General features: G+C 40.8%; 5 protein-coding genes and 3 long non-coding RNA genes across 17 annotated transcripts; 3 read left to right on the plus strand and 5 right to left on the minus strand.

The window, feature by feature from the left end:
• The first annotated feature begins 33,629 nt into the window (after positions 1–33,629).
• Positions 33,630–75,855, plus strand: nfatc2ip (nuclear factor of activated T cells 2 interacting protein). Of its 2 annotated transcripts, XM_062453779.1 has the most exons (9): positions 33,634–33,692; positions 56,913–57,023; positions 62,302–62,356; positions 62,579–62,687; positions 71,742–71,825; positions 71,958–72,204; positions 72,575–72,719; positions 72,812–72,927; positions 75,278–75,855. In XM_062453779.1, exons 1-9 carry the CDS (start codon positions 33,681–33,683, stop codon positions 75,437–75,439), a joined length of 1,041 nt encoding a protein of 346 aa, XP_062309763.1. In that variant the 5' UTR covers positions 33,634–33,680; the 3' UTR covers positions 75,440–75,855. The 2 variants fall into 2 exon arrangements, with proteins under 2 accessions (XP_062309771.1, XP_062309763.1); XM_062453787.1 differs by lacking the exons at positions 62,302–62,356; positions 62,579–62,687 and having other exon boundaries at positions 33,630–33,692.
• Positions 75,856–75,915: 60 nt separating this feature from the next.
• On the plus strand, positions 75,916–132,493 carry spns1 (SPNS lysolipid transporter 1, lysophospholipid). The gene is made up of 13 exons (XM_062453578.1): positions 75,916–76,176; positions 77,014–77,223; positions 77,401–77,466; positions 77,562–77,698; positions 102,693–102,844; positions 111,430–111,496; positions 112,412–112,554; positions 113,453–113,605; positions 120,709–120,898; positions 121,389–121,454; positions 121,603–121,701; positions 127,605–127,773; positions 131,191–132,493. Exons 2-13 carry the CDS (start codon positions 77,016–77,018, stop codon positions 131,259–131,261), a joined length of 1,521 nt encoding a protein of 506 aa, XP_062309562.1. The 5' UTR covers positions 75,916–76,176; positions 77,014–77,015; the 3' UTR covers positions 131,262–132,493.
• A 139-nt stretch (positions 132,494–132,632) lies between these two features.
• LOC134014105 (uncharacterized) lies at positions 132,633–142,027 on the plus strand. 2 transcript variants are annotated; one of them, XM_062453984.1, is made up of 16 exons: positions 132,633–134,251; positions 134,345–134,359; positions 134,476–134,526; positions 135,512–135,613; positions 136,397–136,439; positions 136,609–136,637; positions 137,064–137,118; positions 137,269–137,315; positions 137,518–137,550; positions 137,772–137,835; positions 138,667–138,740; positions 138,884–138,916; positions 139,154–139,183; positions 139,406–139,440; positions 140,063–140,145; positions 140,262–142,027. In XM_062453984.1, exons 4-16 carry the CDS (start codon positions 135,514–135,516, stop codon positions 140,269–140,271), a joined length of 636 nt encoding a protein of 211 aa, XP_062309968.1. In that variant the 5' UTR covers positions 132,633–134,251; positions 134,345–134,359; positions 134,476–134,526; positions 135,512–135,513; the 3' UTR covers positions 140,272–142,027. The 2 variants fall into 2 exon arrangements, with proteins under 2 accessions (XP_062309968.1, XP_062309967.1); XM_062453983.1 differs by lacking the exon at positions 134,345–134,359.
• An 11,122-nt stretch (positions 142,028–153,149) lies between these two features.
• On the minus strand, positions 153,150–200,236 carry atxn2l (ataxin 2-like). Of its 7 annotated transcripts, none has more exons than XM_062453474.1 (23): positions 200,085–200,236; positions 199,627–199,669; positions 199,337–199,393; positions 199,092–199,163; positions 198,637–198,829; positions 197,421–197,542; positions 197,101–197,192; positions 196,387–196,602; positions 195,845–196,164; positions 190,209–190,295; positions 189,817–189,936; positions 188,663–188,740; positions 188,445–188,506; positions 187,411–187,673; positions 187,190–187,259; positions 186,852–186,995; positions 156,167–156,218; positions 155,697–155,884; positions 155,434–155,566; positions 155,000–155,115; positions 154,675–154,857; positions 154,327–154,498; positions 153,151–154,223 (listed from the first exon to the last, which is right to left on the minus strand). In XM_062453474.1, the coding sequence occupies exons 1-23, from the start codon at positions 200,099–200,101 to the stop codon at positions 154,165–154,167; spliced, it is 2,859 nt and encodes a 952-aa protein (XP_062309458.1). In that variant the 5' UTR covers positions 200,102–200,236; the 3' UTR covers positions 153,151–154,164. The 7 variants fall into 7 exon arrangements, with proteins under 7 accessions (XP_062309483.1, XP_062309491.1, XP_062309458.1 ...); XM_062453491.1 differs by having other exon boundaries at positions 155,697–155,860; positions 186,852–186,992; positions 189,817–189,957; positions 200,085–200,235; XM_062453466.1 differs by having other exon boundaries at positions 186,852–186,992; positions 189,817–189,957; positions 200,085–200,235.
• An 8,194-nt stretch (positions 200,237–208,430) lies between these two features.
• On the minus strand, positions 208,431–209,335 carry LOC134014376 (uncharacterized). Its single transcript, XR_009929040.1, has 2 exons — positions 209,283–209,335; positions 208,431–209,128 (listed from the first exon to the last, which is right to left on the minus strand). It is a non-coding gene; the product is annotated as an uncharacterized LOC134014376 (long non-coding RNA).
• Positions 209,336–250,558: 41,223 nt separating this feature from the next.
• Positions 250,559–254,857, minus strand: LOC134014289 (uncharacterized). Of its 2 annotated transcripts, none has more exons than XR_009929031.1 (5): positions 254,418–254,857; positions 252,837–252,964; positions 252,587–252,752; positions 251,960–252,201; positions 250,559–251,805 (listed from the first exon to the last, which is right to left on the minus strand). It is a non-coding gene; the product is annotated as an uncharacterized LOC134014289 (long non-coding RNA). The 2 variants fall into 2 exon arrangements; XR_009929030.1 differs by having other exon boundaries at positions 251,960–252,266.
• A 9,185-nt stretch (positions 254,858–264,042) lies between these two features.
• Positions 264,043–267,697, minus strand: LOC134038009 (uncharacterized). Its single transcript, XR_009932629.1, has 3 exons — positions 267,539–267,697; positions 267,257–267,452; positions 264,043–265,250 (listed from the first exon to the last, which is right to left on the minus strand). It is a non-coding gene; the product is annotated as an uncharacterized LOC134038009 (long non-coding RNA).
• A 3,076-nt stretch (positions 267,698–270,773) lies between these two features.
• On the minus strand, positions 270,774–277,017 carry LOC134037087 (uncharacterized). The gene is given in 6 exon segments (XM_062482396.1): positions 270,774–270,833; positions 271,917–273,478; positions 273,510–274,646; positions 274,737–275,085; positions 275,320–276,095; positions 276,279–277,017. Coding segments are annotated over 6 exon segments (4,623 nt in total).
• Positions 277,018–288,358: the final 11,341 nt, after the last annotated feature.

Below are 288,358 nucleotides of genomic sequence, written 5' to 3' on the forward strand. Positions count from 1 at the left end.
AAAAGATATTTCAAGGACAGTTCAGCATCCTGATGGCATGTGTGAGAAAACTATCCCTGTATCTGCTGGTACAGGACCTTATACTCTTGTATCGCCTTCCAGAAGGCAGGAGGGAGAAAAGACTGTGGCAGGGATGACTAGGGTCAGAAATGATCCACTTGGCCTTTCTCCTGCACCGCTGGCTGTAAAGGTCCTGAATGGATGGTAATGCAGTCCTTGTAATACGCTGTGCAGATTTGACCACTCTTTGTAGTGTCTTCCTGTCCTGGGCAGTGCTGTTGCCAAACCATGTTGTAATGCCACCAGTCAGTATGCTCTCAATGGTGCACCGGTAAAAATTGGTCAGTATAGTGCAGTCCATGCCAAATTTCCACAGTCGCCGCTTGAAAAAGAGCCTCTGTTTCGCTGTCCTTGTAACCACACCAATATGGTGGTCCAGCTCAGATCCTCACTGATGTTGATACCAAAAAATCTGAAACTTTTGACTCTCCACAGCTGTGCCCGCGATGTGAATGGGTGCATGTTCTCCCTGCAGCCGCCTGTAGTCCACTATCGACTCCTTGGTTTTTGCTACATTAAGCAACAGGCTGTTATGCTGACACCAGGATGTCATTGTTGCCACCTCTGCTCTGTAGGCAGACTCATCACCATTCTTGATGCAGCCGATAATGGTGGTGTCATCAGCAAACATAATGATAGTGTTGGACCTTTTTGTGGTTGCACAACCATAGGTGAACAGAGAGTACAACAGTGGGCTTAACACACAACTCTGTGGGGCACCAGTGCTGAGTGTTAGACTGGTGGGGTGATGTTACCTAGCCGTACTGCCTGTGTCCTGTCCAGCTGCACATGGAAGGACTGATGTTCCGGTCCTGTAGTTTTATGATGAGCCTGGATGGTACTATGGTGTTGAAAACGGAGCTGAAGTCGATGAAGAGCATCCGCACGTATATGTTGTTCTGATCCAAGTGAAAGAGAGCAGTGTTCAAGGCCAAAGCTACAACATCATCTGTAGACCTGTTCGGCTTATATGCAAACTGGAGTGGGTCTAATGCAGGTGACAGGCAGGATGTAATGTGGTCTTTGACTAACGTCTCAAAGCATTTCATCACAACAGGGCAACAGGGCGGTAATCATTGAGACAGCTCACTGATGGTTTCTTAGAGACTGGGATGATGGTGGCCCCCTTGAACCTATTGGGGACGACAGACTGCGACAGGGAGAGGTTAAAGATGTCAGTGAACACCTCTGCCAGTTCAGGAGCACAGGCCTTGAGAACACAGCCAGGGATGTTGTCAGGTCCTGGAGCTTTATGCACATTCACTCTAAGTGATAAGTTTAAGGTTGTTATAGAGGTTGTTAGCAATCTAAGGAAACCTCTATTCCCTTGTGTAGGCTACAGCATGCAGCCAACAAAGTATGTTGTTTTGTGTCTGTATTTGACTTTGGTGAATGTTATTTACATGCTGCGCATGTCATTGCATGTTCATATTAAGCTAATGTGGTCTTTATTTTCTCATTACAGCGTGAGTTTAGTTTTAACGGTGGATTTGGAGAAAAAGCTTCAAATAAATCTGTAGCAAGAAAGACACTTGTGCCTGCCAGTGTTTCATGGGATAATAGTATGCTACACTTGTAAATTACTTGTGTAATAAATACTGTGTTTTAATTTAACCAATTAAATAACCGTTTTCTGATTTTTTGGGGGAGGCGTTTAATCGAAGGTGCCATTTATTACACAATGTTCATTTTTGGTGCAGCGTTTATTCAAGGTCAACGTTTAATCAAAGAAAAACTAGTTTTCTTCCCAGCATGGGAAGGCCAAAGGATGTTTACAATTCTAGTAGGCCATTGATATGTTTTAAAAGTTCAGGGATGTAATTTGTTGGATAAGAAGCCCCCATCCCCCACTCCAGAGACAATTGATGACAGAGAGGTGCTGACATTAAGTTAAACATAGTCATGCGTTAAAGAGTAGAGTAAAAAATAGAGACAAAATGTGTACATGGATGTTGAAACTCAGTGCTCTGAGTTTGTGCATGTCAGTTTAGACAAACGTAGCCTTTTAAACCTCTAGGTTTAATTCTCTCTTTTATACATTTAAAGTTGGATTTGACATTTAACAGACATTTAATCATTTAGCAAGTTGTTTGACTCAAAAACCATAACGAAGTACATATGGTGTAAAAAATCTGCAGTCAAATTTGGCGAAATTGCTAGCTTGGATGTTATCTTTACATATAGATGGGTTGGTGGTTACAAACAATGAGGATGCGCACGCAGCTTCAAGGCAGAACAATGCCTACCATTTCACCTCTAGTTTATATGTTCCCACCCCCCCCCCCCCCTTCTGAATAAAGTTAGATAGATCTGATTTGTTGATATCTGTTGCTATGAAAACCATTTTAGCCAAGCTAACATTGTTTTTAGCTAGCTGACATTACCATTCAATCACTAACAAAACACGAATAGAAATACTTTGCTAACAGTCCTCACGTGTAATCAAAAGCTTGTAGTGAGATCACATGCATGACCCCCCGAGACAAGCTTTCATGTTTGCATCGCTAGCACTCGTCATATTACACAGCCGGAAGACAGCTAGATAATAAATATTGTAGCGTCAGCGCCCTTGGGTACCCAGCATGCAGTGCACACCAAAAACGCAAATAGCTGTGGAAAATAGTTTGGTTACAACAGCTGTGCAAGGGATTTCAGTTGTTGTGTTCGTTCACTTAAATGTGTGTAATGTTATTGTTTTTTACTTAAGATAATACTGTTGGTCACCCTGATTGTGCATGTTGTGTAGTTTAATGGGATCAGAGAGTCTGACCATGACAAAGTATTGTTAAGCTGCTGTACCATCACAAGGTACACTTGCTAACAGCTGGACATTAGCTATACCTTGGTCCAGTTCCATACATGACTCTTGACAGTTGTTTGACTGAGACTCTAGAGAGAGCTCAATTCAGGTAGAGTTCTAATAGCCATGGTCTTCTAACCAGTTTCAGTTTTGAAAACAGTGTGACTGTGTATGGTATGTTTTTTGGGCTACTTCTAATACTCATACGGCTACCGCATGCATGACCTGCGCTGGGAAAGAGGGAAACAGCATGGATGGGGAAAGTGTGTGGGCAGAGCAAGCAGTAGTAGTACATAACCTACACACTTCCTTTAGTGAAGTGTATCCTCACTTTCATAAAGTTAATGTTGTAATCAAAGCTTTTAAAGAATGGATCTCTGCATGATGGGCCTGACCAGAGCACAGGTGGCCTGACACAACACGCTTCAAAGTTGTCACTTTCAAAAGGGTGGCATTTTAACCCTGTCAGTCCAAAATGTCTAAAAGTTGGTACGCATGCCTTATTGCCAATGGGGAACAAATAAGTCTCAAGAACCCATAATGTCGGCAGCATGGATATTTCTCTACAGTGACAATTTGTGAAGAATTTCAAAAAATGACTTCAAATCAGCCATTGATCCAATTGTCTTGAAATGTTGTGTACATGTATGAAATACATGTCTGTGTCATGTCAATTTTGTAATGGTTTGCAATGCTGAGGAGGAACCCGCCATTGCTGCCTGCAGCTATATTTATTATAATTTTTTACCCATGGGAGTCAATGGCAGCCCCTAGACCAGTACCGTAAAAAGTTGTGAAATTTGGCATGTTGAAACTGCAGACCATTAGTAACTACCATACCAAACATGGGCCATGTGAGACAATAGGTGGCGCTACAGGCCACGCCCCAATATGTCAATTTTCAAATTGATGCCATTTGCAGGCCATAAGTCCCAACATTCTGAAATTCATTACATATGCCTTATTTCTCATGAGGAACAAAAAAGCCTCTAGAAGCTATAACGGCCGCCATATTGGATTTTTCTGTACAATAAAGATTAAGGAAACACGTTTTTTCGCTACTCCTCCTACATTTTTGGTCGAATTTTCTTCAAAATTGCCATAGATGATATCCAGACTGAGCCTCACAAAAGTTATCGTAGGGATTTCTGATTTTCAAAACCGTTTGTCCGGTAGAGCCAATCAAAATCTGCAACAAATCAACCAAACAGGACGTTTGGTCAAATCTCAGCAAATCTTTGAGATATCAACACCAAACTTGGTATGTCACGTGGAAGACACTACAACATGTTACCATGTGCAAAGGCAACTTCATACCTCTAAAAATGATTGATATAAAGCAAATCAAATTTATCGCTAACGCTAAAATAATGCATTACACATCCGCCGGCCAAAAACGTATACTCTGATCCAATCACAAGTTCATATGAAGACTCTTGAGAATGTTTAGTATACAAATCTGAGAAAAAGTTGACTGTAAGATGAAAAGTCGATTTTTAGTGAATATTTGAAACATGCATGCTTGGCTAATTGCTCCCCTCGCCTGCTCCAAATTCTCACACACTCAGCCTTCCCTTGACACACGCATGCTTTCTTGAAATTGTGTGCTGACCAAGCCCCCACCCTCGTTTTTTAGCCCCCGTTTCATTTCGCTTCCAATCGCAGCTCGCCGTTACGAATATAAATTCTTTTTCGGCGGCCATTGTTGTTTTCAACTGGAGTCCCTTGATAGCCGCTTTCGGTAAGTCCTGTTTTTACACATTTTAAGCTAGAATTAATGATTGGGTTTGTGAAAGTACACTACTCTTGAATTATGGTGAAGGTTTAGCACTTTTAGACCTTTTAGATCGTGATTCTGAAGTGACGGAAAACCGAACTCGAAAAGTAGCTACTGTACTGTACTGTAGCTCTAGCTTTTTTCCTCTGTGTTTTTAATTAGTGAGTCATTTTGCATCTCGGCGAATTGTTCATCAAAAAGGTCGAGGAGAGCAGCCTTTAGGAGAAAAAGCAATTCCCCACAGACCTGTCGGCTCATAATTGTGATTTGGGGCGTGAAAGTCTTTGTAATAAGCCTATGCGGCAGGGAGACCGCATAGGCGCTTAGGCGGCAGCCATGGTTTCGTTGCGTCATGTTCATAAGTTCACCATTTTACAGTTACGTCTACACGAAAAAGGTCGAGGAGGGAAGCCTTTAGGAGATGTGGGAATTGTGCTTTTAGCCAGATGCTCCGATTATTTTTGTGTTTTGTGGACTTGCAATTGGAGTGATACTGCGTCCCGGGGGTACATTGTTTTGACGTTAGCCTCAGAGTCAGGCTCGGCTCGCCCACTGGCAGTGTGTAAACAATTTTGTATTTCACTCAATTCTACTCCAAAAACGTCAGGGAGGACTGCTTTTTGTAGACAAGGGCCTTCTAAAGATAGTCAGTATATCTGATTTTTCAAGGCGAGCCTGTTTCATTCGTCATATGCCCTGAGAAAGCGACCTACGTTAGCCAGGCTAGTTTTGCCAATTTCGGTAAGTCAGGCTATTTAAAGGTCTCTGACAGTCAGAATCACTGTTTACAAGCAAAGGTCGAGCTGGTCTTTTGTCAGATGTGTATATATTGACCAGTTTAGAGGTAAATACTCTTGCCAGAGCCTGGAATCGAACCAGTGTTTTGAGTGACTGCATGGGTCTCCATGAGGTCAACACATTTGGATTCAAGTTCAAGTAATGACACTGCATTTCACAGTCAAAACTGAAGTCTGTATCAAGTGTAGATGGGAAAAGCTTCATTTTTCACAACTGACATGGACCCTTTCTTCACTTTGACAGGTCTGGAGGGTCATGCAGAGGCCTGCTCAACAGAGTTCAACAGAGGATGCTACAGACTCGAGGATGGTGAGATCCACACAGACCCCTTGCTGGACTTACCCCTCTCTAGCTGGACAGCTTCTCTTCAGCCCTGACCCCAGGACAGCTTCATCCAGCTGGCCTGCCTGCCTGCCTGCAGGCCCTGCTTGCCCCTGCCTGCCAGCCCTCCAGAGACAGTCACCCCACAGACACAGTAGCTCTGCAGCCTGCTTTTTTGAGGACATTGATGAAAAAGGACAAGCCAGCATTTTTTACTTTGATGAAAGTCTAAATGTTTAATCCTTTCCATGTCCCAGTATGCCAAGCTGCTGACTTTGAGTGTCTTAAGTGATGAAACTAGTTCAAGTGATAGACTTTTGACCTGAATCCAATGATTATTCATCTGAATAAAAACCACTCAAGAGAAGTACTGCTTCTTGGATCATTTGTGCTCCACATCAGTACATCTCACACATTTGCCTTTGTTTCCATGGGATTCATGGAATTGTTAGTTTCTGCTCCACCATTTCCACCCTAGTGTAATAATAAGTATAATTTAGGACAGCAATTACATTTTTGTGTTATCCTTCCGCATTAGACACATTTAGTCAATGTTCTTAAACTCAACCGATTATTGTCATTTTACCATACTGTTCATATTGAACAGACATCAGTGTTTACTTGGAAGGATGACTGTATATTTCCACTTTTGATTTGTATTTCCATCGTAAGTTTGTTCTTTAATTTAATTTGGAAGTGGTATTAAAAGGTCTTACATTTAACTTGTTTATACCTGCAGACACCCTGTGAAGCCCCCACCCCCCACTCCAGAGACAGTTGGTGACAGAGAGGTGCAGACATTAAGTTAAACATGCCTTAAGAGTAGAGTAACAAATAGAGACTAAATGTGTAAATGGCTGTTGAAACTCAGTTCTCTGAGTTGGTGCATGTCAGTTTAGGCAAAGGTAGCCTTTTAAACCTCTAGGTTTAAAACAAATTCAGATTTGATTGGAACTCTCTCTTTTATACATTTATAGTTGGATTTGACATTTAACAGACATTTAATTCATTTAGCAAGTTGTTTAACTCAAACAACCATAACACGGTACATATGGTATACAAAGCTGCAGTCAGATTTGGCGAAATTGTTAGCTTGGATGTTATCTTTACATATAGATGGGGTCTTGTTGATGCGCACGCAGCTTCAAGGCAGAAAGACGCGTTCCATTTCACTTTTACTGTACCTACACCTTTAATGTTCCCGCCATCCCCCCATTGCTGAATAAAGTTCGACTGATCTGATTTGTTGATTTCTGTTGCTATGAAAACCAGTTTAGCCAAGCTAACTAACATTGTTTTTAGCTAGCTTGCATTACCATTCAATTGCTAACAAAACATTAGTAAAAATAGCTTGCTAATCGGGCAGAACTTGAACTCGGGCAGGAGACTCTGAGACCTTAGCGCGCCACTAGCATCTCGTCATATCACGCAGTCGGAGCACAGCTAGATAATCAGCGTCAGCGCTCTTGGGTACCCAGCATGCAGTGCGGCATGTAAAAAAACAACAGCTACGCAAGGGATTTCAGTTGTTGTGTTCGTTCAGTTAGATGTTTGTAATGTTATTGTTTGTTAGTTAATGTATTCTTGTTGGTCACCTTGAGTGTGCATGCTGTGTAGTTTAATGGGAACAGAGAGTCGGCCATTTTACTATCACAGGCTATACTTGCAAGGAGCTGAACGTGGGCTGTGCCCTAGACCAGACCAATTGCCTATGAGGCTAATCTTGATTCTGGATTCTGGAAAGAGATCTACTCAAGAAGAGAGTCAATATCTGTGGTTTTCAAGCCATCTTTGAGAAAGTTTGAAAACAATGTTGCGGTTAATATGTTTTGATTGTGGGAGGCAACTTTTGGACTACACCTAAACCTCATGCGGCCACCGCACCACCCGCACTGGCAAAGAGGGAAACAGCATGGATGGGGAAAGTGTGTGGGCAGAGCAAGCAGTAGTAGTACATAAACTACACACGTCCTTTACTAAAGTGTATTCTGACTTTCATAAAGTTATTGTTGTAATCAAAGCTTTTAAAGAATGGATCTCTGCATGATGGGCCTGACCAGAGCACAGGTGGCCTGACAGAACACGCTTCAAAGTTGTCACTTTCAAAAGGGTGGCATTTTAACCCTGTCAGTCCAAAATGTCTAAAAGTTGGTACGCATGCCTTATTGCCAATGGGGAACAAAGAAGTCTCAAGAACCCATAATGTCGGCAGCATGGATATTTCTCTACAGTGACAATTTGTGAAGAATTTCAAAAAATGACTTCAAATCAGCCATTGATCCAATTGTCTTGAAATGTTGTGTACATGTATGAAATACATGTCTGTGTCATGTCAATTTTGTAATGGTTTGCAATGCTGAGGAGGAACCCGCCATTGCTGCCTGCAGCTATATTTAGGATTCCTCCGTGAGGAGGAAACCTATTGTTATTGTTAGTTTTATTATTATTAGGATTCCTCCGTAAGGAGGAAACCTATTGTTATTGTTAGTTTTATTATTGGGTGTGCTTTGCCTTCGGCAAGGGCACAACCTTTGTTCTCTCACATATATATTTATTATTATTATTATTTATTTTTGCCCCCCTAAATCTTCGTCAATATTTGGCCTAGATAGACAACCTAGGTGTCAAAAGTTTCGTCTTGGTAGCGATTGAGTTGCTTGTATTTCTATTTACGTTCCGTTGCATGGTTTAGGCTCAAGTTAAGTTTTTGTGGCAAAAAGTGAAGCTAACGGTGGCTAATTTGCTAGCCACAGTCACTGACGTTACTAACGTCACTACGTCACTAAAGTCACGAAAACACGCGTGACTACCTGTAGCAGAACATTCGTTTTGCATCTGTTAACTTGGGGGATAGCAAGGCTAACTATAGCTTTACTGCAAGGCAGCTGCAGAAACGCCACAAGCAAAGAGGCCAGGGTGATAACTATTTACTCATTTTACTTTGTGATGTGAAACACAATTGTGAAATGTAATGTACAATATTACCTTATATTATTAAGGAAGTAGGCCCACATCTACTTTCGGAAACGGTAGCGTTAGTCTACTATTTCACTGACGCATTAGCATCATGACATTAGCCTCTGTTGCCCGGGCAACACATACTACAGTCAGGTGAGAGGGAGTCAGGTGGCTGAGCGGTGAGGGAAGCGGGCTAGTAATCTGAAGGTTGCCAGTTCGATTCCCGGCCGTGCCAAATGACGTTGTGTCCTTGGGCAAGGCACTTCACCCTACTTGCCTCGGAGAGAATGTCCCTGTACTTACTGTAAGTCGCTCTGGATAAGAGCGTCTGCTAAATGACTAAATGTAAATGTACAGTGGTCTATGATGCATCTGTTTTCAATCATTAAAATAAACATTCCTCACAAATACATGTTCGTTGTAGGATTTATTATGACATTACATTATAAGTAAACGATTTGTTGGTGAAATTATCATTACCTGTGGTTTCAAACCAGTGTTGCTCACTGCAACGCTGTAGCCTAGGCGAGGCACACTACAAAAACATCTACACAGCTGTTTAGGAAGTCAAACGGCGACAGAACATGTTCGGCACTCCCCTTACTTAAATCAAAAGTCTTTCAATAGGTGAAACTATCTGACTACTAACCTGAACTTCATTGCCACAGTCTAAACTTTGTCAATCTGTTCATGAAAATAATTAATTTCAGCCTAAACCGTACAACGGAACGTTGAATCGAATTCAACCAACGCAATCGCTACCAAGACGAACACAGCAGTAGTCTAGTACTGTACTGTAGTAGTAGAATTTACGGGGCAGCTTCTACACACAGGGCTATATCGCATTTTGCGTTGTTACTGACAATGATCGCTACCAGTGAGCTTTTTATGAATGAGCGATTTTCCACTACATAAATGTCAAGCTTATTTACGTTTTTGGGGGCATATTTTTAGTTAGCAGATGGTACTGTTTGAATCGCGATTCCATCTTCTACTGCCGGTAACGTCGTAGAATAATCTTCAAAGGGGGTTCTTTATTAATGAATGAATGCAATATGAGTAGGCTAAATGCCTGAAAATATCACGAGAAGGGAAAACTTATAAGGACGTTTAAGTCATAGAGATTAGGTCAATTTTTACACCGGTCTGCCAAATGTATTCATTTTGATTCAGCTATGAGGCTGCCTCTTGCAGGGGAAATAAGAAGACTTCATATTGCATTCTACACTTCACTCGTATTTTGAGTTGTAAATGTGCAGCAAAAAAAATATGCTTTTAAATCTATGTAATCTTTATAAATAATAAGTATGCATTTTTATATAAAATATACAGAAATATCAGTTGTAAAAATGTCATTAAAAAACGGACCCCTGTGCAACCGACCCAAGCAAGCACACCCTAGTATTTCTCCAGAAATTGTATCCTCTCTAGTTATTATTGGGTGTGCTCAAGCCTTCGGCGAGAGCACAACCTTTGTTCTCTCACATATATATTATTATTATTATTCTTCTTGCCCCCCTAAAACTCAGTCAATATTTGGCCTACATAGACAACCTAGGTGTCAAAAGTTTCGTCTTGGTAGCGATTGAGTTGCTTCTATTGGGATTTACGTTCCGTTGCATGGTTTAGGCTCAAGTTACGTTTTTGTGGCGAAAAGTGAAGCTAACGGTGGCTAATTTGCTAGCCACAGTCACTGACGCTACTTACGTCACTAACGTCACGAAAACTCGCGTGACTACCTCTAGCAGAACATTAGTTTAGCAGCTCGTTAACTTCTGGGAGATAGCTAACATTCATAGTCATAGCTCCTAACATTGCGAACCAAAAAATGTATATTCTTCACAAATTGTCACTGTATAGAAAAATCCATGCTGCAGACTTACCAATGGGATACCAAATCTGACCAAATCCAATATGAAAAAATCTGAAACTTTTGACTCTCTCCACAGCTGTGCTCTCGATGTGAATGGGTGCATGTTCTCCCTGCAGCCGCCTGTAGTCCACTATCAACTCCTTGGTTTTTGCTACATTAAGCAACAGGCTGTTATGCTGACACCAGGATGTCATTGTTGCCACCTCTGCTCTGTAGGCAGACTCATCACCATTCTTGATGCAGCCGATAATGGTGGTGTCATCAGCAAACTTAATGATGGTGTTAGAGCTGTTAGTGGCTGCACAATCATAGGTGAACAGAGAGTACAACAGTGGGCTTAACACACAACCCTGTGGGGCACCAGTGCTGAGTGTTAGACTGGTTGAGGTGATGTTACCTAGCCAGGGCTCCAGACTAACTTTTTCCTTGGTTGCACTGGTGCGCCTAACTTTTTTATTTAGGTGCACCAGCACAAAATATACATATTTTGTATATGTATATTTTGTATATACATTCATATATATTATGTAAATGACCTTAAACAATAATAAGGTGTAGGTAAATATTGGTTTTATTTGACGCACAATTAAACTGTATATAAAAATATTTTAAGTGCTTCACTGAGCTGCCAAACTAAAACATTGCAAGCAAAATAAAACATTTTAAAATAGAAAGTGCTACTGTTTAAAAGTGCTTCCCTGAACTGAGACCTAACATTTCATGGCTCAAAGTCTTATAGCGGGTCCCCCCTTGCTGTCGCATGCCATTCAGATGGCCAACACCTGTAATTTGGCTTTCTTGCCCTTTGGCCTTGGCTAAACCAGCTTGCCACACTCTCCCTAGCATCAAAATCCTAGCTCCATGGGTTAGCTCCATGGCCCAGCTCCGTAACTCAGGCGTGGGCAATTAATTTTGACAAGGTGCCACATGAGAAACCTGAAATGTGTTGGAGGGCCGCATCAACGATAACTTGAACTTAATTCTGCTCACTATTCATTTTCCCCCATTGTAAAAAGCACTAAAGTATATATTTTGATTAGCTGCTACTGGTTATCAGAATAATAAGGATATTCAGTAAATATTTATATAAATATTTTACATGTTGGTCAACTAGGAAAAGACTATCAAAGTAACAGTAAAAACTAAAATAATCATTACATCAGTGTTTCATTTTATTTGTAACTAGTTAATCTTCACCAACACTGAAAAGTTGTTTTGCAGTATGTTAAAGATGTGCAATTGATCAACTTTATACAAAAATCAATACTTTTTTGCAGTTCATTTTGTTATGTGAGAGGAATCCAGTGGGCTTGAACAAGTGCATCGAAATCTGGCTGAATGTCTGAGGTGGATATGCGAAGGACAGCTGACAGGTGATGATCCGAGTGTGCAATTTAACTAGCAAACCATCAGCCCGCGCCCACTGAATCAGTCAAGTTCTTATTATGTCCGCGTTAGTTTTTTTCTTGAGTCCCTTAGTGCCGATTCAAATTGTAATCCTTCAACACAGCGACCTGTTCTCCAAAACTAAGAACACAGCTTTGACTTTGACAGACTTCGTTTTTCATTTTCGAGGGATAACCAACAGCTAACTCTCCTGTCGGTGAGGTTGCGCAAGCGCACATATGTAAATTGCCTGATCACTAGTGTTTCAGGACTACATATTTACAACCGCTCAACACATTTATTTATTTTTAATTTTTGATTTACCTCACACGGGCCGGATTGGAACAGCCTGTGGGCCGGTTGTGGCCCTGCGGGCCGTACAATGCCCTGGTCTGCCATAACTGATTCTCTGGTACTCAGGTCGTAATTTCAATCACACAGCACAGAGCAGTGTAGGCCTACAGGAATATCTGGACCGCAGCCAATCAGAGGCAAAGACCCGCCCCATCTCTGTCTCTGATTAGTTTAGACCACGATATGATCCAACCATGAGTGCGAGTTCCGTCAAAGAAGAAACAAACGCTTCGTTCCTGGAGAGGCAGCGGATGCGAGGAGGTTAGGTGCACCGGTGCGACCTAGTAAAAATGTTTGTCGCACCCGTACAAATTTTGGTCGCATATGCGACCAAATTGGTCGCACTCTAGAGCCCTGCTAGCCGTACTGCCTGTGGCCTGTCTGTCAGGAAGTTCAATATCCAGCTGCACATGGAAGGACTGATGTTCAGGTCCTGTAGTTTCATGATGAGCCTGGATGGTACTATGGTGTTGAAGGCGGAGCTGAAGTCGATGAAGAGCATCCGCACGTATATGTTGTTCTGATCCAGGTGAAAGAGAGCAGTGTTCAAGGCCAAAGCTACAGCATCATCTGTAGACCTGTTCGGCCTATATGCAAACTGGAGTAGGTCTACTGGAGTAGGTCTAATGCAGGTGACAGGCAGGATGTAATGTGGTCTTTGACTAACCTCTCAAAGCATTAACAACAGAAGTGAGTACAACAGGGCGGTAATCATTGAGACAGCTCACTGATGGTTGCTTAGGGACTGGGATGATGGTGGCCCCCTTGAAGCTATTGGGGACGACATACTGCGACAGGGAGAGGTTAAAGATGTCAGTGAACACCCCTGCCAGATCAGGAGCACAGGCCTTGAGAACACAGCCAGGGATGTTGTCAGGTCCTGGAGCTTTATGCACATTCACTCTAAGTGATATGTTTAAGGTTGTTATAGAGGTTGTTAGCAATCTAAGGAAACCTCTATTCCCTTGTGTACACTACAGCATCCAGCAAACAAAGTATGTTGTTTTGTGTCTGTATTTTACTTTGGTGAACGTTATTTACATGCTGCACATGTCATTGTATGTTCATATTAAGCTAATGTGGTCTTTATTTTCTCATTACAGCGTGAGTTTAGTTTTAACGTTGGATTTGGAGAAGAAGCTTCAAATAAACCTGTAGCAAGTAAGACACTTGTGCCTGCCAGTGCTTCATGGGAATTATAGTACACTACACTTGTGAATTACTTGTGTAATAAATACTGTGTTTTAATTTAAACCAATTAAATAACCGTTTTCTGATTTTTGGGGGGAGGTTTAATCGAGGGTGCCATTTATTACATAATGTTCATTTTTGGTGCAGCGTTTATTCCAGGGCAACGTATAATCAAATAAAAACTGTAGTTTTCTTCCCAGCATTGCAAACACTAACAGGCAAAAGCAGTGGTGCCCAGATATGTTTCATAGGACTGGCAAAAAAGAGAAGCACAAAGGTACAACATCTTCCCACTACCATTATCTCAAATTCACTCTCCTGAGTTTCCTCTATGTATATCCGTAACTGCTATAGTATGGGCCTATATGAAAGTTTCCAAGAAAAAGTGTAATAATGCAGAATACAGGAAATGGGAACAGTGTGCTGGTGTGGAAAGTCCCCACAAACTGCAGAATGGCCAGAAAATATTAGATTTTACATTAGATTGGATCAAGGCCCAATTGCAAAAGAGGTCCAAAGGATATTTACAATTGTAGTAGGCCATTAATATGTTCAGGGGTGTAATTTGTTGGATAAGAAGCCCCACCCCTAATTCCAGAGTTGATGTTATCTTTACATATAGATAGACATTAGCTCTACCGTGGTCCAGTTGCCCGCATGACTCTTGTCAGTTCTCGAAGCCCATTACATGGTTTTTTAATTTTCGAAACCGTTTGCCCGGTACAGACAATCAAAATGTGCCGTTAAGCCAGCAAACAGGAAGTTGGGTCGTATCTCAGCAAATCTTTGATGGATTCACACCAAACTTGCTGCGTGTACTCGTTGCTCTCTTCTGAGGATGTCTAAAATGTTTTCTGGGTCATTTGACTGCTTGGCCACCTCATTGCTGCTTGCAGCTATATTTGGATTTGGTCAGATTTGGTATCCCATTGGTAAGTCTGCAGCATGGATTTTTCTATACAGTGACAATTTGTGAAGAATATACATTTTTCAATGGTTCGCAATGTTTTGGAGGAATCCGCCATTGCTGCTTGCAGCTATATTTAGGGTTCCTCCGGTAGGAGAACCCTATTGTTATTGGTGGTATTATTATTATGTTTTACCCATGGGAGTCAATGGCAGCCCCTAGACCAGTACCGTAAAAAGTTGTGAAATTTGGCATGTTGAAACTGCAGACCATTAGTAACTACCATACCAAACATGGGCCATGTGAGACAATAGGTGGCGCTACAGGCCACGCCCCAATATGTCAATTTTCAAATTGATGCCATTTGCAGGCCATAAGTCCCAAAATTCTGAAATTCATTACATATTCCTTATTTCTCATGAGGAATAAAAAAGCCTCAAGAAGCTATAACGGCCGCCATATTTAATTTGTCTGTACAATAAAGATTAAGGAAACGCGTTTTTTCCCTACTCCTCCTACATTTTTGGTCGAATTTTCTTCAAAATTGCCATAGATGATATCCAGTCTGAGCCTCACAAAAGTTATCGTAGGGATTTCTGATTTTCAAAACCGTTTGTCCGGTAGAGCCAATCAAAATCTGCAACAAAGCAACCAAACAGGACGTTTGGTCAAATCTCAGCAAATCTTTGAGATATCAACACCAAACTTGGTATGTCACGTGGAAGACACTACAACATGTTACCATGTGCAAAGGCAACTTCATACCTCTAAAAATGATTGATATAAAGCAAATTGAATTTATTTCTAATGCTAAAATAATGCTTTACACATCCGCCGGCCAAAAAATGATACTCTGATTCAATCACTAGTTCATATGAAGACTCTTGAGAATGTTGAGTACACAAATCTGAGAAAAACTTGACTGTAACATGAAAACTCGATTTTTAGTGAATATTTGAAACATGCATGCTTGGCTAATTTCTAGGGCTGTTTCCCCAAATCCTCTCTCCCTTTGCTCCTGTGCGCGCGTGCTCCACATTCTCACACACACAAGGGGCCAGAGCCCCTTGACACACGCGCGAGCTTGGTACACGCACAAGAAGACGACCATTTTATTTTATCGTTGGAGAACTCCTGCAGCCCTCAGAGATTTTCATTGTTACATTTGACAGTGAGTAATAAGATCCTACAATGGCAGTACAAAACATGTATTTTAGCGTTTGTATTCGTATGATAACTTGAAGACTTTTATACTGTCGTAAACAGGATAGCAGCTAATCTATCTAGGCTAGCTGAGCTAAGGATATCTCTTTGTACAGACAGTATTACAGGCTAGCAAGTCGTAAAATCTTTAACATTATACTTGCTTCTGTGAGACGCGTTTGAAATTTGTATACTGTGCGTAACTATGCGGTTGGGTTGTTCTATTTTTACATGTCATTGTTGATGTAATTTAAATTAGTACGGTGAGTTCCAAATGTGTCTTTCGATTAAACACTGCAGCGTGTATTACACAATGATCATTTGTGGTGCAGCGTTTATTCGAAGGCAACGTTTAATTAGTAAGACAGATTCAGTGAATTGTAGTTGCAGTGCGGCCATACACAAACAAATAGACAAGGAGGTCAAACAAATGCCGAGCAAGCTATAACCCTTACGGCTAGTTTTTGCTTTTGTGGACGGCGTTTCAAATTTATGTACTGTACGTACCTACGGTTGGGTTATTCTATCTTTAGCTACATGTCATTGTTGATGTAATTTTGTTTGTTCGTTCCAAGTTTTTCTGACGGTCTTCACATCGTAAGTTATTCTTTTCCAAACTGTAGCTAGGTAGCCTAGTTTGCTGCACAGATAGAGCTACCTAGCATTAAACAAGTAGCAATGGTACCATGGTTGTTTTGCTTGCTAGCTTTGTTTGGGTTCATGGTTTGATCGTTTAGGAGTTCCATTGAAAGCCTATAGAGCTACAATACGTTTGTAATCGGCATGTTGTACTATGCTGCACGATTTCCCATCTCTTGATAACATTTTATATTTGTATCAATTTTATACACTAAATTGCCAAAGTATTCGCTCGGTTGCCTTTAAACGCTCATGAACGTGAGTGACATCTCATTCTTAAACCATAGGATATGATGTCGGACCACCCTTTGTAGCTATAATAGTTTCAACTCGTCTAGGAAGGCTTTCCACAAGGTTTAAGAGGTTTATGGAAATGTTTTACCATTCTTCCAGAAGTGCATTTGTGAGGTCCAACATTGATGTGGAACAAGAAGGTTTGGCTCGCAGTCCCTGCTCTAATTCATCCCAAAGGTGTTGTATTGGGTTGAGGTCAGGACTGTGTGCAGGCCACTCAAGTTCGTCCACACCAATCTCGCTCATCCATGTGTTTATGGGCCTTGCTTTGTGCACTGTTGCACAGTCATGTTAGAACAGGAAGGGGCCATCTCCAAACTGTTCCCACAAAGTTTGGAGCATGAAATTGTCAAATCGTTGGTGAATTATTGCATTTCAGGAAATTAACTTATGGGTAGGAAATATTTAATGGATTGGGCTTGGCGGGGTATTTTGTCATCCATCCATTCCTACTCCATGCTCTTGATTATGTAATTGACCTACAGGTACATCTTCTAGGCTATGTTTATTTGTTTTAATTTTCTAATGTGAGTCAGTGGCTTGGCAGTATTTTAACAGTAAGGTTTGGTTATTTGTGTTAAACTGTGATGATTCTTTTGGTGAAACATGAATTTAAAGTAAAAACCATTTGCAAGATAAATTGTTCTCAATTGGTCTTAATTTGTATTTATAGTCGAGTCAATTTCTCTATGTTTACATTTTACAGACTTAAATTTGAATGTAGACAGTGTAAATTGAATAAAGGTAAATAATGGATGTCTAAATATTTTTTTTAAGTACAGAGATTGGTGTTTTGAGAATCCTAACCATTTCAATATTTTCTTAAAGGTCTGTATACTAGAACTGTTGAGTATGAAGTTATGATAATGTAAGACTATGAAATTGTTAAGCAGTAGTGTGGTATGTTACATTTCATAGTTTTTGATGGTTTTTCTATGTGTTTTTTAGATGCCATGTTCCAGCAAGAGATCCAGGGACCAAGGATCCACTGTTGAGGTTAGACTTCCTTGTGGGAAAAAATGCTAAACCAGTGTGTTTAAGTGATAAGATTAATTGAGAAAAATGAATGTGAATGAGCATTTTTAACAACGTCTTTGTTACGGACCCATGTTTAAAATGTCCTAATTCAGTCTGTATAGTTGTGGTTGTGTGTTTTTTCTTTTCTCCCCTCTTTCTTTCTATTCGCTGCATGCAGGTATGGTCTAGTCAGCGTTTGTTGGCGGTTGGCTATCAGTCTCCCTATCTCGTGATTGGCAATCAGCCGCGCACTTCCAATCAGCGGTTTAGTTGTCAACATAAAATTACCACACTGGTCAGCTGTTTCAGAGATTGCTTTGGAAAGTTGCTTGTTTAGAGAGTTGTCAAGTCAGAGAGACTTCTTGTTGAAATCATTGTAAATGTTGTTATTATTTTGTTAGAATGGTTTGCTTCATAGTGAACCCTTTTAATAGAGCAGTTAGTGGTGCAGCGTTTATTCGAGGGTGGCGTTCATTCAAGGGCAACGTTTAATTGGTAAGAGATATTCAGTGAATTGTAGCTGCAGTGCAGCCATAGACAAACACAGAATAGACAAGGAAGTCAAACAAAAGCCCAGTGTAAAATGTATGCCTGAATGTAATTGTCGCAATTGCATTATAATAATGTATAATTTTTTTTCAAGCAATGTCTTAATTTAGAATTATATAATTGTATTCAGAATTATTACGTGACTTTATTTTGAAGGCCTTTTGGGACGCTCATGAGTGAGAGAGTCGACAACCTAACAGCAAGCGAAGCACAGACAATTTAAAGCTCTGATAAAAGTTTCAAGTTCAAGTTTATTATCATATACTCATAAACAGCATTTATAAGTAATGAAATTCTTTGTGCTCAATGTCCGTTCAACTTGCAGAATAAAAAAATTAAATACTAAAGAATGGAGAAAAAGGGTAGAAAAAATAAGAAAAATTGTAGTGCAAAAAGATATTTCAAGGACAGTTCAGCATCCTGATGGCATGTGTGAGAAAACTATCCCTGTATCTGCTGGTACAGGACCTTATACTCTTGTATCGCCTTCCAGAAGGCAGGAGGGAGAAAAGACTGTGGCAGGGATGACTAGGGTCAGAAATGATCCACTTGGCCTTTCTCCTGCACCGCTGGCTGTAAAGGTCCTGAATGGATGGTAATGCAGTCCTTGTAATACGCTGTGCAGATTTGACCACTCTTTGTAGTGTCTTCCTGTCCTGGGCAGTGCTGTTGCCAAACCATGTTGTAATGCCACCAGTCAGTATGCTCTCAATGGTGCACCGGTAAAAATTGGTCAGTATAGTGCAGTCCATGCCAAATTTCCACAGTCGCCGCTGAAAAAAGAGCCTCTGTTTCGCTGTCCTTGTAACCACACCAATATGGTGGTCCAGCTCAGATCCTCACTGATGTTGATACCAAAAAATCTGAAACTTTTGACTCTCCACAGCTGTGCCCGCGATGTGAATGGGTGCATGTTCTCCCTGCAGCCGCCTGTAGTCCACTATCAACTCCTTGTTTTTTGCTACATTAAGCAACAGGCTGTTATGCTGACACCAGGATGTCATTGTTGCCACCTCTGCTCTGTAGGCAGACTCATCACCATTCTTGATGCAGCCGATAATGGTGGTGTCATCAGCAAACATAATGATAGTGTTGGACCTTTTTGTGGCTGCACAACCATAGGTGAACAGAGAGTACAACAGTGGGCTTAACACACAACTCTGTGGGGCACCAGTGCTGAGTGTTAGACTGGTGGGGTGATGTTACCTAGCCGTACTGCCTGTGTCCTGTCCAGCTGCACATGGAAGGACTGATGTTCCGGTCCTGTAGTTTTATGATGAGCCTGGATGGTACTATGGTGTTGAAAACGGAGCTGAAGTCGATGAAGAGCATCCGCACGTATATGTTGTTCTGATCCAAGTGAAAGAGAGCAGTGTTCAAGGCCAAAGCTACAACATCATCTGTAGACCTGTTCGGCCTATATGCAAACTGGAGTGGGTCTAATGCAGGTGACAGGCAGGATGTAATGTGGTCTTTGACTAACGTCTCAAAGCATTTCATCACAACAGGGCAACAGGGCGGTAATCATTGAGACAGCTCACTGATGGTTTCTTAGAGACTGGGATGATGGTGGCCCCCTTGAACCTATTGGGGACGACAGACTGCGACAGGGAGAGGTTAAAGATGTCAGTGAACACCTCTGCCAGTTCAGGAGCACAGGCCTTGAGAACACAGCCAGGGATGTTGTCAGGTCCTGGAGCTTTATGCACATTCACTCTAAGTGATAAGTTTAAGGTTGTTATAGAGGTTGTTAGCAATCTAAGGAAACCTCTATTCCCTTGTGTAGGCTACAGCATGCAGCAAACAAAGTATGTTGTTTTGTGTCTGTATTTGACTTTGGTGAATGTTATTTACATGCTGCGCATGTCATTGCATGTTCATATTAAGCTAATGTGGTCTTTATTTTCTCATTACAGCGTGAGTTTAGTTTTAACGGTGGATTTGGAGAAAAAGCTTCAAATAAATCTGTAGCAAGAAAGACACTTGTGCCTGCCAGTGTTTCATGGGATAGTATGCTACACTTGTAAATTACTTGTGTAATAAATACTGTGTTTTAATTTAACCAATTAAATAACCGTTTTCTGATTTTTGGGGGGAGGCGTTTAATCGAAGGTGCCATTTATTACACAATGTTCATTTTTGGTGCAGCGTTTATTCAAGGTCAACGTTTAATCAAAGAAAAACTGTAGTTTTCTTCCCAGCATGGGAAGGCCAAAGGATGTTTACAATTGTAGTAGGCCATTGATATGTTTTAAAAGTTCAGGGATGTAATTTGTTGGATAAGAAGCCCCCATCCCCCACTCCAGAGACAATTGATGACAGAGAGGTGCTGACATTAAGTTAAACATAGTCATGCGTTAAAGAGTAGAGTAAAAAATAGAGACAAAATGTGTACATGGATGTTGAAACTCAGTGCTCTGAGTTTGTGCATATGATTCTCTCTTTTATACATTTAAAGTTGGATTTGACATTTAACAGACATTTAATCATTTAGCAAGTTGTTTGACTCAAAAACCATAACGAAGTACATATGGTGTAAAAAATCTGCAGTCAAATTTGGCGAAATTGCTAGCTTGGATGTTATCTTTACATATAGATGGGTTGGTGGTTACAAACAATGAGGATGCGCACGCAGCTTCAAGGCAGAACAATGCCTACCATTTCACCTCTAGTTTATATGTTCCCACCCCCCCCCCCCCTTCTGAATAAAGTTAGATTGATCTGATTTGTTGATATCTGTTGCTATGAAAACCATTTTAGCCAAGCTAACTAACATTGTTTTTAGCTAGCTGACATTACCATTCAATCACTAACAAAACACGAATAGAAATACTTTGCTAACAGTCCTCACGTGTAATCAAAAGCTTGTAGTGAGATCACATGCATGACCCCCCGAGACAAGCTTTCATGTTTTCATCGCTAGCATCTCGTCATATTACACAGCCGGAAGACAGCTAGATAATAAATATTGTAGCGTCAGCGCCCTTGGGTACCCAGCATGCAGTGCACACCAAAAACGCAAATAGCTGTGGAAAATAGTTTGGTTACAACAGCTGTGCAAGGGATTTCAGTTGTTGTGTTCGTTCACTTAAATGTGTGTAATGTTATTGTTTTTTACTTAAGATAATACTGTTGGTCACCCTGATTGTGCATGTTGTGTAGTTTAATGGGATCAGAGAGTCTGACCATGACAAAGTATTGTTAAGCTGCTGTACCATCACAAGGTACACTTGCTAACAGCTGGACATTAGCTATACCTTGCTCCAGTTCCCTACATGACTCTTGACAGTTGTTTGACTGAGACTCTAGAGAGAGCTCAATTCAGGTAGAGTTCTAATAGCCATGGTCTTCTAACCAGTTTCAGTTTTGAAAACAGTGTGACTGTGTATGGTATGTTTTTTGGGCTACTTCTAATACTCATACGGCTGCCGCATTTATGCCTTGGCATGACCTGCGCTGGGATAGAGGGAAACAGCATGGATGGGGAAAGTGTGTGGGCAGAGCAAGCAGTAGTAGTACATAACCTACACACTTCCTTTAGTGAAGTGTATCCTCACTTTCATAAAGTTATTGTTGTAATCAAAGCTTTTAAAGAATGGATCTCTGCATGATGGGCCTGACCAGAGCACAGGTGGCCTGACACAACACGCTTCAAAGTTGTCACTTTCAAAAGGGTGGCATTTTAACCCTGTCAGTCCAACATGTCTAAAAGTTGGTACGCATGCCTTATTGCCAATGGGGAACAAATAAGTCTCAAGAACCCATAATGTCGGCAGCATGGATATTTCTCTACAGTGACAATTTGTGAAGAATTTCAAAAAATGACTTCAAATCAGCCATTGATCCAATTGTCTTGAAATGTTGTGTACATGTATGAAATACATGTCTGTGTCATGTCAATTTTGTAATGGTTTGCAATGCTGAGGAGGAACCCGCCATTGCTGCCTGCAGCTATATTTATTATTATTATTCTAGTTCCATGGGAGTCAATGGCAGCCCCTAGAATCCTTCGATAACTTTTTGTTAAATTTGGCACACTCATTGAGCACAGTTCCTTCTATACCTACACAAAGTTTCATGTATCCCATTAGACCACTCTAGCGCCACCAATGGGTCAAAGTTGGACTTGTGTTTACACACGCAACTTTTGAACCGTATGACTGATTTTCAAAATTGAGGTACCATTGGATTCCCTGGATCAAGGCGAGTTCAACGGACCCTAAGGGGTCAATTTCGGGTTATATAGATTTTTTGCCATTTCCGGTTTTATCAAAAACCTTTGAAAGCCTACTCCTCCTACAATCTTTGTCAAATCTTCTTCAAAATTACCAGATATGCTCTTCAGACCAAGCCGCACAAAGGTTATGGTAGAGCATTTTGATACCCACAACCGTTTGTCCGTGACAGCCAATCAAAATCAGCAGAAAAGCCACCAAACAGGAAGTGAAGTCATATCTCAGCAGTTGTTTGAGGCAGTGAAACTAAATTTGGTACGCCGCCTCGGAACCTTATTCTGAGGATGTCCTCCAAAGATTGTGTCATGTGACTAAAAGGGGGCGTGGCCGGAAGCATAAACGTGTTTTGGCTAATTCTGTTGAAGTGTTTACCTTAATAAAGTAATTTCTTTGTCTGTTTATGTCTTGTGAGATATCAAGCCTGACTATTAATAACTTTTCATAAAATTCGAACGGACGTGGCCGCCATTTTGGATTTCATGGAAAAGTGTAAAAACCTTTTGCACGCCCCAATTTTTGTCCAATATTTACCAAATTTGGCAAAGATGATCTTTAGACCCAGTTTCACAAAAGCAATCAGATGAATTTTCAATTTTCAAAAACGTTTGTTCGGTAGAGACGATCAAAAGCGGTGGCGAAGCCGCCAAACGAGGCGCAAGAGCATATCTCAGCAACCATTTGCGCGATTGTCACCAAACTTGGGTTCCATCGTTCCCATGAGAAGCCGAGGAGGCCTGCAGTGTTATACCGGAAAAATAACTTTGAACTCTCAGTACTCTTGAACGCAAACATATATTTCAACCAAACTTGGTGTGTTGCATGAGTGCAACAGGTTGTTGTGACTTAATTGTTGCACAAGTGCTATGGAGGCCATGTCCTGCTCTGGACTGCTTGGCCCCTCCATTGCTGCTTGCAGCTATATTTATTATTATTCTTAGGACTGGGTGTCTATGGCAGGCCCTAGAAGCGCTTGGTCGAAAGTTGTGAAATTTGGCACACTCATTGGGGACAGTCCCCTGGTCCAATTCACAAAGTTTCATGTCCCATACTTGGGCACTCTAGCGCCACCAATGGGTCAAAGTTTGACTTGTGTTTACACATGCAACTTTTGAACCGTATGACTACCATTGGATTCCCTGGATCAAGACGAGTTCAACTATGACGTAAATTTCCGGTTATATAGATTTTCCGCCATTTCCGGTTTTATCAAAAACCTTTGAAAGCCTACTCCTCCTACAATTTTTTTCCAATCTTCCCCAGAATTGGCAACCATCATCGTCAGAGCAACCCTCACTCAAAAAATATTTATATATTTGATTTTGAAAGTCTTTTGAAAGTCGATTTTTTGTGAATATTTGAAACATGCATGCTTGGCTAATTGCTAACGAAATTTCCAATGTAATGTCTCCCTCTGCTCCTCCCCGTGCGTGCTCCAAATTCTCACACACAAGGGGCCAGAGCCCCTTGACACACGCGCGAGCTTGGTACGACGCACAAGAAGAAGACCATTTTATTTTATTGTTGGAGAAGACTTGAAGACAACGACTGACGAGACTCCTGCAGCCCTCAGAGATTTTCATTGTTACATTTGACAGTGAGTATTAAGAGCCTACAACGGTACTACAAAACATGTATTTTAGCGTTTGTATTCGTATGATAACTTGAAGACTTATACTGTTGTAAACAGGATAGCAGCTAATATAGCTAGGCTAGCTGAGCTAGGGATTTCTCTTTGTACAGACAGTATTACAGGCTAGCAAGCCGTAAAACCTTTAACATTATACTTGCTTCTGTGAGACGCGTTTGAAATTAGTATACTGTACGTAACTGTGCGGTTGGGTTGTTCTATTTTTACATGTCATTGTTGATGTAATTTTAATTAGTATAGTGAGTTCCAAATGTGTCCTTTGATTAAACACTGCAGCGTTTATTACACAATTGATCATTTGTTGTGCTGCGTTTATTCGAGGGCAACGTTTAATTAGTAAGACAGATTCAGTGAATTGTAGCTGCAGTGCGGCCATAGACAAACAAATAGACAAGGAGGTCAAACAAATGCCGAGCACGCTATAACCCTGAAGGCTAGTTTTTGCTTCTGTGGACGGCGTTTCAAATTAATGTACTGTACTAACCTACGGTTGGGTTATTCTATCTTTAGCTACATGTCATTGTTGATGTAATTTTGTATGTGCGTTCCAAGTTTTTCTGACGGTCTTCACATCGTAAGTTCTTCTTTTCGAAACTGTAGCTAGCCTAGTTTGCTGCACAGTTAGAGCTACCTAGCATTAAACAAGTAGCAAATGTACCATGGTTGTTTTACTTGCTAGCTTGGTTTGGGTTCATAGTTTGATCGTTTAGGACAGGGGTGGGGAACCTTTTTTCTGCCAAGGGCCATTTGGATATTTATAAAATCATTCGGGGGCCGTACAGAATTATCAACTTAAAAATGTGCCTGCTAATTTGGTCAAACATTTAATTAACTCAGCCCTAATGTGATGGCTGGAACTGCTTCTCTTTGGTGAGGTTTGTGATGTTAGCTGGCACGGATGCAGCCTGCTTTGACTAGGGGTGCATCGAACATTTCTTCGGGGGTATCATGATTACGGAAAAGGATCGTATTATTTTTTATATTGCTACCATTTTTGAGACTGCTTATCGATCTGAGTGTTAATCAGGCGCGGAGCCATACGTTGTAAACATTCGGGGCTTAGCCCAAACCAGAGCCATAGAAAAAGAGAGTTGCGACACGCTTTGATCTCGCCGACACGTGATCACGTGGTTCATGTAGCTCGCTGTTGTTCCAAAAAAAAACACTGCTGTCAACCGGTTTGAATGGTTTTCAATGAAGCTGGCCAACGGAAGTCGTTTTCTCAGGCAAATGATGAATGAAACAGGCTCGGTTAAAGAAATCCGATATTCTGGCTATCTTCAACAGACTCGTATCTACAAAAGTCCTCCCTGACGTGTTTGGTGTAGAATGGAGTGAAATACAACATTGTGAACACTCACTGCCAGTGAAACACAGGAAGAATCTAGAGCTTTTTTGTCACGTGGTTCCGGTAGCTCCCTGTAGTTAAACAAAACCCCCACTGCTGTCAACCTGTTTGAATGGTTTTCAGGGGGACAGACAGCAGCACCATCTCGATTCACGGACATTTTCGGTATATTAACACAATGTCAATTGGTTACTGGTGTGTTGTATCATGTATGTCTGATACTTTATTAACATGTATGTATTACATGAACTTATACATAACGCGATATTGTGAAGCAGAGCTAGAAATGGCTATGCTAGCTACCATACTGTACAAACTGTACATACCAAACAGTAGCCTAATGAGGGCTATATTGTTCCACTTAACGTTTAACCTTAGACGGTTGAAGTAAATGGGTCTTTTTTATTCATCAGCCCACTTACAATTTAGCCTACCACATTACATTTCCATTTAGTCATTTAGCAGACGCTCTTATCCAGAGCGACTTACAATAAGTACAGGGACATTCTCCCCGAAGCAAGTAGGGTGAAGTGCCTTGCCCAAGGACACAACGTCATTTGGCACGGCTGGGAATCGAACTGGCAACCTTCAGATTACTAGCCCGACTCCCTCACCGCTCAGCCACCTGACTCCTACATTAACAACACTTATATTTGTAGTACTTGATGCAAGTTGAATCTAACCATTATCACCAGCAACTGCTCAATTTAAGACAAGAAAGGAGTTTGGTAAATAGAACAGAATAAACAAGGCAACCAACTGCATTCAATAAAACATTTTATTGTACAATATGTCCTGTGTTCTTCCACTCCTTGTGTTTGTAGTGATCCGGTGATCTTCTGGCTATGATACATGTACAGCTAGCTAGAGTAAAAGTGTTGCTTACGTAGACCTACAGTCTAGCTCCAACTGCATTTAGAATCTAACAAGCTTATGATAAACTTTAACTAAAGCTGGCTATATAAAATACTACTAATAACAATTGATATGTGGTGGTCGAAATATGAAAAAATGCAGGATTTTCGTGAATTTACCAGCTAACTTGCTTCGGACCACTTAATTTGCAATTCATTGTTGCTAGCTCTACTAACTAGGCTAATAAGAGCTATATATAGAAGACTTACTTTGTATGCCAACGAACACCAATAATTAGAACTAATTTGACAGACTATAAGCCAACTGACTTCTGGTTATGATACACGTGCTCTCTAGCTAGCTTCAGTAAAAGTGTTGCTTATGTTAGATACTAGCTAGACCTACAGTCTAGCTCTAACCGCGTTTCGAATCAAACAAGCTATAATCTTACGATAAACTTTATCTAAAGCTAGCTATATGAAATACTAATAACAATTGATATGTGGTGGTAAAAATATGAAAAAATGAAGGATTTTCATCAATTTACCAGCTAACTTGCTTCGGAGACACTGAAAATGAATGGGGTTGAACGGTGGAAAATGCAATGTTTGGAACTACAGGTCGCATGTGACACGCTTTACTTCCGCATTCCTCGATAACAATGGGAGTCTATGGAAGTGTCGCAACTCTCTTTTTCTATGGCTCTGGCCCAAACCAACAAAGTATTCTGGGGTTGATTTGCTAGAAAGGAATTCCACACTTAGTGCGAGCGAGCATTTTTTGGTACATTGGTACGCGACGCTGCGCGCCTCCACGGTCCTCTTCCACATATTAGAATAGTGCTGCTGCCAACGAATAATGCACCTAATAATATGGTTCCTGCAGTGCCATGGCGGCCGGACCAAATGATTTCGCGGCCGGACATTCCCCACCCCTGGTTTAGGAGTTACATTGAAAGCCTATAGAGCTACAATACGTTTGTAATCGGCATTTTGTACTATGCTGCACGATTTCCCATCTCTTGATAACATTTTATATTTGTATCTATTTTATACACTAAATTGCCAAAGTATTCGCTCGGTTGCCTTTACAGGCTCATGAACGTGAGTGACATCCCATTCTTTAACCATAGGATATGATGTCGGCCCACCCTTTGCAGCTATAATAGCTTCAACTCGTCTAGGAAGGCTTTCCACAAGGTTTAAGAGGTTTATGGAAATGTTTTACCATTCTTCCAGAAGTGCATTTGTGAGGTCCAACACTGATGTTGAACAAGAAGGCCTGGCTCGCAGTCTCTGCTCTAATTCATCCAAAAGGTGTTGTATTGGGTTGAGGTCAGGACTCTGTGCAGGCCACTCAAGTTCGTCCACACCAATCTCACTCATCCATGTGTTTATGGGCCTTGCTTTGTGCACTGGTGCACAGTCATGTTAGAACAGGAAGGGGCCATCTCCAAACTGTTCCCACAAAGTTTGGAGCATGAAATTGTTCAAAATGTTGGTGAATTATTGCATTTCAGGACATTAACTTATGGGTAGGAAATATTCAATGGTTTGGGCTTGGTGGAGTATTTTGTAATGACAAGTAAAAGTTGGGTATTTTGTCATTCATCCATTCCTACTCCATGCTCTTGATTATGTAATTTACCTACAGGTACATCTTATAGGCTATGTTTATTTGTTTACATTTTCTAATGTGAGTCAGTGGCTTGGCAGTATCTTAACAGTAAGGTTTGGTTATTTGTGATAAACTTGTCATGATTCTTTTGGTGAAACATTAATTTAAAGTGGAAACCATTTGCAAGATAAATTGTTCTCAGTTGGTCTTAATTTGTATTTATAGTCGAGTCCGTTTCTGTATGTTTACATTTTACAGACTTAAATTTGAATGTAGACAGTGTAAATTGAAAAAACGGAAATAATGGATGTCTAAATATTTTTTTAAAGTAGAGATTGGTGTTTTGAGAATCCTAACCATTTCAATATTTTCTTAAAGTATGAAGTTATGATAATGTAAGATTATGAAATTGTTAAGCAGTAGTGTGGTATGTTACATTTCATAGTTTTTGACGACGTTTTTAGATGCCACGTTCCAGCAAGAGATCCAGTGCAGCCAAGAAAAGGATATCTGCTCCAGAAGACCAAGGATCCACTGTTGAGGTTAGACTTCCTTGTGGGAAAAAATGCTAAACCAGTGTGTTTAAGTGATAAGATTAATTGAGAAAAATGAATGTGAATGAGCATTTTTTATTATTATTATTTTTTACCCATGGGAGTCAATGGCAGCCCCTAGACCAGTACTGTAAAAAGTTGTGAAATTTGGCATGTTGAAACTGCAGACCATTAGTAACTACCATACCAAACATGGGCCATGTGAGACAATAGGTGGCGCTACGGCCCATGTCAAAGTGATGCCATTTGCATCCCATTTGTCCCAAAATTCTGAAATTCATTAGATATGCCTTATTTCTCATGAGGAACAAAAAAGCCTCAAGAACCTATAACGGCCGCCATATTGGATTTTTCTGTACAATAAAGATAAAGGAAACACGTTTTTACGCTACTCCTCCTTCAATTTTTGTCCAATCTTCCCCAGAATTGGCACACATCATCGTCAGTGCAACCCTCACTCAATTCTTCAACAGATTTGCTTTTCAAAACCGTTTGTCCAGTACAGCCAATCAAAATCAGCAACAAAGCAACTAAACAGGAAGTTGGGTCAAATCTCAGCAAATCTTTGAGATTTCAACACCAAACTTGATATGTCACGTGGAAGATACTACAACATGTTACCATGTGCTAAGGCAACTTCATATCTTCAAAAATGATTGAAATAAAGGAAATCTAATTCATTGCTAACGCTAAAATAATGCATTACACATTCACCGGTGCAAAACTGATACTCTGATACAATCACAAGTTGATATGAAGACTCTTGAGAATGTTTATTACACATCTGAAAAAAAGTTGAATGTAAGATGAAAAGTGCTTCATGGGAATTATAGTAGGCTACACTTGTGATTTACTTGTGTAATAAATACTGTGTTTTAATGTAACCAATTAAATAACCCTTTTCTGATTTTTTTGGTGAGGCGTTTAATTGAGGGCGTCGTTTATTACACAATGTTCATTTTTGGTGCAGCGTTTATTCCAGGGCGGCGTTTAATCAAAGAAGTACGATAGTTTTCATCCCAGCATTGCAAACACTAACAGGCAAAAGCAGTGGTGCCCCAGATATGTTTTATAGAGGTGGACAAGAGAAGCACAAAGGTACAGCACTCTTCCACTACCATTATATCTAATTCACTCTCCTGAGTTTCATCTGTGTTGCATGTAACTGCTATACTAGAATGGGCCTACATTAAGTTTCAAAGAAATAGTGTACTAGTGCAGAATAGAGGAACTGGGAAAATTGTGCTGGTGTGGAAAGTCCCCCAAAACTGTGCAGAATGGGCAACAAATATTGGATTATAGATTAGATTGTATCAAGGTCCAATTGCAGAAGAGGCCAAAGGATGTTTACAATTGTAGTAGGCCATTGATATGTTTTAAAAGTTCAGGGATGTAATTTGTTGGATTAGAAGCCCCCACCCCCCACTCCAGAGACAGTTGGTGACAGAGAGGTGCAGACATTAAGTTAAACATAGTCATGCGTTAAGAGTAGAGTAAAAAATACAGATCCCCCCTTTCTGAATAAAGTTCAACTGATCTGATATGTTGATCTCTGTTGCTCTGAAAACCAGTTTAGCCAAGCTAACTAACATTGTTTTTAGCTAGCTTGCATTACCATTCAATAGCTAACAAAACATTAGTAAAAATAGCTTGCTAATTGAGCAGAACTTGTTAATGCAGGAGACTCAGAGACCTTAGCACGTCACTAGCATCTCGTCATATCACGCAGTTGGCACTCTTGAGTACCCAGCATGCAGTGCGGCATGTCAAAAAACGCAAAGACTAGTGGAAAATAGTTCGGTTATAACAACCATGCAAGGGATTTCAGTTGTTGTGTTCGTTCAGTTAGATGTTTGTAATGTTATTGTTTGTTAGTTAATATAATCTTGTTGGTCACCCTGAGTGTGCGTGTCGTGTAGTTTAATCGGAACAGACAGTCGGCTATTTAACCACCAGAGGGTCCACTTGCAAGGAGCTGGACGTGGGTTGTACCCGGGATGTACCCTAGCCAGTTGCCAATGAGGCTACTTTTGAGATCTACTCAAGAAGGAAGTGTATATCCGTGGGTTTCAAGCCATCTTTGAGAAAGGTTGAACACAATGTTGCGGTTGATATGTATTGATTGTGGGAGGTAATTTTTGGACTATATCTAAACCTCATGTGGCTGCTGCAGCATTTCTGCTTTGGCATGACCTGTGCTGGGAGAGAGGGAAACAGCATGGATGGGGATAGTGTGCGGGCAGATGTGTCTTTATATCTTTGTGTCAATAAATCAAATATAATTTTGACTGATGGTTTTTCAAACCTTATTGGCTTCAAGGTGACATCATTCTGATATACCATGCACAATTTTATGCAATTTTATCTTGAAATGTCAACCGTTTTTTAACCTTTGTCCCAAAGCTGACCAAAGCTCATACTCTGCCCTTTCTACTCATACAATCTCAACAGTTGGTGTGTAGCAGAGAGGATAGAGAGACTGACTTGTGACCTTATGCTTATGAGTTCAAATCCCCATTCAGCCTATTGTTGTTGGCCAAACATGAAGTAGTTTTGCTCTCTTGTGGTCCAACTCTTGACCTTCTACAATGTACATTTTTGTAATATTTTGCCATTTTGCGGAGGAACCCGCATCGCTGCTTGCAGTTATATTTTTTATTATACTTTTTCGAACTCCTCGTTTTCACGTTGCTCCTATTTTCATGAAAATTTAATCAAATCATCTTTAGACCACAATCACCTTGATATGTCAAAATATGACTGAATTACAGCTGTTTATACTTGGTTAACGCTTGGTTAACGCTTGCCACAGGAGAAACGGCTTACTTTTTTTATACAGTAACTGAACACAGCAATTCCAAGCACTGAGAATAGCTCACTGGGATAAGATGGTCTCCTTTGAAGTGCAAGGTCATAGGTTTGAATCCAGCAACAGTCATCAAGCATGTCATGATACTGGATTATCTATTTAGTGAAACAGGAAGCCAGGTACGCCACAGTAGCTGTCTAGCAGTATAATCATAATGGTAAGGATAATGTTTCATTCTCAGGGGATTTATACTCAAGAAGAGCCAGATTTATTGTACTTTGTAGATATAATGCTGCTACATCTAGCCAGCGCATTGGATTTCTTGCATCATAACTTCTGAACCAAAACTCACAAGATTGTACTCTCCTGATTCTATGTGGCACACCAAGTAAAATATAACGCTCAAGACGCACTTGTTCCGGGAGTACAACGGCACTTAGGAATGCTTGGCTGGACCTGATGTTAGTTTCCTCCAGGATCACAATGACTCGTATTGAGAGACTTGTTGCTCTTGTTGGTTAGTTGTAACGGTTTTAAATTCTTGTACTCGCTGTGAAATATTTGACTGTTGATTGTTTTTGTACAGGTACACTCTTGCACTTTTTGAGTTTCATGTTGTTTAATTGTAACTTGTTTAACTGCATGCTCTTATGGTTCTTCCCTGGCACTTATTTGTTTTTTCACAATGTATGCTTCATGTTTTGGCTGCTCGCAATGTTTGGGGCTATCTCGTTGTTATGATCAGTGACCTATGCTCTTTTGTAAAGCTCTCTCTTGGAAGTCGCTTTGGATAAAAGCGTCTGCTAAATGCATAAATGTAATAACACTTTCCCATGTAGGCCATTTTGGGCGTTGGCTATTTAGAATTTTGTCCTAAAATGATATATTTACTCAATGCACTAGCTTATCGTTACAAAACTCGGTATACGTCTTTTGCACAATGCCATTAAGATAATCAAAACGTTTCGGGGACAAAAAGTATAATATAATGCAATTTAACCCTCGTGCTGCCTTCGGGTCACATGACCCAAAGGTTCATAACGAACCATCGTTGTGTTTACCCAATTTTACCCAATACAAAAACAAATAAAAATAATTTTCTTTTAACCTTCGCAATGTGGGGGGTCTGAGACAGCCCAACGGTTAAAAGAAAATGCTTCACTTTGTTTTTGTATGCGGTAAAGTTGTCGCAATACGACGGTGGGTCACAATGACTGATGGGTCAGAACGACCCGAAGATAACACAAGGCTTAAAAAGCAAAACATTTTTTGTTTTGCTTTGCTTCTTTAGCTACTGAATTTCTCTCTTTTGTGCTGCTTGGCCCCTTCATTGCTGCTTGCAGCTCTATTTTATGTGTTGTCTCTTTGTGTGCAGCGTGCAGGAGAATAAAAAATACTGCAACCAGCAGATCTTCAGTTGCAGCAGTGTCCTAATTGAAACTATACAAAGCAGAACGAACCACGCTACATGAACATTGTTGTTTTTATTGAGAGATATCTAGTATATACCCCTGGAGCAATTGAAGTGGTACCTTGCAACACACAAACAGATCCCTGCCATGAATATGGAGTTGAAGATTGTCATCCATGCACCTCTCAGCATCAAGAAGCAACTTGCCACCGGTGTTTAACACACTATACATTTTTCCTTTTTCTCCAACTACATTTTTGGTTAGTGTATATTTCCCTTATTATGCAGTTCAATGGGAGCAGATGGGTAGCTCGCTTTTACACTATCTCCACAAAAGCATGAGAATAGGGCTCAAATTGTAGGCACTGATGTTTATGTAAAGGTTTTGTTAAGGCTTGAACCTCTTATGTTTTAAAAGACGAAAGGCAAGGAAAGAGTAGTCCTTTTAGAAAATATCATGTCTTGACTGATGGTCATGATTTCTCAATGAATAACAATATTCTCTTTACTTAATATGCACCGCCAATAAGGGGAATATGTTTAGTAGGAAGTTTGGTCACTAGAGGGACATTTGTATTTGTATTCACTGGCCCAACTGTAGGCTAAAACTTAGTATAATGGTTACCAAAATGCACATGTGAATGTTTACTTCCAACTTGACTCGCCTTTAATATCAGGGTACCCAATTGGTGGATTTTATGAAGGTGTAATATATATATGAGCTCTGATTGGATGCGGACCGTAGTTGATTGGTAAATATGCCTGTGTCGATAAAGAAACAAAATGTACGTTCCTTGAAAAATATGCAAGAACTGGACATGCCAACACATTTTATTAGGGTTGTGGAAACGTTTTAAAGCAATACAGAACAATCCAGCTCCTCCATCGCCAGAGATCGTTCAAATGCACGATGTTGAGCCTCGGCCCACCAAGTACTGGGACTGGGCTACAACTATTTGAAGTAGTGTAGGCGGCTACACTCCCGAACAGTAGGTGGCGGTGATGCACCTCTTAAATGTTAGTTGCAATCTGCCATAACACGGAAAGAAGAAGAATCAAATTCATAGAAGAAGAAAATGGCTGAAACGGTAAGTTTTATTTTGGTGTGTCGGACTCAAAAATCAGTTTAGGTCAAGACAACGTGGCCGCTGAAGTAATTAACACTGAAACAAATGCATTAAATCGCTAGCGTGTTGTATCGTATGATGTTGATCGCTTCCGTGTGTCTGAAACCGCCAACTCGTTCACTATCCCCTACGGCAGTGAGTGCACCAGTGGCGATTTCTTTAAAACTGCAAGCGAAGTTCAGCTTCCCCTAAAATGTAAAAAAAATGTATGGTCAAATATTTACTGTTGTGTTAACATTTTAAATGCGTTATAACACGTTCATATCGAAGACGAGTTCGTTCAGAATCAGCTACATATATTAGCAGGTCGACTGACTGATTTCCTTCTCATACATTCCCGTACTGTAGACTCACGGTGTTCCGTACAAACTCGGACGTATAGCGACTTCAAATGAGGCTGCAACGGTCAAAAATAAGGCTACAGCTAATCTGATAGCATCGTAGTTGCCGGAAAACGCTTGGCAACTTTCTGAGCTATGATTGACATGATGTTGAACCAATAATACACGTTAAAATATAAAAAAACGGCGACATCCGGCGTTGTTCGGAACATCATGAGTAGCTCACGGTGTTCCGTTTTCCGATATTATTTAACTCATGGTGTAACGTTTGCTTCTTTCCACCAGGGGTCCAACAGATGGAAACATGTTTAACTGACAACCACAACGATAAAATATTTAAAGACACTTGTTAGACACATATAAGAGACTTATATGTGTTTATACTCATAATATAATATAAATAATATGCACATGTATAATATGGATACTATTATATGGATGATAATATGTATAATAACCTAATATACATTATTAGTATATACTATCCATATAAATTACCCTAAGTATGTATATTACGGACTATTCTAATTGCCCATTATTTTAATAACCAAATAAGTCACTTAGATTTGCTTTTGCTTGTGAAAGGCAACACATTACACTTTCTTTCATCGCAAGAAAGTTGGAATAGGAGCTTGTATTTGTGTGGTTGTAGGCAGTTATTCGCTAGCACACAGGTTTTCAGGGATACTTTATGGGAACACAGTGGAAGCTCCTGTGATTCTAGAGGTTACCCCTTACCTTGAATATGCGTGTCAAAATGAAAGCTGGTGGAAAGTTGGCGTCCGTCACAGGGTTCTCACAGGGACAAGTTATTCCTTAGGCTAGGCTACTTCTCAGCATTAGAAATACAAGGTGTTGTGAAATGGACAAATTGTATATGGACAAAGCCAACTTCAATCCATAATTGCATTCACTCTTTATTTCCATAGCTATTGTGGTCTCAAACTAGCATAACTACATATTCTACACATACATATAGAATTGTAAATCAATTGGAGCCCTGCCTTCAACAGAGAACTGTGAGATGTTGTGTTTAGAAATATATTAGGATCATTAGCTTCCCTGCATAAGAACAGGTACTGACAGGAGGCGCGACGAGAACGCTGATCCATATGCCCCCCCAAAAAACTATTAACATTAAAGTTGATTTTAAAAGATTAAACTGATTAAAGATTAAACTGTTGAAATGCAGAACATATTTAACAAAAACATTAAACAGAACTGGGTAAAATAGCCAAAGATAGCAAACATATATACAAAGTGCTAGATCTCACTGAGGAAACACTTGGGGCAGTACCAGTCCCCTGCTGGCACACTTGCAATCCCCAAACAAGTGAGGTGGAACCAGAGCTCACAAAGTTCGCACTGAACCCACTCGTAGATGGCATCCTCCTCACCTGCCTCCTCACCTGAGGGAGGGAATAGGCTACGGCAGACAGCGCAGTGTCCGCCAAGCTCCTCCACTACTGCCATCTGCCTCTCCTTCTCTGCCCTCTTCCTCTCCTTTTCCTCCCTCTTCCTCTGGGCTTCTTCCTCTGCGCCATCTCCCTTTTCCTCAGCACTTCTGTCTGTCTCCCAAGCCGAGCTTCCTCCTTCTCCTTCTCCTCTTCCTCCTGTCGGACCAGCAGCTCATTGTACTCGTCACTGGTGACGACCCGAGCACCAAGTGGTGGCCTCCTCCTCACCACTGGTAGCCGCTGGTCTTGACGGTTGGCCATCACTGGGGGCATTAAAATGTCTCCCCACTTGGCTGAGACCAGACCTGCTCGCACCAAAGGATTGGATTGGGCAGGTCCATGGCAGGTGCAGGTTCGGCAGCAAGGGATTGCTGCAGGGGGGGCAGGGCCGGTGGAGGAGGCTGGGCCGGGGGTGGTCGCCGTGGTGGGGGCTGGGCCGGAGGCTGGGCCGGTGGTGGTCGCCGTGGTGGGGGCTGGGCCGGGGGCTGGGCCGGTGGTGGTTGCCGTGGACGGGGCTGGGCCGGTGGTGGTCGCCGTGGAGGGGGCTGGGCCGGGGGCTGGGCCGGTGGTAGTTGCCGTGGACGGGGCTGGGCCGGTGGTGGTCGCCGTGGAGGGGGCTGGGGCGGGGGCTGGGCCGGTGGTGGTCGCCATGGAAGGGGCTGGGCTGGTGGTGGTCGTCGTGGAGGGGGCTGGGCCGGTGGTGGTTGCCGTGGACGGGGCTGGGCCGGTGGTGGTCGCCGTGGAGGGTGCAGGTCTGACTTTGGTCAGCTGGGTCTTATCATACCCTCCCCTGTTGCAGGGGAAGAGGCCTGTCCTCCTGAAGGCTGCCCTGATGTTCTCAGGCTTGGCAGCCTTAGGCCAAGCTTCCTTAAGGAGGGGGGAAAAGTTTTTTTTCCCCAAAAAAACATCCCCCCTCACCAGGCCAAGACGGGCAGCATCCCGGTCAAAAATCCTCTTCAGAGGACCAAACACCCCCACATCCAGTTGCTGCATCACGTGGGTGGTGTGCGCAGGGAGGCACACAACCACCACCATGTTCTCCCTGCAGAACCGGATGGCTTCCCTGTTCTTATGTGGCTCCGCCTGGTCGACCACAAGGAGCAGAGGCCTCTCTGGGGGGGCATGTTTGACAAAGTGGCCTAACCACTTCAGCCACAGGCCACTGTCCATATACCCCTTCTCTGACCTGCCATAGATGGCACCAGGGGGACCTTCCAGGGCATATGGAGCACTTGGGAGGCAGCCAGAGAAGATGACAAAAGGGGGGATGTCTGCCCCTGCAGCACTGATGCAGCTGTGCACAGTGATGTGCTCCCGGGTGGTGACTTGCTGCCTGTAAATGTGCTTTTTGCCTTTCGGCGCCAGCACCCGCTCCCTGGACTTGGGTTTGTCCCCAAACCCCGTCTCATCGGCATTAAAAACCAGATGAGGTGTCGTGTGGAAGCCGTGCTGGTGGAATATTGGCTCATAAAGATCAAAAAAGCCATCGATGGCTTCTTCCGTGGCCGCAAATACCCTGGCCCTGTCGATGTGGCTGGGGATCCTGGTAGACAGCTCCGGGTGGCGAGCCCGGAACCGTGACCACCAGTTGTCACTCAGGCCCCGCTCCAGATTGACCAGAGATGCCCTCCCTGAGGCTTTCACCATCTCCAGTGCGTACACCTTTATGGTGGCCCGGCTCAATGGCCACCCATGGTCTGCCATCCACAGGGAGTACCTTATGAGCTCCTCTTCCTCATCCGGAGTGATGGCCAGGTTGGTGTGGGGCCCATGGGTGTACTTACCAGTCACCCAATCCTGGAGGGTTGTGGCAGGCATGCCACTTTCCTTGGCCACTTCCCTCACACTCCTCCCCCCCCTCACCTCTGCCACCCTTACCTCCATCTCCTGAGGGGTGTAGGTCCTCCTCCTCTTGGACTCTTTTGATGTCATAGCTGTAGAAATAGACAAAGAAAACGACAATCCTTTATTCAGGCCTATCACACATTGTGAACACACGTGTGGATGGTGGTGGAGAACACCAGGGGACCAGACCTAGTGCTTCACATGTCCTGACAAGGGACACAGACAGGAGAGCAATCTGAGAATGATAACTAAGCTTTATCGTTTGTGGCATAATAGATGAAGCTCCAGTTCTTCTAGATATTGTTTTTGCTGGTGCGCCACAGTTAGGCTACAATACAGTATATTGATGATCATATATATTGATCATGCTAAGTCTACTAATAAAGGCAGAAGACACCACAGGGATTTGAACCCCGTCCTGACAAAGCAGGAGTGCCACCACTGGAGTCAAAGGGAGCGCCACACAGTATTAGACCCTACTGTACCTGTTTTCTATTTCATAATATATTAAATAAGGTTGACTATAGCATTAGTAATAACTGTTCAGTAATTGTATTTTAAGTAAGAGAAATATCACGTCCTAACAGTAGTGTTCAGTCTAATGATTTTAAGTTGCGGCTGCACAAGACGCAACATGACAGTTAAGGTTTCCTGAGGTAATTTAAAAAAAATAAATGGTCTTATTGGGTAGTTTTGATAATGATTGTAAAGGAATACATTGGCATTAAATAAAATAAGATCAGTTTGACGTAATTCAATACATAATAATACATTTATATTGGTTTCACTCAAAAAGACGCGTCATGACAGTCAATTTTCCTGCGGTGATTCTAGCATTAATCCATCGCGTAATCAAGACTGTAACAAGTCATTTTAAAACTACAAATTGTATGAAATGATACGTCAAAACATACTTTAAGATGTTTTTGTTTAATTTAGACATTTGTAAGTTGATAAAACAAGGCTTAGAGAGCAGTTTCCCTTACGGAGATACGGCTCCGCCTAGCTAATTGCTATGCAAATTCCTCTCCCGGCACCATTTTTAAAGACCATGATTCAACGGTAGGGGGAGCTTCGCTACTTACTGTGCTCTTGTTGACAGCAGAAGTCCAACTGATGTCAATTTGATTTGGCTGGAAGCGGGAGAAAATTAACTTTGTAACAGTATCGATTACACATTTTGCCAGGAAGTATTTTTTATTGGCTGGCGTGTTTTATGTGACGTGTACGGAACACCGTGAGTAAAAGTTGTGTACGGAACACCGTGAGTCTACAGTAGCGTCACAGTGCATTTCCCTGTTGATAGGGAGGAAAAACGTTCTGCTCTCTATGTAATCACAACGGAGTTCCAAGCGTCAACAAATGCTAAACTGAATTTATTGCTCATTTAAAATTGTGGTAAAAAACACAATTGTGAGATTTAATGTACAATATGATGTACGCTGATATTATTAGTACATTTACTTTCGCAAACAATAGTCATTTTTCGCTTGTTGACTGAGGCGTTAGCATAATTAGCCTCTGTTGGACATATACGATAGCGGTCAGTGATCCGTTTTCTATCGTTAAAATAATAAACATGCCTCACATATCAATGAACGTTTTATGATTTATTATGAGATAATATTACTAGTAAACAATTAATGGGTACAATTATCATTATATACCTGTAGTTTTAAGCCAGTGTAGCTCACTGTAATGCTGTACACGACGCGGTTTAGAAAAAAATCTCGACACCCCTTACAAAAATCAAAATTCCCAGATGAGTTTTTCAATTGGTGAATCAAACTGTCTATCAAATTAGAGCCAATCTCTGTGTGAATACCATCCCGTATGTGACACAGAGGTTTTCCCATTTTAAGAGGTCTGTAATTGGCTGAGAGTACTTAGAGCCATTGGCTACTAACCTGATCTTCAATGCCACAGCATAAATTTATGGAAGCAAATCGTTACCAAAATTCAAATGCAAATGCATTTCCAGAAATGCATTTGCATTTTAAGCATGTGGCTGCATTATTTGACTCATAAATGAAATTAGTAATCAATCATCCTATTTGCATTTTAATTTTCTTCTTCAAGAGTGCTCAATCTTTCACTTAATTAAAATGAAAAAGAAATAGACATTTGAGATTTAATTTTCAAAACATGCCCCAGCAAATAGATACCAAAATTCAATTTGAAATGTAAAATTTGAAAATTAAAATGCATTTCCAGAAATGCATTTTCATTTTAAGAACGTGGCTGCAAAATCGTGTCCACAATTCAAATTCAAATGCATTTCCAGAAATGCATTTTCATTTTCAAGAACGTGGCTGCAAAATCGTGACCACAATTCAAATTCAAATGCATTTTCAGAAATACATTTTCATTTTAAGAACGTGGCTGCAAAATTGTGACCACATTTCAAATTCAAATGCATTTCCAGAAATGCATTTTCATTTTCAAGAACGTGGCTGCAAAATCGTGACCACAATTCAAATTCAAATGCATTTTCAGAAATACATTTTCATTTTAAGAACGTGGCTGCAAAATTGTGACCACAATTCAAATTCGAATGCATTTCCAGAAATGCATTTTCATTTTAAGAACGTGGCTGCAAAATCGTGACCACAATTCAAATTCATAAATGAAATTAGTAAAAAAAAAAAATCGGTTTATTCGCCATGTATGTTATACAAACACGGAATTTACTGTGGCAGGGAGGTACTAAACATATACAGATCTTAAATTAAGTAAAAGTACAAAAGTTTAACTATTTCTAAGAACTAAACAATCTAAGAATACAACAATTTAAATATAAAATAAAATATATATAAAAATAAGAACAATGAGCAGCGTGAATGGTCAATATAGTGCCATCGGATACTGAGATAAAGTGGCTTATGCATACTGAATTGCCATTAGATGGACTTATAATAGTTAAATAAGTGAATGAATGTCAATGGGAGTCCTTGGCCTTGTTGAAGGGGCCAGTAGCAGATGGAAAGAAACTGTTCTTATGGCGTGAGGTTTTGGTCCTGATGGACCGCAGCCTTCTGCCTGTCTTCACCAGGGTGGGAGGGGTCGGCCACAATCTTCCTCGCACGCCTCAGGGTCCTCGAGGTGTGCAGGTCCTCGAGGGTAGGCAGATTGCAGCCTATCACCTTCTCAGCAGTGCGGATGATACGCTGCAGTCTGCTCTTGTCCTTGGCAGTGGCAGCAGCGTACCAGACGTGATGGAAGATGATTTTTTGGTGAGGGAGCTAATGTTCAGTTCCCACTTGAGGTCCTGGGAGAGGATGGTGCCCAGGAAGCGGAAGGACTCCATAGTGTTGACTGGGGAGTCGCACAGGGTGATGGGGGTGAGTGGGGTTGTATTCTTCCTGAAGTCCACAACCATCTCCACTGTCTTAACCCTCGTCCTGCTTTCGGGTCACATGACCCAAAGGTTCATAACGAACCATCGTAGTGTTTACCCAATTTTACCCAATACAAAAACAAATTAAAATAATTTTCTTTTAACCTTTGCAATGTGGGGGGTCTGAGACAGCCTAGCTGTTAAAAGAAAATGCTTCACTTTGTCTTTGTATGCGGTAAATTTGTCGCAATACGACGGTGGGTCACAATGACTGATGGGTCAGAATGACCCGAAGATAACACAAGGGTTAAGAGCATTGAGCTCCAAGTTGTTCTTGCTACACCAGGTCACCAGGTTGTCAGCTTCCCACCTATAGTCAGACTCATCCCCGTCAGAGATGAGCCCAATGAGGGTGGTGTCGTCCGCAAACTTCAGAAGTTTGACAGACGGATGACTGGAGGTGCAGCTGTTGGTGTACAGGGAGAAGAGCAAAGGGGAAAGGACGCAGCCCTGAGGAGATCCGGTGCTGATGGACCGGGAGTCAGAGACTTGTGTTCCCAGCTTAACGCACTGCTTCTTGTCAGACAGGAAGTCTGTGATCCACCTGCAGGTGGAGTCGGGCACGTTCAGCTAGGAGAGCTTGTCCTGAAGCAGGGCAGGGATGATGGTGTTGAAGGCAGAGCTGAAGTCCACAAACAGGATCCTGGCATAGGATGCTGGGCAGTCCAGGTGCTGTAGGGTGAAGTGGAGGGCCATGTTAACGGCGTCATCCACAGATCTGTTGGCTCTGTAGGCAAACTGCAGTGGGTCCAGGAAAGGGTCTGTGATGGCTTTGAGGTGTGCCAGCACAAGGCGCTCAAAAAACTTCATTACCACAGAGGTCAGGGCGACGGGTCTGTAGTCATTGAGTCCTGTTGGCCTTGGCTTTCTGGGCACAGGGATGATGGTGGAGGACTTGAGACAGGCTGGCACATGGCATGTCTCCAGGGAGGTGTTAAAGATGTAGGTGAACACCGGAGACAGCTGGTCAGCGCAGTGCTTGAGGGTGGCAGGAGAGACAGAGTCCGGCCCAGCTGCTTTGCGGGGGTTCTGCCTCTTGAAAAGTCTGTTAACTTCACCCTCCTGAATGGAGAGAGTTGTCACTGTAGAGGGGGTGAGGGAGGAGGCCTCGTGGGTGGGAAGGGGTAGATCAGGACAGTCCAATTGTCTTTCAAATCTACAGTAGAACTCATTCAGGTCGTTGGCCAGACGGAAGTCGTTAGTGGAGTGGGGGGCTCTGGGCTTGTAGTTGGTAATCTGCCTGAGCCCTCTCCAGACAGAAGCAGAGTCGTTAGCAGAGAACTGACGCTTCAGTCTCTCTGAGTACAGTCGTTTGGCCTCTCTCACCGTCTTGCTAAACCTGTTCTTCGACTCCTTGAATCTGTCTATCCCCACTCCGAAATGCTTCCTCCTTCTCTGACCTCAACCTTCTGAGCTCTGCTGAGAACCAGGGCTTGTCGTTGTTGAAGTTCACCCTGGTGCGTGTTGGAATACAGCAGTCCTCACAGAAGCTGATGTATGATGTCACATCCTCTGTGAGTTCATCCAGACTATTGGTAGCAGTTGTGAACTGCTACCAGAAGGCTAATTCAACCAATCCGTCCGACTCCGTCCGTCTGTCCGTAATGGAGTCGGAGAAGTATAATTCGGCATTGACAAGTAACACTAGCATGGTAGTAGAATTGCTACGAGTATTATGCTAGCTAATTTAGCCAGGAAGCTAACGAAAGCTTGCTAGCTACTGTACCGTTTCGGATAAATAACTTGCGCTGTGTGGACCGTCGGAAATATTTAGAACTCACACGTCTAAAAATATAAAAATGTCATAACAATACATAAAAACATGTGCAAAATAGCATAGAACAACATAATAAAGTGCAATTAATGCTTATAGTGCAACAAATACTGGAACACTGAAGCGTATGCTGCCCCCATCAGTTCCGGAACCGATGCTGCTAACACTGGCATTGTCGCTAACGGTGCCTACGGTGCTTCAAAAAAATGGGCATCGTCGGTGTTTTGACATTTTAGAACTGGAAGGTATCGGTAGTATGGGTTCTCGTGACATCCCTAGATACAATACGTATCACAATACTGGGTGTACGATACAATCACAATATTTTGATTTTCCTATCTTTTTTTTTTAACGAAATTCAATTAACAGATTTATTTCCTAGACATTAAACATTTTCAATAATTTTCTTTGTTGTACATACAATTTAGTGAACTCAGTTTAAGCGATTTCTGTGAATGCAATGATAAACGCATGACGCAGATGCAGAGTAGGTTGTGCGCTGGTAGCTCAACCAATAGGGTCATATTGTAAAAATATTGCCATAACTCTACGATACATATAGTTAAATTTTTGTATTGCGATATATTGTTCCACGATATATTGTTCCACCCCTAGTAGCTACCATCACTGCAGTTACACTGGTGTCTGTCTAGTGTGTGATTCAAAGTGTAAATGAGACAGTCGTTTCCTAAGCAAACTAATCCAGCATATTTGAGACTACACAACACAGATGTAGTGTCGCTATTTAAGCAAATCCACCAAAAAACTCAAACGTAGAATTCCATAGTTGTTTAGGAAGCTATAGCACGGACAAGCTAGCACCCCCACTACTTGAGTCAAAAGTGATCTGGGACTTTTCAATTGATGAAACAAACTATCACTCAAATTAGAGCCAATGCCTGTGTGAATACCGTCCCGTATGTGGCACTGGGGTTTAAAAATTTTAAGACGTCTGTAATTAGCCGAGTGGTCTTTACACCCTTGGCTACTAAACTGAACTTCAATGCCACAACCTTAACTTGATGTCAATCTGTTCAGGAAAATTTGCTCTACAGGACTGTGAAACCGCTAACATTTTCCAGTTGGGACTTTTGAGATATTTGAGTTTATTTACATTTACATTTAGTCATTTAGCAGACGCTCTTATCCAAAGCGACTTACGGTAAGTACAGGGACATTCCCCCCGAGGCAAGTAGGGTGAAGTGCCTTGCCCAAGGACACAACGTAATTTGGCACAGCCGGGAATCGAACTGGCAACCTTATGATTACTGGCCCGATTCCCTCACCGCTCAGCCACCTGACTCCCCGATGAGTGCCCGCACCCATTCACTGCAACAAAATAGCTTCATGGAACTCCGACTCGGAATCAAAGTTTCAGGGACGCTTGACAAAAAAAAAACATGTGGCGTGTCGGGAATTTTAGAATGGTTAATGTGATGTGTTCCCATCGTATTTAAGACTAAATATTTAACAAACAAGAGGTTTGTTGATGTGACTGTATACATATCTCACTCATACTGGCTAATCAGCTAACATGTTAAAGTAGTCTACATCCAAAGTCACTGTCGTAAAACTAGCCTCTTTTTCACAAACTGCTGATTAACGGAAGTAGCTTCGAGGTAAAATTAAAAACGTCTACATTTAGCAAATATTGTTGATATTATTGTGCACAAGTATTTTATTATCGTTAATATGTAATTTAATTTCATAATTTCCCCAGGAATAACTATTGAAACGTATTTCAGGAAAAACGCTCAAACGGGTTTGTCCTCCCTAGTTGAAGCCCAGCTTCCATGGACTTCAATGGGGCTGCTTTGAACAGTTTTTTTCAGGGCTTCGAAACTATACGGTCATGGGATAAATGCTGCGATTATGTCCCGCCCACGGACGCTCAGCTTCTCCGGGGGTGAATAGAGGAGTGGGCTGGCCTGGACACTGGGCTTCGGCGTGATGATTGGAGGGTCTGTCGAAAGACTGCATCTCCTTTTGATTGACAGCGATTTCGTACTATAAAAAGTTGTCGAAGCTATTCAAGCTCAGTCCCATCGCGGATTTTGCAACTATAGTTGAAAGACAAACTGCTGCAACCTATTTCTTTATATTTGCTTTCTTGCTAGCTGTTGCTATTTCCTAAAATTATTAGTAGTGTCGTAGGGGTGAACTAGCCAGCTAGCAAACTGCACACGATGGCAGACAATGCTAATATTGTCGACCTGATTTTGGCGAAGCCGTTTGAAAGTCATCCTTATGAGGAGAAACTTAGAATTAAACTGCAGGGCAGATCAACACCTAAGATTTATTTAGTGCATAGTAACAGGTCTTTTCAGCTCTCCTGGTATGACAAAGTTAGCTGGCTGATTTGAAGTGCTGTGACAAAGAAAATGTACAGCTGGCCATGCCTCTCGATGAAACCATCTCATGGATGTGTTGTTTGGTCAAAGGTGGGGTTTGGAAATCTGCCTAACTTTGACAGGGCATGTAAAAGGCATGAAAAGAGCAATGAACATGTGAGTGCAAGATTAAGTTGCATGGGCAAGATCAGGGTTGAGCATGCAATCATAATGATTTGGGGGTGAATGGAGGAGTGGGCTTGGCTGGACGCTGGGCTTCTGCGTGATGATTGGAGGGTCTGTCGAAAGACTGCATCTGCTTTTGATTGACAGCGATTTTGTACTGTAAAAAGTCGCAGACGCTATTGAAGCTCAGTCCCATCGCGGATTGTGGAAGTGTAGTCGAAAGACAAACTGCAGCAACCTATTTCTTGGTATTTGCTTGGTGAAATTGCTAGCCAATTTTCATCATACATTTCATACAATTATACAACACATTCCTTGTTTCAGTTTAACCTAATTTCCACATTTCCTTCGAGTGTAACATTGTTTCGTTATATCGTTCGTTCATTCATTCATACAGTAGGCTAGGCTAGTGTCGTAGGGGTGAACTAGCACGTGAACTAGCAAAACTAGAAAGGCATTTCCTGCTGAAAATGCGTTGGAATGCTGAAATTATTTTTCTTAAATTGCAGAAAATACAGAAATGAGAAAATACCCGCAAGCTGAAATGAATGTCAAAAATGTGTGAGTCACACAAAAGAGGCAGTGTGGAAACTGAACTGCATCATCTAACAACGCTAAGAGCTGAAATACAATGCGGGAGAAGCTGAAAGCTGAACTGTTAAACAGAAGAAGAAGTAGGCCTAGGCTAGCTAGTCATAAAAAGAATATTATAGTCTTAACAGCTGAAATTATAGTTGGGATAGTAATAGCAGTAGCAGATGTGTGCATTGAGTGCGTTTACTCGGCTTTCTTAGTAGGATTCAATGTGTTGATTGAATGAAACATACAGCAGTAGGGCCGATACAGGAAGACACGGCGACACTTTGTTGCTGAAGGATGATGGTGCAAGTTTTGTCCGTGGAGCATACAACGATTAATAATAAGAATCATGTAAACGCGCTTATTGAGTAATTGCATAACTAACTAGAAAAGGCTGTTCCTGCGAAACAGCAGTGAGAATGCCGACAACCTGAATGGGGATAGCTGACCATGCTAAAAAAGCTGAAAATAGTGAACATTTAGTAGAAAGTTATAAGCTGAAGCTTCAAAGCGCCCGAAAGGTATTTTTGAAAGGGGCAGGAGCTGGACGAAGGCATAAAACTACAGAAAATAGAAGAACAATGCAAAAAGAGAAATAATTCAGAACATTTTGAAAATTTAGTAGAAAGTCATTTGCTCAGGTTTCAAATTGGTCTGAAATGTATTTTAGAGAGGACCTGGAGCTAACTGATTAAAATGCTGCTGCAAAAAACTATTGTGGGTAGTAAATAAGATAATGCTACATCTAACCAGCGGATCATCTTGCAAGTGTGTCAAAGTGGTATTTTTACAGACTGTATTAACACCGTAGGCGTGAATAATGCATGCATAGTGATTGTCGTCCATCTGTAGCCGAAGCTAAGCTAGAGAGAGGATGCAATGGGAGACTTTCTACAGTAAGTCATATCTACTGCTTCAAATTGAAAACGGAGACCATCTTTTGATTAAAGACAAGTTCCTTAACCTCTGTTGTCAATATCGCCAATAAAAAGTAAATACTCTTCAGTTACGAAGCATTTGTTTCTAGCTAGGTAACGAATATTATGTCTGGAAAAACGTAGCTAGCTATGTGACCTGGTTTCGCCGTATGATGACAGTCATAGTGTCACTAGAATGGCCATAACAAAAGATCATATTTCAAATCTGTCTGCTGTTCTACATTGCCCACACAATTCAACTCTAACATGGCCTGTATCTTGTATCGAAAGTGCTCGAAAATTAGCTCGTCTAATGTATGGTGCACTGAGAACATATTTGTTAGTCAAAGCAGAGCGAGCGGATGTCGTGGGAGAATTCCTACTGTGTTAGATTTACTGCTTCAAATTGAAAACGGAGAAGATATTTAGAGTAAAGACTTATTTAAGAATTTACTTAACATCTGTGTTCAATATCGTCAATTAAAAGTAAAAACTTTCCAGTTACGAAGCGTTTGTTCGTAGGATTAACGCCAGCTGCAGCAAACACATGCCCCAGCCCCGGTTTTTGGCTGTTCGTGACGGTCAGCTATGACAGTCTTGAGCCCCGATTGCTCAATGTACATACCTTGTTTGGCCAATTTGGTCGATTGTGGAAAAAAAGTCGAACCGTTTTTAGTTATGGAGAGCCATGTAGCTAGAATCCACACCTCACACAAGTTAACCGAGATGCAAAACTGTACGTCCAATCCAAAAAATAAGGATATTTTCCGAGACCCAAGACTCTGCCTAAACCAGAGATATTCTTTATATGTCTGTGCAGTCAGAAATACGACTCTACCTGCAGTTTCGAAAACGTGTTCCTTTTGCTTTCCTGGTGCGTGTTTGTTTGGTTGCCACGGTGACGGCGCAGCTGTGATGGCTAACGAGCTAGGCAGAGAGAAAAACGAACAGTTACCTAGCATCCACACCTCAAACAAGTTGACCTAGACGCAAAACTATACGTCCAATCCAAAAAATAAGGATATTTTCCGAGACCCAAGACTCTGCCGAAACTAGATATGTCCTTTATATTTCTGTGCGGTCAGAAATACGACTCTACCGGCAGTTTCAAAATCTTGTTCTTTTTGCTTTCTCTGACGATTTTGTCACCAGATTTGCATTGGTCTCTCTGAACAAATGTGTACGTCTGTTGGATTCAACAGACAACTGTCTACGACCAGCACAAAATTAGCTATCTATTGATCCAAAAACGAAGCATGAAGAGCGAAAATTGTTGCAATGCTGGCAAACTAGAAATATTTTTTCAACGACATCCGAAGCTGCCCTCCACTCTAAGCGTTTCAGTCTGCACTCTAGGGTTTCACGTAAACACCCATGTAAATCTCAGAAACGGCTTGAAAAAGTAATGAAACATAATCAGTGATATTGAAAAAAGTTGAATAGATATCAAAAAGCTGAATTATTTAAAAATAGTTTAGGGTTTTGTCAACATTTTAAAGTTTAAATGGTGGCTCTAGCTGAAAGATTGAGGAAGAAGGATTTGGAAGTTGAAGAAGTTTAAAGAAGTTTGAGAGGATTTGAAAGAAAACTCCATTGGAAACCCATGTTAAAAATATTATGAATATTGATTTATATTAATTCAAGCATAAGAGGTACAAAGCTGAAAAGTCATGGCACCCATGGCCTGAAACTGCTGAATTTTTTGATAGCTGAACGGTTTTAATAGCTGAAGATTTGAAGGCGCTGAAAGGTGTCTTGGAAGAAATAGAAGAAGTTGAATAAAGATTCAAAGAACAATACTTGGAATGCTGAAGCAGCATTCCAACAATAAATTGAAAATGGAATGTGGTGTTTAATTGTACATTATTAATTGTTCATGTAAAGCCTGTAGGCCGAAAATGAGCTTCCCCTGTTTGAAAGACCAGCAGCCGCCAGTGGAGTGCATTATGGCTGTTTATCAATCCAAAGAACGCTAAGAACGCAAGTATGTTCTTTGGAAAAACGTTGCAAGCATCCTTTCGAGAACGGTCTTGCAAGACCCCGAGGACGTAGAACGAATTGAGATGCGGGTTTTCTTGGCTATTGCGCAATACCCTGTAATCGCTAGCTCGGTTATCGAAAAGTCGGAGCAAATTTACAAATGAGCCGTTTCATCAATAAAATACATTTTCAGCGACTACACTGCCCATTTTTCGTACGTTTTTCTTCAAAAGTATGTACTTGCGTTCTTCAGATTGATAAACAGCCACCATCTGATGAAGCTAACGAAAGAGAAGTGAAGCTAACGGCGGCTAATTTGCTAGCCACAGTCACTGACGTTACTAACGTCACTACGTCACTAACGTCACGAAAACACGCGTGACTAACTGTAGCAGAACATTCGTTTCGCATCTGTTAACTTGGGGGATAGCTAGGCTAACTATAGCTTTACTGCAAGGCAGCTAATTTGCTAGCCACAGTCACTGACGTTACCAACGTCACTACGTCACTAACGTCACAAAAACACGCGTGACTATCTTTGGCAGAACATTCGTTTCGCATCTGCTAACTTGGGGGATAGCTAGGCTAACTATAGCTTTACTGCAAGGCAGCTGCAGAAACGCCACAAGCAAAGAGGCCAGGGTGTTAACTATTTACTCATTTTACTTTGTGATATGACACACAATTGTGATGTGTAATGTACAATATAAGCTGATATTATTAAGGAAGTACATCTACTTTCGGAAACAGTAGGCTAGTCTACTATTTCACTGAAGTATTATTAGCATCATGACATTAGCCTGTGTTGCCCGGGCAACACATACTACAGTGGTCTATGATGTATCTGTTTTCAATCGTTAAAATAAACATTCCTCACATATACATTTTCGTTGTAGGATTTATTATGACATTAGATTACAAGTAAACGATTTGTGGGTGAAATTATCATTACCTGTGGTTTCAATCCAGTGTATCACTGCAACGCTGTAGCCTACGCGAGACACTACAAAAACATCTACACAGCTGTTTAGGAAGTCAAACGGCGACAGAACATGTTCGGCACTCCCCTTACTTAAATCAAAAGTCTAACTACTAACCTGAACTTCATTGCCACAGCCTAAACTTTGTCAATCTGTTCATGAAAATAAATAATTTCAGCCTAAACCGTACAACGGAACGTTAAATCCAATTCAACCAACGCAATCGCTACCAAGACGAACACAGCAGTAGTGTACCGTAGTAGTACAATTTACCGGGGCAGCTTATCTCCACACAGGGCTATATCGCATTTTGCGTTGTTACTGACAATGATCGCTACCAGTACCAGCGAGCTTTTTATGAATGAGCGATTTTCCACTAAATAAATGTCAAGCTTATTTACGTTTTGGGGGGCATATTTTCAGTTAGCAGATGGTACTGTTTGAATCGCGATTCCATCTTCTACCTGCCGGTAACGTCGTAGAATAATCTTCAAAGGGGGTTCTTTGTTAATGACTGAATGCAACGAGTAGGCTAAATGCTTGAAAATATCACGAGAAGGGAAAAACTTAAAAGGACGTTTAAGTCATAGAGATTAGGTCAATTTTTACACCGGTCTGCCAAATGTATTCGTTTTGATTCAACGATGAGGCTGCCTCTTGCAGGGGAAATGAGAAGACATCTATTTCATTCTACACTTCACTCGTATTTTCAGTTGTAAATGAGCAGCAAAAAATATATGCTTTTAAATATATGTAATCTTTATAAATAATAAGTATGCATTTTTATATAACATATACAGAAATATCAGTTGTAAAAATGTCATTCAAAAACGGACCCCTGTGCAACCGACGCAAGCAAGCACACCCTACAATTTCCCCAGAAATTGTACCCTCTCTAGTTATTAGGGGCCAAGCAGCGAAGCTGCGAGGCACCTATTGTTATTGTTAGTATTATTGGGTGTGCTCTCGCCGAAGGCTTGAGCACACCCAATAATACTAACAATAATTGTTCTCTCACATATATATTATTATTATTATTATTATTTTTATTTCTTTTTGCCCCCCTAAAACTCAGTCAATATTTGGCCTACATAGACAACGTAGGTGTCAAAAGTTTCGTCTTGGTAGCAATTGAGTTGCTTCTATTGGAATTTACGTTCCGTTGCATGGTTTAGGCTGAAGTTAAGTTTTTGTGGCGAAAAGTGAAGCTAACGGTGGCTAATTTGCTAGCCACAGTCACTGACGTTACTAACGTCACTACGTCACTAACGTCACGAAAACACGCGTGACTACCTTTGGCAGAACATTCGTTTCGCATCTGTTAACCTGGGGGATAGCTAGGCTAACTATAGCTTTACTGCAAGGCAGCTGCAGAAACGCCACAAGCAAAGAGGCCAGGGTGATAACTATTTACTCATTTTACTTTGTGATATGACACACAATTGTGATGTGTAATGTACAGTATAAGCTGATATTATTAAGGAAGTACATCTACTTTCGGAAACAGTAGTCTACTATTTCACTGAAGTATTAGCATCATGACATTAGCCTGTTTTGCCCGGGCAACACATACTACAGTGGTCTATGATGTAGCGTTATCTGTTTTCAATCGTTAAAATAAACATTCCTCACATATACATTTTCGTTGTAGGATTTATTCTGACATTAGTAAACGATTTGTTGGTGAAATTACCATTACCTGTGGTTTCAAACCAGTGTAGCTCACTGCAACGCTGTAGCTTACGCGAGACACACGACAAAAACATCTAACTTACACAGCTGTTTAGGAAGTCAAACGGCGACAGAACATGTTCGGCACTCCCCTTACTTAAATCAAAAGTCTAACTACTAACCTGAACTTCATTGCCACAGCCTAAACGTTGTCAATCTGTTCATGAAAATAATTAATTTCAGCCTAAACCGTACAACGGAACGTTACATCCAATTCAACCAACGCAATCGCTACAGTACCAAGACGAACACAGCAGTAGTGTAGTACTGTACCGTAGTAGAATTTACCGGGGCAGCTTCTCCACACAGGGCTATATCGCATTTTGCGTTGTTACTGACAATGATCGCTACCAGTGAGCTTTTTTTATCAATGAGCGATTTTCCACTAAATAAATGTCAAGCTTATTTACGTTGTTGGGGGCATATTTTCAGTTAGCAGATGGTACTGTTTGAATCGCGATTCCATCTTCTACTGCCGGTAACGTCGTAGAATAATCTTCAAAGGGGGTTCTTTATTAATGAATGAATGCAATGAGTAGGCTAAATGCTTGAAAATATCACGAGAAGGGAAAACTTAAAAGGACGTTTAAATCATAGAGATTAGGTCAATTTTTACACCGCTCTGCCAAATGTATTCGTTTTGATTCAGCTATGAGGCTGCCTCTTGCAGGGGAAATGAGAAGACATCTATTTCATTCTACACTTCACTCGTATTTTGAGTTGTAAATGAGCAGCATCAAATATATGCAAATATATGCCCACTACCATTATCTCAAATTCACTCTCCTGAGTTTCCTCTATGTATATCGGTAACTGCTATAGTATGGGCCTACATGAAAGTTTCAAAGAAAAAGTGTAATAATGCAGAATACAGGAAATGGGAAAAGTGTGCTGGTGTGGAAAGTCCCCACAAACTGCAGAATGGCCAGAAAATATTAGATTTTACATTAGATTGTATTAAGGCCCAATTGCAAAAGAGGTCCAAAGGATATTTACAATTGTAGTAGGCCATTAACATGTTCAGGGGTGTAATTTGTTGGATAAGAAGCCCCCACCCCCAACTCCAGAGTTGATGTTATCTTTACATATAGATAGACATTAGCTCTACCGTGGTCCAGTTGCCCGCATGACTCTTGTCAGTTGTGTTTAACTGAGATTCTAGAGAGAGGTCAATTCAGGATGAGTTCCAATATCCATGGTTTTCAAACCAGTCCCGGGGAACTTTGACAACAGTATTGCCGCGTGTGGTATGTTTTTTGTGAAGTGTATCCTCACTTTCATTAAGTTATTGTTGTAGTCAAAGCTTTTAAAGGATGGATCTCTGCATGGTGTGCCTGACCAGAGCACAGAACACACTTGGTGGCATTTTGACCTTGTTAGGCCAACATGTCTGAAAGTTGGTACGCATGCCTTATTGCTCATGGGGAACAAAAAAGTCTCAAGAACCCATAATGTCAACGGCATGGATTTTTCTCTACAGTGACAATTTGTGAAAGTTCCATGTATCCCATTAGACCACTCTAGCGCCACCAATGGGTCAAAGTTGGACTTGTGTTTACACACGCAACTTTTGAACCGTATGACTGATTTTCAAAAGCGACCATTGGATTCCCTGGATCAAGACGAGTTCAACGCACCCTATGACGTCCATTTCCGGTTATATAGATTTTCCGCCATTTCCGGTTTTATAAAAAACCTTTGAAAGCCTACTCCTCCTACAATTGTTTTCCAATCTTCCCCAGAATTGACACACATCATTGTCACAGCAGCCCTCACTCAGGTATTACTTTTATATTGGATTTGGTGGTCCGGTACAGGCAATCAAAATCGGCAACAAAGCAACCAAACAGGAAGTTGGATCAAATCTCAGTAAATCTTTGAGATGTCAACACCAAACTTGGTATGATGACTCGGAACCCTCTTCTGAGGATGTCCACACAATTTGGTGTCATGTGATCACTGGGTGTGGCCGCAGCAAGCAAAAATGTGTTTTGGCCAATAACTATTGATTTGTTTGCCTTTATTAAGTGATTCCATTGTCTCATGATATCTTGGGACATCCCGTGTGTGACTCATAATAATTTGTGATAATAGCCGAATTGATGCGGCGCCATTTTGAATTAATTGAAAAACGTTTATTTCTCTACTCCTCCTACACATGTTGTCCAATCTTCACCAAATTCGGCAGAGATTATCTTCAGACCAAGCCTCACAAAAGCTATCACATGTTATTTTGATTTTCAAAACTGTTTGCCCGGTACAGGCAATCAAAATGTGCCGTTAAGCCAGCAAACAGGAAGTTGGGTTGTATCTCAGCAAATCTTTAATGGATTCACACCAAACTTGCTGCGTGTACTTGTTACCCTCTTCCGAGGATGTCTAAAATGTTTTCTGGGTCATTTGACTGCTTGGCCACCTCATTGCTGCTTGCAGCTATATTTGGATTTGGTCAGATTTGGTATCCCATTGGTAAGTCTGCAGCATGGATTTTTCTATACAGTGACAATTTGTGAAGAATATACATTTTTCAATGGTTCGCAATGTTTTGGAGGAATCCGCCATTGCTGCTTGCAGCTATATATATATATTTTTTTTTAATTTCTTTTTGCCCCCCTAAAACTCAGTCAATATTTGGCCTACATAGACAACCTAGGTGTCAAAAGTTTCGTCTTGGTAGCGATTGAGTTGCTTCTATTGGGATTTACGTTCCGTTGCATGGTTTAGGCTCAAGTTATGTTTTTGTGGCGAAAAGTGAAGCTAACGGTGGCTAATTTGCTAGCCACAGTCACTGACGTTTCTAACGTCACTACGTCACTAACGTCACGAAAACACGCGTGACTACCTTTGGCAGAACATTCGTTTCGCATCTGTTAACTTGGGGGATAGCTAGGCTAACTATAGCTTTACTGCAAGGCAGCTAATTTGCTAGCCACAGTCACTGACGTTACTAACGTCACTACGTTACTAACGTCATGAAAACACGCGTGACTACCTTTGGCAGAACATTCGTTTCGAATCTGTTAACTTGGGGGATAGCTAGGCTAACTATAGCTTTACTGCAAGGCAGCTGCAGAAACGCCACAAGCAAAGAGGCCAGGGTGATAACTATTTACTCATTTTACTTTGTGATATGACACACAATTGTGATGTGTAATGTACAATATAAGCTGATATTATTAAGGAAGTACATATACTTTCGGAAACAGTAGTCTACTATTTCACTGAAGTATTATAAACAAATAAATAAATAAACATTCCTCACAAATACATTTTCGTTGTAGGATTTATTATGACATTAGATTACAAGTAAACGATTTGTGGGTGAAATTATAATTACCTGTGGTTTCAAACCAGTGTAGCTCACTGAAACGCTGTAGCCTACGCGAGACACTACAAAAACAAAAACATCTACACAGCTGTAGGAAGTCAAACGGCGACAGAACATGTTCGGCACTCCCCTTACTTAAATCAAAAGTCTAACTACTAACCTGAACTTCATTGCCACAGCCTAAACCTTGTCAATCTGTTCATGAAAATAATTAATTTCAGCCTAAACCGTACAACGGAACGTTAAATCCAATTCAACCAACGCAATCGCTACCAAGACGAACACAGCAGTAGTCTAGTAGGCTACTGTACCGTAGTAGTACAATTTACCGGGGCAGCTTCTCCACACAGGGCTATATCGCATTTTGCGTTGTTACTGACAATGATCGCTACCAGTAAGCTTTTTGTGAATGAGCGATTTTCCACGAAATAAATGTCAAGCTTATTTACGTTTTGGGGGGCATATTTTCAGTTAGCAGATGGTACTGTTTGAATCGCGATTCCATCTTCTACTGCCTGTAACATCGTAGAATAATCTTCAAAGGGGGTTCTTTATTAATGAATGAATGCAATGAGTAGGCTAAATGCCTGAAAATATGACGATAAGGGAAAACTTAAAAGGACGTTTAAGTCATAGAGATTAGGTCAATTTTTACACCGGTCTGCCAAATGTATTCGTTTTGATTCAACGATGAGGCTGCCTCTTGCAGGGAAAAAAAAGAGATCTATTTCATTCTACACTTCACTCGTATTTTCAGTTGTAAATGTGCAGCAAAAAAAAAATGCTTTTAAATCTATGTAATCTTTATAAATAATAAGTATGCATTTTTATATAAAATATACAGAAATATCAGTTGTAAAAATGTCATTCAAAATCGGACCCAAGCAAGCACACCCTACAATTTCCCCAGAAATTGTACCCTCTCTAGTTATTACTAGGGAGTCAGATGGCTGAGTGGTTAGGGAATCGGGCTAGTAATCCGAAGGTTGCCAGTTCGATTCCCGGTCATGCAAACTGACGTTGTGTCCTTAGGCAAGGCACTTCACCCTACTTGCCTCGGGGGAATGTCCCTGTACTTACTGTAAGTCGCTCTGGATAAGAGCGTCTGCTAAATGACTAAATGTAAATGTAATGTTATTATTCTAGTTCCATGGGAGTCAATGGCAGCCCCTAGAACCCTTGGACAACTTATTGTGAAATTTGGCACACTCTTTAAGGACAGTTCCTTCTATACCTACACCAAGTTTCATGTATCCCATTAGACCACTCTAGCGCCACCAATGGGTCAAACTTGGACTTGTGTTTACACACGCAACTTTTGAACTGTATGACTGATTTTCAAAAATGAGGTACCATTGGATTCCCTGGATCAAGACGAGTTCAACACACCTTATGGAGTCAATTTCCGGTTATATAGATTTTCCGCAATTTCCGGTTTTATCAAAAACCTTTGAAAGCCTACTCCTCCTACAATTTTTGTCAAATCTTCTTTAAAATTAACAATGATGATCTTCAGACCAAGCCTCACAAAAGTTATCGAAAAGAATTTTGATCCTCACAACAGTTTGTTCGGTACAGCCAATCAAATTCAGCAAACAGGAAGTGAAGTCATATCTCAGCAAATCTTTGAGATATCAACACCAAACTTGGTATGATGACTCGGAACCCTCTTCTGAGGATGTCTAAACAATTTGGTGTCATGTGATCACTGGGCGTGGCCACAGGAAGCAAAAATGTGTTTTGGCCAATAACTTGATTTGTTTACCTTTATTAAGTGATTCCTTTGTCTCATGATATCTTAGGACATCCCGTGTGTGACACATGATAACTTTTGATAAAAGCCAAATTGATGCGGCCGCCATTTTGAATTCATTAAAAAAAGTTTTTTCTCTACTCCTCCTACAATTTTTGTCATATCTTCTTCAAAATGACCAGAGATGATCTTCAGACCAAGCCTCACAAAAGTTATCCCATGGCGTTTTGATTTTCTAAACCGTTTCCCGGTACAGGCAATCAAAATGTGCCGTTAAGCCAGCAAACAGGAAGTTGGGTCGTAGCTCAGCAAATCTTTGATGGATTCACACCAAACTTGCTGCATGTCGTTACCCTCTTTTGAGGATGTCTAAAATGTTTTCTGGGTCATTTGACTGCTTGGCCACCTCATTGCTGCTTGCAGCTATATTGTTTTAGATGTTTCCCTGCTCCCGTACACCTGATAAAAAAAATGTGGGTGCTGCGTGAGAGAGCTTATAGCCTGTTTGAGTAAGTGTAAATTCCTGCTAACTAGCTAACATGAATGTCATTGGTTGTGACATGTTGGCATTCCCCATCTGCAGATTTCTGACAGTGACAGCGATGTGGAAGTGCCTGTCTCTGTTAAGCCCCAACCCAAACGACGTCGCATTGATCCATCATCTATTTCCTCTGTGTCTGTTTACTCCAACAAGGTGAGTTGTCACCAAGTCAATTCCCAATGCATTCAGGGCTCTGGACTGCGACCAAATGGTTGCATATTGTGACAGTCTTTTGAGACCGTGCAAGTATTTTATACAACTACTCGCACGTGCGGCCTGCAAATGAGACAAAAAAAAAAATCATGTAGAAAAAACGAGGGAGCGAGTCTGCCAGAGTTGGCAAATGTGTGTGAGGGGGGAGGGTACGTGAGTGATTATTAAACTGCGTGGGTAACGTCATCAACACTTGTGTGTCTTGCTCGGGTGTCTCCCAAAGTGAGTGATTGACAGGTAATATTAATCTAAAATCTGCATTCAAGTTAAGAATATAAAGATGAAGTTTAATTGGTTGTGTAATGCTGGAACGGTCACAGTATCATCTCACTGCAGGCACATACTACTGTGCAATTAGCGAGCATTCTGTAGAGAAATGAAAACATGTTGCGCCACAACAGTCATTTGCATTCATACAAACGCTCTTGTTGAGTTGGAAAGATGGGGAGTTCGGCAAACCTCTCCCTTTTGGCACACAGCCTTGTGTGTCGTTTATTCATGTAGGCCTACAAAGACAATACATTTTTAACAGAAAACATAGATAGCTACCCACAACATAGACCAGACCTCACTGCTCCCTTGAAGGTGTAGTGTCCACTTGAACCTGTCCAGCTGCAATCTTGAGCCTTAAAAAAATTTGAAATCAACTTTGATTAAGTACTTTTTATTTGTCGATTACATAAAAAAAGAAAGAAATTGGCCACTCTAGTTGGTCATTTTAAATAAACTATTTATTCATTGAATTTAAGTGTTCCATGTCGTGGTATGTATCGTTATTGGGATATGAAAGGATATCAGACTATGACATTTTGGTGAAATCGCACAACCCTACTGTGAATTTAATATAAAACAGCACATCATTAATACATTTAAGACTAAAAGCGCAGAGCCATTTCTCCCTACTTATAACGCTGTTAAGGTTCAAATTGTCCCGTGACTACAGACAGGGATGATGTTACTGACACATAATGGTTGCTAAATGGCGCTTCTTTCACGGAGCTAAAGGCAAGGTCAGAAAATGAATTTCACAAATTCAAATTTCACTTCTGTAACATCCTTTATAATACATTTAATTTTGCTGAATGATTGAAGGGCTAGACAACAAACGTTGTACTGAAATAATCACAACTAACAACACGGATATGGATGACAGAATGAAAAAGACAAAGGCCGCATTTCCCAAATTCGTTAAGAGCTCTTATAACGTTATAACATTCCGTCTCCTCTCGTTTTGGTCAACGAAAATGAAGAGACATTTTAGCTTAGTTTTTATTTTGTAAACCACATTTAGTCTCGTTTTTATTCGTCAACAATATTGCATTATCCATTTAATTATAGTCATCGTCACATGACGAGCATTTACGTTGCGTCTTGTTTTCGTCATGTGATAAAGGCTGTGTTCGACATGGACTGCGGCTGCATGAAACGACCGGCGAGAGTAGCCGCTTGCAGTCGGGGAGGAGTTAAAAACGGCTCTGTGAAGTCGGAAATTCCAGCTTCTCGTGGTTTGCTGCGTTGACGTCAGTCATGGCCGATCAAGCGCTGTTTGCTTACTTTACTTTATTTATAATTAAACTTAGTCTTTAGTTAGGGTTTTAGTTCGCCTCTTCACTTTCTTCAACACATTTTTAATTCAATTTAACTGTTTGGTCCGGATTTGAGCATTGGCGAAACTGAAGGTGTCAGAATAATTGTTATAACAGAATAACAAGTTGTCGTGTGTGAGTCTGGCCAATCATGAAATAGCTGTGTCGTCATTAGAACCCGTGCAGTTGCTCTTGAGAAAATGCGCTCGGCTACTCAGCCGACAGTTCTCGAATCGATCTCACGTTACTTTGATGGCTACGTCACAGTGACCTAGCCTCTGCGCCGTCTCAAGTCGGACAAAAAGTCTAACCAGAATTCACTATTTCAAGTCAGCCGCCTGCAGCCGGCTGTGGTGTTGCATGAAGTCAGTCCATGTCGAACGCACCTATTGGTTTGTTGACTACGTTATTTAGTCATAATTTTCGTTGACGAAAGCAACACTATTCACAAGTAGCTCTGTTAACATTGAGTGTGTTCAGTTTACATTTTTGTCAGATGCCATAGATTTGTTCCCTTTAGGCCAACATACCGACACCATTTGAGCTGGTAAACGGTGAATCAACCTTTCAGGCTGTGGGGGTATCCCATCCCCCCTCCTAAAGACTGTCTCGCGAATCAATAGATTTGGTCTCAAGTAAAGTTCCCTTCAACATAGTCAACTCAAGTTATGTCCCGTCAACATTCCAAGCACGTCTTTGGTGCAGTCTTACTGCATTTTCCACAGACAAGTCGCTTACATTACATTTACATTTAGTCATTTAGCAGACGCTCTTATCCAGAGCGACTTACAGTAAGTACAGGGACAATTCCCCCCGAGGCAAGTAGGGTGAAGTGCCTTGCCCAAGGACACAACGTCATTTGACATGGCCGGGAATCGAACTAGCAACCTTCAGATTCCCGATTCACTAACCGCTCAGCCACCTGACTCCTAATTAGAAACTAGCATTGAGTTTTTGAACCGTTTCGTGTGTGTAAAAACACAAGTTTCAGTCCAATTTATTGTTCAGGGAGCAAACATTTAAGAGCAGGATAAACGGGACAGCAAGCAGAGACCATAGCTTATAGCTTAGAAGTTCCAATCTAATACACTTCTCTCATTTTTGCAATACTTGGACAATAACAATAACTGTTTTGACAGGATAACTGAATCTATCAGACCCTTGAATGTTTGAGACCATTTCAATAGCTCCTTCAATAGACTTGCTGGTCGCAAACTATAGTTTGAGTATCCACTAATTCGCCTTACATACATAGATTGTCAATTTTCATTGGTGATTTTATTGTCTAATGATTAGTTTGACCTATGTTTGAATACATGCAAAAATGCGTTTATTATTTACGTTTATCTGCTTTACAAAACATTGCTTATTTGCAATCTACTATTGTTAATTATTGTTGCCGCTCTAAAATAATGTGACATAAGAATTGCGCTTATAGCATTGTTTACACACAAATGTATGTGAAACAAATGCACTTCATATAGTTAAATTATTATCATGTTGCACATTTACACACTATATATTAAACTTTGTCTGAATAACTGAAGACTCATATATGGGAGCCCTTGCGACATCTGCTGATAGAAAAGAGAATCACAGCCTTTGAATGCATGAAAGAAAATTTAACAGTAAACATGACTGAAATAGCCTTAAATTCGCTTTTCCCGGTGTGATTTTGAAAATGTTAAAATACTGGGTGATAAAACACATATCTAGGAAAAGTCAAGTAAGCAGGGATCTGGAATTTGATCGAATGCGAAGATAATTTTTTTCTTCTCTTCACTGGGCCCATATGACCCTTCCCCGCTTCTTGTGTTAAAATGGGGAAGATGTGAAAAATTGCGTTGCAGGTAGATTTAAGGTGTACGCCCCTAAATATTCTGCCTGTGCCCACAAATATTTTGTCTGTGCCCCTAGAATGTTAAGTTAGGGTCTACAGAGCTCCTGGTAAAAAAAAAGGTTGTCCGGGACAAGTGGATTTGTATGTAGGGAAAGTGGAAGAGAAATGTACTTGCCCCACTGGACAAGTTAAAATTCAAACAAAATAAAATGCCATGTTACTTGCACTGGCCAGCTTGCAAATACTGAGATAGCCTACCGAAGTTGAGTTAGCCGATGTCGTTAGCGATGCTAGCTAACGTTAGTTTGCTAGCTGTATATAACATTTCACTGGGTCTTGAAATTATTATGAAATGTGATTTTCTACTAGCCATTTGCCTACTTTAGCAAATCACAGTATTTCCAAGCCCTGATAGTGTAACTGAGACGACACAGTAAATAATTCCTCTTTCAGTAATAAGCCGCCGTTCAAGAGTGGAGCATTAAATTAGCTGCACGGTCTGTAGAGATCTTGGGACAAAGCTGCAATACAGTACATAACAATAACAAGATAACAAGTGTTTCATTCTGCAGAAATTGTGTAAATGTTTTATGTAACAAATTACATTTTTAATAACACCTCAATTGTTACCTATACATTTGTATAATATTACAGCTCATCTTCGTTAGTCAAAGGCACAATCTTTACCCGGACAAGTGACTTTTGTGCATGGACAAGTGAAACGTAAATGTAGGCTACTTGTCCAAAGGACAAGTGCCTCAAAAAGTTAATGTCAAGCCCTGAATGATCACCGTCACTAGATATAAAGAAAACGTTGACTTTCGCTCGGTGCTATTTACTGACAGTAAAAAAAAAATCGTTATTGTATGCACTGCTGTTCGTAGACTAGCTCCAGTGCTCGTTGCTGCATTGCTAAATTATAGCAACTCACCAGGACACTTCACCAACTCTCCACTCATTCTCTTCGGACCCTGCATTTAATTGGCTTTGACGGCCATCAGGTCTCTGCATTTCCTCATTCGCCCTCTCACGTCTAACGGGTTCAAAATTATACGGCTGCGGGCCATCATACATATTGTGGTTCTTGCCACCTCTTCCTCATCCGTCAGTCGCCCTTGTTCTAGTACTAGGCTGAGACTAGTCTCCTCCACGTCTCCCCAACGTGACGTCATCACCGAATTGCACAAAAAAACGCTAATACCAAAAACGACAAAAACTGGCCTTTAACACCATTTGGAAACACCATTTGGAGATTTTTTTATAATATACATATCTTGAGTGCTTATGTACCCATTAATCGGCAGTGGTGGTTAACCTGCAACATGGCCTTTAAGTTTTCTTCTTTACTTTGTTTGCTAAGGTCTTTTGTGCAACGCTTTAACGAACTTTAAGGGAATCCTTAAGTATAAGACCAATATAAGGAGAAAACCTTAAATACTTGAGGGAACATTTAAGGAAACCTTAAGGAGAAGACTTAAAGGTGTTTTGTGCAACCGATTATATTTTAAGGAAACCTTAACTCTGACTTTAAGGAAAAACTTAACTTAAGGTGTTTTGTGCAACCAGCCCCTGGCATTTAGCCAATTTTGTTTAATGGTATAACCTGAAGTCTATAAACATCCCTTTTGTTGTTAACTCATTTCTGTGTGTGAAGTTCTGGGTATGGTGAAGTTGCATTCCTTTTGCAACTAAAATAGTTTCCATTTAGAATGTTCCTTTGTCAAGTGTTGACAAAGGAAAATGGTATGTTTATTTTGTGTCAATAAGCGTGAAGTTTTTTTTTTCTTTATAGGTAAACAGCAGTTTACAACTGAAGCCGACAGCCTTTACCCAAAGTGATACAGCGGGTAAGGGTTTTCACTGGTAGAGCATTATACCTTCTCAGTTGGAGTTTTACAGTGCTCAAGGCGCCAACATCTGTACATTTTGTACCTTTTATTGTAAATCTGAAGAGGGCCATATAAATTAGAATTGTATACATGCTTGATTTTCATGTTTGATTAAACATATTAGACACGTGTCAATCTGTTAATCTTTGAGTTTATTTCTGATGTCTGTGCTCTCTGTAGGTGGCAACACAGAAGCCAGTTTGTGTGTTCAGTCAGTAAAGCAACCAATCTGTATAGTCTTATCTGACTCAGAGGAAGAGTCAGAGGAACTAGAAAAGAGTACACCTCGGTAAGTTCTGTGGATCAAACATGTCTGAGTAATTACCACATTAGTTGGGGTCAGGGATGCCCTGAAATGAAAATTATTGGCCGAAACCAAACAAAATAAAATACCTAACGCTGAATACCAAACACATTTTTTTCTCAGCAAAAAAGCCATTATAATTATAATTTAAATTAAAAAAACATTACATTCCAGCAGACATTATGTAATAATGCCAGGAATCTGTGTGTGTATGTGTATGTATGTATCCGCGTATTAGAATGGGATTTAAGGGCAGCGAGTTTCCCACGATTATCTCGAGAACTGGGGACTCTGCAAATTTCATATTTTGCAGGTGTCCTTTTTATTATCCAACAAGAGTGCAGTGCTGTAGTTGACTTTGCTTGGAAAAGCATTTCGATAAATAGTTCACCGCCAGTTTGGCGATGGATCTTTTTCATCCATGTTCAGCTCGCACCATACGCTTCACTAGGGCATGCTGTATCGGAGGCTGTATGGTAACTTCAGTGAATTTTGTTTTGTTCCATTAATGAACTAATGTGATTAACAAAGGCATTCACAATTAAACTAAACTATGCGATTAATGCAACAGAGTTCGTAATATGGAAAATAGGGAATTATTGGCACCCCTAAATTTTAAGTACAGAATTCAGAATATCTTAAGAAATAAATGCAAATAAACCAATTTTTTATAACCTGTATATTTTAATAAGTCCAAGGTTACTGAACAAGTAAAAAGCTGTTCGATGTGTGCTTTGGGTCATTGTCCTGCTGGAGGACATTTAGTCATTTAGCAGATGCTTTTATCCAAAGCGACTTACAAGAAAGAGCAAAATGTGCATAAGTCAATGATCAAAAACAACGAGAAAAAACAATGTGGGTAGCCAAAACATGAAGCATACATTGTGAAAAGCAAATAAGAGCCAATGGGTAGAACCAGGAGAGCATGTAGTTAAACAAGTTACAATTAAACAACATGATCCTCGTAAGTGCTAGAGTGTACCTGGAGGAAAGCAAGCAAAATAATATAATTCACAGCGAGTACAAGTAGACAAATCAGTTACAACTGTAGGGGGTTAAATATTGGCCAAACAACCAAAACTAATTCCCCCATGGTTTTAAAGGAAGATGGGAAACTGAACAGTGTATTAGCATGAACCAAATAATGCCAATACAAATAGATTTACAGTTATTTGACTCTATGGGTTAAATACGAGCAAGAATGGTAAAAGTAAGGTTAAAATGAAATACAAATTTAATAACATTGTAAATGAATGAAATCAATTACAAGGCAAACATTTTACAAAATGAAGGCTTTAAATCTTACCTACTCTACCATGATCATTGTAAATCAGAGAGAAGGCAAGAGTAGGACAAGGGATAACTGAGGACAAGGTCTCAGGAGATGAAGAATCCACAGAACAATGCATTACAATTCCCTTTATAAACAAGACCAACCAATCAGACCAAATCTTGAATGGGGTGTGAGAGCCATCAAGTTGAGACCGTCCAGAAACTCCAGACTTTAGCATATGAGAGGTGGGGGCAGGTTTGATACCCAGCCTTACAATCCTCCCTGTTGGACACAAAAGCACAGGCAAAAGCTGCAGTGTTCATCGTGTGATAACCTGCACCCATAGGAAAAAGGAACTTGATTGCAGACAGGTCAGCATTGAGATTCTAATGGTCATGGCTGTTTGCTCAGAGGATCACTTTTGGATCATGGCTATTGCTATTGGATCGCTTGAAAGAACCTTTGTATTGGCATCCAGACATGCCCTTGGTTAGCATGTTCCTGCTACTTAAGTTCTTGTCCTGTTACAGCAGAACACAATTGGAGCACTTGGTTAACAATGAAAATTGTAAAGTTTGGAGTGACGTTTGGAGTGGTCTGGGGTCTAAGAGAGTCGGATTGGATACAAATGGAAATTAGTGAGACAGTGTCCTAAAACTCAAATGGAACAAATAGGTGAACAACAGTCCTCCCTTTTGATAGATGAGAGGTACACAAACATATCATCTAGCATAGATGAAAATGGCAATTAAAGCAAAACAGTGTTCTTAGGTCCAAATGCACTGTACATATGCTACAGAAACTGGAACAGCAACAAATAAACTGTCCACAATCAATCTTTGAACTACAACAAAGACAAATTCTACAACTAATTCTACAAATAGAATTACAGTTATTTGACTCTATGGGTTAAATATGAGCAAGAATGGTCAAAGTAAGGTTAAAAAGAAATACACATTTAATAACATTGTAAATGAATTAAATCAATTACAAGGCAAACATGTTACAAACTGAAAGCTTTAAATCTTACCTACTCTACCATGATCATTGTAAATCAGAGAGAAAGCAAGAGGTGAGGAAGGAGTAGGACAGTAGGACCAGGGAGAACTGAGGAGAAGGTCTCAGGAGATGAAGAATCCACAGAACAATGCATTACAATTCCCTTTATACACAAGGACAACCAAATCTTGAAGGGGGTGTGAGAGCCATCAAGTTGAGACTGTCCAGAAGCTCCAGACTTTAGCATATGAGAGGTGGGGGCAGGTTTGACACCCAGCCTTACAACAACTAACCAACAAGTGCAACAAATCCTCAATAAGTGTCATTGTGTTCCTGGAGGGAATAAACGAACATCTGATCCAACAAATCTTTCCTAAGTACCGTTGTACTCCCGGAACAAGTGCGTCTTTAGCCTTTTCTTGAAGGTGGGGAGACGGTCAGTATCTCTGATGGAGGTGGGAAGATGATTCCACCATTGGGGGGCCAGACAGGAGAAGAGCTTGGGTTGGGAGCGGGCGCTCTTGAGAGGTGGGACCACCAAACGGTTGTCAGAAGAAGACCGTAGGTGGCGGGTGGGGGTGTAAGGCTGGACGAGAGACTGGATAGATCAGAATAGAATATCTTTATTTGTCATTGCACAAGTACAACAAAATTGAGGTAGCAGCTCTCAGACTCAGTGCAGTTGAAAAGTATAAAACAAAAACAATAAAAATATAGACTGAACTATACAAATTTACACTATATATACTCAGCTTAAGTAAAAACACATGACATATTACACAACAGAGAGACAAATACAGGTCAGTTTTGTGCATTGTTAAGTGCTATGGTAGCTCTGGGATAGAAGCTGTTTCTCAGCCTGTCTGTTTTTGCTTTGATGGTCCTAAAGCGCCTCCCTGAGGGCAACAGTTCAAATAAGTGGTGACCAGGGTGTGTTGAGTCTCTGAGGATTCTGTGGGCTTTCCTGAGGCAGCGTGTTTTATAGATGTCCTCAAGAGGTGGAAGAGAGCAGCCAATGACTTTTTGTGCAGTGTTAATGACCCTTTCTTTCTGCTGCCGTGCAGCTGGCAAACCACAGCGAGATGCCGTAGCTCAACACTGACTCCACAGAGCAGCGGTAAAAGGACACTAACAGTTTCTTTTTTAATTTGTTCTTCCTGAGTAACCTCAGAAAATACAGCCTCAGTTGTGCCTTTTTAACAGCAGTGCAGTGGTGTTTCTTGTCCAGGAAAAGTCCTCCTCGATGTGAGTGCCTAGGAACCTGAAGTCCGATACCCTCTCCACTCTCTCCCCATTGATGACAATAGGCCGCATGTCAGATTTTTTCCTCCAATAGTCGACTAACAGCTCTTTTGTCTTGGAGGTGTTGAAGATAAGATTGTTCAAGGTGCACCATGTCGACAGCCTTTGCACCTCCTTCTTGTATGCAGTCTCATCTCAGAATCAGAATGGGATTTATTCGCCATGAAAGTTTGCACAGACAAGGAATTTGCTTTGGCAGGAAGGTGCATACAATAAACATATAGGGACCTAAAATTTAAATATGTGGACTATCTATACTAAGGGTACATAAACTAGCAGTACTGAGTGGGATTAGAATTGAATTAAATATACAATAAAATTAAATATAAGTTGCCGTAAATTACAATATAAAATACAAATATTACAAAAAAATACAAATGTGCAGGATACAATTTCGTAATGCAGTGCAAAAAGCAGTGTGTTTTAAGCAGGAAGTCATTAGAGTCAGTGTGGTCCCTTGGCCTTGTTGAAGAGGCCAACAGCGGAAGGGAAGAAACTGTTTTTGTGGCGTGAGGTATTGGTCCTGATGGACCGCAGCCTTCTGCCGGAGGGGAGTGACTGAAACAGGGAGTGTCCAGGGTGGGAGGAGTCGGCCACAATCTTCCTCGCTCGCCTCAGGGTCCTCGAGGTGTGCACCCTTATTGGGCTTGTAGCTTGTAGCTTGTGCACCCTTCTTGGGCTTGTAGCCCAATAAGGGTGGTGTCGTCCGCAAACATCAGGAGTTTGACGGACGGATGACTGGAGGTGCAACTGTTGGTGTACAGGGAGAAGAGCAGAGGAGAAAGGACGCAGCCCTGAGGTGATCCGGTGCTGATGGACCGGGAGTCAGAGACTTGTGTTCACAGCTTAACGCACTGCTTCCTGTCAGACAGGAAGTCTGTGATCCACCTGCAGGTGGAATCAGGCACGTTCAGCTGGGAGAGCTTGTCCTGAAGCAGGGCGGGGATGATGGTATTGAAGGCAGAGCTGAAGTCCACAAACAGGATCCTGGCGTAGGATGCTGGGGAGTCCAGGTGCTGTAGGGTGAAGTGGAGGGCCATGTTAACTGCATCGTCCACCTGTTGGCTCTGTAGGCAAACTGCAGGGGGTCCAGTTGAGGGTCAGTGATGGATTTAAGGTGTGCCAGCACCAGGCGCTCGAAAGACTTCATTACCGAAGGTTGCCAGTTCGATTCCCGGTCATGCCAACTGACGTTGTGTCCTTGGGCAAGGCACTTCACCCTACTTGCCTCGGGGGAATGTCCCTGTACTTACTGTAAGTCGCTCTGGATAAGAGCGTCTGCTAAATGACTAAATGTAAATGTAAATTACCACAGAGGTCAGGGCGACGGGTCTGTAGTCATTATGTCCTGTTGGCCTTGGCTTTTTGGGCACAGTCGTTTAGCCTCTCACCGTCTTGCTAAACCTGTTCTTCGACTCCTTGAATCTGTCTCTATCCCCACTCCTAAACGCGGCCTCTTTCTCTGACCTCAACCTTCTGAGTTTAGCTGTAAACCAGGATTTGTCGTTGTTGTAGCTTACCCTGGTGCGTGTTGGTATACAGCAGTCCTCACAGAAGCTGATGTAGGATGTCACAGCCTCTGTGAGCTCATCCAGACTATTGGTAGCAGTCGTGAACATGTCCAAGTCAGTGCAGTCCAAGCACGCCCGCAGATCCTCCATAGCTTCACTGGTCCACTGTTTTGATGTCCTCACAGCAGGCTTACAGCGCTTTAGCTTCTGCCTGTATGCAGGAATCAGGTGGACCATGGCGTGGTCAGAGTGACCCAGTGCTGTTTAATCTCCCCCTGAGATGAGCCCCACCACGGTTGTATCATCTGCAAACTTAATGATGGCATTGCTCGGGTGGGTGGGGGTGCAGTCATGGGTATAGATGGTGTAGAGTAGGGGGCTCAACATGCAGCCCTGTGGGGAGCCGGTGCTGATGCTGAGAGCTGAGGAGAGATGGGATCCTACTCTAACCCTCTGGGAGCGGTCTGTCAGGAAATTTATGATCCAGTAGCAGATTTGTTGGGAAAGCCCTAAGTCCATCAGTTTGGTGACCAGTCTGCTTGGTATGATCGTGTTGAAAGCAGAGCTGAAGTCTATGAAGAGCAGCCTGGGTGCAGTCGGGTGCAGTCCCGTTCACCGCTCGGAAGGTCAGTACCAGGGTCTTGAATCTGATGCAGGCTGTGATGGGTAGCCAGTGACCCAGGCCCAAGACCCAAGCCCTTCGACTCCAACCTAGTTGTCTGTCACTGGGTAAGACATTTCGCTCTAAGATGTCTTGTTAATCCTCTGATTTCATTATTCCTTTGATGCATTCAGTGCCTCCGGTATCAGAGGAATAAAAGCAGCCCCACAGCATGATGGAACCTCCACCATGTTTTACTGTAGGTGTCGCCTATAAACAAACTGCTGTACTGCATTCCCAAAGAGCTCTATTTGGTTTAATCCGTCCATAGAACATTATCCAAGAAAGACTGTGGCTTATCTTTGAAAGTTTTTGCAAACATTAGTCTTGCCTTTTTGTGCCTTTCTTTCAATAGTGTTTTCCTCCTTGGTCTTCGCCCATGGAGTCCTACTTTGTTTAGTGTGCGGCGTATGGTACGGGCTGAAACCACCACTCCAGATTGCTCTGGGTCAGCCTGAAGCACTGTAGATGTCTTGCAGGGTGTATTTTATGTTTGTATTTTTTATTTTACTACTATGCAAGAATTTTTGTTTGTGTTCAGTAACTTTGGACATTTCATAAAAATATTCGGATTAGACAACATTGGTTTATTAGCATTTATTAGCAATTATTTCTTAAGATATTCTGTACTTAAAATTCAGGGGTGCCAATGATTTTGACCAGGACTGTAAATTCATGTTTACATGTCAAAACTGCCTGCAACATTGCACAAACTCTTAACACCAAATCAAAAACGACATTATAATCACCAGCTGCATCACGGACATGGGCAGTATTCCTACCACTTTAGCCTCTTTGGTCGGTTTCTTGAGGTATAGATATAGCGATCAGTGTTTCCCACAGAATGTGATTATATTTGGGGCGGTAGGCAGGGACGGAGCCAGACTTTGTAAAATTTAGGGACTCAGACAAAACCTATGTCCTTGTATCGGTTAGATGCGAGTGTAGATAGGGAGTTTTTTGAGCTTAACGTAATATAAACATTATGTTGGACTCATTTTTATATTTGCCGAATGTATTTAACTATGAAGATTATTATATTTTACTTAAATGTATCAGTTTTGGACACATTTGTGCAGAGAATTATGGTAGGCCTACTAACCGTTTATAAACTCTGGATTAATTATCCTGCAGTCGTCTCTGAGGGAAAAAGCTGTTTGTCCCGTGCATTGATTCAGAGCGTGCATGGAGAGAGGGGGCTATTCATAGATGGGTCCGTTGTAGTGAGTGAGAGAGAGGGAGAACGCAAGCGGAGCAAGAAGGGGCTGAGCGGATCAATGTGCTGCAAGGCCTATTTTTCATTGTGGCGGCCGCCACAAATAAATCAATGCATGTTAAACACTGGTGATCCACAAGCGGGCATACGACAGGAACAATGTTCGTACGAATTTAGTCTCCTCGGCCAGTTGTCGTGTCTTATTTATGCAAATGCGATACAGAAAATACAAGCTTATTTTACAGCATTGCAGAGCACAAAGAAGAAATAAAATACTAACATTAATGTAAACATAACAAACACCCCTTAGGCAGAACTTTACATGCAAGTGCTGTATGGTAAATTAGGCCTACAATTATGACATCTGGATCAACCATTGTACATGTAATGACTTCTGTTATGAACTAAATGTCTAGATGTTTGTGGTGGTAAGACAATTTAACAGAGAACCAATACAAGTCGATCAACATAAAGCAATTGATAGCATAGGTAACAGCAGACAAATGAAGGCTACTTAATCATTTGCTTGAATGTACCAGAGCATTGGCAATTTGTTTAAAATAATGAGAAATTGCTTTTATGATGTGCATAAATTACTAGAATGGATGATGTGGAGGTTGAACAAGTACTTCAGAGATGACACAGAATTTAAATTGTGATTTGAGAAATATAGGTATCAAAGCCTAAGTTTACACATCACCAGCTACATCACGGGCACTGCACTATATCTATAATTCCAGAATTCTGTGTGTCACCAACATCATCACGGGCACTGTGCCCTATCTATAATTCCACAAATCTGTTTGTGTATGTGTGCCACCAATTTTATCACGGGCACTGTGCACTATCAATAGTCCAATTTATCTGTATTTGTGTGTTTCACTGACATCATAATCACTGACTTTATTACGGGCACTGTGCACTAATTTAAATTAACTTAGCAGACCCTTTTATCCAAAACGACATACAAATAGTGCATATACAGCTCTGTAAAAGAAAATTGACACTGCACCTTTTTATTTAATTTAAAATAAATAAATTGAAAAGGACAATTTTGAGTGAGGAATAGAAGGGTACAATTTAAAAGGCCACTGCAACTTTTACCCTTCTGTTCCTCACTCAAAAGGATCCTTCTCAACTTTTTTTTAAACGAAAGAAAAAGGTGCAGTGGTCTCTTAATTTTTGTAGTTGTAGTTTGTAGCTGTAGTCTTTTGTAAGTGCAGCAATAATCAAGGACTAGTAGTACATAGTTCTAACAGTATTACCCAGGTTAGTGCTAAGGAATGGTTTGTATTTCATAAGAACAGTATCTCAATTACAACATTGCATAATTCAGCAAAAAGACAGTGCGGCAACAACAATGTTCTCAATAACATTGTAATTTTTTGCAGGTGTAGTCATTACATTTTACATTAAGTCATTTAGTCATTTAGCAGACGCTCTTATCCAGAGCGACTTACAGTAAGTACAGGGACATTCCCCCCGAGGCAAGTAGGGTGAAGTGCCTTGCCCAAGGACACAACGTCAGTTGGCATGACCGGGAATCGAACTGGCAACCTTCGGATTACTAGCCCGATTCCCTCACCGCTCAGCCATCTGACTCCCTAGTCATTGCACAAGACAGTACCAAAACAAGATCTCAAATACTAAATACCCCCCAAAAAGGTCAATTTAGCCTAAACCATGAGAAGGAATCTAAATGCTCAGGTGGCTGAGCGGTTAGGGAATCGGGCTAGTAATCTGAAAGTTGCCAGTTCATGTCAAATGACGCTGTGTCCTTGGGAAAGGCACTTCACCCTACTTGCCTCGGGGAGAATGTCCCTGTACTTCGCTCTGGATAAGAGTGTCTGCTAAACATTGACATTGTCTTGAATTTCCTTTGGGATAAGCAGGCTTAATTGTAAAAAAAAATTGTAGTACATTTAGTGAAAGGCAGATGGCAGCAGTGATGTTTGAGTTGAGTCATCAGACCTATTCACTTTTCTAGAAACTGATCATATGGAACCATTGACAGAAAATCTATTAATCAAAGGTATGACAGAATCTAACCTCCCTGACTCCTCTTTCTCCCATTCAGAATCGACATTCGCTCCCCCTCTCCACCCCCACCTCCAGATAGCCCAGCAATGAAAGTATCCAAGCGTGCCAATCAAAAGATCCGGTGAGTTGAGAGTTTTTTGTAGGTACAGTAGACAGGATTTTCTATATAATGCATGCATGCAAGTTTGTGGTCAATGGTTAAATCAGCATTGTTCACACTTTGCATCTCTCTCATTCCTTTTTACCTACACAGAGAGATCGATAGAAAGTTAGATTCGATTGGCTCTCCAATCTCCTGTCCACCGGAGGTTAAGGCCATAGAGCTTGAATACCCCACCCAGCTTGATGACTCTGATGACGATGACAATATCATCCTATCTGCAAGCAAGGCCTGGTCCAGGAGTCAGCCCCCCACCAAAGAGGAAATCCCGCTGACATCACGCGAGTTCACGCTCAAGTTCCGCTGTCGAACAGATCTTTACAAGATCCCAGTGATTTCTGTATGAATTGAGGCATATTATTTCTTCTTCCAATTCTGTTATTGAGTAATTAAAAGAAGTTAAGAAGTTTTATGATTTATGATGTATGTAATGTAAACATGTATGTAAATTACTTTCCTGGTGGTACCTCAAGTTTGCGCTCTGCAATTTTTTGGAAACAATTCCAAAACTTTTCTTAGTCCATGATACCATTTTGCTTATGTAGAGAATGTAAGGCCTATTGATTGTTCTGTGATAGTGACAGCCTTTTACCTCAGCTCATCTCATCTTACTGATTTTTGTATATCATTAAGGGAGTTAACCCAAGAGTACAATCAAGGTTTTTTCTAAACGCAATTTTACAATTCTTCTATGGCCCTGTCATATGTAGACAGCCCCCCTGAGCAAGGCAGTGGATCAGCTGTCAGCGAAGCTCAAGGTCCTGCCGTCACGGATTCTACTGCTGAGGAGTGATACTGAGCTTCCTGTACACTCCTCAGCCAATGAACTGGGCCTGGGAATTGTTGACATCATAGGTGGGTCTCATAACAAGGTTTTTCCAAGGGACCATTTTATATGAGCACACCCTTATATATGCCCTCATTAATGACATTTCCATGCTTGTCAGATTGTGTCATCATAGCAGCAGATGAGAAATTGGACCCCATGGACAAAGGTGGCATGATCACTCTGCGATTGCAGGGTAAGGAGAAAGGCTCAGCGCAGGAGTTTTCCATACATAAAGTGAGTATTAGTAGTTTATACTTTCCACGGTCTGGTTTCTATTCTTGAGGAAACTGATTGGCTCTAAGCATAGACATGGGAAGTAGTGGTGACAACCTCCTGTTCTTAGCCAAAAAGACATAATTAAAATCAAATTAATTAACAATAAGACGACTTTCTTTATTTGACTATTAGTTTTTCGTATCAAGGTTATCAATGAGCACCACAGAATGCGTACAAGCATGGAAAATGGCCAACCATGGCTCTAAGGTTACCACTTACAGTACTGTGCAAAAGTCTTGGGCACCCAAGATTTTTCACACAAATAATGTCTTATACTGTATTTCTTCAATTAAATGCTACAGCTTGTCTTGAATTTCGATGAGGGCGGTGTGTACACGAGGGCGGCTTTTATTTAATTCGTAATAAAGAACAACACAGGAATGGCGCAAAGCAGTTTATTAATTAGTAGGCTACATCTCTGGTGTCTCGTCGGTGAGGAGGCAGATGAGAATACTAATAGTGATGTAGAAAGTTTAGCAACCGTTTTGTTCCGTACCTATTTGAAGTAAAATTAAATTAGAATTATAGTAAATCTAAATTTAATGTTGCTGCATTTTTTCAAGGGCGGCGTTTAAGTGTATAAGATTTGAATGCAACGTTTAATCAAATAAATATATGTAATATAATATTTTTTTGTGCAGCAGTATAAAAGTGCAATTTTGCTAAACAGTTTGTAAAAAAAATTCTTAAAGCATTTTTCCTTAACTTTTTTTATTTTTATTGTGCCTAAGACTTTTGCACAGTACTGTCACTCTTTTGTTTTTCAGAACTTTTTATACACTGATAAGCCATAACATCATGACCAAAGACAGGTAAAATGAATAACACTGACTATCTCGTTATCATGGCAACTGTCAGTTTTTGTCACATTTCGTCCTCAAAGTTGATGAGAAAAATGGGCAAGCGTAAGAATTTGAGCGACTTTGACAAGGGCCAAATTGTGATGGCTAGACGACTGGGTCAGTGGGTCAGAGCATCTCCAAAACTGCAGCTCTTGGCGGGTGTTTCCGGTCTGCAGTGGTCGGTAAAAACTGGTCCAAAGAAGGAAAAGTGGTGAACCGTCGTGGGCTTATGCACGTGGGGAGCAAAGGCTGCTCCGTGTGGTCCAATCCAACAGACAAGCTCAGATTGCTGAAAAAGTTAATGCTGGTTTTTGATAGAAAGGTGTCAGAACACACAGTGCATCGTAATTTGTTGTGTATGGGGCTGCGTAAATGCAGACCAGTCATGGAGCTCATTAGAGCCCGACCAATAAAGGATTTTTAAGGCCGATATCGATTCAAATATTTGGTAGAGTGCCCTCTGGTGGAAAAACTATGCAACGCCAACACTCATAACATGGTTGGAAAGGTGTTTCGTCCCTAAAAAAACAAAGCAAAAAATATATATTTATTGTCCATTATAAATGCCGATACCGATAGTTTGAAAAATGGCTAATATCGGGCGATAATATTGGCCCGCTGATAAATCGGTCGGGCTCTAGTGCTAATGCTGACCCCTGTCCACTGCCGAAAGTGCCTGTAATGGGCACGTGAGCATCAGAACTCGACCACGGAGCAATCGAAGAAGCTGGCCTGGTTGGATGAATCACGTTTTCTTTTACATCACGTTGATGGCCGAGTGCGTGTGGTCGCTTACCTGAGGAACACATGGCACCAGGATGCACTATGGGAAGAAGTCAAGCCGGCGGAGGCAGTGTGATGCTTTGGGAAATGTTCTGCTGGGAAACCGTGAGTCCTGCCATTCATGTGGATGTATTTCTGAGTTGTTGAGTCTAGTTGTTTCGAGTTATCCAGAGTAAAAAAAACAATCTTCTCAGTATGCCTGCGCCTCGTCCATTAATGTATATAGCAGGACAAGTTATCTCTTATTTCTTAGCATGAGAAATGGGTGAAATGGGTGAGTCTCATGGTGAATGCGTGACACTTGAGAGCCCTGCATTTCCCTGATCTCATCCAATCGCGCATCTGTGGGATGTGCTGGACAAAAAAGTCAGATCCATGGAGGCCCCCCCCCCCCCCCCCCCTTCGCAACTTAAAGTACTTAAGGATCTGCTGCTAACGTCTTGGTGCCAGATACCACAGTACATCTTCAGAGGTCTAGTGGAGTCCATGCTTCGACAGGTTAGAGCTGTTTTGGTGGCAAAAGGGGGACCTACATGATATTTGGCAGGTGGTCAAAATGTTATGGCTGATCGGTGTATATACACATTGTGATTGGTTGTTGATATATAATCAGGCAGGCAGTTGTCCCTCTACCATTTACAGAACGCATTCTTAACACCTCTTTTTTCAATTTCCCCTCCCAGTGTGCTCCTCTAGGTTCAATTCTCAACCAGTATCTTTCAAATGTTGTCACTGATGCAAGGCGAAAAGTGCACTTCCTGTTCGATGGGTCAAAGGTCACAAATATCCAGACACCATCCCAACTGGACATGGAGGATGGTGATGTCATTGAGGTGTGGGCCTGATCATTGACTGTTGATGCAAGGATTACTGGTGCAAGTTTCCTCCCTTCGGCAACAGACCGAAGACACACAACTAAGACTGAATATATATATATATATATATATATATATATATATAGAACCATTTTTTGGGGTCCACTTCAATTTAAGCATTTCACAATTTCAAACATAAATGACATGCTTAAAAGAAACGACAATTGACTTTGTTTTCTTAGTGGTGGAAATGTGTGCACCAATGTTAGATTTTTTCATTTGTATTAATTTCAAGTGTGTTTGTAAACAAAGTATTTGGAAATTGTTTTGGAATAAAAATATGGCTGGTCAACTCTTAAATAATTTATTGCCTATAAGATCTAATGGAACTGTGTAACTGAATGCAAATGTACATAATTTTGTGGATAAAGTTATTTGCGAAAAGGTCAACGACTGAGGCTTGTTTATCTGTAAGAAACTGATGGTCGTGTTGCAATAGTCATGTGAGTGTTGGCGGAAGTATAGGTAGTCAACATGGCTGCGACGGGATTAGGATAAGAGTGCAGTGCGTTTTAAAACGCCCGAGTTCAGTTTAATTTTGTCATTTCGTCTCACAGCGCATAGTAGAAATGTTGGCCATTGTCAGTAAAATTAATATATAAAGTGTCAGCTAAAGGTGGCACCAGGGATTTTTTAGGACGAAGACTCGCATTAGTTTCGCAGCAACAATCCAGACGCATTGTGAACAACATCAAGCCAGGTTACAGGTAGCTATGTTGAAATGTAAACAATAAAAACGTAGATTATTGGTATAAGTAAAAAAAAATTTTTTAAAGCACCTGGACATTTAGATGTTGCACTCATTTTACTTATTTAGTTCATTTAACGTTTGTCACAATATGTAGCACATTTAATTAAGATGGCACTGGCTATCCAGTGCTATCTTTTAGAATGATCAGCATTGATTAAAGCAGCTACAGTACTGTCTGTAGCTAGCTAGCTAGTAGACCGTTGGCTACTACTACTAGCAATAATTAGAAGTGTCAAACTAGTTAACAGTTTATAAACTAGTGGTATGGCAGGCTATGCATTAACGTCAAGTAATTTTATAACATTAGTACAAGGTTAGATTAGTTAGATTGCTTGTTTGGTAACTGACCATGATCTTTAAAAAATTAGCTAACACATCAGGCCGAGAAACTAGGCTACTAGGCTAATGACTGACTAGGAGCAAAATACATTTCAAACAGAGAAGACACTTTTACACACACGTTAGGCTTGCAGATATTGCGCATGTATGCTAGGTATTTCTGTCAACTGGTATCTCGAGACTGGAACCTAACCATATAAGTGTGTACATCCATGTAGCTACCCTTCCTAGCTTTAAGGTGTACAGTAGCAGTGGAGCAAGAACATACTTTGTCTACCCCCTTTGAAGTTAACATTGTCTCTGTGTTTCTCCTGGTTTATCTGTTATGTTTGCATGTATGTATCAATGCTGTTAGTTTTCTTTCAATTATGGTCTGTAGCAGGCCCTGATGATAGAGACAAGTGCTTACATCAGGAAAATAATATACAATATTATTTATTGTTCTTTTTTTTAGCCATGTCTACCGACGATCCCACTTCCGACTCGATGCCCTTTATTACAGACGACAGCGAGAATGAAGGCTCGGAAGACCTGAGGATGAAGCCTGTCCAACGTGATGAGGAGGAACCAGCCAGCGGCGTTTCTAATATTAGAGCAACGGTTACCGTTGGTGTCCTATGCTACATCAACCTACTCAACTACATGGACAGGTTCACTGTAGCTGGTATGATGGGGCATCATAAAGAGAGAATTCAATGAAAGTTTTTCTGGGGTTCTCAGACTTTAGAAATAAACAAATGTGTAATAAGGATATTTAAGAAATAAGATATGTGTATGTTACTCATGTCTGCCTTAACTGTGAAAAACCATATTCACTATGGACTACCTCTGTTTTACACAGGTGTTCTTCCTGATATTGAGCGGTACTTTGGTATTGATGATGGAAAGTCAGGTTTGCTTCAGACAGGTGGGGGAAGAGTTTGACATATTAAATGACGTTTTTAATATTATATATAATGTTGTTTGTAATTTTGGTCCTTACTCACTTTCTTTGCCTCCCAGTTTTCATCTGCAGCTACATGTTTCTAGCACCTTTATTTGGTTACCTAGGCGACCGGTACAACAGGAAGTTTATCATGCTTATTGGCATCAGCTTCTGGTCGGTGGTGACTCTTGCCAGCTCCTACACACCTAAAGAAGTAAGTATATCTTTATTTCACTTTACACTTATGAAAACAAAGTATTTTACAACCCCAATTCCCCAAAAGTTGGGACGTTGTGAAAAAATAAATAAAAAATGAATACAATGATTTGCAATTCTCATAAACCCATGTTATTCACCATAGTGATATATAGAAAACATATCAAATGTTTAAACTGATGAAATGTAAAATGTTAAGGAACGGTAATTTTGAATTTGATGGCAGCAACACGTCTCAAAAAGGTTAGGACAAGGCCATGTTCACCACTGTGTAGCATTCCCTCTTTAACAACAGTCTGTATATGTCTGGGAACTGAGGAGACCAGTTGCTGGGAGAGTTGTGGGAGAGGAATGTTGTCCATTTTGTGTCTGATACAGGATTCTTGCTGCTCAACGGTCCTGGGTCTTCTTTGTCATATTTTTTGTTTCATGATCCACCAAATGTTTTTAACTGGTGAAAGGTCTGGGGTCTCGTTTACAAAACTGTGCGTAGGATTCTTACTCAAAGTGTACGTACGTCCAAAAGCCAAACATGGCGTACGGCAAAAAAAAATCTGACCATGCGTATGCACACCTGTAAGAAATGTTTCCTTTATATATCACAGATTACCCACAAGTGTGCGTACGTGAATCAGCATCTTATCCCGCCCTAAACACGCCCATTTTTCACCATAAATAGTCAATGCAAAGCACTTCATGAATGCTGATCCAGTATATTAATGACTCTGGCATGCAATTGTTCTTTCGTTACGGTGAATCATGGCGACAGGTGGGAAAAGAACGAAAAAGCGCAACTTCTCAGACACCGACCTTGAAATACTTGTAGGCGAGGTGGAGGCCCAAAAAAAACACATTATTTTGTGGCCACAGCAGCGGGATCACCAATAAAAAAAAAACTATGCGAGTGGCATCATATTGCTGCTGCCGTCAACTGTGCCAGTGGCTATCAAGTGAAAACAAAGCGTAATAGGTAAACACACGTTTCTTCATGACGGTTTTGTTATGAACAGTATTAAAGTTTGGACTGATAACGAGGACGTAGAGTGTAGTGATTTCTGTATTTCCAGTTTTTAACATATGATGATATATGCACAGTGTTAAAGAAATATATTTAGTTGTACACTGTGTTCTGCAATTATCTAAATGTAGGATCTGTGATGTTATACTGTATCCCATGCAGTCGGGGCATCTCCTCCTCCTGCACTCCCGTAGTGGACAATGTGATGGTGAGACAGTGCTGAATTTTGATTTAAGATTTGAGTTGTTTTTTACAAGGTGTTTATGGAACAATTATCAGTCAATATAAGCGCAAATAATACTGTTGGATTTTGTCTTCATGATAATGATGATATGGAGTGAAAAAACACGTGTGTGAGGAAAACAAAATATATAAATATTACGAGTAATCGTTCTTCCCACATTTACTTTCTGCAGTCTGACTATAGTACGCCAATTCCCACTGTCTCCAAAATGTGCGTAGGCATGGTCAGAGTTTGCGTGGAGGACCGCACATTCTCCCGTCAAGTTCGTTTTTTATAAATCACAACCTTTGCGTGGGAAGTGGCGTACGCACATTTTCAGCCCCGTTTTGTGCGTACCCCACGTTTATAAATGAGACCCCTGGACTGCAGGCAGGCCAGTTTATCACCCGGACTCTTCTATTACGAAGCCATGCTGTTGTAACAGATGCAGGTTTAACATCGTCTTCCTGAAAGATGCAAGGCCTTCCCTGAAAAAGATGTTGCCTGGATGCAAGCAAATGTTGCTCTAAAACCTGTATGTACCTTTCAGCATTGATGGTGCCTTTCCAGATGTGCAAGCTGACCATTCTATAGGCATGGTCCCTCTCCTCTTTAGTCCGGAGGACACAACATCCATGGTTTACAAAAATAATAGCATATTTCAATTTGTGTGACCACAGAACAGTTTTCTCACTTTGCCCTAGTCCATTTTAAATGAGCTTTAGCCCAGAGAAGATGGCAGTGTTTCTGGCTCATGTTCACATATGGCTTCCTTCTTTGCATGATAGAGCTTTAACCTGCATTTATGGATGGCACGGCAAACGGTGTTCACAGACAATGAGTTCTGGAGGTGTTTCTGAGCCCATGCAATGATTTCCATTACAGAATCATGCCTGTTTTTTATGCAGTACCTGAAGAACACAGGAATGCAGTATTTATTTTCTCCCTTGTCCCTTACATAGAGATTTCTCCAGATTCTCAGAATTATGTTAAAGGTCACATGACATGAAAACTTCACTTTAGGAGGTTATTTAACATTAATATGAGTTCCCATAGCCTGCCTTTGGTCCCCAAGTGGCTAGAAATTTCGATAGGTGTAAACCAAGCTCTGGGTATTCTTCTCCGCCTTTGAGAAAATGAAAGCTCAAACGTTCGGTTTTGAAATCCGCTCCTTGTGACGTCACAAGGAGGAAGGTTACCTCCCCTCTCTCTGCTTTGCCCACCCAGAGAATCTGGCCCGCCCATAAGAAACTGAGCTACGACCATGCAAGTGTTTTTATGTACGTATGTATTTTACGTAGAAGCATTACATTTGCTCAGTTTGGATTGTACAAAGGAAAACAAAAGTCTTTTTATAGATATTTCTTCATCCGATCCTCTGAAGATCCAGTGTCTTCATTTTATTTTCTCTGGAAATGCGCCGACACAACTTCCCAAAGTTTTGTATGTTTGCGCCAAACATTTCAGCCACTACTGGTCTTGCTGAAATTAAATTCTGGATCAGTACTAACTCTAAGTCCAGCTACAAACATCGGACAAGTAAGTTAACTAACGCTATATCATTTTGTTGCTTTAGTGTATATGGTTCCTAGCTTGCTACCCTTAGAATGTGGCTGTAATTAGCTCTGCAGCTAAAAGCTGAGTTACTGTCGCTAATGTAAAGGTAGATAGCTAGTATGTGTGTGAATACACACGCTGTAACGCGAGTGTTGTACACTTCTTTGTTATTTGGATAACTGTTCTGCTGTTGGTGTTATGGTGCGCACGATATCCGCCTTTCCCCTCATTAAAATGACTGATTGTGCACCTCTGCAAACCAGGGTGATCAGATGAGAATGGGCAAATTCAAGGCATCTTACAGCAACGGTGCTAGGAGCCATTGCGATACATCCATTGTAAACATTAACGCATGGTGCCGCCGCTCTCCTCCTCATTAGCATTTAAAGCTACAGACACAGAAACAACGCGTCTTGAGGAAAGCTCATTGTGGGACTGCTCATAGTGGCTGTAATTATGCACCAAGGCTGAATTTCTGGAAAGAGACTTCAGATACAGTATTAGGGGACCACTAAGGCCTATATAAAAGCATCCAAAAACAGCATGTCATGTGACCTTTAACATATTATGTACTGTAGATGATGAGATATTCAAAGTCTTCACAATTTACAGAGGTTAAGTCAGTGATACAGTTACGTGTCAGGATGAGGTCGAGCTGTTTTCCTGCCTTGTGGGTCGCCGGTGTGTTCAGCAGCGTCAGGTCGAAGGAAGTCAGGAGAGACATGAAGTCGACGGCCTGCGTTCCTTCGAGGTGGATGTTGAAGTCCCCAAGGATTATCAGCGGGGTTCGATCATCCGGGAGGACGCTGAATGTCCAGCTCTTCCACAAAGTCGGCTAGCGGCCCTGGTGGACGATAGAGGACAACTAAGAGTGCTTTGATAGGATCAGTTAGCATCACATAATGGTGTTCAAATGATTTGGCGGTGACAGAGAGGGGGGTGGATGTGTATTTAATATGTGGAGAAAGAAGCAAGCCTGTCCCACCACCTCGCCCAGTTGAGCGGGATGAGTGAGAGAACGAGTGGTTGATGGAGAGAGCAGCTGGAGTTGCAGTGTTCTCTGGGTGGATCCATGTCTCTGTCAGCGCAAGGGACTGAAGAGAAGCATGGGATGCAAACGCCGGGATGAAGTCTGCCTTGTTCACAGCAGACTGGCAGTTCCAGAGGCTTATAGAAAGAGAGAGGGCAGGTGGAGGAGATCTGGATCGGTAGTGAAGGTTAGAAGTGGGCCGTATATACTTTGTGACATACAGTTAGGTCCATAAATATTTGGACATTGACACAATTTTCATCATTTTGGCTCTGTATACCACCACAATGGATTTGAAATGAAACAATCAAGATGTGCTTTAAGTGCAGACTTTCAGCTTTAATTTCAGGGTATTTACATCCAAATCAGGTGAACGGTGTAGGAATTACAATTTTTGGTCCCTTTTTAAGGGACCAAAAATAATTGGACAAACTAACATAATCATAAATCTAATTGTCACTTTTAATACTTGGTTGCAAATCCTTTGCAGTCAATGACAGCCTGAAGTCTGGAACCCATAGACATCACCAGACGCTGGGTTTCGTCCCTGGTGATGCTCTGCCAGGCCTCTACTGCAACTGTCTTCAGTGCTTCATGCTCAATTGGATTTAGGTCAGGTGATTGACTTGGCCATTGCAGAACATTCCACTTCTTTGCCTTAAAAAACTCTTTGGTTGCTTTCGCAGTATGCTTCGGGTCATTGTCCATCTGCACTGTGAAGCGCCGTCCTATGAGTTCTGAAGCATTTGGCTGAATCTGAGCAGATAATATTGCCAGAAACACTTCAGAATTCATCCTACTGCTTTTGTCAGCAGTCACATCATCGATAAATACAAGGGAACCAGTTCCATTGGCAGCCATACATGCCCAAGCCATAACACTACCTCCACCATGCTTCACTGATGAGGTGGTATGCTTTGGATCATGAGCAGTTCCTTCCCTTCTCCATACTCTTCTCTTCCCATCATTCTGGTACAAGTTGATCTTGGTCTCATCTGTCCATAGGATGTTGTTCCAGAACTGTACAGGCTCTTTTAGATGTTTTTTGGCAAACTCTAATCTGGTCTACCTGTTTTTGAGACTCACCAATGGTTTACATCTTGTGGTGAACCCTCTGTATTTACTCTGGTGAAGTCTTCTCTTAATTTTTGACTTTGACACAGATACGCCTACCTCCTGGAGAGTGTTCTTGATCTGGCCAACTGTTGTGAAGGGGTTTTTCTTCACCAGGGAAAGAATTCTTCTGTCATCCACCACAGTTGTTTTCCGTGGTTTTCCGGGTCTTTTGGTGTTGCTGAGCTCACCAGTGCGTTCTTTCTTTTTAAGAATGTACCAAACAGTTGATTGAGCCACACCTAATGTTTTTGCTATCTCTCTGATAGGTTTGTTTTGATTTTTCAGCCTGACGATGGCTTGCTTCACTGATGGTGACAGCTCTTTGGACTTCATATTGAGAGTTGACAGCAACAGATTCCAAACACAAATACCATACTTGAAATGAACTCTAGACCTTTTATCTGCTCCTTGTCAATAAAATAACGAACTCCCATGAGGGAATAACATACACCTGGCCATGGAACAGCTGAGCAGCCAATTGTCCAATTACTTTTGGTCCCTTAAAAAGGGGGGGGGCACATATAAAATGTATTGTAATTCCTACACCGTTCACCTGATTTGGATGTAAATACCCTGAAATTAAAGCTGAAAGTCTGCACTTAAAGCACATCTTGATTGTTTCATTTCAAATCCATTGTGGTGGTATACAGAGCCAAAATGATGAAAATTGTGTCAATGTCCAAATATTTATGGACCTAACTGTATCTACGCCTGCGAGTGGTGTAATGAACGGGAATGCTGAAGAAACACATGCTAGCTATGAATATGTTCTAGGTAGAATAGAATACAAATAGGGTGATACTTATCAGAAGAGGTGATCCGGCCTCGTCGGCCATCCTCGGTGGACTCCCACAGGTAGACTTTGTTTGACCGAGTCTTCATGCACCTAGTTAGTTGCAAATGTTCCTCCAGCTGCGTATTTTTAGTAACACTTACTTTTTCAAGCCTTTTATTGCCCCTGTCCAAACTTTTTAGAGACGTGTTGCAGCCATCAAATTCAAAATTATCTTATTTTTTCCTTAAAATGGTACTGTTGCTAAATGTAAACATTGGATATGTTTTAAATGATCTATTGTGAATGACATATGAGTTTATGAAATCAATCAAATCATTGCAATCTGTATACATTTTCATTTTACATAGCGTCCAGGTGATTCTCACGAAGCAGTGTTACTGTTAGAGAAATTAGTTATATGGTCTCTTTTGAAAGGTGACACTGAAGTTATTTCCCCTGTTGTTAGGACCCCTGTAAGTCCTACTTGTGTTGAGTAATAGAAGCTTGAACACAAGGAAACTGAAAGTTTCTATCTCCGACTAGATTTTGTTTTGAAAACAGAGGCCTGAAGAGGCCTAGAGGTGGTAGGTATTAGCTCATTTCAGAGCCAGTCAAAGCCAGTTTGAGAAATTTGTTTAGAACGAGTGTGTGTGTCGGGGGGGTGCAGGACGCACAGACCTAGTTGGCTGTAGAGGGGAGAATCGATAAGAGAATCAATAAGGAATCGAATCGATAAGCAGGAATTGATAAGGAGTCGGAATTGTTAAAATCTTATCAATACGCATCCTTAGTCTTGACATAAAATATTTTCTCAAGTTACTATTGATGTTAATTTAAATACTTTAGTTTTTATTTTCTGACACTATCCGTTATCTTTTCATTACCGTAACAAAAAGAAAAGTTGAGGAATCATAAATAACAAATGTATATATTCAAATTATTTTATGGCATGCACAATTGCATAATACAAATGAGGGGATTTCATCCTAAAATGATGTTTTAAACAAAACTAAATAATTGTTATTAATATAATTATGTCATTACCGTAACATACACCTGCTTTTTCAAGTTGATTTTCTTTGTGGTTTTGTTAATATGAGCTAAAATTATAAAACAATAATATCAGTAGAAAGGGAATGCTACATATTTCTAACACACTTAAAACATTTTCTGTAAGGTTAAAGCATAACTTGAATATTTGGCAAAGAAGGGTGCATTTGGGTAATTAAATTATACATTACGGTAATGAGACCATACTTTGGTAATGAATCCCACTATAATTTACAGTTTTACTTTAATCGATGAGAATGGTCTTTTCAAAAATAATAACAAGAATGCAGCACTTTTTATTCTGGCATGCCAAATAAAAGTAGGCCTTAGGGCCAATCCCAATACTCCCCCTTACCCCTTCCCCTTACCCCTAGCCCTTACTTTTGCGCGTTCACATGAGAGCTAGTGGTGTCCCAATACTCTTTTTGAGCTAGGGGTAGGGCTAAGACGAAGGGGTATACACCCCTTAAAACCAAGTAAGATCGGGAGCTTACTTGAAACCTAGGGCTATGTGAATACTGCGCGACCGGCAACAATGGCGGCCAGATCATCCAGAGAGTCTGATAAATGTAATGTTTTCGGCTTAATTCAAATACCAGAGATATCGATACATGCTAGATGACGTACCCGTAACCAAGTGGCGTCCCATTTCTTAGGGATATGTAGCCCTTACCCCTCAGTTTCGAGGGCCAATGGCTAGGGGTAAACTAAGGGCTAGGGGTAAGGGGAAGGGGTAAGGGGGAGTATTGGGATTGGCCCTAAGTGTAACAAGTTTTAGGACTGAAAAAAAGGACAGATCCCTCCCCAAGTCAAGCTTTCACCTAACCAAACTCATCCCATCCTACGCCTGATCATGCTTTACATTTACATTTAGTCATTTAGCAGACGCTCTTATCCAGAGCGACTTACAGTAAGTACAGGGACATTCCCCCGAGGCAAGTAGGGTGAAGTGCCTTGCCCAAGGACCCAACGTCATTTGGCACGGCCGGGAATCGAACTGGCAACCTTCAGATTACTAGCCCGACTCCCTCACTGCTCAGCCACCTGACTCCCCGATTAATGCTGTAGCATTAATCATAATTAACAGAGTGCTTTGCCCAGATCTCTGGAAGTGTCTGGCAGAGGATGTTGCAGGCATGGGTTCAGGGATGACTTCTTTGATGTCCGTCTCATAGTACCAGACCCTGTCTCCAGGGTTCCGTATAGCTGGTACAAAGAACCTGTTTCCCCCTGCTCTGCTCATGCTCTCGATTTCACATTGTTCTCCAACAATCTGATAAAGAATGAGAAGTATCCATGAATGTGAATTCTGAAAAAGCTGTTAAATTATCAAGGTACAAATTAAGTTGTACCATCTGTTTTAATATAGGCCTACCTGTGTGACTGTGCCAGGGTAGAGATCACCATCATGGGCAACAAGAACCATGTTCCAACCTTGATTGCAAGATCTTGCTTGTCATGAGATTCCTCAACCTCCACCTCCTTTGGACTCAAAATTAAGTCTTCGGAGAGAAACAGTCGCAAGAAGGACTACAAAAGCAAGATACATCTCTTGTTCTGATGATGCCAGTTTCTGGCAACAAGCTAAAGAAAAAAGGAATCAATAATAAAAATTAAAAAAACTTAAATTATTATTCATACTTTCCCTGTTCAAGTCATAATTCAAATGATTTAACTTGAGTAAAGATAAAATTAGTTGTATCAAGATTATTACACTTTCATATAGGCCGACAGGTATGAAATATAAGCAGAGCTTACCTGATGCACTAGAGGTGCACAAGTCCCTGGCACTGTCTTCAGGGATGGAGGAACCATTTTCCAAGTTTTTGAGATCTGTTCCTTTTTTACTTCTTAGAGCAGAAATAACTCTGTTTGGACAGGTTTTCCATTAAGACATGTGCATCAGGAATGTCTGTCCCATAGGCCACCATCCGGCCTGAAGGTTCTTCAGAGAACCTCCAAATCTGTCTGGGGCTCCTTTACCATGTGATGCCTCAGTGAAATTCCACGTGACTGATGTGTAACCTTTCAGGAATGTAACTGTTGAGGCCATGTAAAATTATGTCTTGTTCCTGTACTGAGAAGTTGGGCCATCAGACAGGAAGTGGATATTTGATGCTGCAGGATGACTGGTTCGGACATGATCCAAGATTGGATCAAGGTGGGCCCATGTAGCAACGGCATCATGTTGTAGACTCTCAGAGTGTGGCAAACGTCCACCTTCCCTCCAGCAAAGTAGAGGACTCCAGTGTGAATTGTCACCTGCTTGTGTGATCCTCCAAAGTGGGCATCTTTAATCTCCCTGCTCTGTTTGCATTTATAGTTTTCACTATACGTAGTCTACATGGACTACAACTTGGTCCTTGGTTAAGCTTCCCTTCAGCTTCTTTAGGTGCTTGTATTGGTGATTAATGTTATACACGTGTGTACAGAACCGAGGGAGACTGCTGTTGGTGAGCTCTACAAGCTGCTCTATAGTTCCAACCTTTTTCTCCAGGACAACCATTTTCACTTCAACCTCAAATTCAAGTTCAAGTCTTTTATTATCAGATGCACAGAACAACACAGGGTCAGACTGGGCACTGAAATTCTTGGGACAAGACAATGCAAAGCAAACTGGCATAACATATAAGTACACAGAACATAGATTACATCTATGATAAGCTAAAATATAGTAAACTTAATATACAAATGATATACAATATTCAATACATTATACTAAACCTCTAAATACACATAATACACATAATAACCTATACTAACCTTATAAACCTATACTAACCTAAGACAAGTGAAGTACAATAGTGCAGAATTGCTGGTAGTGCAACCAGTAGCTGAAAGTGACAGTTTGTAAAGTGACCAGTGAGAAATGTATCAGTGTCCATTCAGAAGCCTGATGGCCCTTGGAAAGAAACTGTTGTCCAGTCTACGTGTGCGAGACCGAATGCTTCGGTATCGCCTGCCAGAAGGGAACGGGGTAAAAAGACTGAAGGATGGGTGGTAACAGTCTCTTAGAATCCTGCCAGCTTTCTTGAGGCATCGTGTGTGGTAGGTGTCCTGTAGGGCTGGGAGCTTTTGGCCGATGAGGAACTCAGCAAACTGGACCACACTACGTAGGGCCTTGCGGTCCCTGTCTGTGCAGCTCCCATACCACACTGTAATGTAACCAGTCAGTATGCTCTCTATAGTGCATCTGTAAAAGTTAGTGAGGATGACTTCTTCAGTCTCCCCAAGAAGAAGAGGCGTTTCCAGGCCGCTTTGACCACCTTGTCCGTGTGAACAGACCAGGTGAGATCATTGCTGATGTTCACCCCGAGGAATCTGAAGCAGCTGACCTTCTCTTTTTCTGATCCGTTGATGTGTAGGGGTGCATGCTCCTCCTTCTGCCGCCTCCTTTAGTCCACAATCATCTCCTTAGTCTTGCTGACGTTGAGAGAGAGGTTATTGTCCTGACACCATGATGTCAGAGTATCAACCTCCTCTGTAGGCTGACTTGTCACTGTCAGAGATGAGGCCCACGATGGTTGTGTCATCAGCAAACTTAACAAGGAGGTTGGAGCTGTGCGTTGCCGCATAGTCGTGAGTGAACAGGAGAGGGCTGAGCACACAGCCCTGGGGGGTGCCTGTTTTGGTGATCAGTGTGGATGAGGTGCGGTCACCGATTCTCACCACCTGTGGCCTCCCCGTCAGGAAGTGGAAGATCCACTTGCATAGGGAGGTGCTTAGTCCCAGGTTCACAAGCTTGGAGACCAGTCTGGAGGGGATGATGGTGTTGAATGCTGAGCTGTAGTCAATGAACAGCATCCTCACATACATATTCCCTTTGTCCAGGTGGGAGAGAACGGTGTGCATGGTCAGGGCAATGGCGTTGTCTGTACTGTAGACCTGGTGGACCGGTATGCAAACTGCATAGAGTCCAGGGTGGGAGGCAGCGAGGAGCAGATGAATGATTTGACTAGCTGCTCGAAGCACTTAATAAAGACAGAGGTCAGTGCCATCGGGCGATAGTCGTTCATGCAGGTGACCTTGGTGTTCTTGGGCACAGGGACAATGGTGGTCCTCTTGAAGCAGGTGGGGAGAACAGACAGGCTGAGGGAGAGGTTGAAGATGTCACTGGAGACCCCTGCTAGCTGGTCAGCGCAGCCCCTGAGGGTCCTACCTGATATGCCGTCTGGGCCAGGTGCCTTGCGAGGGTTGATATTTTTGAAGCAATGCCTCACCTCAGTTGCAGTTAGTGTAGGCACACCACTGGCTAGGCCTTCAGGTAGCTCCACTGCAGGGGGGTCACTGTCCCTCAAAGCGAGCGTAGAAGGCATTCAACTCGTCTGGCAAGAGGACTGGGTCTCACTGTAGCCTCTCCCTTTGTAGTCTGTAATGGCTTCAAGTTAACTCCACATGTGGCTGGGGTCAGAGCCATGGTAGCCCTTTTCGCTGCTTTGATGGCCTTAAGAAGGTCGTATCTGGCCTTCTTGTACCGATCAGGGTCCCCAGAGTTAAAGGCGACAGACCGGGCTCTCAGGTTGGCCCGGACCGCGGCATCAACCCAGGGCTTCTGATTGGGGAGCCAGTTTACAAAAAAATTACATAACTAAGAACTGCTTATTTTAACCCTTAAGTTGACTGAAAAGAAAGAATACTGACAATTATAATTAGTTGCAGCCCTTGTGTATACCGTTTCATACCAGTTTATAGCTGTTGCCTTGATCTTAGTGTTGAAGTAATAACTTCTAATTGTTTGACCTTACTGAAAGTACAGCCTCTAACAAAAATGGCAAAAAATACACAAAATTGCTGCTTATTGCTCATGTAATCAAAAGGCATTAGTAATTCAACAGAAAATGCACAATGAGCCAGTTTACATAAATTTAACAAAACTGCTTATTTTAACCCTTAAGTCGACCGAAAAGAAAGAATACTGAAAATTATGATTATTGTGTATACCGTTTCATACCAGTTTATACAGCTGGCGCTGTGCAAGAGGTCAGACAACAGTTCAGTTGGATAGGTCCATATTTAACATGTCCTTCTCCAATCCTGGTAGGCGAGATCTGCGATGAGGGTAAGGACCCTTGGGTTCACCGACAGCTGCTTCTTGTTCTTCTTTGTTTCAACTTTTGTGCCCCTCTCCGGATTGATCATGAAGAAACACCTTTGAACATAATTTCATATTATTCAATTTCACTTATTTACCTCTGAATGAACTCGTGTGGAGCCCAGATCCAAGGGATAATGGATATTGAGGCAGTAGTAGGGTCCAAACATCAAACAGATGGAAGAGATGAAGTTGGGGATGTGGTCATTCACGACCTTGCCATCTACACTTAGCATAAACTGTCTTGAGGCATAGCAAGACGTTCCTGCAAAGAACAGACAGGTAGAATAGCAGACCAGCCATTACCATCCAGAAGCAGTCTTACCAAAATTGCTAGGATTTAAAGCAGCACTTTAAAACATGACAGTGCATGACAGTTTTCATGTAATACTTCCTAACATTAGCTTAGTGAAACGGATTATCAACACACATACAATGATGCATGGTGTCACATGCAAGCTTTCCACTTCGTTTGCTTGTTCAACACAGTGGAAGAGGTTCTCCTCTTTTTCATTAAAGTACGAGAGAAGAAGGAGTATCATATCCTTGACATCTTCTGAGTAGCCCTCTAACGGTCCTCTCAGAATTTCCAGCTTTGTGACAGCCTGAAGAACTATTTTGCTCTTGTCAGCACAAGGTTCTCATGAAGTCCAGAAGCTGGTTTCCCATTTTTTCAACATTGGTGAGGAAAGTCTCTTTCAGTGATATGCCAGTGAGCTCTTGGAAGTGGACTGTCATGCCAATCTCCTTGAACAGAAAAGGCCACTCTTCCATGAGGGATTGCAGATCTGTTCCCTGGTTTATCTCTTTACGCTGGGAGTAGGAGGTACACTTCATTAGAGTTTCTACCTTGCCTGGGGTGAAGTTAGTCTGTTCACTGAGCACTTTCATTTGGTCTTTTTTCTCTTGTTGGCTTCCTGGTGTCTCACTCACTGGCATATATTTCATGTCCCACTTTACGCAACCATAGGTGTCCTGCATAGCTGCCTTTTGTTCAGCTGGGATTTCATCTGTTTCATACTCTTCTGACCCCTGTTTGCGCTTCTTTATCCTTGGTGCTGAAGACCGCTTCACATTTTCAATCAGGGCTTGTAATTGCTTGACTAGTGAGTGATATCCTTGTCCAACCACATCACCTGCTATGACATCTTGCAGTGACTGTGGATACTTTGCAATAATTCTTTTGGCAACTTCTGTGGAGGCTTTTGTATTGGGAGAGGCACAGGCTTAAATCATTAAAGTAACAACAATCCGGACCATTTCTCTACGTAGCCGTGGACTTGGCCTTTCCCCCCTCTCTAAACACTGCATCAAGCCTTCAGGAAACTTTGTCCATGGGATCTGGAAGTCTTCAACCCAGTCTGCAGCAGTAATCGACGGGGAGAGACTGACTGAAGAGCATGTTGAGGAAGATGGAGGAGACAACGATGACTGGCTATGGCCTTCATTGGTTTGTGCTGTAAAGAATGGAATCAACAAAATGTACTTAAAGTATGTTTTATCCTTAGTTCAGACCTACTTCAAAAAAGGTTGTCAAAATTACTTACTGGTTTGTTTCCAGGCAGCTACCAATCTTCTTGCTTGAATTGGTCTCAGTGTTGAAAGCAGATCAGCTTCCTGGATGAAGTGAAAATCCTCGCTGGTCTCTACCCCCAATGATTGGAGTGTATCCACTAAATTATCTAATATTGAGGCTGGGAGGTCTGGCAACACATTTGTGATGGCACTGCGAATGTTGATTTACTCTGGACTATCCATTTCTGAGTATGAAAGTGAATAAAGCACAATTAACCACAGAATGACAGTCCAAGACAGTTAACAATGTGATCACACACTGTGTTTCAAAGGAACGATTTGGTATCCATCTTTCATAAAAGATGGCAATGGATAGAAATCAATCAAGTCACTGATGTTCAGACACTGCATCTTTTCATTGTCTTTCCTAACTGAGTAAAGTTGGTGGTCAGAAAGGAATTCTGCTGTGTACACTGACATCAGAAAATGAACAGTATCATTTTTAATCAAAATTAAGTCAATGTTCCCTGTGACAAGGAATTGCCCTTTTTTATATGACGTTCCCTTATACAGAATTTCTACTGTGACCTTTGTGTTGGTCTCAGTGAAGCCAAATTGTCTGACTGCATCTTGAATGGCTTTACTGTATAGTCCTGAGTAAAATGGAGAACCATCTTTAACTTGGAAGACAGCCTTGCCCGATCCTGCTGAAAGATACGCATGTAACAGCTGATGTCTTTCAGACAGAGGTTTTTGAAATTTTTCAAATTCCTTGCACATCTCTTGAAATAACTGTGCTTACTTTCAAAACGCATTGTCCATAGTTTGATCAGGGGCCCACATTTCAGAATAATTTCTGGGTAGTGACGTAAATAATGATGCTTTGGTTTCAGGCAACATTCTGGGAATCAAGCTTTTCTTGACTCTAAATATTCTTGAATAAGAACATCAAGGTATGCAACCTGAGGGACAGAGATTTTCTGAGCACATATCATGTCCACAATGTATTTCAGCTGCAGAGTCAACTGCCACACATTATCTGCTTTATCTTCCACTCTGTCACCAATTATGAGAGGCAACAGCCTTATAAAATTCCCATTCTGTACAGCTTGACCTGAGAGTTTAGTTCAATGGGGGCTGACCTCACATGGTTTTGTAGAAGCATCGGAAGCGCAGTATTTGAACTGTTTAATCCGTCGATTCAGAATGGAATAAATGAACCAAGCCTTTTTCTTTATGAAATACTTAAGATACAGTGCAAGATCGTCAGACAAAACACCCTCAAAGATGTTGTGTCCCAGACAAGGTGGCAAACCTGGCAGACAGACATTAAAGTATTTCAAAGAATTAAAGACCGACATAAACTTTACTCCTTCCACATCTGTGGATGTACCTTCGGTCTGGAGGCGATCAACAGGAGAATTGTAGTTCTCAATAGTCCTCTCTGGTCCACAAAGATTTGAATCACCATGAAAGTCAGATCTGTTTATTAAGCAGTACCTACAGAAATATTTTGAGGTGCTGAAATTTTCAGTGAATCCACCGATGCAATGGGAGCCCAAATTATCTCCAGCAATGCAATACAAGGTTCCCTTGACTGTTTCATTTGATACAACAATCCCATTATCCTCCAATTCCTTCATGTCTGTTATTAGTTCGGAGAACACCTTAGCATGCCCAAACGCTTGGAAATCTTTCTCTCTACAAAATAACACAAGTGACATGTGGTCTGTATCAGACCGTACATGCAGTGGTAAGTTGGCAACAGATGCATAGACAGCTAAAACTTTGTCTTGTCTTGGCAGAGCCTAAAGGGTTAACTACTTCGAAGGCATCCTGGTATAGAACTAACTTGACACATGATGGATTTTGAGAAAAAAAATCATTGTTTTTTAATATCTGACCATCATTAATGTCACTTAAAACATCTGAAGGAGATTCGGGTGAGTGCTCTCCTGACACACTTTAAAAGACTTGTCTCTTGAATAATCTGTTCGCATTGGCCCTGTATGACATGCAGTGAACAGATCAAATCCCTTGACAGACTCACAAACCTTGGTTATGTCATCTGATAATGAGGTGTCATTTTTTAGCAGTAAACTAAGTTTACTCAAAGTATATGTTTGACCCAACTCATTTATGTTTTGCATTTCCTCAACAATGTTCTGTATAGTTGAAGCAGGCAGAAGGAACTGCCCCTGCAATCTCAAGTAGAACAAACTCACGTTTCTAAGATAAAGATCACTGACATTTTCAGATATGTCCAAATTGACTTCATCTGTGCCTGTCTCTGGACCTGCGTCACAGTGAGGGACAAAGTCACCTGACTCGGGTGGAGTAGATGTTGACGGATGAGAAGCAGATTCTCTATACACATCACTTACACAGCGGTCTGTAAAACCTCTGTGCTTCTGTGACATATGCGCTGTAAAAGAAGACTTGACTCGGAAATCTGTATTACATCCTCTAACTGGACAACTTACAGCATGTCCTTCTACAATATGCTCCTTCAAGTGAGCAATCAGTTCATGGGTATCTTGACACTGGCGTTCACACAAGGCCACTACACATTTAAAAGTGGTAACAGCCGTCCAGACTGTTTCGTTAGCAGATACAACATTATGCCTCCGGTAAAAATGAGCCTTAAAAGCTCCATACCTACAAAATGCCTGCTTGCATCCATCTCCAAAGCACTTAACCCTTGTGTTATCTTCGGGTCATTCTGACCCATCAGTCATTATGACCCACCGTCGTATTGCGACACCTTTACCGCATACAAAAACAAAGTGAGGAATTTTCTTTTAACCGTCGGGCTGTCTCAGACCCCCCACATTGCGAAGGTTAAAAGAAAATGCTATTTATTTGTTTTTGTATTGGGTAAAATTGGGTAAACACAACGATGGTTCGTTGTGAACCTTTAGGTCATGTGACCCGAAGGCAGCACAAGGGTTAAATAAACAGCGCGGTTCGTTTCTGTGGAGTTTGCAGTGAAGCACATAACCTCTCAAAGTCTTAAGAGACTTACCACAGAAATCACAATTCACCATTGTGTATGTTCGACACAACATACACAATGTGGCAAAAGACAATTTAACCCAATTTACATTTAGCAAAATTAACACATTTTGTTAAGTTAAGGAAAACTAACATTCACCTTTTAAGCGAGGGCAACACAAAAGGGCAGAAAAGTCTGCGTTGGACTAGCAGACCTATGTAAACTAGCCTAACATTATTACAAAGCTTTGTTTGCTATCACGCTGGCACAAATTCTTTTGACATGCAGACATATCTAATGAAGATTATTTTACCACCGTGGTCTTTAGTCGAGTTGTGCCATCACAAAATAGCTAGCTAATCCTCCAAGAAGAAGAAGAAAAAACTGCATCCACATGCAGAAAAGTTAACAGTTTGAATTGCGTGACCTTTACGTGACAAAAGACAATTCAACTCAACTAATATTTAGCAAAATTAACACATTTTGTAAAGTTAAGGAAAACTAACATTCACCTTTTAAGCGAGGGCAACACAAAACGGCAGAAAACCCAGCGTTAAATTTAACCTGATGCATGTAGCTCTAGAGCTAGCAGACCTAGCCTATGTAAACTAGACTAACATTATTAGCTACAAAGCTTTGTTTGCTATCACAGTGGAACCAATTCTTTAGACATGGAGACATATCTAAATAAGATAATTTGACCACAGTGCTCTTTAGTCGCGTTGTGCCATCACAAAAAGTTAGCTCACAGTTTTAATTGTGACCGTTACGTTGCGCGTGTCTCTTTCTCGTGTGTGTCTGCGTGCGTGCGTGCCAGTATTTGGAGAATATTGTGTGCACTCTGCTGAGGCCCGCCAACCAGTGACGGAGGAAGAGGCGCGTGCGCGCGCTCAGCAGAGTGCACACAATATTCTCCAAATACTCTGCAGTCACAGCAGGCCGTTTTGAGGATTAAAATGCTAAACTCAAAAAGTTCACATCTGCAAAATCTGACATTCTGGTGTTTTACTGTCCATACTGACCATACATTTTTTTATTAAAACATTTTTTACCATATTTTTAACATCTTATTTCCGTATAAATTAAGGTGTGTTCTTGCTGAATAGTAAACAGTTTTATACCATCAATTACAAGTATACATGAGCAAAACCTGTAATTTAAACAGCATCATACCGTTAATTTTAGTGTGATTATTTTTATGACATTTCCCCGTTAATTATATTTTCCACAGTAAAATGATGTGGTTTGTACATGTTATTACAGTCAAAATTAAAGTTCAGCACTGTTTGTTAGTTTAGGGTAATTCCATGTTTAAACTACAATGATATACTGTTTACAATTTTACAGTCATTTACCGTTGGTATTTAACAGTTTTTTACTGTAAATTTTATGAAAATTTCTTACAGTGAAGTTAACCATAACACAGACCCCTCAGCCCATGTACTTGTCTGAATCAGCTGTGCTGTCCTGGCGGTAAATGTTGAATCCCGACGGCGTAACCGCCGTGTTGGAGATCTCTGGAGACAGCCAAGTCTCGACGAACGCCAGTACGCAGCATTAAGCATTAAGTTCATCCATTTTGTTGTCGATGGACTGAACGTTAGCAAGTAGCATGGTTGGAAATCAGGTTTGAAGCACCGTTTCTGAGTTCGGACGAGAACTCCAGCACGTCGGCCTTGTTTCTTCTTCCTCCGCCTTGCAGGTGAGCACAGCGGCGGAACAACAAAGGGCCCGCTGCAGTCCGAGCTCGTACCCCAGAAAGTGGAATTAAAGTTCGTAAAATAATCCTTGCCGGAAGTGTCTGCCGGTCGTACTGAATGAGCGACAATGTAACATGGACAAAACAAATTACGGACACTAACATAAACTAAATGCTAGGTACTCGCGGAGTTATCGGCAGTGCGGCCATCCTGCAGGCGCACCGGAAACAGGCGAACATCCAAGGTTGAGCCATCTTGATTTTTCCTGGAGTATGAAGTGGACCTATTACCCCACTCTTCCCAAGACACAATGTTGCCTTTTGTGTTTGGGTTCATCTCTGAAGGGAACGTTGTTGTATGGCATTTTTCAAACCTATTATTACACGGCTCTTCTTAGTGCTGTAGAATGCTCCATTCACTTGAATGGGGCTTCCCAATGTTCTGTGGTCAACTATTTTTCCATATTTGACCGTTGCTATGCATAATTGACCGCTGTCAAGGGAAGTGGCCTTTTTTCCTCGGATTCACGTCTTTCGTAGCACTCCACAGGTAGTCCAGTAACTTATCAACCCCAGCATATTCCGTTGCTTAGCGACGTCAGCTGATCTGAAGCTTACCGGAAAAAAATGTAGCCTACATACCAGGCAACTATGGATGAGTTTCCGATTAACTTTAATATTTTGGGGAAATATGGCGATTTTGATACTTGGTTAAAGGCTGAGATGTTGCCATCGCCAGTGAAGAAAATACAGAGAGGACAACAGCGTTGCTTAGCGACGTCAGCTGATCTGAAGCCGAAGTTCAACGTATTTGGAGAACTATTTCTTTGCTGATCAACACTACGAATGGTAACAAATAAATTGTAAAAAGACACACTGTGTTAAGTTATTTTTTCGTTTTGGCAAGCCGTGTAATAAGCGGGATAATGTATAGAACGCCGGTCATTATCGGGAAAATAAGCCCAGCGTTCTATACATTATCCTTTACTTATACATGCAGTTCATGTCTTTAGGATCACAAACTGATGCAGCCACGAGTGCTGCAGGTGTAACCTTTGTAATGCCCAGCTGGAACAACTTCTTCACCTTTCCATGGAAGTTCTCATGTATCTGGCATCCACAAGTCTCCCTGTCTACAACTCGGGGGCTGATAATCCAAAAGGGCCTGTGTTTAAAGAACTGTTATCGAGAGATCTTCAGAGTAGGGATGGGCGTAGACCGGTATGAACGTGAATACCGATATGGCGTTGTGCCTTGATATAGATTAGCCGCTGCGGTGTGGATTGCATTGTCATGACAAAGTATAACTAATATATCGTGATATATACCGTTACCGTCAGTGCTTAGAAATTATACCTTGATAAACATTTTAGGCCATACCGCCCAGCCCTACTTCAGACTAGGGTCCTCTTCAAGAAATCTCTTGTGTATATTTTCAATTGTATCTCTGAGATACCTCTTCCGATAGATCTGGCCACATTTCCTTACTTCCCCATCTTTTCCATTGATTGTGGTTGTAAAGTAATCTCTGTAAAGGTAAGCTTCAACAAGGGCTCCCATTCTCTTCCTTGTGTTGGTCACAGTCAGGACCTCCATTCCTCCTCCCCTGATGGGCCTGGTTTCCTCTGCTTCTGTCATCCTCCAGTCTTTTTATTCTCTTTCTCATACAATCATACTCATACAATATTCTTTTTTCTTGAGTTTCTTTATGGTGTTTTTTCATTTGTTCTTTAGTTGGGTGTGCTCAAACCTTCGGCGAGCACAACCAGTGTTTCCCACAGATTAGAAAGAAATTTGTGCCGGGGGGGGGTTTCATGTGCATATGCAGGTAGTGCTACCTGCATATGCACATGAAACTTCCCTTAAATTGTGAGCCAGCCTTTCTCTTTCCTTCCTCTTATACTCTTCAAGGAGCTCAGGATTGCTGTAAAGCCGTTTTCTATGTCTCTGCACCCGAGCGGATGTTCTTACCTTGTAGCCATCTTGAATGTCCTCTTCTCTGTCAAGCTTTTTGGGTAAATAAAACTTTATTGACAAATGTACAATAGTTTTGACAGGCGGTTTAACAAATGTTACAGTGGTGAAATCTGTGCACGGACACACAGTTTTTGCCTGTAATATAGATAATAAGACTATAACTAATATAAATACTTATTGGATGTTAATATATTCTACTATAGACTGTATGTAAATGTTTTAGATGTATTTACAGATTACTTATTTTGTTATAAGAAAGATAAATTCCAACACTGACGCGTTACGGTAATACATTTTTTCGTAAAGAAATCTCACTAAAATATTTTTTATAATATGCGAATGTTAAAGGACTAAGTGGGCTGTGTAGTCAAAACTGTGTACTTATATATTAAAATGTATTAGTTTACATTTGCTGTGATTATGTGCATTAATTCATTTTGGACATGTCTTAAGTTGGTTTCATGAGAATCACCCATCCCAACTTTTTTGGAATTGGGGTTGTAGTAGTAGTTGTAGTGTACTTTTTCGCAAAATGTCACTGTCAGGGCTCGACATTAAAGACATTGTCCGATTGTCCGGGACAAGTGGAAGAGAAATTTACTTGCCCCACTGGACAAGTTAAAACTCAAAGACAATAAAATGCCATGCTACTTCACGTTATGGGCCACTCATTACATCTATTTTACCGATTTTATTTGACCGAATTCTGCATTAGCAAAACACAAAAAAGTAGCTTTGTCCCAAGATCTCTACAGACCGTGCAGTTAATTTAATTCTCAAAACTTGAATGGGGGCTTATTACTTGAAAGAGGAATTATTTACTGTGTCATCTCAGTTATACTATCAGGACTTGGAAATACTGTGACTTGCTAAAGTAGGCAAATGGCTAGTAGAACATAACATTTCATAATAATTTCAGTAAATCAAGCAGCGCTGCAAGACCCAGTGAAATGTTATATACAGCTAGCAAACTAACCCTAGCTAGCATCGCTAACGACATTGGTTAACTCAACTTCGGTAGGCTATCCTCAGTATTTGCAAGCTAGCTAAACTTATACTATATCTAAAATAATTTTGTACACACAACAATGGATTTTGCCACTAAATGTTGGTGTTAACTTAACATTTTCCCTACAATTTCCCTTTCTACCCGGCAGAGGCTGATTTACCAAGGGATCCTTTAAAAGGTGTATACTTTAAAGTTAAATATGAGCTGATATTTAACTACGTACATTTAACCGATGATAAATGATATACATTTCATATATATAAATGAAAAAATGATAAATCTTTACCCGGACAAGTGACTTTTGTGCATGGACAAGTGAAACGTTAATGTACTTGTCCAAAGGAAAGTTAATGTCGAGCCCTGACTGTACAGGAAAATCCATCATGGCGGACTTTATGGGTTCTTGAGGCTTTTTTGTTCCTTTTTTTCTGGGTGTGCTCAAGCCTTCGGCGAGCACAACCATTGTTCTCTCTCATATATATTTATTATTTGTATTCATTATTGTTTTCCCATCCCTCAAAAAACTTGAATATTTACACTACATAGACAACGTCGGTGTCAAAATGTTTGTCTTGGTCCCGATTGAGTTGCTTGTATTCGCGCGAAAGTTCCGTTTGGTGGTTTAGGTTTGAATTAAGTTTTTGTGGCAAAAAGTGCCTTGTGTGGCACAAGGGAACTCAGTGCTAGCCTAACATCACAACTTCATCACACATTAGCAACGACACATAGATACGACGTTCTAGTAAGACAGACAGCGATATCAGCGAGCCCTCAGCATTAGTACCGTAGCTAAAAGTCTAGGAAAGTTGAGGCTACTTGGTTCGCCTTCGTTCTTTTGGTGAGCAATCTCACGAGCCCTACTTACCCGGCGTCATGGAGCCCACCAGTTAAATACTTATTTAGCACTCGAGTTGCTACCTGCATATACCTACAGCTGGCAGCTGTGCTCCGTTTTGCTCTTAGATTCAGACCTAGCCCCAGAAAATTGTAGAGCTAGCTAGTCTAACTACTACACTTCTGCTGTGTGGGAATCGCAGGAGCTAACCAGTCGAAGGGCGTACAAAAATACAGGAGCACACCCCACAATTTCCCCAGAAATTGTACCCTCTCCAGTTGTGGCATGTTGTGTCAATGTGCCAAATCTCAAAACTTTTTACCCATGAGTTCATGAGATGAGTTACTAGAATAATAATAATAATACCAACAATTCCAATAGGTTTCCTCCTGACGGAAGAATCCTAAATATTTGTTTTATTATTTGATCCTGAGAAAAGTGCGTAATTGTTTTTTTTTGGTGCACATCTTGGTGCGACATCTTGTTTAGGCACAAAGATGAGTACACACAAATAATAGTATGAGACACAAAGCACTTTATAAAGCTTTGCATTAGACCAGTGACTCAGCTAGCAATTGGAACTTTTGGGGAATTTAGTCAAGGAATATCACTGAAGTATTGTATTCCATTAGAGTTTGAGCTAGAGTACAATAACACATCTTCAGTTTTATGAGGTTGAAAAAGATACATTAAACTATTTTATATATAAGGGCTGCCCCTGACTAAATATTTTCCTAGTTGACTAGTAGCCGTTATTTTAAGCCATTAGTTGACTAGTCTTTGCCGATTTATGATATAAATTAAATTCATAAAAAATATATTTTTGGGGTATCAGAAAATGGTTTGAGTTCCAGTGCTGAGAAATAATGTTTTAAGTAACATTGCTAACACTGTTCTACATTACAGAGAAATACTAAACCATAACAATAACCCTTTAAAATATAACGTTTCCAAGCACACACACAGTGAGCCGCAGCAACGCCGACAAAAGTAGGCTGATGATTCTGAATGTGTTGAAAAAAACAGCAATCAGAATCAGAATGGGTTTTATTCGCCATGAAAGTTTGCACAGACAAGGAATTTGCTTTGGCAGGAAGGTGCAAACATTAAACATATAGGAATCTAAAATTGTAATATGAGGACTAACTATACTAAGGGTACATAACTAGCAAACTAAGGGTACATGACTAGCAATGGAATTAGATTAAAATAAAATATACAATAAAATATCAAATCAAATATAAGTTGCAGTAATTTACAATATAAAAAAACAAAATTGACAAAAAATACAAATGGTACATGATTGTATTGTCCAGTGCAAAAAGCAGTGTTGTTTTAAGGGCATTAAGTCATGAAGTCAGTGTGAACCCTTGGCCTTGTTGAAGAGGCCAACAGCGGAAGGGAAGAAACTGGTTTTGGGGCGTGTGGTATTGGTCCTGATGGACCGCAGCTTTCTGCCGGAGGGGAGTGACTGAAACAGGGAGTGACCAGGGTAGGAGGAGTCGGCCACAATCTTCCTCGCTCGCCTCAGGGTCCTCGAGGTGTGCAGGTCCTCGAGGGTAGACAGATTGCAGCCAATTACCTTCTCAGCAGTGCGGATGATACGCTCCAGCCTGCTCTTGTCCTTGGCAGTGGCAGCAGCGTACCAGATGGTGATGGAGGAGGTGAGGATGGACTCAATGATGGCTGTGTAGAAGTGCACCATCATTGTCTTTGGCAGGTTGAATTTCTTCAGCTGCCGTAGGAAGTACATCCTCTGTTGTGCTTTCTTGGTGAGGGAGCTGATGTTCAGTTCCCACTTGAGGTCCTGGGAGAGGATAGTGCCCAGGAAGCGGAAGGACTCCACAGTGTTGACTGGGGAGTCACACAGGGTGATGGGGGTGAGTGGGGCTGTATTCTTCCTGAAGTCCACAACCATCTCCACTGTCTTAAGAGCATTGAGCTCTAGGTTGTTCTTGCTGCACCAGGTCACCAGGTTGGCCGCTTCCCACCTATAATCAGACTCGTCTCCACCAGAGATGAGCCCAATGAGGGTGGTGTCGTCCGCAAACTTCAGGAGTTTGACGGACGGATGACTAGAGGTGCAGCTGTTGGTGTACAGGGAGAAGAGCAGAGGAGAAAGGACGCAGCCCTGGGGTGATCCAGTGCTGATGGACCGGGAGTCAGAGACTTGTGTTCCCAGCTTAACGCACTGCTTCCTGTCAGACAGGAAGTCTGTGATCAACCTGCAGGTGGAGTCAGGCACGTTCAGCTGGGAGAGCTTGTCCTGAAGCAGGGCGGGGATGATGGTATTGAAGGCAGAGCTGAAGTCCACAAACAGGATCCTGGCATAGGATGCTGGGCAGTCCAGATGCTGTAATTTATCAATATACAAAGTGTAACATCAGTTACACGTCAAGTGCAATAAAATCAGCAATTTTGTCCATACTCTTGTTTCTCAGTTGAGGCTGACACGGGCAGTATAGTGAATGTGCGTATTGAGAGAGAGAAATGCATATTGAGTTAAACATGCAGTAAACAAGGTATTAATTTAACTTCCCCATGAACACTTGGATGAGCCAAATAGTGCATATTTATCTAGGTTATCTAACGTTTGACCTACCGGCCAAGAAAGGGGCTAATGTTAGGTTTCAAATGATAAGCCATGTTTGAGGTCGATGAATGATAGGCAAACATTGCATGCAGAGTTTGCCTGTCATCTTTTTGGAGTCATCCTTTACATTTACATTTAATCATTTAGCAGATGCTCTTATCCAGAGCGACTTGCAGTAATTACAGGGACATTTCCCCGAGGCAAGTAGGGTGAAGTGCCTTGCCCAAGGACACAACGTCATTTGGCACGGCCCTCTAAAAATTATCCCAACCTTTGTCATTCCTGCCTGACATATTTAATTACGGCATGGACCAGCTGTGTAAACGATCATGTCTGTCTGTCACTGACTGCGTGAGTTCTCCTCTTCCTGTTTAGTTTGTTTTTTCTGCAACCATTCGACCAGTCAACTTGGTTAACCAAGAGTTTTCTCATCGACTGTTTGGTTGACTATTAGAGGGCAGTCCTAATATAAATATATGTACATTTTACACTTGCTTTTGTATTTCAGTATTTCTGGGCACTGCTATTGACAAGAGGTTTGGTTGGAGTAGGGGAAGCCAGCTACTCCACCATAGCACCCACCATCATAGCTGATCTGTACGTTAAGGAGAAGAGGACACGAATGCTGTCAGTATTCTATTTTGCCATTCCAGTGGGCAGGTAAGACATGCACGCACACACACAAAATGGCAGGTCTGTCCATTCTTCTTAAATAATAATAATTATAAAAAATATAGCTGAAAGCAACAATGAAGGGGCCCAAGTAGGTCAAATGACTCAAAAAAACTGTTTAGATATCCTCAGAACAGGACTGAGTATATTTACCAAGTTTGGTGTGACTGCATTATACATTTACTGAGATACACAACCCAAATTCGTGGCGATTTTGATTGGCTCTACCGGACAAATGGTTTCGAAAATCAGAAGTCCGTTTGATAGCCTTTCTGAGGCGTAGTCTGAAGATCATCTTTGACACATTTGGTTAACTTTGGACAAAATTTGTAGGAGGAAAAGCGAAAACCCTTTTTTAATGTGTTTTTTATTCTTAATGGCGGCTGCATCAATTCGGCTGGTATCACAAGTTAACATATATTTGGGATCTCCCACGATATCACTAGACAAAAGAATCAATGAATTAAGGCAAACAAATCAACAGTTATTAGACAATTTTTTTTTTGCTTCCTGCAGTCCCTCCCTCCCTTGCAAAGATTCCAATTACGTAATAGTAATAAGAAAAGGTAGAAACACAATAGGTGGCTTCGCAGCTTCGCTCCTTGGCCCCAACATATAGCTGCAAGCAGCAATGAAAGGCCCAAGCAGTCCAGAAAGGACATAGCTTACATGGCACTTGTGCAAGCTATTGCACTCATGCAACACACGAAGTTTGGTTGAAATATCTGCATTTGGTAGTACTGACCATTTAAAGCAGGTGTGTCAAACTCATTTTAGTTCATGGGCCACATACAGCCCAATTTGATCAAGTGGGCCGGACCAGTAAAACCATTGCATAATAAACCTATAAACTATAGAGGGTACAATTTCTGTGAGGTGTGCTTGCGTCAGTTGCAGATGGGTGCTTTTTTTAAACTTCAATTGTAAAAGTAATATTTTGGTATATAATAAGTATATAAAAGGGTTAGGTGTTTCCCTTTCTTTTAGTGTAAAGAAGTACATGTACATTTAGAAAACGTTCACAATTTATAAACCATCCATTTACAAATCAGATGATGAACAGCCTGAGATGTCTTGAGAAAAATACTGTAATTTTCGGACCATTTTTCGGACCATTTTTCGACCCTGCGGCTTATATAACGGTGCGGCTAATCTATGGATTTTTACAGCTAACGGCCACTAAGATATCAGTACATTTTCGCATTGTCTTTTTCAAGGTTTTTCAAAAATAATGGTTAAATGATTGTGACGCTACTAACTAATTTTGCTGGGGAACCCCTAGCACTCCCTCAAGGACCACTGGTTGAAAACCACTGCTGTAGATCACTGCCGGTATGTGCGCAGGGAGCGCACCGTTTAAGTTTGAAAGTTGAAAAGTTTGTGTCTTAAACGCTATGTGATACAGTACAGTTTACACAGCACAGTATATGTTCTGTAGCTACTATTGCACTAAATGGTAACACTCAGTGTGCGAAATACCCGTCAACATTCGGGGGGGTCCCCATCTCTCGATTGTTGCGCAATACCGATCTAAATTTGCTCAATATGCAGTAGGCAGGGACGGACTGGGAGTAAATCAGTCTATAGCCTACATGACAACGCACACACTTAACCATTTTTGATAATCCGATATGCTATTATTCTAGTATTCTACTATTATTCTATATGGTAGGCTAGTATTCGTAAAGCAACACTGACATAAGAGGTTGCATTGGCTAAAGTTGTTTGGATGCACGTTGTTTTATAACAAGTGCATTGTCATTCGGTGCCTCTTCATCTCTGAGTGCCACCTTTTTGGATGTGAACCCAAAGTGTGTGAATGATACACTCTGGTTAGCTTTCGCTTGCTAGCCATTGACTTCTCAACGTTTCTTTTTGGCGCACAGGACTGGCTGGCTCCGCTTGGCCAAAAAAATGGTGAATAAATGTTTTGATTTCTGAATACTGAACATGGTTAGCTTAAAAACATTTTTGTGACCATTAGTGACAATATTTATTTATTTATTTTGAAAAAAATTGAGACCGCCTTCAAATGTTGCTTTTGAGGCTTTCAGGGGGGCTCATGGGTTAATCGGGGGGTCGAGCCCCCCCGGACCGCCCTGTATTTCGCACACTGGTAACACTTGAATACGTTATGCAAATATGCAACTTGTTTGTTGAAATGTTAATAAATGGGAGCTTCCTCAAGCAGCCATCTCTTTCCCGACAATCCCCTCTGTGCACAAACCCTTACATATGGTAATTAAACATTAAAACACCTGCGGCTTATAGTCCAGTGCGGCTTATAAATGTACACATCATTCAATTTAGCTGCTGCGGCTTATATTCAGGTGAGCCTTATAGTCCGAAAATTACGGTAAGTACAATTTCAACAGTTTACTGTCTCAGTTTTAACATATGCAGTCAGTCTGCTGGCATTAAATGTGCATTACAGAAAAATAATCTATGGTGTGCCATCTGTAGCCAGGCTGACAGCACTGGCCCAGTCCACCCCGGCCCTGTCCAGCGCACCAACAATAGAGTTCAAAATGTAATTTGCTGTTGTGGTGTCTGCCATCGGCACCAACTCAGGAAACTTCTTGGTCTCACCAATGAATATGGTCAGTTGAGTAACATCTGTAATGTCCGAGCCCTCATCAATTGCAACAAAAATGCAAAAAATGACTAACTTTGTGCATACTTTGACTGTCCAAATCCCCAGCAAGATCTGAAATCCAATCTGCCACAGTCCTACATCGACAGTTGCCTGCACTTGACAGTGTTGTGTCTCACAGCCTCTACGTTACCACATGGGATCTATAATAGCATCAGAGCATAGGCCTGCTACACTAGGACAGAGTGACCCGACAGCGCAACCCCTAGTGGACAAATCAGGAATAGCAGTGGATTTTATTAAATAAGTAAGTTACTGCAATTTTCACACTTTGCAAAGTTGTCCAAGGGGCCGAACTGGACCCTTTTGCAGGCCGGTTCTGGCCCGTGGGCCGTATGTTTGACACTCCTGGTTTAAAGTGTTTTTCAGCTGTAGCGCCCCACGTGGCCGATTAACGTGACAATCAGACAAATGGTTGCTGAGATACGCACTCACTTCCTGTATGGCGGCTAAGCTGCCGCATTTGATTGGCTGTAACGAACAAATGGTTGTGCGAATATTTTTTCAAAGATTGTTTATGAGGCTTGGTCTGAAGATCATCTCTACCAATTTTGGGGGAGATCAGACAAACTTTGTGGCCAGTGAAAAGTTTTTACACCTTTCAATAAAATCCAATGTGGCTGTCGCATCAATTTGGTTGACATGACAAGCGTTCCTATGGGCCAGCGAGCCAATATGAGCCAATATATTTTTTCATATACAGCTCGGGAAAGAAAATGTAACACTTTTTCTTTCATAAAAAGAAAAAAAGTTGAAGACAATTTTGAGTGAGGAACGGAAGGTTAAAATGTAATGAAAGAAAAAGGTCCGGTGGTCTCTTAACCTTTTAAGGAGTGAGTTCTAAATATTACAGACGCTTCCACCAGAGTGAGTTATTTTTCCAAAACGGAAGCTAGCTAGTTTTAGTTAGCTTCCGTTACCTAGCAACCTAGCATAATACTCGTAGCAATGCTACTACCTGCTAGTGTTACTTGTTAGCCTCCTAATTGTAAATTTTGAAGCCATACTATAGCGTTTGTCATATAGTTTTTGTCTATCGGAAAATAGCCGGTTGGAATGTTCAGAATCACACGTGTGACGGTACTCTGTGGGGCCCGCTTTCGAACGATCACATATGTGTGACGCTACTCCTTAACGGGTTAATTATTTACAGAGCTGTAGGTACACATGCCCTATATGACACACTCTGGTGAAAAGGGGCGGTTGTCGGACAACTCATTTCTCCGTTTTTTACAGATTGTGAAAGTGCAGATTATAAGATTTCAAATGATGTGTCATACGTTGAAATATGAAAATAGTTGAAGATACGCGTACCTGAATGTTGAGAAACAAAGAAAGCTCTAGCCTAAATATTAGGCTTCAAAGATTTTAGACCGTTTCACGCCTTAAGAGAGGTGTGATTGTTTTGTGTTAATCATTCGAAGCGTCGAGCATTGGTTATTTCACCGCAGTGAACAAAAAAAGTAAACAACATTCGCACTTGATCAAATTTCAGGATCCTGCTTTCTTGACTTATCCTAGATGTGTTTTAACACCCAGTATTTTTGTACTGACTACATTGCACTGTACCTGGCCCGATTATGGTTCAAGTTCTGTCTTAACTTTCGGTGCAAATCGCATCTTCCGAAAACTGCAAGATATAGCCTATTCATTCTATTTAGTCCGGGGATGTACATTTACATTACATTTATTCATTTAGCAGACGCTTTTATCCAAAGCGACTTCCAAGAGAGAGCTTTACAAAGTGCATAGGTCACTGATAATAACAACAAGATAGCCACAAAAACATTGCGAGTAGCCAAAACATGAAGCACACATTGTGAACAACCAAAGTAAGTGCCAAAGGGAAGAACCATAAGAGCATGTAGTTAAACATGTTACAATTAAACAACATGAACCGCTATAAGTGCAAGTGTACCTGTAGAAAAAAAACAAGCAACAATAATAAAAACAATATATCACAGCGAGTACAAAAATTTTAATCAGTTACCACTAACCACAAGAGCAACAAGTCTCTAAGCAAGAGTCATTGTGATCCTTGAGGAAACTAACATTGGGTCAAGCGAACCATTCCTAAGTACCGTTGTACTCCCGGAACAAGTGCGTCTTGAGCCTTTTCTTGAAGGTGGAGGCTATGTAGGCTAAAACGAAAGTATGACAAAAACGCCAAACATACAGAAGGCATCTAGCGGACAATACGGAATGCCGACAAGAGCCCCTTTTCATAGCTGGTAGGGTGGTGAAATACGTAGTCTAGCCTATGTCAGGCCTGCCCTACTGTATAAATAACATGACAAGCAAGCATATTAGAAAACGTGAGTTCCAAAATGACAAATATATTAAGCTATATTTATTTGGGGGTCTCATTTACGTGCTTTTTATGCGCTGCTCCAGTGCGCGGTCACACTTCGTAAAACAATGGTCGTCCATCATGAGTAAACTAGCTAGCTACTAGCTAACAAGAATTCCCGCTAGCCAGGGTTGCCAGGCCCAGCGAAAATTTCCAGCCCAACAAGTGCTCAAAACCAGCCCAAAATGCCTAAAAACTAGCCCAATATTTTTTGGGTATACAACAGAGGAGTTAACACATTTATCCAATCGATACCTCCATAGTTCAAATGTAAAAATGACTGGTGGAATAATATTTTCCTTGTTTTCTACTATTTTCATATTTCATTGGTTCATTACAACAAATAATTTAATCATGCCACTTCCTATCACCACCGAACAGAGACACAGAGCAACAGTTACTTTATGAGAGTGAGGGGAAACTTGAGTAAAGGAAGTGTATGTAGGTTATGAACTCTGAACTCTCCCCATACACTTTCCCCATCCGTGCTGTTTCCCTCTCTCCCAGCGCAGGCCACCACGGGGCCGCAGTGAAATTTAGAAGTACCACAAAAACCTGCCACCAATACATTTTCCCCCCATTGTTTTCAAAGTATCCCAATTTGTCTAGAAATCCACGGATATAGCAACCCTGCCGCTAGCAAACTTAGTTTTTGTACCTCAGTATTTTTCAAACCCTGCATACGCTCATGATCACAGCCACTTCCGACATGACAAGACCTGTAGAACATCACGTCAATTCATACATTAAGCTAATGACAAATACAGAGCTAGCTAGCTAACCAAATGGAGACCCATATCGACGGCTAGCAAAAATGTGGATGTAGAGCTAAAAAATATATAAATGTCACAGCATTGTACTTTAATATGTAGATACACACCTATATCAAAACATTCCGGCCTTAAAATCCAATAGGGATATGTTGGGAAATGTTATTTTCCCATTATTGGCCATTCAACCACTTTCAATAGAGCAATGTCAAGTTATGCAGGTTATGACTTGGTTGGGCTACAGCCACACCAAGAATTGTGTTAGCCCCACCATGATACAACCAAGAAAATTGTGTATTTCATTGTGTATGTATTCACGTTGATTTTCTGCCCTACGAATTGATTTATTACTTAAATAGTGTTGCAAATAACCTAGACCCATGTCAGAATGTCAAAACGCAAAAACACAAGAATTTATATTTTGGGACAGGTCAAGTTCAGTTTGGGACAGTTAATTTTGCACTTCGGGACGGTACTGGGACAGTGAGGAAAAACAGTTAGTTGCGAGTCCTGGCTACATGTAGGTGACTAATACAGTACGGACAATTAAAAAATACATTCCCATCGTAAATTTAGCGAACATAGCATTGCCTATACTTTAGTTAACATAATACCCCTGTCAGAAAAAAGGTTGGGTTGCTGGAGTAACGTTTAAGTGGAAATGGCCTGTTGGTAGGATAAGTGTCGTTTTGGCAGTTAATTCGAAAATGTGATCAACCCTTGTGAACTGTTTGTTTGTTATGTATTTGGTGACGAGTATCAAATCAGTATAGTTTCAGTTTCAAGTATAATTTCGTTATCGAGTATCGTGATACTACACTTTGTATTGGTATCAAAGTCAAAATGTTGGTATCGTGAAACACTAGTCGCAAAAGCAGGTACAATCAACATCTTTGTCCGACTCACATATTGAGCCTCACAGTTGTCTACCAATACAAAACATTCCAACCAAAATGGTCTGTTTACATTCTCAATTGTCCAAATAATCCAATCAAGTAAAATAAATAGTCCAGAACACCGTATTCATCCATAAATACCCATGGACTCTTGTTGATTCATTCTAAAGTGATTGCCTGTTGCGCTTTAGTCACTCGTATAAACTTTGTTCTTACTTCAGTTCAGATGTAAGCATCCCTAAAAATCCGGTCTCAAAATGGCCACTGCACTCTGACCTTTCGATTGACACCTCATTTGACCCAATAGGAGCTTCCGTGTCCTGTCCATAACCTTCAATGGCCAATGAGTGCCTCATCCAAATGCATGCACCCCCACCCCCATAAATTTCAACCCTTTTGGGGAAATATTTTCAGTTTGCAGATGTTACTGTTTGAATTGCGATTCCAGCCAAGATACTGCCAATGAGTGCGTTCACATGCACACTAATACGCCGATCATAACCCATAATGGCAATAATGCGATTATTAAACTGATCATGTAAACGCCTTTATCTGATTTCCAAAGTCGGGTTAAGGTCTTAATCGGCGTATTCATAACCCGATAAAGACACCTAGTTTTTTGTCCAATCATTCGATTCTTTGATGCATGTAAACACCTTACTCGGCTTTCTTGCGTTTTTTGGAAACTGCGCATGTCTGCCACTTGTTTTGAAGTCACAGCGCATATGATTTAATTTAATTTAGCCTACCTAAATAAACAACCACATACATTAAGACATCTGCATTTTGTGATGGTAGAGCTAGAGCTAGCGTAGGCGTACTGAGCGTAGATGCCTGAATCATAAGATTACGACATCTTCCACTTTCCGTTAGCCTACTATTAAAAGTAACATGAACGCTGTTGTCATTTGATTCTGCATCAAATAGGCTACCTAAAGTAACATCCTTTTTACAATAACATACAATAAGATATCCTCAAGCAAAATAACTAGTTGTTAACACGGAGAAAGGATAACTGTGTTTAACGTGTGTTTTGTGGCGCTAGCATGCTCGTGCAACAAAGTTGTTACTTAGTAACAAGTAGCCAGCTAGACGCCGAGCAGAAGTTTGTAGCTAGCTAGCCTAGTAGGATTCAATGGGTTGATTGAATGAAACATACAGCCTATACAGGAAGACACAGCGACACTTTGTTGCAGAAGGATGATGGTGGTGCAAGTTTTGTCCGTGGAGCATACAACAATTAATAAAAAGAATCATGTAGACGCGTTTATTGAGTAATCACATAACTAATTACACATGTAAAAGGAATAATCGTATTATTGGCATAAACCGACAATTGCTTGTAATCGGGTTTCTCATGGTCATGTAAACGCACTCAGTGACAACCTTGTTACAATCAGCTTATTTCAAAGGGGGTTCTTAATGAATGAATGCAATATGAGTTAATGCTTAAAAATATCACTATAAGGGAAAATCTTGAAGTAATATAGGTTAGGACCATTTTTATACATGATTTCCCAATTTATTTGTTTTGATGCAAATGTTTCAACGATATGAGGCTGCCACATAGCCTATCACCATTCCTTCTTGCAGCAACAAATGTATGCTTTTTAATCTCAAAATGTTTGGATTATTGATATAGTTTAAACAATAGGTTTGGAGGTGATATAGCAAAAAAAAAAAGAATGTCGTAGCTGCAACCAATGCAAGCACACCTCACAATTTCCCCAGAAATGTTACCCTCTGTAGTTATTTACTGCATTCATAGTTTGTTTCAACAATTACAGCAGGGCTCTCAATAGCATGTATGGTAATCACACGCCAAACCTTGAGAGCCCTGATTATAGCATTTTTCAGACATTATTTGTTTTCTAATTAATACGTGTTCCTTTGTGCTTCCACAGTGGTCTTGGGTACATCGTGGGGTCAAAGGTGGATGACCTAGCCAAGGATTGGCACTGGGCACTTAGGGTAAGTAACTCATAACAGAAGTATTGCTGTTTGTCATAGACTGAAGTGAAATTTACATTTCAACAAAATGGCCTTTCGATCTTAAAAAATAATTATATACTGTGTGTGTCTATATATATATATATATATATATATATGTATTAGTGCAGTCAGTTTAACGCGTTATTAACGGCGTTAATGCAAACCCATTTTAACGGCGTACATTTTTTTATTGCGCGATTAACGTTCTTTTTGGCCTAGCAAACGTTTTCCACATGCTGTTGCAACAACTACTGACATTAGAAAAACTACAACACCACACCGGATCTAGCTAGACCGGAAACAAAACAACAGGCACGCCGCACACACTTGTTTGGGCTTGCGAGCCGGCTAAAGAGTACTAGGCTAACGTTACGTTTTGAGTGGATGGCGAGCGCGAGACGGCGAAATGGATGCCAATAAGATTCTGAATGGAAAGTTTACTTTTGAAAAGTTGCCAAATAGTTCCATCGACAAGACCAAAGTGATCTGTGTGTTTTGTCGTTGTGAACTGAGCTATCATCACAGCACGTCCAGTCTGAAATACCACTTGATGGCCAAGCACACAGATGATGCGAATTCTCCGCCCCCTCGTCAAAGCCAGGCGATTGCAATGTTGTTTTCAATAAAAAAAAATAACATTTGCACTAAGCAATCTGATCCACTTTTCCATGTTGATAAGAGTATTAAAATGAGAAAAAATTATTGGACAAAAATAAATTAAGGGACATTAAGAATAGATAAAAATGTGTGATTAACTATGCCATTAATGCGATTAAATATTTTAATCGTTTGACAGCACTAATATATATATATACATATAATCTTCTGGAACTTTGTGTCTACCTCTCAATTTTAGTCACATTAGTCCAACAGTTTTTTGTTCCTGGCTACTAGGTAACTCCAGCATTGGGGTTGGTTGCAGTGGTGCTGCTTTTGTTCGTGGTGAAGGAGCCAAAGAGAGGAGCCATCGAGGCTAGGCCGGAGCACACCGTTCACAGAACCAGCTGGCTGACCGACATGAAGGCCCTCTGCAGAAAGTAGGTCCAGCTTCATAACCTCAGACAATGTCCATGGAAACATCACAAGAGCTAGTAAGGGATGGTATTGTGTGCTGAGTTAGCCACTTTTTACCCATTTGTTGTCTGAGTGTGCATCAGGAGTCACAAGACAAACCTCTTTTGCCCCTCTGTGGCTTTTCCAAGAGAAGTGAAACTGAGATGAAGCGATCCACTGTGGCTTCAGACAAGGGTTCACTATTGAAAGGTTTTTCTGAGCATGGTGGAAGGGAGGGGGGTGCAGTGAGTCCATTTGAGTTACTAATGCAAGTGCCGGTGATGCAGCTGTTGACTAAGATCAGTTGGTTAGTTAATTTTGTAGTAAACTTAATTGGAGTTTGTGCACATGGGTAAAACCTTTTCACAGTTTGATTAGAGATGTTACTTTGTATTCTCCTGGATTTTCAGTAAACACGTTAATTCATTAATTCACAACATTTCTCTCACAATTTAGTGTTACAATAATTAAAACTGTCCCGATTCCTATGCTAGATCGCTTTAATCTATGCAAACCAAACTATCATTTTACTGCAATAATGTACGTTGTATCTTACTTGTATTAATTAATTAAAAGGTTTAACAGTCGGTGCATTCCAGTTGTACTCAGAAGTTGGAACCTCACATCCTTGGGACCTAAAGCAAGACACCTGCAAATTTGTAACATAATGCAGTGCCTGCTTTGCGAGATAATCGAGACACAGACACAGAGAGATTCATGGCATTATAGATTGTGTTGTATCTGCAGCTCCATCATTTGCTGTAGATGTTCTATAAGTAGTGGTCAATGTTATTGGGTCTTAAGAGTGTCTTTGAGGTGTGAGATGGCACCTCTTGTACACACATCCTGTTTGATGGAACCAATCTGCTTGTACTCCTGCAGCCCCAGCTTTGTGCTGTCTACGTTCGGCTTCACAGCGGTGGCCTTTGTGACGGGCTCCCTGGCCCTTTGGGCCCCAGCTTTTCTCTTCAGAGCGGCTGTCTTCACCGGGGAGAAGTCTCCCTGCATCCAGGGGCCCTGCGACACCTCAGACAGGTACAATGTTGAGAAAAATACATACACAAATGCAGGTGTAGGGAGGAAGAGTGATGCATTGGAGCAGTTCTGCTCCTCTCAAATGGTCTCTTCATTAGCGTCTTACACAACGTAATTTATTTCTTACACACATCATTTATTTACAAACCACAACAACAATTTGAATATATATTACCAACGAGTCAATCTTTATTTATTAAATAAATACCATCAATGGTTTTTATTTCATAAATGTTGAGGTTATTTGTGACACAAGAAGTTATGTCACTCATGTCTACTGTATTTACATTACAAGTTGCTGATAATCACTGAGACAGTGATTATCCAGTAAAGATGGCTCATCACGCCATACTGTACATAGGCTACCCCTCCTTTAAGAAATGAATATACATTCAATCGATACACATTCAATCAATTCTGTCAATGCCCAGAGTTTTAATGGAACATTACCTTAATATGTTGATTATTATTCTGTGTTAGGCCTATATCATAAAAAAAAATCATTTAATTGAATGCCAAATTTATTTAACTGGACAGTTGAAATATTATCATTAGTTTCCCAGGGAGCAAAAAAAACATCTTGAAAGGAATTTATTTGAGTGTTAAACAAATGCAACGAAATGCATACTTTAATTGTTCCTTATTATTATTGAGCACACACAGCAGCCAATCAGAAAGTGGTAAATTGGTGCCTGTGCCAATCAAAAATCATTCTTATTATTTGTTCCAAAAGAACAAATAATAATTTTGCCCACCACAGCCAAATTTCTGCCGCCACGGTATCAGAAATAGGGCTGTACAAAAGGCCGTCTATCAGCAGTGATTGTTAGAGTGCATGTCGGAGAATAGCACGGACACGCGCTTCACACCACAAACAGGCATGCGCGCAACTCGGCGGAAAAGGGAGAGAAAGAAAAAAGAAACCGCCGCTGTCCAGAGGATAACTAGCCAGTTGAGATTGCGTGTGTGCATCCTTGAGAACTGTAAGTCATATAACTTATGTTGTCAGTTAATTTTCCTTTTATTGTATTAGTCTATAGTTCTTGCAAATTTCAATTAATATCATGGGGGACTTTAATGAGAATCTTCATACTTCTAAAACAATACAAACAATTTTCGAACAACATCATTACATTCAATTAGTTGACTTCGACCACTGATGCTAACACAATATTAGATCATGTACACACAAAATATGTCCAATTTAGTTAACTGTTTTTTTTTTTCGTTGTTTGTATTCTTCACCTGCTAGCTAAATTGCACGTGGCTGTTGATTCGATAGCGATTGCTGAATGCCCTTGCACATGTTTGTATTTTAGGTGCATTATTATGCGGAAGTAGTTACACTGCATTAAGAATGTAATTAATAGAGGGTTTATTGTTATTATTTGCTACAGAATGCTTAGCCTATATGTCAAGATCAAATTAAGCAGACAGTGTATACGTGCTGTAGAGTGGCCTACCTTAATCGATAGGCTAGGCTACTGACCATTTACAATAAGTTGTTACGTCAATTATTAATTGGCAGCATTTATGCCATTTAGAACATACTTTATGAGTGGAAGGGGTGCCTTTAAGTAGCCTAACCTTATTGCTTTAGGGGAAATAGGACGAAAATATGTGCAATATTACATTAGCTATTAGACAGTAGACTATTACACTAACCTGCTCTGGAATTTAGTGAACTTCGTTTCCAAATCATAACACTATTATTCATTACTTATTTTTCGAGTTTGTTCAAATATTTCTCTAAGAAAAGGAAGACGCCTGATGATGAAGATAACCAGGTAGATTAAGTTCACATTACCTAGCTAATTTGCATTGTTTTTTCCCACTCAGATGCCCACAATGTTTTTTTTTTATTCTGGAGGAAACACTAGTGGTGGCTTCTACAACATTTTACAATGTTATTACTGGTTGCCTGATTAAATATTAGACATGTGACAGAAGCAGACAGGCAGGAGTAGTGCAGGTGGGTGGATAGAGGAGGAGACCAGAGTGAAGCTCAAGACCAGAGTGAAGTGCAAGAGCAGAGTGAAGCAGAAGAGCACAATGTAACAGGAGAGGGCAGACAGAGAGGAGAGTGAAGGAGAAGAAGATGGCGGCATTGTGTGTGAATAGAGGTGAATACATATATTTGTTTGCGTTGCAGCGAAGTGTCAATTCCTTTTCATACGTAAAACATTGGCGGGGGGGGGGGGGTTGTTGTTCGGACAGACCTGCCCCCACTGCTAATATAATTCTAAAGGAAAAAGGGCCTACCTAGGAAAAAGTCTGAGGTTACGTGGGACAAAAGCAGAAGGATATGTAGGTTATCCTATATTATAAAGCTTATTTATCTAAACTTTCAAAGGAAATTAGCTACATTGCTTTGAAAGTTAGTGTGTGAGCCCTGTGCCCATTGGTGGTTCTCTGCCAGGTTCTTACCTGTGGGTTGCAGGGAAGTTAGTTTTAGCCTGGAAGTGAGCATTGAAATTTACATTTATTTATTTAGCAGACGCTTTTATCCAAAGCGACTTCCAAGAGAGAGCTTTACAAAGTGCATAGGTCACTGATCATAACAACAAGATAGCCACAAAACATCGCGAGTAGCCAAAACATGAAGCACACATTGTGAACAACCAAAGTAAGTGCCAAAGGGAAGAACCATAAGAGCATGTAGTTAAACAAGTTACAATTAAACAACATGAACCGCTATAAGTGCAAGTGTACCTGTGGAAAAAGCAAGCAACAATAATAAAAACAATATCACAGCGAGTACAAAATTTTTAATCATTTACCACTAACCACAAGAGCAACAAGTCTCTAAGCAAGAGTCATTGTGATCCTTGAGGAAACTAACATCGGGTCAAGCGAACCATTCCTAAGTACCGTTGTACTCCCGGAACAAGTGCGTCTTGAGCCTTTTCTTGAAGGTGGAGAGACAATCAGTGTCTCTGATGGAGGTGGGGAGTTGATTCCACCACTGGGGGGCCAGACAGGAGAAGAGCTTGTGTTGGGACCGGGTGGTCTTGAGCGGTGGGACCACCAGGCGGTTGTCTGAAGAAGACCGTAGGTGACGGGTGGGGGTGTAAGGCTGCAGGAGAGACTTGATGTAGACGGGTGCAGTCCCGTTCACTGCTCGGAAGGTCAATACCAGGGTCTTGAATCTGATACGGGCCATGATAGGTAGCCAGTGGAGAGAGATGAGGAGCGGGATAACATGAGAGCGTCTGGGTAGATTGTAGACCAGGCGGGCCGCTGCGTTCTGAATCCTCTGAAGAGGGCGGGTTGCACATGCTGGGAGACCAGCGAGCAGCGAGTTGCAATAGTCCAACTTGGAGAGGACAAGTGCTTGGACTAGCAGCTGGGTGGAGTGCTCATCTTCCGGATGTTGTAGAGGGTGAATCTACACGACCGGGAGACCGCAGCAATGTGGGCTGTGAGGGAGAGCTCGTCGTCCATGGTAACCCCAAGGTTCCTGGCAGAGGATGAAGGGGTCACCGTCGCAGAGGATAAAAGAGTGACCATGCTTTAGACCCATCTCATTATAGAAATGTGTAACTGTGGTTAAACAAAGAAACCGTGATCATGTCCATAAATCTCAGGTCTATGAAGAGCATAAGTTTGATTTCAGCTTTGGTAGGGACAGCTATAGTTCATATAAAATGTTGGCATAAATTTGAGCGCAAACACAGTTTTTGGTTCAAACATTCTGTTTCACTCTGCAAATTTTGTTAGACAATTCATGTTTTCGTGGCTTTGGTTAGGACTTGTCCCAACAAAATGTTATGCCCTTTCCTATGAAAAGATTGTATTAGGCCTAACACCAATCCAAAGAAAAATATGTGCGATTCAGGAAAAAAAAGCCTTGTCTTTAGCATGGAAAGTCTTCCAGTCTCAAACTTCAGATGATTGTGGAAAAGCACGTCTAATGGTAAAATTGAGAGAATGAGGCTTTAAATGTAGGACTAAACTGAGATTTAAAAAAACAGACACACAAACCAAGAAGACCTTGTAGCGGGGTATACACATTTAAGATTAGGAATACTTAATCTATAATAAAGTAGACGAGACACCACCCCAGGATTTGTTTTTAAAAGGGACTGAGGAAACCTTTATTGAATAATAGCCTTTGTAATAATCAATCTAATCTTAAGTAGTGAATTCTATGAAAGTAGAGCAGATCAGATAACGTGAGAGATACGCGAGTATTATACACAATGATTTATTTAGGAAAATGTAATTATAATTAACAAATACCAGATAAGTTATGGGTTAGTTTGGCTAGAGTAGTACAGTAGGCCTAGATTCTAATGAGGGCGAGCTACACAATGACTGTGTAGAGCGTGTGGGGAGGGGGAAGGGAGAGAGAGAGGTAGAGAGGAAGAGGTAGGCCTCTATAGCAGCAATGGACGCTCAATGGCAACTGGCCTAACGATGGTTAAGTTAAATCATTTGTAAAATACAATCAAACATAAACAATTAAATCACAACATGCCAATATGTCACAAGTAAGAAATATTTCAAATCGCAGTTAATTTTGTCGGTTTGAAGAAAGGAGTCAATGGTTCGTTATGTCCAACGAATAGAAAGCGGAATCTCTCGTCAAAGTTCCGGGCGCTCAGTGAATTAGCAAGTTAAGAGGAAAGTCAGAAATTACGCATTTCACTTCAGTTATTCCTACAAACAAGCGGGGGTGATTGTACGTTTGGGGGTTTTATACTCCAAAGAACAGGGGGTTATCCTTGTGAAGGTGAACTCTAGAGGTGTGAAGTGGCTGCTAGCTTTGAGTTACGTTATTTCAAATGTCCATGGAATGTTTAAACTTCAGAATATAACAATACAATATTCATAAATGGTTTTGTTCATATGACACAATTATTTTGGATCTAAAATTGACTAACGTAACTCTTCCTGAAGGGAAGTTATAATCAAACATCAACTAAACAACGTTCTAAGTAAATGAGAAAAAGCACACATTATAACACATCAACTACTGTCATTAAAATAGTGTCCATGAGCCATGTAGTCCTTGAGAATATGTTTGTAAATCCAGAACAGAAAGTTCTTCCTTAGAAATCCTTTGTCTGATACTATGAGGCCGTGTGGCCTCTGTTCCTGACCCCATGCTGGGCCAGAAGCTTTGAAGCTTCTCCTGATAAGAACGGGGGAAACCCCCTTTCTCCTTGTCGGGGGTAGGGGAAAGGTGTGATGGCACGTGGTTTGTCTTTGACTCTGCTACAACCTCAATGCCCCCCTTTCAAAAATATTGGTTCCAGCACCCTCCAACGTTCTGAGTTTCCCGTTGAGAAATGCTGTACCAGACGTTCCTGCCTCTGTCCCTCTTAACTTCATCTGAGGTAATTGAACCTGGCTTTGCATTGCTCAGTTGTTTTTGAGATTCCAGACTAAAATGCACTTACAGCCACTGCTAAATCCTTGCCCTCGGTTCTAGACTTAGCAATCTGTGGGGCATGTTGTGTGTCCATAAATCATATTTTATTATTTTTATTATTCCATGTTGGACAACTTCCATCACAGCCTCATGAATTTTGGTTGTCTTAATATCTGCATAGTTACTCACTTATTTTCACACAACCCCATTTTGTACCATCAGGTACCGGATTGGTTATAGGGACAGTTAATTACTCAATGATTCCACCCACATTGTGAGGCTGGTCTCCCCAATTTCCGAATTTTACATTCTTAAAAATTGCAAGATACCAATTTTATTATTTTTTTTAAAGCTGTTACTGGTTTTTGCCCCATGTAATGTCTAAAACACACAGTTATACAGAAAACACACATCTTTGCCACTTTCACCATCAATTTAGAACAGGGGTGGCTAACCAGTCCAGCATAAAGAACCCCCCAAAAAAACGCACCATAGCAAAGAGCCACACATGCACGCCCGCACTACAACAGCGGCTTACAGATCTAATGACAGTCATAATACAAAGCATAACAGTTTGTATACGACCGCACAGGGTCTTGTGCCACTGGGGGCCTCGCGCCTGCCTGGTTTGCAATCACATTCACAACGTTTTTTTTTTCAATATTTTTTTATTCCTGTTCTTGACTCGATTTGCTCTAAAATGAAATTCCCATTTGTCAAAAAATCTCCTGTGAGAGTGCGAGGAGGAAGGAGGCGGCAAGACCGATTTTGCAAACATGAGTCGGGTGCTGAGAAAATGAATAAAACGAAAAAGAAGCAAGAATTTCAAGTCTATTCGAGAATTGCTGGATAAATTTGTCAGCACATCTTGCAGAAATGGTGTGGCTCCGCACGCGCGCAGGATAATAGCTGTCGGAATTATGGACAGTCTCCGTGTGGGTTGAAAGTGATTCTTGCACGTGCATCACATGTATGTCAATAAGCAGGGCCTTGCATGTTAAGTTCGCACAGGGCCTCGCACCCCCCCTGCGACGGCTCTGTGTGGTTTGTTTAATTCTTAAACAATGATGTGATACGCGATACGAAATGCGAAAAGGTCTATATATATATGTACAGTATATATTTTTTGTATTCCTTTTATTCTCCCAGCCGCTCAGTAAGAGCCTCACAGGAGCATGCAAAGAGCAGCATGCGTATAAATGTTTGTTTATGTCGTCACACAACTTACCTTCGACATTAACCTACTGTACCTAAAAGCATCTACAGCATCCTGATTGAATCTTGCTGTAAGGTCTGCAGAGAGATAAACTAACAGACAAAGAACCTCTTGAACAAAAACGTCCTCTTTCTGTCTCTCAACACGTATTCAGTAATTGACCTCTAATCTAATCCTAGAACTAAATTGAAGTTGAACAAAGTCTTGTTTTTTGGCAACAGGACTGAAACATGATCATCTTTTGATGCACCATATAAATACCTCAGTTCACCAGCATTATTACTACAACAGTAATACAGGACTATTTAACATAATTACCCATTGTGATGGTAATCCATGTGTCATCTTTGTGTAAGGCCAGTTGTTCACCAGTTATCTTCTCATCCCTCACTCCCTCCCTCCCGTCTCTCTGTCCCTGTGCCTCGTTTTCCCTCTCACTCTTCACACTCCTTCTTTCATTCCCCCTCCGCCCTTTTCATCTGATTTCTCTCATTACTTTCCTTCCCCCAGCCTGATTTTTGGCATCATCACGTGTGTGACGGGTTTGCTGGGGGTTGGCAGCGGTGCAGAGATCAGCCGGAGGCTCCGGAGGAGGACGCCACGAGCTGACCCACTGGTGTGCGCAGCAGGGCTCCTCCTCTCAGCACCATTCCTCTACCTGGCGATTGTGTTTGCTCAAGCCAGCACCATTGCCACCTACGTGAGTCTGGGCCATCCTGAAGCTGTGGGACTTTTCAGTCTCCCGCTCATACACACAAACACACCACACTCCCTGTCTCATTCAGTCCGTCACATATTCCTCCATGTTTACATACTGTTCTCCCTATTTCAGACCCTTACACACGTGCGCACGCATAAATAAGCACACGTTAAATGTGTTATGAACACAATGGCTGAACATCTTGTCTCAGATGCAATCAAACCAATGACCACTAGAAGAACACAAACATCGTTCACAGATTAACAAGATATGCAAACATAAAGGTCTGGATAAGAGCGTCTGCTAAATGACTAAATGAAAATAAAGAGACGCACAACAAACTCCCGTTTATCCTTGTCGAGTTTGTTTGTCCTTGGTGTGGGCCTTGTGGGCATGAGAGAGCCAGGCTGGATTCTGGCTCTGAGCTGTGTGTTCCCTATTATGATGATGTGGTGGCATAACTGGTTAAATATTGCCTCTGTTGACAAAGGTGTTTATCTTCTTGGGTGAGACCTTCCTGTCCATGAACTGGGCCATAGTGGCTGACATCCTGCTGGTGAGTTTATACATTCTCAGTGTGAAGGAGATTAAATGTGAATGTAATTTTTCTATGTACTGTACAAAGATGGAGATGGTACTATTTACTCAGTAAGGTTTACAAGTGGCCCTGTGACATTATTCTCCATCTCTCCCTCCCTCCTTAGTATGTGGTCGTCCCTACTCGGCGCTCTACTGCTGAGGCCTTCCAGATTGTTCTCTCTCACCTGCTCGGAGATGCAGGGAGTCCATATCTTATTGGAGTGGTACGATGCACATACATACTGCCATGCAAAAGCAAAAGGCCTTAAAGGGGTCATTGACTTATTTTATAGGGTATTTCACACTGTTCCTGAAGGTCTCCGAATAGGGTATGTAACATTGGTTGGGCTGAAAATGGCCGGGTGCTGTTCTATGCGCCCTAATGCAACCCTATGAATTAGCCCTGGAATAAAACAAGGTTTTCTCCCTTTTATGGTATGCTCAAGAATATATAGATGCGCTGTGCGCTGATTGGTTGGTTTACAACGAGCGAAGCTGCGGAGCAAAGACGCAACATAGCCAAACATGCATCGTAAATTGGAGATTTACATGACAACACAGGTTATTTATTCGAATGGAACACAGTCAGGAACATGAACTAACATTAGCCCCATTGCCAATAAACTAAATCATCACACATTCTACCTATGCTAGATACAGGATACGTTAGCATTGCTAATAACTGTTAGCAACAAAATCATACTTACAGCTTGCGGTTGTGATGAGCATACAGTCGGAATAGCACCTCTTTTCAGCAACAGCGGCTTAGCAAATCCTGCTTTATATTGTCCAAGGTTTTCAAAACTGTCGTTGGTGAAATGGTTCGAGCAAATGAATAATTGAGTGTTGAACTTCACAGGGATCTTCTCATAGACAAACATCAGCCATGCCTGTCGAGTGTTTGGTTCCTTGGGAAGACTATGAAAAGTGTCAGCATTCCCTGTACAGACTGGAACATTGCATTTACGACCGTGGTCCATTTTCAATGTCCTTGAAAAACTTCCAAACTTTCTTCTTTGTAATTCCCGTGGAAGTACACAGAGCGCGCAGCTAAACTAGTGTCTGAGATCTACGCGAACCCTGGGGCGTGACAAAGGTCCAGACCAGAGCCAAAAAAGATGGAGCCACCTTTGTGACGTCACAAAGGTGGCTTTTTTTAAACCGACTGTTTTACAGCAGAATTTTCAAATTGTGAGATTTGCATAGGAAAGAGGTGTCAATGGACTTTGATGTTCACTGTATGTCCATTTTACCCACAAACTTTCGTTATTCAACTATGACAAGGTAAACTCGGTTTTGCAGTCAATGACCCATTTAACTGACATTTTGGTTGAAAATTAGTTATTCTCATTTTTGTGACATTTAAGGTCTGCTTTATAATGAGAAAATAGGGGTTGTCTTCACCATAACTTCCAAAAGACCTAGAGAAGCCAAGGCAGAATCCTGTAACATAAGTTACGGTTCTTTGACTTAGTTTCACTGCACTCTAGAACGTCCAAATTGATTGAAGGTACTCTGCAGTGTTGCCAATTTGGGGACTCTCGCTAGATTTAGTGACTTCACCTTCCCTAGAGAAAAAAAGTTTAATCTAGTGATTAGCAATTAATCTGATGACTTTCTGCTACTTTGGCAATCTCCGTTTTCGTTGTTGAGCAGCAGAAAAATAACTATAATTGTACTTTTGTGTTAGACAGTTGCAGCCGCACCCACTCAATCAAATGTAAGTTAATGCCGTTTGCCTTGGCATGACCCCTTATTACCGTATTTTACGGTATTTAAGCCACATCGTGTACAAGCCGCACCCCCCCAGAATGAGCACTTTGTGTTTGTAAATCAGAGTATAAGCCGCACTGGAATACAAGCCGCACTTTATAAGCAAACAATGTTACCGTTGCGTGGACCAATGCTGACAAATGATCACTTGCACGTTCATGCTATGGCTGCGGACAGCTTGGATAGCGATCTAACTAGACAACATTCCCAATAAGGGTGAACACTCAAATTATCTAAACTATAGACCATAGCATTACACATATCAAAACGAACACAACAATAGAACTCCAAATAATGCTTATTTAACTACGCTAATGCCCTTAACTTAGGAGCTTTTCAGCTTGCCGCAGGGCATTCTGGGTACCAAGAGCAATGCACGAGTATAGGTGATCTTACAGCATTGTGTAACACACTTCGTTTGTGGATAGTATGTCCAGAAATAAATCCAAGTCACTCATTTATTGGCAGAATCCATTGTTATGTCTACAAAATTATTTAGATATGTTATAAGTTTAGCTAGCTTGCAAATCCTGAGGATAGCCTACTGTAGCAGACCTTTCTATTTGACAATGGACAAGGGTGTTTTGTCCCTCGGGAGTTGCCGTAGGCTTGATGCTGAAAGCATTACGTGAAATCTGAGGGATGTTCGAATGGCGATGTCAAGAAGAGCAGTGGTAAAATACAAGTTATGAAAAGAGACCGCGTCCGTGTCTTATTGTCCACACTATCATATACAATTATATCTAAAACAAACTTACAAAGAGCTTGGTTAGACTACCAAAGTTGAATTAGTAATGTTGTTAGCGATGCTAGCGTTATTTGGCTGGGTATTTTACTGGGTTTGCAGCTGTCTGATTAACTGAAATTATTATGAAATGTTATGTTCTACTAGCCATTTGCCTACTTTAGCAAGTCACTGTATTTCCAAGCCCTGATAGTGTAACTGAGAAAACAGTAAATAATTCCTCTTTCAAGTAATAAGCCCCCGTTCAAGTGTTGAGCATAAAATTATATGCACGTTCAGTAGAGATCTTGAGAGAAGCCACTTTTTTGTTCTAAAATCGGACTATAAGCCGCTTCGAAATATAAGCCGCACAAGAAAACTGTAAAATCGGAGTACAAGCCGCGGCTTATTTTCCGTAAAATACGGTATTTTGCAGACAATGCAAAGGCAGAGTACATTAACGTCCGAATAAGGATACTTAGATTTTAACCCCCTTGACGTGGATAAATAACTTCATAAAAAAAAAAAAAAGAATTGGCACATTTATCATATTCTGCCTACAATTCATTTGGGTGGACAACAGAATGACAACAGATTTCCAGTTCTACACTCTGGTGAGTTAAGGTTTTTTGTAAGGCAGCATACACGCAAGCACATACGAACACATGCAGAGATGCATACATTCACACACACACAGATGCAACTCGACAATCATCCATTTAACACGCAGGTGTAGGGGGTTAAATATTGGCCAAACAACCAAAACAAATTCCCCTATGGTTTAAAGGAAGATGGGAAACTAAATAGTGTATTAGCATGAACCAAATCATGCCAATAGAATTCCAGGTATTTGACTCTATGGGTTAAATCATAGCAAGAATGGTCAAAGTACGGTTAAATGAAATACGCATTTAATAACATTGCAAATGAATGAAATCAATTACAAGGCAAACATGTTACAATATGAAAGCTTTAAATCTTACCTACTCTACCATGATCATTGTAAATCAGAGAGAAAGCAAGAGGTGAGCAAGGAGTAGGACAGTAAGACAAGGGAGAACTGAGGAGAAAGTCTCAGGAGATGAAGAATCCACAGAACAATGCATTACAATTCCCTTTATACACAAGACCAACCAATCAGACCAAATCTTGAATGGGGTGTTAGGGCCATCAAGTTGAGACCGTCCATAAACTCCAGACTTTAGCATATGAGAGGTGGGGGCAGGTTTGACACCCAGTCTTACAATCCTCCCTCTTGGACACAAAAGCACAGGCAAAAGCTGCAGTGTTCATCGTGTGATAACCTGCACCCATAGGAAAAAGGAACTTGATTGCAGACAGGTCAGCATTGAGATTCTAATGGTCATGGCTGTTTGCTCAGAGGATCACTTTTGGATCATGGCTATTGCTCAGAGGATCACTTGGAAGAACCTTTGTATTGGCATGCAGACGTGCCCTTGGTTAGCATATTCCTGCTACTTAAGTTCTTGTCCTGTTACAGCAGAACACAATTGGAGCACAGCACTTGGTTAACAATGAAAATTGTAAAGTTTGGAGTGACGTTTGGAGTGGTCTGGGGTCTGAGAGAGTCGGATTGGATACAAATGGAAATTAGTGAGACAGTGTCCTAAAACTCAAATGAAAAAAATAGGTGAACAGTCCTCCCTTTTGATAGATGAGAGGTACACAAACATATCATCTAGCATAGATGAAAATGGCAATTAAAGCAAAACAGTGTTCTTGGGTCCAAAATAAACAAAACATAAATTACACAGCAATAATAAAATAAAATACAAGTTATACCAATCTACATTTACAGGTCAGGAACCATTGTGAGTTTAGCTAAAACCTAGAACATTTACCACCAACTCTATAAAACACACAAAGGTACATACTGATCCACAATACCCAATACTCATCCACACAAAACTCATGGATGGACAAACCATATGCACTATGCATATGCAGCTAAAGGAACTGGAGCAGCAACAAATAAACTGTCCCCAACGAATCTTTGAACTACAACAAAGACTAAACACGGGTAATACAGTAGGAATGAAGCAATATCACAATTTGGACCTGAATTAAGTAAATGTAAAAGATAGTTGGAATTGCATGTAATCACGTTAAAAAGTTCAAGGTTTGTTTGTCTTGATAAAGGCTCAGCTTATGCTGCATGAACAATGGGGGAGGCCTACCCTTTCCCAGATCCCAACATTTGGACTCAGTGTGACCACTTCTTAGACAAGCATGACAAAATCTAACTTTGTTGTTAGCATAAAACAAGCGTGTGGGTTGAATAGGCATATTTCTACCAAGATCCCAACATCGCATTTCGGTGTGTCCTTGTCTTTTACAGAAGTTACACTGTATATGAGGGGGCTGCTGGGGCTTGGGTTTTACCTCTGTCGCCATTTTTATGGCAGCAATGCGTGGCGGATCAGGAGCACGACGGTTCTTTGTAGAACGCAGTTTGGGGATTTGCGCAACAATTCCACTGTCTGTGTCTGAACACTCAGTAGAATGTGAGCCAGCATGGCTGGTCTCTTCACTGTCTTTGTTAGCGGTGTATTGCCTTGTGGCACAAAAAGGGGTCGCTGCTTTCAGGACAGAGTTGAGAAGACATTTGCCAATTAAATGTACACTAATCTTCAATGTTTGTTTCTTTTCTGCTTTCTTTTTATGGACTCCTACAGTTCGCCAATGTTCAATTATTTATGCTAGCGTAAAATCCGTTTTAAGACCGTTCTTGTCTTTCTTGCTTAATTCAGATATCGTTCGGTTAACGCTAACTTCTTCCCACAGGTTAAGTAATTTGTTAACTTCAGTTTCCCATTCCATTTTTTGTTCTTTTTATGCAGGAGCTAATAGCAGAAACTGGTAATAGGCTTCTACCAACAGAACCAGGCGGAACACAATTAATGTACATTTGTAAATGCTTACTCACCGCACCATGGTTTGAAACGCCGGTATACCAAACTGTAACTGAATTGCTCGAAACATATCACGTCGGGGTCACCAAAACTGTAGGGGGTTAAATATTGGCCAAACAACCAAAACGAATTCCCCTATGGTTTAAAGGAAGATGGGAAACTGAACAGTGTATTAGCATGAACCAAATAATGCCAATACAAATAGAATTCCAGGTATTTGACTCTATGGGTTAAATCAGAGCAAGAATGGTCAAAGTATGGTTAAATGAAATACGCATTTAATAACATTGCAAATGAATGAAATCAATTACAAGGCAAACATGTTACAATATGAAAGCTTTAAATCTTACCTACTCTACCACGATCATTGTAAATCAGAGAGAAAGCAAGAGGTGAGCAAGGAGTAGGACAGTAGGACAAGGGAGAACTGGGGAGAAAGTCTCAGGAGATGAAGAATCCACAGAACAATGCATTACAATTCCCTTTATACACAAGACCAACCAATCAGACCAAATCTTGAATGGGGTGTGAGGGCCATCAAGTTCAGACCGTCCAGAAACTCCAGACTTTAGCATATGAGAGGTGGGGGCAGGTTTGACACCCAGTCTTACACAGGCTTAAAGAGCTATATTTGACACTCCTCTATGTCTACTGGTCTTCCACTGACAGTTGCTCTCTCCTCCTCTTTCTCCATCAGGTGTCTGATTCTCTGAGGCAGACAGACTCCTACCTGTGGCAGTTCCGCTCCCTCCAGCTCTCCCTCCTGCTCAGCTCCTTTGTGGCTGTGGGGGGCGGGGCCTTCTTCCTGGCCACCGCCCTCTTTATTGAGCAAGACCGTCAACTAGCAGAAAATGATGTCACCTCCGGTAATATTTCACATCTGATCTAACTGCTGTGTGAAATATACAGTCCTGGTCAAAATGATTGGCACCCCTGAATTTTAAGTACAGATTTTAGAATATCTTAAGAAATAAAGGCAAATTAACCAATTTCGTATAACCTGAATATTTATATATATATATATATATATATATATAAGATGTCCAAGGTTACTGAACAAAAGTAAAAACTAAAATAATACTTCCATAATAGTGAAATTATGCAAACATAAAATGTACTCCGAACACAATTATTGGCACCCCTCACTAATATTTGGTTGCAGAACCTTTGGCAACAATGACCGCCTTCAAACGTTTTTTGTAGCCATCTAGAAGCTTCTTGCACCTGTCTGCTGGTAGTTTCTGCCACTCTTCCATTGCTATGTGTTCAAGCTCTTTTAAGCTTGCAGCATTCCTCTTTGAAATGGCAGGTTTCAGCTCTCTCCAAAGGTTTTGATGGGATTTAGATTCAGGTCATTACTGGCCAGTTTAAAATAGTCCATATTTTTCTTTTCAACCATTCTTTTGTGCTGTTGGATGTGTGCTTTGGGTCGTTGTCCTGCAGGAAAACCCAAGCCCTTCAACTCAAACCTAGTTGTCTGACACTGGGTAAGACATTTTGCTCTAAAATGCCTTGGTAATCCGTCCATAGAACATTATCCCAGAAAAACTGTGGCTTATCTATGAAAGTTTTTGCAAACATGAGTCTTGCCTTTTTGTGCCTTTCTTTCAATAGTGATTTCCTCCTTGGTCTTCGCCCATGGAGCCTTACTTTGTTTACTGTGTGGCGTATGGTACGAGCTGAAACCACCACTTCAGATTGCTCCAGGTCAGCCTGAAGCTCTGTAGATGTCTTGTGTGGTGTTTTTTCCACAATCCGCACCAACTTTCGCCGACTTCTCTCATTGGGTGTGCTTTGCCTTCAGCAAGGGCCCAAACCCTTGTGTTATCTTCGGGTCATTCTGACCCATCAGTCATTGTGACCCACCATCGTATTGCGACAACTTTACCACATACAAAAACAAAGTGAAGCATTTTATTTTAACCGTTTGGCTGTCTCAACCCCCCACATTGCGAAGGTTAAAAGAAAAATATTTGTATTTGTTTTTGTATTGGATAAAATTTGGTAAATACAACTATGGTTCGTTATGAACCTTTGGGTCATGTGACCCGAAGGCAGCACAAGGGTTAATGTTTCTTTTCCCACCCCTAAGCATCCGTCAATATTTGGACTACATAGAAAACGTCGATGTCAAAAGTTTCATCTTGGTAGCGATTGCGTTGCTTGTATTTTTATTTATGTTCCGTTGCATGGTTTAAGTTTAAATTACGTTTTTGTGGCGAAAAGTGAAGCTAACGGTGGCTAACTTGCTAGCCACAGTCACTGACGTGACGTTACTAACGTCATAACGTCACGAAAACACGCATGACTACCTCTAGCAGAACATAAGTTTAGCAGCTCGTTAACTTCTGGGAGATAGCTAGGCTAACTATAGCTTTACTGCAAGGCAGCTGCAGAAACGCCACAAGCAAAGATGCCAGGGTGATAACTATTTACTTATTTTACTTATTATACTACTTATTACTTACTGTAATATGAAACACAATTGTGAAGTGTAATGTACAATATAAGCTGATATTTTTAAGGAAGTACATCTACTTTCGGAAACAGTAGTCTACTATTTCACTGAAGCATTAGCATCATGACATTAGCCTCTGTTGCCCAGGCAACACATACTACAGCGGTCTATGATCCATCTGTTTTCAATCGTTAAAATAAACATTCCTCACAAATACATTTTCGTTGTAGGATTTATTATGACATTAGATTACAAGTAAACGATTTGTTGGTGAAATTATCATTGTGGTTTCAAACCAGTGTAGCTCACTGCAACGCTGTAGCCTACGCAAGGCACTTCACCCTACTTGCCTCGGGGGGAATGTCCCTGTACTTACTGTAAGTCGCTCTGGCTAAGAGCGTCTGATAAATAACTAAATGTAAAAATGACTAAATGTACGCAAGACACACTAATACAGTAGCTAACAAAAATGTCTCCACAGCTGTTTAGGAAGTCAAACAGCGACAGAACATGTTCCGCACTCCCCTTACTTAGCCCAAATAAAAAGTTTTTCAATAGGTGAAACTATTTGACTACTAGGGGTGGAACGGTACACTGAAGTCGCGGTTCGGTTCATACCGCGGTACAGACATCACGGTTCGGTACGAGTTCGGTACAACGGAGGGAAAAGCAAAACAAACCAGGTTCCTCTACGAGTGAATACGGCACATTGAAGATGACATGTAAATTCCGATTGCGTCAGTAATTTTTTTGGCCCTATTTGTATGTGTATCTAATGGCTGGTTAAGCACTGTAGGGAGGAGAAGTTGAACAGTTTTTTTGGTCTCGTTCCAGTGATTGGCACACCTGGGTGATGGCGTCGGATATTTTTTGTCATTTAGCTAGCACACGCCAGATGCGTTATATGCGTTAGCATGTTGTATTTCCACTCACATACCCCACAACCAGTGACGTGCGGTGATGTCAGTAAGAGGCTAGGCACTTGAATGGGAAAATGTGTCCAAACTTTTGACTGGTGCTGTAGCCTACATGTTGAAGAATACAGGATCAAAGTGCGCAAGTGAGAAGTGAACGGACAGTAAAAGCACTGCTTATTCTACAATTTTTTTTGTATTTGATTATGCGTAACTGGTACATTCGTCATCGTAACGTCTAAACAATTGGAATAACACATATTACATATATAAATCACAAGAATAAACAGTAAAAATACAAATACAAGTTTATTAAATAAAATGATTTAATAAAAATGTTTACGTTTGAATTTTGGCAGGGTAGGCAGTGCCGAAGTTTTCCTAAACTTGCAATCTTAAAAATGCCGGCGGGTCCTCTATCTCTCGCGGGTCGCCACCACTCGCCATACTTGTCCTTAGTGCTGCTATCTATCCTATCTCTGTCTCACGGCGGCACCAATCAGAGCTTTAGAGCTACAGATTAGATGTCCCTAAAGTACACAAGTATCTAACAGTAGTTCCGCATTACATTAATTAATTTGCACGCAAGTTTTATTTATTTTCATAGTCATATTAAAAAAATGTGTGAGGAACTAATTTGAATTAATCAAAAGGGTGCCAATAATTGTGTCCAGGGTATATTTTATGTTTGTATTTTTTATTTCACTATTATGCAAAAACTGGTGTGTGTTCAGTAACTTTGGACATATCATTAAAATATTCAGATTATACAAAATTGGTTCATTTATTTCTTGAAATATGCTGAATTCTGTACTTAAAACTCAGGGATGGCAATAATTTTGACCAGGACTGTATTAGTCTCTTCTTCATCAATACAGGTTGTGACTTATACTAACTTTTATCATTGGCAGATGATGAACCAATCATTGTGCCCAAGAGCGGCAGGTCAACAAGGGTGCCAGTGTCCAGTGTTCTGATTTAAGGACAGTTGCGAGGGACCTGGGGTGCTACTGCAGGAGAAGGCTCCATCAGCAATGGTCCCCACAGCCCCTGCCAGTTGCACACCTATTTTATTTTTTACAACAATGGTTATTGAGGAGTTTCATGATTATTTATTATTTGTAGCCAAAAAACTCTTGACATCAAGGCAACATGGCAATTACCACCGGAGAAAGAAGAACCTTGGCCTTCAACATTCTGGTGTTATACACCAGCTGTTCCACTGAAATTTTCTAAACATGGCAATGTTGTTGGACAGACGTGTTTATAGAAGAAAACAAGGAGTTTAGGTCAGCATCTCAGATCTGTAAAAGATAAGAACAAGTTGACTAGTTCATCACTTGAGTGAAAGAAAATGTTCCCTGTTGGTTGTTTTTGTGTTCTCCAGAAGACTCAGTCTGTAAATGTTCAACACATTTGTGTTGACCACAAACCTCTGTGGAATCTGGTGAGAATTTCGAATGTCAATTTTCTCAGTGAGTTGTAACCACTACATTCGTTCTGCTCTGTATTTGGCTATTCCTAATACGAAACTTTCTTGCATTGGCAAGATTGACAGACATCTGGCCTGTCAATCTAGTTCTCCACACTTCTTACGGAATACAAGATAACGCTAGATAGAGCACCACACCAGAGCAGGGAACAGCCCATGGTACATTCATGGGACCCCAACACCCAATTTGCCATTTAAATGAGGTTGAATCAAACTTAAATTTGCCATTTTGTTTTTCAGACAGATGTGTTTTATATGTTGCTTGAATAAGATATTTTAATACCAATGTTCCATATAAGATGGATGCCCGTCTGTGTAACAGCACAACTGGAAAGTCTACTCACAACTGCTTCAGCAAGATGGCTAGAATGGAAATGGATTGATGAGTAACTAGATGATCAGCAATATATTAGAGGGATCTGTCTTCCATTTGTTTTTGTGTTCTTTCATTAGCTTAACCTTTTTGAAAATGTTCTTTGTAAAATCTGTGGTTATATTCTTCTGTGAAGAGGCACTGATATCCCAGTCAGGCCTTTAAGAGTATGCTTTTCTTAATTGTCTGAGGAAACATTATTGTCTCTCTTTTTAATGACAGCAATTATGGTGTATTCTTTGGATAAAGTGTATTTTAGAACATTCCCCCCGCCCCCAAATAGTGTAAAAAAGTACATTTTGTTGTAGCTATGTTTGTTTAAACATTAAAGAAGCAGTATGGATCTATACATAGACTTGGCAGACTGATTTGCATGTGGATGGATACAGTGTGTCTCTGTGGTTGTAACAGCTTTGCAGTTGCAAAGTTGAGAAAGCTGCATCTTTGAAGCACGTGTTGTGTTCCACAGTTCCTCTGGTATTACTGTTGCTGCTATGGAGGGTAGAACATTATTTAATGGACCCCTCACTCATTTTGTCCCCCTCTCAAGAGTTGTTCTTGCCACCCCTACCCCCCATTCTACAGGCATGCTCCCTCTATTCTCCTCTCACAGGGATTCCTTTTTCCCCCTCCTTTTTCAGTTGTCTGCATAGTCTGTTTTCGTCTTTGATGGGGAAAGAGGAGTGCATGGCTTCCTTCCTTTGGTGTGGTTTCCTGTTTGTAGGTGGGAGAACGTCAGAGATAAGGCAGGTTGCTGCAGTAACCCTCACAAAATACACAATCTAAACAGCAAGAACTTTGTGTATGAGGTATGAGTGGATGTGCAATTCAGTTTGTCTGACCTTTCTGATGCTAAGACACACACAGACCATGCACACAGTTAACTTGGTAACACAAAAATGGAACAGCATGTCAGCAAAGTGGATGTCAACTGAACTCCCACTGATGGTGGTTTGTTAAATTTACATTTAGTCATTTAGCAGACGCTCTTCTCCAGAGCGACTTACAGTAAGTACAGGGACATTCTCCCTGAGGCAAGTACATTTAGTAGGGTGAAGAGCCTTGCCCAAGGACACAACTTCATTGGGTACGGCCGAGAATCGAACCAACTACCTTCTGATTAATAGCCCGACTCCCTAACCGCTCATCCCCCTTGTGCAGTAAATGTGCAGACTAACTCCTTGAATTATGCATGTTTAGTTTTTCAACCATAACATCTTAACAACTGGTTCTCATATGTTAGGTTTCCTCTTATTTACATTTAGTCATTTTTTTGTAAAATCTTATGTAAATTGTTTTCTGAATAATTTTAAATTCAGTGCTGTCTACGGTTGACAATTTAATGAGACAGGATCAGAAGACAAATGTTCCTTCATTGGACCAGGTGCTCTTTATTCAGTATCTCAGGAGTATCGGACCCTCAAACTCACTATTTTGAGATGCATGAGAAATATTCACACAGAGCTGTTTAAGCTTCCATTACCACTGCTGTTATGAAACTGTATATGTATCGGTGTTCTTTTCCAAATTAACTCTGATGAAAGTACTTGCCTGTGTTTATTTCTGGCAGTTTTGAGAATACATACTTCATTCTAGCTTTAGTCATGAGAGGTAGATAGTAAATATATTTCTTTAAATATTTCTTTAAATATTTTTTTCTTTTAAGAGGTGTTAATTAAATTGTAAAAGTAGGATGGGGGAGGTGAAATGAAATGGCTTGCGAGACTGACAGAAAACGGTGCATTGTTGGTGGTTGGGTGCAATGACAGAGGGAGATCTTCTGACAGAGCACGGGAAGTCGTAGCACATCAAGTAGGTTAGACACAAGAAAAAGCTACTTCAAAGAGGGACACCCACCTAAAGCTGATATATTGAGGAGTAGAGGGCAAGAGACTAACATACGTTTAGTAGCAGAGAGCACAACTTGTTAAGACGGCCATAAATATACACAAACGGTAGACATGGTGGACCTCAGGCACTAAACAGATGTCATAGTTGGAGTAGATGCAATCTTGGCCTAGGTTTAGAAGAGGTCAAATCTGTTAACTGGTATTGCAAAGGCAGCACAACATTGTCCTTCAGAGTGGGATCCACACGTGTGCAGTAGGTAAGTCAGTACTCTCTGTTGAGCTAGTTCTCTTCCAAGGTTTTCTGTGTTGTAGTATGTGATTTGGAGCATGTGTTTCTTTTGTCTCACCAGATCACTAGACTGAATGTAGGCTCCTGCGCCCTCAGCTTCAATTCTCATCTATCGCATTTGTGATCCTTATGATTTTTTTCCCCCTCTATATCTTTTACGTCTTATTCCCTCAATCTTTTACAATCTTTCAGACTGTTTGGGCACCCCCCAAGCCACCTGACCACTGATTGTCTATGAATCAGGTAATATGTCACTAGATCAGTTTATATAGTTTTACGTTCATTATTGTGGTTATATTATTCTAGGATATTTTTATGAATTTTGGGTTTGTTCATCATCCTTATTTCAAAGCCTGTACCACTGTTAAACACCCCAAAAACTCAAACGTTTGTGTTTCAAATTACATGTATGTTGGAAACGTCAGTATTAGAAAAACTGAGCATTTAGGCACAGCATCAGCATGCTTAGTATGGTAGATCAGGGCTTTATATTACATTTTGTTATTATATTGTTAAACATTTTGTATAGTTACTGTACTTAGAATACTGTATTACTTAGGTACTGTGAAACATTATAAACATATGACAGATTATGTAGAAATAAGTACTGTAAGAAGAAGGTGGAAGTTTATTATGTTACATAAATATACAGGAAATCCGTTTCCTGGCCATAAAGAGCTCAATTCAACCTCATTTACACAGAGGGAGCATGTGAGAAAGAGAGTATATGTGAAATGGAGGATTGAGGCGCAAAAAAAAAAAAAAGGATGTAATATTACCAACCACACAGACAGATGGTATTTTCTCAAAGTGGAAAACTACACACCACATTCCATGAAAAGCTTTCTCTTTGACCACACAGTGTTTCCAGGTAACCTGGAAAAGTAAAGGTTTTCAGTGATTTTCTAGTTTTGTAGATGCATTTGCCACTATACTCTTCAGTAATACTGTATAGAGGAGTATTACAGTATGCAATATTTAAATTATTTCTTAATGGATAGTTGCTCTTGTACCAGAAAGGGTGCCCAGTTTCACAAGAAAACTTGTCCTAGACTGCCAGTGGAGTTTCTAGACCGTAACCAGGCTTAATTGTTTTATATATATATATTTATATAATTTATATTTATATAAATGTACCAGAGGGTGCTGATCACCGTCAACACCAGCTACTAACTGGAAAGTAATGCAAAGACAGTTCTCATTCACATGATGCTGTGTACTCTTGCAGGAATGGAAATATCTACACTGGCATTGTTAAGCGGAGCTCTCTTGCTGTCCATGGTTCTGCTGACTGGCCTGTGTCTTCACTGCAGAAGACACTCAGCACCTTGTAAGATGACTGGTGACTGATCACACCAGAATTTCTTAAATTTTGTATATCATTCCATCTTGAAAAGGACTGTAGAAGATAACCTGAACACCAGTCAGGAATTCTAAAGTCTCATCTTTAAAGATTTATTAAACCAAACTACTACCACAACTATCATTGTCTTGTTGATGGTGAGAGGGAAGGCCTGAGGGGTGCAAACATTTGCTTGACAATAAATGCAGGTTTCCCCATAAGTAACAAAACCCTGACAGACATGCTATGCAGTACAGCACATGGTGAACTGGTTGAGGTTATATCGAGGCATGCAGTGGCTCCTTTCCTTGGCCCCTTTGCTTCAATACATATTTCATCTTGGATTAACTGTACACTCCCCTCAACATGAGCTGATGTCAGTTTAGAGATTCTTTAGATATTAATGCTTTGGCTAACTTTAACCTAGGAGAGCTACTGTAAATATTACCATAAGGCCCCTTTGACACAGGTAAATACACATGTTCCTGTACACTACAGCAGTATGTTCATCTGTAACTGGTAAGGGGCTTCACAGAGCAACTGATGCATTCAAACGGGGTATACATTACAAACAGTAGATTTGCTATGGTATATTATAAGCATTGTTCTGTATTACTGCCAGAAAGGAAGTATAAAAAAAGAATGTATTTTTGGCATGTTTAGAAAGGCTAGTAACTAGATTACCATGTCCCAGACATCCTCACCAGTGACCTGACCAGGATGAAACAAACAAGACATTTGTCACTAATGTTGTTTCATCTCCCTCACTAGTCATTATCCAGCCCAACCACGGTTCAGAGGACTACACACAACAGTAAGCACTATATTTGAAAGATGGACTGGCATGTGCTGATAAATAATATAAGATGTGATAAGGTTGAAAGAAATGTGTTTATTCAGTAATTGCTGGATTACAGTTTGTTGAATTAACAATTTACTGTAGATTTGTATCTTACATAGTACTTGTATCTTTCCTCATTTAGAACACAACCAATGCGAGTCATTCGTTCATGTGAGTAGCAGTTTTATGTGGCAAATGAGTGCAAGAAAGTATTTTCAGAGGAAGCAATTTTGCACCTTTAAAGGTCATTTAGTCTAGTTTTTGTCCCAGTCCTAGCCCAAGCTTGGTATATTTACATTTAGTCATTTAGTAGACGCTCTTATCCAGAGAGACTTACAGTAAGTACAGGGACATTCCCCCCGAGGCAAGTAGGGTGAAGTGCCTTGCCCAAGGACACAACGTCATTTTGCACAGCCAGGAATCGAACTGTCAATCTTCTGATTACTAGCCCGATTCCCTAACCGCTCAGCCACCTGACTCCGTATATAGACTTATTACTGTTAATATTCATAGACTGTTATTGGGATTCTGCCATATTCATTATGTACGCTTTTCAGCCTTATTGTAGTAATATTGATCATAAATATTTGTCATCAGATCAAGGCACAATCGGCACAAACTGGGCCACACAGTCTTCGACCCTTTCACCTGTGTAAGTGTCTCTGCTACCTGCCACAACATAGAATAACACACACACACATAAACAGACAAAACAAGGTAAAATGCTTCATACAAAACATTGTGAGCAGGGAAGTATCATATTTGGAGCTGCCTGTATGTATTTGTTTTATGTATGTTACAGTTCAGAACAAATTGTGCGACATAACTCTTTCACCCCTACTGAAAACGGTGAGTAATGTCTAATTCACATTACCGTTGTCTGACTCTATTTTTGTGTTTCACATCCCATTAATCAAGCATTTTTTATTATGATTCAATACATAAGTCACAGGATATACATCATGTGAGGGATTACAGTATTGTGTACCATTTGAGGCTACTATTTAACTAATACTGCATCACATGATAACACCCAAAAACTGTTTTGCAGAAAGCAATCCCAGTTATGAAAATCCTACAGAAGGTAAAAGAAATATCTGAATCTTGTCTCCTAGTTCTCCATCTACATCTATATCTTTCTGCACTTGTCCCCCTTGTATAATTTTGTCCATCTGTAATTTATTGTCGAATTTTTTGTGGAATATATGGAGTTATTGTCTGCATTGACAAAGCAAGCCGACATGTTGACTTGATGGACGCTCTTGATTGACATTTAGGAATTTCTTGTCTCTTTCCGTTGTGCAGCTCAGTACCAGAACACTGTGGATGAGGACGAGGAGTATGAGCAGGCAGCTGATGCGCCCTACGTGTAAGTCCTCTTAATGTACAGTACCAGTCAAAAGTTAACAGGTCAAATGTGTCCAAACTTTTGACTGGTACTGTACCTTAGAATAAAGATTTCAAATTAATTTCATCAGCTAAAATACAGTTTGTTTTTGATCAAAATATAAGCCTCGACTAATCTAGATAATGTTTTTTTAATAGAATATTTTTATTGCAGGTTGTTGATGGGTACAATCCACATTGATACATAAAAGCCATATTTGTCTTTTTTCCAATAACATTGAAGTGGCGTAAAAGAATGTACCTTTATGATTATGTGACGGAATTTAAAAACATCAAATGGCGAGGTAGTAAAGAAAGAAAAGGTTGGAAGAAAGTAAAACCCATGCTTAAAAATCTCATTCATATCACACATTTGGTATAAGGAAAATAATGCAATGCCCTTAGAAAATAGAGTACTGGTATTTAGTGAAAGAAAGCTTTGTGTTTTTATTGATAAATGCAATAATTAGTACAGCTTAAAGATCTTCAAATAAGGTATTTGGACACTAATTTAATTTATATAGACACAGCAAAGCAGCCTTGTGCTGTTTCTGTATGAAACTAATAAAAGTATTGATGTTTCTTATGTTTTAGTTTTGCTTGCAGAAAAGATGTTGCATGCCTCAAATATGTTTAATATGTAGGTTTTCTGTTTTAGAAATAGAAGAATTATGACATGCTTTAGTAGGACTACTTCGAGCTGTAATCTTATTAAACCACACAATGCTATCTCAGCTTCTACCTTTGCATGGGAGGTAATTTTCATCTCTATTTTCTTTCCCCTTCCACTCCACTCACTCTTCATCTCTTTCAGAGATGTATTACCAGACCCTCCTATGATTGAAACTCACCAGTCCAATCAGAGTCTAGCCTCAACCCAGAGCTCAGGTAAATGTACTATAAATGTCAGATCATTTTGAGTTGAGTTTTGACTCAACATTTAATATTTTTCACTTAAGTAGTGAAGTAGTAAACCATTTTTGAACAATGATATTCTGTGGATGATAATCAAATTGTACGTCAACATGCAGAACCTCCATATGTGAATATTGAGAGAGAGCAAGGTAAGTGATACATACTAATGTACATACATTTGTCTAACAATGTATCAACTGCATTATGGAATCTAAAATGTATCCTTGATCCACTCCAGTTGCTAAACTTATGTTAAAGATTAAAATAAATCCTATGTTTAAATGATGTTAATCCTTCACATTGATTCTTGTCATTTACATGACCAAAAAGGAATGTATCTCATTCTATATTTCTTAAATATGATTATATATTACTTCACTCCTCAGAAAACTATCAGAATGTGGATCCTCACCTTGGTAATGTAGTATTGCGTCATTATGTCCAATTATGGTCTGGTTCTCAAATGCTTTGGAAAAGCATACAGGAGATTAGCTAGTATTTCACTTTAACAATTTGTCATATTTATCCTAATTATCATCCCATTTATTATTTAGTATTCATCATTTGTAATATCTCTATTTTTGCCTGTCTCTCTCCTGCTTCAACACCTACATTTCCCCACCTGCGGATGTTGGTAGAAATCAGAATATCAATCGGCTCAAAGCAATTAAAAGTATTTTGAATAAGTATTTATTAAACATAACTATATATGACACACAACATCAAACGATACACAAAAACCATCCGGCCTAGGAAACAGATAGTGATCAGAAACCGCTTACGCTCAAAAGCAGCGTCTTACAGCTTCTGATGACCCACTACCCCCAAACGCATTTACTTAAAGGCACATGTAATCTGCCCAACCCTTGAGCAGCTCTAGATAATAAAACAGCATCTTCCTCTGTGTGTCCCATGTCATAAAACAATAAATCCCCAGTCTACACCCTGTGACCATGTCTCCCTGAGTTTCCCGAGGCAATGAAGACACAGGTCCCTAAGCAAATGACATGACAGAAAATACAAAAGACATAATAAGCAAACAGATAATCGAACAATGTTACAAACAGAATGTTCCACTACAGGATTGATCAAGTGTTTTCTAACCTTATCTTAAAAATCTATGTTGTAGCAATTATGTGTCCTATTACATATCCTGTCTTATTTCAAACCGTCTAAGCGGTCAACAAACAAGGACTTAACAGTGTTTGGTTTAAGATGTTTTCAATGCTAGTGTGTGTGACAGTCTTCTGTGGGCGTACACACCATTCTAGTAATTACTGTTGAATGTTCTCCAGGTATGGCCTCCAGATTGTCTTGTCTTGAAGACAGTGATGAGGACAGTGATGAAGAAACTGGCAACTATGTCAATCAAGATATGGTATGTTCTTCAGTGGGAGGTCATTGTGTTATACAGTTACCATTTTATGAGTTAAGTATTATATCAACAGAGGCTGATTTCTCTACATCACATCTTGTTGTCCATTTCTCTTTCAGTTGTGTTTAACTGAGACCTCCATATGAGTAAATCCATGTTGACACAGAGGAGGAAATGGATGATTCACAAAAGAAGGATTCACCTGTGGCATGCTTTCTGTTCATGGAAATATGGAACACATAGCATATGTATCTATATCAAAAATCCATAGTACTGCATCAGATGTCTGATTTGCCAAATCATGCTGATAGTTGTTTGCTTGGTGTGATGCTTTTTGGAAACTATTTATAGATCTCTAATCGCCTTGGACCCTGCTATGTTTTGTTCAGTAAGGAAACAGATTACTGCTACAGCATTAACAGCAGGGTGAAGGTGTACAATTCTTGTCCACATTCCACCTGTTTGGTACTTACCGTATTCATAGGCCATTATTGAATACCAAATGGATTTGTATGATCCAGGATAATTCCACAAGAATACTGTTGACAGGATGAGCATTGTATTCTTGTGGAATTATTTAGTGTTAGTATCCGTTTAGTATTATATAATGGCATATGAAAATGGTAAGTACCAAACAGGTGGAAGTATATCGAGAACCTAACCAACTGGTAGTGTCATCACTAAAATCCAGAATGTCTGGGTTAATAATAATGTCTCCTAGAATCTCATTATGACAACTTTGGAAGTCTGTAGCTATAAATGCTCAGAAAGTAATCCTATAACAATCTCTTTCGTTTGTAACAATCCAAAGCAATGACAATAGCAACTATTTTAGCAATAAACTAGCCCCTTAGGAAGTTGGGCTGTTTTCCATGATACAATTGGACCCAATGGCCACACTGGGGCAACAAATTAGACCATGTTGTTTTATTACACCCTCTGGTGGTAGTCAGAATAGTAAAGAAACAAGATGTGGGAGGGACTTCTGAGTAGCTGTTTTAATGGAAAGCAATTGCTGACAAATTCTGAGAAATGTTTTTATTCACTTAATGTATTTGTAATGTGTGTGTGTGCCTCAGGCAGAGTGTTTGTGCTTTTATCTTGAAATGTGTGGTTTGACATTGAACTGTGAAACAGAAGTTATCTGAGTGAAGTTTTAGGTTCACTACTGCTCTAAAGTTTACAAAGACACATGCTTGGCTTGCCTGCCAAACCATTTTTACAGACATACCAGATATGGAATTAGAAACAGAAAGAGATTAAATATGTGTGCCCATAAATTACCCAGGCCTAAAAGTCCTACTGAAATGGGAAAAATGGCATTGACCTTTTCAACTAAATGTTGAGGTGGTAGGACGGGAAGGGAACCAGGGGTAGGATGTGTTTGCTAATATTAGACTTCATGCTGGTTATTGGTAGTTTATTGATACCAACAAGAAGAAGTAAAAGGAGCTCAAGTCTCAGAATAAAACTATCAATTAACTAAAATATGTATTTATTATTTCTATGTTTATTCAATTAAAAACTAGAAATATAGATGCCTGTAGCAAGTGTGGATTCCTCCTCAGAATTGCAATCTATTTTTAAATTGGCATGTTAGAGTGTTAGGGTTAACTCCTGAGGAAAAAAAGTTTCCACCTGTCAGAATTGGACATAAATCCTGGAGGGACCAGGGAAGGAACCATCAACCTATTGGTTACAGATGCCTCACTCTCCTTACATCCTTTTGTGGCCCCTTTAGGATCTCTGCTCAATAAAAAAGTGGTCTAACAGTTTTTCTTGGCATTAACTAGTATTAGCTATTTATATGGAAGCAAATAAGTGACAATGTTTTGAATTTTGAAATGCATTGAAAACTTAATATTAAAGGTCCCATGGTATGCTGTTTTTGGATGCTTTTATATAGGCCTTAGTGATCCCCTAATATTGTATCTGAAGTCTCTTTCCCGAAATTCAGCCTTGGTGCCGAATTACAGCCACTACGAGCAGTCCCACAATGAGCTTTCCTTAGGATGTGCCATTTCTGTGTCTGTAGCTTTAAATCCTAGGAAGGAGAGAGGCGAGGCTAACTGCCATGCTTCGTTCGTTTGCAGCCATGATGTCTCTCGAGGAAAAACCAATATCGCGCCAGCACGGTCGTAGCTCATTTTCTCATTGGGCAAAGCAGAGAAAGGGGAAGTAACCTTTCCTCGTATGACGACATAAGATCGGAGCGTTTGAGCTTTCATTTTCTCAAAGGCGGAGAAGAATACCCAGGGCTTGGTTTACACCTATCAACGTTTCTACCCAGACAGCAAAATGTGTTTGGGCCAGATTTGGACCAGGTCTTCATTAGCATTTGGCGCAGATCCGCTAAACGGACCTGGACCGGGCTCATCCTTTCCAACGGCCCAATACCGGAACAGGTTCGAATTACGGATCAGAGACAGATCTGGGCCAGAAGTGGCCCAGTACAGTTATTAATGCCATGACGTGTGGTGCGGATCTGGCCCAGATCCGCGACTCACATCAAGAGCTCATCTGGCCCTGGTCTGTGATTCATACTTAGGCTATTATGGGCCAAACAAATATCCACGCAATTTGTAATTTTCAAACGTTTTATTTCATTTTAAAACAGGCAAAAGAGAACATTACAGCATTAAAAAAAACACGGGAATTGTTACGGGAATATGCACCGGTTCATTTAAATTTAATTTCATAGTGTGTTGATGTTGAAGACTATATGTGTATAATACAGTGAGACTTTGGATATGGTACTGACGTCCGAACTAGTTAATGTATTTGGACGTGAGAAGTGGGCGCTAGCAGTAGCTATCAGCGATCCCCGCAGGCTACTATAGTAGTATTTTGTATTTTGCTATATGGCTAACATGCTAACATGGCTACGATGTTGCAGCTAACACACAATGGACACGATATTCAGCAATGTTGGTAAATAATAAGCAAAGATAACCGTTTTGGCCTAATGTTCACATTAGTTGTGTAGTTGTGTTGTGTTAGCTAGTTGTGTTGTTTAAAAGAACCTACTGTACCAGCTAACCGTATATGCTACTAGCTTGTCTAGGCACGTACGTCTGAGGTTGTCAGAATAATGTGGTGTAAACTAAGTTTGTAAACTTTTATGTTTAATATAAATATTTAACAGACTAACATGACATCAACACCAGTTAACTTTTACATTTTTACTTAGGCCTATAATGCACTTACCAACAATCACAAATCACAACAATCACAAAGACGGTGCAGCCTACGGTCTTCCACTCTACAGTCAGATAGAGTGGCAGGTTTATGTGGGGGAAAAGCTTTCCGTTAGTTGTGGCGCGTCTGGTCTGCGCAGCTCCCGCGTATCCGGCCCACACCCGCCGGGCGGACTCGATTCAGTTGTGGCGCGTCTGGTCTGCGCAGCTGCCCCGGATCGGCGCCGCAACCGCCAGACGGAATGTTACAGCCAGAATTGCTATAGAGGTCTGGCGCAAATTTGGTGCAGATCTGCATAGTGAGTGCGACTGCTGCGCGAATCTGCTGATTCGAAAACGGATCTGGCACAGATGTAAATGCTGTCTGGGTAGCCACTGGGGACCAAAGGCAGGCTAGGGGAACTCATATTAATGTTAAATAACCTCCTATAGTGAAATGTTCATGTCATGGGACCTCTAACATTTAAACCCCAAATTCATAGTATCAAAATGTTTTCTTAAAATGCTAATATTATTTTATTTCAATGTTTAAAAAAATCAGATCAAAAAATTCAAGCTTCCAAACTTCTAATAGAACAAGATTCAGGTTGTTCAAATTCAAACTGTGAAATGTTTATTGGAACATGCAGGGTTACAAAGACATGGATACCAGGATCCAGCGCTGATACGGACAGATGGGCAGTGCTTAGTGACAATGCAGGCACAGTCGTTTGAATCAGCTTGTTTAACCCTCGTGCTGCCTTCGGGTCACATGACCCAAAGGTTCATAACGAACCATCGTTGTGTTTACCCAATTTTACCCAATACAAAACCAAATAAAAATAATTTTCTTTTAACCTTCGCAATGTGGGGGGTCTGAGACAGCCCAACGGTTAAAAGAAAATGCTTCACTTTGTTTTTGTATGCGGTAAAGTTGTCGCAATACGACGGTGGGTCACAATGACTGATGGGTCAGAACGACCCGAAGATAACACAAGGGTTAACCGAGACCGTAGGTCGAGGTTTACAAACAAATCGTTTTGACAAATCGAGGCGACAAAGCGTTTGCTGACCTGTCGAGGAGTAAACATTTGCAGTAAATATTTGGTTTCTTATATACTACAACAATACGTGGGAAGATCACAAATCAAACAGGTCGAATCTGGAGCAGACGCCATGTTGTCAGAGCAATCAGCTGCACCTGAGCTGCACTTGCACTGGTGACGTCACTACATCCCAAGGCAACATATCAACAACATCAATTCGTCTTCTTTAAAACGGGATACTTCTTTAAAACGGGAAGCGATTGCGGGGCGTTTGCGGACCTGTGCAAAAACCATATTTGGTTGTTTTAGTTTTTTTTAAGGCAATTTAGGCTACTTTGTTGCCGAGCAGATGCCACGTTGTTAAGGTCAATGGCTACATCTCCAAGGCTACCGCTTGTTGCTAGGTCCAAAAAAACGTTTATTTACCTCTGCGAACTTTCAGGAGGTATATAAACGGATTAATTAATTTTTGAGAACGTCTTCTGGACCAATAGGAACAGCGTATTGGTCCAATTAAGAAACAGTGTGATAAGGATAGTGATGATCACTATCCTTAAATAAGAGACAGTTGTTTTGCATGATCAGTCATATTTTCAAAATCAATGCCAAGATTTCACAAGATGTGCCAGGGTATGCAAAATTTTGAGCACAACTGTATATGCTCATTTCAGCCATTTTGTATTATATTCCTTATTGCTTATCACCATATAGGAAGTTGTATTCTACACATCTGTATCAAGTTTCAAGTTAATTAGGGCTATGGTTTGTGATTAGATTTTTGTAGGTTGTCCCAAATTTTCCCTGTACAGAAAAATCCATCATAATGGCTTTTTTTTCTGATGAGAAATAAGGCGTGTATACAAATTTTCAGACATTTTGGACTATGCTGTAGAGCAGTGGTTCGCAACCCTGGTCCTCAAATACCCCCTATCCTGCACGTTTTAGATGTTTCCCTGCTCCAACACACCTGATTCAAATGACTGGGTCGTTATTTAGTCATGCAGAAGCCTGTTAACGACCATTCATTTGAATAAGGTGTGTTGGAACAGGGAAACATCTAAAACGTGCAGGACAGGGGGTACTTGAGGACCAGGGTTGAGAACAACTGGGTTAGAGGGAAAATCACCTAGAATTTAGGTGTGGCCTATAGCGGCACCTATGGGCTCACATGGTCCATTTGCGGTGTGGGAGTTACTTGTTGCCTGGAGTATCAATGTGCAAAATTTGAAAACTAGTTACCATTGGCATATTGAGTTATTGGGCACTTTAGAGCTACATTAAGAATACTACCAATTACAATTAGGTTTCCTACTGACAGAGGAATACTAATTATGTAAAGGATAATACCCAACGAGGTGTACAATATCATACAATAATGGACGATGCGGGGTGTGAACCGTCCGACTCCACTGAGTCCATTACAGTGTGTGTCCACTACGGCGGCGTGGGGCGTGGGCTTCCAATTCATTTTCAATGAAACCGGGGTGTTGACGTTCGCGTAGGGCATTGTGGGAAGGTGAGCGGAGCATTGCGAGCTGACATTTCTCAACTTCATGTACATGAGCGTTAAACGCTAGCGTTGGCCAATCAGATTGGTTTCTTGTAACGTTGCAACCGTTGGTCATGGTAAACACTTCTAGGTTTCAGTTTCAAGATTGAGAAATTTATGGTGTGTGGCTGCACACCCAGTCCTGTTCAGAACAGCGCTGCGACGCGCGATTGGCTCGCACTCTGCTGTGATCGTTTCAGCAGTCGGTCTAATTTTTCTGCGAGACATTTGCAATTCGGCTGCAGGATGATAAAATACACCATATTATATGATATCTGGATATCTGGATGACCGAGCACCACCTCCAGCTGAACCTCGCCAAAACAGAACTTCTCATCATCCCGGCTAAACCCTCCATCTCCCACGATCTCTCAATCACCCTGGGATCTGCGACGGTGACCCCTTCATCCTCTGCCAGGAACCTTGGGGTTACCATGGACGACGAGCTCTCCCTCACGGCCCACATTGCTGCGGTCTCCTGGTCGTGTAGATTCACCCTCTACAACATCCGGAAGATCAGGAGATACCTGTCTGAGCACTCCACCCAGCTGCTCGTCCAAGCACTTGTCCTCTCCAAGTTGGACTATTGCAACTCGCTGCTCGCTGGTCTCCCAGCATGTGCAACCCGCCCTCTTCAGAGGATTCAGAACGCAGCGGCCCGCCTGGTCTACAATATACCCAGACGCTCTCATGTTACCCCGCTCCTCATCTCTCTCCACTGGCTACCTATCATGGCCCGTATCAGATTCAAGACCCTGGTATTGACCTTCCGAGCAGTGAACGGGACTGCACCCGTCTACATCAAGTCTCTCCTGCAGCCTTACACCCCCACCCGTCACCTACGGTCTTCTTCAGACAACCGCCTGGTGGTCCCACCGCTCAAGACCGCCCGGTCCCAACACAAGCTCTTCTCCTGTCTGGCCCCCCAGTGGTGGAATCAACTCCCCACCTCCATCAGAGACACTGACTGTCTCTCCACCTTCAAGAAAAGGCTCAAGACGCACTTGTTCCGGGAGTACAACGGTACTTAGGAATGGTTCGCTTGACCCGATGTTAGTTTCCTCAAGGATCACAATGACTCTTGCTCAGAGACTTGTTGCTCTTGTGGTTAGTGGTAACTGTTTAAAAATGTTTGTACTCGCTGTGATATATTGTTTTTATTATTGTTGCTTGTTTTTTCCACAGGTACATTTGCACGTATAGCGGTTCATGTTGTTTAATTGTAACTTGTTTAACTACATGCTCTTATGGTTCTTCTCTTTGGCACTTACTTTGGTTGTTCACAATGTGTGCTTCATGTTTTGGCTACTTGCGATGTTTTGTGGCTATCTTGTTGTTATGATCAGTGACCTATGCACTTTGTAAAGCTCTCTCTTGGAAGTCGCTTTGGATAAAAGCGTCTGCTAAATGAATAAATGTAAATAAACAAACATGTTATTAAGATTTTACTACGTTAGTTGTGGGCTATAGTCTATCACTTAACACCCAACTTCATTTACATTTACCCAGCTAACAGTTACGTTGCCCTTACGTTGCCGCAACGTCACTCGATGACCAAACATACGTTGCCGCAACGTCTTTGGCGACGTTGCGGGACCGTGCATCTGTGGGACGCCAGAAGGTAACTGCAACGTAATCTTGTGACGTTGCCAGTCCGTAACCGCGACGTTGTGGCAACGTTATTTTCCGACGTTGCCAGTCCGTAACCGCGACGTTGTGGCAACGTTATTTTCCGACGTTGCCAGTCTGTAACCGCGACCTCCTAGCAACGTAATTTTGTGACGTTGCCAGTCCGTAACTGCAATGTTAACTAAGTAACCTATATTTCTCAATTCTACTGCTTATATTGGGGCGGTTCATATGCAGACCTCATTTGCCCAAAATGCTACTTGTTCTTGTATAATAGGCTACATGGTAGCCAACTTTAGGAGGACTATGTTTGTGTGATGTGTAGCCTAACTCCAGCTAATCATAAACAAGGCAGCATTTCCATGTAACATTGTCATTTTATTTCAAACAAAGTGCCAAACAGTGAATTAAAATCTTCTGCCAGTCCCCGCTACAGGTCCTGTCTGTTGGCCCTGACAATGAAGCACAAAATAAGTTAGTGTTCTATCAACATAATTGCACGTGTAAAAGGGGCTATACAAGTCATTAAAAAAATCACATCTAAAATAATATACATCATCAAAAAAATATGTGATTCTAGATTTTTGTCACATAGCCATGTGAAAGGTTGGATATGGAAGCTGCAATCATGATTCATTCACCTGGCTTGTTTTGAACGGGCTGCCGGGTGGTGTTTGAGTGTCTCCTCTATGAGGAGCTCCACAGCTTTCTCTCCCAGTCCCGTCTTCCACTTCATCACAGCATCTGGAATTAGAAGTCATGAACTTATTGTCAGCACCAATGTGAACGTTGAACGCTGCTTGTAAGCCATAGTTCATGGCATCTCCAAACACTTACCAGTCTCTTTCGCAACTCCAGCTCCTCAAGGTCTTGGAGTTCAGCCTGTGTTTGGGCCACCTTTAGGTCCATCACCTCTTCAGTGTGTCTGCCCTGTAGTCGCCTGAATAGGAGAGCCTCTCGCTGGTTCTCCTCCAATGTCTCCATCTTCCGGAGCATAACCTGTAATGTGTCTGTCATTAAAGACAAGTAAAACAAGTTTACAAGAGTTAGCATGATTGGAATACACTGTGGTTCTTCTAGATTAGCTGTAATATTGATGTTAATAACAAATGTTACCTTGAATGGTTGTATACAAAGCATTAATATGACAACATTTGTTGTTTTGACAAATATGTATCTCCCCCCCCCCCCCCCCACGATCAGAACAACTTAGGTATGCCTTACAATGAGTTGGCAATGCTATTGAGAAGCTTTGAGTATTTTTTATCTTATTTTTATCTTATATTTGCACTTGCCTGGCTGCCAGCTGTTTTCCTGGGCCCCCAATGGGTTCACCTCCACCAGACCAGAGTTGACATCTAGGGGTATGGCATCTGGTGATGCAAAAGTTTTAAGTCATGCTTTTGCTTCAAAACATAGCCTTTAGGGTTGCCATGGCTCATACAATTATTGTCACTGTTATAAACGGTCATTCATTACTTTACCATCATTTCCCAGGGACACAGTGCTAGGCTGTGTGACGGTGGTAGGATAATCTGTACAGAAATTAAAGTGGAATGTAGTTTATGTACATAGTTTTAGCATATTGATATTAAAGGAGTAGCATTGCACATATGTGATCGTTCGAAAGCAGGGCCCCGACGCGCTGAACATTCCAACTGACTATTTTTCGATAGACAAAAACTATATGACAAACGCTATAGTATGGCTTCAAAATTTACAATTAGTAGGCTAACAAGTAACACTAGCAGGTAGTAGCATTGCTACGAGTATTATGCTAGGTTGCTAGGTAACGGAAGCTAATTAAAGCTACCTAGCTGCCGTTTTGGAAAAATAACTGGTGGAAGCGTCGGAAATATTTAGAACTCACGCATCTAAAGGTTAAAACGAATAAACTTGTCCAAAAACAGATGTCATGTACAAATTGGAAAAATTAGTGACATGATACTTTTATAGACGCCATTGCTGTGCATGCCATGACCGACTGTAATCAAAACGTGATCAGCCACGCTAGCTCCAGTCTTTGAAAATTCAGGGCTAAATAAACTATTTTGGGACATTGGGATTTCAAACCTATACGTAATAGCATGCCCCATCCAATTTCTGAAAATACGTTTATATATTTAAAACTATTTCTGTAAAGAAACTCACCTTTGAAGTAGCTAATTTCCAGTTGAAATCCAATGAGTAGCGTTAAGAGTTTCATTTCCAAAGACAAGTCATCACAGATTATTACAATTCTTCCTTAGCAAACCTGCCCCTCAGTCTGCCCCACTTTGCGCATGCCCATTTCAACGCATCGCTGAAACTGGGGTTTCAGAAGAGATTTTGCAGGGGTTCAACCGTCTTGTAGGACTAATGGCCGCAATATGCTTCTGCGTCTCCGTTTACGTCTAATACGTCCATATCCAGGCCCGTAAAGATTACCCCCGCAGCCCCCGCACCGCGGGGGGGCCTCGCAGGGATGGGGGCCCCCGTTTTTTTTATTTTTTTTTATCCAATTTGAATTACATGGGATGTCTTATGGTCTTGTCTGTGTTTCCAGAGTTGATATAAAAATAAAGGAAAGTATATTTAATTGTGCTTTCTTTGTTAGCTAGGTAAGTGACATGACGAACTAGGTCAGATGGTCACACAGACCAGCTAACTAGCGTAGCGTAGGAAAAATGAAACGCACATTTAAAAGCGGTGCCCAAAAGCGGCATTCAAAACAGAAAATTTCTGAATTAAATGCCAAACTTCCCAAAATTACCAATTTATTTTTCGACCAGCCGGTGAAGGATGCACTCATCTGCCAGAAGAGACAGGTGTTGTACTGTTTGCTATAGCTAACATTACTGTACCACGTAGCTAACGTTAGCCTATACTTTGACAGCTGTACTGCTCTGTCTGTGTTGTGCTTCCTAGCGTTAACAGAGCCTCCTTTCCAAGAGCCAGGGAAATTAGCCTTGCTCCTTTATTGACTTCCTATCAAGCTGACAACATTGAAATGGAGTGAAACTACAAAAAAAAAGAGAAAGTAGAAAAAGTGCTTAATTATAAAATATATTACATAACTGACATTATTAGCAAACATGATAACGTATGCGACAGTAGTATCGCTGCAGTTGCAGCGATTGCGTTTGACTATTTAAACATACAAAAAACAATCAAAGTTACAATAAGTCATTGTATTTCAGTTATATACATATTATGATCGTGTAAAACATACACATACATTCACACGACAAAAAATGGCTACATTTATGATTTAGCGAACACGCTAATAATAAAACACAACTCCATACTATCAAGTGTGCCTGATGTAGCCACGGCCATCAAATTATTTCTGACAATACCCGTGACTGTCGCAAGCGCTGAAAGGTCATTTTCCAAGCTGAAACTGATCAAAACATATCTCAGAAGCTCCATGTCACAAGAGAGGCTGTCAGGTCTGGCCATTCTTAGCATAGAAAATGAATGTGCGCGCAGTTTAGATGTAAAGAGTGTGGTAAAAGACTTTGCACACAGATTTGCTATAAAAGACGCGCACATGTGTAGGCTATTCACCTGCATACCGTTTGAGCGTTTTTTTCTTATTGAATAAATTTCCCTCACAAGACAAGCTTGAGTTTTGATATCTTGCATTTATTACACGGCTCTTCAGAATGTTCCAAAAGTTCAGTTGATCGCGTCGGGGTCCTGTTCGTCCCGTCGGTATTTGTATTACATTATCCATTACATATGTGGTGGGGGGGGGGGGCTCTCAGGCTTATTCTGCGGGGGGGCCTCATGTGTTTCCGTTACGGGCCTGTCCGTATCCCTCCGGATACGGACGGATAGACTGCGTTTATGGTTCTCCGTAGGCTGTGGGTGCTGAAAACAATTCACCGCCAGAAAAGTAGGTGGCGCAACGGTTTTTTGTAAATCGTCGTGGAGTGTTTATTTACCTAGGTTATCGAGAAGTCGGAGCAAATTTACAAATTAGCCGTTTAATCAATAAAATACGCACATTTTCAGCAACTATATTGCCCATTTATCGTCACATTTTAATTCAGATGCTGATATACATGTACTGTTAAGCTGAAATATGAATTGTGAAAACTTACAGCAATGGCGGTCAAAGGATTCTGTTCGTCCTGTTTATCCCGGCAACCCCACCCCCGCCCCTGATACAAGCGATTCTTAATACTGACCAATCACAGCCAAGGGAGTCTCCGTAGCTCTCCGTCGCTCACGACGGATAGTTAGAAAATTCAGGAGGTGCACGTCGAGCTCTCCGGGGCTCTCCGAGGGTTGACGGAGAGCTCGTAGAGGGCGTTCCTCGGAGAAGAGGGCGTTCCCATGTGTCCGTTTTTCGAAAAACGCAGAAGCATATATAAGCCTTTAAGAGTCGCTTACCTTTTGGTCACATTTAACAATTTTGTATTACAAAATTATTGGAGCACACATTTGCATTGTGTGTCATACAGCTTTGGTGTGCTGTACAAAGAATGTTTGCTTAATCATGTTACACATCACACATTGATTGCTTTTGTACATGTTTATAGTAAAGAATGAAAGACTAAATTATATTCCAAATTCAGTCTTTTACTTATTAAAGCTATGTTCCTGCATATGAGAAAATTGATGACCAATGACATGCTGGGGCTGAGCTGCACATGAATTACATAGATTGTCTACATTTATACGTGCTGGGTGCAACATTTAATATTGTGTGTGTGATTGAAATTCATGTAGACTATGGCTACATTACAAAAGTGTCAGAACTGAGAGCAGTCCAGTGTGATCTCCATCTCTGGATAAACCATATTGCACTCGAGATCCGTTGTCCTGTGACCAAAGAGCGACTTAACCGCAACTTAACCCATGGTACCAAAATTAATGTATCCAGCCGACCAAGGTACAACATCACGGCAACGTTGTCCACGGGACCAAAAATAACAGTATCCAACCGACCAAGGTACGACGTCGCGGCAACGTTGTCCACGGGACCAAAAATAACGTAACGAGCCGACCAAGGTACGACGTCGCGGCAACGTTGTCCACGTGACCAAAAAATAACGTAACCAGCCGACCAAGGTACGACGTCGTGGCAACGTTGTCCACGGGACCAAAAATAACGTAACCAGCCGACCAAGGTACGACGTCGCGGCAACGTTGTCCACGGGTCTAAAAATAAGGTAACCAGCCGACCAAGGTACGACGTCGTGGCAACGTTGTCCATGGGACCAACTGGCAACAGACATGTTCCCTTTATAACGTTGCTACGACGTTGCCAGAAGGTAATGTCGCGGGTTACCAACTGAGCACTTACTGGCAACGTTGCCGCAACGTCATGTGTTAGCTGGGTAGGCATTTAGCAGACGCTCTTATCCAGAGCGACTTACAGTAAGTACAGGGACATTCCCCCGAAGCAAGTAGGGTGAAGTGCCTTGCCCAAGGACACAACGTCATTTACATTTAGCCATTTAGCAGACGCTCTTATCCAGAGCGACTTACAGCGAGTACAGGGACAATCCCCCGAGGCAAGTAGGGTGAAGTGCCTTGCCCAGGGACACAACGTCAGCTGGCACGGCCGGGAATCGAACTGGCGACCTTCGGATTACTAGCCCGATTCCCTCACCGCTCAGCCACCTGACGTCCAACTTCACTACGCTGGTAGCAAACAATCTCATCCACACCTACATGTCTGTAGGCCCTACAAAGTTCTGCATTATGAACACATCACAAAAATGCATAATGTTGATCTGTCTTTGTAAGAAAACTTCAAAACATAATCAAACCACCTACTTCTTCTTATGATCATTATTCCATCAAGGAATTTCAATATAATAGCAATATTCTCTGTAATGAGTTTTACACTATGGCATGTGAAATTGTTATTGTTTGATAATTCTTAAAGCCCTTTAAAAATGACTTCTGTAGACATTTCTTGTGGTTGAGTTAAAAACTTTATTTTTCGTTCTTTTTCCACTATATTAATGGACTTATTGATTAATGGAAAAAGAGGGGATGCGAGGGCTAAGGATGTGTTAAAGAGAGAAAGTAGCAATGGTCCTACATGTAATATTTACATTTTCCTCTTCATATTGCCAACAAGCAAATTCATTAACAATCATGAAAACATGATACTACAACATGTATTTACTGTAGATTTTGCCAAGAAAATAAAAGAAAATCACTACATAAAGAAATGAAAATATTACATGTAGCACATTTATTAAAGCAATGAAAGTCCCATTTCATCACATCCTATGTGTTGCAACTTCTCCTGGGGAGCGTTCTACCAATACTTAAAATGGAATGAGCAAAAAATTCAGTCTTTCTTGATAAAAATGTTTTTAAATAAAAAGCTTTCTCCCCATCCAATTGGATTTGGATTGTTCACCTTCACTGACCTCACTGACCTCCTTTTTATCCAAAAGAACTGGGTGTAAATGAGGGTAAAAAACAAAAATAGGGTTGGCGTATTGACGAAATGTTGTTGAGAAGTTGTAAAAGAGCCACATATCCAACCAAATACTTTCTACGCAGTCAACAAAGACTTATGCGAAGAGGATGTATGTGCTGGACACTGCCCCCTTCTTCACCATCTCCAGTTTCCTAAGTTGGTATCTGCCAGGGGGAGCTGAGTGTGGGGTCAGTTTCCAGGGGGGTGGAAGGACAGCTGCTGGCTGGGGTGAGCCTGCACCTGTACAGCTGTCAGGACAAGAGGCAGAACAAATGGGTTCTCATTCTGACGAGGAGACTGTCCACATGGAGATGCATGTCTTAGTGGTTCTGTGTGTTTGGGAGTGCTTACCCTGGGGGTGTCCTATGTAGTAGTGTTGGGGGGCCCCTGGCTGTGGAGGCGGGCCATGCTGAGGGGTGGAGCCAGGGCCTTGCTGAGTGGGTGGGGCCGCATAATGCAGCATCACAGGGGGTGGACCATGTCCAGCAGAGTGATGGGTGGACATGCCTGCAGCCACATGGGCCTGATCAGGAGAGAGATCATAGGAAGATTACACAGAGGCTTCACACAATGTTTCAAACAAAGTACAGGCTGGTGTTTTCTTTTTAAAGGCTGAAAAGGTGGTTCTGGAGGAAAGATGACTGCAGTAGAACAGAGCCCTGCTGGCCCAGATCTGCTGCTGGGCTGTGGTTGACATACCTGGGTGAGCTGGGCTAGAGAGGAGTAAGCATGCTGCATGGACTGGTGGCTGGGAAGGCTGAAGCCCTGCATGGGGAAGGAGGCCTGCGGTGAGCTGTGGCCAGGGGGCATGTTAGGGGGGGTGGGCGCAGACAGCGGCCCCGCGTGGTACATAGACTGGGACTGAGGACCCCCTTGGTTCGACTGGAGGGCAAAATTCTGGGTTAGACATTGACATAAAAATCATGCTAACACATTACAAATAACATGTACAAACTGAAAACAAGCCCTTCTACCAGTAGCGGGAGACCATCTACATCAGGTAGATAGAGAGGTTTCCATGTACCTGTCCATGACCGGGGCTAGGGGCAGCGTGCTGGGGGGGGGGCTGGCTGCCCGTGGGGGTGCTGGAGGGCTGAGGATGATGCAACTGGCCAGAGTGGTGGGAGAACGACTGAGGAGCTGAGAGAGGGAGAGAGGGGGGGGGGGGGGAGAAAGAGAGAATGTTATGGATTTATCCTATACTAGAGATGGAAATAGTTGAAACCAAGGTAACTGAAATTTCTCTTTTTCAATGGGCAGTTGTAGCTGGAGATGGCCTACCCCCTTCACCAAGTCTACACTCCTCTCCTCCTCTCTCTCTTCCGGTTTTTCACATCAGTTTGAAACAATGAAGTGTTTTGGAAATGTGCAAGCATGAGTCATTTCTCAATGAGTTTAGTCCACAAAAGCTCAAATAAGTGTTTTTGAGAAGATCCCAAGTTGGAGAGCCATGCTTACCATACATGCCCTGCTGTGGCCCTTGGGGGCCTTCGGCCTGGCCTGCGTACTGGGGCCCTGGGGGGCCCAGAGCCTGGGGGGGGCCCCCGGACGCCAGTATCCGCGTTCCGCCCTGCAGCATTGAGTACATGGGCTAGTGTGGAGGGATGGGACAGAGAAGACAGACTCATTTGATGATGATAGTCCAAAGATATGGTTAGCCTAGCATCAAAATAATAATTGGATATTTTAATAGTGTTCCCTAATAATATTTAGTGCCCTACCGGTCCGTGGTAATGGGGCATGGCCTGGATGACTTGGCCATACTGCAGGTAAGACTGAGGGTATGGAGAGGCCACTAGAGGAGGGACTGCTGCCGAGGCTGCAGCCTGGATCATGGAGGGGGCTGGGGAGCCGTGGTGATCAGGCCGGGGGCCCACCACGGAGCCTGGGGAAAAGAGGGAGAGATGACCTTACACACACCATGTAAAGTGTTAGTGTCCATTTTTGCTCATCAGAACTGGGTCAATTGCAGATGATTCATTACATACATTACAAAAGAGACACATTTGATTTCCTTTTCCAGTTGTGAAGTGTATATATGTGTGTGTATAGCACATCTTGTACAGTGGGTACCAAACGTCCTTAGACAATACTACTATGGTATTTTTGTGCATGAGGTTTGTTGTGAAATCCAGAAGCAAAAACTAGTAGGAAATTTCTACATGCATTCCACCCAAGTGTGTGCCTTTACCTTTTGCTCTGGGATATTTCCCCTGGCTGATGTACTGATAGATCTGGGGAGCCTGAAAAGAAGGAATACAACAGGTTAAAAACAAGCGTTTTGATTAGGGATTAGCCTGGCTCTGCCCTCCTACGTACTTCCGCTCAATTTTGATTTTGCTTCTGTACTAGGTGTGTTTGATTTTGAGCACAGGTAAAACAGTTGAGGCGAAAGTTTCATTTTGCAAGAGGATTCAGAGGTTTTGTAAATAGTGCTTGAAGATGAGGTTTTGTGTTTACAGTTTTGAGAAAATGGGTGACTGTTTCAAGAAATGTGTTTTAGCAATCGTGAAAAACTGTATTAGTTAGAGCTAGCAAGATAGCCAACTGAAGCTGAGTTGAATCACGAGTTTGGTTGCTAAGCTGTAACGTTACCCACAGAAGTCGATCCCGTTTGCTTCGGCAACAGAAGTGGAAACAACTAACGTAATCATTTCAAATGATATCTAGTCAATCTGTTAAAAACAGTATTGTGTAGACACAATAGATTTATTTGTACGTTTCCACCTTCGATGTTTCAGTGAGTGCTGTTGGCCGTGTTGTGTCTTTGCTTCACTCATAAACCAACCAATTTCACCGCGGACCGTTTTGAAAAACTGGGACAATTTAAAGCAGGATTTGCTATGAAGCTGTTGATGAAAAGAGGTGCTGTTCCGACCTTATTATGTTCATCCCAACCGCAAGCTGTAGTATGATGTTGTCGCTAACACCGCTATTAGCAATGCTAACGTATCCTGCCTGCATCGGTAGAATGTGTGATGATTTAGTTTATTGGCAATGGGGCTAACGTTATTTCATGTTCCCGACTGTGTTTCATTCAAATAAATAACCTGTGTTGTCATGAAAATCTACAATTCAAAATGCATTTTTGTCCAGATCTATTTTTCAGCAAGATAGCTAGAGCTAATTGAAGCGAGTTGAATCACGATAGTTTGTTTGCTAAGCTGTAGTGCTAACATTACCCACCTAGTCGATCCTGTTTGCTTCCACAGTGATCTTCTACGCTAGAGCTACGGTATAGACAAACATCAGCCCGTCGAGTCAATGTTAGCTACACTCTAGCTCATCTGCTTTTTATTAACGCTGATTTGCAAGGAATGCAAGAACAGCTAGATAGCGAAAACACCTGGACTGTAGGCATGTAAACTAGTTTAGATTGCTAACGCAAGAGCATAGGTAGCATGTGTGATGATTTAGTTTATTGACAATGGGACTAACGCGTTATTTCATGTTCCCGACTGTGTTTTATTCGAAAAAATAACTCATATACATGTAAATCTACAATTCACGGTGCATGTTTGTCCAGCTCTTTGTCAGGTTATTTTTTATGTACAGTAACTCTAGCAAACTGAAGCTGAGTTGAATCACGATAGTTTGGTTGCTAAGCTGTAACGTTCTACCCACCTAAATCGATCCAGTTTGAAGTGGAAAAAACTAACGTAATCATTTCAAATGATATCTAGTCAATCTGTTGAAAACAGTGTTGTGTAGACACAATAGATTTATTTGTACGTTCAAGTCTCCACCGTTGTTTCACAGAGTGCTGTTGGCCGTGTTGCGTCTTTGCTCCAAAGCTTCAGTCGTTGTAAACCAACCAATCAGCGCGTAGCTCATCTATATATTCATATATATTCATGAGCATACCATAAAAGGAGAAAACCTAGCGTTTTTTCCCGGGAAGATTTCAGAGGATGTATCAGGGGGCATAGAACAGCACCCGGCCATTTTCAGGTTTTCTCCTTTTATGGTATGCTCATGAATATATAGATGAGCTGCTCGCTGATTGGTTGGTTTACAACGAGTGAAGCTGCGGAGCAAAGATGCAACACGGCCAACAGCACTCACTAAAACAAGAAGGTGGAGACTTGAAATAAAAACGTACAAATAAATCTATTGCGTCTACACAACACTGTTTTCAATAGATATCATTTGAAACTAGAGAGGGTACAATTTCTGGGGAAATTGTAGGGTGTGCTTGCTTGCGTCGGTTGGACAGGGGTCCGTTTTTTAATGACATTTTTACAACTGATATTTCTGTATTTTATATAAAAATGCATACTTATTATTTATAAAGATGACATAGATTTAAAAGCATTTTTTTTTTGCTGCTCATTTACAACTGAAAATACGAGTGAAGTGTAGAATGAAATGGATGTCTTCTCATTTCCCCAAGAGGCAGCCTCATCATTGAATCAAAACGAATACATTTGGCAGACCGGTGTACAAATTGACCTAATCTCTATGACTTAAACGTCCTTTTAAGTTTTTCCCTTCTCGTGATATTTTCATGCATTTAGCCTACTCATTGCATTCATTCATTAATAAAGAACCCCCTTTGAAGATTATTCTACGACGTTACCCGGCAGTAGAAGATGGAATCGCGATTCAAACAGTACCATCTGCTAACTGAAAATTTGCCCCCCAAAACGTAAATAAGCTTGACATTTATTTAGTGGAAAATCGCTCATTCATAAAAAGCTCACTGGTAGCGATCATTGTCAGTAACAACGCAAAATGCGATATAGCCCTGTGTGGAGAAGCTGCCCCGGTAAATTGTACTACTACGGTACAGTAGTAGTACAGACTAGACTACTGCTGTGTTCGTCTTGGTAGCGATTGCGTTGGTTGAATTGGATTTAACGTTCCGTTGTACGGTTTAGGCTGAAATTAATTATTTTCATGAACAGATTGACAAAGTTTAGGCTGTGGCAATGAAGTTCAGGTTAGTAGTTAGATAGACTTTTGATTTAAGTAAGGGGAATGCCGAACATGTTCTGTCACCGTTTGACTTCCTACAGCTGTGTAAATGTTTTAGTAGTGTCTCGCGTAGGCTACAGCGTTGCAGTGATACACTGGATTGAAACCACAGGTAATGATAATTTCACCCACAAATCGTTTACTTGTAATCTAATGTCATAATAAATCCTACAACGAAAATGTATATGTGAGGAATGTTTATTTTAACGATTGAAAACAGATACATCATAGACCACTGTAGTATGTGTTGCCCGGGCAACACAGGCTAATGTCATGATGCTAATATTTCAGTGAAATAGTAGACTACTGTTTCCGAAAGTAGATGTACTTCCTTAATAATATCAGCTTATATTGTACATTACACATCACAATTGTGTGTCATATCACAAAGTAAAATGAGTAAATAGTTATCACCCTGGCCTCTTTGCTTGTGGCGTTCCTGCAGCTGCCTTGCAGTAAAGCTATAGTTAGCCTAGCTATCCCCCAAGTTAACAGATGCGAAACGAATGTTCTGCTACAGGTAGTCACGCGTGTTTTCGTGACGTTTGTGACGTAGTGACGTTAGTAACGTCAGTGACTGTGGCTAGCAAATTAGCCACCGTTAGCTTCACTTTTCGCCACAAAAACTTAACTTAAGCCCAAACCATGCAACGGAACGTAAATTCCAATAGTAGCAACACAATCGCTACCAAGACGAACCTTTTGACACCGCCGTTGTGTATGTAGGCCAAATATTGACTGAGTTTTAGGGGGGCGAAAATAAACAATAATAATAAATAATATATATGTGAGAGAACAAAGGTTGTGCTCTCGCCGAAGGCTTGAGCACACCCAATAAATTTGGCAGACCGGTGTACAAATTGACCTAATCTCTATGACTTAAACGTCCTTTTAAGTTTTTCCCTTCTCGTGATATTTTCATGCATTTAGCCTACTCATTGCATTCATTCATTAATAAAGAACCCCCTTTGAAGATTATTCTACGACGTTACCTGGCAGTAGAAGATGGAATCGCGATTCAAACAGTACCATCTGCTAACTGAAAATATGCCCCCCAAAACGTAAATAAGCTTGACATTTATTTAGTGGAAAATCGCTCATTCATAAAAAGCTCACTGGTAGCGATTATTGTAAGGTAACAACGCAAAATGCGATATAGCCCTGTGTGGAGAAGCTGTCCCGGTAAATTCTACTACTACGGTACAGTACTAGACTACTGCTGTGTTCCTCTCGGTAGCGATTGCGTTGGTTGAATTCGATTAAACGTTCAGTTGTACGGTTTAGGCTGAAATTAATTATTTTCATGAACAGATTGACAAAGTTTAGGCTGTAGCAATGAAGTTCAGTTTAGTAGTTAGATAGACTTTTGATTTAAGTAAGGGGAGTGCCGAACATGTTCTGTCGCCGTTTGACTTCCTAAACAGCTGTGTACTGTAGATGTTTTTGTCGTGTGTCTCGCGTAGGCTACAGCGTTGCAGTGATACACTGGATTGAAACCACAGGTAATGATAATTTCACCCACAAATCGTTTACTTGTAATCTAATGTCATAATAAATCCTACAACGAAAATGTATATGTGAGGAATGTTTATTTTAACCCTTTCACACGTAGGTTCTAAATTCCTTGACTGGTCCCCCAGAGTGAGTTTTTTATGCGCGTGAGTTTGGATCAATCTCAACGTTCCAGAAATTGATTATGACGCATTAAAATCGAATTGCTATACAATTTAAGTATTTATCGGTTCGCATTTTCCATTGACCTAGTTTGCACCCCGTATTAGTGACGAATACTCCATTCATTGGTTGTTTTGTTTATCCACCTTCTCGTTACGTATTTCTTCCGCTTCAGGGGACTGGCGGAAACCTTCAAAATAGATATTTTGGCTATTATTCTGGTGACTGAAGTATTTGTATAACTCAAATTATACCACCCATATAGTTTGCACGATACTGAGATGAAAGCATGAACTGTTGTATTTCACGAGGTGATGTTTTTGCCAAACTAGCTAGCTCGTAGTGTAGTAAAGAGTCAATCAACAAGTTAGCTGTTGCTAATTTACTAGGCTATGTTACGTTGTTTGTGTGGTCGGATTATAACGAATACAAAATAATTTGGATACATCCAGTCAGTCTAATTTGATTGCTATGCATCGTTTTGTTTTTAGCTGGCTTCCATCTCGTAAACTTTCTGAGTTGGCAACGCAGCCAGTGCTCACAAAATAAGTTACTGGATGGAAGCCAGCTAAACGAAAACAAAACTATACATTACAATCCTAGTAACACGCTAGACTGACTAGATGCACTTGCATTACTTTGTTATAATCCTACTACACAAACTACGTAACATAGCCAAGTAAATTAGCAGCAACTGTTGATCGTCAACCAAATTGAGCTATAGGCGAGACTGGAACATGACTCCCAGACACCTCGACGAAAGGCGATCAAGCAAGCTCATGCTGCTTGGATACCTTCAAACCTTTTTTGGTTGGCTTCAATTTATCTGGGAAACTTTTCTAGTGAGTAGATTATTTATACCCACAAAATATACACATACCTGTGGCATGATATTGAGACGAAAGCATGACCTGTGGTTGTTTTCCACCATCTGATGTTTTTGCTAGCTAGCTCGTAGTAAAGGGTATTATTCAGGTAACTAGCGATTACTAACTTGCCATGTTTAGTCAAATTAAAGCAAACACAATAATTCAGACATCCATTCTATATTGATGGCTATGTTTTGTGATCTCTTGCTACCATCTACTGTCATTAATTTCCGTGTTGATAGAAAATGTATTCCTCATTTATTGTCAGGCCACAGTTCAAGCAAAAATGAGAGGCAAGTGTAATTTGTTTGGAAAATCTGGGCTAGGGCTAGTTGATGGACGACATGTAGAATAAACCAGACTTTATGCTTATTCAATCTAACAACCTATTGAAATGACAAGACGGCAATGTATGACTAATGTTTCATAGGGTAATGAAACGCACCACTTGTCATACCACTTGATTGCCTGCTGTTGACCGTTTTCTATATATTGAACATCTCCCTTTCTAATTTTACAGGTGAATGTTGGCCCGCACAGGCCCCGTTCCAAGAGACAGAAAATGACAGCACTGCTGTACAAACTGTCCATGTATAGTACATGGCCTTCTCTCAGGTGTCGGGCAAGTACGGTCAGCACAAAGTGACCATTCCTTGCTGAACATCAACGAGACCGTCGAACACCTAATTCCTTGATGTACCAGCAGCATGTTTATTTTTTGCAAAGGCTGACAGCCCATCTCCCATCCCACATCCTCACCACATTGCATAGAGGGACTATAGAGAGCATCCCGAGGAGCTGCATCACGGCCTCCAGAGGACAGTGAGGACAGCTGAGAAGATAGTCAGGATCTCTCTTCCCTCACAAACACAAACGCTGCACCCCCAAAGCCACACGCATTGTGGACAAACCCATGCACCCCCAGGCTCCTGTACATCATCACTCCACTCTTTTTTTTTGCATATGGCTGCTACCTCAATAACTGATGTCCACATATGATTTTAGTAGGTTATGTTTACATTCACAGTTTCCCTTGCACTAGCCTACTTGTTTACATTCAGAGTATCCCCACTTATTGGTGTCTTGAGGCATTTGTCACAAATTGGATCTTGTCTTGTTGGACCAATCTTTTTTTACCTAATTCTACGTAGTTGTTGTAGTTGTCTAGGTCCTGGAAGAATGTTGTTTCATTTCATTGTGTACTGTAAGTATATGATGACAATAAATGCCAGTTGACTTACATTTACATTTACTCATTTAGCAGACGCTCTTATCCAGAGCGACTTACAGTAAGTACAGGGACATTCCCCCGAGGCAAGTAGGGTGAAGTGCCTTGCCCAAGGACACAACATCATTTGGCACGGCCAGGAATTGAACTGGCAACCTTCAGATTACTAGCCCGATTCCCTAACCGCTCAGCCATCTGACTTGTCATGACAACAGACCCAGAAATCCCAAGCCCTTCATGATCCTGGATGTCCATAGTGGATCCTGTCCTAAATATAGCCAGTACATCACACAACTCAAACATGCTGTACCTTTTTGCCGATATGTTGACGGAAGCCTTGCCTACCCCTACACAGCATCAAGGTTTTAAATAATTTGTATATATTTTTTATAGCTGTGTGCTGAATGTTTGTGGTAATGATATTCCTTGATATGTAACGTGACAATGACGAGATTGTACCCTTTCCTGGACATGTACCTGAAATGAGTAAAGGGATACTGTGGTAAAAATTAAGAAACGTGTTTGTGTGGGTTTTTTAACTTACTAAAATATTTATTAAAATAACTTAGTACTGTCATTACTGTTCCGATTTTCAAATATTCACACAAGTGAATCCACAGTGAATGGATATGATATATTATCGTAGTGTAGCTGTCGACAAGCTAACTTGGCTAGTACCGATAATGTAGGCCGCCATGTTTTTTTGTTTTGATCAGTACTCAATGCATTGTGGGTGTCAAAGGGTCAACGAGATAACCTACTCTTCTCACGAGAAAATACTGAGGTGTACGGGGTCAAGTGGTACATCATCAAGGGTCATGTCTGTTGCCGGAACACCAAAAAAATCAAAGATGGCCTCTAGTAGCTCACAACGAGACGAAAGACAGACGCTTGTCGGATGTTTTGGATGCATATTTGTGAATGTATATCTATTATTTCGATCTCTGGTTGGTTATACAATAGTAAAATGTGTTGAAACGTTCAACACATTTACTAGGTGATGTGAGTAAAGTGTGAGTTATGTTTGGTTAGCTGTTAGCTAACATTAGCTAAACTAAATTGTCTGAACGATTTCATATAGTTAGATAATAAAGGTAAACTTTCTCCAAATATACAGTGTATGTATATTATTTCGATCTCTGGTTGGTTATACAATAGTGAAATGTGTTGAAAGTGATAACCAAGTCAAGGAAAACGGATAATATCATGGTTTACTAGGTGCAGTGAGTGAAGCGTGAGTTATTTTTTGGTTAGCTGTTAGCTCCCATTAGCTAAACTAAATTGTCTGAACGTTTTCATATGGATAAGGTTAACTTGTAAAGGTAAGGTAAACACATGTTCATAATATACATGTAGGCTAATGTTGAACTCTATATTGTGACGTTTTTGAACAAAATTGGACGTTCTAAAGGACGCGTTCCAACACACCGGTGTGTTGGTACGCTTCAGGGATCAGCCAGTTCTCAACACACCGGTGTGTTCGTACGCGTCAAAGGGTTAACGATTGAAAACAGATACATCATAGACCACTGTAGTATGTGTTGCCCGGGCAACAGAGGCTAATGTCATGATGCTAATATTTCAGTGAAATAGTAGACTACCGTTTCCGAAAGTAGATGTGGGCTTACTTCCTTAATAATATCAGCTAATATTGTACATTACACATCACAATTGTGTGTCATATCACAAAGTAAAATGAGTAAATAGTTATCACCCTGGCCTCTTTGCTTGTGGCGTTCCTGCAGCTGCCTTGCAGTAAAGCTATAGTTAGCCTAGCTATCCCCCAAGTTAACAGATGCGAAACGAATGTTCTGCTACAGGTAGTCACGCGTGTTTTCGTGACGTTTGTGACGTAGTGACGTTAGTAACGTCAGTGACTGTGGCTAGCAAATTAGCCACCGTTAGCTTCACTTTTCGCCACAAAAACTTAACTTAAGCCCAAACCATGCAACGGAACGTAAATTCCAATAGTAGCAACACAATCGCTACCAAGACGAACCTTTTGACACCGCCGTTGTGTATGTAGGCCAAATATTGACTGAGTTTTAGGGGGGCGAAAATAAACAATAATAATAAATAATATATATGTGAGAGAACAAAGGTTGTGCTCTCGCCGAAGGCTTGAGCACACCCAATAAATTTGGCAGACCGGTGTACAAATTGACCTAATCTCTATGACTTAAACGTCCTTTTAAGTTTTTCCCTTCTCGTGATATTTTCATGCATTTAGCCTACTCATTGCATTCATTCATTAATAAAGAACCCCCTTTGAAGATTATTCTACGACGTTACCTGGCAGTAGAAGATGGAATCGCGATTCAAACAGTACCATCTGCTAACTGAAAATATGCCCCCCAAAACGTAAATAAGCTTGACATTTATTTAGTGGAAAATCGCTCATTCATAAAAAGCTCACTGGTAGCGATTATTGTAAGGTAACAACGCAAAATGCGATATAGCCCTGTGTGGAGAAGCTGTCCCGGTAAATTCTACTACTACGGTACAGTACTAGACTACTGCTGTGTTCCTCTCGGTAGCGATTGCGTTGGTTGAATTCGATTAAACGTTCAGTTGTACGGTTTAGGCTGAAATTAATTATTTTCATGAACAGATTGACAAAGTTTAGGCTGTAGCAATGAAGTTCAGTTTAGTAGTTAGATAGACTTTTGATTTAAGTAAGGGGAGTGCCGAACATGTTCTGTCGCCGTTTGACTTCCTAAACAGCTGTGTACTGTAGATGTTTTTGTCGTGTGTCTCGCGTAGGCTACAGCGTTGCAGTGATACACTGGATTGAAACCACAGGTAATGATAATTTCACCCACAAATCGTTTACTTGTAATCTAATGTCATAATAAATCCTACAACGAAAATGTATATGTGAGGAATGTTTATTTTAACCCTTTCACACGTAGGTTCTAAATTCCTTGACTGGTCCCCCAGAGTGAGTTTTTTATGCGCGTGAGTTTGGATCAATCTCAACGTTCCAGAAATTGATTATGACGCATTAAAATCGAATTGCTATACAATTTAAGTATTTATCGGTTCGCATTTTCCATTGACCTAGTTTGCACCCCGTATTAGTGACGAATACTCCATTCATTGGTTGTTTTGTTTATCCACCTTCTCGTTACGTATTTCTTCCGCTTCAGGGGACTGGCGGAAACCTTCAAAATAGATATTTTGGCTATTATTCTGGTGACTGAAGTATTTGTATAACTCAAATTATACCACCCATATAGTTTGCACGATACTGAGATGAAAGCATGAACTGTTGTATTTCACGAGGTGATGTTTTTGCCAAACTAGCTAGCTCGTAGTGTAGTAAAGAGTCAATCAACAAGTTAGCTGTTGCTAATTTACTAGGCTATGTTACGTTGTTTGTGTGGTCGGATTATAACGAATACAAAATAATTTGGATACATCCAGTCAGTCTAATTTGATTGCTATGCATCGTTTTGTTTTTAGCTGGCTTCCATCTCGTAAACTTTCTGAGTTGGCAACGCAGCCAGTGCTCACAAAATAAGTTACTGGATGGAAGCCAGCTAAACGAAAACAAAACTATACATTACAATCCTAGTAACACGCTAGACTGACTAGATGCACTTGCATTACTTTGTTATAATCCTACTACACAAACTACGTAACATAGCCAAGTAAATTAGCAGCAACTGTTGATCGTCAACCAAATTGAGCTATAGGCGAGACTGGAACATGACTCCCAGACACCTCGACGAAAGGCGATCAAGCAAGCTCATGCTGCTTGGATACCTTCAAACCTTTTTTGGTTGGCTTCAATTTATCTGGGAAACTTTTCTAGTGAGTAGATTATTTATACCCACAAAATATACACATACCTGTGGCATGATATTGAGACGAAAGCATGACCTGTGGTTGTTTTCCACCATCTGATGTTTTTGCTAGCTAGCTCGTAGTAAAGGGTATTATTCAGGTAACTAGCGATTACTAACTTGCCATGTTTAGTCAAATTAAAGCAAACACAATAATTCAGACATCCATTCTATATTGATGGCTATGTTTTGTGATCTCTTGCTACCATCTACTGTCATTAATTTCCGTGTTGATAGAAAATGTATTCCTCATTTATTGTCAGGCCACAGTTCAAGCAAAAATGAGAGGCAAGTGTAATTTGTTTGGAAAATCTGGGCTAGGGCTAGTTGATGGACGACATGTAGAATAAACCAGACTTTATGCTTATTCAATCTAACAACCTATTGAAATGACAAGACGGCAATGTATGACTAATGTTTCATAGGGTAATGAAACGCACCACTTGTCATACCACTTGATTGCCTGCTGTTGACCGTTTTCTATATATTGAACATCTCCCTTTCTAATTTTACAGGTGAATGTTGGCCCGCACAGGCCCCGTTCCAAGAGACAGAAAATGACAGCACTGCTGTACAAACTGTCCATGTATAGTACATGGCCTTCTCTCAGGTGTCGGGCAAGTACGGTCAGCACAAAGTGACCATTCCTTGCTGAACATCAACGAGACCGTCGAACACCTAATTCCTTGATGTACCAGCAGCATGTTTATTTTTTGCAAAGGCTGACAGCCCATCTCCCATCCCACATCCTCACCACATTGCATAGAGGGACTATAGAGAGCATCCCGAGGAGCTGCATCACGGCCTCCAGAGGACAGTGAGGACAGCTGAGAAGATAGTCAGGATCTCTCTTCCCTCACAAACACAAACGCTGCACCCCCAAAGCCACACGCATTGTGGACAAACCCATGCACCCCCAGGCTCCTGTACATCATCACTCCACTCTTTTTTTTTGCATATGGCTGCTACCTCAATAACTGATGTCCACATATGATTTTAGTAGGTTATGTTTACATTCACAGTTTCCCTTGCACTAGCCTACTTGTTTACATTCAGAGTATCCCCACTTATTGGTGTCTTGAGGCATTTGTCACAAATTGGATCTTGTCTTGTTGGACCAATCTTTTTTTACCTAATTCTACGTAGTTGTTGTAGTTGTCTAGGTCCTGGAAGAATGTTGTTTCATTTCATTGTGTACTGTAAGTATATGATGACAATAAATGCCAGTTGACTTACATTTACATTTACTCATTTAGCAGACGCTCTTATCCAGAGCGACTTACAGTAAGTACAGGGACATTCCCCCGAGGCAAGTAGGGTGAAGTGCCTTGCCCAAGGACACAACATCATTTGGCACGGCCAGGAATTGAACTGGCAACCTTCAGATTACTAGCCCGATTCCCTAACCGCTCAGCCATCTGACTTGTCATGACAACAGACCCAGAAATCCCAAGCCCTTCATGATCCTGGATGTCCATAGTGGATCCTGTCCTAAATATAGCCAGTACATCACACAACTCAAACATGCTGTACCTTTTTGCCGATATGTTGACGGAAGCCTTGCCTACCCCTACACAGCATCAAGGTTTTAAATAATTTGTATATATTTTTTATAGCTGTGTGCTGAATGTTTGTGGTAATGATATTCCTTGATATGTAACGTGACAATGACGAGATTGTACCCTTTCCTGGACATGTACCTGAAATGAGTAAAGGGATACTGTGGTAAAAATTAAGAAACGTGTTTGTGTGGGTTTTTTAACTTACTAAAATATTTATTAAAATAACTTAGTACTGTCATTACTGTTCCGATTTTCAAATATTCACACAAGTGAATCCACAGTGAATGGATATGATATATTATCGTAGTGTAGCTGTCGACAAGCTAACTTGGCTAGTACCGATAATGTAGGCCGCCATGTTTTTTTGTTTTGATCAGTACTCAATGCATTGTGGGTGTCAAAGGGTCAACGAGATAACCTACTCTTCTCACGAGAAAATACTGAGGTGTACGGGGTCAAGTGGTACATCATCAAGGGTCATGTCTGTTGCCGGAACACCAAAAAAATCAAAGATGGCCTCTAGTAGCTCACAACGAGACGAAAGACAGACGCTTGTCGGATGTTTTGGATGCATATTTGTGAATGTATATCTATTATTTCGATCTCTGGTTGGTTATACAATAGTAAAATGTGTTGAAACGTTCAACACATTTACTAGGTGATGTGAGTAAAGTGTGAGTTATGTTTGGTTAGCTGTTAGCTAACATTAGCTAAACTAAATTGTCTGAACGATTTCATATAGTTAGATAATAAAGGTAAACTTTCTCCAAATATACAGTGTATGTATATTATTTCGATCTCTGGTTGGTTATACAATAGTGAAATGTGTTGAAAGTGATAACCAAGTCAAGGAAAACGGATAATATCATGGTTTACTAGGTGCAGTGAGTGAAGCGTGAGTTATTTTTTGGTTAGCTGTTAGCTCCCATTAGCTAAACTAAATTGTCTGAACGTTTTCATATGGATAAGGTTAACTTGTAAAGGTAAGGTAAACACATGTTCATAATATACATGTAGGCTAATGTTGAACTCTCTATTGTGACGTTTTTGAACAAAATTGGACGTTCTAAAGGACGCGTTCCAACACACCGGTGTGTTGGTACGCTTCAGGGATCAGCCAGTTCTCAACACACCGGTGTGTTCGTACGCGTCAAAGGGTTAACGATTGAAAACAGATACATCATAGACCACTGTAGTATGTGTTGCCCGGGCAACAGAGGCTAATGTCATGATGCTAATATTTCAGTGAAATAGTAGACTACCGTTTCCGAAAGTAGATGTGGGCTTACTTCCTTAATAATATCAGCTAATATTGTACATTACACATCACAATTGTGAGTCATATCACAAAGTAAAATGAGTAAATAGTTATCACTCTGGCCTCTTTGCTTGTGGCGTTCCTGCAGCTGCCTTGCAGTAAAGCTATAGTTAGCCTAGCTATCCCCCAAGTTAACAGATGCGAAACGAATGTTCTGCTACAGGTAGTCACGCGTGTTTTCGTGACGTTAGTGACGTTAGTAACGTCAGTGACTGTGGCTAGCAAATTAGCCACCGTTAGCTTCACTTTTCGCCACAAAAACTTAACTTAAGCCCAAACCATGCAACGGAACGTAAATTCCAATAGAAGCAACGCAATCGCTACCAAGACGAACCTTTTGACACCGCTGTTGTGTATGTAGGCCAAATATTGACTGAGTTTTAGGGGGGCGAAAATAAACAATAAATAAATAATATATATGTGAGAGAAGCAAACAGGATCGACTTAGGTGGGTAAACGTTAGCACAACAGCTTAGCAAACAAACTATCGTGATTCAACTCAGCTTCAGTTAGCTCTAGCTATCTTGCTGAAAAATAGATCTGGACAAACATGCATCTTGAATTGTAGATTTACATGACAACACGGGTTATTTATTTGAATGAAACACATTCAGGAACATGAAATAACGTTAGCCCCATTGCCAATAAACTAAATCATCACACATTATACCGATGCTAGATACAGGCAGGATACATTAGCATTGCTAATAACTGTTAGCGACAACATAATAATACTAGGGAGGACAAACCCGTTTGAGCGTTTTTCCTGAAATAAGTTTTAATAGTTATTCCTGGGGAAATTATTGAATTAAATTACATATTAACTATACTGAAATACGTGTGCACAATAATATCAACAATATTTGTTCAATTTAGACGTTTTTAAAGGTTTTTAATTTTTACCTCGAAGCTACTTCCGTTAATCAGCAGTTTGTGAAAAAAGGCTAGTTTTACGACAGTGACTATGGATGTAGCCTACTTTAACATGTTAGCTGATTAGCCGTTACGAGTGACATATGTATACAGTTACATTAACAAACCTCTTGTTTGTAAAATACGTCGTCTTAAATACGATGGGAACACATCACATAAACAATTCTAAAACGTCTGACACGCCAAATGTTGTCATTTTTTGTCAAGCGTCCCTGAAGCTCAAATTCCGAGTCGGAGTTCCATTAAGCTTTTCATTGCAGTGAATGGGTGCGGGCACTCATCGGGCATAAACTCAAATATCTCAGAAGTCCCAACTGGAAAATGTTAGCGGTTTTACAGTCCTGTAGAGGACATTTTCCTGAACAGATTGACATCAAGTTAAGGATGTGGCATTGAAGTTCAGGTTAGTAGCCAAGGGTGTAAAGACCACTTGGCTAATTACAGACGTCTTAAACTGTTAAAACCCCAGTACCACATACGGGACGGTATTCACACGGGCATTGGCTCTAATTTGAGTGATAGTTTGTTACATCAATTGACAAACTGATCTGGGACTTTTGACTCAAGTAGTGGGGGTGCTAGCTTGTCCGTGCTATAGCTTCCTAAACAACCATGGAATTCTACGTTTGAGTTTTTTGGTGGATTTGCTTAAATAGTGACACAGTACATCTGTGTATTAGTTTGCTTAGGAAACGACTCTCATTTACACTTTAAATCACACACTAGACAGACACCAGTGTAACTGTAGTGATGGTACCTATACAGTACACATTTCTAAGGTTTAAGTTACCTCTTCTAAGACAAGACAGGTGTTGTCAACATCTACAACAGGCCTATAGCACTGGTAGCAATCTTTTGAGAAAGATTTGATAAAGCAAAGACATGATGAGTGAGTAGTTTATGATACATCAAGGGAGGAGGTTGATTGAGATTTGGGCTCCGAGACATTATTCTGCCAGACATACAATAGTTGATAACTTGGATCAGTACAGTAAGGCAAATGCAAGTATCTTATTGTCAATGTCCATGCCAGGGGCGTTGTTAGACATAAAACTCTACTGGGGCACAGGCCCCTATTCATATCCCTTTTTTTCTTCCAAGATTGCTGCGCACAATACACTACTCGGCTATAGAAACTCCCCTTGCTTAACCCACTATACAACAGTTCAGATACGCAAGTTTGATATCAGCTTTAGCAGGGACATCAATAGTTAATGCGAGCGCATACATTTTTTTGCATTCATTTGAGTGCAAATACTTTTTTTGGAGCTTCATGTAATATTGTTTTTATGGTTTAGTCAAAATAAGATGGGTAGGCCTATCATTTAGAAACTTTTTTTAGTTTGGTAATGTTTTCTTAGCCTACCTCAATTCTGACTTGTGTGCCGAGTCCGACACCTGGACTTCTGTGTGTGTGCTGCAGTGGCTATTTGGCAAGCTCAGAAGAGCACACTGACATGGAGTTCTGCGGGCATCAGGAGTTTTTGGTTTAACTGCTTTAATTGGGATACTGCTTTGGCATAACACATCTTCACATGTAGGCTCCACCGCTGATAATGTCGCTTTCACGATCCTGTACACAGCTACTCCTGAAGTGCGGTGCGCTGTGCCCCAGTAAAAAGGGTCTAACGACGCCCCTGGTCCATGCCAAGGACAAAACAAGCCTACTTTATTGTGTTGATTAGGTTGAATTAAAAAAGGAGAATGACAAAATGATCTCTGCTCCCAAAAACAAGCTCTAGTTATAGTAGCATACTTGTGCTTTCCAGTCAGTGTCTAGTTCTGATGGCCATACCAAGACTGGTCCTGCTTGAAAAGCATCCAACCTTCCAGTCTCTATTTTTGTTGCCATTGTTCTGAGAAGCCTTTTAAAAAGAAAACTAGTCAGTCACTGTTGAGTTGTCGTTCTTCGAGGCAAACCGATCAACTACATCCTCATACATCTGAACAACATTTGTAGACGTAGTACTGCTCATCTGCAAACCATGAAACTGTCCCCTGTCTTCTTGTCGTTTCTATGAGCCAGACAAGGATGGTCACAACTTGACTTATTTTGTTGAGCCATCTTATTACGTACCACATACATACTTTCTTGTATCCACATACTAATTACATCATTATGTGGGCCTACTATACATGTTATAGCACAATACATTTCACCCTGTGTACATGTAAACGGTACTGTGTACATTTCCCACACTGTCAGTAAGATGCTTGATGCACTGATCAAAGTTATTGTAAGACTTATGTTAGACAAATGTAAGTCTTATTGTCAGTGTGGGAAATCACAGTGGTTTTTACATATACACAGAGGAAACACAGTTACATTTACAGATGAGCAGTTATGAGCCCAAGGATGCCAGTCCGGTGTTTGAGGATGTGGATGGTCAGTTTGCCTCAACTTCTAAGGAGAATGGTCAACAGTGAATGTGACTTACATGTTTTTTAAAGGCTTCTCATAGAACCAAGGTATAAAAACAGCAGACTAGAGTTTGGTGCTTTTTAAGCAGGACAAGTCTTGGTAACAGCAATCAAATCAAGTCTTGGTTACAGCAATCAAAACTAGATACTGATTGGAAAGCACAAGTAAGCTACTACCCACTTCTAGCTTGTTTGTGAGAGCCTTTTGTCATTGGCTTCTTTAATTTAGTTTGTCATCAAGTTCTGATGTAGTAAACCATTATCAAAGCATTGCACTACTGCCAGAGCTCTTCAGTAATTTTGGATCTCCATAATGTTTGTTTTCCCTTTTACACTTTCCCAGAGAGGTGTTTAGTTGCCTTGCACATCAAACAAATGAAATACTCATTCAGCGTTGTCAGCTTCTCTTATACTCCTTTTATATCAACCTCTCTCAATCCTAGTTTTCGGGCCTACTAGCTTGCATGTTTTTAGATGTTTATCTGCTACAAATGAATGGGTTGTCTACAAAATGAGTTGGAAGCAAAATACCACTTAAGTGTGCCCTTTGCGCCCCTCCCCCCACCTGTCACAGGGCCAGGCTGCTGCTGTAAGTTGCTAGCCAACCTTAACTGAGGGGACTGTTTGAACGCGCTGGAATTAAAAAATGTTTATCTTTATGTATATTTGAGACCACACATTCGTAGATGTACGTTTCCACTATATGTATACAGATTTTGAGGTTGATCCGATTAAATGAGCGAAAACAAGGCACATCTGTCCATATTTTGTTAGTGAAGCAGGGAGAGGAATGCTCGTGGCAAGCTAACTAGCTGGATAGAGCGATGGGGAGTTTGTTAGCACTCAAAATGTAGCTCTAAAACAGGGGCACTCCTCGGACATAAGCTCGATTATAAAAAATCCCCCAGCTGGGAAATGTTCGCGGTTTTCACAGTCCTGTAGAGGAGACCTTCATGAACAGAATGACATCAAATTGAGGCTGTGGCATTGAAGTTCAGGTTAGTAGCCTATGGCTCAAAGTACTCTCAGCCAATTACAGACCTCTTAAAATGGGAAAACCTCTGTGCCACATACGGGATGGTATTCACACAGCGATTGGCTCTAATTTGAGTGACAGGTTGACTCACCAATTGAAAAACTCATCTGTGAATTCTTTTTTTTGTAAGGGGAGTGCCGAGAATTTACTGTCGCCGTTTGGCTCCTAAACAGCAGTAGAATTCCAAGTTTTTCTAAACCGCGTCGCGTACAGCATTACAGTGGGCTACACTGGTTTAAAACTACAGGTATATAAGGACAATTGTACCCATGAATTGTTTACTAGTAATATAATGTCATAATAAATCATAAAACGTTCATCGATATGTGAGGCATGTTTATTATTTTAACGATTGAAAACGGATGTATCACAGACCGCTATCGTATATATCGTTCAACAGAGGCTAATTATGCTAACGCCTCAGTCAACAAGCGAAAATTGACTACTGTTTTTGAAAGTAAACGTACTAATAATGGCCGGGTTTCCCAGATTCGTTAAGAAGCTCTTAACGCTAAGAGCTTCTTAAGAGCGTTCTAAGAACGCTCTAGAACGCTCTTAGAACGCTCCTAAGAAGCTCTTAGCGTTAAGAGCTTCTTAACGAATCTGGGAAACCCGGCCAATATCAGCGTACATCGTATTGTACATTAAATATCACAATGTCAAATGAGCAATAAGTTCAGTTTTGCATTTGTTGACGCTTGGAACTCTCCGTTGTGATTACATTGAGAGCAGAACGTTTGTCCTCCTTAATAATACTACAGCTTGCGGTTGTGATGAACATAAGGTCGGAACAGCACCTCTTTTCAGCAACAGCTTCATAGCAAATCCTGCTTTAAATTGTCCCAGTTTCTCAAAACTGTCCTCGGTGAATTTTTCGAGCAAATGTGTAATTGAGGGTCGAACTGCACAGAGATCTTCTCATAGACAAACATCACAGCCCGTCGAGTGTTTGGTTCCTTAGGAAGACTCTGAAAAGTGTCAGCATTTCCTGTACAGCCTGGAACACTGCATTTACCACTGTAGTCCATTTTCAATATGCTAGAAAAACCCTCTTCTGTAATTCTGTGGAAGTACACAGATCAGCGCGCAGCAAATGTTGGGGCGTGACCAAGGTACAGACTAGAGCCAAAAAAGATGGAGCCAACAAACTGACGTCAGTTCGGTGGCTTTTTCAAAATGTACCGTTTTACAGCTACATTTTTTTATTGTGAGATTTGCATAGGAAAGAGGTGTCAATGGAATTTGAGGTTCACTGTATGTCCATTTTACCCACTGAACTGTCGTTATTAAACTGTGACAAGGTAAATTTGGTTCTTCATTCAATGACCCCTTTAATGGCTACGCACTGGCTGAGGTAGTTACTACAGTAGGGACACTAAGGCGTAGGCTTTCCCTTCTTCTCTACGATATTACTTAGCGCAACACTGCTTTGCATCTTGGCCTCTGAGCTGTTTTTGGCCCCATGGAGAAAGGTGGTGGCCCTTTTCTTCTGCGGTCCCTCTTTCTTAGTCTTAAGCTCAACTTCACCACCCACATCTTGGCACCAGGAGCCGAGTGCACGAGCTGGGCGTACGCCTGGGTGTAACGCTACGTCCGACGTAGAACTGAAAGTTACGACTAACTTAAAGTTACGACTAGTGCACCAGTTAGACTTAAGCCCTTTATGTGCTGCACCTGGGTGTACATTTTACGCCTAGTGGGGAGCAGGCGTAAGTTGGAAAATCGGACTAATATCCATGGTAATTATAATGTACAACAGTTTGATCGCACATGCAGCGCGTCTTGTTTATAGGCAACATATGGAAAGGACATTAAGGCGAGAAAAAGTTGTCCGTGATCGCACAAATCCACTGTTAATTTTATTGATGATCGATTTCCAAGCTGATTGTTTCTGTTTGTTTGTGTTGATATTATTACATTTCCCTGTGAGCACGCTTCTATTCTGAGTAAACAACTCTAGAAGTTTTCTAATTTCTCTATCAGTAAAATGTATTTTCCTTTTCTTTCTTTTTTAAATCCATGGCTTGTTTTGAAGCGAGATAGGCTAGCTAAGTGCGCTTTGGATAGGCTCTTAAATGTGTTGCTTGGCAACGATCGACGCTTTCGCATTTTCACAAGGACGCACATCTTAAAACCAGGCGTAGCTACGACCGTGGCCTGTCAAGCTTGGTGCACTCGGTGTAAATTCAAATCACAAAGTCGTAAGTAAGTCGACGTAACTAAGACCGACGTAGGAGTTAAGACCAACTTTTTTACGCCCAGCTGGTGCACTCGGCTCCTGGACTCATACTACAGCCACTGGGAAAAGTCCAGGAGTGTGTGGATAGCGCCTGGTTTCTGGAACATAGCTTGCCTGAAATCTGCTCTCTTCTCCTGAGGTAATTTGCTCAGCAGGCGGGCTACATGTGATCCGCAGTTCAACTCTGCTTCTTGAAAGGAGGGATTAATATACACTTTAAATCCTCAAATGAGTTCTTGATTTCAATATCTGTGTTTAATCATTGGTGTTCGACTGTTCGCATCTCATTTGACTCAGTTACTGCTTGATCATGGGAGATAAGGTGATGCTGGGACTGTAACTCTTTTCTACTTCAGGACGAGTCAGACCGGCGGGTCTGACTACCTAACCCCTGTTCTAAGGCCCCATTCCCCTGGAGACCCTGACTGTCCCCCCCTTCTCACTGGATGATCTACCCCTTCCCCTTGGAGACCCTGCCCCATCTGCCGCTATGCCCTATCAGACCTAGGAGTGGTCTGCCCCACCCCCCCCTTCCCCTTGAAGACCCTGCCCCACCTGCCCCAATACATCATCCGATGTTCGGGGAAGCCTGTTGTACATTTATGGACAGGACCATTCAAGGTCATCGAGAGAACTTTGCACGCCCTAAGGGTGCTGGGGAAAGGAAGTATGTGGTACCACTGGAGCATGTGTTGTGCTGCTCCAGAATCCAGTCGTACGTTGCAGGAGTTGGTGGAGAAGGGCCAGTGAACCTTTTGCTATTGCTACGAATGTGAGAGTCCGGAAAAGAGGGTTACGACTAGGTCAAGAGTGATACTGCTTGACCACACTAGAATTGTACTGGACTAAGAAGGTTTCCGCTATTTTACTTAAGAGTGTGCTATATCAATATCAACATGATTGTTGCTGTATCCCGTGTATCAGGTCCCTGTGAAACCGAATCATTGTCTCGGCTGTGGAGAACCCAAAGACGGGGTTCCAAATGCCGTTGCTGGGGCTGGCTGACCAGGACGAGGAGACGGTGGTTGGTCCGGGCTATGTTGATTGATCTCTGGTGTTTTCAGAGATCAAAAGAGGGATTAAAGAATATATTGTGCTTATTAAAGTTATGCATTGTGCTTATTAAAGTTATGAACTTAGAAGTGTGCTCAGGCTTAAACATTGGGTCTCACACTGAGTGTGGGAAGCAGGTTCTTTGTGTCTCTATCTCTTCATTTTCAGAAACAACCTTGAAACTGGGTGGAGATGGCACCCGAGCAGGTGGGACGCGTAGGCAAGAACAACTCCCTGATGCACGAGAGAACAAGCTCAACCCTTTTTTGATACTTGTGTTTTCAATTGCATTGTATATGATGTGCTGGGGCAGGGAAAGATAGCCAGTTGGACTTTGTGAACCAGCCCAAACTCTGTTGCGGGTAGGGAAACGTAGACAACCCCAGAGCTCTGTACTTGTTGATTTCCAACTGCTGCATTAAAGCTGATATTATGGGACCTCTGCGACTCCAGACCACTCTTTCTAGAACACAGATTTGTGTCATTGAATACTATCATTACATATTGGAATAGACACATAGATATATGAATCCTTCATTCTCCCTCTGGTCCCAAAGTCTGGAGCATGCCTACCAACGACCTGATCTGAAGAGCAAATCTGTCGAAAGCAACTGTATCTCCACGTCTTATGTCGGGCGAGTCCATCGCGCTGGCGATCCTTGAAAGAGCAATCTGGTGTAGCTGACCGATTTGTCCATTGAGGGCTGCCATGGTGTCAAGAGTAGGGTGTGGGTGAGTTGAGGTATGAGTCCGCCATCAGCTTGGCGTTCTCCAACTGCAAGTGGCCCACCAGGATCTGGTACTTGAAGAGCTCTGAACCATCGGCTGGCAAGAGATTATCCAAAGCCATCTTCAATCTGGCCCTCTCCAGGGTCGCTATGGCTGAATTTGGGGATGGATGGTCTTGGCCCTCTGTAGTTCTGTTCAGCTGAAGCATTGGAACGCTGAGCGCAGGCTTGTTGCTGTATCTTTGGTTTCTGCTGTGAGAACCAGCCACTGTCAACTGGCCGATTCTCTGGCTGGACATGACCAGTGACTGCTCTAGACGCTTGCGCTGGGCTGGGGTAACCGTATGCAGCCATCCCAGTGATACATTGTGGAGTGAGAGAGCCTAGTTGCTTGCACGAAGGTTCGATGGGCACACTGGTGGTCCTCAGTGGTGACGGATCTGGGAATGAGGTAGCTGATCTCACTGAGGGCGTTTTTCTAGATTCGGCTGCAGATTTTGTGTGTTCTTTCATGGTTTGAAGTTCCTTTATCATGCTCTCTACCAAGTCTGCAACTGGATCATTAGGTGGGATGGGTTTCTCCACCATGTCTGGATCAGGACCTGAGGGCTGTGACTCCAAATCCTCCTCAATGTCCCCCTCCTCTGGTTCCTGAATGAGAGGGGGAGAGAAGGCGCATGCTTGTAGCGCAGGCGTAGGATTCGGTGGAGGGACAGGAACTTAGTTAGCTAATGAGGTGGCAGGTAGCGGAGATTGCTGAAGGCTGCGGATGGTCTCAACCAGCTTCTGCATCTCCTCCTTGACCTCCCGTAGCGCTGTGAAGTCTGCATGGATAGCTTTTTGGGCCTGGCACAGTTGTTCGTTGTCCCAACGAATAACATCCATTTCTGCATATAACTGCGCTGCAGGCTCTCTATGTGGGGTGAATGGAGTGAACTGTCTGTATGCAGTCTCCAAGGGCTCTCTCTCCAGCTGCAGACTGTGGGCTAGCTGTGGTTCGGGCTCTGACGATTTCTGACTGGGGCCCAAATGGATGATCTGAAAATCAAGCATTAAGCGTTAAACATTAGCGTTACCTACTTCAAATTCATTACATGTTATACCCTATGCATGATGAGCCAACTTGCTCCTCAGATGCTGAAAATAGTTACGTTGTCAGAGACGCTTGTAATTTCAAAATTAACATATATATTGAGCTAATGTTAGCTTGTTAGATGTAAGCGAGGAGACTGACAACTAACTTTGTTAGCTACTTACCTCATACAATGTGTACACAGCTACATTTTGACCATTAAATATTCAACTGAAGTTCCAAGTAGCCTGGGTGTGAATGTTACAAATAACCATCTGTGATCGGATACAACCACATAGGCCTAATTGCTAATGTTACAGTTAGACTAGTAGGCCTAGCTACATCTCAGAGCGCCCCCCCCCCCCCCTCCCGTGACTAAAATAAAAACATTTTAATTTAGAAATTCGTAACGCTAATTAAATGGTAAACTGTTTTTACAATACAATGTTGTTATCCCTAGCTAGCTAAGACAAGAGGTTACAGTAGATTACTTTACTCACCAGAGGTCCCCAGTTTCTCTGCGATGTATTTCACAGTGTTGATCTTGCTGTCGCAGTTGGAAGATGCCTGTGAACTAATTTTGTGAGTTTGGGTTTTTCATCCCACAACTCAATCAAGCGTTCTTCTCATTCCTGTGTCCAAAACCCAGTCATTTTAAATATAAAATATATTTGACCAAACGAACAGTATCAGTAATAGACAGTTGGCTCTACAGTTTTTGACATAAAAAAAAGTGCGCACCCTAACGTTGCGCACGCGAGTATGGGCTAGTTGTCAAGGGAATATACTCTCAGAATGTTGCCGTTAGTTGGAAAACAGCGCACAGTGGTCAGACTTTCCACGACTCCACCAGACCCGACTGGACATGTCAAACTCGACTGACGGCGCACACTGATCTGACAGTTGGCGTTGGTCTGCGTTTGTCGGGGCAGTGTGCAAGCGGCATCAGTCTTTAATCTCTCAATTAATTTTCCATTTCCAAGGGCCGTTATCAAGGGGCACAGACCAAATTGCCCCTGGACAACATTGACCTTTCGGAATAGCCCCGCACACCTTAGTTAATGTTGCTAGCCTGTCAAGCTGTGCTTCTTTGTATAGCGAGTACTACTGTAAATTGCTAAGCATGGAGGGGATAAGTAGGATATTACCAGTCAGTGTAAGTGATTCTTTAGTAGTAATACCTCCACAATATCCTCAAGATAGTGGCCCAAAAAAAATTCTCACATCTAACATAGCATTGTTTGTTGATGTTTAAGGTATTAAGCTGAGAATGGGGCCTCCCACACTTTTGTCCACTGCCAGAATCTTTCCTTGGGCTTTTGAACGGGGTGTGCATGTGGATTATGCACACCTTTACCCATTTTCAACAACTGAAAACCTGACTGACCTTCAAGGAGTGACCGGTTGTTAAGGTAGGATAGGTCAAGGCCGTGGGGCACGGGTTTTGCATAAGTGCAATTGGAAAACCTACAACATTTAGTCATTTAGCAGACGCTCTTATCCAATCAGATTAATGAAACGTGTGTACAGAAAAATCCTGTCGGAGGTACAACAAACATCTTATCAACAATGCTTAACACTATAAGTGCCAAGCCAGTTTCCCATATTTATAGCGCAGTTAGGGGTCAAATTGACCCATGAGTCTACAGACAGGGGCGTTATTACTGACATGTAATGACCGCTAGATGGTAAGACTTTATTTATATAGCACATTTCATACAAGAATTGTAGCTCAAGGTGCTTTACATAAAATCAATAAAAACAATAATACAAGTGATAAACAATTCAATGGTGATTGTTGCACGGCGCAAAGGCACAGTCTTAAAATGAACATGCCTTCGTCAATCTGTCATTTATTTCTGTGTTGTTAGTCGGTGATTATTTCATTAGAGTGCTTGTTGTCAAGCACTTCAATCATTCAGCAAAATGTCATTTATTGGCTAAAGAATGTTAAACACGTTGCGGGATAGGCTAGACTGCAGTTGGTCTATACTGCCGTGCAAAGGCAGAAGACCATAACTTAAATTTTTGTCAAAAATTTGTTTTTGTCATTTTTTGAACATTTAAGGTCTGCTTTATCATGTAGCCAAATATCTTGACTTAATGTTGTTTTTAGGAGAAAATAGGGGGTTGTCTTCACCGTAACTTTCAAAAGCCCTAGAGAAGCCAAGGCAGAATGCCGAAACATCAGTTACGGTTCTTTGCCTTTGTTTTGCGGCACTCAAGAACGTTCAAACTGAGTTACGGTTTCACTTCAACTACTACAGGGTTTCTGCAGGTTTCAGTAAGTCAAATTTAAGACCTTTTTAAGACTATAAAGATCAAAATTTAAGACCTACACGACGCATTACCAAAATTCAAATCAAATAAATTCTGAAAATCATTTTATTTAAATTAATTGAGTCATTGAAAAAGTATTAATTTTACACATAGGTTAATCACATTAGTAACCTTCCACACCCAACAACGTGCCAAATCCCCAAAACCTTACCCCCAAAATAAAAATAGGGTAAAACAAACTTGCCCTCAAATAGAGAGAGAAAGTGTTTGAGAGTGTGTGACTCCACACCTTCACACCCAATTGAATATTTTTTTGGCAAAGTTTACAGCGAGCCTCGTACCTTGAGCTGGGTACCGCTTGTAACCAACAGCGGAAATCGCTGTTATCTAGCCATGTCTCGTTGAAAGTACACTCCCATTTTCCACACGTAGCCGAACTTTAACAAACTGTGAGGAGACGCAGACTTATTTCGCGGGCAGGTACTGCATATATCACAGGATTTGTAGTTTTATCACTGCATACATACCAACACCAAGATCCCACAGAAAGAACTACAACACACCGAACCAAAGTTCTGAGGACAGCGTTCTGCTGGTTTTGTAGCAACGACTCTAGAGCTCCGCTCTGTAGGCTACGACTCTCTTTTTTTTTTGCTACTTTATAAAAACGCTGCGGCCAGCGTTTCTGGAAATGAGGGTAAAACTCTTTTTAGACCTGACTAGATTAAATTTAAGACCTCGGATGAAAATCTAGCCGTTTTAAGGCCTTAAATTTTAAGTTAAGAATTTAAGACTTAAGACCCCGCGGAAACCCTGTACTAGGTAACCTAGCAACAACAACAAAAATCTTAGCGACTAGCAACGAATCTGGCGACTTTCTGCTCGTTTGACAATCTTCGTTGTCGAGCAGCAGCAAAACAACTAATTTACTGGCCTGCCTTTTCTTGTAACATCATTTTAAAAAATCCACTGCAAACAACATCCTCTGAGAAGTTAAATCCATAACATGATTTCTGAGGATTAGCTGGCGTTCAACACAAAACATCCCAAACATGAGTCGTTCGTGAGTATCCTACCCTGGCAATTCAATCAAAAAGTCTTGTGACAGTCAAACACCTGTATTTTACATAGGCTTATAATATACAGTTTATATATCGTGATAAGCAACTAAGTGAGCGAAGAAACGGAAGTTACTGTATTTTGCCTTGGCATGACCCCTTACTATAGACCAGGGGTAGGCAACCCTGGTCCTCATGTTTCAGATGTCCTGCATGTTTTAGATGTTTCCCTGCTCCAGCACATCTGTTTCAAATGAATGGGTTGTTATTATTGGGTAATGACCATTCATTTGAATCAGGTGTGCTGGAGCAGGGATAGGTTAGTTTGCTAGCTGTATATAACATTTCACTGGGTCTTGCGGCTGTTTGATTTACTGAAATTATTATGAAATATTATGTTCTACTAGCCATTTGCCTACTTTAGCAAGTCACTGTATTTCCAAGCCCTGATAATGTAACTGAGACAACACAGTAGAAACTAGAGAGGGTACAATTTCTGGGGAAAATGTAGGGTGTGCTTGCTTGCGTCGGTTGCACAGGGGTCCGTTTTTTAATGACATTTTTACAACTGATATTTCTGTATATTTTATATAAAAATGTATAGGGCCTACTTATTATTTATAAAGATTACATAGATTTAAAAGCATCTTTTTTTTGCTGCTCATTTACAACTCAAAATACGAGTGAAGTGTAGAATGAAATTGATGTCTTCTCATTTCCCCTGCAAGAGGCAGCCTCATAGCTGAATCAAAACGAACTAGAGAGGGTACAATTTCTGGGGAAATTGTAGGGTGTGCTTGCTTGCGTCGGTTGCACAGGGGTCCGTTTTTGGATGACATTTTTACAACTGATATTTCTGTATATTTTATATAAAAATGCATACTTATTATTCATAAAGATTACATAGATTTAAAAGATTTTTTTTGCTGCTCATTTACAACTGAAAATACGAGTGAAGTGTAGAATGAAATAGATGTCTTCTCATTTCCCCTGCAAGAGGCAGCCTCATCGCTGAATCAAAACGAATAAATTTGGCAGACCGGTGTAAAAATTGACCTAATCTCTATGACTTAAACATCCTTTTAAGTTTTTCCCTTCTAGTGATATTTTAAGGCATTTAGCCTACTCATATTGCATTCATTCATGAATAAAGAACTCCCTTTGAAGATTATTCTACGACGTTACCGGCAGTAGAAGATGGAATCGCGATTCAAACAGTACCATCTGCTAACTGAAAATATGCCCCCAAAAACGTAAATAAGCTTGACATTTATTTAGTGGAAAATCGCTTTCATAAAAAGCTCACTGGTAGCGGTCATTGTCAGTAACAACGCCAAGTGCGATATAACCCTGTGTGGAGAAGCTGCCCCGGTAAATTGTACAGTACAGTACACTACTGCTGTGTTCGTCTTGGTAGCGATTGCGTTGGTTGAATTGGATTTAACGTTCCGTTGTACGGTTTAGGCTGAAATTAATTATTTTCATGAACAGATTGACAAAGTTTAGGCTGTGGCAATTAAGTTAAGGTTAGTAGTTAGATAGACTTTTGATTTAAGTAAGGGGAGTGCCGAACATGTTCTGTCGCCGTTTGACTTCCTACAGCTGTGTAGATGTTTTTGTAGTGTCTCGCGTAGGCTACAGCATTGCAGTGAGCAACACTGGTTTGAAACCACAGGTAATCATCATCATTTCACCCACAAATCGTTTACTTGTAATGTAATGTCATAATAAATCCTACAACGAAAATGTATTTGTGAGAAATGTTTATTTTAACGATTGAAAACAGATGCATCATAGACCACTGTAGTATGTGTTGCCCGGGCAACACAGGCTAATGTCATGATGCTAATATTTCAGTGACATAGTACTACTGTTTCCGAAAGTAGATGTATTTCCTTAATAAAATCAGCTTATATTGTACATTACACGTCACAATTGTGTGTCATATCACAAAGTAAAATTAGTAAATAGTTATCACCCTGGCCTCTTTGCTTGTGGCGTTTCTGCAGCTCCCTTGCAGTAAAGCAGTTAGCTTAGCTATCTTCCAGAAGTTAACGAGCTGCTAAACTAATGTTCTGCTAGAGGTAGTCACGCGAGTTTTCGTGACGTTAGTGACGTAAGTAGCGTCATTGACTGTGGCTAGCAAGTTAGCCACCGTTAGCTTCACTTTTCGCCACAAAAACATAATTTCCACTTAAACCATGCAACGGAACGTAAATCCCAATAGAAGCAACTCAATCGCTACCAAGACGAAACTTTTGACACCTAGGTTGTCTATGTAGGCCAAATATTGACTGAGTTTTAGGGGGGCAAAAAGAAATAATAATAATATATATGTGAGAGAACAAAGGTTGTGCCCTTGCCGAAGGCAAAGCACACCCAATAAATTTGGCAGACCGGTGTCAAAATTGACCTAATCTCTATGACTTAAACGTCCTTTTAAGTTTTTCCCTTCTCGTGATATTTTCAGGCATTTAGCCTACTCATATTGCATTCATTCATTAATAAAGAACCCCCTTTGAAGATTATTCTACGACGTTACCAGCAGTAGAAGATGGAATCGCGATTCAAACAGTACCATCTGCTAACTATACGCCCCCAAAAACGTAAATAAGCTTGACATTTATTTAGTGGAAAATCGCTTTCATAAAAAGCTCACTGGTAGCGATCATTGTCAGTAACAACGCAAAGTGCGATATAACCGTGTGGAGAAGCTGCCCCGGTAAATTGTACTACTACAGTACAGTAGACTACTGCTGTGTTCGTCTTGGTAGCGATTGCGTTGGTTGAATTGGATTTAACGTTCCGTTGTACGGTTTAGGCTGAAATTACTTATTTTCATGAACAGATTGACAAAGTTTAGGCTGTGGCAATGAAGTTAAGGTTAGTAGTTAGATAGACTTTTGATTTAAGTAAGGGGAGTGCCGAACATGTTCTGTCGCCGTTTGACTTCCTACAGCTGTGTAGATGTTTTTGTAGTGTCTCGCGTAGGCTACAGCGTTGCAGTGAGCCTACACCCACAAATCGTTTACTTGTAATGTAATGTCATAATAAATCCTACAACGAAAATGTATTTGTGAGGAATGTTTATTTTAAGGATTGAAAACAGATGCATCATAGACCATAGTATGTGTTGCCCGGGCAACAGAGGCTAATGTCATGATGCTAATGCTTCAGTGAAATAGTAGACTACCGTTTCTGAAAGTAGATGTGGGCCTACTTCCTTAAAAATATCAGCTAATATTGTACATTACATTTCACAATTGTGTTTCACATCACAAAGTAAAATGAGTAAATAGTTATCACCCTGGCCTCTTTGCTTGTGGCGTTTCTTCAGCTGCCTTGCAGTAAAGCTATAGTTGGCCTAGCTATCCCCCAAGAAGGGTTGCCAGGTCTGTGTGACAAAATCAGCCCAATGGCCAATCAAAACCAGCCCAAAAACCAGCCCAATATCAGAACTCAAAATATGCCCCTGCCAAACCATATACACTGCTTTTAAAGTCCAACAGCATTGCTATCATTGCCAAATGTATTGTAATATCTACAAAGTAACACCAAATGTTTAGTATGCCAGCATTAAAAGCAGTTTTCAGGAGGTTTTCTCTGGAGACTGAGAGCATTAGGCACGTGTGCACACGCACACTGCGTGTGTATGTGGGCTTGTCCCATGTCAATGTGTGTACATGCTGATCTGGAGTCATTTTGGTAGGATTTGGGTATAAATAAATTATTTAATTTAAAATATGGATTTTTATTTAAAAATATTCATGTAATTTACATGCAAAATAGGTCTACCCGAACCAGCGGACAAAAAATTCAACCCGCGGCAACACTTCAAAAGTAGCCCAATTCCGCGGGAAAACCGCGGACCTGGCAACACTGCCCTCAAGTTAACAGATGCGAAACGAATGTTCTGCTACAGGTAGTCACGCGTTTTCGTGACGTTAGTGACGTGGTGACGTTAGTAACGTCAGTGACTGTGGCTAGCAAATTAGCCACCGTTAGCTTCACTTTTCACCACAAAAACGCAATTTCTACTTAAACCATGCAACGGAACGTAAATAAAAATACAACCAACGCAATCGCTACCCATACGAAACTTTTGACACCTAGGTTGTCTATGTAGTCCAAATATTGACTGATCCTTAGGGGGGCGAAAATAAACAATAATAAATAATATATATGTGAGAGAACAAAGGTTGTGCCCTTGCCGAAGGCAAAGCACACCCAATAATTCCTCTTTCAGGTAATAAGCCCCCGTTCAACTGCACGGTCTGTAGAGATCTTGGGACGAAGCCACTTCTTTGATTTAAAACCGGGCTATAAGCCGCTTAGAAATATAAGCCGTACAACCACAAGAAAACTGTAAAATCGGGGTACAAGCCGTGAAAAATACGGTAGGCGGCCTATCTACTACAACTAGCCTGACAGATAATGTCAGGCTCGAGCCAGGTCAGGTCAGCTGGAAATCTGTTTGAATGGGAGGGTGGCCACAGCCATCTGCCAGAGCAAATAAAATGTGAGCTCGCAGATTGGTCTGGTTGACAGGCTAGCAAGCACAGACACACACACACACACACCTGTACAGAGTGTCCCTGGATCTGGATTGGAGAGACGTAGGACAGGTATGGGGGGCTGCTATAGATGGCCGTTTGTCCTGGGGGGGGCTGGAGAACCACTGAGGGGCTGGGCCGCGGGGGGGTGGGGGCCGTAGAGGGCTTCTGCTGCAACCAGGGGGTAAAACACATGTTGATGAGACAAAGAGATGGTGTTTGATTTGATACAGTATGTTGAAATGTGTAATGTCTCCCCAACATTTTATATGATCATTTACAGAAGTGACCTTATGTTTGGATGTGGAGTGTGTAACGTGTGTCAAGAGCTGGAGTGTGTGGGTGTGGATCTGCAGAAGACTGACCATGGCCATGGGCCCTTTGATGGGATTGAACTCTTTGGCGTTGGGGTTTAGTGTCGACTTTTTCACTTGACTACACCATGGAAGGAAAAAAAGTAAACATAGTGTGGGTGCCATGCAGTGTCCCTTGTAACCACTGTCATATCTTAGGTTCCACAAGGCCATTAACAAGGAATCCAAATTCAAATTTGAGTATTTGCCACTACCCAAGTATGCATGCTTACTCAGTCACACCCTCGGTTATCTCGCCACCATCCTCGCTGCCAGGGGTCCTGGCTGGCTGGGGTGTCCCTAGTGATTGCCTGTCTGGTCCTGCAGACTGGTTGGCAACAGCGGTGGGGTTGGTGGCCAGCCCCTCTGCAGTTTGGGGATCTTGGGAAGAGGTGGGTTTGGGTTCTGCTGTGGAGGCGGAGTCTGCTGCTGAGGTCGGAGTGGGGCTCGTCTGGGGAGCATCTGGGTTGGTAGAGGGGGCAGAACTAGGCTGCAGCTGGGACAGTTGGAGAGAGAGACCGCATCAGATAATTATCCTGTAGTTTACATGGGAGTAGGATCCCCTTGAAGCGAAATTTAAGAGAACAAGACAAATAGAAGTTGTCTTTCATCCGATAGACCCAGTGAGAAAAGGATAGCGTAGACCTGGCATGCGAAAGCCAGCAAATGTAGAACCTTAACTCTCAACACTGGGGGTTCTCAAAGAGGGTATATGGATTCACACAAAATGTTCATTCAAAATTCATACAAAACTAGGAAGGATACAATTTCTGAGGAAATTGTTAGGTGTGCTTGCGTCAGTTGCAGATGGGTCCGTTTTGTTACAGAAACCTTACAACTGATATTTCTACATATTTCAAATAAGTACTGGCACGTTTTTCTTACCAGTACAGCATTACAGTAAGCTACACTGGTTTAAAACTACAGGTATATAATTATAAATATCACCTGCGAACTGTTTAGTTGTAAGCTTAAGTCATAATAAAATCTAAAACAAACACATTTTAGGAATGTTTATTTTAACGATTGAAAATGGATGTATCACAGACCGCTGTCATATGTTGGGAAACAGAGGCTAATCTCATGATGCTAACGCCTCAGTGAAATAGCAGACTACTGTTTCCGAAAGTAGATAATATCAGCGTATTTTGTATTGTCCATTACATTTTACCATTGTGTTTATCACAATGTTAAATTAGCAAATAGTTATCACCCCGGGGTTTGACCATAATAATCGGGGGGTAAACATACAAGCTCAGCAACTTACCCTGAACTCCTTGCCAAATTTCCGCAACTCCTCCAATTGTGACCTTTGTTGAACCGAGGGAACTGTAAGGATAGAAAGACTTGTTCACAGTACACCAAATGTTGAATCTTCAAAAACAAAACAAAGAAGAGGAACTATAGGGATGCAAAACACAGACATAATACGATTGTTCCATCAACTGCAGTGCACAGGCTGCATATCGAGAGAAAGAAAAATACCTTTACAACTCTTGCCCTCCTGTGGGCTGGCTAGGCCCTCTGGCCTTTCTTTAGCTGCTGTGCTGAGAATCTCATTCACTGAAAGAGACAAAGGACAACAAAAGAAAAGCATGACAGACAGTAGTGACACTAAACCAACTGACCTCCCATGATAACCGGTTGTAGGGATGGCCATCGAGGTTTCAGAGACTAACCATTTCCCTGGCCAGTTTAAATCAAGACTTCTGGACACACTTGGCCCAACTAGAAAGCAACATTCTTCATACTCAACTAAGGTTGCAAAGTGGTGGAACATTTCCAGTAAACTTACAGAAAGTTTCCATGGGAAGTTAAGCTTGGAATATTTTTTAATATATTTAACATATACAATATATACTTACAGGAATAAAATAATTTATTGGAAATTTGGGGCAATTTATCCCAATAATATTTATATACAATTTATACAAACATAAATATAAAATTGTGTTTAGGCGTAAGCAGACATGCAAACAAATACATAAATAAATAATGTCTATATACACACATATGCATACATATTAATTTTAAACTTTATATTTTATACTTTTTATATTTATAACTACGTTTATCGTATGCACCTTCCTGCCATAGTAAATTCCTTGTTTGTGCAAACTTACTTGGTGAATAAGCTGTTTCTGATATAGTCACACACACATTTTTATGTATTTATTTGTGAGCAGAACTTCAATCGATTATTTCAGATTTTTATTTTGACTAGATGTAGTCCTTCGGCTCAAATGCAAGTATGGCTTCAATAGTCCTGCTGTAGTGTGCAGGATTCTAGAAATGATCTGTGCATGTGATGGAGGAATGCAAACAGTGCATGCAGGGGGTGTGGCTTCAATAGCCCTGCAGTAAGTAGTGTTGTGTGTATACGACTGAGGACTGTGCAGGGTAGAAATTCAACAGAATTTGCATTCAATCTGGTTGTTTTAATCAAGATTATGCTACAAGATGTTGTATTTTTTTGTTCCCTGGTATGGGCTAACCTGCAAATTTCCAGTTTGTTCCCATATCGTCCCGTTAATTCCCATGGAAAGTTTCGTTGAAAATTCCCGGAATTTTGCAACCCTATTCAACAGATGTATGCGTCTTGTGTTTTTATCAGTTTAGAAGGTGTGTTGTCTTCTCACCATCAACAGGGAGGTGGGGGGTGGGGCCAGAGGGCTTGGGAGGTGCCCCAGTAACCAAGGAGGACGGGGAGGTGTCCAGGTAGTCAGGAGCAGTGAGAGGAAGGTCCTGGGGAGGGGAGTCTGGCTTTGGAGAGCGTGACACTTAGTGGAGGAAAGAATGGTGGAGTAGGTGATGTCTACTTTAAGCATGATCTGTAAAATCATCTACATCTGTGTTATGACCACTTAAAGATATATAATATCTATCTATATATATAGGATTTTAAATCAATAACACAGAGAATTAGAGGTAAGAAAGGAATGAAGGAACATTTTAAACAATGTTGACATTGTAAGTGAGTGTGTGCATGTGACAGAGAAAATGCAGCTATGCATTTGTGAGAGCTACACACCCACAGGTGAGGACTGGGAGTTTGCAGTGCGGAGAGTTCTGTTGGTCTGAATAGGCCTCTGGGATTTGGGCGATGTTCTTGACAACACTGAGACACAGAAAGCCTTGTCATCCACCTCTAACATATGAAGGTACTCAAATGTGCCTCACTCACAGTCCATCTTCCTAGCACAAAAAACACATTTTCATAAGGGAAACGCCCCTTGAAGTCTCCAAGATTCAATTAGATAATAATGCAGAACAAGTATAGGGGTCATAGGGTCAATTCGGAAATCACTCTTCATTTTAGGGATGCACCGAATGTTCGGCAACCAAAATTATTCGGCCGAAAATAGCACCCCAAAAAATACGTTCGGGGTGAAAAGACTGACTGAACAATTATTTTTTTGATGACGCAAACAAATAGCAAACAGCAGAGAGGCGCGCAAGCTTTATAAATGCAACAAACATGTCGACAGCGAGGAAACATTTCAAAGTGTCAGAGAAAGATGCTAAAATGTGGTAGCGTGGTAAAGTTAGTTTGAAATTCGATATTCAAAAGATATTTGGACAGCCATTGTTGTCATCTTATCTTGCCGATTTTACTACACGTTCCCCCAGGGTTTAGCACTGCACGCATCAGCCTTTATTTACAATCCACCTAGCCAATACAAATGTTTATGGACCAAATTTCTGAAGTAGGCTTTTGTCTAGGATAGTATTTCTCAATGGGGGTGGTACCACCCCCCAAGGTGGCCTTTAGAGTACATGGGGGGGAACTGGAAGCATGATTTTGAAAGGTGTGCGTTGAGGTGTTTTTTGACGAGGCTTTCAAAGCTAAAGACAGGACTTTTTTTCTGAATCGCGCAGATTTTCAGTTCTTTGGACAGTGCTTGGCCTGTTACAATTAGGGTTGGTTACCGAAACCCGGTTACACTATGGAATCGGACCAGATTAGAACGCTAATTTCGGTTCCACTTAATGTGTCGACTGAAATATTTTCCCTCTGTCGCTCTGAAACGGACGTCAAAATATCACACTTTCTCTGTAGTCTATCGTTAGCTAGCTACCGTAAATGTAGGCTACTTTTTAAATGCCATATTTTCCCTCTGGGCTCACCAAAACAGACGTAAAAGCATATGAACCATTCACTGCACGTGATCGCTAGTAAACATATTACACTTGCTCTGCTAATCTATCATTAGCTAGCTAGCTTTTAGTGCCTTTAACCCTTGTGTTATCTTCGGGTTTATTCTGACCCATCAGTCATTGTGACCCACCGTCGTATTGCGACAAATTTACCGCATACAAAAACAAAGTGAAGCATTTTCTTTTAACCGTTGGGCTGTCTCAGACCCCCCACATTGCAAAGGTTAAAAGAAAATTATTTTTATTTGTATTGGGTAAAATTGGGTAAACACAACGATGGCTCGTTATGAACCTTTGGGTCATGTGACCCGAAGGCAGCACAAGGGTTAAAATGCCTAAAGCGAAGCGGTCGAAAGTGCGGCTGTATTTCACAGTCAAGGATTCCCACATCGCAAAATGCAACAAATGTTTCAAAATCATTACGCGCAAAGGGGGAAGCACGTCGAATGTATTGAAACATGCGGCAACACACGGGATACTTCTTAAAGCAGAGGGATGCACCGTGTCCAACAGCTTTCGGACATCAGTCCCTGGTCCAGGGACAGCCTCCCCAATTTGTCTGCCCTTTCAAACTCATACCTGTGTGTACAGGCTTCTTGGACACCATCTGAGAGAGTTTTCTCCTGTGCAGGACATGCCATAAGTCAGGAGGGGTGTCGTATCTTGCCAGATAAGGCAAATATGATTTTTTTAAAATTAAGTTTGAAGCTTGTTTAGTTACCATACCAACTCAACATTTATTTTGTTGTTACTTGTTAACAGTGTAACTGTTATTTATTGTTAAATTATTGTAGTTGTGTGTTAGGTGACTTTATAGTTTAGTTATTATATATTTATGTAGGCTACTTTAAAACGTTAATATATTGTTACATTTAAATATCTTTCAATAAAGAAAAACTAGAAAAGAGCCTTTCTTTGATGTCATTTTTCATTTTTTCAAGAATCTGAATAGTTTAGGAATTGGAAACATTTTTCGGTTCGGCATCGGAATCGTAAAAATCCAAACGATACCCAACCGTAGTTACAATAGCTTAGAATTGAATATGGACACTAGGGCATGTCCTTACCAAAGTCACGAAAACACGAATTGTCCCTACACCTTGTATTTCTCACGCTGAGAAGGGATAACTTGTCCCGCTACATACAATAAATGGACGAGGTGCAGGAATACGGAGGAAAGTAGCTTACGAGTTGATAGTAGTCTATGAATTTACTGCTACTTACCAGCCAATCACCACCAGCACCCCCCCCCCCCGCCCCCTCCCGACAGTTACGCACTGGGATTTACTCCTGAGAAGCACACCTATAAAAGTTGTTTTATTCATGATTTCTTTACGATTATCATTATGTATAACAAGTTTATTCTTTACCATAGTCTCTAACATAGAGCACAGGGGTTCAATCACCCGGGGAACCATTTTATTTATGCTTACATTTCTAAACATTCAAAAAAGTTCCAACTGACAATAAAAGACAAAACTCCATTTCAATTAAATCATTAGTATCGTTTCAGTATCCAGTACCGTGATAATACACTTGGTATCAGTATTGAAGTCGAAATGTTGGTATCGTGACAACACTAGACAAAGCATGGTCACACATTTATTTGTATTCATCAAACATGCAATGCAATCTTCTTTTCCAGGCTGACAGTAACTTCTCCGTAACCCACAGGGAAGAACCTGGCAGACAACCATGGGCGCAGGCAGGGCTCGAAATTAACTTTTTGGCTTACCAGACAAAATGGCTGGTAGATGAAAAAAAGTTACCAGCCAATAATATTTTTTACCTGCCAAAATTAAACCTGGCATTTCAGACGTACTCTGAAATTGTTTGACAAACAACCTTTACCTATGATTTTAATATAATTGTAAATCACTATCAGAATGGATTAAACAAAATCAAACAATTTTACTTTTTGAAATAATTTATTAATTCAGGGGGTTCCAGGGGCCTACTACTCGTGTCGATTAAGTCATCATATATCTCTGGCCACTGGATTTCAGGGCTTGACATTAACTTTTTGAACACGTACATTTACGTTTCATTTGTCCATGCACAAAAGTCACTTGACCCAGACACCTTTAAATAGCCTGACCAAGTGATCGGGCAAAACTAGCCTGGCTAACTGAGGTCGCTTTCTCAGGTAAATGACGAATGAAACAGGCTCGGTTAAAGAAATCCGAGATGCTGGCTATCTTCAGCAGGTTTGTATCTACAAAAGGCAGCCTCCCTGACGTTTATAGTGTAGAATGGAGTGAAATACAACATTGTGCACACTGCCAGTGAGCAACCCGAGTCTGACTGAGGCTAACAACGTCAAAACAGTGTAACGGGGACGCAGTCTCACTCAGATTGCCAGTTTTACACAAATCACAAAAAATATCGGACCAGCTGGCTAAAAGCAGAATTCCCATATCTCTTGAAAGCTGCCCTGTTCGACTTTTTAGGTGTAGAATTGACTGTAAAACTGTAAAATTATGAACTTTGTGACATGACGTGAAGACACGGCTGCCGCCTAATGCGATCTACCGGGCGACATTCTCACTCAAATTTCAAGACTTTCGTGACCCAAAACAAAATTCTGATGTGACAGATCAATGGGGAATTCTTTCTCTCTTAAATGCTGTCATCCTCGACCTTTTTAGTCTTTTTAAATCTAACTATTTGTATTATCCGTGTCATTCTCTAGCTGTTATAAAGGCTATCTTCACGGTTTTCTGCCACCTAGATGCACGCACAACTGTTCGTGTTGGCGTTGCAAGCTTTTTTTTAACCATGACGGGCGCGGAAATCGGGAGCTGTACTCCGCAATTTCACTCGCCAAATGGCGGAGCATCGGACACAATTTAGTCGCCAGCCCAAAAATCTACATGCCATTGGCGCTTGGCGGGTGCCAATTTCGAGCCCTGGGCACAGGGCTCACACCAACTTTCAAAGCAATTTAGACAATTTCCTCTGAAAGTTGAGATCCTTAGGCTTTTTAATATAGGATAGCCTACATATCCTTCAGCTTTCCCCCCAGTAACCAGATACTTTTTCCTAGGTAGGCTGCTCCTGTTTTCTGTTGTAAGAATGCTTTTTGTTTGGCCGACACCAAATTATTGCTTTCAGATTGGCTGCTGTTTCTGCTCATTTACATTACATTTAGTCATTTAGCAGACGTTCTTATCCAGAGCGACTTACAGGAAGTACAGGGACATCCCCCCCCCCCCCCAAGGCAAGTAGGGTGAAGTGCCTTGCCCAAGGACAGAACGTCATTTCGCACGGCCGGGAATCGAACCGGCAACCTTCTGATTAATAGCCCGATTCCCTAACCGCTCAGCCATCTGACCTCAATAACGAGTCAGAATGTAAAATTATAATTGTTGCATTTGTTTAACACTCAAAATAATTTCTATTCACGTGGCTTTTTTGGCTTCCTGGGAAACGGATGATAAACATATTCCATCATTCAATCATGTTAAAAAAAAAAAATACAATAGGGGGGCAAGCAAGGGACGTGAATAATGGATAGGGGTTGCAGGCCCTGAAAAGGTTGAGAACCACTGGTCTAGGATGATCATTTGTTGTGTGTTTTCACTTTTTTGCACTCTTTTATAAACTTTTTGTGCGTAGAGTATGTTACATTCTTTCAGCATTCAGTTATAGGCCTAATATAGGCTATTCAAAGAGGGTGCTCAAAGATGGCTAAAATGTAATTTACGCAATTCTTAAGCCGGCGGCACACTGTACGATTTTGGCCGCGATTTGGTCATCTGAGACAAATTGAGAATCCTAACAGATTCTTAAAATCCTACATGATTCCAATAATCTTAGCCAAAACATTTGTAGTCGTTGATCACTAATTTTCCCCGACCCCCAATTAATGGCCGTTGGGATAAAATGTTGCCTCTAAGCGATTACATTCTGGCAGTGTCAGAAGATTTTCTTCTACTACGACGATTGTCAATCAAAAACCAATAGGTATGCAGAACCTGATGACGCACTTAGTGCAACAAGACGTTTTCAGTTTTCATTATAAAAACAAGCCATTAATAAAATTAACGCTAGTTTGTTTTAGTTTACTGCTAGCTACCATTGTAAATGGATTGATGGATTGATGACGTAAAACTGTACCAGTCTTTTTCCGTGTGTCCGTTTTTTGCATCTTGACTGTCATACAATCTGACATGACTGGCAACTGAGATCATACAGTGTGACATGGCTTACAACAGGGATTATGTTTGTAGAGTCTGACAAGCAACAGTCGCAAAGGACTATTAAAAAACGATTTGATTACAGGAATTGTATACAATAAAAATTGTCTTCTGTATTTCTGTGGCAGCACAATGTTGAGAACTTTTTTTGTCTTGTCATTTAAGTATTTCTTAATTAAGTATTTTAGCTATACCATTATTTATTTATATTATTTTTTGTGCCCAAGACTTTTGCACAATACTGTAGGTCTTCCTCTAAGTTGGATCTTCCGTGATCATGGACACACATGCCCCCATAAACAACCCTTACCTCCATTGAGTGATGAGCGTGATACATCAGAGACAGCCTGTGGGTGAGACAGGGAGTGAGGCAGCGACTGATTACTGGAAATGGGTAGGCCACTTGCAGTTGGGCTGCTCTGGGAATGGTGGGGAGAGTAGGCTCCTCTGACAGACAACGAGCTGCTTTTATCAGAGGACGACCTGGGGGAGGAGCTGGGAGGTACCGGCCGGGAGGAGTTTGGAATTCCTGTTCGGTTTGGTAAGGGACCAGAGGCTCCACCCCGCAAGCTGCCAGGAAACACACCCATTTCTCTGGCTCTCTGAAGCAACGGAATGTATTTGCCATCCCTGTGAGGAAGTGAGTGAGACAGTGAGAATGAAATTCCGTATATGAAGCTGCACAGAACTGAATCTATTTCTCTCTCTCTCTAATCCCAATCAAATGTGAATATCTTGCACAGGTTTTCCCATACATTTATTTGCGTCTATGTTCAGTATAGGTGTGCCTGTGCCTGGGTGTGTGTGTGTATGTGTGTGTGCATCCATGTGTGTGTGTGTGCATCCATCCACCTGCTGTCGGAGCTGCCATAGCCAGGGCTGCCCCTCTCCCTCTCCTCCCTCTCTCGGACCACGGCGCTGTACTTCTCCTCCTCGCTCTTCCCCTCGTCGTTCTCCAGTGAGACCCGCCGGCGGTACTGGGAACAGCCCTCGATCTCGTTGGCCAGCCTTGCTGCCCTGGCCTCCCGCTGACGAAAGCATTCAGAGGTCCCCTTCTCCAGGGGCACCCTGGGAAGGGAGCGAGGGAAAGAAATCAAGGAGGAAGGAGAGAATAAGTATTATTATTATTATACCATTTTGCATAGTGTTGTCTCTTTAGACCAGGGTTCTCCAATCCTGGTCCTCGAGGGCCGCTGTCCTGCATATTTTAGATGTTTCCCTGCTCAATGAATGGTCATTACCCGGCTTCCACAGAGCTTGATAACAACCCATTCATTTGAAACAGGTGTGCTGGAGCAGGGAAACATCTAAAACATGCAGGACAGCGGCCCTCGAGGACCAGGATTGGAGAACCCTGCTTTAGACTGATAAAAGATAGAAACACAAATAGATACAGTCTTATTCTAAAGTTGCGACAAATTAAGCAGGTCCATAGATTACATTGAAACAGTTCCTAATGGCAGCTTTTGCCTGTTGGTTCTATCAGAAGTTCCTTTTTGTTGCCGGTTGAAATTGGCTAGTTAGATATTCAACTCTGCGAGAATCTGCATTGGATAGACCACTCACGTGTACATGGAGAGGCTGGAGTCATAGGTGGATTTCACGCCGTACGTCTCCTCATTAAATTTGAACATCTCGCTGGCATCCCAGCCATTAGACTGATGGAGAAACAGAAGCCCAGACCATCAATTATGTGAGAAAACGTCCACAGGCATTTTGCTTTCTTGTGCAATTTCAACATTCTGAGGGGCTTCACCCCTAGCTCAGTAAATTGCTCCACAATTACACCACCAGCTCTTTTGTGATGTAAATTGTGTACTGATATTGAGTATTAATGGGCCTGTGTAAGTGTGGGCCTGTGTATGAAAGTGTGAGACGTGTCCTACTGCATCATTCTCCAGGTCGTAGCCCTCTCCGTTGCTGTCTCCTCCATCCCATCTCTGCAGAACCTTCTCCCTGTGCTCCCCATTAAGCCGTGTCGAGCTGATGGCAGTGTCTGTGAACGTATCTACACACACACACATTTTGTATTTCACCATTTTTAGCAGTCCATATTTACACATTTGAGTGGACCATTGTTGTCCAAATGTAAACTTTCTGTGCACTATAAATAGATACTGTTAAATAAATACCACAGTTTGGGTATTTTTCCCCAGTGCTGATGAAGAGAAATTAAATGGAATTTCTACTCAGAATGTCAGATAAATAAAATAATTCCACAGGGAGCGATTGAGTATTACAAATTGTTCCAATTCAACCAATTTCACACCAGCATTGTCAAGACTCATTCTCAGTTTGAATTGCCTGTTCAAATTCTCCTTTTTTTCCACAAAGGCTGGTGTTTATTTCTAACTAAGAACCCTATTTATCAGTCACATCTTCCAATAACCAAAGTTTCTACCAACAATTCTCCTGAACGGTCTTTTGTACTCTTGTTCATTGATGTGCAGAAGTGGTTAAGCCCCTCTCACCAATCAAGACAAATTGTGCAAAAGGTGTGGGGAAGGTAGACAAGACTTGCATATAATTTATTTTGACTGTGTATGCATATTTATGTTTCGCATAGGCAAGCCACATACTCGGCGTGCAGCCCTCCTAACGTAACAGGGAATGACTTAAGGTGTTGGGAATTAAAACTGTCAATTTTTTTTACAGGAGGTCCTGTCCTCACAAAGTTTGATCGACAGTCTTGGAATGTCCCTCCCTCTTGATGCTGAAGAGGCTACTAAGGCCGAATCCCAATACTCTGTCTTACCCCTACCCCTCACCAAGTTGCTGCTTGCAAGATTGTAGGTATAAATCTGCCTTCAAAAGGTAAGCAAGCATGACTAGAAACTAGATTTTATTCTTGGTCTAAGAGTAGTACCTTGACCCTGTCAACTAAATGGAAAATAATATTTAGGATGCTGCCCATTTTTATCTTATGTGAAGGCCTTCAGTCAGCTAAGTCACCTTGGTTGTATTGATCACTGTGAAGCCCCAGGATTTTGTGAATCAGAACCTTATATTTTAGTAACATCGGCCTTGGACTAATTGACAGCCCACATACACACAGGCACTCATGTCAAGTGCTCCTTTGACCATGTGTGCATTCACACAAACCTCTGATGGCAAAATTGAGATCCACGTCTCGACACGTCATGGTAACAAGGTCGGTAGGACTGAAGATCATGGTGTCTGTGATCTCCTCAATCCTGGGTGTAGAAGTTGAGCTTCCACCTCCTCCCTCTCCACCTCCTCCATCGCCCTCTCTCTCCTCACTTCGCTTGTGGACTGCATCCACGGCCAGCTCACACTGATAACACATATATATATATATATATATATCAACTACAGAGGAATGGTTGATAATGCTTGAAATAAAAAATATTAAAAAAACAGAAATGTCTTAAATCTGGCAAGCAAGCTTGGCCAGTAAGGTCAAGCTCAAACATTTTACACATTTGAAGTATTCAGACTGAGGTATATTGATTGAAATCTCATGAAAATATAATGGCTGATAAAAATATATATATATCTTTGAACCTCTTAATAGTTGAAGATCATTTGTAATTTACCCGCGAGCTTAGAGTTTTGAAGATTCCTTCATATGCAGAGCCATTCTTGACTTTCACGTCACAGGTTGAACCCTACGGAATATTATATTAGAATTGTTAGAAGATAAGGAGGATAGTAGTCCTGATGATGGCAATCTGGAAAATGCAATTATGTGTCTCAATAACATGTAAAGCACACTTAATGATTAGGCAAACTCCAATAATTAAGTTACATCATCACTGCTGAGGAGAGGTATACAACTTACCACTACTGCTGTGAGAAAATGAAGCATTCGGGCATTGTTGTAAACACCTTCGCACAGCTGGGGACAAAAAGGTACATATCTTCATGTGTTCCTATTACTTAGTGTTGTAACCCCACAATATTAATTCAAACTTGATATGACCTTAAACAAGGTAAAAGGTACTGTAAACATGATCGAAATTAATATATTCACACTTGACTTGTCTAGCTGGTGTCTTCGCCAACCTTTTACGCCAGAAAATATCTAGCTAGCGAGATACTAATAAACCAAATAACCATATTTTCACTTACAGAAGACTGGGTTTGAGATGGCGGCTTCATTGTGTTTCTTGTCCTATAATACAATACATACATTTATATATAGCTACACATTTCTATCGCTGGAAATAAACTTCAATCGACTGACGCCAGCTAGCATAGGTTTGCCTACGACGTAGCTAACTAGCAAGCTTGTTTAACCCAACTGTCACCGTGAGGTTAGTCACATTGCTCAAAGCGTGTGTAGTTTAAATAATATTTAACGGTTTATCTACCAAACTAGATATATTAATAGGACGCTATATTAAACGCTAACGCAATGACACAAAGGGCTGACTTAGCTAGCTAGCAGTTCGTTAGCTAGCTAGTAACGCTAGTCTAGCTAGAACCGCCACCGACAGGACGACCGTGTTAATTATGTTTGTCAAAAGATAAAATGGGTAGACTATGTACAAATAAATACAAAACCTTATGATGACTACAGCCCATACTTTTTAGTCATGTGCATGCCTGTTATTCCGCAATCTTGAAGATTCAGTGAAAATTCATGCGTTTTGACAGGCCGAAAACACAATTCTACACCAAAGCAAATACCTTGAAAAATAACAACAAAAACACTGATTATCCCATCCCTGACCTTTGCTGGATAAGGTGAATGGCTGTATTTGCTCTCAGTCAAATCATTTCTCTTTTCTATTGGCTTGTCTATCTGTCAATCATGCAGTGTTACTTGGCAACTCGGTACCTGCTAGTTTATTGGGCAAAATGCTCACCACGTTGTCTTTTCGTGGTATTCAATTGGTCTACCGGGTTCACGGGGTGTTTCTCAAGAAAAAGACAGCAACGGCAGTCGACATTAGGTGCGTTCGACATGAACTGACTTCATGCAGCGCTGCAGCCGGCTGCAGGCGGCTGACTTGAAACAGTGAATTCTGGTTAGACTTTTTGTCCGATTTGAGACGGCGCCGAGGCAAGCCCCCACCCCTCGCCCCTCGGCTTGAAGGAACGGCCCCGGTGGATGTAGGTGGTATTGCATTTCTTGTTAGACTTCTGGCTCTTCCGGTCGTTTTTATTCTACTAACTCCAGTCAACATTTACAAAACTATCTCCCCCTAATTTTTGTTGGATTATCGAACCTGGCTCATACTACTAGCTTTTTCATAGAAGAATTTTTCCTGATTTTTTCTAATTTTGAAACCAATCCGAAATGCGTAAACTTGCACCCCATGTATTTGCTTACGTCCAGGGCCGGATTAACCATTAGGGCAACTGGGCACTTGCCCAGGGGCACATGACATCTAAGGGGCCCTGGACAATGTCAACTAAAATGTTATATCACGTTATGAACGCAGTCCGGTTTGATCGTTCGATCAAAATGTTATGTTAAATCACGTCAAAAACAGTGTTTATGTAGTCTAGAAGCCAGTGCCGCCTCTCCCATAACGCTCACTACGCGCTGTGCGTAGGGCACCAACTCCTGAGGGGGCACCAAAAAATAGCCAACTGAAAAATCATCATAGTTATAATTCTTATAATACCGATATTATTTTAGTATAGAAATATTAGACACGTATATTACAAAACAGGCAGAACAAGAGATGTATTCAGGCCCGTAACGGAAACACATGAGGCCCCCCCGCAGAATAAGCCTGAGAGCCCCCCCCCCCCCCCCCACCACATATGTAACGGATAATGTAATACAAATACCGACGGGACGAACAGGACCCCAACGCGATCAACTGAACTTTTTGGAACATTCTGAAGAGCCGTGTAATAAATGCAAGATATCAAAATCAAGCTTGTCTTGTGAGGGAAATGTATTCAATAAGAAAAAAACGCTCAAACGGTTTGTAGGTGAATAGCCTACACATGTGGGCGTCTTTTATAGCAAATCTGTGTGCAAAGTCTTTTACCACACTCTTTACATCTAAACTGCGCGCACATTCATTTTCTATGCTAAGGATGGCCAGACCTGACAGCCTCTCTTGTGACGTGGAGCTTCTGAGATATGTTTTGATCAGTTTCAGCTTGGAAAATGACCTTTCAGCGCTTGCGACAGTCACGGGTATTGTCAGAAATGATTTGATGGCCGTGGCTACATCAGGCACACTTGATAGTATGGAGTTGTGTTTTATTATTAGCGTGTTCGCTAAATCATAAATGGAGCCATTTTTTGTCGTGTGAATCTTGTAGAAAGCAATGACTGTACGTTTTACACGATCATAATATGTATATAACTGAAATACAATGAATTATTGTAACTTTGATTATGTTTTTTGTATGTTTAAATAGTCAAACGCAATCGCTGCAACTGCACGACACTACTGTCGCATACGTTATCATGTTTGCTAATAATGTCAGTTATGTAATATATTTTATAATTAAGCACTTTTTCTACTTTCTCTTTTTTTGTAGTTTCACTCCATTTCAATGTTGTCAGCTTGATAGGAAGTCAATAAAAGAGCAAGGCTAATTTTCCTGGCTCTTGGAAAGGAGGCTCTGTTAACGCTAGGAAGCACAACAGACAGAGCAGTACAGCTGTCAAAGTATAGGCTAACGTTAGCTACGTGGTACAGTAATGTTAGCTATAGCAAACAGTAAAACACCTGTCTCTTCTGGCAGATGAGTGCATCCTTCACCGGCTGGTCGAAAAATAAATAGGTAATTTTGGGAAGTTTGGCATTTAATTCAGAAATGTTCTGTTTTGAATGCCGCTTTTGGGCACCGCTTTTAAATGTGCGTTTCATTTTTCCTACGCTACGCTACAGTTAGCTACCTATTTGCAGCGGGCTCGCCGGTCTGTGTGACCATCTGACCTAGTTCGTCATGTCACTTACCTAGCTAACAAAGAAAGCACAATTAAATATACTTTCCTTTATTTTTATATCAACTCTGGAAACACAGACAAGACAATAAGACATCCCATGTAATTCAAATTGGGTAAAATTTTTAAAAAAACTCACACTTGGTCAGTATTAAGAACCGCTTGCGTCAGGGGCGGGGGCGCCGTGATAAACAGGACGAACAGAATCCTTTGACCGCCATTGCTGTAAGTTTTCACAATTCATATTTCAGCTAAACAGTACATGTAAATCAGCATCTGAATTAAAATGTGACGAGAAATGGGAAGTGTAGTTGCTGAAAATGTGCGTATTTTATTGATGAAACGGCTAATTTGTACATTTGCTCCGACTTCTCGATAACCTAGGTAAATAAACACTCCACGACGACTTACAAAGAACCGTTGCGCCACCTACTCTTCTGGCGGTGAATTGTTTTCAGCACCCACAGCCTACGGAGAACCATAAACGAAGTCTATCCGTCCGTATCCGTGCGTATCCGTAAACGGAGACGCAGAAGCATATTTCGGCCTTAACAGGGCACGAGCACAAAAGTTCACATTGGCCGATAGCCGATTTACCTGGAGCTGAAAGAAATGGCTTGAGTTGCCTGCCCTGGTGTAGCAAGTTTAGCAAATGGTTGTCACACATACATGAAATGTTGTTAATATAGTTTATTCCCGTTATTTTAAAACAGATTAGATTTTTCGTAAAAACGTTCATGACATGATGGCAAATATTATATTATGTTAAGCGTGAGCATAGATTGTTGACATGTCTATCTGGAGCAAAGACGAAGATTAATACTTTAACTGATAACCACAATAGGAAATGATATAATATTAGTCTTGCCTACAGAAGCTTTTGTTAAACACACTCATTATTCTTTTTTTGATCGTGTCATCAAGCCAGACTGCTTTGTGGGACAATGAAGGTCCTCAGTGACTCTGTTTCACCCCCACTTATATCTGATGGAAACGTCTTGTGTATATAGTTCTGTTAATATGCCCCTTTCAAAGGCACATGTTCAATAAAGTGGACTATATTTTAGACACACTTCTCAATTTATTACATTATTACCAAGTGTTGTTAGATCACGTTATATCCATTAATAGGCGTTTGGTTTTGTAGGTTGAACATATAAAACACAGGCCACATTTCTACACTGATGTTAGATTGAAGGCAGTGTGAATTTCGTGGCATTTCGTTTGAATATAAAGTTGACAGTAAGCTATGGTAAGTCTGCATTATGGAAGATTTCTGTTACAAAAATAACTATTAAGCTTTCTTTGCCTGGCGAGAACAACGACGGAGCTGTTCATGTTAACAGTTTATTTAATCCGATACAATGCGTTGGAAATCATACTCATATCACAAAGAAAAAAAGCAACATATGTGATGAGTTCCATCTAGAATAGCCTTATAGCCTATTTAGCCCTATAGCCTATTTCTAAAAACCAAGTGAAAGGAATACTATACAGTCACAGCATACATTTCCGTAAAGTTTGCATCATGTCTCTGATTCTTATCGGACTTGTACCCCATTCTGCCACTGCAATGCCTTAGCTCACACGCTCGCAACCATATAAATTTATGCTTGCGACTGGTTGTCGCAAAGTATGATGTGTACAGCTAGTTGCAAGCGTGCATGAGGTCTCGGAGCTAGGGGAAAAAAGAGCCACTGTTTAAAGCTAGACCGGAAGAGTCGGAAGTAGAAAGATGGCGCGGTCCAGTTTCGTGCTCTCGCTTGCCTCACTGCGCCACTGAGCACCTTTCATAGAAATGAATGGGGACGCCATCTTGGAAAACAAAAGTTGCTTCCTCTAGTAATAATAGGTGCGTTCGACTTCATGCAGCGCCGGCGTCGCCTGCAGCCGCCTGCAGCCCGGCTGACTTGAAGCAGCCAATGGCATTCTCAACTTCAAGGCAGCCGGCTGCAGCCGGCTGTCGGTGCCGCCGGTGCTGCATGAAGTCGAACACACCTATTAACTCTATGCGCCGAGGCTAGGTCACTGTGACGTAACCATCAAAGTATGGAACGCGAACTGTGCCAAAACGTCTGAATTCTCGTTCGTGTACAGACGTTAAAAACGGCCGTTTACGTTCAAATGTAACGTCTGTACACGTTTTGACGTCTGTACACGGCCGTTTTTAACGTCTGTACACATTTAAAATTGGGTGCTACCACTTCATTCGTTTCTGAGGGGAAACCAGATAACGATCATTGCAAGAGAGAAAAACCTGTCCACACTCAACCGATCTTGATTGAGTTAAGGTTAAGAAATAGGCTAATATAAATTGGCAGTGACATTATCAACAACTGTAGGCTATTTTGTAAGCTACTGAAAAAATAACTATGTTTGTATACTATATCATTCACATTTCGAAAAAGGTATACATTTAAGTTCGCTAAAGTTCCCACTAGATGGCAGTGTGAGAGCACAAATAGTAAGGGCAAAGCCTCTGGTCAATGTGATGGGTATACCCAAGGATAAATTGTGGCGCTACAGCAAGCAAAATAACATTACAACAAAACAGGTTAGGAATCCACAGGGTTGAAGACAGCTGGACAGTACACAGAGTAGCCTTATTCAAGAAATAAAACATGTAATACCCATGGCAATATAGAGTAATATCCAACACAGGGAATGTACAAAATACTTTTAATGTAATTGAGAGTAAATGAACATGTACAGGGTCTGGGGCCTCATGTATAAAGGATTGCGCAGCTTTCATACCAGAAGATGGCGTACGGCCAAAACTCGAAAAGTACCTACGCACAGAAATATTCACATGTATAAAACCGGTCGTACGCCAGGTCCTGCGCACCTTTCCTTTATAAATCACAATCAACGTGAGATTTACCGCACGTGAACGAGCCACTGACCCCGCCTTGCCTCCTCCCATAAATGAATATGCAGATGGACTATAAATGCGCTCCTGAGGTCATTTCTTTGTCTGAATTACCATATTTCTTCGAATAAACGCAGCCCTCAAATAAACGCCGCACCAAAAATGATATTTAATAAATGCCGCAGCGTTTTTTCAAAGAAATACGGTGACTGTGAGATCGAGGTTCTGACAACAGAGGTGAAGGCGAGAAAATGTGTCCTGTTTGTCGGCCTGTCATCAGGTATTAGCGACAAAAGAAAGTCGGCGGAGTGGAAAACTGTCACTATTTGCGCCCTTTCTTGTTTTTAACCTGTAGCACTTTGAGATTTAGCTAAATGTAAAGTGCATTACAAATAAAATCATTATTATTATTATAGGGCCATAAATGATGTGGGTTCAGAGAACCGGACCATGGCAGAAATTAAGAAGAAATGGTCCGATGTAAAACTTTAAATGAAGTAACGAGTGGTGGAGCATCGTAACAGCATGGCAGCTATAGGGTTAGCGTGACATGCATTTCCTGAGTGATTTTGTCGTTCGTTTGACACCCTCAAGTTTAACATGTTATTAAGTGGTGGCGAATTAAACAGAAGGCTATATAGCATTTCCCGTTTTGGCATTTTGATGTGATCATCCACATTAATGATCAAACTTTTATTTTTATGTTTTTTGAATAGTCAACGTCATAAACGTAGTAGTGGAAACTTTATTTTGTAATGTTTGGTGAGGTTCGGCACTTTTCAGTTAGAATTTGCCACGTTACAGAGCCAGACAAGACTTTGCGGACGGTCCGCACATTCTCACGTCTGCTCAAAAGTTTCCGAATCAGGTTTGTTGGAGCAGGGAAACCTCTCAAACATGCAGGACAGGTCTATAGAGGATAGAGACCTGTGTTATGCTGGGTACACACACCAATATTTTTATAATCTTTTAAGATTTTTTAAATGTGAGAGACCACAAATGTGAGGACAAGAAAATCCTATATTTAACCTTTTTGATCCTATAGTGTGTGGTGTTTGTCCTCGGGGTTCCCCCCACACATCATGATTTTGGAGCGGCTCCAACGTTCTTCCGAGCAATTCGGTCACTCTTAACACAACTCACATCAAGGGAAAATCTGATAAAATTATCTGTAGATAATCGTGACATAACCTAGGATTGTCGGGACATTACCTAGGATTGTCGGAAGGGGGAAATCGGCCCAAAATCAGCCCGATTATCTTGTGGTGTGTACCCAGCATTAGTCAGAGCATGTTTGAACGGAGTTGTAAATTAGTGGAGCAAGGAACAGAGTGCCTTTAATTAAACCTGAGCAAGGAGCGCACATTATTAATGGCCCAGTTTCCCCAGACATGGATTAAACCCGTAGTTCTAGTCCAAAAGTAAGAGAAAAATGACTAGGCTTAATCCATGTCTGGGAAACTGGGCCATATCGGCTGTAAGAACAAATACAGTAGTATGTAACAAATGTGAACAGATTTAATCTCCATGCCGCTAGTCGCATTGCCTGAGCAGCACCTTTGGCCAGATATCTGGTGCATTCCTTTGCCTATTTGGTAAGCTATTGAATGTTTGAATCCCCTCTGACCATACATGGGGCATAGCGCACACATTTCTTTTTTCACTCACACTTTGGTGGTTGTAAAGTTTCAGCATAATACGAATCTTTAATAAATGTGTATATGACCTTTTAATTATTTACAATCTCCTTGCATGCTCTGCGCTTGGAGTCATTATAGGCCATGGTTGCATTCATCCCTGTTCCCCAGTGGAGGTGCATCATTTTCGTAAAATGAATGACACTGAATAGTTTGTCATGAAATGCTTGTCTTAAATTGTCTCAAATTGTAGGCCTATGAGTAGGCTACAGAGTCACATATATTTATGCATATAGTTGAACACGTTGTTTATGAAATGTCTAACGTTGGTCAATTTAGATTATGTAGGCCTAGCTTAATATTCTAATCCAAGGGGGTTAGTATATTATGCAGTGTATATAATGCACTGTACATTTAAACATCAGTTCTCTGCTTTTTTCTAAACTGTCGGAGGCCAAACACACCACAAAACAAGGCTACAGCAAAATATAGGCTATTGACTTGACTAGGAATTAATTCGCCTATGCACTATAGAGGCTTAATTATCATTATTATAACATGTATATATTGCATATTTCCGGTACAGCCAGAGCTCGCCTTTCTCTACCCAGAAGATGGACTGGCCACGTTCCCAAAGGCAAACACGTGCACGCTGGCGCTTTACTTACCTGTGGGCCAGACTTATGACAACTTTAAAAGAAAGGTGGAGATAGGTTAGAATAGGTTCTGCGGATCAGTTTGGGGAGGGCTAAATGTAGTCGTAAATTTATTGAACACATGAATGTATTTTGTTCTGTTTAAATGTATGTATTTCAAAGGCATGATACTCATCTTCGAATTTGTTATGTATGTGATCTGCTGATCCGTTGGGAGGGCTGAATATTGTTCGTCCTACATGTATCCTATTTTCATAGTTACATAATGCAATAACATTAAACACAAACAAAATTGTATTTGGTCTGCTCATCTTTATTACATTGACATGATTGAGACTGCTTACTCATTCCAAGGCCTATCGACAATATGATTACAACAGTTAAATGATGTGTGTGTGCACTGTATTTAAGACAGGACATTGAGGACCTGATCAGTTCCCAAACTGTCTCTATCTCCACCCAAAGGATTGTGTGTTGCCTGAGGTGTTCCAACTGTTCGTCACTTGGTTGAAATTGGTTTAGGGGAACCACAACTCTTTGTAGCCAGTCAAAGGCAAGTGCAGCCGCCCCCTGGTCGGCCGCCCCTTGGAACTGGCTGCTCCAAATATACCTTGGATACCAGTCTGATGTTGCAACTGTTGTGTCAAGACAACCTTGCACAGAAATCTGATATGGGGACATGTATCTGGCAGTCCTCAGTAGGTGGTGATTCCATTGATTGCAAAACAATCCAAGGTCACGTTTTATACGAGGCAAGTAAATGAAGTGAAGAGCCCAAAGATGCCTTTCGTTGTTGGCAATAATGATTCCTTCATTTTCTCTATACATATGTAAACAAGGAGTGGTAGACATCTGTTTCAAGTCTTATTGTCAGGTACACAGAACACCACAAAGTCAGACTGGGCACTGACATTTTTGGGACAAGACAATGCAAAGCAACCTGGCATAACATAATAAGTACTTAGATTACATCTATGATAAGCTAAAAGAAAAATGATAATAACAAATTATAAACCTCCTAAATATACAAAATAGAGACCTCTAATATAGATAATGACCTATACTAACCTTAGACCTATACTAACCTAAGACAAGTGGGGTACAGTTAGTGCAATATTGCTGATAGTGCAACCAGTAGCTGAAAGTGACAGTGTGTAAAGTGACTAGTGAGAAATGCATCAATGTAAAATGGCTAGTGGTGGCCTGCCGATGATAAACTCAGCAGACCTGACCACACTACGTAGGACCTTGCGTTTTTTTTGTCACGCCTCTCCAGACATCGCCCCACAGTCTTTCAATGCGTTGATTATGAGTGCTCATCCCTCTTAAAGCACTCCCTCGGGTTGATCCTCGGAAGACATCCATGAAGAGACAAATGGCGTTGTTTTCCCCTCCATAGTCACATCTCACTCTGGATGGGACACCAAACTGGGCGACTGCTTCCGAAAACAGGTCCATTACAATGTCACTTCTGTTGCTGTTAGAAGCCTTCAGGAAAACCACCAGTCGGCTGAACCCATCGATTCCTCCATGGATTACAATCCTCCACCTAAGAGATGAAGGAAGGGAAAATAAAAGATTTCACTTGCACATCTTATTTTATAAATAACAAAAAATATATAAATGGCTTGAATGCAGCTAAAATGATTTGTATACATTTCTGTGCAACATGTTGGGCGTTTAATAGAAAGAAAAGTCCTAACCTCTATGGCATTCATGTGAAGCAGAAAATCTAATTTTCAATTCAAAACTCCATCAAGATGCCACAGCGAAATTGACTCTGCCACTCGATATGTTCTCCTCCGAAGCCTGTGGGACATACTCCGAATAGCAGCACCTTCAGATCAAGAGCATCATCTGTTAGATCCGTGTAGCGACCTCTAAAAGAGAAATTTGTACTGTTTATGGAAGACAATGTATACATATTAGAACTTAGATACATTTTTTACATTCATCCCTAGTAGTAACTCTAAACAAAACTATACGTTTAAGGAACAGTGACAAGGCAGCTATGTGGTACATGTGCATGACATTTTTTTTCTCCAAAGATATGGGATATAAAAGAGTTCTAACACAGTATATCGATTTCTTTATGAAATGTACACCTCAAGTGTTTCTACCTTTTCTTATTAGGATTCCTCCGTAAGGAGGAAACCTATTGTTATTGTTAGTATTATTATTAGGATTCCTCCGTAAGGAGGAAACCTATTGTTATTGTTAGTATTATTATTAGGATTCCTCCGTAAGGAGGAAACCTATTGTTATTGTTAGTATTATTATTAGGATTCCTCCGTAAGGAGGAAACCTATTGTTATTGTTAGTTTTATTATTGGGTGTTGTGGAAGAAATTGCGATTTCCGGTGTGCTTACATTATTCACTAATCAATATAACTAGTCATTGGATACTAGTTAGTATGTTCTCATGTAAGCTTGCTATTAATAAGAGTAGATTGTGTCTATGTGTCAGGGTTAATAGATGTTCGTGATCAGGAGAAAGTACTGGGTAAACGTCCTTTGTCATGACTACAAGGAGAGCGCTAACTATGATCTCTCTAGTCTGAGTGGTCATGTGTTGGGAGCTGTGAATCTTTATCTCTGAGACTGTTGTAACGTCATTCCTGCCTGACTGTCACAATCTATGTTTACATTCTTGTGCCCTATTAAAGATGGTCCTTCGGCTTTCGGAGCGGAGAGAGACATGATTGAGACCTAAGCCTGGTGTTGTGTTGTCATTTATTGTCAGAGGTCTGGTTTTCTCTCCCAATCTGCAAATTGATAAATACGTATTAAAATCCAGAACTCAACTGAACTTAGTCACTCTGTTTATGAAGAGACGGACAAAACATTTTCTTCATCAGTGTGCTTTGCCTTTGGCAAGGGCACAACCTTTGTTCTCTCACATATATATTATTAGGATTCCTCCGTAAGGAGGGAACCTATTGTTATTGTTAGTTTTATTGGGTGTGCTCAAGCCTTCGGCGAGAGCACAACCTTTGTTCTCTCACATATATATTTATTATTTTTATTGGGTGTGCTTTGCCTTCGGCAAGGGCACAACCTTTGTTCTCTCACATATATATTTATTATTATTTATTTTTGCCCCCCTAAATCTTCGTCAATATTTGGCCTACATAGACAACCTAGGTGTCAAAAGTTTCGTCTTGGTAGCGATTGAGTTGCTTGTATTTTTATTTACGTTCCGTTGCATGGTTTAGGCTCAAGTTATGTTTTTGTGGCGAAAAGTGAAGCTAACGGTGGCTAATTTGCTAGCCACAGTCACTGACGTTACTCACGTCACTACGTCACTAACGTCACGAAAACACGCGTGACTACCTGTAGCAGAACATTCGTTTTGCATCTGTTAACTTGGGGGATAGCTAGGCTAACTATAGCTTTACTGCAAGGCAGCTGCAGAAACGCCACAAGCAAAGAGGCCAGGGTGATAACTATTTACTCATTTTACTTTGTGATGTGAAACACAATTGTGAAATGTAATGTACAATATTAGCTGATATTATTAAGGAAGTAGGCACACATCTACTTTCGGAAACGGTAGTCTACTCACTGAAGCATTAGCATCATGACATTAGCCCCTGTTGCCCGGGCAACACATACTACAGTGGTCTATGATGCATCTGTTTTCAATCGTTAAAATAAACATTCCTCACAAATACATTTTAGTTGTAGGATTTATTATGACATTACATTACAAGTAAACGATTTGTTGGTGAAATTATCATTGTGGTTTCAAACCAGTGTAGCTCACTGCAACGCTGTAGCCTAGGCGAGGCACACTACAAAAACATCTACACAGCTTTTTAGGAAGTCAAACGGCGACAGAACATGTTCGGCACTCCCCTTACTTAAATCAAAAGTCTTTCAATAGGTGAAACTATCTGACTACTAACCTGAACTTCATTGCCACAGCCTAAACTTTGTCAATCTGTTCATGAAAATAATTAATTTCAGCCTAAACCGTACAACGGAACGTTGAATCGAATTCAACCAACGCAATCGCTACCAAGACGAACACAGCAGTAGTCTAGTACTGTACTGTAGTAGTAGAATTTACGGGGCAGCTTCTACACACAGGGCTATATCGCATTTTGCGTTGTTACTGACAATGATCGCTACCAGTGAGCTTTTTATGAATGAGCGATACCGCCAACCATTGGGTTTTGTTGAGAAAGCAATTTCGAGTGGAACTGCCATCTCTGATTTTTTATTTAGGTCGTGAAAGTCTTTGTAATTTGAGCGAGTGCGGGTCGCCCGTGACTGAGACTGCCTAGGCGGCAGCCATGCAAGCATCATAGTAGTTTAGTATTTTCGTAGTTTTATAGTTCGGTCAATTCTACACCAAAAAACAGAAGGAGGGCAATGTTATGACGATATGACTATTGTGAAGACAGCCAGTTGGTGAGATTTTAATGTAGGTTGCTGTAAAAACTTTGATTGGTTTGCTACGTGAGAGCCCCGTCAGCCTCCGTTGACGATTGCGTCAGCTGTTGTCGACCTCTGATGAGTATTTTCTTAATTTCGTACCAGGGTCAATTCTACATCAGCATATTTTTGTGATTTGTGTAAAACTTGGAATATGAGTGACACCGCGGCTTGTTTTGACGTTAGCCTCAGTCAGACTCGGCTCGCCCACTGGCAGTGTGTAGTACTGTCTTCAATGCCACAGCTAAACTTTATGTAAAAAGAAACATTCTCATTTCCGGCGCTTTCAAACAATCAGTGAAATGTGGAGCAACAGCAGCTAGCTTGCCTCTAGCAAACTTATTTTGAATTAGCCATTTCCCCCTACATTAATGTCAAACTTATTTACGTTTTGGGGGGCATTTTTTCAGTTAGCAGATGGTACTGTTTGAATCGCGATTCCATACTGCCAGTGACAACGTTGTTACAGTAGCTTGTTTCAAAGGGGGTTCGCAGCTGTTTCAAAGGGTGTTCTTAATGAAATATGCAATACGAGTAGGCTAAATGCTTGAAAATATCACTAGAAGGGAAAAACTTAGAGGACTGACCCACCTGCAACCGACTCAAGCAAGCACACCCTACAATTTTCCCAGAAATTGTACCCTCTCTAGTTATTAATATTCTATTTCTCATGAGGAACAAAAAAGCCTCAAGAACCTATAACAGCCGCCATATTGGATTTTTTTGTAAAATAAAGATTTAGGAAACACGTTTTTTCGCTACTTCTCCTACAATTTTTGTCCAATCTTCCCCAGAATTGGCAGGTATCATCGTCAGAGCAACCCTCACTGAATTCTTCAACATATTTTTGAATTTCAAAACCGTTTGTCCGGTACAGCCAATAAAAATTGTCAACAAAACAACCAAACAGGAAGTTGGATCAAATCTCAGCAAATCTTTGAAATATCAACACCAAACTTGGTGTGTCATGTGAAAGACACTACATCATGTTCCCATGTGAGAAGGCAAATTAATATCTTAAAAAATGATTGAAATAAAGGAAATCTAATTTATTTCTAACGCTAAAATAATGCTTTACACATCCGCCAGTCAAAAAACTCTGATTCAATCACAAGTTCATGAAGACTCTTGAGAATGTTTAGTACACAAATCTCAGAAAAAGTTGACTGTAAGATGAAAAGTTGAATTTTGGTGAATATTTGAAAAATGCATGCTTGGCTAATTGTTAAGGAAATTTCCAATGAAATGTCTCCCCTGCTCCTCAGCGCGCGCGCTCCACATTCTCACACACGCTTGGTGTGTTGCATGAGTGCAACAGGGTGTTGTGACTTAATTGTTGCACAAGTGCTATGGAGGCCATGTCCTGCTCTGGACTGCTTGGCCCCTCCATTGCTGCTTGCAGCTATATTTGGTGGCCAAGCCGCGAAGCGGCGAAGCCACCTTAAGGGTTTCTACCTTTTCTTATAAATATTATTATTATACATCTGCCATGGGAGTCTATGGCAGCCCCTAGAACCACATGCTCAGAAGTTGTGAAATTTGGCACACTCTTTGGGACCTGTCCCCTCATCACTTTCACCAAGTTTCATGTCTCCCATTTCAACCCTCTAGCGCCACCAATGGGTCAAAGTTGAAGGTGTGTTTACACACGTTACCTTTGAACCATATGCCGCATTTTCCAAAATGAGGTATCATTGGATTCCCTGGATCAAGACAAGTTCAACGCACTCTATGACATCACACCCAGTCATATAGATTCTCCGCCATTTTGAATGTTAACGAAAAGCGTTTTTTCGCTACTCCTCCTACAATTCTTGACGAATCTTCTTCAAAATTGCCACAGATGATCTTCAGACCAAGCCTCACAAAAGTTATCCCCTGGAGCTTTGATTTTCGCAACCGTTTGTTAGTTACAGCCAATAAAATTCAGCAACTGATCCGGAAAAAGGGAAGTGAGGTCATATCTTAGTGAATCTTTGATGCATTGACTCCAAACTTGGTGTATGGATTCATGACCCTGTTATTAAGAGGTCCGAAAAAGGTAGGGTCATTTGAGCTCTAGGGGGCGCTACAATAGGCAAAACTGTGTTTTGACCAATAACTGTTGATTTGTTTGACGTATTTAACCCTTTGACGCGTACGAACACACCGGTGTGTTGAGAACTGGCTGGTCCCTGAAGCGTACCAATACACCGGTGTGTTGGAACGCGTCCTTTAGAACGTCCAATTTTGTTCAAAAACGTCACAATATAGAGTTCAACATTAGCCTACATGTATATTATGAACATGTGTTTACCTTACCTTTACAAGTTAACCTTATCCATATGAAAACGTTCAGACAATTTAGTTTAGCTAATGTGAGCTAACAGCTAACCAAAAAATAACTCACGCTTCACTCACTGCACCTAGTAAACCATGATATTATCCGTTTTCCTTGACTTGGTTATCACTTTCAACACATTTCACTATTGTATAACCAACCAGAGATCGAAATAATATACATACACTGTATATTTGGAGAAAGTTTACCTTTATTATCTAACTATATGAAATCGTTCAGACAATTTAGTTTAGCTAATGTTAGCTAACAGCTAACCAAACATAACTCACGCTTTACTCACATCACCTAGTAAATGTGTTGAACGTTTCAACACATTTTACTATTGTATAACCAACCAGAGATCGAAATAATAGATATACATTCACAAATATGCATCCAAAACATCCGACAAGCGTCTGTCTTTCGTCTCGTTGTGAGCTACTAGAGGCCATCTTTGATTTTTTTGGTGTTCCGGCAACAGACATGACCCTTGATGATGTACCACTTGACCCCGTACACCTCAGTATTTTCTCGTGAGAAGAGTAGGTTATCTCGTTGACCCTTTGACACCCACAATGCATTGAGTACTGATCAAAACAAAAAAACATGGCAGCCTACATTATCGGTACTAGCCAAGTTAGCTTGTCGACAGCTACACTACGATAATATATCATATCCATTCACTGTGGATTCACTTGTGTGAATATTTGAAAATCGGAACAGTAATGACAGTACTAAGTTATTTTAATAAATATTTTAGTAAGTTAAAAAACCCACACAAACACGTTTCTTAATTTTTACCACAGTATCCCTTTACTCATTTCAGGTACATGTCCAGGAAAGGGTACAATCTCGTCATTGTCACGTTACATATCAAGGAATATCATTACCACAAACATTCAGCACACAGCTATAAAAAATATATACAAATTATTTAAAACCTTGATGCTGTGTAGGGGTAGGCAAGGCTTCCGTCAACATATCGGCAAAAAGGTACAGCATGTTTGAGTTGTGTGATGTACTGGCTATATTTAGGACAGGATCCACTATGGACATCCAGGATCATGAAGGGCTTGGGATTTCTGGGTCTGTTGTCATGACAAGTCAGATGGCTGAGCGGTTAGGGAATCGGGCTAGTAATCTGAAGGTTGCCAGTTCAATTCCTGGCCGTGCAAAATGATGTTGTGTCCTTGGGCAAGGCACTTCACCCTACTTGCCTCGGGGGAATGTCCCTGTACTTACTGTAAGTCGCTCTGGATAAGAGCGTCTGCTAAATGAGTAAATGTAAATGTAAGTCAACTGGCATTTATTGTCATCATATACTTACAGTACACAATGAAATGAAACAACATTCTTCCAGGACCTAGACAACTACAATAACTACGTAGAATTAGGTAAAAAAAGATTGGTCCAACAAGACAAGATCCAATTTGTGACAAATGCCTCAAGACACCAATAAGTGGGGATACTCTGAATGTAAACAAGTAGGCTAGTGCAAGGGAAACTGTGAATGTAAACATAACCTACTAAAATCATATGTGGACATCAGTTATTGAGGTAGCAGCCATATGCAAAAAAAAAGAGTGGAGTGATGATGTACAGGAGCCTGGGGGTGCATGGGTTTGTCCACAATGCGTGTGGCTTTGGGGGTGCAGCGTTTGTGTTTGTGAGGGAAGAGAGATCCTGACTATCTTCTCAGCTGTCCTCACTGTCCTCTGGAGGCCGTGATGCAGCTCCTCGGGATGCTCTCTATAGTCCCTCTATGCAATGTGGTGAGGATGTGGGATGGGAGATGGGCTGTCAGCCTTTGCAAAAAATAAACATGCTGCTGGTACATCAAGGAATTAGGTGTTCGACGGTCTCGTTGATGTTCAGCAAGGAATGGTCACTTTGTGCTGACCGTACTTGCCCGACACCTGAGAGAAGGCCATGTACTATACATGGACAGTTTGTACAGCAGTGCTGTCATTTTCTGTCTCTTGGAACGGGGCCTGTGCGGGCCAACATGCACCTGTAAAATTAGAATTATGTTCAATATATAGAAAACGGTCAACAGCAGGCAATCAAGTGGTATGACAAGTGGTGCGTTTCATTACCCTATGAAACATTACAGTCATACATTGCTGTCTTGTCATTTCAATAGGTTGTTAGATTGAATAAGCATTAAGTCTGGTTTATTCTACATGTCGTCCATCAACTAGCCCTAGCCCAGATTTTCCAAACAAATTACACTTGCCTCTCATTTTTGCTTGAACTGTGGCCTGACAATAAATGAGGAATACATTTTCTATCAACACGGAAATTAATGACAGTAGATTGTAGCAAGAGATCACAAAACATAGCCATCAATATAGAATGGATGTCTGAATTATTGTGTTTGCTTTAATTTGACTAAACATGGCAAGTTAGTAATCGCTAGTTACCTGAATAATACCCTTTACTACGAGCTAGCTAGCAAAAACATCAGATAGTGGAAAACAACCACAGGTCATGCTTTCGTCTCAATATCATGCCACAGGTATGTGTATATTTTGTGGGTATAAATAATCTACTCACCAGAAAAGTTTCCCAGATAAATTGAAGCCAACCAAAAAAGGTTTGAAGGTATCCAAGCAGCATGAGCTTGCTTGATCGCCTTTCGTCGAGGTGTCTGGGAGTCATGTTCCAGTCTCGCCTATAGCTCAATTTGGTTGACGATCAACAGTTGCTGCTAATTTACTTGGCTATGTTACGTAGTTTGTGTAGTAGGATTATAACAAAGTAATGCAAGTGCATCTAGTCAGTCTAGCGTGTTACTAGGATTGTAATGTATCGTTTTGTTTTCGTTTAGCTGGCTTCCATCCAGTAACTTATTTTGTGAACACGGGCTGCGTTGCCAACTCAGAAAGTTTACGAGATGGAAGCCAACTAAAAACAAAACGATGCATAGCAATCAAATTAGACTGACTGGATGTATCCAAATTATTTTGTATTCGTTATCCGACCACACAAACAACGTAACATAGCCCAGTAAATTAGCAACAGCTAACTTGTTGATTGACTCTTTACTACACTACAAGCTAGCTAGTTTGGCAAAAACATCACCTCGTGAAACACAACAGTTCATGCTTTCATCTCAGTATCGTGCAAACTATATGGGTGGTATAATTTGAGTTATACAAATACTTCAGTCACCAGAATAATAGCCAAAATATCTACTTTGAAGGTTTCCGCCAGTCCCCTGAAGCGGAAGAAATACGTAACGAGAAGGTGGATAAACAAAACAACCAATGAATGGAGTATTCGTCACTAATACGGGGTGCAAACTAGGTCAATGGAAAATGCGAACCGAGAAATACTGAAATTGTATAGCAATTCAATTTTAATGCGTCATAATCAATTTCTGGAACGTTGAGATTGATCCAAACTCACGCGCATAAAAAACTCACTCTGGGGGACCAGTCAAGGAATTTAGAACCTACGTGTGAAAGGGTTAAGTGATTCCTATGTCTCGTGATATCTTAGGAGATCCCGTGTCTGACGCATGTTAACGCATGATACCAGACCAATTGATGAGGCCGCCATTTTGAATGAATGAATGAAACTTTTTTCCCTACTCCTACACAATGTATCCAATATTCACAGATTGGCACAGATTATCTTCAGACCACAATCACCTTGACATGTCAAAATAGGACTGAATTACAGCTGTTGGGGCAACAATTTGGGCCAAATCTGACCACGCGTGCCACACGAGAAACAGCTTACTTTTTGTATACAGTAACTGTACACAGCAATTCCCAGTGCTGAAAATGGCTCACTGGGATAAGACGGGCTCCTTTGAAGTGCAAGGTCGTAGGTTCGAATCCAGCCAAAGTCTCAAGCATGTCATGATACTGGTTTATCTGTTTAGTGATGCCAGGTATGCGACAGTAGCTGTCGAGCAGTATAATCATAATGGTCACGATAATGTTTCATTCTCAGGGGATTTATACTCAGAGTCAGATATATTGTGCTTTGTCGATATAGTGATGCTACATCTAGCCAGTGCATCGGATTTCTTGCATCATAACTTCTGAACAGATTTGTCATAAATCACAAGATTGGTCTCTTCTGATTCTAAGTGGCATACTAAGTCGAAATATATCACACTGTCCCGTGTCTGCCATTTTGGGCGTTGGCCATTTGGAATTTTCATAAAAACAAACTCCTTGTTCGCCGTTGCTCCTATTTTCATGGACATGTAATCAAATCATTTTCAGAACACAATCACCTTGACATGTCAAAATAGGACTGAATTACAGCTTTTTATACTTGGGTCAAATCTGACAACGCTTCCCACAGGAGAAACTGCTTACTTTTTTTATACAGTAACTGAACACAGCATTTCCCTGCAGTGAGAATAGCTCACTGGGATAAGACGGGTTCCTCTGAAGTGCAAGGTCATAGGTTCGAACCCAGCCACAGTCATCAAGCATGTCATGATACTGGTTTATCTGTTTAGTGAAGCCAGGTATGCCACAGTAGGTGTCTAACAGTACAATGGTAATGATAATGTTTCATTCTCAGGGGATCTATACTTAAGAAGAGTCAGATTTATTGTGCTTTATAGATATGTGTCCTCTAACCTCTAGGGGAGCGATCCCGTGTCTGAGGGCGATCCCGTGTCTGACACATGTTAACTTGTGATACCAGCCGAATTGATGCCGCCATTTTGAATGAATTAATAAAACGTTTTTGTCCTACTCCTCCTACAAAATGTATCACCAAATTTGGGACAGATTATCTTCAGACCACAATCACCTTGACATGTCAAAATAGGACTGAATTACAGCTTTTTATACTTGGGTCAAATCTGACAACGCTTCCCACAGGAGAAACTGCTTACTTTTTTTTAAACAGTAACTGAACACAGCATTTCCCTGCAGTGAGAATAGCTCACTGGGATAAGACGGGTTCCTCTGAAGTGCAAGGTCATAGGTTCGAACCCAGCCACAGTCATCAAGCCTGACATGATACTGGTTTATCTGTTTAGTGAAGCCAGGTATGCCACAGTAGCTGTCTAACAGTATAATGGTAATGACCATGTTTCATTCTCAGGGGATCTATACTCAAGAAAAGTCAGATTTATTGTGCTTTGTAGATATGTGTCCTCTAACCTCTAGGGGGTCGATCCCGTGTCTGACACATGTTAACTTGTGATACCAGCCGAATTGATGCCACCATTTTGAATATATTAATAAAACGTTTTTGTTCACTCCTCCTACAAAATGTATCAAATATTCACCAAATTTGGGACAGATTATCTTCAGACCACAATCACCTTGACATGTCAAAATAGGACTGAATTACAGCTGTTTAAACTTGGGCCAAATCGGACAACCGCTTGCCACAGGAAAAACTGCTTATATTTTTACCCAGTAACTGAACTGTAATTTGCAGCACTGAGAATCGCTCACTAGGATAAGTTGGTGTCCTGGCAACGGCAACGTCAGAGGTTTGAATCCAGCCAAAGCCGATGAGCTTGTCATGTCTCTGATTCTCTGTTTAGCGAGACTGTAAGCCACTGCAAAGGAAGCCAGGTACACCGCAGTCGCTAGTTACCTGTAGTCGAGCTAAAAGCTATAGTCAATGCAATCCTCACACAAACTATAAAAATGATTTTAGATTTTCGAAACCGTTTGTCCGGTACAGCCAATCGAAATCGGCAGCAGAGCCGCCAAACAGAAAGTTGTGTCGTATCTCAGCAAATCTTTGATGGATTCACGCCAAACTTGCTGCGTGTACTCGGAACACTCTTCTGAGGATGTCGAAAGTTTCTTCTGGGTCATCTGACCTGCTTGGCCACCCCATTGCTGCTTGCAGCTATATTTAGGGGCCAAGCAGTGAAGCTGCGAGGCACCTATTGTTAATGTTAGTATTATTAGGGGCCAAGCAGTGAAGCTGCGAGGCACCTATTGTTATTGTTAGTATTATTAGGGGCCAAGCAGCGAAGCTGCGAGGCACCTATTGTTATTGTTAGTATTATTATTATTATTATTATTATTATTATTATTAGGGGCCAAGCAGCGAAGCTGCGAGGCACCTATTGTTATTGTTAGTATTATTATTAGGGGCCAAGCAGCGAAGCTGCGAGGCACCTATTGTTATTGTTAGTATTATTATTAGGGTTCCTCCGGTAGGAGAACCCTATTGTTATTGGTGGTATTATTATTATGTTTTACCCATGGGAGTCAATGGCAGCCCCTAGACCAGTACCGTAAAAAGTTGTGAAATTTGGCATGTTGAAACTGCAGACCATTAGTAACTACCATACCAAACATGGGCCATGTGAGACAATAGGTGGCGCTACAGGCCACGCCCCAATATGTCAATTTTCAAATTGATGCCATTTGCAGGCCATAAGTCCCAAAATTCTGAAATTCATTACATATGCCTTATTTCTCATGAGGAATAAAAAAGCCTCAAGAAGCTATAACGGCCGCCATATTGAATTTGTCTGTACAATAAAGATTAAGGAAACGCGTTTTTTCCCTACTCCTCCTACATTTTTGGTCGAATTTTCTTCAAAATTGCCATAGATGATATCCAGACTGAGCCTCACAAAAGTTATCGTAGGGATTTCTGATTTTCAAAACCGTTTGTCCGGTAGAGCCAATCAAAATCTGCAACAAAGCAACCAAACAGGACGTTTGGTCAAATCTCAGCAAATCTTTGAGATATCAACACCAAACTTGTAATGTCACGTGGAAGACACTACAACATGTTACCATGTGCAAAGGCAACTTCATACCTCTAAAAATGATTGATATAAAGCAAATTGAATTTATTGCTAATGCTAAAATAATGCTTTACACATCCGCCGGCCAAAAAACTATACTCTGATTCAATCACTAGTTCATATGAAGACTCTTGAGAATGTTGAGTACACAAATCTGAGAAAAAGTTGACTGTAACATGAAAACTCGATTTTTAGTGAATATTTGAAACATGCATGCTTGGCTAATTTCTAGGGCTGTTTCCCCAAATCCTCTCTCCCTTTGCTCCTGTGCGCGCGTTCTCCACATTCTCACACACACAAGGGGCCAGAGCCCCTTGACACACGCGCGAGCTTGGTACACGCACAAGAAGACGACCATTTTATTTTATCGTTGGAGAACTCCTGCAGCCCTCAGAGATTTTCATTGTTACATTTGACAGTGAGTAATAAGATCCTACAATGGCAGTACAAAACATGTATTTTAGCGTTTGTATTCGTATGATAACTTGAAGACTTTTATACTGTCGTAAACAGGATAGCAGCTAATCTATCTAGGCTAGCTGAGCTAAGGATATCTCTTTGTACAGACAGTATTACAGGCTAGCAAGTCGTAAAATCTTTAACATTATACTTGCTTCTGTGAGACGCGTTTGAAATTTGTATACTGTGCGTAACTATGCGGTTGGGTTGTTCTATTTTTACATGTCATTGTTGATGTAATTTAAATTAGTAGGTGAGTTCCAAATGTGTCTTTCGATTAAACACTGCAGCGTGTATTACACAATGATCATTTGTGGTGCGGCGTCTATTCGAAGGCAACGTTTAATTAGTAAGACAGATTCAGTGAATTGTAGTTGCAGTGCGGCCATACACAAACAAATAGACAAGGAGGTCAAACAAATGCCGAGCAAGCTATAACCCTTAAGGCTAGTTTTTGCTTTTGTGGACGGCGTTTCAAATTTATGTACTGTACGTACCTACGGTTGGGTTATTCTATCTTTAGCTACATGTCATTGTTGATGTAATTTTGTTTGTTCGTTCCAAGTTTTTCTGACGGTCTTCACATTGTAAGTTATTCTTTTTGAAACTGTAGCTAGGTAGCCTAGTTTGCTGCACAGTTAGAGCTACCTAGCATAAGCAAGTAGCAATGGTACCATGGTTGTTTTGCTTGCTAGCTTTGTTTGGGTTCATGGTTTGATCGTTTAGGAGTTCCATTGAAAGCCTATAGACCTACAATACGTTTGTAATCGGCATTTTGTACCATGCTGCACGATTTCCTATCTCTTGATAACATTTTATATTTGTATCAATTTTATACACTAAATTGCCAAAGTATTCGCTCGGTTGCCTTTACACGCTCATGAACGTGAGTGACATCTCATTCTTAAACCATAGGATATGATGTCGGACCACCCTTTGTAGCTATAATAGTTTCAACTCGTCTAGGAAGGCTTTCCACAAGGTTTAAGAGGTTTATGGAAATGTTTTACCATTCTTCTAGAAGTGCATTTGTGAGGTCCAACATTGATGTGGAACAAGAAGGTTTGGCTCGCAGTCCCTGCTCTAATTCATCCCAAAGGTGTTGTATTGGGTTGAGGTCAGGACTGTGTGCAGGCCACTCAAGTTCGTCCACACCAATCTCGCTCATCCATGTGTTTATGGGCCTTGCTTTGTGCACTGTTGCACAGTCATGTTAGAACAGGAAGGGGCCATCTCCAAACTGTTCCCACAAAGTTTGGAGCATGAAATTGTCAAAATGTTGGTGAATTATTGCATTTCAGGAAATTAACTTATGGGTAGGAAATATTTAATGGATTGGGCTCGGCGGGGTATTTTGTCATCCATCCATTCCTACTCCATGCTCTTGATTATGTAATTGACCTACAGGTACATCTTCTAGGCTATGTTTATTTGTTTTAATTTTCTAATGTGAGTCAGTGGCTTGGCAGTATTTTAACAGTAAGGTTTGGTTATTTGTGTTAAACTGTGATGATTCTTTTGGTGAAACATGAATTTAAAGTAAAAACCATTTGCAAGATAAATTGTTCTCAATTGGTCTTAATTTGTATTTATAGTCGAGTCCGTTTCTCTATGTTTACATTTTACAGACTTAAATTTGAATGTAGACAGTGTAAATTGAATAAAGGTAAATAATGGATGTCTAAATATTTTTTTTAAGTACAGAGATTGGTGTTTTGAGAATCCTAACCATTTCAATATTTTCTTAAAGGTCTGTATACTAGAACTGTTGAGTATGAAGTTATGATAATGTAAGACTATGAAATTGTTAAGCAGTAGTGTGGTATGTTACATTTCATAGTTTTTGATGGTTTTTCTATGTGTTTTTTAGATGCCATGTTCCAGCAAGAGATCCAGGGACCAAGGATCCACTGTTGAGGTTAGACTTCCTTGTGGGAAAAAATGCTAAACCAGTGTGTTTAAGTGATAAGATTAATTGAGAAAAATGAATGTGAATGAGCATTTTTAACAACGTCTTTGTTACGGACCCATGTTTAAAATGTCCTAATTCAGTCTGTATAGTTGTGGTTGTGTGTTTTTTCTTTTCTCCCCTCTTTCTTTCTATTCGCTGCATGCAGGTATGGTCTAGTCAGCGTTTGTTGGCGGTTGGCTATCAGTCTCCCTATCTCGTGATTGGCAATCAGCCGCGCACTTCCAATCAGCGGTTTAGTTGTCAACATAAAATTACCACACTGGTCAGCTGTTTCAGAGATTGCTTTGGAAAGTTGCTTGTTTAGAGAGTTGTCAAGTCAGAGAGACTTCTTGTTGAAATCATTGTAAATGTTGTTATTATTTTGTTAGAATGGTTTGCTTCATAGTGAACCCTTTTAATAGAGCAGTTAGTGGTGCAGCGTTTATTCGAGGGTGGCGTTCATTCAAGGGCAACGTTTAATTGGTAAGAGAGATTCAGTGAATTGTAGCTGCAGTGCAGCCATAGACAAACACAGAATAGACAAGGAAGTCAAACAAAAGCCCAGTGTAAAATGTATGCCGCGCGTGTCTCTACTTTGTGTACAAATCTGACGCAGCATGCCGTAACATTCTTACACTTTAGCTTTCAAACAGAAACCTGTGCAGAAAGCACTCACCACCAGCAACAGATCTATAGCACGCAAACTTGGTGTTGATGAAAAGCACATTCAGGAATGGTTAAGTCAGCTACCTCGCCATATTGTATACAATATGTATAACTATCTATAGGCCTGAATGCAATTGTCGCAATTGCATTATAATAATGTATAATTTTTTTTCAAGCAATGTCTTAATTTAGAATTATATAATTGTATTCAGAATTATTACGTGACTTTATTTTGAAGGCCTTTTGGGACGCTCATGAGTGAGAGTCGACAACCTAACAGCAAGCGAAGCACAGACAATTTAAAGCTCTGATAAAAGTTTCAAGTTCAAGTTTATTATCATATACTCATAAACAGCATTTATAAGTAATGAAATTCTTTGTGCTCAATGTCCGTTCAACTTGCAGAATAAAAAAATTCAATACTAAAGGATGGAGAAAAAGGGTAGAAAAAATAAGAAAAATTGTAGTGCAAAAAGATATTTCAAGGACAGTTCAGCATCCTTATGGCATGTGTGAGAAAACTATCCCTGTATCTGATGGTACAGGACCTTATACTCTTGTATCGCCTTCCAGAAGGCAGGAGGGAGAAAAGACTGTGGCAGGGATGACTAGGGTCAGAAATGATCCACTTGGCCTTTCTCCTGCACCGCTGGCTGTAAAGGTCCTGAATGGATGGTAATGCAGTCCTTGTAATACGCTGTGCAGATTTGACCACTCTTTGTAGTGTCTTCCTGTCCTGGGCAGTGCTGTTGCCAAACCATGTTGTAATGCCACCAGTCAGTATGCTCACAATGGTGCACCGGTAAAAATTGGTCAGTATAGTGCAGTCCATGCCAAATTTCCACAGTCGCCGCTGAAAAAAGAGCCTCTGTTTCGCTGTCCTTGTAACCACACCAATATGGTGGTCCAGCTCAGATCCTCACTGATGTTGATACCAAAAAATCTGAAACTTTTGACTCTCCACAGCTGTGCCCTCGATGTGAATGGGTGCATGTTCTCCCTGCAGCCGCCTGTAGTCCACTATCAACTCCTTGGTTTTTGCTACATTAAGCAACAGGCTGTTATGCTGACACCAGGATGTCATTGTTGCCACCTCTGCTCTGTAGGCAGACTCATCACCATTCTTGATGCAGCCGATAATGGTGGTGTCATCAGCAAACATAATGATAGTGTTGGAGCTGTTTGTGGCTGCACAACCATAGGTGAACAGAGAGTACAACAGTGGGCTTAACACACAACTCTGTGGGGCACCAGTGCTGAGTGTTAGACTGGTGGGGTGATGTTACCTAGCCGTACTGCCTGTGTCCTATCCAGCTGCACATGGAAGGACTGATGTTCCGGTCCTGTAGTTTCATGATGAGCCTGGATGGTACTATGGTGTTGAAAACGGAGCTGAAGTCGATGAAGAGCATCCGCACGTATATGTTGTTCTGATCCAAGTGAAAGAGAGCAGTGTTCAAGGCCAAAGCTACAACATCATCTGTAGACCTGTTCGGCCTATATGCAAACTGGAGTGGGTCTAATGCAGGTGACAGGCAGAATGTAATGTGGTCTTTGACTAACGTCTCAAAGCATTTCATCACAACAGGGCAACAGGGCGGTAATCATTGAGACAGCTCACTGATGGTTTCTTAGAGACTGGGATGATGGTGGCTCCCTTGAACCTATTGGGGACGACAGACTGCGACAGGGAGAGGTTAAAGATGTCAGTGAACACCTCTGCCAGTTCAGGAGCACAGGCCTTGAGAACACAGCCAGGGATGTTGTCAGGTCCTGGAGCTTTATGCACATTCACTCTAAGTGATAAGTTTAAGGTTGTTATAGAGGTTGTTAGCAATCTAAGGAAACCTCTATTCCCTTGTGTAGGCTACAGCATGCAGCCAACAAAGTATGTTGTTTTGTGTCTGTATTTGACTTTGGTGAATGTTATTTACATGCTGCGCATGTCATTGCATGTTCATATTAAGCTAAAGTGGTCTTTATTTTCTCATTACAGCGTGAGTTTAGTTTTAACGGTGGATTTTGAGAAAAAGCTTCAAATAAATCTGTAGCAAGAAAGACACTTGTGCCTGCCAGTGTTTCATGGGATAATAGTATGCTACACTTGTAAATTACTTGTGTAATAAATACTGTGTTTTAATTTAACCAATTAAATAACCGTTTTCTGATTTTTGTGGGGAGGCGTTTAATCGAAGGTGCCATTTATTACACAATGTTCATTTTTGGTGCAGCGTTTATTCAAGGTCAACGTTTAATCAAAGAAAAACTGTAGTTTTCTTCCCAGCATGGGAAGGCCAAAGGATGTTTACAATTGTAGTAGGCCATTGATATGTTTTAAAAGTTCAGGGATGTAATTTGTTGGATAAGAAGCCCCCATCCCCCACTCCAGAGACAATTGATGACAGAGAGGTGCTGACATTAAGTTAAACATAGTCATGCGTTAAAGAGTAGAGTAAAAAATAGAGACAAAATGTGTACATGGATGTTGAAACTCAGTGCTCTGAGTTTGTGCATGTCAGTTTAGACAAACGTAGCCTTTTAAACCTCTAGGTTTAATTCTCTCTTTTATACATTTAAAGTTGGATTTGACATTTAACAGACATTTAATCATTTAGCAAGTTGTTTGACTCAAAAACCATAACGAAGTACATATGGTGTAAAAAATCTGCAGTCAAATTTGGCGAAATTGCTAGCTTGGATGTTATCTTTACATATAGATGGGTTGGTGGTTACAAACAATGAGGATGCGCATGCAGCTTCAAGGCAGAACAATGCCTACCATTTCACCTCTAGTTTATATGTTCCCACCCCCCCCCCTTCTGAATAAAGTTAGATTGATCTGATTTGTTGATATCTGTTGCTATGAAAACCATTTTAGCCAAGCTAACTAACATTGTTTTTAGCTAGCTGACATTACCATTCAATCACTAACAAAACACGAATAGAAATACTTTGCTAACAGTCCTCACGTGTAATCAAAAGCTTGTAGTGAGATCACATGCATGACCCCCCGAGACAAGCTTTCATGTTTTCATCGCTAGCATCTCGTCATATTACACAGCCGGAAGACAGCTAGATAATAAATATTGTAGCGTCAGCGCCCTTGGGTACCCAGCATGCAGTGCACACCAAAAACGCAAATAGCTGTGGAAAATAGTTTGGTTACAACAGCTGTGCAAGGGATTTCAGTTGTTGTGTTCGTTCACTTAAATGTGTGTAATGTTATTGTTTTTTACTTAAGTTAATACTGTTGGTCACCCTGATTGTGCATGTTGTGTAGTTTAATGGGATCAGAGAGTCTGACCATGACAAAGTATTGTTAAGCTGCTGTACCATCACAAGGTACACTTGCTAACAGCTGGACATTAGCTATACCTTGGTCCAGTTCCCTACATGACTCTTGACAGTTGTTTGACTGAGACTCTAGAGAGAGCTCAATTCAGGTAGAGTTCTAATAGCCATGGTCTTCTAACCAGTTTCAGTTTTGAAAACAGTGTGACTGTGTATGGTATGTTTTTTGGGCTACTTCTAATACTCATACGGCTGCCGCATTTATGCCTTGGCATGACCTGCGCTGGGATAGAGGGAAACAGCATGGATGGGGAAAGTGTGTGGGCAGAGCAAGCAGTAGTAGTACATAACCTACACACTTCCTTTAGTGAAGTGTATCCTCACTTTCATAAAGTTATTGTTGTAATCAAAGCTTTTAAAGAATGGATCTCTGCATGATGGGCCTGACCAGAGCACAGGTGGCCTGACACAACACGCTTCTAAGTTGTCACTTTCAAAAGGGTGGCATTTTAACCCTGTCAGTCCAACATGTCTAAAAGTTGGTACGCATGCCTTATTGCCAATGGGGAACAAATAAGTCTCAAGAACCCATAATGTCGGCAGCATGGATATTTCTCTACAGTGACAATTTGTGAAGAATTTCAAAAAATGACTTCAAATCAGCCATTGATCCAATTGTCTTGAAATGTTGTGTACATGTATGAAATACATGTCTGTGTCATGTCAATTTTGTAATGGTTTGCAATGCTGAGGAGGAACCCGCCATTGCTGCCTGCAGCTATATATATTATTATTATTATACTTCTTAAGACTGGGTGTCTATGGCAGGCCCTAGAAGCGCTTGGTTGAAAGTTGTGAAATTTGGCACACTCATTAGGGACAGTCCCCTGGTCCAATTCACAAAGTTTCATGTCCCATACTTGGGCACTCTAGCGCCACCAATGGGTCAAATTTGGACTTGTGTTTACACACGCAACTTTTGAACCGTATGACCCATTTTCAAAAATGAGATACCATTGGATTCCCTGGACCAAGACGAGTTCAACGCACCCTATGGGGTCAATTTCCGGTTATATAGATTTTCCGCTATTTCCGGTTTTATCAAAAACCTTTGAAAGCCTACTCCTCCTACAATCTTTGTCAAATCTTCTTCCAAATTACCAGATATGCTCTTCAGACCAAGCCGCACAAAAGTTATGGTAGAGCATTTTGATACCCACAAACGTTTGTCCGTGACAGCCAATCAAAATCAGCAGAAAAGCCACCAAACAGGAAGTGAAGTCATATCTCAGCAGTTGTTTGAGGCAGTGAAACTAAATTTGGTACGCCGCCTCGGAACCTTATTCTGAGGATGTCCTCCAAAAATTGTGTCGTGACTAAAAGGGGGCGTGGCCGGAAGCATAAACGTGTTTTGGCTAATAACGGTTGAAGTGTTTACCTTAATAAAGTAATTTCTTTGTCTGTTGATGTCTTGTGAGATATAAAGCCTGACTATTAATAACTTTTCATAAAATTCGAACGGACGTGGCCGCCATTTTGGATTTCATGGAAAAGTGTAAAAACCTTTTGCACGCCCCAATTTTTGTCCAATGTTTACCAAATTTGGCAAAGATGATCTTTAGAGCCAGTTTCACAAAAGCAATCATATGAATTTTCAATTTTCAAAAACGTTTGTTTGGTAGAGACGATCAAAAGCGGTGGCGAAGCCGCCAAACGAGGCGCAAGAGCATATCTCAGCAACCATTTGCGCGATTGTCACCAAACTTGGGTTCCATTGTTCCCATGAGGAGCAGAAGAGGCCTGCAGTGTTATACCAGAAAAATAACTTTGAACTCTCAGTACTCTTGAACGCAAACATATATTTCAACCAAACTTGGTGTGTTGCATGAGTGCAACAGGTTGTTGTGACTTAATTGTTGCACAAGTGCTATGGAGGCCATGTCCTGCTCTGGACTGCTTGGCCCCTCTATTGCTGCTTGCAGCTATATTTATTATTATTATTATTATTATACTTCTTAAGACTGGGTGTCTATGGCAGGCCCTAGAAGCGCTTGGTCGAAAGTTGTGAAATTTGGCACACTCATTAGGAACAGTCCCCTGGTCCAATTCACAAAGTTTCATGTCCCATACTTGGGCACTCTAGCGCCACCAATGGGTCAAAGTTGGACTTGTGTTTACACACGCAACTTTTGAACCGTATGACCCATTTTCAAAAATGAGGTACCATTGGATTCCCTGGACCAAGACGAGTTCAACACACCCTATGGGGTCTATTTCCGGTTATATAGATTTTCCGCTATTTCCGGTTTTATCAAAAACCTTTGAAAGCCTACTCCTCCTACAATCTTTGTCAAATCTTCTTCCAAATTACCAGATATGCTCTTCAGACCAAGCCGCACAAAAGTTATGGTAGAGCATTTTGATACCCACAACCGTTTGTCCGTGACAGCCAATCAAAATCAGCAGAAAAGCCGCCAAACAGGAAGTGAAGTCATATCTCAGCAGTTGTTTGAGGCAGTGAAACTAAATTTGGTACTCCGCCTCGGAACCTTATTCTGAGGATGTCCTCCAAAAATTGTGTCATGTGACTAAAAGGGGGCGTGGCCGGAAGCATAAACGTGTTTTGGCTAATAACGGTTGAAGTGTTTACCTTAATAAAGTAATTTCTTTGTCTGTTGATGTCTTGTGAGATATAAAGCCTGACTATTAATAACTTTTCATAAAATTCGAATGGACGTGGCCGCCATTTTGGATTTCATGGAAAAGTGTAAAAACCTTTTGCACGCCCCAATTTTTGTCCAATGTTTACCAAATTTGGCAAAGATGATCTTTAGAGCCAGTTTCACAAAAGCAATCATATGAATTTTCAATTTTCAAAAACGTTTGTTCGGTAGAGACGATCAAAAGCGGTGGCGAAGCCGCCAAACGAGGCGCAAGAGCATATCTCAGCAACCATTTGCGCGATTGTCACCAAACTTGGGTTCCATTGTTCCCATGAGGAGCAGAAGAGGCCTGCAGTGTTATACCAGAAAAATAACTTTGAACTCTCAGTACTCTTGAACGCAAACATATATTTCAACCAAACTTGGTGTGTTGCATGAGTGCAACAGGTTGTTGTGACTTAATTGTTGCACAAGTGCTATGGAGGCCATGTCCTGCTCTGGACTGCTTGGCCCCTCCATTGCTGCTTGCAGCTATATTTAGGGGCCAAGCAGCGAAGCTGCGAGGCACCTATTGTTATTGTTAGTATTATTATTATTATTATTATTATACTTCTTAAGACTGGGTGTCTATGGCAGGCCCTAGAAGCGCTTGGTCGAAAGTTGTGAAATTTGGCACACTCATTGGGGACAGTCCCCTGGTCCAATTCACAAAGTTTCATGTCCCATACTTGGGCACTCTAGCGCCACCAATGGGTCAAAGTTGGACTTGTTTTTACACACGCAACTTTTGAACCGTATGACCAATTTAAAAAAATGAGGTACCATTGGATTCCCTGGACCAAGACGAGTTCAACACACCCTATGGGGTCAATTTCAGGTTATATAGATTTTCCGCTATTTCCGGTTTTATCAAAAACCTTTAAAAGCCTACTCCTCCTACAATCTTTGTCAAATCTTCTTCAAAATTACCAGATATGCTCTTCAGACCAAGCCGCACAAAAGTTATGGTAGCGCATTTTGATACCCACAACCGTTTGTCCGTGACAGCCAATCAAAATAAGCAGAAAAGCCGCCAAACAGGAAGTGAAGTCATATCTCAGCAGTTGTTTGAGGCAGTGAAACTAAATTTGGTACGCCGCCTCGGAACCTTATTATGAGGATGTCCTCCAAAAATTGTGTCATGTGACTAAAAGGGGGCGTGGCCGGAAGCATAAACGCGTTTTGGCTAATAACGGTTGAAGTGTTTACCTTAATAAAGTAATTTCTTTGTCTGTTGATGTCTTGTGAGATATAAAGCCTGACTATTAATAACTTTTCATAAAATTCGAATGGACGTGGCCGCCATTTTGGATTTCATGGAAAAGTGTAAAAACCTTTTGCACGCCCCAATTTTTGTCCAATGTTTACCAAATTTGGCAAAGATGATCTTTAGAGCCAGTTTCACAAAAGCAATCATATGAATTTTCAATTTTCAAAAACGTTTGTTCGGTAGAGACGATCAAAAGCGGTGGCGAAGCCGCCAAACGAGGCGCAAGAGCATATCTCAGCAACCATTTGCGCGATTGTCACCAAACTTGGGTTCCATTGTTCCCATGAGGAGCAGAAGAGGCCTGCAGTGTTATACCAGAAAAATAACTTTGAACTCTCAGTACTCTTGAACGCAAACATATATTTCAACCAAACTTGGTGTGTTGCATGAGTGCAACAGGTTGTTGTGACTTAATTGTTGCACAAGTGCTATGGAGGCCATGTCCTGCTCTGGACTGCTTGGCCCCTCTATTGCTGCTTGCAGCTATATTTATTATTATTATTATTATACTTCTTAAGACTGGGTGTCTATGGCAGGCCCTAGAAGCGCTTGGTCGAAAGTTGTGAAATTTGGCACACATTAGGAACAGTCCCCTGGTCCAATTCACAAAGTTTCATGTCCCATACTTGGGCACTCTAGCGCCACCAATGGGTCAAAGTTGGACTTGTGTTTACACACGCAACTTTTGAACCGTATGACCCATTTTCAAAAATGAGGTACCATTGGATTCCCTGGACCAAGACGAGTTCAACACACCCTATGGGGTCTATTTCCGGTTATATAGATTTTCCGCTATTTCCGGTTTTATCAAAAACATTTGAAAGCCTACTCCTCCTACAATCTTTGTCAAATCTTCTTCCAAATTACCATATATGCTCTTCAGACCAAGCCGCACAAAAGTTATGGTAGAGCATTTTGATACCCACAACCGTTTGTCCGTGACAGCCAATCAAAATCAGCAGAAAAGCCGCCAAACAGGAAGTGAAGTCATATCTCAGCAGTTGTTTGAGGCAGTGAAACTAAATTTGGTACGCCGCCTCGGAACCTTATTCTGAGGATGTCCTCCAAAAATTGTGTCATGTGACTAAAAGGGGGCGTGGCCGGAAGCATAAACGTGTTTTGGCTAATAACGGTTGAAGTGTTTACTTTAATAAAGTAATTTCTTTGTCTGTTGATGTCTTGTGAGATATCAAGCCTGACTATTAATAACTTTTCATAAAATTCGAACGGACGTGGCCGCCATTTTGGATTTCATGGAAAAGTGTAAAAACCTTTTGCACGCCCCAATTTTTGTCCAATGTTTACCAAATTTGGCAAAGATGATCTTTAGACCCAGTTTCACAAAAGCAATCAGATGAATTTTCAATTTTCAAAAACGTTTGTTCGGTAGAGACGATCAAAAGCGGTGGCGAAGCCGCCAAACGAGACGCAAGAGCATATCTCAGCAACCATTTGCGCGATTGTCACCAAACTTGGGTTTCATCGTTCCCATGAGGAGCAGAGGAGGCCTGCAGTATTATACCAGAAAAATAACTTTGAACTCTCAGTACTCTTGAACACAAACATATATTTCAACCAAACTTGGTGTGTTGCATGAGTGCAACAGGTTGTTGTGACTTAATTGTTGCACAAGTGCTATGGAGGCCATGTCCTGCTCTGGACTGCTTGGCCCCTCCATTGCTGCTTGCAGCTATATTTAGGGGCCAAGACGCGAAGCTGCGAGGCACCTATTGTTTTTGTTAGTATTATTATTATTATTATACTTCTTAAGACTGGGTGTCTATGGCAGGCCCTAGAAGCGCTTGGTCGAAAGTTGTGAAATTTGGCACACTCATTGGGGACAGTCCCCTGGTCCAATTCACAAAGTTTCATGTCCCATACTCGGGCACTCTAGCGCCACCAATGGGTCAAAGTTGGAGTTGTGTTTACACACGCAACTTTTAAACCGTATGACCCATTTTCAAAAATGAGGTACCATTGGATTCCCTGGATCAAGCCGAATTCAATGCACACCATGGCGTCAATTTCCGGTTTATAGATTTTCCGCTATTTCCGGTTTTATCAAAAACCTTTGAAAGCCTACTCCTCCTACAATCTTTGTCAAATCTTCTTCAAAATTACCAGACATGCTCTTCAGACCAAGCCGCACAAAAGTTATGGTAGAGCATTTTGATACCCACAACCGTTTGTCCGTGACAGCCAATCAAAATCAGCAGAAAAGCCACCAAACAGGAAGTGAAGTCATATCTCAGCAGTTGTTTGAGGCAGTGAAACTAAATTTGGTAGCCCGCCTCGGAAACATATTCTGAGGATGTCCTCCAAAGATTGTGTCATGTGACTAAAAGGGGGCGTGGCCGGAAGCATAAACGTGTTTTGGCTAATAACTGTTGAAGTGTTTACCTTAATAAAGTAATTTCTTTGTCTGTTGATGTCTTGTGAGATATCAAGCCTGACTATTAATAACTTTTCATAAAATTCGAACGGACGTGGCCGCCATTTTGGATTTCATGGAAAAGTATAAAAACCTTTTGCACGCCCCAATTTTTGTCCAATGTTTACCAAATTTGGCAAAGATGATCTTTAGACCCAGTTTCACAAAAGAAATCAGAATTTAAAAAAACTTTGTTCGGTAGAGACGATCAAAAGCGGTGGCGAAGCCGCCAAACGAGGCGCAAGAGCATATCTCAGCAACCATTTGCGCGATTGTCACCAAACTTGGGTTCCATCGTTCCCATGAGGAGCAGAGGAGGCCTGCAGTGTTATACCAGAAAAATAACTTTGAACTATCAGTACTCTTGAACGCAAACATATATTTCAACCAAACTTGGTGTGTTGCATGAGTGCAACAGGTTGTTGTGACTTAATTATTGCACAAGTGCTATGGAGGCCATGTCCTGCTCTGGACTGCTTGGCCCCTCCATTGCTGCTTGCAGCTATATTTATTATTATTAGGGGCCAAGCAGCGAAGCTGCGAGGCACCTAATTATTAGGGTTCCTCCGGTAGGAGAACCCTATTGTTATTGGTGGTATTATTGGTGGCCAAGCCGCGAAGCGGCGAAGCCACTTAAGTGTTTCTACCTTTTCTTATTATTATTACACTTCTTCTGCCATTGGAGTCTATGGCAGCCCCTAGAACCGTATGGTAAAAAGTTGTGAAATTTGGCACACTCATTAAGCACAGTCCCCTCTTTATATTAACAAAGTTTCATGTCTCCCATTGGAGCACTCTAGCGCCACCAACGGGTCAAAGTTGGACTCGTGTTTACACACGCAACTTTTACACCGTATGACCGATTTTCAAAAATGAGGTACCATTGGATTCCCTGGGTCAAGACGAGTTCAACACACCCTATGGCGTCAATTTCCGGTTATATAGATTTTCCGCCATTTCCGGTTTTATCGAAAACCTTTGAAAGCCTACTCCTCCTACAATTCTTCTTTAATCTTCCCCATAATTGGCACACATCATCGTCAGAGCAACCCTCACAGAAGTTATCCAAAGATTTTTGATTTTCAAAACCGTTTGTCCGGTACAGCCAATCAAATTCGGCAGCAAAGACACCAAACAGGAAGTTGGGTCATATCTCAGCCAATCCTTGAGAAATCAACACCAAACTTGGTATGATGACTCGGAACCCTCATCTGAGGATGTCCAAACAATTTGGTGTCATGTGATCACTGGGCGTGGCCGCAGGATGCAAAAATGTGTTTTGGCCAATAACTGTTGATTCGTTTGCCTTTATTAAGTGATTCCTTTGTCTCATGATATCTTGGGACATCCCGTGTGTGACACATGATAACTTGTGATAACAGCCGAATTGATGCGGCCGCCATTTTGAATTACTGAAAAAACGTTTTTTCTGTACTCCTCCTACAAATGTTTTCCAATCTTCACCAAATTTGGCAGAGATCATCTTCAGACCAGGCCTCACAAAAGCCATCATATTTTTTTGGGATTTTCAAAACCGTTTGCCCGGTACGGCCAATCAAAATGTGCCGTTAAGCCAGCAAACAGGAAGTTGGGTCGTATCTCAGCAAATCTTTGATGGATTCACACCAAACTTGTTGCGTGTACTCGTAACCCTCTTTTGAGGATGTACAACATGTTTTATGGGTCATTCGACTGCTTGGCCACCTCATTGCTGCTTGCAGCTATATTTAGGAGCCAAGCAGCAAAGCTGCGAGGCACCTTTTGTTATTGTTAGTATTATTAGGGGCCAAGCAGCGAAGCGAAGCGCTTGGTCGAAAGTTGTGAAATTTGGCACACTCATTAGGGACAGTCCCCTGGTCCAATTCACAAAGTTTCATGTCCCATACTTGGGCACTCTAGCGCCACCAATGGGTCAAAGTTGGACTTGTGTTTACACACGCAACTTTTGAACCGTATGACCCATTTTCAAAAATGAGGTACCATTGGATTCCCTGGACCAAGACGAGTTCAACGCACCCTATGGGGTCAATTTCCGGTTATATAGATTTTTCGCCATTTCCGGTTTTATCAAAAACCTTTGAAAGCCTACTCCTCCTACAATTTTTGTCAGATCTTCTTTAAAATTACCAATGATGATCTTCAGACCAAGCCTCACAAAATTTATCGAAAAGAATTTTGATTCTCACAACCGTTTGTTCGGTACAGCCAATCAAATTCAGCAGAAAAGCCGCCAAACAAGAAGTGAAGTCATATCTCAGCAAATCTTTGAGATATCAACGCCAAACTTGGTATGATGACTCGGAACCCTCTTCTGAGGATGTCTACACAATTTGGTGTCATGTGATCACTGGGCGTGGCCGCAGGAAGCAAAAATGTGTTTTTGCCAATAACTATTGATTTGTTTGCCTTTATTAAGAGATTCCTTTGTCTCATGATATCTTGGGACATCCCGTGTGTGACACATGATAACTTGTGATAAAAGCCGAATTGATGCGGCCGCCATTTTGAATTCATTGAAAAACGTTTTTTCTCTACTCGTCCTACAATTTTTGTAATATCTTCTTCAAAATGACCAGAGATGATCTTCAGACCAAGCCTCACAAAAGTTATCCCATGGCGTTTTGATTTTCTAAACCGTTTGTCCGGCACAGCCAATCAAAATCGGCAACAAAGCAACCAAACAGGACGTTTGGTCAAATCTCAGCAAATCTTTGAGATATCAACACCAAACTTGGTATGTCACGTGGAAGACACTACAACATGTTACCATGTGCAAAGGCAACTTCATACCTCTAAAAATGATTGATATAAAGCAAATTGAATTTATTGCTAATGCTAAAATAATGCTTTACACATCCGCCGGCCAAAAACTGATACTCTGATTCAATCACTAGTTCATATGAAGACTCTTGAGAATGTTGAGTACACAAATCTGAGAAAAAGTTGACTGTAACATGAAAACTCGATTTTTAGTGAATATTTGAAACATGCATGCTTGGCTAATTTCTAGGGCTGTTTCCCCAAATCCTCTCTCCCTTTGCTCCTGTGCGCGCGTGCTCCACATTCTCTCACACACAAGGGGCCAGAGCCCCTTGACACACGCATGCTTTCTTGAAAATGTGTGCTGACCAAGCCCCCACCCTCGTTTTTTAGCCCCTGTTTCATTTCGCTTCCAATCACAGCTCGCTGTTACGAATACAAATTATTTTTCGGCGGCCATTGTTGTTTCCCGTGTCCCGTAAAAGTCGTCTCCCGTGAAAGCCGTGTTGGAGGCAGCCACTTTCGGTAAGTCCTGGTTTTACACATTTTAAGCTAGAATTAATGATTGGGTTTGTGAAAGTACACTACTCTTGAATTATGGTGAAGGTTTAGCACTTTTAGACCTTATAGATCGTGATTCTGAAGTGACGGAAAACCAAACTCGAAAAGTAGCTACTGTAGCTCTAGCTTTTTTCCTCTGTGTTTTTAATTAGTGAGTCATTTTGCATCTCGGCGAATTGTTCATCAAAAAGGTCGAGGAGAGCAGCCTTTAGGAGAAAAAGCAATTCCCCACAGACCTGTCGGCTCATAATGGTGATTTTTGGCGTGAAAGTCTTTGTAATAAGCCTATGCGGCAGGGAGACTTTTTCAAGGCGAGCCTGTTTCATTCGTCATATGCCCTGAGAAAGCGACCTACGTTAGCCAGGCTAGTTTTGCCAATTTCGGTAAGTCAGGCTATTTAAAGGTCTCTTACAGTCAGAATCACTGTTTACAAGCAAAGGTCGAGCTGGTCTTTTGTCAGATGTGTATATATTGACCAGTTTAGAGGTAAATACTCTTGCCAGAGCCTGGAATCGAACCTGTGTTTTGAGTGACTGCATGGGTCTCCATGACGTCAACACATTTGGATTCAAGTTCAAGTAATGACACTGCATTTCACAGTCAAAACTGAAGTCTGTATCAAGTGTAGATGGGAAAAGCTTCATTTTTCACACCTGACATGGACCCTTTCTTCACTTTGACAGGTCTGGAGGGTCATGCAGAGGCCTGCTCAACAGAGTTCAACAGAGGATGCAACAGACTCGAGGATGGTGAGATCCACACAGACCCCTTGCTGGACTACCCCTCTCTAGCTGGACAGCTTCTCTTCAGCCCTGACCCCAGAACAGCTTGATCCAGCTGGCCTGCCTGCCTGCAGGCCCTGCTTGCCCCTGCCTGCCAGCCCTCCAGAGACAGTCACCCCACAGACACAGTCGCTCTGCAGCCTGCTTTTTTGAGGACATTGATGAAAAAGGACAAGCCAGCATTACTTTGATGAAAGTCTAAATGTTTAATCCTTTCCATGTGCCAGTATGCCAAGCTGCTGACTTTGTGTCTTAAGTGATGAAACTAGTTCAAGTGATAGACTTTTGACCTGAATCCAATGATTATTCATCTGAATAAAAACCACTCAAGAGAAGTACTGCTTCTTGGAGCATTTGTGCTCCACATCAGTACATCTCACACATTTGCCTTTGTTTCCATGGGATTCATGGAATTGTTAGTTTCTGCTCCACCATTTCCACCCTAGTGTAATAATAAGTATAATTTAGGACAGCAATTACATTTTTGTGTTATCCTTCCGCATTACACACATTTAGTCAATGTTCTTAAACTCAACCGATTATTGTCATTTTACCATACTGTTCATATTGAACAGACATCAGTGTTTACTTGGGAAGATGACTGTATATTTCCACTTTTGATTTGTATTTCCATCGTAAGTTTGGTCTTTAATTTCATTTGGAAGTGGTATTAAAAGGTCTTACATTTAACTTGTTTATACCTGTAGACACCCTGTGAAGCCCCCACTGCAGAGACAGTTGGTGACAGAGAGGTGCAGACATTAAGTTAAACATGCCTTAAGAATAGAGTAACAAATAGAGACTAAATGTGTAAATGGCTGTTGAAACTGAGCCTCAGTTTAGGCAAAGGTAACCTTTTAAACCTCTAGGTTTAAAACAAATTCAGATTTGATTGGAACTCTCTTTTATACATTTATAGTTGGATTTGACATTTAATTCATTTAGCAAGTTGTTTAACTCAAACAACCATAACACGGTACATATGGTATACAATGCTGCAGTCAGATTTGGCGAAATTGTTAGCTTGGATGTTATCTTTACATATAGATGGGGTCTTGTTGATGCGCACGCAGCTTCAAGGCAGAAAGACGCGTTCCATTTCACTTTTACTGTACCTACACCTTTAATGTTCCCGCCATCCCCCCATTTCTGAATAAAGTTCGACTGATCTGATTTGTTGATTTCTGTTGCTATGAAAACCAGTTTAGCCAAGCTAACTAACATTGTTTTTAGCTAGCTTGCATTACCATTCAATTGCTAACAAAACATTAGTAAAAATAGCTTGCTAATCGGGCAGAACTTGAACTCGGGCAGGAGACTCTGAGACCTCAGCGCACCACTAGCATCTCGTCATATCACGCAGTCGGAGCACAGCTAGATAATCAGCGTCAGCGCTCTTGGGTACCCAGCATGCAGTGCGGCATGTTAAAAAAACAACAGCTACGCAAGGGATTTCAGTTGTTGTGTTTGTTCAGTTAGATGTTTGTAATGTTATTGACCGGGTTTCCCAGATTCGTTAAGAAGCTCTTAACGCTAAGAGCTTCTTAGGAGCGTTCTAAGAGCGTTCTTAGAACGCTGTTAAGAAGCTCTTAGCGTTAAGAGCTTCTTAACGAATCTGGGAAACCCGGCCATTGTTTGTTAGTTAATATAATCTTGTTGGTCACCTTGAGTGTGCATGCTGTGTAGTTTAATGGGAACAGAGAGTCGGCCATTTTACTATCACAGGCTATACTTGCAAGGAGCTGAACGTGGGCTGTGCCCTAGACCAGACCAATTGCCTATGAGGCTAATCTTGATTCTGGATTGACTGAGATTCTGGAAAGAGATCTACTCAAGAAGAGAGTCAATATCTGTGGTTTTCAAGCCATCTTTGAGAAAGTTTGAAAACAATGTTGCGGTTAATATGTTTTGATTGTGGGAGGCAACTTTTGGACTACACCTAAACCTCATGCGGCCACCGCACCACCCGCACTGGCAAAGAGGGAAACAGCATGGATGGGGAAAGTGTGTGGGCAGAGCAAGCAGTAGTAGTACATAAACTACACACGTCCTTTACTAAAGTGTATTCTGACTTTCATAAAGTTATTGTTGTAATCAAAGCTTTTAAAGAATGGATCTCTGCATGATGGGCCTGACCAGAGCACAGGTGGCCTGACAGAACACGCTTCAAAGTTGTCACTTTCAAAAGGGTGGCATTTTAACCCTGTCAGTCCAAAATGTCTAAAAGTTGGTACGCATGCCTTATTGCCAATGGGGAACAAAGAAGTCTCAAGAACCCATAATGTCGGCAGCATGGATATTTCTCTACAGTGACAATTTGTGAAGAATTTCAAAAAATGACTTCAAATCAGCCATTGATCCAATTGTATTGAAATGTTGTGTACATGTATGAAATACATGTCTGTGTCATGTCAATTTTGTAATGGTTTGCAATGCTGAGGAGGAACCCGCCATTGCTGCCTGCAGCTATATTTATTAGGGTTCCTCCGGTAGGAGAACCCTATTGTTATTGGTGGTATTATTATTTTTTACCCATGGGAGTCAATGGCAGCCCCTAGACCAGTACCGTAAAAAGTTGTGAAATTTGGCATGTTGAAACTGCAGACCATTAGTAACTACCATACCAAACATGGGCCATGTGAGACAATAGGTGGCGCTACAGGCCACGCCCCAATATGTCCATTTTCAAATTGATGCCATTTGCAGGCCATAAGTCCCAAAATTCTGAAATTCATTACATATGCCTTATTTCTCATGAGGAATAAAAAAGCCTCAAGAAGCTATAACGGCCGCCATATTGGATTTTTCTGTACAATAAAGATTAAGGAAACGCGTTTTTTCCCTACTCCTCCTACATTTTTGGTCGAATTTTCTTCAAAATTGCCATAGATGATATCCAGACTGAGCCTCACAAAAGTTATCGTAGGGATTTCTGATTTTCAAAACCGTTTGTCCGGTAGAGCCAATCAAAATCTGCAACAAAGCAACCAAACAGGACGTTTGGTCAAATCTCAGCAAATCTTTGAGATATCAACACCAAACTTGGTATGTCACGTGGAAGACACTACAACATGTTACCATGTGCAAAGGCAACTTCATACCTCTAAAAATGATTGATATAAAGCAAATTGAATTTATTGCTAATGCTAAAATAATGCTTTACACATCCGCCGGCCAAAAACTGATACTCTGATTCAATCACTAGTTCATATGAAGACTCTTGAGAATGTTGAGTACACAAATCTGAGAAAAAGTTGACTGTAACATGAAAACTCGATTTTTAGTGAATATTTGAAACATGCATGCTTGGCTAATTTCTAGGGCTGTTTCCCCAAATCCTCTCTCCCTTTGCTCCTGTGCGCGCGTGCTCCACATTCTCACACACACAAGGGGCCAGAGCCCCTTGACACACGCATGCTTTCTTGAAAATGTGTGCTGACCAAGCCCCCACCCTCGTTTTTTAGCCCCTGTTTCATTTCGCTTCCAATCGCAGCTCGCTGTTACGAATACAAATTATTTTTCGGCGGCCATTGTTGTTTCCCGTGTCCCGTGAAAGTCGTCTCCCGTGAAAGCCGTGTTGGAGGCAGCCACTTTCGGTAAGTCCTGGTTTTACACATTTTAAGCTAGAATTAATGATTGGGTTTGTGAAAGTACACTACTCTTGAATTATGGTGAAGGTTTAGCACTTTTAGACCTTATAGATCGTGATTCTGAAGTGACGGAAAACCAAACTCGAAAAGTAGCTACTGTAGCTCTAGCTTTTTTCCTCTGTGTTTTTAATTAGTGAGTCATTTTGCATCTCGGCGAATTGTTCATCAAAAAGGTCGAGGAGAGCAGCCTTTAGGAGAAAAAGCAGTTCCCCACAGACCTGTCGGCTCATAATGGTGATTTTTGGCGTGAAAGTCTTTGTAATAAGCCTATGCGGCAGGGAGACTTTTTCAAGGCGAGCCTGTTTCATTCGTCATATGCCCTGAGAAAGCGACCTACGTTAGCCAGGCTAGTTTTGCCAATTTCGGTAAGTCAGGCTATTTAAAGGTCTCTTACAGTCAGAATCACTGTTTACAAGCAAAGGTCGAGCTGGTCTTTTGTCAGATGTGTATATATTGACCAGTTTAGAGGTAAATACTCTTGCCAGAGCCTGGAATCGAACCTGTGTTTTGAGTGACTGCATGGGTCTCCATGACGTCAACACATTTGGATTCAAGTTCAAGTAATGACACTGCATTTCACAGTCAAAACTGAAGTCTGTATCAAGTGTAGATGGGAAAAGCTTCATTTTTCACAACTGACATGGACCCTTTCTTCACTTTGACAGGTCTGGAGGGTCATGCAGAGGCCTGCTCAACAGAGTTCAACAGAGGATGCAACAGACTCGAGGATGGTGAGATCCACACAGACCCCTTGCTGGACTACCCCTCTCTAGCTGGACAGCTTCTCTTCAGCCCTGACCCCAGAACAGCTTGATCCAGCTGGCCTGCCTGCCTGCCTGCCTGCAGGCCCTGCTTGCCCCTGCCTGCCAGCCCTCCAGAGACAGTCACCCCACAGACACAGTAGCTCTGCAGCCTGCTTTTTTGAGGACATTGATGAAAAAGGACAAGCCAGCATTACTTTGATGAAAGTCTAAATGTTTAATCCTTTCCATGTGCCAGTATGCCAAGCTGCTGACTTTGTGTCTTAAGTGATGAAACTAGTTCAAGTGATAGACTTTTGACCTGAATCCAATGATTATTCATCTGAATAAAAACCACTCAAGAGAAGTACTGCTTCTTGGAGCATTTGTGCTCCACATCAGTACATCTCACACATTTGCCTTTGTTTCCATGGGATTCATGGAATTGTTAGTTTCTGCTCCACCATTTCCACCCTAGTGTAATAATAAGTATAATTTAGGACAGCAATTACATTTTTGTGTTATCCTTCCGCATTACACACATTTAGTCAATGTTCTTAAACTCAACCGATTATTGTCATTTTACCATACTGTTCATATTGAACAGACATCAGTGTTTACTTGGAAAGATGACTGTATATTTCCACTTTTGATTTGTATTTCCATCGTAAGTTTGGTCTTTAATTTCATTTGGAAGTGGTATTAAAAGGTCTTACATTTAACTTGTTTATACCTGTAGACACCCTGTGAAGCCCCCACTGCAGAGACAGTTGGTGACAGAGAGGTGCAGACATTAAGTTATACATGCCTTAACCCTCGTGCTGCCTTCGGGTCACATGACCCAAAGGTTCACAACGAACCATCGTTGTGTTTACCCAATTTCACCCAATACAAAAACAAATAAAAATAATTTTCTTTTAACCATTGCAATGTGGGGGGTCTGAGACAGCCCGACAGTTAAAAGAAAATGCTTCACTTTGTTTTTGTATGAGGTAAATTTGTCGCAATACGACAGTGGGTCACAATGACTGATGGGTCAGAATGACCCGAAGATAACACAAGGGTTAAGAATAGAGTAACAAATAGAGACTAAATGTGTAAATGGCTGTTGAAACTCAGTTCTCTGAGTTGGTGCATGTCAGTTTAGGCAAAGGTAACCTTTTAAACCTCTAGGTTTAAAACAAATTCAGATTTGATTGGAACTCTCTTTTATACATTTATAGTTGGATTTGACATTTAATTCATTTAGCAAGTTGTTTAACTCAAACAACCATAACACGGTACATATGGTATACAATGCTGCAGTCAGATTTGGCGAAATTGTTAGCTTGGATGTTATCTTTACATATAGATGGGGTCTTGTTGATGCGCACGCAGCTTCAAGGCAGAAAGACGCGTTCCATTTCACTTTTACTGTACCTACACCTTTAATGTTCCCGCCATCCCCCCATTTCTGAATAAAGTTCGACTGATCTGATTTGTTGATTTCTGTTGCTATGAAAACCAGTTTAGCCAAGCTAACTAACATTGTTTTTAGCTAGCTTGCATTACCATTCAATTGCTAACAAAACATTAGTAAAAATAGCTTGCTAATCGGGCAGAACTTGAACTCGGGCAGGAGACTCTGAGACCTCAGCGCACCACTAGCATCTCGTCATATCACGCAGTCGGAGCACAGCTAGATAATCAGCGTCAGCGCTCTTGGGTACCCAGCATGCAGTGCGGCATGTTAAAAAAACAACAGCTACGCAAGGGATTTCAGTTGTTGTGTTCGTTCAGTTAGATGTTTGTAATGTTATTGGCCGGGTTTCCCAGATTCGTTAAGAAGCTCTTAACGCTAAGAGCTTCTTAAGAGCGTTCTAAGAGCGTTCTAAGAGCGTTCTTAGAACGCTCTTAAGAAGCTCTTAGCGTTAAGAGCTTCTTAACGAATCTGGGAAACCCGGCCATTGTTTGTTAGTTAATATAATCTTGTTGGTCACCTTGAGTGTGCATGCTGTGTAGTTTAATGGGAACAGAGAGTCGGCCATTTTACTATCACAGGCTATACTTGCAAGGAGCTGAACGTGGGCTGTGCCCTAGACCAGACCAATTGCCTATGAGGCTAATCTTGATTCTGGATTGACTGAGATTCTGGAAAGAGATCTACTCAAGAAGAGAGTCAATATCTGTGGTTTTCAAGCCATCTTTGAGAAAGTTTGAAAACAATGTTGCGGTTAATATGTTTTGATTGTGGGAGGCAACTTTTGGACTACACCTAAACCTCATGCGGCCACCGCACCACCCGCACTGGCAAAGAGGGAAACAGCATGGATGGGGAAAGTGTGTGGGCAGAGCAAGCAGTAGTAGTACATAAACTACACACGTCCTTTACTAAAGTGTATTCTGACTTTCATAAAGTTATTGTTGTAATCAAAGCTTTTAAAGAATGGATCTCTGCATGATGGGCCTGACCAGAGCACAGGTGGCCTGACAGAACACGCTTCAAAGTTGTCACTTTCAAAAGGGTGGCATTTTAACCCTGTCAGTCCAAAATGTCTAAAAGTTGGTACGCATGCCTTATTGCCAATGGGGAACAAAGAAGTCTCAAGAACCCATAATGTCGGCAGCATGGATATTTCTCTACAGTGACAATTTGTGAAGAATTTCAAAAAATGACTTCAAATCAGCCATTGATCCAATTGTATTGAAATGTTGTGTACATGTATGAAATACATGTCTGTGTCATGTCAATTTTGTAATGGTTTGCAATGCTGAGGAGGAACCCACCATTGCTGCCTGCAGCTATATTTATTATTATTATTCTAGTTCCATGGGAGTCAATGGCAGCCCCTAGAACCCTTGGATAACTTTTTGTGAAATTTGGCACACTCATTAAGGACAGTTCCTTATATACCTACACCAAGTTTCATGTATCCCATTAGACCACTCTAGCGCCACCAATGGGTCAAAGTTGGACTTGTGTTTACACACGCAACTTTTGAACCGTGTGACCGATTTTCAAAAATGAGGTACCATTGGATTCCCTGGATCAAGACGAGTTCAACGACAAGTTCTATGACGTCGATTTCTGGTTATATAGATTTTCCGCTATTTCCGGTTGTATCAAAAACCTTTGAAAGCCTACTCCTCCTACAATTTTTGTCATATCTTCTTCAAAATGACCAGAGATGATCTTCAGACCAAGCCTCACAAAAGTTATCCCATGGCGTTTTGATTTTCTAAACCGTTTGTCCGGCACAGCCAATCAAAATCGGCAACAAAGCAACCAAACAGGACGTTTGGTCAAATCTCAGCAAATCTTTGAGATATCAACACCAAACTTGGTATGTCACGTGGAAGACACTACAACATGTTACCATGTGCAAAGGCAACTTCATACCTCTAAAAATGATTGATATAAAGCAAATTGAATTTATTGCTAATGCTAAAATAATGCTTTACACATCCGCCGGCCAAAAACTGATACTCTGATTCAATCACTAGTTCATATGAAGACTCTTGAGAATGTTGAGTACACAATATTGAAACATACATGCTTGGCTAATTTCTAGGGCTGTTTCCCCAAATCCTCTCTCCCTTTGCTCCTGTGCGCGCGTGCTCCACATTCTCACACACACAAGGGGCCAGAGCCCCTTGACACACGCATGCTTTATTGAAATTGTGTGCTGACCAAGCCCCCACTCATTCCTTGGCTTGAAGTGAAGGCCCTTGTGGATCTTGATGGTATTGCATTTCCGATTTTGTGTGCAATGGTAAAAAGTTCTCAAAATCCTGAAACATTGATAGTATAGGCCAAGAGTAACTACCACACCACACATGGCCCAATATCACCCATAGGTGACGCTACAGGCCACGCCCTGATACACAAAGATACAAGGCTTTCTGGAATGGGTAGGCTCACCAAGCCCCCTCCTTTCATTCCTTGGCTTGAAATAAAAGCCCTTGTGGATCTTGATGGTATTGCATTTCAGATTTGGTATCCCATTGGTAAGTCTACAGCATGGATTTTTCTACACAATGACAATTTGTAAAGAATATACATTTTTCAATGGTTTGCAATGTTTGGAGGAATCCGCCATTGCTGCTTGCAGCTATATTTTAACATACTTGTTGGTGTTATTTTTTCATTCGAATTTGGATGGGTAGTTAATAACACATTATTCTGTGGTGTGGCGAACTTAAAACTCGTTTTCAGGTCCACTTTACAGGATCTTTAAGGTCTGTACATGTTTAAAATTGGGTGCTACCACTTCATTCGTTTCTGAGGGGAAACCAGATAACGATCATTGCAAGAAATTCTGTCCACACTCAACCGATCTTGATTGAATTAAGGTTAAGAAATAGGCTCATATAAATTGGCAGTGACATTATCAACAACTGTAGGCTATTTTGTAAGCTACTGAAAAAATAACTATGTTTGTATACTATATCATTCACATTTCGAAAAAGGTATACATTTAAGTTCGCCAAAGTTCCCACTAGATGGCAGTGTGAGAGTACAAATAGTAAGGGCAAAGCCTCTGGTCAATGTGATGGGTATACCCAAGGATAAATTGTGGCGCTACAGCAAGCAAAATAACATTACAACAAAACAGGTTAGGAATACACAGGGTTGAAGACAGCTGGACAGTACACAGAGTAGCCTTATTCAAGAAATAAAACATGTAATACCCATGGCAATATAGAGTAATATCCAACACAGAGAATGTACAAAATACTTTTAATGTAATTGAGAGTAAATGAAAATGTACAGGGTCTGTTTTTTTCCCCCTGGATAGGGATGGGAACCTATCAGTAGTGGTAGTGGTTCCCAACCCTGGTCCTCAGGGCACCCCTGTCCTGCGTGTTTGAGATGTTTCCCTGCTCCGACACACCTGATTCAAATGAATTGTTATAAGCAGGCTTTTGCAGAGCTGGTTAACGACCCATTCATTTGAATCAGGTGTGTTGGAGCAGGGAAACATCTCAAACATGCAGGACAGGGGCTGTATTCGTCGTAGCTCGCTAAGCGGTTTAGCGAGCTAATTTTCAGGCTAAGATAAAAAAAAAACGCCCCTCTTTTTGGTTCGTGGAAGCAACTTTCGATAAATCACCATAGTAACATATCAATTAGCACTAACCTGCTCCAGAGCAGGCTAATGTAAGTGTAGCTGGATAAGCTTGCCACACCCCCGGAAAATAACATGGCAGCTCCCTTTTTGAGAGACCCAGTTTACCAAGGAGCTATATTTTAGTTCGATTAGCTTTCCATACCAATAGAGTTCTTCGCGATTGCCAAGATCCTTTATTTCACACGGATGAGTTCTTGTTTGAGCGATATCGATTCAGCCGACAAGGACTCATTTATTTGCAAGACCTTCTCGGGCCGTACATTGCATATATCACACGCCGCAGCAAGCTTTATGCTTTATTATTAGCTTATGCTGCTGTATGTGAATATGTAACGCTATGTTTTACGAAATGTCTTGTCTTATCTGTTGTGCCTGTGCTTTTTATATGTTTCACTGTGGGAGAGTGGGAAACGTCATATCGATTCCTATTTATGTCTTGACATGTGAAGAAATTGACAATAAAGCTACTTGAAACTTTAACTGCTTCAGACTGCATAGCCTTGAGTTTTTTTTTGCGTCAGGTAGGCTATAGGCTACATTTGTATACAGTATAGGCGATGCAGAAAACATTGGCAAAGCCGCAGCATGCGTTGCTGTAAGAAAAGTGTACTTGGCGCTTAACCAGCTGATGAATCAATTCATCATATTCCCTGGCCATGTCCCAGTCAATGAAATCAAAGAGGGATTTACACATAGGCCTACATGCATATACACATGATATAAGTGCAGTAGCCTACATATATCCTCATAATTGTCTATGAATTCGTATCAATTAGATACTCTTTTGCCTTGTTTTTATCTAGCCTACTTATTCTGAAAGAGTTGAGATCATTATTTTCGCTAGCAAGATCTCATTCGATTATTAATTTCCATTAAGCCTATACCAGCAGGCACAGTTAAAGAAATGTGATATGATTGATTGGGGTAATGAGGCACTTAAGATGAGCCTATACATTTCCCCAAAACTTTCACATTTAGCTTATCGGCAATTTTTTGCCAAGCTGCTTGTCTTGCTCTGGCAGCGGTGGCGGTGTTTGACTTAGCCATGATAATATGCTTATTGTCTTCTTAGAGATTCATTATAATAGTTTGCTCGGATGGCGAGAATCACCGCTCTCTCTTTCGTCTTTTCCGCCATCATACCGTTAGAAAATCACGGTTTTGGTGATCGACCTTTCCTGCCTTTTGAAGTAGGACGTGCACGTGCAATTTCCCTGATAAGTTTAGCCTGATTGAAATTAACCACATGATTTGAATGCGGATCAGCCGTTGACGAACCGATATTTGTTGTTCTCACTCATCTCGCTAATGTTAACGGGCTAAAGGGACAATTGATTAATTTAGCTTCAACCCTTACGACGAACGGGGCCCAGGTCTATAGAGGATAGAGACCTGTGTTATGCTGGGTACACACAAAAATATTTTTAAAATCTTTTAAGATTTTTTTAAATGTGAGAGACCACAAACATGAGGACAAGAAAATCCTATATTTAACCTTTTTGATCCTATAGTGTGTGGTGTTTGTCCTCGGGGTTCGCCCCACACATCATGATTTCTGAGCGGCTTCGACGTTCTTCCGGGCAAATTCGGTCACTCTTAACACAAGTCCCATCAAGGGAAAATCTGATAAAATAATCTGTAGATAATCGGGACATAACCTAGGATTGTCGGGACATTACCTAGGATTGTCGGAAGGGGGAAATCGGCCCAAAATCAGCCCGATTATCTTGTGGTGTGTACCCAGCATTTGTCAGAGCATGTTTGAACGGAGTTGTAAATTAGTGGAGCAAGGAACAGAGTGCCATTAATTAAACCTGAGCAAGGAACGCACATTATTAATGGCCCAGTTTCCCAGACATAGATTAAACCTGTAGTCCTAGTCCAAAAGTAAGAGAAAAATGACTAGGCTTAATCCATGTCTGGGAAACTGGGCCATATCGGCTCTAAGAACAAATACAGTATGTAACAAATGTGAACAGATTTAATCTCCATGCCGCTAGTTGCATTACAGCACCTTTGGCCAGATATCTGGTGCATTCCTTTGCCTATTTGGTAGGCTATTGAATGTTTGAATCCCCTCTGACCATACATGGGGCATAGCGCACACATTTCTTTTTTCACTCACACTTTGGTGGTTGTAAAGTTTCAGCATAATACTTTTTCATGCCAAAACGAATCTTTAATAAATGTGTATATGACCTTTCATCAATTATTTACAATCTCCTTGCATGCTCTGCGCTTGGAGTCATTATAGGCTATGTTTGCATTCATCCCTGTTCCCCAGTCGAGGTGCATCATTTTCGTAAAATGAATGACACTGAATAGTTTGTCATGAAATGCTTGTCTTAAATTGTCTCAAATTGTAGGCCTATGTGTAGGCTACAGAGTCACATATATTTTATGCATAAAGTTGAACACGTTTATGAAATGTCTAAAGTTGGCCAATTTTGATTATGTAGGCCTATCTTAATATTCTAACCCAAGGGGGTTAGTATATTATGCAGTGTATATAATGCACTGTACATTTAAACATCAGTTCTTTGCTTTTTTCTAAACTGTCGGAGGCCAAACACACCACAAAACATGGCTACAGCAAAATATAGGCTATTGACTTGACTAGGAATTAATTAGCCTACGCAGTATAGAGGCTTAATTATTATTATTATAACATGTATATATTGCATATTTCCGGTACAGCCAGAGCTCACCTTTCTCTACCCAGAAGATGGACTGGCCACGTTCCCAAAGGCAAACACGTGCACGCTGGTGCTATACTTACCTGTGGGCCAGACTTATGACAACTTTAAAAGAAAGGTGGAGCTTGGAATAGGTTAGAATAGGTTCGGCAGATCTGTTTGGGGAGGGCTAAATGTAGTCGTAAATTATTGAACACATGAATGTATTTTGTTCTGTTTAAATGTATGGATTTCAAAGGCGTGATACTCACCTTCGAATTTGTTATGTAGCCTATGTGATCTGCTGATCCGTTGGGAGGGCTGAATATAGTTTGTCCTACATGTATCTTATTTTCATAGTTACATAATGCAATAACATTAAACACAAACAAAATTGTATTTGGTCTGCTCATCTTTATTACATTGACATGATTGAGACTGCTTACTCATTCCAAGGCCTATCGACAATATGATTACAACAGTTAAATGATGTGTGTGTGCACTGTATTTAAGACAGGACATTGAGGACCTGATCAGTTCCCAAACTGTCTCTATCTCCACCCAAAGGATTGTGTGTTGCCTGAGGTGTTCCAACTGTTCGTCACTTGGTTGAAATTGGTTTAGAGGAACCACAACTCTGTAGCCAGTCAAAGGCAAGTGCAGCCGCCCCCTGGTCGGCCACCCCCTGGAACTGGCTGCTCCAAATATACCTTGGATACCAGTCTGATGTTGCAACTGTTGTGTCAAGACAAGCTTGCACAAAAATCTGATATGGGGACATGTATCTGGCAGTCCTCAGTAGGTGGTGATTCCATTGATTGCAAAACAATCCAAGGTCACGTTTTATACGAGGCAGGTAAACGAAGTGAAGAGCCCAAAGATGCCTTTCGTTGTTGGCAATAATGATTCCTTCATTTTCTCTATAGATATGTAAACAAGGAGTGGTAGACATCTGTTTCGAGTCTTATTGTCAGGTACACATAACACCACAAAGTCAGACAGGGCACTGACATTTTTGGGACAAGTCAATGCAAAGCAACCTGAAATAACATAATAAGTACTTAGATTACATCTATGATAAGCTAAAAGAAATGATAATAACAAATTATAAACCTCCTAAATATACAAAATAGTATACAATATATTAGACCTATAATACAGATAATGACCTATACTAACCTTAGACCTATACTAACCTAAGACAAGTGGGGTACAGTTAGTGCAATATTGCTGATAGTGCAACCAGTAGCTGAAAGTGACAGTGTGTAAAGTGACTAGTGAGAAATGCATCAATGTAAAGTGGCTAGTGGTGGCCTGCCAATGATAAACTCAGCAGACCTGACCACACTGTGTAGGACCTTGCGTTTTTTTTGTCACGCCTCTCCAGACATCGCCCCACAGTCTTTCAATGCGTTGATTATGAGTGCTCATCCCTCTTAAAGCACTCCCTCGGGTTGATCCTCAGAAGACATCCATGAAGAGACAAATGGCGTTTTCCCCTCCATAGTCACATCTGACTCTGGATGGGACACCAAACTGGGCGACTCCTTCCAAAAACAGGTCCATTACAATGTCACTTCTGTTGTTGTTAGAAGCCTTCAGGAAAACCACCAGTCGGCTGAACCCATCGATTCCTCCATGGATTACAATCCTCCACCTAAGAGATGAAGGAAGGGAAAATAAAAGATTTCACTTGCACATCTTATTTTATAAATAACAAAAAATATATAAATGGCTTGAATGGAGCTAAAATGATTTGTATACATTTCTGCGCAACATGTTGGGAGTTTAATAGAAAGAAAAGTCCTAACCTCTATTGCATTCATGTGAAGCAGAAAATCTCATTTTCAATTCAAAACTCATAAAATAATCAGCTTGTCATTGGCTAGGGACACAGTTAGGGACACAGTTAGGGCAAAAGAACGAATCACAGTAAAACAAGCCACTTACTTTATGAGCTTGTGGTTGCCATCAAGATGCCACAGCGAAATGGACTCTGCCACTCGATATGTTCTCCTCCGAAGCCTGTGGGAAATACTCCGAATAGCAGCACCTTCAGATCAAGAGCATCATCTGTTAGATCCGTGTAGCGACCTCTAAAAGATAAATTTGTACTGTCTATGGAAATGTATACATATTAGAACTTACATACATTTTTTTACATTCATCCCTAGTAGTAACTCTAAACAAAACAATGCGTTTAAGAAACAGTGACAAGGCAGCTATGTGTTAAATGCGCATTACATTTTTTTTCTCCAAAGATATGGGATATGAAAGAGTTCTATCACAGTATATCGATTTCTTTATTAAATGTATAGAAAGGGTAATTCTGCAGTGTTTTTGTCTTTGTAAAGAAAAACAAAATTGTGTATGGCTCAGTGAGAAAGGGGTTACATTATTCAGATCTCTCCTGAACTAGTCCTTCAATTGACACATACCGTCACCGTCGGTTCACTGTTCTTCTTGAGACACCCAAGATCTCCGCAATCTGTTTAGCAGAGAAGTTAAAGGACAACAACATCTGCAACTGCTCTTGGGCGATTTGGTAAACCGGCCTTCCTCCAGTCTGTCCTCCCATTCGAGGTACGGTGAAACCAGAAGCAACTGCAGTTCAAGAGAAAAATGTTAGAGGCATCGTGTTTTGAATCCTGCTTCTTCAGATTATGTTTAATATGACAAGTACATTACCAGGTTGTTGTTGTTGATCGTTAGCTTCTCGAATTAACTCGCTAATGAGCAAAAGCATCTCATCAACCACTTCAGATTGAAGCAGTCGCCCTCTGCTCCAGCGAACGCTCGTCGCCATGATCCCTAACCTGTTAGCATGACAAAATATATTAGTGGTAGGCTAACTACAACAAAGCTTGTTAAACAACTCTTTGAGATTGCTGGCTTCAGTAACTAACCGCATTCAGTAACGCAATATTCACAGCCTTAAAGGTGACATGACATGCTGTTTTTGGATGCTTTTATATAGGCCTTAGTGGTCCCCTAATACTGTATCAGAAGTCTCTTTCCCGAAATTCAGCCTTGGTGCAGAATTACAGCCACTACTAGCAGTCCCACAAAGAGCTTTCCTCAGAACGCGCTGTTTTGGTGTCTGTAGCTTTAAATGCTAATGAGGAGCGGAGGGGCGGCACCATGCGCTAATGTTTACAATGGATGTATCGCAACGGCTGTAGCCCGTTGCTGTAAGATGCCTCGAATTTGCCCATTCTCATCTGATAACCCTGGTTTGCAGAGGTACACACTCAGTCATTTCAATGAGGGGAAAGGCGGATATCGCGCGCGCCATAACACCAACAGCAGAACGGTTATCCAAATAACAAAGAAGTGTACAACACTCACGTTACAGCATGTGTATTCACACACATACTTGATGCTACCTTTACATTAGCAACAGTAACTCAGCTGTTAGCTGCAGAGCTAATGTTACAGCCACATTCTAAGGGTAGCAAGCTAGGTAACCATATACAGTAAAGCTACAAAATGATATAGCGTTAGTTAACTTACTTGTTCCGAGGTTAGTAGCTGGAAGAAGGAGAGTTTTTACTGATCCAGAATTTAATTTCAACAAGGCCAGTTTTGTATTAGCTCAAGTTGAGGAAACAGTCGTGGCTGAAGTGTTTGGCGCAGACATACAAAACAAATGCGCCTACAACAGAAGTTGTGTAGGCGCATTTCCAGAGAAAATAAAATGAAGACACTGGGTCTTCAGAGGCTCGGATGAAGGAACTGTAAAAAGATTTTTGTTTTCCTTTGTACATCCAAACTGAGGAAATGTAATGCTTCGTTCGTTTGCAAGCCATGATGTCTCTCAAGGATAAAAACACTTGCACGGTTGTAGCTCAGTTTCTTATGGGCGGGCCAGATTCTCTGGGCGGGCAAAGCAGAGAGAGGGGAGGTAACCTCCTCCTTGTGACGTCACAAGGAGGAGATTTTCAAACAGAGCAATTGAGCCTTCATTTTCTCAAAGGTGGAGAAGAACACCCAGGGCTTGGTTTACACCTATCAAAAATTCTAGTCACTGGGGGACCAAAGGCAGGCTAGGGGAACTCATATTAATGTTAAATAACCTCCTAAAGTGAAGTTATCATGTCATGTCACCTTTAAGGTCTAGTTTAGCGGCGTTAATTTGATCTTGCTCATTATTAAAGAGTTAGCACTACAAGTGTGTTGACGAGAAGTCAGGAGCCCAGGAGGACAGGACTAGCCAAACAGCTATACAAAACAAGTAACTTGGCTTAACGTTGCTAATTGATAGCTTACCTGGTTAGAATAGTCTGTATGGAATCCTGGTCATCTGAAGATAAAAGTCGAGTACATTCTGCAAAAGTCTGGGCACAATTGTTCAGAAAGTTTGTGGTCGTCATTTTCTGAGCTCTGCCTCCACCAGAATTCGAAATCACACACAACGTGTTCGTCTTCTTTGGTTCTTTTAATGGCAGTTAGCAAACAAGGTAGGCCCTATAGGTGCATCACCGCCACCTACTGGACTGGAGTGTGATACCGGATAAACCGCACAAGTGGCTCTCCCCCACACAAATGGACTGTCCCAAATACTAAATGATAGCTACGTAAGAACCCACATGATCACAGTAGGACTACGTACAGCCTAGCGCAGACACTACATAAAAAGGGGGGTGGCTATGTTGACGCCAACCAATAGCATGGAAGCATAGATGGTACAAACATGTACAGACGTTAAAAACGGCACAAACGAGAATTCAGATGTTTTGGCACAGTTGGCCTTCCATATGATAATGCTGTGGGACACAACGCAAAGCGCGACAGGTGGTCACCCTAGTGTCAAGGGGCAGGATGAGTGTGCACGCGCTGTGGAGCCATTCAATTGAATTCAATCATATATTGACATATCAAGGTGAAATTGCGTATGGTACTTCAGAATTATGTCAACTTGAAGGCACTAACGTTTGAAAAACCATCAGTCAAAATTATATTTGATTTATTAACACAAAGATATTGTGGCAATGTGGACATTTACATAAATACACTTCTTTCAGCCATTTTGTATTGCATTCCTTATTCAATTTGACCCTAAGGAAAGACATGTATTCTACAAATCTGTAACAAATTTAAAGTCGATTGGATCTATGGTTCATGAGGAGAAGGGTTTTGAAGGTTGTACCAAATGTGGACGGTACAAGAAAATTAATAAGTGTGACAATAGGGTTAGGGATTGGGCTAATGGGGCGCTGGAGAAATCACGTAGACTTTGGGCGTGTTTTATACATTACATTGATGCATTTAGCAGACGCTTTTATTCAAAGCGACTTCCAAGAGAGAGCTTTACAAAAGAGCATAGGTCACTGATCATAACAACGAGATAGCCCCAAACATTGCGAGCAGCCAAAACATGAAACATACATGGTGGAAAACCAAATAAGTGCCAAAGGGAAGAACCAAGAGCTTGCAGTTAAACAAGTTACAATTGAACAACATGAAACTCCCCACAAGAGTGCAGAGTGTACCTGTAGAAAAACAACAGTCTTATTTTTATAGCGCCACCTATGGGCGTGCATGGGCCACTAGCCGTCTGGGAGTAATGAGTAACCTGTTGTATCATTGGGCCAAATTGGAAAAAATCGGGTCCAGGACTTTTTGAGCTATTGGGCCATTTAGCGGAGAAATATAATAATAAATATAGCTGCAAGCAGCAATGGCGGATTCCTCCTTCAACATGACAAAATGTTGTAAAATTGACATAATAGTTACACTGGGATTAACCAGAAGACTTGAAACTGTAATTTCTGTCATAAAAAAAATAAATAAAAGTTTATACCTTTGCCTGGATCAGAACTCACCATCCTTCGCACATTAGCACTGCGTCTGATCCTACTAAGCCATTCGCATGCTTAGACATTTGATTGTTCAGTTTTTGTATCAGGAAATAAGACATTTCTCCAATGGCAAGCATTGTCAGATTTGGTTAAAGTTCAAACAGCTGTAATTTAGTCCTATTTGAATATGGGACATAAAAATGGGACAACGGGATGACTGGGTTGCTGCTGTAAAGAATAGCTTACTCGTAGTGCTTTAAAAATTTTGTTTGGGGTGCCATAACTTGTCATGGAAGGGATTTCAAATCATGCCTAGCATCAGTGGCGATTTGTCCTGGCTTAGGTTACTGAAATGAATTTGTGCAACAGGCAAGGGATCCACCTGAACAATCAATATACTTCATTAAAGCTAACTCGGTTGTGAATCTGACACTACCATGCATAGACTCCAAGTAGCTAGCTACTGTGGTAAACCTGTCTTGTTTTGCAGTGGCTTACACAGTCTCGCTAAACAGATGATCAGTGTTGTTATGGGCTCAAATAAATAAACTCATTGCTATGTTTTACAACCGGAGGATTGACCGGAAGACTAGAAACCGTTCTGTCCAACAAAAAACAAATTGCCTTTGACTGGTTTTGAACCTACAACCCTACGTTTACCAGCACAACATCTCATCCAATTGAGCCATTCCCAGATCTGGACTTCGCCATGTTCAGTAACTGGATAATAAAATAAGGCAAGCATTGTCAGATTTGGTCCAAGCTCAAACAGCTGTAATTCAGTCATATTTTCACATATCAAGGTGAAACTTTGCAGGGTACTTCAGGGGGGTGTCACCTTAAAGTCTATTAGGTTTGAAAAACCATCATTCAAAATGACATTTGGGTAACACTTTATAATAAGTCAACGCTTTTTGGCATTTACTAAGTGTTAACTAATAGTTAGTTAATTCTTTATAAAACATTTTGAAACATTAACAATACATTATTAAATAGTTAATAATATTATTATTAAACACTATGTTGATCATTAATACACACAGTTAAATATTATAGATTTTATTCATAATACAATTCATAAGGTGTTTGATAACTGCATTATCATACTTTATAGACAGCTTGATAATATAGTTGCAAACCAGTAGTTTAAAAGGTGTTAGTGGTACATGAGCTGCTATAGAAAGCATTAGCAAATGGTGAACAAACCATTTACCTTTACAAAGCATGAGTAAATAACTAACAACATATTTACTTATGTCTTTAATTAATGTACGCCAAGTCGAATACATTATGTACACCAATACTTAGCAGATATCTTAACAACTATTTTATAAAGACTTACTAATGATGCAACTTCTGATTAGTAATGCAAGTTATAAAGCATTTACTAACTGTTAGTTAAGGCTGTTGCGTGACCTAATCTAAAGTGTGAACTATCTATGCCTTATTAAACATTTATAAGTTATTTATTAAGGTATTCTTGTCCATTCTCGAACCTCACATTCACAAAGGCTGAACATACGTTTCTCAAAAGGAAACAGACACAACACAATGTGATGCACAAAATTACTATTTTATTGAAGTAATGACAGGCATGTGTCTTATTAACTACTTAGCTCTAACGCTACTAGCCGAGAGTGACAGCGGTCGATACGTTAAAACCTCAGTTTGATATTTCCCGGCATGACCGAACGGTCGAGGTTATTAAGTTGTTTATTATATGGCATTTTTAGCTCTTTTCATTTAAAACATGTCGTTTTGTTCAGCTCTACTCAAGTCTTCTCACGGTGTGTTTCAGGTGTTAGCACCTAGCAACCAATCTGAAATCTGAGCAACCAAACCTAGCAATCTGCCTAGCGCTTGTCGTTTATCTCTCTGTGTTCACACTTTTCTGCTCTTTTAGAAAGTTAAGAATTTCCTCGTCACTGTTGATGTCTTCATTGTCATCTGGATAGTAAAACTCCTCGATCTCGCTCATTTTGAAGATGACATCAGCGGAGGGCAATAAGAATACGTATCAGACCGCAGATGAGGTCAATACGCGCATAGATATAAAGACTTAACCCTCGTGCTGCCTTCGGGTCACATGACCCAAAGGTTCATAACGAACCATCGTTGTGTTTACCCAATTTTACCCAATACAAAAACAAATAAAAAATTTCATTTAACCTTCGCAATGTGGGGGGTCTGAGACAGCCCAACGGTTAAAAGAAAATGCTTCACTTTGTTTTTGTATGCGGTAAAGTTGTCGCAATACGACGGTGGGTCACAATGACTGATGGGTCAGAACGACCCGAAGATAACACAAGGGTTAATACGCGGCTGGCATGACTACCCATTAGCCAATCAGAACGCTCGTACTGTTGTTGCAATTGAACCAATATGCTGTTCTTATTGGTTCAGATGACGTTCTCAAAAGAGTTGTTGATATGTTGCCTTGGAGATGTAGTGACGTCACCAGTACAACTGCAGCTGATTGCTCTGACAAGATGGCGTCTGCTCCAGATTCGCCGTGTTTGATTTGGGATCTTCCCACGTATTGTTGTAGTATATAAGAAACCAAATGTTTACTCTTCGACAGGTCAGCAAACGCTTTGTCGCCTCAATTTGTTAAAACGATTTTAACGTTTTAACAAATCTCTGCTTTCAAAGGCGTTTGCAGACCTGCCGAGGAGTAGCTAAACATTTCCAGTTTATTACAGCCATTTTTGGAAAATAAAATTAGGCCTATACCAATTCTACTGTATTGCTTCTTAATGGAAATAAAATACTATTTTATTACCCAGGTAAATAACTTAACAGCTATTTCTTCTAAAAAACAAAAACACAACATCTATAGGCCTATAGTCTTTCTATAAATGCTTAATAAGGCATAAATAGTTCACACTTTAGATTAGGTCACGCAAAAGCCTTAACTAACAGTTAGTAAATGCTTTAAAACTTGCATTACTAATCAGAAGTTGCATCATAAGTAAGTCTTTATAAAATTGTTGTTAAGATATCTGCAAAGCATAGTGTACATCCTGTATTCGACTTGGCATACATTAATTAAAGACATAAGTAAATATGTTGTTAGTTATTTACTCATGCTTTATAAAGGTAATGTAAATGGTTTGTTCACCATTTGCTAATGCTTTCTATACCAACTCATGTACCATTAACACCTTTTAAACTACTGGTTTGCAACTACATTAACAAGCTGTCTATAAAGTGTGATAATGCAGTTATCAAACACCTTATGAATTGTATTATGAATAAAATACATAATTTTTAACAGTGTTTATTAATGATCAACATAGTGTTTAATAATAAGCTTATTAACTATTTAATAATGTATTGTTAATGTTTCAAAATGTTTTATAAAGGATTAACTAACTATTAGTTAACACTTTGTAAATGCCAAAAAGCGTGGACTTATTATAAAGTGTTACCGACATTTGATTTAGTGACACAAACATATTGAGGCAATGTGGACATTTACATAAATACACCCCTTTCAGCCATTTTGTATTTGATTCAACTGTCTTAAGTAAAGTTTTTAAATACATCAATGATACATATCTGTACAAAAGTCAATTAGATCTTTGGTTCAAAAGAAGAGGAATTTTGAAGGTTTTCCCAAATTATCACTGTACAGGAAAATCCATCACGGTGGACCTTATGGGTCCTCGAGGCTTTTTTGTTCCTCATGAAAAATTAGGCATGCACACCAAGTTTCAGAAGAATTGGAGCAATGGGGTGGAAATGCCATCACTCTGAAAAGTGGACATTTGGGCGTGGCCTGTGGCGCCCCCTATGTTCTGATGTGTGCCAGTCTATGTTTGGGCGGTATTTGTGGCATGTTGTATCAATATGCCAAATTTCAAAACTTTTTACCAATGTGTTCATGAGATAAATTACAATAATAGATAATAGATTACCAACTACCTTATACTTTACAGGTCACCATGCCAGCCCATTGAGCTATTCTCAGTGTTGAATATTGTCATGTTCAGTTACTGTATAAAAAAGTAAGCTGTTTCTCCTGTGGTAAGCGTTGTTAGATTCAGCCAACGTTGAAACAGCTTTAATTCAATCATATTTTGACATACCAAGGTGAAATTGTTTGTGGTACTTCAGAAAGATGTCATCCTGTTGAACTAAACAGATAATCAAAATTATGACAGGCCAAAAGACTATGGCTGGATTCCAACCTACAACCTTATACTTTACAGGTCACCATCCCAGCCCTATTCTCAGTGTTGAATATTGTCATGTTCAGTTACTGTATAAAAAAGTAAGCTGTTTATCCTGTGGTAAGTGTTGTTAGATTCAGCCTAAGTTGAAACTGCTTGTACATTTCCTATAAAAACGGGATGACTGGGTTGCTGCTGTAAAGAATAACTTTCTCATCGTTTTTTTTTAACAGGTTGTTTGGAGTGCCATAACTTGTCATGGAAGGGAATTTTAAATCATGCCTAGCATCAGTGGGAATGTGTCCTGGCTTAGGTTACTGAAATGAATTTGTGCAACAGGCAAGGGACCTGAACAATCAATTGACTTCATTAGAGAAAACCATTAGAGTTATCTCTACCATGCGTAGACTACAAGTAGCTAGCTACTGTGGTGAACCTGGCTTGTTTTGCAGTGGTTTACACAGTCTCGCTAAACAGATGATCAGAGTGTTGTGATGGGCTCAAATAAACACGCATTGCTATGTTTTTACAACCGGAGGATTGATCGGAAGACTAGAAACCGTTTTGCCAGAATAAAAAATTAAAAACTATGCTTCTGACTGGTTTTGAACCTACAACCATTTGCTTACCAGCCAATTGAGCCATTCCCAGACATGGATTACACAAAACTGGATAATAAAAAAAGCTGTTTCTCCAATGGCGAGCATTGTCAGATTTGGTCGAAGTTCAAACATCTGTAATTCAGTCATATTTCGACATATCAAAGTGAAACTTTGCATGGTACTTCAGGGGCATCTCACCTTAAAGCCTATTAAGTTTGAACCATCCTTCAAAAATACATTTGATTTAGTGACACAAACATATTGAGGCAATGTGGACATTTACATAAATACACCCATTTCAGCCATTTTGTACTTGATTCAATTGCCTTAAGTAACGTTTTTAAATACGTCAATGATACATATCTGTACCAAATTTCAAATCAATTTCACCTTGGGTTCAAGAGAAGAGGAATTTTAAAGGTTTCCCCAAATTATCACAGTACAGGAAAATCCATCATGGCGGACCTTATGGGTCCTTGAGGCTTTTTTGTTCCTCATGAAAAATGAGGCATGCACACCAAGTTTCAGAAGAATTGGAGCAATGGGGTGGAAATGCCATCACTTTGAAAATCGGACTTTTGGGCGTGGCCTGTGGCGCCCCCTATGGTCCAATGTGGCCCATATTTGGTGTGGGGGTACCCACTTGGATGTAGTATCAATGTGCCAAATTAGAAAATTTATGATCAGGGACTTTTTGAGATATTGGGACGCAAGGAGAAGAAAAATAATAATAAATATAGCTGCAAGCAGCGATGCGGGTTCCTCCGCAAAATGGCAAAATATTATGTACACTGCAGAAGATCGAGAGTTGGACAACAAGGGAGCAAAACTACTTCATGTTTGGCCAACAACAGGCTGAATGGGGATTTGAACTCATGAGCATAAGGTTACAAGTCAGTCTCTCTATCCTCTCTGCTACACACCAACTGTTGAGATTGTATGAATAGAAAGGGCAGAGTATTAGCTTTGGTCAGCTTTTGGACAAAGGTTAAGAAACGGTTGACATTTCAAGGTGAAATTGCATGAAATTGTGCATCGTATTTCAGAATGATGTCATCCTGTTTAACTAAACAGATAATCAAAATGATGACAGGCCAAAAGATAATGGCTGGATTCCAACCAACTACCTTATACTTTACAGGTCACCATGCCAGCCCATTGAGCTATTCTCAGTGTTGAATATTGTCATGTTCAGTTACTGTATAAAAATGTAAGCTGTTTCTCCGGTGGTAAGCGTTGTTAGATTCAGCCAACGTTGAAACAGCTAACGATTTTTCAGCCTAACGATGGCTTGCTTCACTGATGGTGACAGCTCTTTGGACTTCATATTGAGAGTTGACAGCAACAGATTCCAAACACAAATACCATACTTGAAATGAACTCTAGACCTTTTATCTGCTCCTTGTCAATGAAATAACTCCCATGAGGGAATAACATACACCTGGCCATGGAACAGCTGAGCAGCCAATTGTCCAATTACTTTTGGTCCCTTAAAAAGGGGGGGGCCACATATAAAATGTATTGTAATTCCTACACCGTTCACCTGATTTGGACGTAAATACCCTGAAATTAAAGCTGAAAGCCTCCCTGAGTCACCACCTTACTGCGGTGGAGGGGTTTGCGTGTCCTAATGATCCTGGAAGCTATGTTGTCGGGGGCTTTATGCCCCTGGTAGGGTCACCCAAGGCAAACAGGTTCCAGGCGAAGGATCAGACAAAGCGTGGCTCAAAAACTACCATGAAGAAAACGAACAATGGTTCTCAGTTGCCCCTGCCCGGAAGCGGGTCAATGAATTTGTGCAACAGGCAAGGGATCCACCTGAACAATCAATTGACTTCATTAGAGAAAACCATTAGAGTTATCTCTACCATGCGTAGACTACAAGTAGCTAGCTACTGTGGTGAACCTGGCTTGTTTTGCAGTGGTTTACACAGTCTCGCTAAACAGATGATCAGAGTGTTGTGATGGGCTCAAATAAACACGCTATGTTAACATTGCTATGTTTTACAACCGAAGCATTTATCGGGAGACTAGAAACCGTTTGGTCAGAATAAAAAATTAAAAACTATGCCTCTGACTGGTATTGAACCTTGATTACCAGCACAACATCTCAGCCAATTGAGCCATTCCCAGGCATGGAATACACAAAGTTCAATAACTGGATAATTAAAAAAAGCTGTTTCTCCAATGGCGAGCATTGTCAGATTTGGTCCAAGTTCAAACTGCTGTAATTCAGTCATATTTTGACATATCAAGGTGAAACTTTGCATGGTACTTCAGAGGCATGCCACCTTAAAGCTTATTAGGTTTGAATCATCCTTCAAAAATACATTTGATTTAGTGACACAAACATATTGAGGCAATGTGGACATTTACATAAATACACCCATTTCAGCGATTTTGTACTTGATTGAATTGCCTTAAGTAACGTTTTTAAATACGTCAATGATACATATCTGCACCAAATTTCAAGTCAATTTCACCTTTGGTTCAAGAGAAGAGGAATTTTGAAGGTTTTCCCAAATTATCACAGTACAGGAAAATCCATCATGGCGGACCTTATGGGTCCTTGAGGCTTTTTTGTTCCTCATGAAAAATGAGGCATGCACACCAAGTTTCAGAAGAATTGGAGCAATGGGGTGGAAATGCCATCACTTTGAAGATCGGACATTTGGGCGTGGCCTGTGGCGCCCCCTATGGTCCGATGTGGCCCATATTTGGTGTGGGGGTACCCACTTGGATGTAGTATCAATGTGCCAAATTAGAAAATTTATGACCAGGGACTTTGAGATATTGGGGCGCAAGGAGAAGAAAAATAATAATAAGAATAAGAATACCAACAATAACAATAGGTTCCCTCCTACCGGAGGAACCTAATAATAAGAATACCAACAATAACACTAGGTTCCCTCCTACCGGAGGAACTTAAATATAGCTGCAAGCAGCGATGCGGGTTCCTCCGCAAAATGGCAAAATATTATAAACATGTAATGTATAATTAATCTATGGCATTGCATACCATATCATTGTTGTTGAAACGTTTTCCATATGCATATATAATTATAATATTTTGAAGACTGATCAAATTATTTCAAAGATTATAAATGTGACCATTCATTAAATCTAAGGTGGAATGAAAATGTCCCCTTTGCAATCACCACAGAAAGTAACTTTAATCAGGAAACGTTTTATTTAACAATGGCTGTCATTGGTGCAATTTTACAGCAATAACGTTTTTACAATGTTTTAACGTAAAAAATATATATAAAAAGTTGCATAAAGGTTGGAAGTATACAGCAAGATTGTAGCGCAAAAAATTGTCCCTCTTGTCACTCAATAAACTTGTCAAAAGTTACAAAATGAGGCTTTAGCCAATATGTTATCAAAAACTTCTATATATAAAAATATAAATAATATTGGCTTTGAACAATAACAATGATTTAAAAATATTTATCCTGAGTTTCAGTTAAAGACCTTAGGTGATTTTTCTTATGTGCGAGTTTGGTCTTCAACAAAAAGGTAACAGTGATCAAGTAAAGGATATGAAAAAAAAGCCTTGAGGTTCTAGCCAAAATGTAACCAAAACCTGAACATAGGTTAATATGGCATTGAAAAACCAAGTGTAGTGTAAGCTATACATTGAAAGTTTAATATTGTTAGTGGTATTACTTTTTACGTGAAAGTTTGTTCTTTGAGGTGCGAGACAGTTTCTCATCTGTTGTTGTAGTCAGGCTTTCACAGGAGTCGACCATCATTTCCAGAGATGAGGCAAAAGGAGAACTTCTGGCATCATCATCTTCATGGAGTGCCAGAAGGTCTGCTGGGTCGTCTTCACAGCTGGATGGCATTTTATGTTCTGGGTGAACATTGGGACCTTTCTCCTCGTGGAAAGTAATGGCCATTGCTCGTCTCCCTTGAGCTCTAATTTCAGCGATGTCGTGTTGCATGATTTCGTTGATAATGTATTCTTGTTTTTGGATTACACTGGTGTTGATGGTGACCAGTGAGCGGATCAGGGAATCATCCATTGTGAATTCAATGGGGTTTTGGTCTTCACTTTCAACAACTATTTTCCCCATCATTACATTTGGTAGCCTTGCGTTCTTGCAGTAGGCATTGCACTCATCACACTTTGTCATCAAAGTGGCCATGTTTACATTAGCAAGTGGATGGCGCTTGGGACACAAGTGGCTGATTGTCACAGCCACTTTCTTTGACAATCAGTTGCCTATGACTGTAGTAGCATCATCATCTATGGCGGGTAAGGCTGGTCCTGCATCCTCAGCAAGGGTGAACACTGTCAGTGGTGGTGGTAAGCACTAATTTGGTGTCAAAAAAACGCACCGTGACGTTGGTGAACTGATACCACTTGAACATATTTGGTGTGTCATTGCCCCACACTGTTAGCAAAATTGAGCCAGTTTTATCAGAGACGGCATACGTTGTTCTCTTCAGTGCCTTGTGCGTCTTTGTTGCATTGCTGCTCTTCCCTCTCTCGTCCATGATCCTCACTACGATATTCACCTTTAGATAAAGCAGTGAAATAAGAGTTAAATCATCTTAAGTCATTGACTGTTACAAAGGCACTAGGGCTGCAACTAACGATTATTTTAGTAATCGATTAATCTGTCGATTCTTTTTTCGATTAATCGATTAATCGGATAAAAACAAAAAAGCATTAATTTCCAACCCTTTATTCAAAAGCAGAACTGACAGTGCAAATTCACAGTGCAAAACATCTTCAGAATGTGCACAAACAGGCACTCAATTTTGAAAAAGTTATTAATATTAGCAAGGATTTAATGCTATTTTAAGAGATGAGCAATTTATTTGAGTTTTGTTTAAAACATTTTTGAAAATTAAAAGGTTGTGGAAGTAGCCCAGAATTTATTAAAATAATCTGGTGTACATGTATGATTTTTTGACACAATTTTGAAAAAAGTTAAAGGTCACATGACATGCTGTTTTTGGATGCTTTTATATAGGAATTAATGGTCCCCTAATACTGTATCTGAAGTCTCTTTCCCAAAATTCAGCCTTGGTGCAGAATTATAGCCACCACGAGTAGTCCCACAATGAGCTTTTCTCAGAACGCGCTGTTTCTGTGTCTGCATCTTTAAATGCTAAATGAGGAGGAGAGGCGGCACCATGCGCTCATGTTTAGAGTGGATGTATTGCAATGGCTCGTAGACCCGTTGCTGAAAGATGCCTCGAATTTGCCCATTCTCATCTGATAACCCTGGTTTGCAGAGCTGCACACTCAGTCATTTCAATGTAGGGAAAGGCGGATATAGCGCGCTCCATAACACCAACAGCAGAACGTTATCCACATAACAAAGCGTACAACACTGCTTACAGATTGTGTATTCACACACATACTTGATGCTGACTATCTTTACAGTAGCGGCAGTACCTCAGCTGATGGCTGCAGAGCTAATGTTACAGCCAGATTCTAAGGGTAGCAAGCTAGGTAACCATATCGCAAACAACAAAATGATATAGCGTTTGTTGACTTACTTGTCTGAGGTTTGTAGCTGGACCAAGGAGTAGGCTACTGATCCAGAATTTAATTTAAGATGGTCAGCAAGGCCAACTTTGTATTGGCTCAAGTTAAGGAAACAGTGGTGGCTGAAATGTTTGGCGCAGACATGCAAAACTTTGAGAGGTTGTGTCGGCGCATTTCCAGCGAAAATTTGTGCAGAGGCTCCTTGTGACGTCAAAAGGAGCATATTTTCAAACGGAGCGTTTGAGCCTTCATTTTCTCCAAGGCGGAGAAGAACCCAGGGCTTAGTTTACACCTATTGAAAATTCTAGCCACTGGGGTACCAAAGGCAGGCTAGGGGAACTCATATTAATGTTAAATAACCTCCTAAATTGAAGTTTTCGTGTCATGTGACCTTTAAGATTTGCGAGGATTAAGCTATTTTCAAAGATCAGTGATTTTCTTTCATTTTATTTGAAACTTAATTGAAAAAGTAAAGGCTGTGGAAGTATACCAGACATTGTTAAGATACTTTGGTGTCTGTCTGAGGTTTTATATTCATAAAAATATTATAAAAGTCTACATTTCTCAAAATGGTATGGGTAGTTTTCACCCGGTCCCTAGCGCGACGCTGCAAAGTAACGTCTTCCGAATGTGAGATGAATGTTGAATATTAAACTAACTTCACCCTGGTCAATTAGCACACCTTCGACGTATTTCGTGTGAAATGCTCCCACATGACTTAGGTCGTACTGATTTCTCCGCCATGTTTCAGAACAACGTTACTCAACAACGTCTCTCCGATGGTCTTTCCTCTACCTCCGCTTTGCTCCGCGCTCAACGAAACTTTTTTTTTTTAATACTCATACATCTCCGCGACTTATTGAGTGGTGTAATAATTGCGCAACACAACAAATCGATAATGACATTTGTTGCCAACGCTTTTAATAATCGATTTTAATCGATTTGTTGTTGCAGCCCTAAAAGGCACTATGCACTAGTGACAACTTAATGTCTATAACAAGAACAAGCATGTAAATGTACTCACTTTCTGATGCTCCCTGGCATCGGCAACGATCTCCTCTATCGACCTGGTCTGCACATCCTCGTGATGCTGCTTGTCGAAACAGAAGGCCAACTTACGCACACATGTTAACCTTGACCTTTCGTTTACCAGAACGTCATCTTCGCCTTGATGTTGTCTTGAGGGACTTAGGATAATGTTTTCAAGTTTGACTGGGGTTCTAAAAAAGAACATCAAGAATTAGTTTGTGAAAGGTGCCATTTTGTTTTCAATTCAAATTAATTTGGCATTTCAGGAGGTACTTACTCATCTTTTTGGGCACACACAAACCAATTTGTGTTGTGGGTTAAAGACCACCATTTTGGTATGTTTGGTAGCTTCCTGAAGCACAGCTGTAAAGTATCTTTTTTTTGAGGCTGATTCTTTTATTTCAGAAACTTGATGAATGAAGCCTTCAACCTCCATTTTTTGTTGTTTTGGTGATTTGGTCATTTTCTGTTTGAGACATGAAATACAACACATTATCAGTTAAGAAATTTAGATCTGCAACAGGACAACTGTTGTGAAGCAGACATCAATGGGATAATAGTTACAATACTAAGGCCTTTAATGATGTTATAACTGATACATGCTGCAGATAGCGTTAAGTATGCAGCAACACAAAGGTTAGGAAAGGTTATTATTTAGACAAATATATATTTTTTGACACATTTACACACATTTAAGACACGTTGAAAATACCATAGAATGTTTTGGAATGCGAACGTACTGGAATGCGAATTACCGTAAAGGTAGCTACCTACTTGTGACTGGATAGCTACAGCTAACGAGTTTGCTAAATATAGCAAGTTGATGAGAGCATTATACTTAAGTAGCATTTATTATTGCTTGTTATAAAACTGAAGTATAGGTTTTACTTCAGTTTTAAGGGCATTTTCCCAGAACTATGATCAATGCACATCACCAAATGAGTACAATAACTACCACGAACATTACTATGATTTCATGTACACACAACACTCGCTGCTCATTGAACCGAACGATACTGCAATATAACCGATTGTTGGAGGGCTATCTCCGCTTTTCTCGACATTAACTAATGATAGAATATACACAACACAGTACGTAGTTACAAAGTGATACTGTACTAGAAGTCAGCGAAACACTTTGTATTCATCAACGCACACGAATAACATCTGTAACTATGTTAACCAAATACGTTTTTAAATCACCAAACTCCCGTCCCATAGTTGGCCATAATTAACATAGTACGTACTATAGCTCCCATCGCCTCTCGTTCTTGCCCATCAACGATATTGGCTAGCTAACTTAATGCATGGCTCTCACATGCACAGGGGAGGCAAACTCCTCTCCCATACTCCTCTCCTCTCCCATCTACTCTTAGACAACGTTAACTAGCTACATTACATACAGATTGGGACAAAAAACGGAACAACATTTGTTTAACGCTAAATGTTCTGTATAAGTAAAGTAGCGTAATGGTAGCTAGATAGCTACATTTTTTAGCTGCCAATAACGTATTTAGTTAACGCTAGCTAACTCGATGAAAGTATCACTATATACACTAGTTAAACAGCTATTAAATCTCAAATAACGCGTATTTTATTTCTGTGCGTTCTTTACTTACTCAATGTAGGCTTAATCCAAGTAAAATAAAAAAGTTAAAAGTTTTGGTGAAGCGTCCGTATCTTGTAGTTCTTAAGTCTTTTCTGACCTGTGTCGTCACATCAATTTCCAGAATGTGCAATGCTTGGTATTTGATTGGCTGAGAGTCAATTAACCTCAGCTACAGGTACTAGTGAGGTTTACTGAATAAGGTGGGCAGTGAGTGCACTTAACATAAGATTTTTTAACCATAGTTTATAATGCAGTCGGACAGTGATCATTCGGTGACATCAAAAGAACATGTTATGTTGAAGCATCTTTAGGTTTTGCTTTAATTTCATTACTTTGAAAATGTGTTTTTTAAACCAATAGAAAATGTAAAGTGAATAGGTTGAAATACTACAGCAGTTTTTAAATAATAACTACATTTATCGTTAAATATGTATATATTTTAACAATGTGTAAGTAATGGCATGGCTAGTATCAGCGCAGTATTACCTGGTTACCTAGTAGTATTTTATCATAATGACCATTCTTACTGTATTTATAAAGAAAGTGTCAGAGTTGTTTTGATATGGACAATACAAAATAAATTAAGGTAGATGGTAATACTAGTACATTTTACAATACATCAGTAGGGTGATTTTTAAGATAAAATGGAAAACATAAATATAATAATATTGTAGCAGTTAAGCTACATGTTTGGCTATCGGTGATGAAGAGTATGTTTGTGTGAATATGAAACTTTTTGTTTTACTGAGGGTTTGTGTGATAGACTTTAGATGCTGTTGAGTGTGAGGTTCATGTGTTTTAGGATACAATTTTTGAATGTTGTTTGGCCATACATTTGTAAGACATCTTTAATTACAGTTGATCATCCTGGATGCAGTCTTGTCTTTTCAGATTTGTGTTTATCTTTATTGTGATGTCACCTGCAGGTGAACTTTAAGAAGAAAAAACCAAGACATAAAAAAAATGCTGTTGTGGAAGAAGTAAGTAGGGGGAAGTAAGTAGGGGTTACAGGGAAATATTGTGTATACTGAAGGCTGTGGCATTGTGGCAATAAAGCTACAATTGCTATTTAGGTAAGCAAGCATGATTTTTACAGATAACAACAGAGAGAATAAAGTGTGATTTTAAATCTCATAACATAATACATATTTATTGTTTTACTTTTAGTATTGTAAGAGTAGAAATGTTGATTGATTAATAAAAGTTGAACAAGTTGAGAAGGTGTCCGGAGGTGATTCTTAAAAAATATTACATGACTATTAACATTAACAGGTTAAGCCTGTAATTTTCTACAGTCAGAAAGATGTAACCTTTTATTCAGTATAAAATAATACTGCCTTGTATGTTACATAGAAAGGCCACCCCCAAATGAACTGTAGGCAAGGTACAGGCATAGGTAAACATACAAGACCCCTTATCTTGGGACTGAAGACTAAGAAGAGTTGGGGGTTTGATTGTTTAAAGGAGATACTGTTTGACAGAGCTAGAAGGGAGACTGAGGTCTGGTGACCATTAGCTGGTCACCTAGTGGGAGTAGGGTTGATGTTGTAAATGTCCACTGCAAGGGACGCACACATGCAAACACCCACACACGCATGTGGGCACGCACACATGCATGCAAGGTCTATGCAAGGCAGCCAATGAAAGAAGAGCCTTGTGACAGTTGCATGCCTGTGTATGAACCAATGACTGTGGAGAGCAGTTCCGTTTAAATGGTTAGCTAGCACAGCAAGCTAGACAGACAACTTTGTGACCACCATGGCGTTTGGCCTCTTGTCTCCTTGTATAAATAAAGCTTTCTTAACTTTTTCATTGACTGACTGTGCAATACTGAAGATTAATATTTTTGACATCTACAATGTGAATCTTGTTACTGTCCAAAAACATATAATGTGCAACTAGCTTACCTTATAAGTGGGGGCAGTGGTGGATGGTGGTACTGGGGGCAGTGGTGGAGGCTGTGCTGGATGGCAATTGTCGTTGGATGCTGGATATACATTGCTGGATACAGTGCATTGTAATGATGGATGGAGGATTTTAAGCAGTTGTGTCTGTATGTGAGTGTTTGGCTGTAAGTTTGCGAAATACAGTGTGTGTGTGTGTTTGTGTCTAGATGTGGGGAGTTACAATAGAAGAATATTGACTTGCTAAGTGTAATACTGACAACATTTGAAAGGAATTATAAATACATGTCCAAATGTTATATGATGTACTTTAGAAAATGGTATTTAAAATCTGTTAGCAAAAGTGTTTGCTAACATGTTTGTCTTAGTCTGCCTGTGCTTTGGGCTTATAATCATTACTTTTGCAAAATATATCTAGCTTACTTTATATGGATAAGAATAGCATTATGGTGACTGTAGTATGTTAACAACAATTCGAGAGATATGTGGAATTTTACATCTTTTGTGTATACATGATCTATTATAGTGTTGGCATCAGTGGTTGGAAAGTTAACTAATTGAATGTAATTATGTTGTTCGAATAGTGTTTGTATTGTTTTAGAAGTAAGAAGATTATCGTTAAAGTCCCCCATGATTATTTTGCCCCCTGGGAAAGTATCAAATAAATAAGATGTAACAATAAGATGTAACAAATGTTCTTTGAATGGGTCAACTTGGTATGTATGTGGCCTGTAAACAACTGCAACAAATAATTGAAACTGTGGAATGTGGAAGACTAAGGATTCTATATTTGTATTACATGGTATGTTGACTTCAATTGTTTCCTCCACCTTGCAATATATTCCAACACCACCGTTTGCCTGATGTTTTGAAGTATTGGTGATAATGGTTATAGGACTGTAACAATTGTAACGGGTGTTGTTGTAGAAGGTAAAGTTTGGTAAAAGTAAATGGTTGGTTGGATTATTTGGTTGAAGCCAGGTTTCAGCTAAACAGATGCATTGTGACTTTAGTAGACTTTTGTTTGCTTGCATATCATTAAAATGTGCATTGAGACTTTGGATATTATGAAAAGCAATTGTGAATAATGGTTCAGTTGAAGGCGGGTTGTCTGAGATGAAGGTAGGCATTGTTGTAATAACATCTTTGATGGTGTTATTGCAATAAATAACTGATTCTTTGAAGTCTTCTATTACTAGGCCTGACAGAGAGGAAACTCGGCTTAAAACTACATAAGCTTGTCCTGGTGCAAATATTTTTTTCAAGTTTACTACTGCGCTGTTGACTGTTAGACCTTGAACTTTGTGAACAGTACAAGCCCATGCTAATTGTAATGGGTACTGACGCCGTACGCCACCATTGTTAGAGACTTTTTCTTCTTCAGGTTTAATGATTGTGATGTTTTGTGCAGTATTATTTGGTTTGCGTATTTTAGCTCTTTGTTGCTGTCCAATTTTGTTGTCATCAAATTCAACATGTATTTTTGAGGGAAACTCATTGTCAGTATCATACATTATTTGGACAACTGTCCCAAAGGCACCATTAACAAGTCCATCTGAAACATCAATGTTTTTAGTCAGCATGATGCGAGCTTGTTTGCCCAAACAGACACTTGGCTTTAGACAAGTATTAAAAACTTTGGTGTGGTGGCCTTTCTTTCTTTCCATACGTCCTGTTTTGGGGTTACGATCAAAGTCTTGTGCTTCAATGGTTACAGCATTTTGGCAAACTGAATTTAGCATTTTGGAGTTGTAATCGCAAACCTGGTTGTTAGTAGCATAAATGTGCAACACATTCATTTCTTCTGCTATTTTGCACTGTTTCAATATTTCAGTGTCGGTAGGCAACATAGCAGTTGATTTTTGACGGACACGTATGCAATTTAGTAACTCAGCAAAAGTAGAATCTTTTTGTCTCACAACTTGGGTCAACTGTGCAATTTCAAAGTGATCGTTCCAAATATTCAGTCCAGGCATATCGCTGTAAAGTGGTTTCCCTTTCACAGGTGGTAACTGGTAAAAATCTCCAACAGCAACAATGCTAACTTTTCCAAACAAAGAATGATCTCCGCATTGTTTTATTTGTCTTAGTCGTCCATGAATGTATGCAAACAGTCTGGTGTCTACCATGGATATTTCATCTATAATCAGCAGTTGTAAATTGGATAGTTTAGCTCTCAAAGAGTTAATCTTTTCCTCGCCTAATGGCTGGTATGGTAATCGCACATCTGTGCCAATGCAAAATGTATTGTGTATAGTAGTAGCGCCAATGTTATATGCAGCAACGCCAGTTGGAGCTGTTAACAACACAGTAGTGTCATCAGGGTTTGTACATACTTGTGCTAAAATTCTAGACAACTCATAATGTATGGCTTTAATCAAATGGCTTTTTCCTGTGCCTGCTCCGCCAGTGACAAAAAGTTTAATTTGTTGTGGATTTTGTCTCCAAACGGTTTCTAAACTCCATTGACGTAGTTTGTAAAAAATGCATGCTTGTTCATCATTTAAGGATCTTATTATATTCCAAGCAATGTCTTTAGTCATGAACGTTTTTCTGGCTTCTATGTTACCAGTTGCAGGAACATTTTCTGTCAAATCTGGAACATTTTCTGAAATTTGATGTAAATCATGTTCATGGTCGACGATCTCCTGGGATTGTAAACATTGAAGGCGTTCCATTTCAGACTCGTCTGAAATGGACGAGTCTGAAATGGACTCGTCCATCGTCCAATTCACCTTGCTGTTCCATAACAGATTGTGCATACTCTAGTTTGTCTGAATTTTGTTCATACAAGGACCTGTTGTTGTCAACAATTGCTTTAACTGTGTCTTGGTCATCATTAAATTAATGTACAATCCCAACATTGTAAAAATCTTCATATGACACAAACGGATGTGGTTTCAACTCACAATCTTTGTAGTGAGGCAAAAACAGTTGTAACTGGCTGTGATGATATTTTTCTGGATCTTTTGTAGGTGACAATCTTGCATATCTAATAACAGCTGGTTCTGTGCGTGATCTTTTTTGAATGTTGCCGTAGTTGTCCTCAAGTTGAACAACAGATTGATTTTGATTACTTGGAACTTCACTTTGACTCAAGACACGATATTCTGAGCAAAACGTGGCAAGGCACATGTTTTGAAATGGTGGTGATTGTGGTCTGTGTTTATACCGGTCTACTACACTTGTCATCCACATGGTATCTTGTTGACTGTTGTCATAGTTTTTCCGTTCTTGCAATACACTGAGAGGTAAACTCATGCGCATAGGGTGTTCTCCTGTCGGTATGAAAGTTACTTTGCATGAGCATTCCTTTAAATGCATTCCAGTCAGTCTATATACTGCCTCTTGTGCGGACACTTCTCTATTATGAAGGTAAACACTGCCAAGTGATTTGAATGCAGCTTTAGCATCCAGATTGCCTTTAGTTCCTTCTTTTTGTGCTTTATCTAGTAACAATCCCATTTCTCTCTCTGCTTTGTAAATATAAGAAATAATATACACAACACAAGAATATGCATCCACAATGTACTGAATATCCATGTTGGCATTCCAAGCTCGTAACAGATCTTTATTGTATTGGTTAATCCAAATGTCACCAGGTTTTCTTTTTAACACCAAATTTGTTTTATTAGTTAGTTTTGAATTTGCTATTTCAAAAAGCAATTGAGAAATGTTGATGCTTTCAAAGAGTTCCTCTGTGGACTCAAATGTTTGGTCAGTACATATTAAACTTTCTCTGATTAATTTCAAAATATTTTTAGCAATGTCTGGTGTCATGAGTTTTCTCAATTCCTGTTCTTCATTTATTGCTTTTAATTCTTCAGAATTGCATTGATCTGGCTGTTGTGAAGGGTGGTGTTTTAAGTTTTCTGTGTTATCTACTTCTTGCATGGTCATAGTAGGGTCGTGTAAGTCGCTTTTAACCACCTTGGTCTTACTTTTTGGAGGTTTTACCATACGATCAACAAATGTTCTACAAGATGGAGGTCGTGGGAAGTTAAACCGGCATTCAGTTCTTTTTTTCCGACAGGTTTTGGAATGCTTAGTGCTATGTTTTTGCACAGTGTTTACAATCTCATACAGTTCTTCATCATCTGATGTAGGCAGTTCACAAGATACGTATTTGTCAACAAAATCTACAACTTTCTCATCTGGGTCTTTGTCAATTTGAGGTGCTGATTTCACCCAGAACAGGCAATGACAATGAGGAGAGCCTCTGTTTTGAAATTCAATTCTGTAAAAGAAGTCAGTTATTTGTCCAATAGGACCTGCTGGAGACATAATCACATCTTTTAACCCTTGTGCTGCCTTCGGGTCACATGACCCAAAGGTTCATAACAAACCACCGTTGTGTTTACCCAATTTTACCCAATACAAAAACAAATAAAAATAATTTTATTTTAACCATTGCAATGTGGGGGGTCTGAGACAGCCCAACAGTTAAAAGAAAATGCTTCACTTTGTTTTTGTAGGAGGTAAATTTGTCGCAATACGACGGTGGGTCACAATGACTGATGGGTCAGAATGACCCGAAGATAACACAAGGGTTAAGAAACTGTGCCATCTGTGGTCAAACATTCTTGCAGCTGTAACTGGGTTTTGTTTTAACAATGCACATTTTTCTGACCAAGTCAGTTCATCTATAGGCACATGTTTACTTTGTTCATGACTGAGAGTTGTCATCATTTCAGGCCAGCGCATGTCAGCTGAGGAAAATGAACAAAACCATGTGGGAATTCCTAGTTGTCGTATCATAGCAAACAAATCTTTTTGTGCACATTGCCAAAAAAGGGGTGTTCCGCGTATAGGTCGTAAGAACTTGTAACCTTCGTCATTTTTTAATACCTGTTTTAAAGATTCTGCATCAGTTAGCAAATTGGGCTGTTCTTTGTAGTTCAATTCTTTGCCTGAACCTTTGCGCATGGCTATTGAAACATTTGAAAGAACTTGTTGCACTTCTGATATGTACTGGGCATAGAATATATAGTCAGTGTTTTTAGCAAATCTGCCATCAGCATTTAGTAATCGTGTATTCAAATATCTTGCCAGTGTTATTTTTTCTTTGCGATAGTCATGAAACGTAGGACCTCCTGTGGGGTATAAAATAGGAAAACATTTTCCTTCATTTGTAGCATCTTCTAACAGTCTTATGGGATGATTATTCTCAGCAGGGGCAACTGATAACACAGAGTCAAAATGTTGATCCAAAATTTCTTGAGAAATATCTACTGGTTGTAAGCATGTATCTAGAAACAGCCCATGCGTTTGCTCAATGTATGTGAACTCTTCTTCAGGTTGATCATTTTCAGAATCACTGTCTCTTTTCTTGTCAGTTTTTTCATCAGCAAGGCTTGTTCTATGCGTTTGTTCTGTAGACATTTGTGTTGGCACAATCTTATCACAGAATTCACTGTTCTTATCGTCATCTGCAACAGATACGTTTAATTGAGATGGTGTATAATCAGTGATATTACATACTTCCATAGTTGTATGATCATGGCTGTCTGAATTATTGAGAGAGTTAGTAATGATATCTTGTTGATTTTCATTGATTAGCACATGGGTCACTTTCTCTAAAGGGTTTACCCATTTATTATTAATGCTAATGTCATTGTACCATTTGTTGTTTAACTTTAAGTAATCCAATGCATTGTAGACATGATTTGTATGAACATGTTTATATTCATAATGTCCTTTGTATGTTAACTTGCGTTTTAGTTTAATTCGTAGCATTAAATCATTTCCATCATTTCGTGGGAGCATGTTTGTTACTTGATTGACATTAGATGGAACACACACAACTGGTCCATGGCAACCATTTTGTCCACCTTTTGGTAATGCCAAGAGTTTCATAAATGGAATATGTTTAGCTATTAAGTGCTGCTCAAGTGAATTTAAACATTTAAGCTCTAAAGGAATGGGTTGCAAATGCATATTGTTGGCTACACTGTCTTGAGGCATTCTACCAGCACAAATTTTACGGTCACATGTGTGACATATCCACAGCTTAGATGATTGATTATGTTTAGTGCAATTGTCATCACATTTTTCATTACAAGTCTGTAAATATGTATTTGTGATACACTGTTTAGCCAAATCAGCAACAGTTGTACTAGTTGTATACCGATCATGTTTACATTCAACAACTTGTTTTCGAAAAAGCTGACGATGACAAACTGAGCAAACAAATTGAGGGCCTGTTTTTACATTTTTTCTAAATGACTCTATGACAAAATCCATTACAAGTTTCTGATTTTTCTTATCAACATATGTTTGCACGCTTTGACGTTTTTTCCTGGCTTGAAAGTCTTTATCAGTTCTTTACTTATTTTGGCTGTATTGTTTCACTTTAGTATTAAAGTCTTCATCGGTTGCATACTTTGCTTGGCTGTATTGTTTGACCCTGGTTTGAAAGTCAGCATTGGTTGTATACTTTGCTTGGCTGTATTGTTTGACTCTGGTTTGAAAGTCATCATCAATTGCATACTTGGCTTGGCTGTATTGTTTGACACTGGTTTGAAAGTCATCATCAATTGCATACTTGGCTTGGCTGTATTGTTTGACTCTGGTTTGAAAATCAGCATTGATTCTGTACTTCTCTTTGCTACACTGCTTAGCTTTTTTTTGCAAGTGTACATTTGCAGCATACCTTAGTTTACTTTGTGATAACTTTGATCGTCTATATTGCTCATTTGTTGTATACAATTTGTGTTGCAGCATAATGTGATGTTTTTTAAATTGACTATCATTCTGATATCTTTGTTTCTTGAGGGCTATTTGGCTTGGTCCTTTTGCTGCGTCATTTGTGTATTGTGATTGTTGTATTTTACCAGGAGCTGTTTTAATTGACACATCCATGGCTTCATCTATTTCTTCACTTTTGATTCTACGACATGTTGCCCTTTTTCTCAAATTCATATTCCATTTGGGCGTAGTTCTTTCTGTTTGACACAATGATGCACATGTGCCTTCATGGTGTTTGTCTGTTACACAAGTTACCACTTCATAATGGTTTCCATTTACATGGTTCAGATATATGTCACCCTCACTTTTCATGGAAATACTTTTGTAGATGTTCCAGCGATCTGAATTAAATGTGTAGATGTCAGTATGTAACAGATCTGCTGCAGCCATTATTTCTAATTCTGTGCCCCATGTCTTTGAATACATCATTCGTGTAATCTGTGTGTAGTGCTCTACAGAGTTGTATTCAGGGCTCAGATACGTTTTAAATATTTCCTTATTCTTCAACAAGTGTTTCACCACATGTTTGCGTATTTTCATGTAAAGGGTTTCATTGTCGCAAATTGCAAAAGCCAATGACCGAAACAAGCAGTTTCCATCTTTTTGAATAGCTTTTGATTCACATGGAGAACTTGGTGTGCATTGGCGAATTGTTGAATGGTCATTATAATTTACATTGGCAAATTTAGCATGTGAACAAGTACCTTTTTTAAGACATGTTAATGGATTAAAACTCCATGTTGGCAATGTCACGTTTTTAACTATGATATCGTCACTATTGTTACACAGTAGTTCCACTTCATCACTTATGTTGACATTTGTAGTTTCATGGACATCACATTTTGGAATAATTTTTAATCCGTCTGTAGAGATATGTGCTTTTGCTGTTCCACTCCATTTGGTAGTGATATTGACTGTGCTATCAATACACTCACTCCATTCATCTACTGTTAGATCAATACTTTTTGTAGTTTAACCCTCGTGCTGCCTTCGGGTCACATGACCCAAAGGTTCATAACGAACCATCGTTGTGTTTACCCAATTTTACCCAATACAAAAACAAATTAAAATAATTTTCTTTTAATCTTTGCAATGTGGGGGGTATGAGACAGCCTAGCTGTTAAAAGAAAATGCTTCACTTTGTCTTTGTATGCGGTAAATTTGTCGCAATACGACGGTGGGTCACAATGACTGATGGGTCAGAATGACCCGAAGATAACACAAGGGTTAAAGTGTTTCATCACTACTAACAATGATATTATTTCCACACAAGACGCTCTCATTTTGCGCTGCATGATCATACGGGCTTTTTTTGTTGTAGCTTTCGGCAAGGTTTGTTTTGTCATCAACAATACCTTTTTCTCTACTTGTGGCTTGATGGCATTTGAATTGCATTGCTTACCAGTAGACCTGGCCCTTTTTGTCACTTTTGGTTTGATGGCTTTTGATTTGCATTGGTTACAAGTAGACCTGGAAACTTGTATTAGTGATGTTGCAGACCTTGTGTGCAAGTTGTTGCGGTCTTCACAGCCATGCATTATAGCACTGAGTCCTGTTACCTCAAATGGTTTCCCAAAGGCATTCATTGACAACGCAAGTTTATCAATGTGCTGATTATACATATTATCAAATGTTTCATAGAAACAAATAACACTTTTCCCTGTTGAACAAACAAGTCCATCATAGCTCCTTGAATGAGAATCAAACACTGCAAAACCATTGACATACTTGATTATGGCACATGCATTTACAGCTAATGTCAAAAAACAGCTCTCATCTGTTAGTAGGATTCTCTGCACAGCTTCATAAAGGCTTACAGACATATTTACCAAACCAGAATCATACTAATGTAGTCCAACTTCACCAGAAAAAGCTTGTCCATGATTTATTGTGAAACCGACATTATGTAGCACATGCGATTTGGGCAAATCACTGATCATTAAAAAATGGTTACTGCCTACAATCTGACCAGATTTCTGCAATGACATATACAGCTCGTTTCCATTCACAAGAATATCATCTAGGTCACTACTTTTCCATGTGCACACATCTTTCAGTTTATTCATCAAAATGGCTGTTAAACTATTTGTCACACATTGTAAACCTGCATTTTCTCCAAACATTTGATTCCCTTGGTGAAACGATCCTTGAACACATCTTCTTGTATGCCTGGCAGCCACTGTTTTTGAAAGCACAAGATTGTTAAAATCATGTTCAACATGGTTTTGGAAGTTGCTTGTTGCATGGGACTGCAATGCTTTCAAGGCAGTTTCAGGTATTGTTTTAGGTATTGTTTGAGGGAATGATTCAGGTAATGATTCAGGTAATGATTCAGGTATGATATTGTGGTGAGAATCACCATAAGAACAGTGTGGTATAGTCGCACACCTTACAGATTTAAGAGGCAGTGTGAACGATGCACCACTGGCCTTTGAATGAGAATGTGAAATCATGGTCTCACAACTCGACACAGGCAGAGGCTGTGAAAGAGACTCACAGGGCCTGAAAACAGATGACCCATGGGTCGGAAGAGGAGGAAAGTCAGAGATGGTGAAAGTTGGGGTAGGGGAAGAAGAGGGAGATGGGATATGAAAAGGGGTAGAGTGGGGAGCAGTGGATAGAGAAAAATCAGACAAGGCCCTGCATACTGCAACATCAGCAGCCTTGAGGTTATGCCCTCTTTTGCATTTCTTCTTAAGTGGCATCTGAAAAACAGGAAAAGTTATTAAAGATCAATATAACTACATGTAACAGTCTTAATACAAATACATTAAAATATTTAGTTTCAAGTCTATGTCATTTCCATAAATTGTGACACTGCAAAAAATGGTAAAAGATTGTGGATATAAATACCCAAAACGACATGATCTTTTCAGTTGTGAAAACGAGAACAAAACAATGATATTTTTTTAATTCTAAACATTGTGTGTGTTACAACTCTTATATCTGATTTAAAGGAAAAAAGAATAGAGTACCATGCTAACGTTTGGACCCATAAGACAATATGCCAGGGGTATGAATGTTGGGATTTCAACATCACAAAGATTATATTTATTTACGTACAAGAGGTGTATAGTGTCACAAAGAACACAATACAACTGCTATCTACCACTACATTACAGAACCGTTAATGAATAGCGTCAGAAAATGTGTACATTCCAATTGAATATTTTCCGATAGACAAAAACTATGCAACAAACACTTTAGAAGGGCTTAAAAAATTACGAATTAGAAGGTTAGCAAGTAACACTAGCATGGTAGTGGCATTGCTACCAGTTTAATGCTAGGTAAGTTAGCCCGGCAGCTAACTGAGGTACCTAGCTACCCTTTTGAACAAAAATACTAAAGCTGTAGGTACCATTGGAAATATTTAGAAGTCACGCAGCTAAAGGCTGCCACGTAGCTCTACCACTATCAACAATATAGTCGTTTTTGCAGCATAAAACATTACGAATTAGAAGGCTAGCAAGTAACACTTGCATGGCAGTGGCATTGCTACCATGCTAGTGAAAACTAGTTGAATGTCCTATAATAGCTAAGTCGTAATACAGTAGTAGCACTAGTTAGACTAGGTGTTAAACTTATAACAATAACCAGTACAAATATATAGTTCGTTTTCATAATTATGAAGCAAGAATACTTTAGTTTTCCAAACAAAAATATGGACTGATGAATTCACCTCATTCCTCGTTTTCTTTTCTGTGGTGTCATTGAACTACTTCTTCATTTGGCTTTGCCAGATGTTGAAAAAGGTGATGCGCCACCTAATGTCGAGGACATGAAGTTTGCGGTATTGCACAAAAAACACAAACTAGGCCGTCAATGTTAAAACATAAGAAAAGCTCCTTTACTTAAATAATTATTTTCTTAATTCCTAGACTATGTCCTTCTTCAAACACAACGTCATGACTCAATTGCACCATAAAGACCAAATTCACAATGCATAGCCTATTAGCTAGATAGCTACAGCCCGTGAAGCCTAGGCCCTATAGGCTACTGTGATATACAAATATTGTAGGCTAAATATTACCAGCAATGTGTACCACTTGAAATTTGTATAAAATGCCTATATACCTTATTTCATGAACATTCTAGAATTTTCATTTGTTAAGTTTGGCCCTTGAAAGCTTCCAATTTCTGACGCGCTAGTGGTTGTTTTGATTTCATTCTGCGAGTTTAGAAGTACAACAAGTGAGAAAATGACTGTGGTAATTGTTAAACAATGTCAATGCTGTTGCTGTATTTGGCTGTTCATTGAGATTGGGGAACAAAAAGTTGTCCACAATCAAGATATGTAAATTTCCTATAAAAACAAGACATGGGGATGACCTGGTTTAGCCTGGCTGCCAGCCCAACTTCTCCCCGCCCACAAAAGAATTTGGTCGGGAAGTTGGGTCTGGAGGGTCTCGTATTGGGAACAACTACATAAAACCAGGATCTGGACGGACCAATTAAATTGCCAGGGCGGGCTTTATACGATGATGGACAGATGATCAACAGTAACATACCGTAAATCCTCAAATAAAGACCGGGATTCAATTAAAGGCCGGGCTTCAGATAGTAGCCGGGGGCGTGGTCTATACGGACAAATAAAGGCCGGGCCCCAAATACAGGCCGGGGGTAAAAAAAAAAAAAAAAAATGTTAAAGTAATATTTCATAAATACATGTTCTCCTTATGTTTAATGTTATTGGCTAATTTCATGGACTGTTGCCAATAAAAAAAGACATTTTACCACGTAGGCCTACTAGGCGAATTTGTTATTGTTTAGCCTAAATGCACGTATCGTAGCCTACTGTTGTTTATCTTTAACGTTTTAGTTGGCTAGGCTACTTTTTTCAAAGAGATAATAAAGCAGTGCACTATGGCGCCAAGGCGAAAATTCGACATACAATTCAAAGAGAAGGTTTTAAAGTTCGCAGAAGAACATTCGGGAGAAAAGGCAGCGAAGGAGTTTAATATAGACCCAAAACAAATTCGATATTGGAAGAAGCAGAAGAATGAATTCAATGCGACCAAAAAGAACAGAGCCCGACTAGCAGGTGGAGGTAGGAAAAAGGTTATCCTGGATATGGAGACCAGCCTGGTCGAATGGATTTTTTCAGTCCGCGATAGGCATTCTAGGGTAAGTAGAAAGATGATACAAAATAAAGCTTTGGAAATATTTCCCTCCGTGAGGGACAATGGAGACTGTAGCTTCGTGGCAAGCAGGGGCTGGCTCCAGAGATTTCTGGAGCGCAATGGGTTTTCAGTAAGGAGACGTACAACGGTGTCTCAGAAAGACCCAGACCAGGTGGTTGAAAAGCTGGTTTCCTACATTGACTACGTGGGAAAAGTAATCGCCTCCAAAAATATTATGGAGAGAGACATAATTGCCATGGACGAAACAGCAGTCTGGTTTGATATGCTGTCGTCCACAACGGTGGATAAGCGAGGGGCCAAAAGCGTGGCTTTAAAAACTACAGGGCATGAGAAGAGCCATCTCACAGTGATCCTGGCTGCCAAGGCCGATGGTACCAAACTTAAGCCGTACATCGTTTTCAAAGGGGCTGTGCGTGAAGTGGCTCGAATGCAACAACAGAAAGTAAGCGCTGTGATTGCAACTTCAGCGAATGGCTGGATGAACGACAGCCTGACATCAGACTGGCTACAGTCAGTCGTCGGGAAATTCAGTTTCACCCCACGGCTCCTAGCCTGGGATGCATATCGATGCCACATCAGCGCCGCCACTAAGGCTGAACTCAAATGTGGCTATAATGTCACAACTGCAGTTATCCCTGGTGGCTGCACTAAGTACATCCAAGCCCCAGATGTTATGTGGAACCAGCCGTTCAAGCAGAGTCTACACGAGGCGTATGATTTATGGATGGCCGGGGACTCAGATAAAGAATATACTGCTGGAGGTAACATGAGAGCCCCTGCCCGCCACCTGCTCGTGAACTGGGTAGTCGCTGCCTGGGAGAAGCTGGACAAGGACATGATATGAAAGTCCTTCAAAGTTTGTGGACTGACACTGAAAGATGACGGGAGTGAAGATGATCTCATCCATTGCTTCAAAGCGGGACAGCCATGCGCCGCTGGTAGGGATGCGCTGGCGCAGCTCCGGCAGCGGGGGGAGGAGAACCGCACGCAAGTAGCCCAGGATGAGGAGAACGACGAAGAGGAGCTGCTTGATAATGAACTTGTTGTTCTCGATGATGAGGATGGGGAAGAGGGTGTTGAGGGGGACGCCGAATAGCTGTACAAATGTTGCCTCATTACTGGTGAGCTTTGGATGTAGACCTAAGTATTATGTTTAGATGTAGGCCTATTTTGCAAGGTCCATTTAGTTCGGAGTTTGTTTGCTCCATTTGACCGTAGCTTAATGGCTATATGCCCATTCAGATGTTGCTGATGAATTTGGTAGTTGCGTAATATGATAGACCTAGTCTAAGTCCTGGCCATTTGGTTTAATTTGGGTTGTCTCCTGTTCGTTCTGTGATTGCTGTCCTTTGACAGGACCAGATATTTATTGTTACGTTGACACTGCAAATAAAGCGCTATACGCGCTAAACCTTTTTTTTGGCCGAGTGAAATTTTTGACTTGCTTGATTGTAATTGAGAACATTGGAAAATATCTGCAATTAATGATGTATCTTAAGACTGACACTGGTTTATTACTGATTAATTTCTAAATGGTTAGTCTCCAGAAAGTTGATTAGCTATAGGTCTACCGGTTTCATTCTACCGGTAGCCTATCGGTAAATGGTTGCAGGAAGTGATGAACGCATATGCAATGAATGATATTAGCCTACTGTAACTATGGCCATTATTTTATTTAAATAATACAATTCTATAACAGAAGATACCGGTAAGTAAGAAATAAAGGCCTGCCCCTAATACAAGCCTGCCCCAAATACAGGCCGGTGCGCTGTGCAGCCTATGTAAATAAAAGCCCCGGACACTATTTGAGGATTTACGGTAATCAACAACGTCACGAAAGAGCCCTTGGGTTGAATTCGTTTTCAAGAAACAACATATTACGTTGCTCTGATTGGTTGTAGGTCTATCCAATTGAGCGAAGAGGCATTTGTTTTACGAGTTCGGTTGAAACAGGCCCCGTAGTCACAGCCCAACGGAGAGTTTTCAGACTCATATTCTGACTAGAATTATGAGTATTACAACGTCAGGCTAGACCTGGTTGCTGCTGTAAAGAATATATTACTCATAGTGCTTAGATTAGGTTGTTTGGGGTGCCATAACTCAACATAAGTCATGGAAGAGAATTTCAAATCATGCCTAGCATCAGTGGCCGTGTGTCCTAGCTTAGGTCACTGAAATAATTTGCGCAACAGGCAAGGGGTCCACCTCAATAATCAATATACTTCATTAGAGCTAACTCAGTTGTGAATCTAACACTACCATGTGTAGCTAGCTACTGTGGTGAACCTGGCTTGTGTTGCAGTGGTTTACACAGTCTCGCTAAACAGATGTGTTGTGATGGGCTCAAATAAACACGCATTGCTATGTTTTACAACCGGAGGATTTATCGGGAGACTAGAAACCGTTTGGTCAGAATAAAAAATTTAAAACTATGCCTCTGACTGGTATTGAACCTTGATTACCAGCACAACATCTCAGCCAATTGAGCCATTCCCAGGCATGGAATACACAAAGTTCAATAACTGGATAATTAAAAAAAGCTGTTTCTCCAATGGCGAGCATTGTCAGATTTGGTCCAAGTTCAAACAGCTGTAATTCAGTCATATTTTGACATATCAAGGTGAAACTTTGCATGGTACTTCAGAGGCATGTCACCTTAAAGCTTATTAGGTTTGAACCATCCTTCAAAAATACATTTGATTTAGTGACACAAAGGCAATGAGGCAATGTGGACATTTACATAAATACACCCATTTCAGCCATTTTGTACTTGATTGAATTGCCTTAAGTAACGTTTTTAAATACGTCAATGATACATATCTGTACCAAATTTCAAGTCAATTTCACCTTTGGTTCAAGAGAAGAGGAATTTTGAAGGTTTTCCCAAATTATCACAGTACAGGAAAATCCATCATGGCGGACCTTATGGGTCCTTGAGGCTTTTTTGTTCCTCATGAAAAATGAGGCATGCACACCAAGTTTCAGAAGAATTGGAGCAATGGGGTGGAAATGCCATCACTTTGAAAATCGGACTTTTGGGCGTGGCCTGTGGCGCCCCCTATGGTCCGATGTGGCCCATATTTGGTGTGGGGGTACCCACTTGGATGTAGTATCAATGTGCCAAATTAGAAAATTTATACCAGGGACTTTTTGAGATATTGGGGCGCAAGGAGAAGAAAAATAATAATAAGAAGAAGAATACCAACAATAACAATAGGTTCCCTCCTACCGGAGGAACCTAATAATAAGAATACCAACAATAACAATAGGTTCCCTCCTACCGGAGGAACCTAATAAATATAGCTGCAGGCAGCAATGGCGGGTTCCTCCTCAACATTGCAAACCATTACAAAATTGACATGACACAGACATGTATTTCATACATGTACACAACATTTCAAGACCATTGGATCAATGGCTGATTTTAAGTCATTTTTTGAAATTCTTCACAAATTGTCACTGTAGAGAAATAGCCATGCTGTTGACATTATGGGTTCTTGAGACTTTTTTGTTCCTCATTGGCAATAAGGCATGCATACCAACTTTCTGACATCTTGGCCTGATGGGGTCAAAATGCCACCCTTTTGAAAGTGACAACTTTGAAGCGTGTTCTGTCAGGCCACCTGTGCTCTGGTCAGGCCCATCATGCAGAGATCCATTCTTTAAAAGCTTTGATTACAACAATAACTTTATGAAAGTGAGGATACACTTCACTAAAGGAAGTGTGTAGGTTATGTACTACTACTGCTTGCTCTGCCCACACACTTTCCCCATCCATGCTGTTTCCCTCTTTTCCAGCGCAGGTCATGCCAAGGGATAAATGCGGCAGCCGTATGAGTATTAGAAGTAGCCCAAAAAACATACCATACACAGTGACACTGTTTTCAAAACTGAAACTGGTTAAAAGGCCATGGCTATTAGAACTCTACCTGAATTGAGCTCTCTCTAGAGTCTCAGTCAAACAACTGTCAAGAGTCATGTAGGGAACTGGACCAAGGTATAGGTAATGTCCAGCTGTTAGCAAGTGTACCTTGTGATGGTACAGCAGCTTAACAATACTTTGTCATGGTCAGACTCTCTGATCCCATTAAACTACACAACATGCACAATCAGGGTGACCAACAGTATTATCTTAAGTAAAAAACAATAACATTACACACATTTAAGTGAACGAACACAACAACTGAAATCCCTTGCACAGCTGTTGTAACCAAACTATTTTCCACAACTATTTGCGTTTTTGGTGTGCACTGCATGCTGGGTACCCAAGGGCGCTGACGCTACAATATTTATTATCTAGCTGTCTTCCGGCTGTGTAATATGACGAGATGCTAGCGATGCAAACATGAAAGCTTGTCTCGGGGGGTCATGCATGTGATCTCACTACAAGCTTTTGATTAAACGTGAGGACTCTGTTAGCGAAGTATTTCTATTCATGTTTTGTTAGTGATTGAATGGTAATGTCAGCTAGCTAAAAACAATGTTAGTTAGCTTGGCTAAAATGGTTTTCATAGCAACAGATATCAACAAATCAGATCAATCTAACTTTATTCAGAAGGGGGCGGTGGGAACATATACACTAAAGGTGAAATGGTAGGCATTGTTTGCCTTGAAGCTGCGTGCGCATCCTCATTGTTTGTAACCACCAACCCATCTATATGTAAAGATAACATCCAAGCTAGCAATTTCGCCAAATTTGACTGCAGCTGTTTTACACCATATGTACTTTGTTATGGTTTTTGAGTCAAACAACTTGCTAAATGATTAAATGTCTGTTAAATGTCAAATCCAACTTTAAATGTATAAAAGAGAGAATTAAACCTAGAGGTTTAAAAGGCTACGTTTGTCTAAACTGACATGCACAAACTCAGAGCACTGAGTTTCAACATCCACGTACACATTTTGTCTCTATTTTTTACTCTACTCTTTAACACATGACTATGTTTAACTTAATGTCAGCACCTCTCTGTCACCAACTGTCTCTGGAGTGGAGGGTGGGGGCTTCATATCCAACAAATTACACCCCTGAACTTTTAAAACAGATCTAATGGCCTACTACAATTGTAAATATCCTATGGCTTCTTCTCCAATACCAGTTGATTCTTCCAACACCAGTTACAATCAACCCTGGGCAGGGACGGCCCCAGCGAATTTTTAATAAAAGGTGCTGAGGAGGTGCTAGATCATTGACACGGGGAGCTGTGCAATTATATTTACATAAATACAATTAATAAAGAAGCAGTACTTCTTTTGAGTGTTTTTTATTCATATGAATAATCATTGGATTCAGGTCAAAAGTCTATCACTTGAACTGGTTTCATCACTTAAGACACTCAAAGTCAGCAGCTTGGCATACTGGGACATGGAAAGGATTAAACATGTACACTTTCATCAAAGTCAAACATGCTGGTTTGTCCCTTTTCATCAATGTCCTCAAAAAAGCAGTCTGCAGAGCTACTGTGTCTGTGGGCTGACTGTCTCTGAAGGGCTGGCAGGCAGGGCAAGCAGGGCAGGCAGGCAGGCAGGTAGGGCAGGCCAGCTGAATGAAGCTGTCCAGCTAGAGAGGGATAGTCCAGCAAGGGGTCTGTGATGCTCTCAGCATTCTCTGTTGTTGCTTTCAGCATCCTCTATTGAACTCTGTTGAGCAGGCCTCTGCATGACCCTCCAGACCTGTAAAAGTGAAGAAAGGATCCATG

Source organism: Osmerus eperlanus, chromosome 2 (assembly GCF_963692335.1).
Source record: "Osmerus eperlanus chromosome 2, fOsmEpe2.1, whole genome shotgun sequence".
Lineage (NCBI taxonomy): Eukaryota > Metazoa > Chordata > Actinopteri > Osmeriformes > Osmeridae > Osmerus > Osmerus eperlanus.

What these genes read in the sequence shown, in the direction of transcription:
- spns1 (XM_062453578.1), top strand. Translation starts at nt 77,016, where the DNA reads ATGTCTACCGACGATCCCACTTCCGACTCGATGCCCTTTATTACAGAC. An exon ending in GTCAGGTTTGCTTCAGACAG is followed by an intron (nt 77,467 to 77,561) that starts GTGGGGGAAGAG and finishes TTTGCCTCCCAG; the next exon opens with TTTTCATCTGCAGCTACATG. An exon ending in TAGTGGCTGACATCCTGCTG is followed by an intron (nt 121,455 to 121,602) that starts GTGAGTTTATAC and finishes CTCCCTCCTTAG; the next exon opens with TATGTGGTCGTCCCTACTCG.
- atxn2l (XM_062453458.1), bottom strand. An exon ending in CATCTCAAACCCAGTCTTCT is followed by an intron (nt 199,394 to 199,626) that starts GTAAGTGAAAAT and finishes TTTTGTCCCCAG; the next exon opens with CTGTGCGAAGGTGTTTACAA. An exon ending in CTCTAGCCCAGCTCACCCAG is followed by an intron (nt 154,499 to 154,674) that starts GTATGTCAACCA and finishes TCTCCTGATCAG; the next exon opens with GCCCATGTGGCTGCAGGCAT.
- nfatc2ip (XM_062453779.1), top strand. An exon ending in CGTGCCAATCAAAAGATCCG is followed by an intron (nt 71,826 to 71,957) that starts GTGAGTTGAGAG and finishes TTACCTACACAG; the next exon opens with AGAGATCGATAGAAAGTTAG. An exon ending in ACAAGATCCCAGTGATTTCT is followed by an intron (nt 72,205 to 72,574) that starts GTATGAATTGAG and finishes TGTCATATGTAG; the next exon opens with ACAGCCCCCCTGAGCAAGGC.
- LOC134014105 (XM_062453984.1), top strand. Translation starts at nt 135,514, where the DNA reads ATGGAAATATCTACACTGGCATTGTTAAGCGGAGCTCTCTTGCTGTCC. An exon ending in CAGAAGACACTCAGCACCTT is followed by an intron (nt 135,614 to 136,396) that starts GTAAGATGACTG and finishes CTCCCTCACTAG; the next exon opens with TCATTATCCAGCCCAACCAC. An exon ending in TCAGAGGACTACACACAACA is followed by an intron (nt 136,440 to 136,608) that starts GTAAGCACTATA and finishes TTCCTCATTTAG; the next exon opens with AACACAACCAATGCGAGTCA.